Source organism: Acomys minous (assembly GCF_964271855.1).
Source record: "Acomys minous genome assembly, chromosome: 1".
Classification (NCBI taxonomy): domain Eukaryota; kingdom Metazoa; phylum Chordata; class Mammalia; order Rodentia; family Muridae; genus Acomys; species Acomys minous.
In genome coordinates this window covers 88,579,332-88,794,120 of record NC_140483.1, presented here as the reverse complement: position 1 = coordinate 88,794,120, position 214,789 = coordinate 88,579,332, and the positions used below count along the sequence as shown (strand labels likewise).

General features: G+C 46.6%; 3 protein-coding genes across 8 annotated transcripts; 1 reads left to right on the top strand and 2 right to left on the bottom strand.

Moving 5' to 3' along the window:
• The first annotated feature begins 2,973 nt into the window (after positions 1–2,973).
• On the top strand, positions 2,974–9,489 carry EXOSC3 (exosome component 3). Its single transcript, XM_084778393.1, has 4 exons — positions 2,974–3,338; positions 3,903–4,052; positions 6,997–7,148; positions 9,150–9,489. The coding sequence occupies exons 1-4, from the start codon at positions 2,988–2,990 to the stop codon at positions 9,349–9,351; spliced, it is 855 nt and encodes a 284-aa protein (XP_084634519.1). The 5' UTR covers positions 2,974–2,987; the 3' UTR covers positions 9,352–9,489.
• Positions 9,490–10,748: 1,259 nt separating this feature from the next.
• TRMT10B (tRNA methyltransferase 10B) lies at positions 10,749–25,487 on the bottom strand. 3 transcript variants are annotated; one of them, XR_014778470.1, is made up of 9 exons: positions 25,432–25,487; positions 22,613–22,833; positions 21,700–21,817; positions 18,888–19,012; positions 16,913–17,065; positions 15,158–15,236; positions 14,562–14,629; positions 11,492–11,936; positions 10,749–11,440 (listed from the first exon to the last, which is right to left on the bottom strand). XR_014778470.1 is itself a non-coding variant. In XM_084778316.1 (9 exons), exons 2-9 carry the CDS (start codon positions 22,796–22,798, stop codon positions 11,119–11,121), a joined length of 960 nt encoding a protein of 319 aa, XP_084634442.1. In that variant the 5' UTR covers positions 22,799–22,833; positions 25,432–25,487; the 3' UTR covers positions 10,749–11,118. The 3 variants fall into 3 exon arrangements, 2 of the variants coding, with proteins under 2 accessions (XP_084634442.1, XP_084634443.1); XM_084778316.1 differs by having other exon boundaries at positions 10,749–11,225; positions 11,813–11,936; XM_084778317.1 differs by lacking the exon at positions 25,432–25,487 and adding an exon at positions 22,970–23,073 and having other exon boundaries at positions 10,749–11,225; positions 11,813–11,936.
• Positions 25,488–29,835: 4,348 nt separating this feature from the next.
• Positions 29,836–175,464, bottom strand: FRMPD1 (FERM and PDZ domain containing 1). Of its 4 annotated transcripts, none has more exons than XM_084778083.1 (16): positions 174,466–175,464; positions 92,562–92,666; positions 73,541–73,698; positions 72,339–72,441; positions 69,597–69,642; positions 56,293–56,400; positions 51,340–51,435; positions 44,667–44,792; positions 43,277–43,396; positions 42,104–42,240; positions 40,171–40,297; positions 39,948–40,043; positions 38,071–38,253; positions 35,922–36,069; positions 33,852–34,664; positions 29,836–32,284 (listed from the first exon to the last, which is right to left on the bottom strand). In XM_084778083.1, exons 2-16 carry the CDS (start codon positions 92,660–92,662, stop codon positions 29,964–29,966), a joined length of 4,683 nt encoding a protein of 1,560 aa, XP_084634209.1. In that variant the 5' UTR covers positions 92,663–92,666; positions 174,466–175,464; the 3' UTR covers positions 29,836–29,963. The 4 variants fall into 4 exon arrangements, with proteins under 4 accessions (XP_084634209.1, XP_084634208.1, XP_084634211.1 ...); XM_084778082.1 differs by lacking the exon at positions 174,466–175,464 and adding an exon at positions 135,834–135,963; XM_084778085.1 differs by lacking the exon at positions 174,466–175,464 and adding an exon at positions 126,359–126,378.
• Between the last annotated feature and the right edge of the window lie 39,325 nt (positions 175,465–214,789).

The following is a 214,789-nucleotide window of genomic DNA, read 5'->3' as shown; positions in this document are numbered from 1 at the left end:
AACATCTCGAACATGTTAGACAGAACTATCAGTTAAAGAAATGTGCTCGTTAGGGGCAAGGAGACACATGCCAACAGGCACACCGAGAAGAAGACCTTCGAAGTCCAGGAGGCACTCAGCCTAAAAAGCCAGTCTCTTCAAGGAGGCTGGAGGTTTTAAAGTCTCTGAAGAGTCTTCCTCCCCTAAATTTAGGGTTGGTCAGTTTAAATAAAGCTAGGGCTGTTGATTGGGCCAGAACTGTTGTATGACATATGTCCAAAGCCGCCCTTGAACTTGTTGTGCCAGTCCATTAGGAAGGGCCCTGCTGGGAGAGAAGGAAGTGTGAGGGCCTTCAAACTCTGCTGTTAGCAGAAGGAAACTAGCTTCAGCATGACTTCGCAGGGCTGGGGGTTCAAACTTCTAGAGTTATTTTTGTTGTTGTTGTTGTTGTTGTTGTTTTGGGGAGGTTGTTTGTTGTTTATTTTCAAGACAGGGTTTCTTTTTGTAGCCCTGGCTGGCTGTCCTGCAAATCACACCTGCCTCTGTCTTCTGAGTGCTGGGATTAAAGGCATGCACCACCACTGCCCTGTTTCTATTGTTGTTGTTTTATATAGTTAAACAGTAAAACTATTGAAAAGGGTTTCTTTGTGACATCTATCTCAACAAGGCTTACATCTTGCAGAGCACCCGTGACCTCTTCCACAAGAGAGGGTTCTACTGACTGAGAAATACTGCTCAGGATAGGGCCTAGGGAGGAAGGTTTTTTTTCAATATCAGCAAACTTTTGCAAAGTACATGGGCTCTTTCTCATGAGGATGGATTCTATTGACTGAGAATGCTCAAGATAAAGGAGGAGTCAGGTGAGAGCTGGTTCCACAGAATAGTAAAATTACCTGTTATTAATACCCATCCCAGAGGGCTGGAGAGATGGCTCAGAGGTTAAGAGCACTGATTGCTTTTCCAGGTCCTGAGTTCAATTCCCAGCAACAACATGGTGGCTCACAACCATCTATAACATGATCTGACGCCCTCTTCTGGCCTGCAGGTGTACATGCAGGCAGAACACTGTATACATAATAATAAATCTTAAAAAAAAAATCCAATCTAGCCTTCCTAGTAAACAGGTGTCATTTCCTTCCATTGAAGAAAAAACAAACAAACAAACAAACAAAAACCTCTGCCTCCTAGAAGTAGTTATTCATAGCTGACACTAACAGACCCCGTCAGAGGGTCAAATTAACCTTATATTTTACTTTGACTCAACAGTGTCATAACTCATGCCTTCTTATCTCCACACTTGGCTACACTCTGTCTGCACTCTACGTTATCTCTGCACTTGGCTACACTCTGTCTGCACTCTGCGTTATCTCTGCACTTGGCTGTACTCTGGAGGACCCTAACCACTCCACTTACCTCCCTTGGGACCAACCAGCTTAAAGATGAGCTGATAACACTTTATCTAGTTAGCCAAGATGAACTTAAGATGCATTTCTGACCCCTTCCACCCCCATCTTCTGCACTTGGTGTTCCTATAAAAAGGCTGCCCTGAAAGCAAACCGGTGTCACAGTTTGGTTCCCAAATCCGCTGTGTCCCTGACCATGGTCAGTTTTGGGGTGTTACGCTCAATAAACCATCCCTATCTGACTGCAACCAGAGTCTGAGTGGTTTGTGCAGCTATTCTTGGGCTACAATAGGGCTTCTCCCTATCTGTCTGCCTAGTTAACTAGTTAACATAGGACTAGTTAACATAGGACTAGTTAACAACCTGGCTGCAGCACCAGTTATATTTCAGTTGTCCCTACTACCCAAGGGATGAAATGGTTTGCCAGCGCCTTGCCAAATTTGGAGGAAGTGTAATGTTGCTCCCCGAAAATTTAAAAAATCTCAAAATTCTCCTTGGTAGCAAAGCAATGAACAACCGGCATCAGTCAATGCCAAGGCCCTCAGTGCCGCTGGAAAAATGCCATTGAAGATGCTAACTGACAAGAGAAATGCTGGTAGCCAGGCGGTGGTAGCGCACGCCTTTAATCCCAGCACTCGGGAGGCAGAGGCAGGCGGATTGCTGTGAGTTCGAGGCCAGCCTGGTCTACAAAGGGAGTCCAGGACAGCCAAGGCTACACAGAGAAACCCTGTCTCGAAAAACAAAAACAAAAACAAAAACAAAAACAAAAACAAAAAAAAAGAGAGAGAGAAATGCTGGTTTCACAGACAGACAATCACCCCAAGCCAGAAACCTGGACGTTCTTAAATTCCTGCGTTGTGGCTTTTGGATTTAAGTTTCTCACGTAGCTGTTAATGTGCTTCCAAAGAAGTAGTTGCAAGAATTGTTTTAAGTTACTGATTTTCCCAAGCCATGAAGGGATGACTCAAGAAGGTGAAAAAGTGTGGATGTGTTGCGAGCGCGCTGGGGCGCGGGGGAGGCTAGGGAGAAACACACAGAAAAGTGTTAAATCTATTAGGTACCATGAGCTACCAATGATCCCAATTACAGCTGACAACACACTGAGGGAGACAAATGGATACTGATATTGTTCTTTCTTCTTTCATTTTTCTATTATACACAATGTAAATCGGCAGCAACAGCTAAAGTTATATTTTGGAAAACAAAAACAAAAACAAAAACAAAACAACACACTACTTTTCCTGGTTAAAAGTTGGGCCACCTTTCCATAGGCAGAGTAGAAAGAAAGGTAAAGGTCTCCAAAGTAGCCCACGTTCAGTTCCCAAAGGCCCTAAGTTCCAGCACCCGTTGATACTAAAGCCAAAAAACAAAACAAAACAAAACAAAACAAAAACAGAAAAACCGAAACACGGCAAGTGAGGGCTCCACTGACGGAGAGAACACAAGATGAGTGGGCCGCTAGTTATAGACACAGCAGCCTGCGGCGGGAAGGAGTACCCACGAGGTGAAGCGACTAGTTTTTCAGGCTAAAGCCTAATTCAGAGAGCCCACAACCACCGGAAAGTAAAAAATCCTGGTGGGCGGGCTAGCGGAAGCGGAAGTACAATGCCGGAAGCTGCGATGGTGACCTCCGCCATGGCTGAAGTGCTATCGGGTGCAGCCGGGGCAGGGGCAGGCTGCCGGGCGCGGGTAGCGCACAGCGTGCTGAATCAGGTGGTTCTCCCTGGGGAGGAGCTGGTGCTCCCGGAGCACGAGGACGTAGACGGCCTCGGCGGCGCCGGGGAGCAGCAGTTACGTCTGAGTGCGGGGACGCGCCCGCGGCTGCGCGTAGTATGTGGCCCGGGTTTGCGACGCTGCGGGGACCGTCTGCTGGTCACCAAGTGTGGCCGTCTGCGTCACAAGGAGCCCGGTGGAGGAGGCGGCGGCGTTTACTGGGTGGACTCGCAACAGAAGCGGGTGAGGGACGTCGGAGAGGCGGTGCTGCAGCGAAAGTGGAATTCTTGTTCTGGGAAGACTCCTTGCTAGTGGGATGATAGGTTAAGGCGACCTTAGAACCGTGGTGGCCTCTAGGTCCCTCTCTGCATCTTCTCTAGAGGAACCACAGCAGGAGCATACCCTGAGAAGGGAGAAAAGGAGAGAAAGGCCCCGGAAGCTCTTGTCTTCCGAAGCCCTAAGAGTAGGAAGCTGTGGCTTGCCATCTGAAGTCACAGGGAGTTAAGTTTGCCATAGAATAATTAAGAGCTTCCACATAGGAGTAGTGTCTAGTGGAAGCGGCTTCCTTTACTGTGAGGATTCTTGGGCTGTCGGATGCGGATAGGATGCTGAAGTGTATGAAACCCGGCCCGGGTCGTCTGCGTATTAGAGGCTACAAAGCTGGACTGGTGCGGGCTGGGTTTTGTAGTTCCACTTGCCCGGGGAGTATGAGTTGGGAGGACAGGTTGAGACCCACCGTGAGCAACCTAGATAAAAACTTGCTGAAGGTAGTATCGCTTATGGTTGTTCTTTCATTCTGTTTTGTAGTATGTACCCGTGAAAGGAGACCACGTGATTGGCATAGTGATTGCAAAATCTGGAGATATATTCAAAGTTGACGTTGGAGGGAGTGAGCCAGCTTCTTTGTCTTACCTGGCGTTTGAAGGAGCAACTAAAAGAAACAGACCAAATGTGCAGGTAACCATGGGAGTTTGGAGTTTTGGGTTTCAACAATAGGGAAAGAAAAAAAAAAAGGCCACTCCCCAGAGTGTAACTAGTCAGAGGGCTATCTTAATTGTCCGCAAAGCATAGGCTATCCTTCCAGCTCTCCGAGATGCTTTACAAGCGGACCTCCTGTGCTGCAGCTCCAGAGCCCCTGCTGTCACCACTGCGCTTGTCACCTTGGTTCTTCTCTACCTCGCTATCCCCTTTTCCTGTCATGTCCAAATCCACCGCACAAGGAAAGTGGCCCTAGTCTAAGGGACACTGGCACTGGCAGTTGTCTGGTCATCTTGCCTCCAAAGCTCTGGAGCCGACAGAGGAGCAGGTTTTCAGGTTGTGCTCTCTGAGTCGTTAGCCATCTCCTTCCTGTCCGCCTGAGCTGGGACTTGGATGATGTCTCTGCTGCTTTTTGTTCAGCTCTCGGGGGCCTTTAGTCACTTGATCTTATTTGTTCAGTCTCCTAGCTTTTGCACGTTTGTCTCAACATGTTCAGGACTGGGCAACAGTCTCATCAATGCTCCTGCTTTAGTCTATTGACATCCTCATAACCTTTCCTAACTCCCCTCACCTTGTTTGTTATTTTTCTTTTTTGTTTTGTTTTTCAAGACCAGGTTTCTCTGTGTAGCCTTGACTGTCCTGGACTTGCTTTGTAGACCAGGCTGGCCTTGAACTCACAGTGATCCACCTGCCTCTGCCTCCCTAGTGCTAGGATTAAAGGCGTGCACCACTACACCTGGCTCATTTTTGTTTTTCAAGGCAGGGTTTCTCTGTGTAGCCTTGGCTGATCTAGACTTCCTCTGTAGACAAGGCTGACCCTAAACTCACAGAGAGCTGCCTGCCTTTGCCTCAAGTGCTGGAATTACAGGTGTATACCACCAAGCCTGGCCATATCCCCCCCTTTTTTATTAATTCATTCATATTACATCTCAATAGTTATCCCATCCCTTGTATCCTCCCATTCCTCCCTCCCTCCTGCTTTCTCCCTACTCCCTTCCCTTATGACTGTGACTGAGCGGGACCTCCTCCCCCTGTATATGCTCATAGGGTATCAAGTCTCTTCTTGGTAGTCTGCTATCCTTCTTCTGAGTGCCACCAGGCCTCCCCATCCAGGGGACGTGGTCAAATATGGGGCACCAGAGTTCGTGTGAAAGTCAGACCCCACTCTCCACTCAACTATGGAGAATGTCCTGTCCATTGGCTTAGGACAGATGGTAGGAGTTTGAAGTTTGCTGCACAAATAGTCCTCAGCTGGTGCCATAGTTTGAGCAGGACCCCTGGGCCCAGAACCGCCCGTCATAAGGTTCTTATAGGTTTCTAGGACCCTCTGGATCCTTCCATTTCCCCATTCGCCCGTGCTTCTCTCACCTAAAGTCCCAATAGGATGTCCTCCCCTATGTCCCACTTTTCTAATAAGTGAAGACTTTCATGGGACATGCCCCTTGGGCTAGTGTCCAGATACAAATGAGTATATACCATTTGACTCTTTTTGCTTCTGGGTGAACTCACTCATTATGATCATTTGTAGTTCAATCCATTTGTCCACAAATTTTGGGAATTCCTTGTTTTTAATAGCTGAGTAGTATTCCATAGTGTATATGTACCACAGTTTCTTTATCCAATCTTCTACTGAGGGACACTTAGGCTGTTTCCATGTTCTGGCTATCATGAATAAGGCCACTCATTCCCTTCTTAACAGGAAAAAAAAGTTGTTCAAGTCATGCAGAATTCACTGGCATTGTATTCCAGGGTCTTCCCACAGACTTATGTACTTCATGGAACTATATTTAAGCTTTACAACACCACTGAACTTTGCTTCCTTCCCTTGGGTCTTTATTACTGGTGTTCCTCTGTCTGGACTGTGCTGTCTCCTCCTCAGCCTATGAGACTTTATGAGATTTGCATCCTTTGAGGTCCACGCTAAACATAAATGTTTGTAAGGTCGTTATGATCATTTTTCCTGTGTCTTCACCACAGCGCTGGATTTAGTCTTGAACATCTTGTTGATGAGTTTATTCATTCTCATTGCCTTGTGTGAGCCCACGTGTTCCTTCAAGGCATAAAGTGTGTTATGACTCCCTCTAGGTTTTGTAGCCACCCAAAACAGTGGGAACTCAAACATAATTTTTTAATGAATGCATATGAGTTTTGCCTGCTTGTATGTATTTGCCCATTGTCATAGCTGCTTGTGGAGATCAGACGAGAAGGTCAGAGCCCCCCACACTTGATTATGAATGGCTGTGAGCTACTGTGAGGGTGCTAGAAACTAAACCTGGGTCCTCTGAGCAGGAAGTACTGTTATTAACCAGTGAGCCAGCTCTCAGCACTGGGCATTGTAATGTTGAATGAAGAAAATAAAGTCACTGCTTCCTTAGCTTCTTTGTTGTAACGTTCAGTTTTGTAATATTGTGAAGCGAATCTTCCATGAAGTAGTATCTGAGTTAGCCTCGTCGCAGTTTCTTTTGAATATGGATGTCATGATGTTTTCCTTCCTTTAGACAAACATATAATTTTTTGTAAATAGTACTGATAGAACATTCTCCAATGATGCTGGTTTTTTTTGTTTGTTTGTTTTGTTTTGTTTTTGTATCTGCTCTGACTGATGAACTAGTGATATGTGGCTGCTGAGTCACTGAAAAGTAGCTAATGCAACGAGGAGCTGAATTTTATATTCCTTAATTAGATATAAGGTTAAATATAAATTTAAATGGAACTACAAAGAAGTTGGACAGTACAATCTTGAAGGCTGTTCTGAGGCCTTGAAATGGCTCATAGCGGAGGATTTCATGGTGTGTGATGGGAGGACATCAGCCCCCGAGCTGCAGAACTGTGGGTTGCTGGCATTCCTGTACATGGAACCGCACCTGCGGCAGCACCTCTAGGATATCTGCATGAAGAATGAACTTTTCTTTTAATCTTATAGGTTGGCGATCTCATCTATGGTCAGTGTCTGGTTGCCAATAAAGACATGGAACCAGAAATGGTCTGTATTGACAGCTGTGGACGGGCCAATGGAATGGGTGTGATTGGACAGGACGGTCTGCTCTTCAAAGTGACTTTGGGCTTAATTAGAAAGTAAGTTATGATGCCTGAAAAAAAAATGTTATGATACCTGTTAACTCTCCTGCCTTCTTTAATGATAATTTTAAAATATGATTTGTTCATTCTAAGAATTTCATGCATAGTATATCATGTTGATCACACTCTGCCTCCCATCTCCTTCCCACCTTCCTCCCCTCCCCACCTCCTAAATTTGTGTGAAAATAAGTAAGTCACTGAGTCCAATCTGTGCTGCGCATATATTCACAAATGTGGGGCCACCTACTGCAGTGTGGCCCACCTACCATCAGCTTTAAAGAAAACTGACCCCCTTCCCCCAGAGAACTGTCCCTGGTTCTCAGATAAGGGTAGGGGCTCCCCAGCAGTTATTATATCTAGTTGGAAATAATAAATCTTTAGGATTTGGATTCTTTTTACAATGTCTTGGGTTTTCTTTAGAGTTGTGTCATTATTTTAGGAGGCTGGAGAGGGGGCTCAGTGGTTAAGAGCACCAGCTAATCTTCCAGACGATCCAGGTTCAATTCCCAGCAACTACATGGAAGCTAACAACTAGTTCTTGGGGGCTCCAATGCCCCCTTCTGGCCTCAGCACATATTGCAAACATGTGGTTGCAGATGTGCAATGCAGGCAAACCCCATAAACACAAAACAAAATATTTTTAAAAGGTCAGCGTTTTAGCATATATGTAAGTTCATGAACTTAGTTCTGCCCTCTTAGTCTAAATATATCAGATCTAGGTGCTATTTGGCTGAATGGTATAGTGCCTTTTATTTTTGTGTGTGTGCTTGGGTGTTTTGCCTGCATCTATCTGTGTCCCTAGTTCATGTTTAGTGAGTACCCTTGGAGGCCAAAAGAGGGCATCATATCCACTAGAGCTAGAGTTACAGCTGGTCCTGAGCCATGTGGGTGCTGGAACTGAACCTGCTTCCCCTGGAAAAGCAGTCAGTGCTCTTAACCACCAAGCCAGCTCTGCAGTCCTTTTAGTGCTTTTCTGATATGTTACACTTGAAGTTTCCTCCATCCTGCCCTTTTCTTCTCTCTCAGAAGGCCTGCTGCTCTTCATAACTGACATATCCATACATGAAAACTGCTCTTCCCTTATTTCAAGATACTTGAATACAGATGCAATCTGCACTTGTAGAAAATTACCAAGCGTCTGTATTACATGTAATGTAATATACTCAGGCATGTGGTTGCTCCTTAGGCTTACGTAGCCATATGGAGATGGCCCCTGGCACTGTCCTGAAAGGTTTCACAGTTCCCACGGGGGCAGTTAGACCATCACCTACCCAAGCTGTGCTATTATTCTAAGGGGCTCTGCTTCTAAAGCCACTGAAGTTCAGAGCTACCTTCCTAGGTGTCTATTGCCCTTCACATGTGCAGATGGAATTTGAGATGGTTAAGAAGCATGTTATTGAGCCTCAACCTTAGTTCCAAAGAATAACACTCTCCAAGTACCAGGGAGGAACTAACAAGGACAGGAAAGTAAATTTCAAGGATCCTGTTGGCGCTGTAGGTAACAACCTCCGCCACCACAACATTACTGTTATTACTCTATGATCCTCAAGTTTAGAATTAAGGTCTCAGGGGAAAGAGACTTTATCCATCTATGTTATGCAACTCGGTGACATGAGTTTCTTCGTAGGACATAGCCTGCTGTTGTAAACTGTGCTGTGTCTGAGAAGTAGAAGGCTCTGGGAAGAAAAGGGGTATTAAGCTGCACATGGTGGGACATTCCTGTAGTCCCAGCTACTGAGGAAGGCAGAGAGGAGTTCTCAGACCTACAAATCTGAGAGTAGTTTAAGTGACCTAGGTAGACCTCATCTCCTAATAAAAGGGCGAGGGGAGGGCGGTGCTAGAAAAGGGGCAGCAGATGGCATCCTACGCCTTGTGTGGGGGACAATGCTGAGCAGCTCTGTAGCCACGGAGCTCTGCCCAGAAAAGCAGTCTCCTTCAGGAGAGCCGGAACGCACTACTGCTTTATTGAGTTTTGTTTTCACTCATCTTTCCTGCCAGGCTGTTAGCTCCAGATTGTGAAATCGTGCAAGAGCTGGGAAAGCTCTATCCGTTGGAGATTGTGTTTGGAATGAATGGAAGAATATGGGTCAAGGCAAAAACCGTTCAGCAGACTTTAATTCTGGCGAATGTCCTAGAGGCGTGTGAACACATGACAACAGACCAAAGAAAACAGATCTTTGCCAGATTGGCAGACAGTTGATGTGTAAATTTCCTTAATGGATATCTTAGTCAAGACTGAGTTTCCCGGGGAAACCTTTTTTCAGGTGGACGTCTTCCTGTCAGATCTTCTGAAGATGCCTATTGTCTTAGCAGAATCCAATAAAATATTTTTATAAGAGTTACTGGTCTTCAATCATGCATAGATGAGAAAATTGTAAGCTTTTTTATATAATAAATTTTGTTTGTGGTATCTGAAGTTACCTCCCTTAGTTCTGCTGTAATGCTGCTTCTATAATGAGCTGTAACTCAACATTAAAATTGTCTTCTGGTTATGATAGTAAAACTTGTTTGCCAGGTGTTGAACATATCAATTAAAGCAGAGAAATAACTCGCCTGTAATCCCATAAGCCAGTGGAATAGTATATAACAGCTTATACTCATGTGCTTATCAATGTAAAAAGTACTGTTCCAGCTAACTGTAAAACAATTCCTGGTAACCGCAGAGGACACTAACCCTCATACAAATACTGGGCACAGAGTAACATGGCCTAAGGCTCAGCCACTTTATTGGGTATTTGTTTTTCAAATGAAGTTATAGGATATTGTAACTCAACATACTCTGTCTACTTCATAATATAGGGTTTTTGTTTTTTAATGTATTCAGGTCTTTTTCTTTACCAGTATGATGAGGATTTCTGACCCAAGTCTGGGCAACCTTAAATAAAAAAGCATGTGCTCAGGTTCTGGATAAAGAGGAGAGGTTTGGACTAGAGCTGGAGAGAAGAGTCTATGCTAGTTATGTTATGTTAATGCCTCTGTGGGCAAAAATGGAAATGCTAGAAGGTGAGTGGTTCTGGGCTAACATCACCCCTGAAGCTCATGCAGCCTCGTCCCTTTGCATGAGCCATCCAGTATGCTGACAATCTTAAGGGGTCCTTGAGGCCTCACCTACTTTTCAGTAATAACATAATCAACATATCAAGTGAAAGTTTCTGAGGGATTCGATGTGAAAAGAGAAGGAAGTAGGCAAAGAGGTAACTTGGTTCTTTTGAGATTAAGAAAACGTGAATTTGCTAGCTACTTAACCATCAAGTTAACCCAAAATGGGAAGGGCACCTGGGACGGGAGGAAAAGACTTGCCTGTGTAGCAAACGGAGATGAGGGTGTTGGTGTGTCGGAACGCAGCATTCTTTTCTGGCTTCTCTATGCTGGATTTACCAATGATAACATGCTTGCTTTTTATTAGATGTATACAAAGGCTCAGAAGGCTACACAAAGCTATTTATACAGACTAGAAGGGAGGAGCCCTCAGTGACCTTCATCACTGGTAGGATGAGAGATACAGGAAAGAACAGAGGCTTAAAGAAGGGCAGGCCAGGGCAGCGAAGCTTATGTGCAGCATATGCCTGAGCTGGTGAAAATTAGCGCACTTATAGGTGATAGAAAAGTAATTTTATTCAAGTTCAGTGAAAAGCTCTGACAATCATATAAACATCTCTAAAAGTAGACCCTTCACAAATAGAGATAATTGTAACATCCAAAATGAATTAACATTCAAAATGCCATATATTTTGACAATTCCTTAATACATAAATTTTTCTTTAACCATAATATTTTATCAGGGCACTTCCAGTGAGCCAGACATTGTGGGTGACACAAAGCATAAAATGTCCTTGCTGTTGATGGCTTTCAAAGATCCAAGATAGCAAGTAAAGGACAGTCTGTGCCGTTGGCACCCTTTGCCCGGTCCTTTGGTTACCACACTTCCGGCACTTTCCCTCCTGCAGCTGGCGTCTTAGGCTGCCTGTCATTCCACTGAGTCCTGGAGGACATAGCCTTTTCCTGGAGAAACTCCTTTCTTCAAGGCTTCAGGCCAGTTGTGAGTCTCAAAGTAAGTGGACAGGATATCAAACACTGCCAGAGGGTGGACAGAAGTTGGTGACCATTTAGGAGAAAAGACTAGTTGGAAGGACTAATGCAGAAAAGGGCGTTGTGGAATAGTTCACTGACCAAATGTCCTCTAAGCCACATGGTGGTAAATGATGGGAGGAGAGAGACAAGGACACTGCCGCTTGTGAGTGGACAACACTACAACAGGGATGCGCTACAACCATGGGAACTAACAGGGCCTGAGAGGGCCTGCAGCGCCAGGGGAGGGCAGCCACAGGAACTAACAGGGCCTGAGGGGGCCTGCAGTGCCAGGGGAAGGAGCCACGGGAACTAACAGGGCCTGAGAGGGCCTGCAGAGCCAGGGGAGGCCGCCCAGGCGCTCCTGAACTGAATGAACCCTGCAGGAGGCTGAGGGATAGCTTCAGCCAGGAACAAGAAGAAAATGAGGAACGGCTCGGCTCTCAGAGGCCAGAGCATCTGCCGGCAAGTGCATGCAGGAGACCAAGTCAAAGCAAAGTGGTGGTCCCAGTGTGAGCTATGAGCAGTGGGAGCAGACAGGAAACAGTGACCACCCACGAAAAAGGCCTACAAGACGGCCATGTGAGCAGTACCTTGATTGATGGCTAGTATTTCTGAATGGTAGTTTTTCTCATTCTGGCGCCTGACCATGTATTCCTGGATTGGCAAGCGGGCTGTCTTGACAGAGTGTTCTCGGGCCTTTTGAAATGTCACCTTCTGTAAGTCAAATTTTATTATAAAAATCACAGAGAACCCCAGCTGGGCGTGGTGGCACACGCCTTTAATCCCAGCACTCAGGAGGCAGAGGCAGGCGGATCGCTGTGAGTTTGAGGCCAGCCTGGTCTACAAAGTGAGTCCAGGATGGCCAAGGCTACACAGAGAAACCCTGTCTTGAAAAACAAAAAACAAAAACAAAACAAAACAAAACAAAATCACAGAGAAACCCTGTCTTGAAAAACAAAAACAAACAAACAAACAAAACAAAAAACAAAAAACAAATCCCACATAAAGACATTCATTGTAATAGGCACTGCCAGTTTTGAAAATTCCTACATGGTGCTATTTTTAGTTGGTAGAAAAATAAGAGGACAATGTGTTCAGATTTCACATCTAAACTGCATACTGCTCACTGACCTGGACTTCACTGCCCCAGAGAGGTCATCTGCCTGTAGCAGGAGACTTGACAAGTGAGGGTAAGGAGTGACTCTGACTGCAAACAAAACACTCCACCCCTTCCTCACAGCTTTTTTGTTTTGTTTTGTTTTGTTTGCTTTGTTGTTGTTGTTTGAGACAGGGTTTCTCTGTGTAGACCTGGCTGTCCTGGACTCACTTTGTAGACCAGGCTGGCCTTGAACTCACAGAGATCCACAAGCTTCGGCCTCCCGAGTGCTGGGATAAGTGGGCACCACCATGCCCAGCCCAACTACTTATATTAAAATATCTCAAATCTAAGAAATCAGAAAGAATCATTACATTAACTTTTGTTCCCGTCATCCCCGCTCAGCAGCTGACAGCAAGCTGGAGTGTGCAGGTGAGCGACCGGGATCCAGCAGCCCAGCGCTCAGCACTGTGCCTTCACTGGAGGGCAGGGCAGGCGGGTGGGACACAGGCACGGCAGTGCACTTAGCTCTGCTTTATTTTGTTACGGTCCTTTGAGGCAGTTCCCTGTCTGTTTCAGTTTCTATTACAGAGGCTTTTCTGGAAGATCCGTTGTCTTGCAGAATGCCCCGTCCTGGACTCCTTGTCTCCTCGTGATTAAATTTGAATCTTTCAAAATGTGAGCAAGGATACTTGACAGGAAAGAGCGTCCCACCAGGAGACACAGAATGTCACTCCTGTGATGCTCAGTCTCATCATGTTGGAGAGGGTGGTAACTACCAATGGCTTCACTGTACTAGCACGTTCTTGCCGTGGTCATCTGCCAGGGGTCACTGTGACAGCATGTTTCTCAGATAGCTAGCTGTGTATGCCTTCACCTAATCAGCGGCCAGAATCAGTGATAACACTGGCAGCAGCAAGAACAATGACTTCCTGTTAGTAGGCTGCTTCTGTAGGAGGTCCCCTGCCCTATTATGACACCACAGAGCACTAGGTTAAAACACTTAATTGTACTTAGTTTTAGTAAAATTAAATGATAGATTGAGCTATCATCAGTATTAAACATGTGCTTCATATATGTGTCTCACACCTAAAATACTTTTACATACATAATAAACATATACATATACATATACATATAAAGTATACCAACAAATACACCTAAGAAAAGAGAACTGTGGTGCCCTGAGGGTTGAGGGGCACAGGGTGGGAAGGACACTTATTTCTCACTACATTTCTTTCTGCAAGTGTAAACTATTATATTGTGACTCAACTTAAAAACTATGCAATATATGCTAGTTAGTGAATTTAAGCAAAGAAAATATTTGTATTATAGGACCAAAATTTAAAATTTCAGTAACAGGCCTGGAGAGATGGCTCAGAGGTTAAGAGCACTGACTGCTCTTCCAGAGGTCCTGAGTTCAATTCCCAGCAACCACACGGTGGCTCACAACCATCTATAATGTGATGTGATGCCCTCTTCTGGCATGTAGATGTACATGCAGGCAGAGCATTGTATACATAATAAATAAATCTTTAAAAACAAAAACAAACAAACAAAACTTCAGTAACAGCTTAATTATTCTAATGAAACACCAATTCAACAAAAGAAGCCTAAAGCAGGGGACGTGGTGCACGTCTTTAATCCCAACTCTCGGGAGGTAGAGGCAGGTGGATTGCTAAGAGTTCGAGGCCAGCCTGGTCTACAAAGTGAGTCCAGGACAGCCAAGGCTACACAGAGAAACCCTGTCTCGAAAAACCAAATCAATCAACCAACCAAATGAACAAATGAACAACAACAAAAAAGAAACAAGTCTAACAAAGAAGCCTGGACAATCTGATTGAATTTGAGGTCTTAGAATATGACTTACACCAACAAGAAAGTTAGCCTAGGAGAAGCCCAGAGCAGAGTGCTGGAAAAAAATGCGGAGCCAAGGTAAGAGTCACCTGGCAGAAAGGAGAGAGGCTGCCCTCCAGGTAGGAGGGGCGCTCTAGGAACAATAAGCTCTTCTTCCTGTTCCCACACAGCTGCTAGGCCTTCTGGGTAAAATAGGAACAGAGCAAATGCTTCTGCTATAAATGGGCTAAAATGGCTAGGCGCTGGTTTAATCCCAGCACTCAGGAGGCAGAGGTAGGAGGATCTCTGTGAGTTTGAGGCCAGCCTGAGGCTACATAGAGGAACCTTGTCTCGAAAAAATAAAATAAAAGGTGTGGGAGTGTGTGTGCGCTAAAATGTCTACTTACCTTCTGAATGCTTTCATCCACAAGTCCACCAATAACATAAACTGTGTTTAGGTCAATGTCTTCAAGAGCTAGTGAGAAAATGAAGGCCACTGAGATCAAATTTGTTTTATAACTTCTAAATCCAAAGAAAGCAAAATGAAAAAAAAATCAACAATATTAATACAACTAACACAACACAAGTAGACACTAATCCTCTGGAAGACAAAGCAGACAGACTCCTGGATGATCTGGAAACAAAACTAAAATGACAAGAATGTGAAATAATTATGAGTACCATGACCAACCTCATATCAATAAATAAGTGTGAAAATTACATGAAACGGAGGATATTCCAGTAGAGAGAGAAAGACACAGGGAGGGAGGAGGGAGAGAGAGAGACTGACGCAAGCTGGCCAGGAAACTGGATTGCCAGGCACATTATAAAGTCCAACCGCATATGGATAAACTGCAGCGCAGGCTATCTGCCCACAGAGAGGTCAGTTCATCCTTCCAATACTTCCTCCCCCACAGTCACGTGGATGCAGTGGCAGCACGTGTGCCACAGGGAGTAATGGGCAGAGCACTCTGTAAACTCACACGGAAGGGACGGTACTTACGGTGCTCCGAGTCAGGAGTCAGGTACACAAGTGTTTCCAGGGGAAAGCAGCTCACGCAGTCTTCTTCTGTCATGTCGAGCTGGAGGCAGAAAAGCAATGCACAGTCGGGGCGGTGGTGAGACTGCACAGCGCACACCTCAGCACCGCCTGCCGGGCAGCACGGCTCCAGCTGTGCTGGGAAGCCGCAGCACAGACTTTTTTTTTTTTGTTTGTTTGTTTGTTTGTTTTTTGTTTTTTTTGAGACAGGGTTTCTCTGTGTAGCCTTGGCTGTCCTAGACTCACTTTGTAGACCAGGCTGGCCTGTAACTCCCAGTGACCCGCCTGCCTCTGCCTCTTGAGTGCTGGGATTAAAGGCGTGCGCCACCACACCCAGCCAGCACAGACATTTAAATGGCAGAACTGAGACGTAACGGGGGCTCCCAGAGGGACAGGGAGCGTACCCCAGTGCTACAGATGAGGGAGTACCACCCCCGGGGATAGGAATACTAGAGCCAGGTTCTGCAGAGGGGGTGGACTGACACCTAGGATAGGGTCAAAGCAAAGGCAGTCACCTCAGGAGAGGCTGGTGAAGCAGCAACAGGAGCCGGCTAGCTGTGCAGCCCCACCCAGCACGCCCCTCCCGCCTATGGCCTCATGGCTTCCCCAGGGGAGGCTGGAATAACTTAGTCCCAGCTACCCAGTGGCACAAAGGGACATTCTTAGTAGAAACAGAGCCGGCTTCTCACGGGCATGTCTACTGTTGCCTTTATAAGATCCTTAGCAAAGAGCTGGCAAGTCCTGTACTTGTCCCTAAAAGCAACGTAAAGCCACACTGCCTTCTAGAAGCATCATTTCTTCTCCTCCAACAACCATGTTTCCTACCTCTCCATTACTGTTTTCCAAATACGTCGCTTAGGATATAGTCTAGCAGGAACTAGACAGGTTACCAAACACAGTCCTAGACGCCGGGGACAGGAGCTTGTCAAGGCAAGGCAAGAGTGAGAAAGAAACCAAAACTCAGGACTAATGAAAGATCCTGAGACTTTAGAGTGCAACCAGGAGAAAATATCATTTCTACCTGGACATTGCAGTTGCTTCTCAGCACTCATGGGGTTCCAAGATGTCCCTACAGATGCCTAAATCTAAGCATGCTCAAGTGCCTCAGATTTAATGACAATGCTTACATTTATGTTAGTGCTCCTGAAGACCTTAAATCACCTCCAGTTATTGTAGTGCCTGGTACACATAAATGGATCTTATGCTGTAGTTGCAGTTTTCTCTTGTTGTTTTTGGAGACAGGGCCTCACAATGGCTTAGGACTCACTGTGCAGTGCAGGCTAGCCTCCAACTTGTGACAGTCCTTCTGTCTCAGCCTCCCAAGGACTGGGACTACAGCTCGAGCCACCATACCCAGCTGTATTGTATTGCAGAGAGAATAGGTGACAAGAAAAAAAGTGTCTATGTGTTCACTACAGACACAGTGCCAGGGATGGGGCAGTTCGGTGGGGAAAAGGATGCCGGCCACTCGCCAAGCCTGGCTCGGGTCTTACTCTAGGACCCATAGGGTAGGAAGAAGGGACCAGCTCCTGTTGTTCTCTGCGCTCAGGCCACAGTATGCACACGTACACATCCTAAATTAACGCAATAAAGATACAGTTAACTGTGTGCGTATGGAGACCATACACAGAAAGCACATCAGGGATTGAACACGTAAAGCCTTTTCTATTAGGGCACGGGCACTTTGGGTAACTTGGGCAGTAGTCAAGGGACTCTTACCAAGTAGGAAGAGAACCCATCATTCATCCTCAAGCACTCTTCGTAGAGGGGACTGCCAGCCGAGAATCCAGTGAGGTAGAGCCAAAAGGGCCTGCTGGCTTTCTTGTTGGAGCCGTACAACCTTCGGATCTGTCCAGCCAACCGACTCAGTTCCTGTAAAGCAAGAAGCCCAAGTCAGCAGAAGCACGCTAGCCTGGCAGAGGACAGTCACACAGCTGTCGCCCACTGGGCGCTGCTCCAGAAGACGCTCCTCAACTGGCCTGCCCCCCCCCCCCCCACTCCAGGACACAGCAGGTGTAGAGGTGCCATTCTCTGTGACATCACACACACAGACCAAGGTGAAGATAAAGACACTAGTTCAGAAATACTCTTGAGTGCAAAAGTGGAGCGTTTTCCTTCCTGCTGACTCCGCCTATGGTATGTGGAAGGATTGCTTCTGCTTTTACACCAGGCTCAACTATGCAATGTTCAGTATTGAAATTGTTAAAGAGCTTAGAGTAGTGATACTTTAGTGCCCCGTCAGGTATTTGGCACCATTGCCCTAACTTGAAGAGAACTGATTTTTTGTTTGCTTGAGGCAGGGTTTCTCTCTCTCTGTATATAGCCCTGGCTGTCCTGGAACTTACTTTGTAGACCAGCCTAGCTTCAAACTCACAGAGAGCCACCTGCCTCTGCCTCCCAAGTGCTGGGATTAAAGGCGTGCGCCACCACCACCCAGCAAGAAGTTTTTTTTAAAAAAATAATTTATTTTTATTTTATGTATATTGGTGTTTTGCCTGCATGTATCAGAGTGAGGGTATCTGTAATTGTAACAGACAGTTGTGAGCTGCCATGCGGGTGCTGGGGATTGAACCCAGGTCCTTTAGAAGAGCAGCCGGTACTCTTAACCACTGAGCCAGCTCTCCAGCCCCAACACTGGAAGTTTTAATGTCCCTAATCCTAGAAAGGTTTTTCATAATTCAACTTGATTTGTGCTACATTGAATAAAAGGCCTAACAGGCTTTGAGTTTGATTTAATCTGCTCTTAGTTAATATAAAAAGAAACTTGCCTTGCTCACTCTTTTTTTTTTTTTTTTTTAATATGGCTGCTGCTTCTGCCTCTGCACCACTACGTCCTGACTCCTTGTTCATTTTTTTAAAGGCTACAGTCAGAAGTAGGTCCTTTGAGAACCTTAAAGACACAGTCTTCCTAGTTCTCTGGGAAACGTGTGACGTTAGCACTCATAACAGTGACGTCAGAAGTAAGGTTTCCTATATAAGGCCTCAAATTCAGGCCCAGTAGGATATGCTGTTTTGACTTCTGGTACAACGGACACGACCTCAAAAGCCAAATTCAAGCCCTACCCACAACTCTGCCTGTTTATTTTATCTCGGTCCCAGCAGCCCATGGAATCATCTGAACAAGCCAAACGTATTGTCCTATGGGACCCAGAGGACGTCCCATCCTTGATACTACAAAGCCAGCCCACTTTGCATAGCCCCATGTGGCTCTGTGAAGCATGTCACATCCTCCTCCCAGGGCTGTGAATCCATGAGACAAGTTGACTGCTGTCAGTGTCCTCTGCCGAGGACCGTGTGGCATGTGTTCAGTCTCCAACTCACTGGAGTAAATCCTCCCTCACCAAAGGGAACATTGAGAAATAAGTAAAATATAAACGCTGCAGGAAGACCTCCCACCAAGAGCCCTCCCCACACCCCACTGCCAGGCTGGTGCTTCTCTTCCAGGTGGAAGAACAAAGATTTAGGGTCTGGCTTCATCCAGACTGTCAACATCATGGCCAGACTGGGAGGCTCAAAAAGAAGACAAAGTGCAAGCCAAATCGAAGAACCTACAATCCTCCTCAGAAGCCGCTAGGGGCTTGGGTATCCTAGAACAGAAAACTAGATGCCTCTAGACTACCACAGCCACAGAGGCTGGCGGCTGTCACACAAAAGCTGGGCCCTCCCTGCCCCCCTTAGCCCCTGGGTGTTTCACCTTCTTTGACATGTGGTGGGTCATGCTCAAGTCAATACACAGTCTTGGTCCAGAGTGTTTGGCTTCCAAAAGTCTCTCTTTGGTTAAGGCTTTCAAAAAACGTTTGCTGTGCTGTGGGCAGGTGCCTGTGACAGAAATACCAGAGAGGATTAAGCTCAGGCACTAAGATCAACGATTAATAAATAGGACCTAATGAAACCGAGAAGCATTTGGACAAAGCCACAGCTACAGAATGGGAAAAAGAGTTTAACCAGCCACGCATCAGATAGAGAGCTAATACCCAAAGCATATAAAGAATTATAAACAAAACGAAACGAAAGAAAACAAAACAAAAACTAGGTATCAAAAAATCAAATAACAGTCGGGAATGGTGCTGCACACCTTAAATCCCAGCACTTGGGAGGCAGAGGCAGGCGGATCACTGTGAGTTCGAGGCCAACCTAGTCTACAAAGTGAGTCCAGGACATCCAAGGCTACACAGAGAAACCCTGTCTTGAAAACAAAACAAAAAACCGCCCCCCCCCAAATCCAACCAAACAAACAAAAAACAACCCAGCTGGCAGTGGTGATACTACCTTTTTTGTTTTTGTTTTCAAAAACAAAACAAAAACAAAAAAAGAGAAAGAAATCAAATAACCCAATTTAAAAAATAGTGTATAGATTTAAATTAAGAATTCTAAAAAGAAGCAGCTAAAATGGCTGAGAAACAACAACAAAAAAGTTCAACATCCTTGCCATCAGAGAAATGAAAATCAAAACTACTTTCAGATTTTATCTTAAACTCATCAGAACAGCCAAGATCAACAACACAGGTGACAGCTCATGGTGGCGAGACTGTAGAGAGAGGGAACACTTATCCACTGCTGGTGGGACGCAAACTTGTGCAGCCACCATGGGAATGAGTGTGTCCGTTCCTCAGGATGATGGGAATTGATCTGTCTCAGGATCCAGCTACACCACTCTCAGGCATATACCTGAGGATGAAGGATGCTTCATCTTGCCACAGAGACACTTACTCAACCATGTCCATTGCTGCTCTATTTATAACAGCCAGAAACTGGAAATAACTTAAATGTCCCTCAACAGAAGAATGGATAAAGAAAATACGGTATTATTTACACAATGGAGTGTTACTCCGCCATTTAAAAACATGACATCATGAAAGCATCCTAAGTGAGATAGCCCAGCCCCAGAAGCACAAATATCCTATGTATTTGCTTGTATGTGGATGTTAGCTTTAAGTCAATGATAACCAAGCTATAATCCACAGAGCCACGGAAGTTAGGTAGAATAAGGGACTAGGGTGTACAGGCAGATCTTGTTAGGAAAGGACAGTAAAACAGATAGCTACGGATGGATGATGAGGGATGGAACAGGAGGACCAAGTGGGGAGAGAGAAGAAAGAGGGGAAAGAAAGGGGCAATACAGGGAGAGACAGCTAAAATGAAGGACCACCTGAGGGGCTGTATGCAAGCCGCAACCCTAGTACAGTGGAAGCCTCCTAAAATATATACATATATAAAAATACCTATATATATGAAGGTGAGCTAAATAATGAGGAGACAGAGTCCCAGCTGGCCATCTCTTGTCACCAAATGAATCTTGAAGTCCTGGGATTAGGTTACATCTGAGTTTTTAGCCAAAGTGGTCCCATAGGAGGTCCCCAGACAAGCCAGGCTGTTGCCAAGACTGTCGGTTGCTCCCCACAAACTGACAGCCAGGCCCCATCGCTCAAAACAACACCCGCACCACTCACCGAGCATAGACAGAGACGTTGAGCTGGTGCCTATGTAGAGCTTGACCTCTGTTTTCCACTGGCTTTGTTACAGGAAAGCACCGTGCACACTACCAGAGGAGCAGCGTAAACAGGAGCCAGCCACAAGCCCTCTGATACGGTGTCCTGACTACAAAACATGCTAGGGCAACGGAGGCACAGAGCGTGTGAGAGTAACACTATCTGATCTGACTTACAGCCCAGGCCACAAGGTGGAGCCCGTTCATATCTGACACAAGAGCCCGAGACTAGATATCTGAAACCTAGGGTAAACCAAATACTACTGGTCTAAAAAAACCAAAACAAGCAAAAAATATTTTCTACAACAGGAAGCTGTAATCAGAACATATTGTTTGTTTTTCTTCTGTTTGTTTTCGCTTTTCTGAGATAGGGTTTCTCTGTATAGCCTGGCTGTCCTGGAACTTACTCTATAAACTAGGCTGGTCTCGAACTCACAGAGATCAGCCTTCTTCTGCCTCTCAAGTGCTGAGGTTAAAGGTGTGTACCACCACCACCTGGCCAAAGACCAGTTTTTAAAATACTGATTTTGAGTCCAGTGTCCTTACCGGACTTACCACAACTAGTAGCTCTTTTTGTACAACCCATGGAATTGTCTAGGCAGAGAGATCTCTCATTTAGCTTTGGAGCAGAGTGTGTTGCTGTGGCACACGGAGTGTGTGTTAAGGTCACTTCTGTTTGTTCATTTATAAGGCAAATCTTCTGAGCATACTATCTAATCTGAACCCATCTATTCTACAGAAAGGGGATAACAATGGAGTTGCAGCAGCCTCGAGGTAGTCTATGCACGGTTTCAGGGCTACACACGGCATGAATAAGTCTGAGCAACCTGCCACTGGCATCATTTCTTCTGCTCCTAGCTTACAAACACAGATGCTCACTTAGCTCCTCCTTTAGAAGCAACCTTGCATTGGTATTCTGACTTGCAAGAGAACGGAGTACCAGGGCCTGCTCTCCTAGCAACGCAAGAAAATAAGTGGGCTGAAAACAACGCGCGCTTTCATCAGCGGCCATGCTTACCGTCGTCGTCTGGGCACTCTGCACGCCTGGCTCGCCTCCTCTCTTTTTCCTGCTTCCTTTTGCTCTTCTTTGAGGAGACTATCCTTTCCCAGCGTCTCTGTTTTCTCTGCACATTTTTCTTCCATTATCCAGAAAACAAAATTGTTTTGAGAACTTCATAAGCACCAGAAAGGAAAATGGAAATCAGTTACCTTCTTTTTATTTATATATAAAGTTAAAGAGGAAAAAAGATTTTTGTCTTAAAAAACAAACTTACTGGCTTGTGTTCATTTCTTATTTTACTGCCATGATCTTTTGCTATTTTATTTTAACCGGCGTATATTCCCTGCGCATGGTGATGAGTTGTTATTATCACTGCATTGCTTGGGATCTGGCTCGCCCTCGCCCCCCAGCCTTGAGCATGTGAGGCAAGAGTTGTCACTGGATGGTACCCCTACCAGGTTATAATTAGAAACATCACCCTCACCTACCTCACAATAGTGACTTGCTCAAGGTTATCAAAAACCCATTTGGGACAGAACTTTCAAAACAGAGTTTAGAGTCCCTAAACCTTTTTGAAGATATCAAACTTTTTTATTTATTTTTGTTTTTTTGAGACAGGGTTTCCCTGTGTTAGCCCTGACTGTCCTGGACTCGCTTTGTAGACCATGCTGGCTTCAAACTCACAGAGATCCGTCCGCCTCCACCTCCCGAGTGCTGGAAATTAAAGGCTTGCACCACCACGCCCGGCTTTTTAAAATTTTTTGCTCACATTCTTGTGACTCAGGTGGAAATGAAACTTTAATCCAAGTAGCAGGGACTAGAGTCACCACTTAGAACACACAGAATTCATTCTCAGCTCCCTTAATCTCCTGGATCAACCCTTAGAACAGGGTTCTCTGGGACACCATCACAGCAAGCTCACGGCACCCACCGAGCTCCATGCTGCACCGTTTGCAGGGCTGGCCTCTTCCTCCCGGGGCTCGTGTTCCACATCTATCTGCAGAAGCCGGAAGCTTTCAGAGAGTCCATCTTCACCTGCGTCCTCTGGGAAGCCGTTCTGTGCCTGCAACGCCCGTGAGTCTGTTCTCTGCACACTCTCTTCCCACATATGGTCCATGTGCTTGCGCCACTTACACAGCTAAGTCCCTGCGTCTGAAGACAGATAGTGCTTCTGTGTTGGTGATGAACAGGCGTACAATACCGACCCAGACTGACTGAGAAAAGCATGCTCCAGAGAGAGAATTCGTGGAGAGCAAGGACTGGATGCTTCCAAGCGATCAGTACACACCCACAGTGAGCCAAGTTTTTGACTGCAGCATGTCGTGTGACTCAGTTTATTTTCGAATCAGTCCTTTGGCAAATATTTCTTAAGCACCTACCATATACATGATCCTGAGCCAGTAAAACAAACAAACAAACAAACAAACAAAAAAACATGGTAGATTTCTGGGGTTTTGGTGACAGGTCAGAACTTTCAAGCCTCATATCGACCCTACCTCTGCAAACCATCCCAAGGAAAAGCCAGCCATCACCGAGGAAGCCTAATATCCCTTCCAGGCCTGAGGCTCAAAAACTAGGAGCAGCACAGTCACCGTGGTATTCAAACTCCCAAACCAGAGAGCAGGATGCTTGTGCAAGCTGGCCTAGAACTCACAGAGAGCCTGGGCGCCTGGACTAAAGTGTTCCCCATCATGCACTGCAAAGTCAGGGCTTCTTAAACACTTCCTACTCATAACCCCTTTTCACCCAAGAGCAAATTTAAATTACGTTAGTTACTTATTATCACACACGTGTCCACGACATGTGCGCGCATGCCGTGCGGGGGGAGTATACACGCGCAGAGTGCATGTGAAGATCAAAGGAGACGGAGTAGTCAGTTCTCTCTTCCCCTTGCATGGAGGCTGAGGACCCAAGTCAGGCCATCCAGCCTGTGCAGCAAGAGCCTGACTCCTCCCTGTGACAGTGTATGCAAGCAATCTGTATGCAAGTCTAGGTATACACGATACACAAGTGTGCACATGCGCATGCATGCGCGCACACACACCTCAAACAACTGATAACAAATCGTAAAGAAATTCATTTCTAGATAATTCTTTGACCTATAAATATTTTTACCATTTATAGAGATAAGAGCAAATTTGCATCCTAATGAGAAGGACATGGTTGTTTTTTTACATCTTGACTGAATATTGGATACTATCGGATGGAACGCGATGTGTTTTCCAGAGTTGATGGTTTGATCTTGTGACTGTCACAGCTGAGAATATTTGCATAAATATGTGGTACAAGGGAGCAGAAGTATATGTTTCAAGAATTGTTGGAAATTCTGTCCTAATCCCAACCTAAAACTCAATAATTTTATGTTTTATTTTTTTAGAATTAGGTGTGCATGCGTATGTCTGAGTGTGGGTTTCTGTGTGTGACTGTGGGTTGCTGCAGGTGTGTGCAGTGCATGCAGAGGCCGTAAGAGAGCCCCGATTCCCTGGGATTGGAGCTGCAGGTGCTTGTGAGCTGCTGCCCAATGTGAGTGCTGAGACCCAAACTTCAGTGGGCTGCAAGAGCAGTCCACACTCCTAACTGCTGAGCCACACAGTCAATAACACTGTAATGAAACGTAAGCCAGCGACCAGGTTTCTTTTTTCTTTTCTTTTTTCTTTTTTGGTATTTTGAGACAGGGGTTCTCTGTATACAAGTTCTGGGTGACTCGGATTCAATTTGTAGACCAGGCTGGCCTTGAACTCATGGAGATCTGCCTGGTAGTTTCTTTTTTAATTTAAATGTTTAATGTTATTGTTATTATTATTATCACGTGTGTTGATGCATGTGCGTGAGCGTGGGTGTATGCATGCTGTGGTGAGCATATGGCAGTCAGAAGACGGTACTGGCAGTCAGCATGTTAAAATGCCTGTTTATAGTAAAAAGTAGGCCTAGGTAATTAAGCAGTTCCTTTTAGCACTTGTGGTAATAAATATATTGGCCTGGAACAATACGTTCACACCCTCCTTGATTTCCTAACATGGTTTTGAGCTCAACTCCAAGTGAAACATGGGAATTCAAATGACTTAAGTCAGTCTTTTTTAATAATTTTCATCTTTAAAATTTTTTCTTTTTTGAGACCTGGTGCTGGGGACTGAACTGGAGCCTTGTGTTCACTTCGCAAGTTCTCTGCCACTGAGCTACATTCCCAGCCCCCGGCCCGCCCTTTAAAAAAAAAAAGTTTTGGGAGACAGGGTTTCTCTGTGTAGCCTTGGCTGTCCTAGAACTCAAACTCAGACACAGCCTGCCTCTCCCTCCCAGGTGCTGGGATTAAAGGTGCAGGCCACTGCCATCTAGCCAAAGATGAAATATTTAAGGATACAGTTTAGTGAATCTGGGGTGTATGTAAAATGAACATACACACAATATGTAGTCTATACTACCTATTGTCCTTATCAAGGGGGAAAAATCAACTTTGTTCTGTCCTTTCCAAGTCGATTTCTGTCCTATTCCCACTGCTTGCCAAACGCAACTAAGTGTCCAGTCACCCTCTGCTTGCACAGGTCTCCAGCTTTCTCACTCTGGGCAGTGGCAAGCCAAAAGAGGCTGCACCACAGCCCTAGCACCTTCAGAATAGAACACCACAGAGAATGTGGGTCCCGGTGGCCCGAGGGCTGCGACTGCAGTAAGGCAAGACACAGAAGCGCCAGGGCTGTGTGGTGCCCAGGACCCCCAGTCCCTAAAGCCAACCCTCAAAACCAACCCCCAACGTACCTGATGCTCACACCTCGCTTAGAAGAGACCAAAGCACAGTAGGCTCCGCCCCCGCACCACTTCCGGTTTCTGATCAACTTTGAGTAGCATTCTGGGAATTGTAGTTTTTAGTCTGGCAACGCAATAAAGGATGCTAGTAGGCTAGCTTGGCGACTATATATTCTGGGTTACCGGGTCTGTTAGTTGAGGGTGGTAATTCTAGCTCAAACAGGTGACCAATTGCTTTCTGGCTAGCCGCAAAACTGGGATAAACCAAAGCTTTAAACTACCTACCTACCTTGTCTTCAATCAGTATGGGGCCCTTAAGCTTCCTTGGGTTTCCCTTCAGCCAGCAGAGACCACAAGCTAACACAGCCCTTTCCTGAGCACACAGTGGTGCCTCCGTCACTCTGCAGTTGAAGTTCTAAACCCAGACAAGATTTAGCAGGCAAGGAGTCTTGCGACTAGTTACACCCCTTGTGTATCTCTCTCTGCCTATTAATCCAGAAACAGGCTCAGACGCAGGAAGGGACTAGTCCAAGCCTTGTCTTTATTTATTTATTTATTTTAGACTTGCTTTTGTTTATGCGTATGGGCGTTTTGTTTGCATATGTATGTGCACTTCGTGTGTGCTGGTATTTGGAGAAGCCAGAAGAGAGTATTGGATCCCCCAGCCCTGGGAACTAGAGTTACAGAGAATTTTGAGCAGCCATGTGGGTGCTGGGAACCAAGCCCAGGTCCTCTGCAAGAGCTGCCGAAACTCTTAACCGCTGAACCATCTCTCCAGCTTTGTGTTGATATAGTTATCTGCTACTTTACACTTAACTCCTGCATTCCTAGAAGTCACATTCTTTCAGAGACACCCTATAAAAATAAGCTGGAATTTTTCCTCTTTCAAGAACCCCAAGCCTGGTTGCATTACTTCTTGGTAAAGTTTTTTTTTCCCCCTCTGGACTTCTCTTTGCACATGTCCCCTCAATCAATACTTCAATCTAATTATAAACAAGATAAAACCAACTAACAAACAAGAAAATAGGGTCTTTATTTTATTTATTTATTTTTTGGTTTTTCGAGACAAGGTTTCTCTGTGTAGCCTTGGCTGTCCTGGACTAGCTTTGTAGACCAGGCTGGCCTTGAACTTACAGCGACCCGCCTGCCTCTGCCTCCCAAGTGCTGGGATTAAAGGTGTGGGCCACTCGGCTGAAAACAGGGTCTTATTATGTAACCCAAAGTGACCCCATTCACTATCCTCCTGCCTCAGCTTTAGGGCTGCTGGATTCTTTTTGTTTGTTTGTTTGGTTGGTTTTTTGAGACAGGGTTTCTCTGTGTTACCTTGGCTGTCCTGAACTCGCTTTGTAGACCAGGCTGGCCTTGAACTCACAGAGATCTGCCTGCCTCTGCCTCCTGAGTGTTGGGATTAAAAGCACTCACCACTACACCCGGCTTGGGTTGCTAGATTCTTGTTGCGTCCCACCGTGCTGAGTGCTTTGATTTGTATGGCTAACACAGACATCCCTTTCTCCTAGATGACCCAGCTCTGTCAGTTCTGTTTGCTGCTGCCTCTGGCTCCCCATTGCCTTCCAACATGTTTAGTGCAGCATGCAACGTGGGTCGAGTGGCCTCCGATGGTGCTTTCTGGGCTGATCTCACAGTCATCGGTCCCTTTGCCCTCTATTTAGCCATACTGAGTCCCTCTTTACCCTCATGCTCTGCTGTCGTTTCACTTATCCCACAAATTAAAAAGACCTCCTAGCCAGTCTTGCCAATTTTCCTACTTCCTTCACTTCCACGTATGTCCCCCTGATCCCAAAGATGCCTCAGCAGTTCCCAAGTCTATCCTGACCCTGTAGCCCATCCGGTCTAACTGCTCTGATCTTTCAATGCTTTAAACACACCAGGGGCATTTGCGTACTCTATTCCTTCTCCTCTAAGTTTTCTTTCACAGTGGGGTTTTTAATTTAATTTTATTTAGTTTTTGGTTTTTCGAGACAGGGTCTCTCTGTGTTGCCTTGGCTGTCCTGGACTCACTCTGTAGACCAGGCTGGCCTAGAACTCACAGAGATCTGCCTGCCTCTGCCTCCTGAGTGCTGGGATTAAAGGCATGTGCCACCACACCCGGCTCCACAGTAGGGTTTTTAAAATAATAATTAAAAAAAAATTTATGTGACTGTGTGTGCCTGTTTGTTTCACTTTTTTCAATTTTTTGATTATAATTCATTCAGACTACATCCCAAATTGTTATCTCTCATTCTTATCTTGCTCTTCCCACTGTCCCTCCCTCTTCTGCCCTATTCTCCTCCTCTGATGGGGGCGCCCCTCCCCCAGCAGCTGACCTCAGCCTATCAGGTCTCATCTGGACAACCTGCTTTCCCTTCCTCTATGTGCCCACAGGGCCTCTCTGCCAAGGTGGCACCGCATTACTGAAAGCCTCAACTGCAGGCTTCAGCCTTCTTCCTCCCTGCCATAGCTATCTCTCACAAAACCATTAAACACGCAACAATGTAAATGTTATACTTTACAAAGTATTCAAACTATCTATATAAGGCTTCTGGCATACTGTAGGCTCTAGTTAATTGGACACAGTATGGTTTGGGTCAGTCAGGATCCAGCCCTGGGGAGTCTCCCTGGTGAATGAACAGATCCTGGCCACAGAGAAAAGCTGATTGGATCTTCTCAGCAGAAGTTCCAAGTCCCCTTTCACACCACCCAACTTGCTTTCTAGCCTGGTGCCCTGCTCCTTTGCTATCATGAAATCGCTCCAAAGTTGCATTCAAGAGCTTAAAGTTTATTTGAAGCTTTATAAGAAACACTATTCTAAGAAAGCTAATCCTCAGGGTTGGGGATTTAGCTTGTGTAGCAAGCGCAAGGCCCTGGGTTTGGTCCTCAGCTCTGGAAGCAAGCAAGCAAGCAAGCAAGCAAGCAAGCAAGCCAATCCTCTCCAGGCATGTGTACTGATTACTTCTCTGCTGACAAGTAGCTGGAAGGGACATGTATTCCTCTCACTGCCCAAGTATGGCTTCCCTTCTGCCTGGAGAGAGCCATAGGGTGTGACTAGCTCATCTCTGGTCCTGCTCTTGCTGGGCATGGCAGGGACTTAGGGTGCCTTACAGAGCAGAGTGCTGACCTCATAATGTATCAGCAACAGGAGTTTTAAAAAAGGACTTCTGAGCCCACAGTGAGCCACCAAACCACATTTGACCAGACAAGAGAAGCCAGAGCAAAAGGTATTCCAAAGAAAGCTTGAAATGGGTTTGTCTGTCGTGGGAAAGCAATGCGTGTGTGTTGGGGGGTTGGGATTGGGGCGGGGAATGACATTCAGACTAGGAGAGACACCTGTAAATACGGAGCAGGGTTACCAGCACTCACTGACAACTTACTGTCCCGCTTCCTAGATTTCCATACTATGGAGTGGACAATATGAGTCTTCTCACGCACAAGAGAGAAAACCACAAAGACTTTAAAAAGCTTGTCCAGGCCCATGATGGCTAAGTAGGATTAACTTGCTCAGCTGGGGCCGGTGAGGAAAGCATTAATTCTATTTCTTCTGCTCTAATATTAGCTCAATAATGGCAATGTTGATTCTTAGATTTTACTGTTTTGTTTCTTGAGACAGGGTTTCTCTTGTAGTCCTGGCTGTCCTGGACTCGCTTTGTAGACTGGGCTGGCCTAGAACTCACAGTGATCCACCTGCCTCTGCCTCCCAAGTGCTGGAACTCTTAGATTTAATGATTGCCTTATAATATTACAAGTAGAAACGGGGTGCAAGGGTCAGGGATGCAGTTTTAGATAAATCCCAGAATAACCCTGCACTTGGGTGATGAGGCAGCTAAGGCACTGGTTCTCAACCTGTGGGTCTAGAACCCGCTGGGGTCACGTATTTACAACAGTAGAGAAATTATAGTTATGAAGTAGCAACGGTAATTTTATGGTTGTGGGGTCACCACATGAGGAACTTATTAAAGGGTTGCAGCATTAGGAAGATTGAGAACCGCAGAGCTAGGGAATTTACTGCCACCTAGTGGCAACCTGTGCTTGCAGCAGAGAGGCCGCTGAGCGGGAATAACAGGCACAGGTGCAACAACTCCAGACTTGGGAGGGTAGAATCTATCAGTAATACATGTATCCTGCTTGCAAAGTTTAGTGGTAAATTAATGTAACAAGGCGACCAAGACTGTTTCTCAGCAATTCCTGACTATATGAGACAAATCTAAGACTCTTTGTTTGTTTGATACCTGCTGGCTGGCTGGACATCTACTTAACTGTACCCCAGCACATTCTGATCAGGGAAGAAAAGGCTTATGTCACACAGCCTGTTGTTTCTCAAGTTCCTAGTACAGGCCTAGTACAGAGGAAATGAATGTCTGCTGAGTGAAAATGAACATTTTTTTTTCATCCAAATTTACCATCACTCAGAACAAGACAGACCAAGAGTAAGCAGCAGTTTATTTGAATATTCTGTGTAGTAAACATTTGAAGGAGGTGGGTGAGAACTACAAGAGGCTTCTTGGAGAACCTTCCAGGCAGGGTAAAGGGGCCCTGGGTAGGCGACCTGTTCACAGGGCAGTGGATGCCCGGAACTTCTGGGTCAAACAGAATACAGCAGCTGTGAGGGCTGTGCACTGACGAGCCAAGAGTTTCACACTGAGGTCATGGTAGCCTCTCTCACAGGTCAGTTTTGCAGCCTCCACAAATTGGTGGTAGGTATACACCACGTCCCTCAGATTCCCGGCCACTTCCCTGTGCCGGGTGGAGCAGCGGCTGCAGTCTGTGAACTGGAAGCAGAGGCCGGCCAGCTGGACCAGGTGCTGGAAGGTGACATGCACAGCACCCTGCATCTCCTCAGGGGACTGGTCCATTCTGATCACGTGTTGACAGCTCGCTAGGAGCTTCTGAGAGCCCATGCACAGGCGGCTCCGGCTTTCTGAAAAATGCCAGGTGCACTTCTCAGGGGGGTGTTTGTTTCCAACCCCCCAGGAAGCTTCTAAAATGTCCTGTAGCTCCAGCAGGCTTTCTGTAAGTTGGACAAAGCCCTCGGGGGCACTTGCAGGGGCAGTTTTTAGCTGTCTCAGAGCTCGGGAGCAGTACTCTGGCCAGATGTGGCTTTTCCTGGACAGGGGTGTGGTGCAGCTGTAGGCTCTGGCTGGTCTCCCCGGCAGAGTCACCTGGCTTCCTGCAGCCGGTGGTGAGGTAAGGGGGGCAGCAGGTTGTGCTTGTGGGTCCCCATCTTCTTCCTCCATCTCGGGCTGAGGGCCACGGAAGCAAGTGGCATAGGAGAACTGACATCTGCAATGCTCTATGCCAATCTCGGCAGGGACCACTTCGTTCATGTCAGCAAAACCCAAGGAGGTGGTCCTGTTGAGATTGGTGGAGCCTTCAGGATGGCTCTCCATGGCAAAGCACAGGAAAGACCTCTCGGGTGGAAGGCAGATGATAGGACTGTTGCCTTTGCTTTCTGTTGGGGAGCCGTGGCCTGAATCTGCTGAGCGTGGCTCCTCTTGGCATGGGGAAAGCTTTGGCAGGGATGGTCCCGTAAGGACACAGACCTGCTGAGGACTGACCACAGGGGCTGCCTCTTCTCCTCCCACATGAATGAGCTGCTCTGCCTTGACCCGTTCTGGAGGGGAGGCTGATGGAATGGCCTGCTTCCCAAGTAAGAAATCAGGGCCCAGGTCCAGTTCCGTCAACAGTTCCTGTTCCTGGCTGGCCTGGCCGATGGCTTCTTTCTGTTCCCCTTGGGAGTCAGATGAGGTCTGTCCTATCCCTGTCCCAGGAGCCTCTGAGGAGAGGGGGCTGGTTATCTCACCAGCTGGAGCACTAACATCAAGAACACTATGTGACCTCTTATCTTTGGAATCACCAGAGTCCTTCCCAAGTCCCCTCTGAAATAAGTTTGGGCCATTTTTGTGTGTCCCTTCACTGTCACTTTCCAAAGACAGCGGTTCTTGTACCTCTACTGCGGCAAAGGCCGTCTCTTCCAAATTCCCTCCATGTTCAATACTTGTAGGCTCATCTCCCGGACACAAGGGCCCCGTGAATTTGGGGGTAACTTCTCGTATATGATCTATTAGAAAAGATCCCGACCCCGTTTCCGATTGCACCCCTTCCGGCTCTGATGTGTCTTTCTGAGGGATGTGGTGTGGCTTTGGGCTGTCTGGATTAGGGCCAGCAATAGAGAGAGGGACGGTGCTGTCCCCAGCCCCTGGGGTGAGTTCTTTGGGGGCGGTACTGCCTGAGTCTTGAGCTGGAGCTAAGATTTGGAAAGGCCTGACCTGGGCAGCCTGTGGGCTAGGAGAACCGGGGCTGGAGCAACGGGGGTTGTGAGGGATGCTCGCTGAGGCATCATCAGTGGTGGCAGCCAAGGGAGCAGCCTCAGGATTCCCTGAATTGCTGGGGTCAATTCGGAGGCGAATGGCAGAGATGGAAGACACTCGAGAGTCAATGACTGACTTGCTCTCCATGGTCTCCGGTTCCATCTCCATGATCCCGGAGGCTGGATTTTTGCTCTTTGTCTCCCTCAGGGAAGCCAGCAACCCCAATGCCTTGGTCTCCAGGAGGCCTGGCTCACTTTGCATGTCCTGCAGGGAGGACACAGTTGGGGAGGGGGCAGTGAGGGTCAAGTAGGGCTCTCTGTTATAGTAGCACACATCATCCATCTTGTCTTGGGAGGCTGATGGCTCCAGCGGGAAGGAGACCTGGGAGGTATGGTCTGTCTGTAGGAAGGACCTTCTTTTCCTCAGGGTCTTGGCATACTTCTTCACCCCTCCCCGCCTGCTTGGCTCTCCTCCCTCTGGGCCTGGCTGCAGGCTTTCCTCGGAGCCACGGACTCTAGGCTGACTTTGCAATCTCACGGCGCTAAGATCGGCAGCTCTGGGCCCTGCAAGTCAAAACGAGGAAAATCACATCACGCACAGAGAAGCAGAGAGGCATGGGCAAGCATGCATGCTTGTGTGGACTCAAGCCCTAAACCTTGGGCGAGTTAAATTTCTCCTCCCTGAGTCTCCTCATCTGGCAGGGGGTGGGATAATGGTTGCAGTAGACATTTTTTTTGTTTGTTTGAGACAGGGTGTCTCTGTGTAGCCTTGGCTCTCCTAGACTCCCTTTGTAGACCAGGCTGGCCTCGATTTTTTTTTTTTATGTTGCTTGTCCAAGACCCCTTTACTACCTTTTAGTTATGGTACCACAGACTTCTTTTTTGGGGGGAGTGGTGGTGACATCTCTCCAGTGGCTTCACTCTGGTGAAGAGCAGTGGCTTTGGACATCAAACCCAGGACCTTCTGCACGTTGCACAAGTACTTGAGGCCACATGATCTACTCTCAAACCACAGAACTAGTCACTTACAACAGTGAAGTGATGAGCTTCTTAGTCCATGCAGTCAGCTACAAAGTCTCCAGAATTTCAGACACAGACATATTTATTTTTTTTAAAAAAAAGTGTGTGTGGGGGGGATTAAAGAGATGGTCAGCAGTGAAGGGCTCTGGCTACCCTTCCAGAGAACCTGGGTTTAATTCCCAGAACCCTCATGGTGACTCACAACCATCTGCAACTCCAGTTCCAGGAGATCTAGTACTCTTTTCTGGTCCCCCCTTGGGCACTGCACACACACAGAAACACACACACACACACACACACACACACACACACACACACACACACACACACACACACACACAGAGCCTCACAGGGCACCCTCAGGAGCTGGGCTGGCTTTTCTGCTGAGAGCAATGAAAACCACAAGAGGGCGGTAGCAGGGAGGCACAGCAGAGCACAGAGGCAGAGACAAAACATGTCTGCGCCGCTTTCCAGGGTTTTTAACCTCAGAGAGCAGAGACTGAGTATAAGGGAGAGTATGTGTGAGTGTGTGTACGTATGTGTGTACATATGTGTGTCTTGCAAGATTTTCCAGTTAGCACAGGAAGTCTTTCTGTGTGGAAAGACTTTACATTGGTTCTTGTTTATTTGTTTGGCATCATGGACTATAGGTTAAAAGCTTCACAATATTTGTTGGGAAACATGAGAAACCTACTAAGAGATCCCCAACTTTCTGATGCCAGGGACCCCTGGACTCCCAAAAGCCATCAAATACCACTGATGACCTGTCTTGTTGCTTCAGGGCCTGATTTCAAGTACCCTCAGGATCTGTAGAAGCACAGCTACTCTCTCTACAAGGCCTAGCCCATTTGACACCGGGAAGCCTTCCCTGGTTCTCACAGTGGGATGAATTCCTCTCATTGTTCCTTGCCTACAACTTTCCAAACCTTCCTTGCAGCCCTGACTCAAGGCCACGATGTTTATAGTTTGGTCCATGGAATCCAGGTCAGCCTCCTTAAAAGCAGAGGAGGCTGTATCTTGCTCTCAAGATGGCCCTGGGCTCTTAGAAACTAGTTAAGGGTATACAGATCTGCTGGGGTAAGGGGGGTTGGGGGGGGAGATAAGGGCTCACCTGAGAGTGTGTCCGGGGGTGTGAGTTTGTCGGCTGCATCATAGTATTCCTCGTCTGAGCTGCCATCCTCAAAGGCCAGTGGTGGCAGTGGGTGCAGGGCCAGGGCTTCCAGCATAGAGCCGGGCTGAGCCTCCGTCCAGCCCTGCTGGCACCATGGTGGAGGTGCGGCTCCCTGCCGGGAAGCTGTGCTTTCTGAGCTGTCGCTCAGGTGGCTGCCCGGGGAGACACTGGAACACAGGCTATAGTAGTCAGTCCTGCTGCCCTCATACAGCCTGGGGTCTAGCCTGCCCATGCTCAGTTCTGGTCCCCAGCTGCAGGCCTCTGCAGCTAGGCCCTGGGGACACTCTATCTTTGGGCACCGAGGGTTGGCACTCTGGGCCAGGTCCAGCAAACACAGGAAACCGCTGGTCTCAACCCTGCTTTTTTCCTCTTGGCTGTTGGTCTCAAGGCCCTTTGAGAAGTCTGGTGGGCCAAAGTGGAAGAAGCTGGTCCCACTGGAGGAGCAGGCATCAAAGTCATCCTCCTCCAGGGCATCCATGGACTCACTGGAGCCGCTGGTCCTGCAGCCTCGGCTCTCGGTATTGGCTGAGTCAGATGCCTCGGATTCAGCACTGTCTATCACGCTGCTGGCCCCACAGGTGCTCGGGCCTCTCCTGGTCACCTCAGGTGTGGAGCTGTCTCCTGGGGGCTGCTGCTCTCTAACAAATGGTCTGCAGAGGTTCAGCTTCACCAGCCGTCGGTCAGGCAGGGGCTCCAGGACACAATCCACCTCAGAGGACTCCTCCGAGTCACTGCAGGCCCTAGACTCATAGCCTACGAGAGACAGCACACTGAGAGTTACAAACCAACATCCAGGCCTGACAGATACCTGTGTGTCATCCTGCTGAAGGGGAAAAGACAAGAAGCGACTGACCCAAACTGCCAAGTGTCCTAGAAAAACTGTCCTTGAGAACAGCTAGGAGGCAAACCGCTTAAAACCAAGATCACTCCTGTTTATCCCATGGTATAAAAACATCTGCAGTGGGAGAGAGAAGCCAGATGTTTCTCTGTGGAGAGACACGCTGCCTCGCATCCTCTTCATCAATCATGGCTCCCCAGATAACGATTTTTTACAAGGCCCTTCTCCAGTCCTTCCGGCTGGGTGATGTAAGCGCTGAATCTGGTGGTCTGCTGTATATATTGCCGCTTGCTGTAGACTAATAAACTCACTTATTCAAACCTGAAAGCATGGCTACCACGGGCCATTCTCTGTATGGAACACATGCAATGGCACTGACAGGAGGATAGGTAAGCTAGATTTTTATTTAAGGGATATGCAAAGACGTGTGTAGGTTATATATAAATTATAAACCACTTCATGGAAAAGATTGAACATGTATGGATTTGCGGTGCTGGCGTGGATGATGGCATCCAATCCTCTGTTCTCGCGGAATGATCTGTGTGTGCCTATTCTGCCCACATGCTGAAACACTGTAATGGTAAGACGCTGAGCATCCCTGTCTATCTCCAGTCACTAACAGTGTGTTGGCAGCCTGCCACGGTGGTGGTGGTGGTGGTGGTGGTGGTGGTGGGAGTGTGAGGATTATCCCCTGCAGAGGCAGATGTTAAACATTTATAAGGACGGCCCTGGAAAAGCCACATCATAGAACAGCTGAAGAAATGTGATGGCGACCCTAAGCCTCCTGGGACCCTATCTGTTTCCCTGCCCTTTAAGATTTGTTTCCCCCATCACCACTGCTACTTCAGTCTTCTGTCTCCAGGTACCCAGTTTTCACTGAACACGTAAGATTGAGAATTTCTATCACAAAAGGATGAGGAAACGTGCCAAGGGTGTGGATGAGAACCAAGGCGCCCACATTCTGAAAAAGTGACATCTCCTTTCGCTGAGAAGTAAGGTACAGTGGATCTTAGAGGTGGTTTTGGGAAACTCCACAGGGAACCAGAAACTTAGCATTCCTCAGCATTTAGGAGAATTCCAAGTACTAGGAAAGCGTCTCTAATATTTAAGACCAACTGCTCAGTTGGAAATAAGCAGGGCTATCCTTACTGGGGAGAGGCGCAGCACCTCACCTTCTTCAGCAGACACCCGGTGAATCTGCTGTCTGTTTCCAGACCAGAGGAAAACAGAGTTGGCGGGGTCCACAAACAGCCGGTAGTACCCCGCAATCAAGCAGGCCAGGTCTTTTGCACTGTTGGATTCCAGCAACAAAGTCAGAACCTGTGAAGGCAAGGAGAACTTTTCTGTTCGCAGAGGGCTAAGACGCAACAAGGCCTATAGGAGCAAAGAGGGATACTAACTACACTCAGCCATGGTCCCCAGACCCTCCCCAAGCGGCCCACATTCTCACATCGAGGAACTAAATCTAAATGACCAAACATGCATGCGTACATGCACACACAAACAGTCACCCATGTGCATACCCTGACACACCGTAGGTTCCTGAGGTGGTTTGAATAGGTTTGGCGTTGGAGGTTGGTCTGATGTCTTTTGATGCTAATTACTGCTTGCTGTCTCTGTGACCCACCTGTACCTTGCCTAAGAGCCTAACCTGTTTGACCAATAAAAGGCCATCACCCCTGGGCAGGGCAAATGGCATAGGCCTGGCTAAGGTTCCCAGGCTGGAGGAGACAGAAGGAATCTTGGGAGGAGGAGAGACAGGAGGAGGAGAGGGGAGAAGAAGGAAGGGCGCCATGGGTTAGGTGGAAGAGACGCACACGGCCGGTGTGGATGGAGGATTTGGCCCAGATGAAGAACATTAGCAAGTATATGGGATTATGGATGGGAGGTAGCTTGATAAAAGTTATTACAAGCATATGGCATACCTGTCCCACTATGGGAAGTAGTTTAGGGTATTAATATCTGCCCTGCCCCAGGTTAACTAAGGCTATTTTAAAATATAACAGGTGTCTGTGTCTTGATTGAATCCTGGCAGGTTAGAAAATACTGTTGTAATAATAATTATAGGCCTGATAATAAACATTATTAGGCCATACTGGTAATTTAGCAGCAACAGTTTGGCCCCCTTAGACTCATGTGTTTGAATGCTTAGTCCCCAGGGAGTGGCACTATTAGGTGGTGTGTCCTTGTTGGAGGAAGTGTGTCACTGTGGGAGTGGGCTTAGAGGTCTCCTATGCTCAAGCTATGCCCAGCGTGGCTCACAGTCTCCTTCTGCTGCCTTTGGATTAAGATGTAGATTTTTAAAAAAGATTTATTTATTTATTATGTGTACAGTGAGCACTAGATGACATTACAGATGGTTGTGAGCCGCCATGTGGTTGCTGGGAATTGAACTCAGGACCTCTGGAAGAGCAGTCAGTGCTCTGAACCGCTGAGCCATCTCTCCAGCCGAAGATGTAGATCTTAATCTCAGCTCCTTCTCCAGCATCATGTCTGCTTGCATGCTGCCATGTTCTCTGCCCTCATAATAATGGGTTAAACCTCTGAAACTGTGAGCCAGCTCCAGTGAAATGTTTTTACTTCAAAGAGTTGCCGTGGTCACAGTGTCTCTTCACAGCAATGGAAACCCTAAGACAGTCCCTCCCGCCTAATCTATATATTGTCTCCTTTCTTTCTATCCTACACAGCCCCACACACCCCGCTCGTTCATACAGCTGGTCCCTTAGAGGCCTGACATATCACAGGAAAAGTGAACAAATATGGGCAGAGAACGAGGAAAAGGGTGATAAAAACACAGACCCACTCTCGAGCACAGTGGATGAACTCAAAGCAGGGAATTGTGGATGCAGACTTCCCAGGAAGGCACAGGAACTACCCTGAACAGTTTACTCATTTTAACTTTCACCCAACACTCCGAGTCCAGAATTTCTCATCAATAAAACACATGGCCCAGGACCAGGCAGTGGTGGCACACACCTTTAATCCCAGCACTCAGGGAGGCAGAGGCAGGTGGATCACTGTGATTTCGAGGCCAGCCTGGTCTACAAAGTGAGTTCAGGACAGCCAAGGCTACACAGAGAAACCCTGTCTTGAGAAACAACAACAACAACAACAACAATACCCTAATCAAACCAAACCAAAAATACCGCATCAAGAGCTTCTTGTCTCCACTTCCCACTTGAGGCAGATCCTCTTAGCCAGATAAACAGTGGACTTCATTACTTCATGTAAAGTCCAAATCTTACACTCAAAGCTCATATAAACTACCCTAGACTATTTCACACCACATCCCAGAGGTCAGACTCCCTTCCCCGGTGTTACCTTAACATCCTGCAGATACACCTTGACCATGCTCACTTTCTCAGACTCTGCCGTCAGCTCCACGCGGCTGATGCTGGCAAACTCTGCCAGCGTGGACATGATGTTGAGTTTGCTGTTGATGATCTGGCTAATCCCATACTTGGCTCCCACTAGAAGGGCGATGTAGGATTCTCTATCCTGTAGCTGCGGGAGAGCGGAAGGGAAATTAGTGTCTACCCACAAGCTTGTGAGAACACAGACACACCGCACACGATGTCCCCCTCGCAAATTCTTTTTAGAAGGGGGGTGGGCGGGGATGTTTTTGCTGTGTAGCCCAGGCTGGCCTCAAATTTATGGTCCTCCTGCTTGCAGTCTCCTGAGTGCTGGGATTACAGTCTGTGCCAGGCCTGACTTCTCTCTCTACCAAGTTTGTTTCCTATTTCAGCCCCTCACCACCACTCACTGAGACTACTCTTCCACAGCCAAATTTAAAATAAATGTATCTCCTATAAACTCTTTATTTTTTCTATTTTAAAATTATATGTATATTTGTGTCTCTGTGTACGAGTTCCATGCCAACGGCTGCCAGAAGAGGGCGCTAGATTTCCTGGAACTGCAGCTGCAGGCAGTTGTGAGGGGGGATTTGAACGCAGGCTGCCTGCAAGGAGCTGTACATGCTTAGCCCCTGTCATCCAGCATTAAAAAACAGAGGCAGGAGTACACGGAAAGCTTTAGGCCAATATGGGCTACAGAGACTGTGTCTCAACAAAACAAAATGAATACACACCATCTTATGCCTAGGGAAAGCCTTGGCCGCCTCAAACCAGAGCAGCCCCTCCATCATGTGCACCCCACATCCTTTGTATGTCTCTGAGAACCTGGGCATATCTTACTTATTTCATCAACTTTCACATGACATGTAAAGTTCTCTGACAGTACAATCCGTATTATTCTGTATTTGTAGCTGAGCCCCGAGCCAGCCCTGCATCCCTCGCTGGCTGCCCGTTCTTCCCAGAGACAGGAAAAGCAAAGGCAGGCTGGGGTCGGAGGGCTTTCCCAGTCCCTTCACATCCCTCTGTCCCGTGATCTAGTCCCTCTTTCACCTTTGGGGTCTTGTCTTTATACACAGACTCCTCCCATTTTCCTCATTCCTCTGACCACTCGCTTTTCTTCTGTCTGGGCTGTGAGGTCAGCAGTCTTATTGGACTGACCCATGACTAAAAGTAAGTAATAAAAAACATAAGACCTCTGAATTTTTTTTTTTTAAAGTATCTACTTGTCAGCTGCTCTGAGCTGTGAATTTCTGGGGTTGGTGGCCTGGTGGAGGAGAGTCTCTTGAACCGCACCACGCACCGTGACCACTGACAGCTGTGACGCACGTGTGCTGGGCCGAGACTCCACAAAGGAAGCAGGGTTCCTGGCAGAGGGCTCTTCTCCTTTCCTTGTCTCAGGCCCACACCTCAGTTCATTTTTCTGCACCATCAGGCCCAGTCTGGCAGCCAGTCTGATATTCCCATCCATCGCTCCCCACGATGCCCTCGTGTGCTGAAGTTCCCAAAGGTGCTGCTCACAATCGGCTTCACCCCAGTGCTTTTCTCCCATTTTCCAGCCAGTCCCCATCCAACCATCTGAAAGCCATCGCCATCTTGGACCCAGACCAAGTTAGCGATGGAAGTGTCTTTCTTCCCATCCCTCCACAGAAGCCATAGTTTGCCTTGTGGCTTTGTCGTGTGGGGTAGCTTATTTCATCCTCGAGGGCAGAAATCGTAACTTTCTCAGCTCTGCCTCCCCTTGCATCTTCCATGGGTGAATACCAAGCCAGGGCCCCATAAATATCTGCCAATCTGCAAATATTCAAGTCCCGAGCAAGCGGGAACCCATGGTTTTCTGGTACATACCATCAAAGTCGCATTAAAGACTTTCCCGCCATATGTCTTGAGTTCCCCAAGGATCTGAAGATAATTTAAGCGTAGCTGAGCAGCAGAAATAAGTTGCTTTGACAGAGAAAAAAAAAAGATTGTTGAAATCAGAGTTATCTGCTTGCCTAAAATCCAGGCAATATTGACAATGACTCCCCCAGCAGACATCTGGGTGGGTCGGCAGAAGCTGCAACTGCCCTACCTTCTGTCGGGGTTCCAGCAAATTCTGGTTTCTCTTCATGTGAAAACTAATGGCTTTCTTGATGTCTTTGCCTTTCATATTTCGGAGTAAAGTTGGAGATATAAAATTCTCAATCCCCCAGTCTTTCCTGCCAGGAGACACAGCGGAGACAAGGAGGCCATGGTTACATTGCACTTGGGTCTAATGAAGAGCAAATGCTATGCAACTCAGATCTAGAGTTCTGAGCACACAGCAGTTATGAGCCCTGTTCTCTAGTGGGTGGAACAGAGACAGGCACAGAGGCAGTGGTACAGATACAGAAAGATACAGAAAGATAAAGGGGATGGCTATGTATATCTGCATTTCCTCTATATGTATATCTCGATAAAAGGAAAGAGAGACGGGGATGGGGGTGCAGGGGGGGGCATTTCCTCATAGGCACACATGATAGACACTATACAGATGCTGTGTTTAGGACCCCCCGACTGACCTGGAAACACACTGGTCTCTCTATAGTGTGATATTTCACACTATATTCAAAGCAGAAGCTCTCAATTTCCTTTTAAGTACAAAATCCCATTTTATTTATTTCCTTGTTTGTGTATGTATTTATTGTGTGTCTATACTGAGTCACACCTCCAAGGAGAGTCTGAGCTGCTGTATTTTAGCGAGTGTGCCCATGCGTAGTGGTCAGAGGACAACTTGTGGGGCTCGGCTCTCTCCTTGCACCCTGTGGGCCCTGAGGATTGAACTCAGACTGTGAGGCTTGGCAGCAGGTGCCGTCCCTGCAAAGCCCTCCAGCAGGCCTGTTCTCAGTCCTCTTTATGACAAAAATATGTGGCACGATCATCTAGATAGGAGAACAACTCTCCCACCCGCTGCTAGAAAACAAACCCAGGGTTTTGCACATGCTAGGCTAGCGCTCTATCGCTGAGTTATGTTCCCTGCCCAAACGCTCTTGCTGCAGACAGCACTTGTCAATCCCCAAGGCTAAGCGTCTGAATGTTATTAACCTAGAAGCCACGGAATGCCCCTAAAGTTGCTCCTTGACTCATTATAACAGGGGAGGACCAGGGAGCTTGTCTGTTCTTTTTTTAAAAATTTTTTTATTTTATTAATTTATTCATATTACATTAAATTGTTATCCCATCCCTTGTATCCTCCCATTCCTCCCTCCCTCCCATTTTCCCCTTACTCCCCTTCCCTATGACTGTGACTGAGGGGGACCTCCTCCCCCTGTATATGCTCATAGGGTATCAAGTCTCTTCTTGGTAGCCTGCTATCCTTCCACTGAGTGCTGCGAGGCCTCCCATCCAGGGGACGTGGTCAAATATGGGGCACGAGAGTTCATATGAAAGTCGGACCCCACTCTCCACTCTACTGTGGAGAATGTCCTGTCCATTGGCTAGATCTGGGTAGGGGTTCGAAGTTTACTGCATGTATTGTCCTTGGCTGGTGCCTTAGTTTTGAGCAGGGAGCTTGTCTGTTCTTAAGATCTGATTTCTCCGTATAATTTTGATGCCTAGACAAGCTAGAGCTGAGGCCTGGGGAGGGCCTTGGCATAATGGGTGTTAGCGCTCAGAGATAAGAATCAAGGGGTACGTGGACCTTAGGATTTGAAGCCTCACCCATTCAAGGTGCTGCGGGGGGGGGGGGGACATAATACAATAGCAATTGTATCACACCTGTTGGTAGAATTAATTTCCAAGACATCCCTGCCTTGACAACTGATGGCCTCAGACATCCTTCCAGGGACTGGAAATTTCCAAGAGGACCCTGCGTTCACTACAGGTGGAAGTGGCTTCTAGCCAGATGGGGAGCCAGGCTGGGAAAAGGGAAACGGATGGAGAGATAAAAGCAGATGGGCCAGTATCAGCTTTCTGCGGAGTCTGGCCATCCTGGCTAGGAGCCGGCAGTCACACATGTGACCCAGCTGCCACCCCCTGCCACTCACTCTATGTACTTCAAAGAGATCTTCTGTGGCTGGGCGCAGGCATAGATCCGCTCTTGGATGTGCAGGGCTGCAAGCCGGAGAGCAGAGTTGCACTTCATCTCCACGGCAAAGCGCTCCTGCAGGACATCGCTGCAGCTCTGCAAGAGATTACAGAGCAGCTGGGCAACAGGCGAGTCTGCACTTGTACCCCCATCTCTCAGCTCAGAGGATCAGCAGTCAGCTTCGAGGTCTGGCTCTGACAGTTCTTGGTTGTGTGACCTTATTTATACATTATTAAGACTTCTTTCAGCACGATGCCTTCCGCTGCTAACTGCATACTAACTGTGTGAGCTACACTGCTTGGTGTCTGGGTGTCTGTGGGGCTTAGGGAAGATAATACGCAGGAATGTAGGCATTAAGCACACAGCATTATATAAATGCAGATACAGTGGATTGGTGGTACGGCAGCTGCTGCTACTATGATTTCCCGGTGCCATTTCTGTAAGACTTGGGCCAGTTTTACACCCAAATTGAATGCCTCTTCTGTAAACTAGTAACATCTCCCAGATGATTCTTCCCATCCATATAAATAACAAAATTAATCTCACCCCAGGCAATAGGGGGAAGGGTCAGGCTGGGAGCCAAGAAGCCAGGTTTCTAGGCAGGCATGGTGGTTGCACGCCTTTAATCCTAACACTCAGGAGGCAGAGGCAGGCGGATTTCAGAGTTTAAGGCCACTCTGGTCTACAGAGCTAGATCTAGGACAGCCAGGGCTACACAGAAGAAATAATGCCTCGAAGAAGGAAGGAAGGAAGGAAGGAAGGAAGGAAGGAAGGAAGGAAGGAAAACTAAATCAGGTTTTGGCTCCACTAAGTGGGGACCTCAGAACATGCCCCTTCTAATACCCAGTTATGTCATCTCTAACATGAGCTTGCGCAGCACTAAAGCTCTGTTCAGCAATAATAAGGGAAACGATAACAGTGCTTAATAGTATTAGAAAAGTGTATCATCTACATTGAGGACTAAGCCTAAATTTGATTAGTCCACAGCAAATCTCCCATCACAGCAACTCGGAGCAGGAATGAAAGGGAAGGGTGATGGGACCCGCTGTCCTCTCAAAAAAAGACAATCCCTGTGCAGAGCTGTTTAGCTGCCACCAAGCCGCTGTCTCCCCAGGAAGCACAGCCCGGTCACCTGTAGGTAGAGATATTCAAAGGCCACCGGGTCCTCTTTCAGCAGGTCCAGGGGGTCCTTGGGAACAAAGCAGACCCTGAAGAGGCAGCGGGAGTCCTGCGAGTCTTCCCTCTCCACCACCTGCCCAGGGCAAAGAAGACACTGTGACCTCACAGCTCTCTACACAGCCGCTTCACACGGGAAAAGAAAGACCTGTTCTAGTTCCGGCTCTCCCCAGACAGCACAGCTTTCCCTTTTAGCCGGACTTTCTTTCCCCGTGGTACAGAATGTGAAAGATCTGAAAGGGTGATGTTTCTTCCTTCACAGACCCTGTGGCATCTCAAGGCCCTCCCAGGGACAGGCTGGAACTACTTCCTTTGTGGTTCTAACGTGAGGCCTCCCTCCCCAGAACGTGCTTAAACACTTGGTCTCTTCTGGGAGACTGTAGAGCTTTAGGAGGCGGGGCCTGCTTAGAGAGCGAGGGTCTCTGAGGCAGGGTACAGGGTCTGCTTTTGCTGACAGTCTCTCCATTTCCTGTCTGCCACACAATGTGGGAGCTGCCAGAAGCTCCCACCACCACGGACGAGAAGTGCTTCTGCCGCCACGCCCGGATGGCAATGGCACCTAATTGTTTCTGCAGCACCAAAGCCCGGTTGCGCAGTGCAGTGTCGATGCGCTGCAACTCCCAAACTCTGAGGTGAAGTAATATCAGTGTCTATTTCTACAACGGAAGATGTAGCTTGTACCTTTCTGCACTTTGTTCCCTCCTCTCCCCCTATTTTGGGGATTTAATTTGATTTTCTTCCTCAATGTAAATGCAAGAAATCATATATATTTATTTAAAAAAAAAATAGTTTGCAGCAGTCATCAAGCAGTGGCCAGGTCGTAACTCACTTGCGATGAGGGAGGCCGAGTGACCTCCAAGGTCAAGGCTTCCCCATTGTACTCTGCTGCTGAAGAAGCCCTTCCCTGCCCCAGCTGTGATCTTTTCACAGTACACACCCTACAATGGTTTGTTGAACTGACCTGTCAGTGCATTTCCTGCATGGCTGACAGATTGGGTGACGAAGATGGACTAGCTGTCCCATCATGGGAGTGCCTCTCATGGGGGCAAGAGACCACAAAGAGAGCTTTGGACACAGCAACCAATGGCCCTTAATAGTTCTGAGACAGCAGGTGCCAGGAAAGGTCATCAGAGATGGAAAGCAAAGAGCTTTATCAGATATGAGACCTGGGGAAACCATCTAAGTCTCATATCCATACCTCTAAGGTGGACGGCTTGGACTATGCCCTGCCTACTTCGTTGGAGCAGATGCAGACTAGGCCTGAGTGTTGCTCTGCTGTCCCTCCGGCTGAGTGAGTGCAAGTGGCTGAGGAGCCTGGCCTCCCAGAGCAGGGCAGGGTCTCCTACCTGCTGGATGAGTTCTTCTTCGTGCAGCAGGTGTAGGTGGGAGACGCTGTACTGCTCCTCCAGGGCCAGTGCAAAGTACTCGATACTGCGGATGGACAGCTTCTCCTTCACTGTGAGGATGATGTCCTGGTAGCAGAGGGGAAGAGAGGTCTCCCGATGAGTGGGGGGACCTCCTGGATGTTCCTACAGCTCCCCTAGCATCTGGGGAGAGGCTGGTGCTGCTGTGTCCCTCCTCCGTCCACTACTAACACAGGCAGGGTCCGGGTTCCCTTGTCTGACTTTTATGGCCCTGCACCATGTTATCTTGTTTTCCTTGGGAGGAAGCAGCCACCGAGGGGAGTAGCAGTCTCTTGCCTCGGCGCCTGGGTAGACGCTGCAGAGTTGCCTGTCTATACCAACTGCTTCCTGGACTCCTACCAGTTACCTCATGTGACTATGAGTGGCTTCAGGTTCTTCCTGGGACATGGAAGATAAGAATGCCAGCAGACTGCCAGGGAGGCTGTCAAGATGGAATGGCAGATAGTGGCTTGATGGTTACCGGGCCACACTGACCCTGCCTGTTATTCTCAGTTGGGGTGGGAGTATCTTTGTTTGCTTTCCATTCTGAAGACTGACCCTACAGCCTCACACATACTGAGCTAAGTCTCCAGCTCCTGGGGCACTTTTAATCATTGTCACCCCGCCCCATTACTTAATTTAATATCCACTTCTTTAATAAATTATATTCTTTTTGTTTTGCTTTTTGTTTTCTGAGACAGAGTTTCTCTGTGTAGCCCTGGCTGTCCTGGACTTGCTTTGTAGACCAGGCTGGCCTCGAACTCACAGCGATCTGCCAGCCTCTGCTTCCCGAGTGCAGGGATTAAAGGCATGCGCCACCACACCCAGATAATTATGTTCTTTTTGTAAAAGACAGCATAGCAGGCACATCAATGGGTTCTAGGCTGAGACTGATCTTCCTGGCTTCACCCTGTGTCCGTGGACACACCGCTTGTTCTCTCCGTGGCTTGGTGCTTTTACTTTGGTAGACACCAACAACTATTACCTGGACTGCTGTGTGCATTTAGCTCCCCACAGAAGGCAGGTGGTGTCCTACACATGCGCACCGCCAGCATTTGTTTTCTTGCTCATTACTGTCCCTACTAGACAGCAGTGTAACCCTCACCTACATTTGAGTCTTATCCAGGGTTTCTATTACCATGATAAATACCATGACCAAAAGCAAAAGTTGGGGAGGAAAGGATTTATTTGGCTTATACTTCCAAATCACTGTTCGTCACTGAAGGAAGTCAGGACAGGAACTCAAACAGGGCAGGAACCTGGAGGCAGCAGGTGATGCAGAGGCCATGGAGGGGTGCTGCTTACTGGCTGGCTCCTCATAGCTTGCTCAGCCTCCTTTCTTATAGACCCAGAACCACCAGGCCAGGGATGGAACCACTTACAATGGGCTGGGCACTCCTCCACCAATCACTAATTAAGAAAATGTCCTATAGGGCTGGGCATGGTATGCATGCCTTTAATCCCAGCACTTGGAAGCAGAGGCAGGTGGATCCCTGTGAGTTTGAGGCCAGCCTGGTCTACAAAGTGAGCCCAGGATAGCCAGGAGGGCTACACACAGAGAAGCCCTGTCTTGAAAAACCAAAATGACAAAAGAAAAAAGAAAAAAGAAAGAAAGAAAGAAAGAAAGAAAGAAAGAAAGAGAAGGCCCTATAGCCAGATCTTATAGAGCATTTTCTCAGTTGGCGCTCCCTCCTTTCAGATGACCATAGCCTGTGTCAAGCTGACATAAACCAGCCAACACAGTTTAGGTCTGTTATACTCCAATGCTCGGTGCCTAGGATATGCTCAGCAAGGTGTCACCTGATGAGTGACCGCTACAGATACAAGTGGACGCACTACAGAACCTGTCAGAACCTCAGACTTAGAAAGCCCCAAACCATTACGTACTGTTTGCTCCCTGTGACTCCTTTACTACTGGCTCCATCACTCTCCATAACTACGCCAGTGACTAAGCCCTGAAGAGGATATGTGCTTCTGCAATTCAACAGCATCAACTCAGTGCCTACTGTGTGCCGGGCATGGTGCTTACCACAGCAGCAAGCCCCATCACTCTCTCTTAGCAGTACAGTTATGAAATACAGACTTATACACTTCTGGCATTGCAGACTGACTACTGAGTTTAAGAAAACAGTTTGTTTGCAACATTTTATCCACTCATTCTCTGTATATGTTTGTGGTTGTGCACATGCCACAGAGTGTGTGTGTGGAGCTCAGAGGACAGTTTGCAGGAATCTGTTTTCTCCTTCCACCATCTGGGTTCTGAGGCCCAAACTCAGGTTGCAGGCTTGGCGGCAAACGCTTTTACCTGTTGAGGTATTGCACTGGCCCGGATTATTGGTCTTTGACTAATTGGCAAGGCTGCCTCCTGACTCTGTGAGTCCCTCTTCCCATCTCTCCCTTGCCTTGAAAGCCCATACATGTTTCCTGTCTTGGCAACATGCTGTCCAGTGGACCCTCCTGCCACCCAGCAGTCCTCCACTTTGCATCCAGAGAGGAGTTGCCAAGCTACAGCCATGGAACAAATCCAGCTCATCGCTAATTTTGTCATTAGAATTCATGAGAACAAAGCCATGCCAGCCACTCTGATAGGAAAGTTGAGTAAGTGACCTGATGGTTGGCAAGACCTAAAACATTTACTATCTGTTCTTTCATCATGTTGATCCGGGTAGTGGTGCTCAACCATCCTAGGGCTGCAAGCCTTTAATACAGTTCCTCAGTTGGTGGTGACCCCAACCATGAAGTCAGTTTTTTGTTGCTACTTCATAACTGTAATTTTACTACTGTTATGAATCATAATGTAAATATTGGTATTTTCCAACGGTCTTAGGCGACCCCTGTGAAAGGGTTGCTCAGCCTCCAAGAGGTCTAGAGGAGCTTGTCTAAGCTTGCATCTGTCATGGTCTCTCTTGCTCAAGAACATTCAGTGGCTCCCCAGGGTTAAATGACCAAAATCCAAGTTCAGTTTAACAGATACTTAAATATCAAGTGCTAACTCAACTACTCCTTCTATAGTATCCCCCCCCCATCTTTTTTAAGAAGTAGGGCCTCGGGGCTGGAGAGATGGCTCAGAGGTTAAGGATACTGACTGCTCCTCCAGAGGTCCTGAGTTCAATTACCAGTAACCACGTGGTGGCTCACCATCATCTATAGTGTGATCTGATGCCCTCTTCTGGCCTGCAGGTGAACATGCAGGCAGCGCACTGTATATATAATAAATAAATAAATAAATAAATAAATAAATCTTAAAAAAAAAAAAGTAGGGTCTCAAGGCTGGGAGTGGTGGTGCACACCTTTGATCCCAGCAGTTAGGAGAACTCTGTGAGTTCAAGGCCAGTCTGACTACATAGAGAGACCCTGTCAAAAGAAAGAAAGGAAGCAGGGAGAGAGAGAGAGAGAGAGAGAAAGAGAGAGAGAGAGAGAGAGAGAGGAGGTCTCAGGACTAGAGAGATGGCTCAGTAGTTAAGATCTGAGATTGATTCCCAACACACAAATCAGACAAATAATAAACTTTTGTTAACTTCAGTTCCCAAGAGATCTAACTCCTATGGTCTCCATGGGTACCTGTACTTGTGTGTACATACCCACACACAGGTATACACACACACACACACACACAATTATAAACGACAGAAATAAATTTAAAAAAGAAAGAAAGAAAGAAAGAAAGAAAGAAAGAAAGAAAGAAATAGAATCTCACAATGTAGTCCAGGGTAACTTCAAATTCATGATCCTCTTGCCTCAGTCTTGAATGCTAGGATTGCAGGTGTGCACCACCATACCCCACTTCCCACTTTATGTTCTGGTACTTGTGTCAGTGTGTCTGTCCTGTGCTCCTACATGTGGCAAGCGTGTCCATCTCTGGGTCTTTGTTGGTTTTCTTTCATCACCACTCCTGATCCACTGCTATCATAACCCGTGCGTCTTTCCATGTCTGCCCCGGCCCATGCTCTCCCCGCTGAGTCTGCGCAACATCAGTTCTGTGCCCCTGTCCTGGCCCTGAGCACACCACACCGTACCTTGTCCCCAACTCCAACTACAAGCCCAATACCCTAGGCTTCCTAGGAGGATGACCCTAGGCAAATGGCTTCTGTATTAGCAACATCTAAATGACACTGAAACGCCTGACCCACATGTGTCAGTAAGTCAGTAAATGTTAATGCATCAAATGACATTTTCTTCCACCTAGAGATGCTTTTGTTTGCCTGTGTTTCTTTCTGGGTAGGGTAGCAGAGTCTGTACCCCAGGCTGGCCTCATACTTGCTATGCAGCCAAGGGATGATCTTGATCTCCAGCCACACTCACCCAGCCCATGTAGCTCTAGAGGCCGAACCCAGTGCTCCGTGTGCACTACGCAAAAATTCTACCAACTATGCTATATCTCTGGTCTGAAGAACAACCTTTTTTTTAATCTAAAAATTTTTTAAATTTATTTTTTAAAATTTTATTAATTTATTCATATTACATCTCAATGGTTATCCCATCCCTTGTATTCTCCCATTCCTCTCTCCCTCCCATTTTCCTCCTATTCCCCTCCCCTATGACTGTGACTCAGGGGGACCTCCTCCCCCTGTATATGCTCATAGGGTATCAAGTGTCTTCTTGGTAGCCTGCTATCCTTCCTCTGAGTGCTGCCAGGCCTCCCCAGCCAGGGGACATGGTCAATTATCTAAAAATCTTATTCCCAGAGTGAGGGAGTGGGAAGGAGCCCCTGATGAGCTGAAGTCAGTTTTCGTTTTTTTCACTAACAGGCTTTGTTTATATCCATTGCTCTCCCCACTCTAAAGAGCTAAGAGACTTGCTTTATAAATGTTGGCTACTACAGATAGGATTAGCCGGTGTTAGACTTGCCGAGCCTTTGTTCACTGTCGTAACACTGTCTTCTTAATTCCTGTGATATGAACCCTTATTGCAAATCCCCTCAAGGTATTTCTGGCTGCCACTGAAGCCTTCCTTGCCTCCATCCATTCTACTTTGATCAAAGATGACAGAAGCAGAACCCTGCCTAATTCATTCACAACCGGGGGAGAGGTTAGCCCCAGCCCAGAGCTCAGCAGTAGAGCAGGCTTGATTATAAGCCAATGGATCAAGGCACATTGGGGGCCTATTGGGCCTGCTTTGCTATCTACAAAGTGGAGATAATGCTAGTCAGTCACCTCCCAAGGTTATTGAGAGGTTAAAATAGATAGTAAGGAAGTGCCCAGCCAAGTGCCTGGCATGGATGAAACACATCCACTTCACCCTTTTGTTCCTCCAATAACAAGGGAGCATCCTGGGTTCCAAAGAGCTTTCTCCAGCTTCTCCTATATTACACTAAAGTAGAAACCGGAAGGGAATTTAGAGCAGCTTGGGCAATTCAGAGGAAGGTGCCAGGGTGAAATGTTAGCTATGAGCCTGCGCACATGTGTGTGTGCGTGCATGCACTTAGCGTGCGCAAGTGTACGTGGCCTGGCTACTGTGTATAACATACAGGGTCATCATCCCGCCTCTTACCCAGCCCCCAGAGAGCCAGGCTCCTTATTTAACTTTCTGGGTTTCTTCTTCTTTTTGTTGTTTTGCTTTTGTTTTTGTTGTGTGTTGTGGTCTTTCGTTTGTTTGTGTAAGATGCGGGGTCTCTCTATATAGCCCTGGATGTCCTGGAACTTACCATATAGACCAGTTTGACCTTGAACTCACAGAGCTGTTCCTACCTCTGCATCCTGAGTGCTGGGATTAAAGGTGTGGGTCACCACGCCTGCCACTTACAGCTTCTAACGTTTCAACTACAATAGTTTGCCTGCCCACTGCAGCCTTTCTCAGACACCTCTTCCTTCCATGATCCAGAACAATTAGAACCCCTCCCCCATCTCTGGACCACACTGTCAAGGCATTGGAGGCCCTCCACAGCCACCCCCTCCTTCCCCTAAGAGAACAGCCTGTGCGATCACTGCACGCTTTGCTGGAACTGCCCATTTTCCTGGTGTGCCTCATCTTCCATCTGCCTCTGTGCACCTCTGCCTCCATCTCCGAGCTGCTCAGGTGCGTGTTTCCTTTTCCCTGCCTGGGCTGCTGTGCTGGCACAAGAAAGACGCATGCTATGTGGCACGTGCACAACTCACTTATCCCGTCTTTTGTAGCCTCATTTTATCCTGCTCTAGAGAACCAGAGCTGCTGGGATGCTCACCCTGTCGACAGGTGACTGAAGGCTCCTACAGTCCTTTACCAGGCCCGGTGACCCTCTCAGAGAGTGGGGAGTTTATTATGTGTAAGAATATCCAGCCAGGACTCTGGGCTTGTCTTCACACCTCACCTTGGTGTCTGGGTAGCAGGTGGAGGCAGAGGGAAGAGGTAGGGAAGGGTTAAGGCCCATGGGTAAGGGTGAAAGCATAGGAAATCTAATATGATTGTGGACAAGTCACTTCTACCTCTAGGAGTCCCAACAAACAACAACAACAAACCCCACAGCCACCCCCCACCCCCAAAACCATCTTACTGGGTGGCTATGTAACCAAATGAGATAATACAGTGTGTATCTTGTCATGGGCACAAGACCACCAAGGCAGACAGAGCTATCCAGTGGTCCTTTGAAACTAGCAGCTTCTGTAAGGAAGAAACGTTCAGGTTTACTTTTAATAAATACCTTCACAGTTGTATTTGCCTCGAACTTGAAAGCTTTGGTCTGTCCATTCTCCAGGTACACCTTGAGCACGTTGGGCATACACAGCAGAGAGTTCCCCTGGGAAACACAAGAGTGGGGTTATGTCGCTCACATCGCCTTCTGGCTCCCTGGGGCCTCACACTGCCAGTTCTGGAAAGCTAATTGCTGCTCTTTGGCATTTGGGGATGTCTCCAGGGGCACAGGTTTGCTTTGTTCAGGAAAATGCACGACAGCAGCTCAGTGTGATGGGAAGTGGGGAAGGCAGGGTGGGCCTCGCCCTGTGGGAGCGCTACAGGAGCCTGTCAGTGGCTCACAACCACTCACTGATATGTATCATCTACTGGCTGCCATCCTTAAGGGACACAATTTCAAAGTCTGGCCAGGCGGCTGTGGCACCCGCCTTTGATCCCAGCACTCGGGATGCAGAGGCAGGCAGATCTATGAGTTCGAGGCCAGCCTGGTCTACAAAGCAAGTCCAGGACAGCCAAGGCTACACAGAGAAACTCTGTTTTGAAAAACAAACAAAGAATATGATGATGACTGCTATCTGTGCTCTTCACCTGGGGCCTCCTCATGGGGCTGGCATGGGATGAGGGTGGGGGAGGAGATGGAATGCTTCCTTAGAGCCCCTCCCATTTTACCACTGTAGTGCTCGCTCTGCAGGGAAACATCAGCAAGGGACAGTGCCCTGTACCTCCATGGACCCCAGCCATCACTTCTAAGGGACCCTGCTACTCTTAAAAGGCTTTGGGAGTCAGAGATACAGGGCTAACTTTAGTAACTCTGTGGCAGTCAGGATTCTGGGGAGCAGGGCAGCATTTGGGGGTGTCTCATTTTAAAATGTTCTCTGAGTTGAGCTGAAAGTGAAATGTGCTTTTGGAACTGGCTTTGGAAATTCTTGAGCTCCCAGGATTTGAACCAGGGCTATCTCTATGTGTCTATGAAGAATTTGGGTAGAAAGCCCAACGGGCAAAAACGTTTACCTTGTATTCTGCCGCCCCCCGCCCCCCCCCCCATGCCCCTGAACACACTTGACAGTATTCTCCCGATGAGAATCTAGGCTTCTAAGTATGAAATATCATAGCTCAGCTTAATGTTCTCTTGGACACAATGTTTTTATTTATGGAAGTTAAGGTATAGGGTCACACTCTATCTCGGTTGGTTTGTCACTTGGCACAAGCTAAAGTTATCTGGGAAGAGGAACCTCAGTTGAAAAACCGCCTCCATCCAGACTGCCTGTAAAAAAAAAAAGTCTGTAGGGCATTTTCTTGATTAATGATCCAGTGGGAGGGCTCAGCCCACTCCGCTAGCCCCGCCTCCCGCATGGTCCATCCTATAGCTCCCAAGAAAGTGGGCTCAGCAAGTGAGTGGAAAGAAACTGAGCCTCCTCCATGGCCTCTGCTCCAGTTCCTGTCTCTAGGTTCCTGCCCTGGGTTCCTGCCCTGACTTCTCTCAGGGATGGAGTTCTTTCCTCTCCAAGTTGCTTCTGGTCTTGGTGTTTAATCGTGGCAACAGAGACGCTAAGACACGTTCTGACACCAAAGCACACTCAGCCAGGATGTGGGGCTTCGGGCAGCCCCTTCTGCTGCCAGTTTACGTTCCTGGCTCCGGATATAGAAGTCTCATTTTGGATTCTCCACCTGGGACTCGATACCTTATAATTTGTGATTTACAAGGCTTAGAAAAAAGACACACCCCTAACAACATCACACAGCTCCCATCATTTATTCTTCTTTAAAGTTGCCTTAGATTTTTGTCTAAATTTGTCCAGATTTTAGGGAACTGAACAGACTACGCACAATTCTACACTTCTATTTTTACTCAACATTTCATATATGATTTTTTTATGCAGGTTTACTATTTATCATTGCAAAGGCTTTAAAATATTCCAAGTGAGCCAAAATAACCATCTCTGTTAAAGACATGCAGCACGTTTCTGGTTCTTTTTTTCGCTTGTTCTTTCTTTTTTCTTTCCTTTTCTTATTCTTTCATTTTTCTTTTTTTTTTCTATTTAAAATACTGATATTACAGCTGTCTTTATTATATGCATTTCTTGCATTTAAATTTCCTTATATACTAAATTTATAGAAGTGAGATGTCTTGGCAATATTTCATGCCAGATGTCGAGTTGTATCTTTTTCACCTCCCCCCCACACTTATAAACTATTTTACAAAGCCCCCAGTGGGTGCCTGATTGTAGCTCTTTTTCTCAGCATCCAGGCTGACACTCTTTTTTCCCCTGACTTGTGCTCATTTACTAATAAGCTGGCCGTGCACCAGCTTCGTCACTTCGCCAATGATTTCCTTTGTGTCTCTTTAGCTGTGAGCCAAGCCTGCACATTTCCAAGGCTGGGCTTTCTCGCTCTAGTACAGTCTAGAGCTCTGCGCACCCTCAGAGCTGTCTTCTCATCTTTTCAAGGGAAGTTTAATGGGCTTTTAAATGCTTGTGAGGATGGAAAGGCAGGTCACAGCGATGAGCACTCCCCGGCTTCACTGCCTTTCCTGTGGATGGCTGGTAGAGATGCCTACTCTTGGAGCCCCAATGTGCAAGCTTCCCAGAGTCACTTTTAGGGACCACTGCTCCCCTAAACTGCCCATCCTCACCAAAACTCTTAACCAGTTCAGTATCCTGTTTGGGTCTCAAAACGTGTCCTCTTAAGTTTTCAGAACAGACATCAGGGGATGAGGGATGGTGGTGGTTTTTTTTTTTTTTTTTTTGGTTTGGTTTGGTTTTGGCTTTTTGAGAAGGGGTTTCTCTGTGTAGCCTTGGCTGTCCTGGACTCACTTTGTAGACCAGGCTGGCCTCGAACTCACAGCGATCCATTTGCCTCTGCCTCCTGAGTGCTGGGATTAAAGGTGTGTGCCACTATGCCTGGCCATGATGGTCATTTTTAAAGTGACAGTCCAGGTTACCTGGCCCATACCTGTGATGTCTTCATTCTCTCTGCCCTGGGCTGTTTCTTATGCCCACTACACACCACATACATGACTCTGCAATATGCAAGCTGCTCGCTTCTTGGCCTTTTGGCTAAGAATAAGTGAACGCACATGTTGAATCTACATTTAATCTTCAGAGAGGTTCCAGCCATTTTCACAAGTGTGGACACACAAGAGACTCATCATGGCTGATGGCCAGCATCCCAGGTTTATTCTGATTGATGCATTAGGCTCCACTGGCTCCTTCCTGAACAAGCCTGCCCTTTCCTCTCAGGTCTAACTTTAGATGTGCTTTATCATATACAGGGCAAAGAAAAAAAAAAGGCTTTTATATTGGACCAGGTAACTGAATCCTTTGTTTAAATGGCCATGGACCCCCATTCCTTCAATTTCTCTGGATGACAAGAATTTTTGACTTGAAAGTTTAAAAATCTAATACTGGGCTGGGCACAGTGGCACACGCCTGTAATCCCAGTACTGGGGGAGGCAGAGACAGGTGGATCTCTGTGAGTTCAAGGCCAGCCTGGTCTACAAAGCAAGTCCAGGAAAACCAAGGCTACACAGAGAAACCCTGCCCCGAAAAACCAAAAATAAATCAATAAATAGATAATTTAATACTGACTGCTGATTTCAGAATGTCAATAGTTATTAGCCATTTTACAACGTATGAGTAAATGTGTCTTTTATCAATAAATCCTTATTTAAAACATCACTCTCAGGCTAAGAAAAGGCTCTGTGGCCAAGAACATTTGCTGCTCTTACAGAGGACCTGAATTCAGTTTTCAGTACCCACAGGGTGCTCTTAACTGTGACTCCAGCTTCAAGGCATCCAATGTCACCCTATTCTAGTCTCTCTCTCTCTCTCTCTCTCTCTCTCTCTCTCTCTCTCTCTCTCTCTCTCTCTCTCTGTATAAAGACCAATACAGATACATATACACAAATAAAAAGAAGCCTTGTACTGGCTGGTTTTGTATGTCAACTTGACACAATTTAGAGTCATCAGAGAGGAAGGAGCCTCAGTTCCAGCTGAGGTCCAGCTGTGAGGCATTTGCTCAGGTAGTGACCAATGGGGGAGTACCCAACCCATTGTGGGTGGTGCCATCCCTGGGCTGGTGGTCCTGGATTTCTAAAAGAAAACAGATTGAAAAGGCCATGTGGAGCAAGCAGTAAGCAGCACCCCTCCATGGCCTCTGTATCAGCACCTGCCTCCAGGCTCCTGCCCTGTCTGAGTTCCTGCCCTGACTTCCTCTAATGATGGACTATGGTCTGAAGGTGTCAGCCAAATAAATCCTTTCCTCAACTTTTTTGGCCACAGTGTTTCGTCACAGCCATAGCAACCCTGAATAAGCGAGCCTTAAAACAATGAACCCGAGGGCCCAAATATCCCTTAATAAACATGTCTTCGAACCCCATAGCCCAGGCCTTCTTCTATCAACCCTGGATCTTTCTATATCAGAAAGGACTCAGAGCATGTGTGAGTGAACAAAAGAAGTGAAGGCACACAGCCCCAGGCTCAGGTCTTTGCCTACTGTGTGACTTAGCAGTTAATTCTCCTAATCTCTCTAAGCTGCCTTCTATTCCTTTGTTACAATTCCTCTTCTGCAGGATATGGTAATGACTAAGGACTGGGCACACAAAAGGTTTACAGTGTATGACAGATGCTGAGCTCTTATCAGTAGATGCTGAATTCCCAAAAAACAAAACAGAAACCCCAGGTACCACCACCATTACTGGCAACATATTAATATTTCCTTTTCACGGGAATAGAAAGCTCACTCGTAATAAGAAGCGGGGACCTGCAAGAATTATCACAGTAGGAGGGTGCAGTTGGTGGACAACAGGCAGCCACTGTCCATCTGGACTTGCTCCTCATGCCACCCTGGGCCCAGGGCTCCACCAGCCTCCCTCGTCCTCACAGGGGAGGTCCATTAAGCCTCCAGCTAATGCCTAGTGCCCCTCTGCAGCTCGCCCACTTCCCCTTCCTGGCTACTGACGTACCTGGCTGTGCCCGCTGACCAGCACCTCCTCAGCAAAGTGCACCTTCACGGGGTTGGTCTTCAGCCGGGCCCTCTTCTCCTCGGTCAAGAAGGATGACTTGGGGACTCCCTGAAAAAAAAAAATAGTGACATGACACACTTTGGAATAGCACACTCATAAAACCATTTGCATCTTCTCATTTCTGACAAAAAAAAAAAAAAAGCCAAACCCAGCCTCGTGGCTGCTCAAAGCCTGTACAAAAGGAAGGTACCCCATTTAAAAACTTCTTTTCCAAGAACCTGAAGAACCCAACCCTGACAGTGTTCTTGTGTGTCTGAACAGCTGGAAATTCCAAATGGCAGCAAACTAGGGACGACACAATGAGACAGAGAGGACGAGAAGGGAGAGACCTGAAGTCCCACCCAGGTCCTACCTCAGGAGTTGTGAAAACTTCAAACACAAACTCCTATGAATGGAAATGCACAAGTGTGTGTGTGTGTGTGTGTGTGTGTGTGTGTGTGTGTGTGTGTTTGGACTAGAGTTAAGGTCCTAGCTTCTGTGTAAATGTAAGGGCAAAATCAATGCCATAGTCTATATTAATGTATATTCTGTAATTAATGATGCTCTGTATGAGAACTTGTCCCCTAGGTGACCCTTCCCCCTGCAGTCTGGGAATGACACCTGCCAGCAGTCCCCAGAAACTCCACCTGAGCGATTACATACAACTAGACCCCAATGTTCCTCTGAGATAAAAACAAAAACAAAAACAAAAAACCACCACCAACAACAAAAAAACCAACAACAAACAAAACCCCTTCCCCTCCATACTCAGACTCCAACCAACAGCCAAAAGGTTGATATTCCTGTGACCCACGGCTTCCCTGAAGATCCAGGCTACCCCCAATCTGCCTAAGGGTCGACATCCCTGTGACCTACAACCCCCACTTCCCTTTATGAACCCACTGTCCTTAAAGCTCGGAGTCACTTCCTGCCATGTCAGGAAGGATTGTGATTCAAAGCTCCGAGCCCATAATACAGGACCCTGTGTATGTTGCATCAGCATCGAGTCCTGGTGGTCTTTTTGGGGGTCTTGAGACCTGGGTGATCTTGGTATAACATTCTGGGGGCTTGCCGGGATCCCCCAGGCCCCTAGGCCCCCAAACCGAGGGTCCTACATCGGCCAATAAGTGTGTGTCTGTGTAAAGTGCACTGTCTGTCTATGCCGAGGCTCTGTGTTTTCAGGCATCCTGGGATTTCTGTATCTGTGGCAGCAGGGGTGACTTAGCTGTATAGTCACGGCTGTGGGAGTCTGTGAAGACGTTCCAGATCCATCAGGAAGGGGGCTCTGAGCCCCGTCAGGGATGCCTTATAGCCTCATGGGGGGTGCTTCTGTACCCATAGAGCCTCACATCTGTTTAGTGCTGGATCTGGCTACTCAGCGTTCTCCTGGGTGGGCGAGCCGATACGTTCGTTTCCTCTCAAATCAGCAAGCTGAACATGTTTGTGCGTCCGACGACTGTTGTGTATGTGTATAGTGTTGGTTGAGGTTTTGTGTATGTAGTGTTGATTGAGACTGACCACCTCAAGTTTGGGAGACAAAGTGGGTTGCTCCCGCAGTATGGCAGATGCCAATGTCTCACTACCTGTGCGCACCAGGAAGTCTGATTTTGTCGGTTTGAGCTTTGTTTCCTTTTTGTCTTTGTGTGACTCTCATAACTAAGAATCTTTTGTAGGAATTCCAGACGAGGTCTGGTTTTCTGATTCAGGCAGAGCCCGGTTACAGGATAGGCTGTGTTGAGTTTGGTTTCTCAACGTGACAGAGTCCTGCTGGCTCTCAGGACGTTTGCTGTTCTGAATTTTGGTTCTTTTCTCTTGCCATCGGGTACATTTCTATGTGTAGTCATTTTAAGTTTCTGTTTCCTTGTAACCGTCTCAGTTCTAGAAATGGGCCAGGTCTCAAGCATGGTAGAGAGGCCTGTCCCAAGTACGGAAGGCCCTCTGGGGACCCCCGACCACGAACATGGGGGCTATTGGATTCTTGCTGGTTAGAAACACCTGAGTCCTCAGCCATCAGTGGCGTGCCCTGCTCCTCACCTGCCTGTGCCCTCTGGAGAGGAGTGGAAACAGGATTGCTAAGGTCTGCCACCACCTGTGCTGAGCTAGCACCAAGATGACACAGGAGCTGCAGGCTTTTGGGGCGGCTGCTGTTTGGCCTTGGTGAAGGCTTTTTCCAGCTTGCAGTTTGGTTACAAGTCTGGCCCTCCAAGTATGTTACACTAGTCACCTGATTTGGGACACCACTGGAAAGCCCCAGCTCCTGCCTGCATTAATTGAGTTTAACAGGTGACAAAGTATTTTTCCCTTGAATTTACATCTATAGAAAGTTTTGTCTGCCTATCTTAAAATGTATTAATGTATGTGGCCACTATATGTTTGATTTTAAATGTATAAATTTATTATGTTCTGAATATCTTGCTTGTAAATTACTGGTTATTGAAGATGGTTAAAAAATTTTTTAACATCTGTAACAAAAAGATTAACTTAAACCTGTAAGTTAGAGTTGGAACCATTCTAAGCAGCAAGTGAGATAAGCCAACAGGTCTCTAAAGGTACTTTTTAATTAAGGTTTTCATGTTATTATTGTCCTGTATTTCAAACGAGACTTAGAAAAGATAGAATTTAAAGCAATGTTTCTTTAATAAGGTATTAAAGCTTTACCTCCAGGCTAAGACTATACTGTGAACTCTTATCTAAAGATTTGTAATTTGCTTATTGGGTATCATATTTAAAATTTAAGTTCAAACACTTGTTTAGAACATATAAATATGTGTACGTGTTTGTAACACACATGTTTTTAAATCTCAACCATGTGGATCACCTAGTCTGTAGCCTGCCATGTGACCCTACCATCTTCAGATAGCCACAGGGGATATGGCAATAATTTTAGAGCCTCCTGATCCTAATGAGCTCTCTGCTTGTTATGAAGGTCAATACAGGTTAACACACTGCTGTATGGCAGACTTTGGAAATGGGTAATTCTAAAAGATAATTTTAAGTTAAGAAATATTAATTTTAGAGCTATTTAATTGTTTACACTGTTAAAATTTGGGTTTTTGTCATCTAAATTTATGGTTATTATATTCTAACTTCATTCTCAAAAAGGTAGAAATTGCTACCTTAGGAATATATTTGGCTTTATTTTCTGAATATGGCTATGTTTTTAAACTGCCCACCATGGCCTCTGACACCACGTGGCTGGCCGTCATGTTGATTCAGTGATAAAAAGTGTTGGGGACGGGCTATATGGCCAGTGTTCTTCCATCTTGTCAGAGCCTAGGTTCCTATTTCTCCAGCAGTCTGTCATTTACCAGAAACCAGCTGACCCTGTCGTGGTTCAGCAGTTAGACACCTGTTGTGGTTTATTGTGGGGGACGGTCATTCTAAGACCCCCGAGCTCATAGTAAGAGCTACTCCTTTCTGGCTATAAACTAGCTTTTCTAGTAAGACTACTGGTAAAATCAGATTAAAGGCCAGCTGCCTGCGAGCAACAGTTCCAGGAACTTTTTCCTGACTAACCAGATCTTTTACAACTTCCCCTTCTCTCTGGAATTTCTTCCTCTTCTGTGATTATAGCAGCTGTAAAGGTAGACACCTGCTAGAGCATTCCAGAGTTAGGTATCCATAGCAACCCTCGCTGACACAAATACCCATGCCCCCCCTTGCCCCCGTGTCTATAAAACCTTCTACCTGAAAAATAAAATTTAAGACCTTGATCAAAGACTTGCTCTTCTTCGTGTCTTGTGTTCTGTCCTTATACAGGGGAATTCTCCTCCTGAGCGTTAGTTGAACCCCGGCAGGCCGAGTCAAAAAAGGGTGGGGCTATAGCCTCTCTGCCATCTTGGCTAAGGGCAGTCACATGGCTGGAAGCTATTTTGGTTGTGGGAGACTCAAGCCTCTCTATTGAAGGCTGCCAACCACATTCAGTTGCCTTGCTTAGCACCAAGAGCAACCTCTGTCCTTTAAGCTAGCTTTTGCTGTTCAGTCTTAATGATGAAATGTGGCAGAATCAGCAAGATTGCCAGTCCATCAATGAACTACATCTATGATTGAAAGTTTTGCTTTGATATTAGTTCAGAAATATATTTAAAGTTGTACTAATAATGATGTAGCTTGTGGTCAGCTATATCAGTGAATCAGCTGCCTGGTAGTTAATGAAACAATTCCAAGAGAATGATGCCTCATCTCCTAGGTGGGGTAGATGGTTTTTGGTTGTTCAACTATTTGTATACTGATACAAACTTAAGGTTATGTTTTGATTACAGCATTCTATGTATCAACTCTTTTAAGGTATTGTGCCTATGTAATTCTTAAAAATGCTATGTGCAGTTCCATTGCTTTTAAAAAGCCACTATCTCAAAGTGTTTAGGATAATTAAAGCTTATGGTTTTGTTAGATACTAGTTTAGTTAATCACAAGTGTTTTCTAAAATAATCAGTCAATATTTAGCTAAAAACAAGCAATTCAAATATACTAAAATTAGACAGATGGTCCTCTAGCACTTATCTGCAGATTATAGTAAGATGTAGTTTAGAGCAGATAGCTAAAGACGGACAAGGATTGAACACAGATATGCTGGTCCTAAAGCTTATCAGAGACCTGTTGAATGTGGCATTCAATATATTTAAACTAATTATGACAGAGAATCCTACATCCTAGTAGTAATCCTTAAGGTCTCTGAGAAGAGTTGGCATGGCAGACGACTCCAACTCTGGATTGTGGTTTCTATCCAGTGGGCAAACCTGCTCCATGGATCAGCCTAACTATGTACAAACTGGATACCCAGAGAGTCATTGTCTTGTGTTGCTGAATACGAGGCGAGGTCTGTCTCTTCTGTGTTCTCCTTCCACAAAAACAGCCTCTCATCTTCTGTGCCTCTGTGCCTGATGGCCAGACTGTCTGCCCATGGTGCCATGTTACCATAGGAGACAACTGGTACAGCTGTCTAGGTCCCAGGAGATGGCTAGTCACCTCTGTCATTTTGATTGGTACATAATATTGTCTAGGTTACAGTTTATCCTTCTCAGGTCTCTGGTTACATTGATGGCTGAGCTAGTGGTAGCTTGACAGCTAGAGGACAGTTAGATCCACTATTAGTATGTTAGTCAACTCATTAGCTAGTCAAAACTACTAGGTACTATGTCTCTTCTCTTATTTAAAAAGGCAAACAGGCTTGCCTTGCTCACAGGCTTCATGTTAAATGAAAAACAGTTTTTAGTGTAACTCAACTGTCTGTGTCTCTTGGTGAATAACTGGATAGAAAAAAAGGTGTGGTTTATATAAGGTCTGAGGATCTGAAAGTTTAGGTTAGGCAAGTCTAAAGTATTTAAGGGTTTGAGAAAGTGTTTAAGTGTTGATACATGCAAGATAAGAATGTTAGAAGGTCTAAGAAACTGTTCCAAGAAAGTGTTTTAAGGTTGTCTATAATAAAGTGTTTCAAGTTGATAAATGCACGTGTTTGAGAGTGAGAAAACGTTTAATATTTGAGTGTCTAAGAAAGTGTTTAAATGTTGGTTAAAGGATTTTTTTTTTTGGATTTTTGGGACAGAGTTTCTCTGTGTAGCCTTGGTTGTCCTAGACTCACTTTGTAGACCAGGCTGGCCTTGAACTCACAGCAAATCGCCTCTAAGAGAAGTTTTGAGATACATAAGCATAAGTTGCACATTTAAAATGAGACCAATGGTTACAATAAGCTGGTAGAGTACTGGCTGCTTATTAATCAGTCCCAAGTTCAATATTTTAATTTCCCTTTGGTTGTATCCTGAATATAGACTTAGGGTTGCTTCTTATCATGTTAAAAATGAGTCTGTCCAATCTGTATATCAAGTCTTCTGGACTGAGAAAAAAATGTTCATACTTTTACCGTGCTTCAAAGGCATAACCCTCCTCCAGCTGTCTTAGAGACACAATTTTAACTTCTGTCCCTAGTCTGCATTTGTCTCAGCAGATTTTTACCTGGCTAACAGACTGCATCCAGGGCTGCTGAGATATGGACTTGCTGGAAGCTGATGTAAACCAGTCTGGCAGATATGGCTACTCCCTGTCTCTTCAACTAGATCAGCTAAACAGATGCTTTTGATGAGTGCCCCGTTAGCTTTTGACTAGCTTTTCAGCCTTTCCTGGCTCTGATAACAGTGCCCCTAATGTCAGCAGGAAGAAGTTACAGAAGAAAATGACTTCGTCTGTTTCCCCACTTTATAGGCTGAAAAGCTATGTCAAGGGCAACTCTCTGGCATGAGGGACAAATGGCTATAATAAAATAGACTCTTAATTCTGTTTAAACCAGTCATGCTTTGTGTCCTCCCTTATATCAAGCAAAGGTTGGGTGCCATCCAGCTAATAGTCATGAGGGCGCAGTACCTGGCCCTACAACAGGCCGACTCAGAGAAATAAGTTTCAGGAAGACCCATAATTGGGTCTTCAATGAACCTGTCAGAGGGGGGAATGTAAGGGCAAAATCAATGCCATATTCTATATGTAATGTGTAGTCTGAAATTAATGATGGTCTGTGTGAGAACTTGTCCCATAGGTGACCCTTCTCCCTGTGTTCTGGGAATGACACCTGCCAGCAGTCCCCAGAAACTCCACCGGAACAATTACATATAATTAGACCCCAATGTTCCTCTGAGATAAAAAGACTTCCCCTCCAGACTCAGCCTCCACCCAACCTGCCTGAAGGTCAACATTCCTGGAACCTACAACTTCCCTGAAGATCCAGCCTCAACCTAACCTGCTTAAAGATGAACATTCCTATAACCCACAACCCGTTTCCCTTTATGAACCCACTGCCCTTGAAGCTCGGAGTCACTCTCCTATCCTGCTGCGTCAGGAAGGATTGTGATCTGAAGCTCTGAGCCCATAATACAGGACCCTATGTATGTTGCATTAGTATTGAGTCCTGGTGGTCTTTTTTGGGGGGTCTTGAGATCTAGGTGACCTCGATATTACACTGAGTGATCTCAGTATAATATAATGAAGCCTGATCCCAAGCCATTCTGGCCTCTGTGCATGCACTTGTACATACACATACATACACACACACATACACACTCACAGTCACAAACTCACACAGACCCATAACAGAAACAGACCAACACATACACATATACACATATATAAATACACCTTAAAAATAACTTTATGAAGCCAGATGGCATAGCAAGTGCCTGTAATCCCAGCACTCTGGGAGGCAGAGGCAGGCAGATCTCTGTGAGTTCAAGACCAGCTTGGTCTACAAAGTGAGTCCAGGACAGGCAAGGCTACATAGAGAAACTTTGTCTTGAAAAACCAAAAAACCAAACACTTTATGACAGGTCAAGCAGTGGTGGTGGCACACACCTTTACTCCTAGAACCTGGGAGGCAGAGACAGGCAAATCTATGAGTTCGAGGCCAGCCTGCTCTACAGAGTGAGTTCCAGGACAGCCAGGGCTCCACAGAGAGACCCTGTGTTAAGAAGAATAAACAATTCTTCCAAGAAACATGCTCCAAAACTGAATGACTTCGGCTATCTTCAACCTTCTCTGAATTTCAGTTTTTCCATTCATACATGAGGGAGCTCCATAGAGCATCCTGACGCTCTGGCCACTGTGACTTGTGGCTGGCCTCTCTTAACTGTTATCTTCTGATAGTCTCTTTCTCCATAATTAGAAAGACTCACATTAGTTGGTATGGTCAGATGGTAAGCCCCTTACATGGTCACATCAGGTCAAACTGTGGCACCAACAGTGTCTTATATGAGCCACAACAACAGGACATGCTCTTCTTGCACAACAGAGGGGTCCCAGCTAGCGTCCTACGTGCCCTTCAATACTCTAGACAGTCTTTTAGGCCAGTCTTTAGGATGTCCCTATGTAGGTCCTGAGATGGCACTCTGGGCCATGTTGTATGTAGCTGAGGGGACAGTTACGCAACAGCATTGGGGACCTTGCTAGAAGCAAACTTCACATGGACTTAGACACCAATGCATGAAGTACAAGAAATGAACAAATGACCCTGAAATTGCAATAAGAAGATAATTGTCTGTGACTTGGTGTGACAGGACATGCAACTGTGATTCAGCATCATAGAAACACAGCTTGCTTTCAAACCTTGAGCACGAGAGGGAAGCCTAGGTAGCTCTGCTCCCATGGAGAGATGCCTGCAGACATGCTTAGTTTTCCAATATGAAAAGAAAAATGAAATAGGAAAAGAAAAACGTTCAAATCCAAAGTTATTGATGAGACGATTGGATGACTCCTATGCAGGAGAACTTAGGGTTCTACAGAACCAGAATCTGCCACAGTTGGCACTGCCCAAGATCAGAGAAAGGAAGACACATTCAGAGACTATAGATGGCCAATATCAAGTTCTCCACAACGGAGCATGGACGATTCAGAAAGCACACACACCAAAAAGCCTATTGTTAGTCTTGGGAAAGATCTAAGCCATGGGTGGGGAGTTTTAAACGCCGACCACTGATAACTAAAGAGTTAGTGAGGACAAGTCAGACCCAACCAAGCTCATTTCTCTTTTGAAGGCAGAATTCCGGATCGACAGGCCAGGCTCCTGTGGATATGGCAGAATTCCTTCCTGCCTGCCAGGCATTTAATAATCCGTCCACACTCCCGCTGTGGAGAAGGCCAGATGCGGAGCCATGAGGTGGGTTTGGCAATGGTTCATCTGCACTTGCAATAGTTTGGGCTGCTTCTCTCTTCTTCTTTTCCAAACCCAGGGCCTTGCTCCTGTCAGACCAGGCATCTCCCACCGAGCTCTAAGGACTGATTTCTGTCTAAGTAACTCAAGCTCCCTTCGGCTTGCGATAACCCTTTACTGCTGATACTCAGCAGTGCCTTGGATGAAGGCAGAGGAAGACTTTATGAAGGCAGAGCACTGGTAAGAGGTCATCAGAGCTCACGCAACAGATATATGGAGTGAGATCCTTGAGAATCAGGAGAAGCTGAGTCCAAGGCCAGGAAAAAAAAACCCAGGAGGGCGCACGGAACAGGGCTGTCAACAGAGCACAGAGGGTCTTCAAAGCAGCAGCCTGCAGGCACCGCTCTAAAGACCGGGAGCAACCAGGGGGCAGAGCAGGAACCTACAGGAGGCAGTCGCTGTTTCTCACGCTAGGCAGGGGGAGGGCAGTCTCCTAAGAGTTAGGCCCAGAGCTGGAACATGATAAAGAAAATCAGCTGGCTCAGAACTAGACGAGGCGGAGAACTGAAAAGAAGAAGAGGCTTCTTGACAAGAAAAGGTGATTATAGCTGGCAACTACACAAATAAGCCTCTCAGCCCCAGGCCTATAAAAGCATAGCTGGCTAAAACACCCAGCCAGGCAACATGACCTGACATGGATTAAAAGGAAGAGTGACTCTGAGGATTTAAAAAAAAAAAAAAATCAATTGGACAAGCACGGGATGGGGGTTTCGCCTTGGAAGCTAGCTATTCATTTAAAAACCAGCTCAGTATTTCATTGACCACAAGCTTCACCCAAGCCAACAGTGTGACTGGCCTTGCCAACTGTTAATCCAACCCCCGGGCTCCACTAGCACTCTTAATGTACATTGGAAGCGTCCCTTCATTCCCAGGGTCACTCTTGGGGTGTTGGAGGAACTGTGGACCTTTCTGGATGTCACCATTTGCAAGGGTCACTGTGAAATTGTAATCTATCCAAAAAGCCATCAGCAGAGTGAGAAGTCACAAAAACCGCACCTATGATGAGTCACTGTTCAGCTTGAAGACACGAAAGACGTACTGCCAAACCCCGGAGCAGCTATCTCAGACAAGGTAGACTGTTTTGAACTTGGATAGTCAGTGGGAGTTACGATATAGGGCCTGTCACTCCTGGAACCACTCAACCATGAAACTAGCTGCTTTGATTTTTGTTTGTTTGTTTTGAGACAGGGCTTCTCTTTGTAGACCAGGCTGGCCTCCAACTCACAACAGTCTGCCTGCGTCTGCCTCCCAGTGTGCTGGGGTAACAGGTGTGCGCCACCATGCCTGGCTGACACATTCTTTCTCGAAGCAGCCAGTTTAGAGCTGGTCGTGGTGGCACACAACTATAATTCCAGCACTCGGGAGGCAGAGGCAGGTTGATCACTGTGAGTTCGAGGCCAGCCTAATCTACAAAGCAAGATTTTTTTTTTTTCGAGACAGGGTCTCTCTGTGTAACCTTGGCTGTCCTGGACTTGCTTTGTAGACCAGGCTTGAGGATCCACCTGCCTCTGCCTCCCCAGTGCTGGGATTAAAGGCATGCCACCATGCCCAGTTTACAAAGGGAGTCTTAGACAGCCAAGGCTACACAGAGAGTCCCTTTCTCAAAAAACCAATAAACAAAGACAATACAATACAACACAACACAACACAATACAATACAATACAACACAACACAATACAATACAATACAATAATAAAAGAATGTGTCATCATCTGTCACCAAAAAGCCCAGTGCACAGTGGCTCCCATGTTTTCATATCTGTACATTAGCACTGAGAGCCAGGCGCCCAGCTTCTGCAGCACACCGTGAACCACTTGTGTAAGTGCCCGGATATTTTAAAGGAACAATTTGGAGAATATGAGCTACCATTTATCTTAAGACTTCCTGGTGCCACGGATAAAATGTGTGTTTTTGCTGCAAAGTAAATGTTTAAAAGTGTTGGGGTAGGAAAAACTTGCTGGTCAAGAGAATGAACTCTGGCCTGGGCGGACACCCAGGTTCCAACTGTGCTGGGACTGGTCACTTTGGCTAAGGGGCCACGGAGGGAAGGGCAGGGGGGTAGGGTGGGGTGTGGGAGCTCACCGTAAGCCACACTAACAAGGTTGGTGCAATACTTAGGGTTTTTTTTCTTTTTTTAGGTGCAGTGAACTTTATTGATCTTATTGAGAAACTGTTCTTTTTCCCTCCCAGAATGCCCACCCCTAATGCAGCGCTCACTGGAGGCAAGCTTGTCAGGGCTGGGGAGCTGCTCGATTTTCTCAATTACTAAGAACGTCATTGCGTTTCCCTTTTCTTTTTCTTTTTTCTAAGCTGTAACATTCTGGGTCTCCCCCAGTGTTTGGGGGTCTCTTACTCTTTCTCTAAGGCCTCTCTCCCCGCCATGCGTCTGCCCTCCGTGCCAGCTTCAATGGCATGGTTTTCTCCATGCTCCTCCAGACAGGCTGAGCGAGGGTCACAGCCTGATCGCCTCAGGCCTTTTCTTTTAAACTCTAATAAAACTGTCCTTGTGATTGCAAGAGTCCATTCTTAAATTCTTTTGTTAATGAAACTAAGAACTCCAAAGGGCATTCCCCTTTTCCCTTTATGAAAAGAATCTTGAAAATGACTAGTTGAAAAGTTATTTCCTATTTTCGTAGTTCCCTTGCCAAGGGTGACTCAGGGTCATGCTACGAAAGCAGCAGGGCAGATGAAGGCCAGATAGCATCGTCTTAGCAAGTGTGGGTTGTGGAGTCTAAGTCCCTGGGGAAAAGCCCATGCACCCTGAACCTGGGGTGCTAAACAGTGAGCTGTGTGGCCACAGCACCCTTATCTGCAAAGGGGAGTGGTGTGGGGAGGGGGGTGCCAGAGTCTATCTTGCTTTGTAAGATTTCCTTCTGGTGAAACGATACAACATGTTAGCTGCTAGTATTAATATTAAAATAATGTAATTGATATAAAATGTAGATTTGGGGCTGAGAGTCCCTGCTACCTTTAATCCCTCAGTGCTCAGAAGGCAGGGGCTGAAGGACCTCTTTGAGTTTGAGGCTAGCCTGATCTACGTAGTGAGAGCTTCAGGACAGCCAGAGCTACATAGTGGGACCTTGTCTCAGAAACAACAACAACAACAACAACAACAACAACAACAAAACAGTTCATGCTACTCTTCCAGACCTATACAAACCCACACAGACACATACATATAATTTAAGAAAAATAACAGTAACTTTTTAAAATGCAAATTTTAAGCTGGATTTTTTTTTTTGTCTCATAAAATTCTGTGTCCCAGAGAAGTAGTAATTGATGTCGTAGGCTCTAGATTTTATAATTTCCAATCAGTTTCATTTATTTGAGGATTCCAAGAATCTACCATGACCACAAAACACCAAGCGTCCTTGGTGAAGCAAGTCATGTCTGCTCATGTTGCAATGTCTGTAAAATGCTTTAAGACACTTCTGAAGGAGGCCCAGGGGGCTAGCCTGCGGTCAGGGCATTTCTCGGGGTGGGGGTTGGGGAAGGTCCTGGTGGGCTCCCCTGCAGGTCCTCCTGAGAGTGGCACTCACATCTTTGCCTGGAAGCTCGGTAGTGGAACATAGACATTTCTTTCCTCCCCTCCATGCCATTTCCTGCCTCCCAGAACCAGCTGCGGGAAACCCCGCCTAATTAAGAGTAAGATGCTTCCCACTGAGATGATAATAAGTTAAATAAGAAGAAAGCTCGCCACCTGCACGGTTCTTTATGCTGATTAGCTTTCTCTGTTTTCATATTGGGTTCACATTATTTCATAGGCAAACTCTGCCTGGAATTAAAAGGCCTCCATTTAGTGTGCGCAGAACATTCAGCCTGTCATATTTATAGCAAACATTTTAATTCTCATTGGGTGACTTTCTCCCCTACTGTTCCCAAGAAATAAAAATAAAACACTTGATGAACAGGGAGAGGTGACTAGTTCTTTGTTTATAGGGTGTTTGGCGTACAGAAATATTATGTTTTCATGCGTTTGAAGGGCCATTTCTTCCACTGTGCTTCTTCTTATATCTGTTTGCATAGGAAAACCTTCAATAGGCAATGATATGACAGTCAACTGTACATGTTGTTTACATAGTAGTAGTATTATTATTTGGTTTTTAAAGACAGAGTTTCTCTGTGAAGCCTTGACTGTCCTGTAACTCACTGTGTAGGCCAGGCTGGCCTCGAACTCACAAACATCCACTTGGTGCTCTGGATGATCATCAGATAGACAAGGCAGTTACTGTCGCATGCCATCTTACCCAGTGAGAGCCAGAAGGAGAGACATGTCCCAAGTCATGTGGTCCAAGCCTGTCTTGGGACTCCCAGCTTGATGTCCACTCTGCACTACAGATGGCACCCTCCCCTGATCTATACGTCCCAGGGCCAGGACCACATCTGCTTCCTCCATGGCACTTACGGCCAGGAGGGCTTCAGGCCACGGTGGCCAACTAGCCATCCACTGCCTGGCAGCTGCCGCCCTCAGCCCTTTGCCCTACGGTATGAGGGATATCGTTAAGGCGCATTCGAGTCTTAGGACCAGGGAGAGTGAAACAAACGTATAGAACAACACCAAAAAGAGAGGCTTACGGATGTGCAGCGAACAACTGTAATTGAAAGGGCATCTTCAGTTTCCCTGAAAAAGAGAAAAGGATAAAAGAAAAACATTCAGCCATTTGTGTATTTGTGTGTGTGTGTGTGTGTGTGTGTGTGTGTGTGTGTATGACACACTGTGATAAACCTGAGAGTGCTCCTTCTCCCTGGATGCCCACCTCTGCCATCTGTCCACACCGCAGCCACTACCTTTAGTTTTACATGGTAGAAAACTCATTCAGTAGACACTGGCCAGCTTTATATCCAAAAAAACAACAAACAAACAACAACAACAACAAAACCACAGTGACAACACAGGTAAGCTAGCCTCCCCTTTTAAAACACACAGGCTAAACCCTCCTCCGTAGATAGCACTTATCACATAGTGTGTGGTGTTTGGGTACGCACAGTCAACGCAGGGAGTCTAAGCATGTAATCAAGATACTGAAGAGACATTTCTGTCTCAAATTATCGCAGAGATTTCAAAAGCAATCAAACAAGTAACTGTCACACCTCCACTTTCTTTTAGAAAGTGGAGGCAGATCCCACCCACCACCCCCCTTTGCCATGCCTGTAAAATGAAGCAGTCTGCAAGCTTACATTTGACTTCTTGCAATCCGAACATGTAGGCCAATGGAGGGGGGTACATCACTCTCTCCAATGGTTGAGCTCAACCTGAAGGGCCCAACTATCTGGGGATTGCCTCTGCCTCAGTTCACATGAGCACAGGCCTTTTTAGAGGTAAATCACGCCCCCAGGCCCCCCCCCCCCCACCGCCCGACAAACCCAAAGTTCTGGTGCTCTGCAAAGGGTATCTGGGCCTCAAACATCTTTGGAGAAATTAGAGAGATTTTTGTCACTGTTATTGTCAGGTTATTCTTGGGTGTTTGTTTACCCTTTACAATAAAAAGGAGTGAAAAAAAAATATACACTGCTTTCAGACACTAAGCTACAAAAGCAATCCATGCTGAGATTTCTACAAGCACAGGGAGCAAGCCACAGTACACCTCAGTCAGAAGCCCACTGTGGTTGCCCTTTTTAGGGAGAATAACACTGGACCTTGCTGTATTGGCACCCAGGACCCACCATAATCTGAGGTTTACCTCCCTGTTTCTCAAGGCAAAGAGAAGTGTTCGGCACTTCCCTGCTCCACATCCTATGGTCCCAGCTCACGATTTTGCCTGGAGCATCACCCAAGTTCTACCCAGCAGGAAAGGTCCTGTCTCAGGGGCTGAGCATGAAGCCCAGCTGGCATAGTGCTTGCCTAGCATGCATGAGGCCCTGGATGTGATGCCCCGCATCACACGGACTGGATGTGGTAGTACACCCATCTCTGAGCACAGGAAGATGCAAAGCTCAAGGGCATATGAGTTTGAGGCCAGCCGGGCTGCATGAGACTTGATCTCAAATAAGTAAATAAAATGAAAAAGGGACATCTGAAATATTCCTGGACTCCTCTCTGCTTTGTCATACTGCAGCGTCCTCCTAAGCCGGGGCTCCCCCGTGTCTGTAGTAGCCTGGCTTCTCAGCTTCTCTTACGGCTGGGCCTGCTCGTCCTCATCTCAGAAGGGTGAGCACACACACGGATCTGCACGGGCTTGCAAGCGGCCTCTGCCTGCCGGGGTTCCTTGCCCAGACTAGATGATCAATGAGCAGAGAGAGGCCAGTTGTCACCTTAACACCCAGCTTTAGACTATGGCTTAAAGTTATATATTTGTTGATCCCTCGAAGTTTAAGACTGACAGAAGTATTAGCGGTACTGAAAAAAAAAACAAATCTGTCAGGAGCGATCCTCTTTGGGAAAACAGCCCAATAACCTAGGAAGCAAACCTTGAGGTTTATTTATTTTTAAATAAGATCACCAAATCCTTTCCTGCCTCTGGCATCCCTGAAACAATACTGGGTTTGGCTTCATAGACTCTCTGTGAGTCTTAACTTGAACTGTCTGTCTTCACAGTAAGACTGTGCTCCCTGAGGGCGGACATGGGCTTCCGCATCTTTAGTTCCCCCTTCTCCAGTTTGTGGGTGTTCCCTATGACCACAGAGGAGCATACAGACCCAAAGCCAGCCCGGCAGGCTCACGTAGTACCCTCACTGGGCTCTGCCTCTCACTCCTATTAATATTAAAGCCACAAAACAGTGTTGAGTAGACATTAAAAAGCCAAAGGCTGCATGTCCTGTTGCAATGCCTCTAGTCTTCCCCACCTCGTCACTGTCATCTGTCCACCTTTAAAGGAGGGTGGGCAATTCCCAGTGCTATATAGTCTCTCATCTTACTGAGTCTCCTCTGCACATGCGCCTTGCTCTTTCTTGGGAAGGTCCAGGCAGAAAGTGGAGCATTCGTGTGCACCACAGTGACAGCACAGAGAAAGCTATAGGTGCCACACCAATGAGACCGCATACACATTGGCCAGGCCGGAATAGAAAGAACACTCCAGAAGACAGTGACAGGGGTACAGACAAACACATCGGCATCGATTTAGCTACAATTTATCCCTCAAGGGTAGGGCCTATGTAGTACCCACTATTATATTCCTCATCCTACGCCGCCAAAGTTCTGTAGGCGGGTAGAAGACAGCAGACACTACTGCAGCCATGGCTGGCACACCACCTCCCGAGGCACAGCTGGAGCTATTCCTGGCACTTTAAAGCGGCCAGGGCCAGCCACAGCACTTCTGAGGCCCCGCTTTGTTCTTTGATCACCTGCGCGGCTCTGGGTGCTCTACGACAGGTGAGTACCTGAGAATATCGACCGCTCGTTCACAGGAAAGGTCCTCAGCCAGCTCGTTGTTTATCTGGAGAATTTGATCACCAGGGAAAAGCTTGCCATGAGCGGAGCCGCCTGTTGGATAGAAAATAGGTACCTGCTCAGACCAGTCACAGTGCACCTTGGAATGGCAGCCTGGGTACCCTGGGCTCACATGCAGCGTAATTTCCCTCATTATAAACCACAGGATAGGTACCTATTTCCAGTCAGTTTCAAGAGATAGTGGAGAAAAGGAAAAGAACAGTTCAAGCCATCACAGCTGGCCAAAGAATTGAGTGTGTGTACATCCCTATATATATAAATGGAAATTAATGTATTTTAACCTGCCTAAAACCTAACACCAATACATAGCTCAAACAGGAAAACAAACACCAGGCTCTCTCTCTGCCTGCTCCTCTCCCCTCAGGCACAGCCTATATTTCTCAGAGACTCAAGTGAAAACAAATCAATAGTCTCTATTACTCTCTCCCCAGACGCTTGCCAGCCAGGACAGGCAGGACTCAAAGAGGCGGGCTGGCTTATCCAAATACCTTCCTTGCCCCTGACACTGGCCTGGAAGCCACAGCAGCACAGAGCCCTGGGCCCAAACCAGTGGGGGTCTAGGGTTCAGAGGGGCATGGCTCCTGAGGAAACTCCACTCTGGCACCATGAGAAGGCCAAGGCAGAACGAAGTCAGAGTCTTCCAGCTTCCCAGGTAGCATTTTCTGCCTTTTCTTTTTCTTTCTTTCTCTCTCTTTTTTTTTTTAAGATTTTTTTTTTTATTATATGTATACAGTGCTCTGCCTGCACATACAACTGCAGGCCAGAAAAGGGCATTAGATCACATTTTAGATGGTTGTGAGCTGCCATATGGTTGCTGGGAATTAAACTCAGGACCTTTGGAGGAGCAGTCAGTGCCCTGAACCTCTGAGCCATCTCTCCAGCCCTCCAAGATTTACTCTTTTTTAATTGTATATGAGTGCTCTATCTGCAGAAGAGGGTATCAGATCACATTATAGATGGTTGTGAGCCACCATGCAGTTGCTGGGAATTGAACTCAGGACCTTTGGAAAAGCAGGCGGTGCTCTTAACCACTGAGCCATCTTTCCAGCCCCTCTGCCTTTTCTTACAGGCCCGAGGGAAGGTTGGAGAAGCCCAGCTACTTTCCCTTTCACAGATCCCCATCAGCCCCTACCTGCTGTGACAGCCACCACTGTGAGGGGGAGGGTCTCAGAAATGTGAAATCCGTAGTTCTGGAGGAGGGCATCTTTGTCTAGTATTACTGTGTGCCTGGCTGGCGTGAGTGCCTGGCCTGGGTTCACGGGTGGCCCATCAGCTGCGGCGACTTTAGCCCTAGAAGAAAAGGAGCAGATGGTAAAACAAACAGCTTCAAAAGGTGGCTACCATCCGGGCCAGCCCCAGGGGTGACAGAGAGAAATCTGAGGCTTAGTAGACATGAAGCCTTTCCTTTCAGTGCTGGGGCTCGAACCATGGCCTTGCTTGTGGGAGGCAAGTGCTCTGCCAGCAAGCCAAATCTTCAGCGCTTGGTGTTTGGAGATAAGATATGGCCATGCAGCCCAGGCTGGGCCTCAGACTTGACATCTTTCCACCTCTGTCTCCTAAGTGCTGAGAGAGGTAAGACACAGCGCTGGTGACAACAGCAAGCAGGACTTAGCACCATGCTCTGGAGTGAGGTCATGAGATGCTGTGGGCATCCAAAGGCTGAAGAACAGTTCTCATTTCACAGGGATGGGGACAGGGGATTCTACCCGGAAGAGGTAGGGAATGGGATGCATCTAGAATTACACAGCCCAGGCTTTAGACTACAAAGAGAACCATTGACTAGAAGGACAGGTGGACTGACAGGGACTCCAGTATGGTGGTACTGCTTGAGTAGAGCAGGAGAAACGCAGGAAGTACAGGACCAAAGGGTTACTCTATTTTCAAGGTTTCATTTTGATTTTTTATGGATGGATGGCCCTAGCTGATTTATCTATTTAGCTCTTTATGCATTTTGTTTCCACTAAGCTTTGAAACTGTGAGGATTTCTATACGAAATTCCGGATAGCAATTACTGCTTCAGTATTAATCTCTAAGAAACGTACATATTCCAATGCAGAACGCGTGCTGGCCCCCTCCCCCAACAGCGCTGTCCACAGTGAACACCGGTGTGGATTAGAGGACTGCCAGGCCATCTATTATTGCATCCTGCCAGATCCTGTATCCAGGACATTGTCACAGCAGCTATCCACAGTTGGTCCAGTGTAACATCACAGATCGTATCATCTGGACCTGTATTGCCCTTCCCAGCTGCAGATGTTCTCAGACCCTGGACAGCAAATGCAACAGCCAGCATTTCAGCCTTTTGACCCACTATCGCCACCCTATTGTCAGCAGGAAGTAGTTAAGACAATTACTTCGCCTTTATCCATTTACAAAAAGCTGAAATGGCGTGCTTCAGACCCAGGACAAACAGCTCCAGGTTCTCCCAGTGCTCCTCGGTCCCTACTTGCTGTAGGACATGGCTGACATATCCCACCCTCTACCCTGAACTTTCAGGGCAGAGCTTTCCTGTCCCCTTGGCTACATAATCTGGACATTTTGTTGCTATTGCTTTTCTCCTTTCTCTTACCCCTTCCATGGCAGCCAAAAGCGGCTTCCAGTGAACTTACATTTACGTACTTTAACGTACCTTATATGAAAAACAATCTAACATTCCTTATTTTTTTTTTAAAGATTTATTTATTATGTATACAGTGCACATTAGATCACATTATAGATGGTTGTGAGCCACCATGTGGTTGCTGGGAATTAAATTCAGGACCTCTGGAAGAGCAGTCAGTGCTCTTAAACGCTGAGCCCTCTCTCCAGCCCCCCTCATTTTCAGTTATAAGAGAAGGGAGGAACGTTAGAAGTCTGCTTCAGTCTGCCTACCTGTGATGTCATTGCCTACCTGTCATGGGGGGCGTGGCCCTGCCCAGTATATCAAAGGACAGACCTACCTCACCCCTCCCTCTCTTCCCCTCTCTTCCTCTGTCTCTGTCTCTCTCTGTGTCCATCTCTCTCTTGTACCCTTCCCCCCTTTCCTTCTCTCCCCATGCTCATTTAATAACCTCATATAATCTTTTTAAAAATACATATTTTCTCTGCATCTAAAAGCAGGGATGTTGAAAGCTCTATTTTCCATCTCTTAAAACCACAAGGCAAATCTCAAACTGGTCTTCATCCGTCTGCAGCAAATGTGTTTTGTTTTGTTTTTTCAGCCCTAATAGTTAGTGATCGACTCTGAAGGGCAAAGAGTGACAGGCTGAGGTGTTTACCATTACTATAAACGAGAGGGCTGGGGAGAAGTAACAGCTCCCCCAGGCCTCTGCAGTCACTGTCTATAACTGATTCTCATCTGTTTACTAAACACTGTCAGGAACTCTGCCTGATGGGACAGGACCTTACCTATCAGACTCTGTCATTTATAATGACCTCAAAGTTCCAAATAAGACTCAGGAAATATTAAGCACTTCTCCCAGAGCCAGTTTTCTGGGCCCCATGCATCATCACGGATGGATGAAGACAGCCAGGCTCTGGAGAGGTGGCCTTAGCACCACTGCTTGGTGGGGGTGGGGGCTTCCTCTGGGAAGTGCATGAGGTTATCATAAAAGGAAAGATCAGCAGAGAAACCCAACACAAGAGACTTAAAAACCCAAATTTTAAGGCAAACACCTATAATCCCAGCTCTCAAGAGGCAGAGGCAGGAGGAGCTCAAGGTCACATATAGCATGAGCTTTATAAAAAGACCCTGTTTCCTACCTCAAGACCCAGCTATTCCACTCCTTACAATACACCCAGAAGATGCTCCAGCACACAACAAGGACATTTGCTCAACCATGTTCATAGCAGCCTTATTCATAATAGCCAGAACCTAAAAGTCCCTCAGTCAAAGAATGAATAAAGAAACTGTGGTACATTTACATTGTGGAATACTACTCATCTGTTAAAAACAAGGAAATCCACAAATTTGTGGACAAATGGATGGAACTAGAAATGATCATACTGAGTGAGTTAACCCAGAAGCAGAAAGACTCACATGGTATATACTTACTTATAATTGGACACTAGCCCAAAAGCAATGTCCCATGAAAGTCTTCACTTACCAGGAGATTGGGACAGATGTGAGGACATCCTACTGGGACTCTAGGTGAGAGAAGTATGGGAGAATGGGGAACTAGAAGGATCCAGAGGGTCCTAGAAACCTACAAGAAGAACATCATGACAGGTGGATCGGGGCCCAGGGAGGTCTGCTCAAACTACTGCACCAATCAAGGACAATATATGCAGTAAACATGGAACCCCTACTGAGATCTAGCCAATGGACAGGACATTCTCCACAGTTGAGTGGAGAGTGGGGACTGACTCTGACATGAACTCTGTTGCCCCATATTTGACCACTTCCTCATGGTGGGGAGGCCTGGGGGGCACTCAGAGAAAGGATAAGCAGGCTACCAAGATGAGACCTGATAGCCTATGACCATATAGTGGAGGAGGAGGAGGTCCCTCTCAGTCACAGACCTAGGGAGGGGAATAGGATGAAAGTGGGAGGGAGGGAGGAACGGGTGGATACAAGTGAGGGGAAAACAATTGAGATGTAATCTGAATAAATTAATTTAAAAAAGACCCTGCTTCAGAAGAAAAAACAAAAAAAGGAAAGCATAGCAGCCCATACCGGTAATGGCAGCATTTGAAAGGCAGAAGCAGGAGGATCAGGAGTTCAAGGCCCCAATGTCTCAGAAACACAACACAAAGAGAGAGAGAGAGAGAGAGAGAGAGAGAGAGAGAGAGAGAGAGATGGTTCAACAGTTAAGAACACTCGTTGCTTTTGCAGAGGGCCCAGATATAGTTCCTACTGACAGGCAGCTGACAACAGTCTGTGACTTCAGTTCCAGGGGATGTGATGCCCTCGGTGGCCTCTGCAGACCACAGTCATACACACAGTGCACATATATACACAAATGCAGGCAAAACATTCATACATATAAAATAACCTTTAAGAAAACCATCATCAGGCCGGGCATGGTGGTGCACACCTATAATCCCAGCACTCGGGAGGCAGAGGCAGAGGCAGGCAGATCTTTGTGAGTTCAAGGCCAGCCTGGTCTACACAGCAAGTCTAGGACAGCCAAGGCTACATAGAGAAAACTTGTCTCAAAATAAATAAATAAATAAGTAAAAAGAAAAAAGAAAAAAGAAAAAAAGAAAGAAAAGAAAAGAAAAAAGAAAAAGAAAACCATCACCTGCCAGGCACAATGGTGCCACCTGTAATCCCAGCACTCAGGGAGGCAGAGGCAGGCAGATCTCAGTTTGAGTCCAGCTTGGTCTACAAAGCAAGTCCAGGACAGTCAGAGTTTCACAGAGTTTTAAAAAAGCAAATGATAATTATGGCTATTCAATGTTACAGAAGAAAACTTATAATATTTAATCAGGGGCAAAATGATAGAAGAAATAAACATAGAAAATAATGGTGTATTACTTTTTTTCATTTTACTGTGTGTGTGTGTGTGTGTGTGTGTGTGTGTGTGTGTGTGTGTATGTGTGTGTGTTCGTTCATTGCATACATGTGGAGGTTAGAAGACAGCTTTGGGGTGGGAGGGATAGGTTCTCCTCATCCATCTTTACTTGGTTCTGAGGACTGAACCCAAGCTGGAAGGCTTGCACAGCGAGCTTTCTACACACTGACACATCTCTCTGGCCCCCACCTTTTTCCAGGGCTATGAAAGAAACCAGTGGAGCTGCAGGATAAAACAAATCCCAGCCACAGAAAGACTCCAACAACACATTAACAACAGATTAGGTGAAATGATGTTCCATGCCAGGCATTTTTTTAAATATTTATTTATTATGTATACAGTATGTATCAGATCACATTATAGATGGTTGTGAGCCACCATGTGGTTGCTGGGAATTGAACTCGGGACCTCTAGAAGAGCAGTCAGTGCTCTTAACCGCTGAGCCATCTCTCCAGCCCCCATGCCAGGCATTTTTAATGAGCTAATTTTAGGCAACTAGAAACCACCACCAGAAAATTCAACTTACTAAATAAGCCATGCGTACTTATTAACTCACGGTCAAAGAGATTTATTTAAGGGGGAATGACAAACTGTTATTGAAGGCATAAAGGACGACAAATCCGGTATAAGTCAAACTGGGTCCCTGGGGTGGAGAGGGGATTAAATGTAGAACAATAAAAGTACCGGGTTAAAACGCAGATTTAACGTCATATGGATCAGAAATTCTCTCAGATTAAAAAATAAATTTAGAAACTTAAATCCAGGCGTGGTGGCACATGCCTGCAGTTCCAGCACTTGGGAGGTCGAGGAAGACAGAGGGAGAGCTCAAAGCAATCCTTGGCTCTGTGGTGAATTTGAGGCTGGCTGGGGCTACCTGAGACACTGTCTCAAAAATCCAAAGAGAGAAAACAAAGTGTATCAGTTAACGGGAACAGCTATAGCAGGAGTAGTGACAGCAGGAACACAGACATCACCGTGGGAGTGCTGGCACATGGGACCTACTCACACACCAGCCCCTCACAACACACACATGAGGCATTTCTGCTTTTATAAAGAGAATGGGTCTTGATTTCTGTTTTATTATTGTTAGTTTTCAGTTTATATAGATGAGTGTTTGTCTGCACGCATGTAAGTGCACCACATACGTAGCGGGTACCCTTGCTGGCCAGGAAAGGGCACTGGGTCCCCTGGAAATAGAGTTAGAGGTGACTGGGCACCACATGGGTGCTGGGAACCAAGCCCAGGTCCTCGGCCCGAGCAATGAGTGTTCTTAACCAGCCCCCACACAGGCGATTACAAATAAAGCTTAAAAGTAAATACTCTTTACAGCTGTATTTAGACTGGTGGCAACATTCTCAAACACCAATAGGGAACAGATAAAGCAAGCCCAGAGAAGAGTTAGCCCCCAAACTCTACAGACTACAAAGCACCACAGAACTGCAAAACTGAGACGTATGAGGAATCGTGGCTTGGAAGGCGCCCTCCCAGGACAACCCCTAAGCTATGGCAGGAATTCCCTTCCTAAGGATGAGCTAGTAGTTGTTTCGCATGCCCCCCCCTCCCCACCTCATATCTCCCAACCACTCACAGAACACAAGTGAGCTTTGCTCCCAAGTGCCCCATCCTCAGTCTCCAAGTGCTGGCCGGGATGCACTCGCCCGCGCCCTTCCCAGGCCTTCCCTCTGCCATGACTGTCACCTCTACACTGCCTTTAACCTTTAGTCTTCCCAGCTAACCCAAGTCATCAGGACAAGGACAAGCCAAGTGCATTCCAAATGCCCTCTCTTCCCCAGAGAGGCCTGGCCTCTTGTGACCCCAGAGCACCTCAACCTTTAAAAGCATCAGGGCTTCTCTGCTGTGTAACTGACAGGGCTTGCTGGGCCCACAGATGAGCTGTGACATTCCTTAAGGTAATGGCCCCCAGTGAATCAGCAAGAAGTGTAAACGTATGCGGAGCCACTAGCAGTAATCAGCAATGGGAATGTGTCACATGACGCAGTGTTCCCCATTCCTCCTTTGTTTGCCGTGGGTGTCACTTAGCTCTCTACTGTGCCAGCCGGGACTCACCTGTGCCGTTTCTCAGGGCTCATGGGGGTGACAACAGCCCTGATTCCCACAAAGCCCTGCCTGACATTCCCTTGATTTCACCCCTAACGTCAAATCAGTCCTAACACCACATGATGCCTAAAGATGCCCATTTCTTCCCATCTCCATGGCAGCCATTCTGCGGTCAGCCCTGTGGGCGGGGCTTCCGCAACAGGCTCCTAATGGGGCTCTCGATTTTTTTCCCCCATCCTTTTCTGTCTTGTTCCTGCGTCTCCCTGACTGAGCTAATTCAACTTGTGGATAAGGCTCAACATAGCCCCTACCTATCACTCCAGCCTTCAAGGCCCCGTCATTCATTTCTCTGGTATTTTGGTTCCTTTGTTTGAATTCTTCTTCAAACATGATAGATAGCCTTTAGGCAAGCTCTTTCTTCTGCCTGGAAACTGACACCTGCCCCCCACCCCCACCCCCCACTGCCCCGACACACACACACACACACACACACACACACACACACACACAATCACTCATCTTTATCCACGCTCGCTCTCTCTCAACATATCCAGCTATGCGCTCTACCTGTCCAACTCCTTTTCAGGCTTATGGTTTGGGTAGTCATACCTTCATCGCTGAGTGCGCCCACAGAACCATAGTCTCACCCTCCCCCTTATCCATAATAGCGTGTGCATGTGGGTCACGGGATGATTTTTTTCAGAGTCGGTTCTTGCTGTCCTATACCCTATTGAGGCAGGTTCTCTCTTCTTGTTTAGCCACCAACTACATAATCCAGGAGAGCTGGCCCTCAGGCTTCCAGACAATTCTCCTGTCTCCGGATGACAGGTGTGTGTCACTGCATTTGGCTTTTCTGAGGGTTCCCAGGTTGTGAGGTGTGTGTGGCAGGCACATCCACTACTCCTAATTTCAAGGCAACCTCCTATCAATAATGGCCAGTGCAAATTCTGCCGTCCTTCCTAGTCTGTAGTTTGCACTTTGAGAGCTGAGCCTTTCTTAATCTATGTGAGACACTCAGGGCCAGCTGTCTGGAGATCAAAAGGAAAAACATACACTCTAACCACAGAGTTTCAATAGAATCCATTTTGATGCTTTCCAAGTGAGTGGGCCTCAGTTGTCTGACGTACTGGTTAACAATGGTAGACAAACAAGGCCCCACTGTGTTCACTAATCCCCGGAGAGCGTCAGAGACTTTGGCTCCAAGTCTGGAGCTGATGTTTTTCCCCCAAAGGCCACGTCTAGCTTTTGCTTGGAGAGGGATTATCCAAGTACACGACCAGACTGGCCGCAAAGAACAGTTAATATTTGACACTGGCCTGAAAGAAATGGTTTCTACAATGAAATGGCCTCCTCTGAGACATCTTTTAAACCAAGTGGTGATCCCAAAACATCTGTCCACCACGATGGCAAGGCCATCTCCAACTGTAAATCTGAGGTCATTTCTGTGAGCTCACACCCAAGGAACAGAAGGCTCATCATCACGCTAATGAAATTCCCACCAGATAACTGGATTTATCCCTAAGGTAGAAGCAGAGAAAATGTGATCAATTCATCACAGTTTGTAGGGGCCAAAGCTAAACTTTATGGGTCATAAGTTCATGCTGAGCTGATGGATAAGGCTGAAAAGGAAAAAAAAATGCCAGGTGGAAATACATTACGCTTCAAATGTCCTCAGGCCTTTTCTGTTCTCTGCTCCCCTGGGAAGTGTGTCTTACCTCCCTGCAGAATCGCTCCCTCAGTTCAGCAGCTTGCGGGGAAGCAGTTTAAATCTATGTTTAAACACCTAATACTGTTTGTCTTGAGTGATTTTAAAAGCTGAATCTGGTATAAATCAGATTTTGAAATTTCAAATGGATTCAGAAAAAGCTGGAATAAAGGCAAGTCTGTGCCACAGAGGGAGGGAGGGAGGGAACGAGCTCGTCACCATGGTTGGAGGACTATTCTTGGGCCTGACAGTATCTAGGGGGGCAGTTAATGCAGCTATTGTGAGTACAGCACCCCCACAGTTGAGGGGATGGAGCGCAGGGTCCTGCACACACTGGGAAAGTGATCTATTACTCTATTACACCCTCAGGACTGTTGCTACTTTAAATATGTGACTCAGAGGTAGACATGGTGGTATAAGCGTGCAATCCCAACACTTGGCAGGCTGGGGCAGAAGATCCCAAGTTCTCAGCCAGCCTGGACCACACAGTTTGTTCACAGCGAGCCTGAGAACTTGTCTCAAACACTCCAAGCAGAGGCTTTGGGCAACGGTGTAGATAAAATGTAATTTGTAGATTTAATTCAGGAGCCTTCCAGACTGTTCTAAAATCTTTCAACTTTTGCTCACAGGTCAACAAGAAAAAAAAAAAAATCTGGCACCTGAAAGGATATTCATTATTAAGAAGACTAAAAAGGAGAAACAAAGCCACCCCTACTTTATGATACATAGGCTATTTATAGCGGGGATGAGCAAATAAGACTAGGAAGTGTGTAAAATCAGTAGGAGGGGCTTGTACACTAAGACGCTGTGTGTATATGTGAGTGTGCATATGCGCAGTACATCCAGTTCTAAGAGTGCAGCTAGGTTGAAATAAATCTTTTTTGAGCTTAAAGATAGAACTAATTTTGCTGTGTAGCACTCCCATCTCTAAAGATCAGAATATTCAGTCAATTTCATGCTTGTTTTAATAACCAGCTGAAATTATTCTGTAAGGCGGAAACGGCAAGAGAGCAGAAAAGCACTGAAAATGAAGTCTAAGAAAAGCCTAGTTGAGCAGGAAATGAGATGCATGACACAATTACTACAGGGAATTTTAACACAGCTGTACAAAGCAGACACTAAGATCCACGGCCTAGAAACGATCCCATCTCCCACTTCAGGAGCAAGAGTCCTGCCCACTAAGGAGGGAGAGACACAAAGATGGTGGCTCACAGCTGCTTTCTATCTTGGGAAGAGAAAAATCAACCTATATTTTTATTTCCTAGATTATATTAAAATAAATTCCACACGGAAGAACTAAATATAGAATATCTTCTTGTTGTTGTTTTGTTTGTTTGTTTGTTTTTTTCAAGACAGGATTTCTCTGTGTAACAGCCCTGGGCTGTCCTGGACTCACTTTGTAGACCAGGCTGGCCTTGAACTCACAGCGATCCGCCTGCCTCTGCCTCCTCCAGTGCTGGGATTAAAGGCGTGTGCCACCACGCCCGGCCAAAATACAGAATATTTTAAACTATACTGGATTAAGAATGAAAACTTTCATTAGGTCAAGATTTAACATTTTATGTATTAGTTTGGGAGGCCAGAATTTGATGTTGGATGCATTCTTGGGGCACATTTATGGGGCATCAAGATACCCATATACATCATGTGATGTTCCAATCAAGGTACTTTATCATTTCTTCTCCATGAGAATATTCAAAATCTCTTTGTTTCCTTTTTTGGGGACAGAGTCTTTTTAGATTGGGATATTTCTGTGAACCTAGAGTTCACCAAGGGGGTGAGCCAGCCAGTCAGTGAGCCCCAGGGCCTCCGCTGCTGGTGTCACGCTCGTGTCCTGCCGCTCCAGTTCTTGCCTGGGTGCTGGGGACTTGGACTGTGGTCCTTACACTTGTTCCGCAAGCACTTTACTGACTAAGCAATTCCTCCCTCTAGCCCCAGCTCAAGGTTATTTTTAATTTAGAAGCAGTAAGGAAACTCATTAAGAAAAAGAAGTGTATTTAACTATATAAAAATAGTAACTTTTGTTGGAAAAAAAAAAAGGACAAGTGGAATGTCAGCTTCTAGCCCGTAGTCCTTCTGTACTCACTTCTATATATATATATATATATATATATATATATATATATATATATATATATATATATATATATATATATATATATATATATTAAAGGCCTGGGGGGCTAGAGAGATGGCTCAGCAGTTAAGAGCACTGACCGGTTTTTCACAGGTCCTGAGTTCAATTCCCAGCAACCACATGGTGGCTCACAACAATCTATAATGTGATCTAATGCCCTCTACTGGCCCGCAGGTGTATGTGCAAGAAGAGCACTGTATATGTAACAAATAAATAAATCTTAAAACAAACAAACAAACAAACAAAAACAGGCCTGGGCAGTGGCAGCACGTGCCTTTAATCCCAGCACTTGAGATGCAGAGGCCAGCCTGGTCTACAGAGTGAATTCTAGGATGTCCAAGGCTACACAGAGAAACCCTGTCTCAAAAAACCAAAATCCAGCCAACCAACCAACCAAAACAATAATTCGTGGGAGGCAGAGACAGACGGATCGAGTTCCACATCATCCAAGGCTACATAGTGAAACTTTGTCTCAAACCAAGCAAACAAACAAGCCAAAAGAAATATGCCAATTTAATTGTAAGGAAAGCAACAAGTTAAGGTTTTTACATTGCGGTTTCATGATGGCACAGCTCTTTCTAAGAAGTCTGTACTGAACAGTGATCATGCATGGCAGTTCCGAGGCTCAGACCTAGGGCCTCGCACTCCCAACACATACGCTCTACTGTATGCCACAACCCCAGTCCTGCATCATGCCACTTACGTCTGCTATGGTGGTGAACACCTTTAACCTCACCACAGGAGGCAGAAGCAGGCGGATCTCTACTGAGTTCAAAACCAGCCTGGTCTACACAGTGAGCTCTAGGCCAGTGAAGACTACATAGTGAGACCCTTTTTATTATTATGGTAAAGTACCAGGACCAACCCAAAGCAGCTTGGGGAGTAAAGGGTTTATATTTCAGCTTAGTTTCACATCGTGTGGTCCGTCATCCAAGGAAGTCCGGGTGGAAACTAAGGACAAGAACCTAGAGGCAGGAACTGAAGGAAAAGACTATGGTGGAGCCAGGCGTGGCCTCAAACTCACATCGATCTGCCTGCTTCTGCCTTCTTGAGTGCTGGGATTAAAGGCGGGAGTCACCACGCCCGGCCCTTAGGGAGTTCTTTTTTTTTTTAAATTGTTTTCATTATTTTTAAACTATGCGTATACATGTGGGCATGCGTGACTGAGCACAGGAACCCGCAGAGCCCAGAAGAGGGCCCCTTATCTCCCAGAGCTGGAGTTAACAGGTGGCAGTGACAGGTGCTGGAAACTGTCCCCCTGCAGGAGCCATTTAAGCTCGTAGCCTCTGAGCTCCAGCCCTATGGGTTCGTTATTTCTAAGAGAACTGATACTGAACACAGTATTGTCATGGTGGGCTATGACGTCAAGGGATCAGGATTAGTGTATTTGCATAGCCTCCCACTCCTGGAGTTGCAGGCACCGCTAGGCTTCCCTCAGCCTAGGTACATGCATTCAGATTTATACTACAGTCTGAATTTGACAAATGCCGGTAACAATAGCACATGGTGAGGATTCATTTAAAACTTAGGAAATCCATGTAGCTTTGAGAGTTGACACTCCCCGCAATAAGACACTGGTTGAAGGCACATTACGCTGACTAACGTCACATCAGGTGCCTGCCTAAAGCTATCCATTGTTTCATAGGCTTGGAAATGGACAGTTACTTTGAGCTGATTCATGGAGAAATAGCAATTATAAGTAAAAGTAAATACAAGACTGGAATCATTGCCAAGTCTTTGACAATCTGAAAAAATCAGAAAATGCATGCAAAATGGTGTGACTGCAGATAATTGCTTCCTGGACCAGAGAAAATTCTTCAAGGAATCTCTTTCACCCTGGCCACCAGGAAACCCAGAGATAACGTGAGTGTTCAGACGCTAAGTCCTGGCCTTGATTTGTAATGTATTTTTAACATCCCTATTCCTTATCTCAATTTTTCTAGTGTTTTCTAGTGTATGCTATCAAAGTGCTCTCTTGGAAGAAGGAGGGATGAAAAAAAAATTTTAAATGGCTTATTGGTTAAGAGCGCTGTCTGCTTTTTCAAAGGACCCACGTTCCATTCCCAGCACCACATGGCAGCTCCAACCATCTATAATTCCAGTTCTGAGGGATCCAACGCCCTCTCTGGCCTCTGCAGGCACCAGACATGCACATGCTGTGCCACATACATGCAGGCAAAACACTCATACATATCAAATAAAAGCTAAAAAATAAGAGTTTTTAATTCATTATGAGTCTCTTTCTCTCTCTCTCTCTCTCTCTCTCTCTCTCTCTCTCTCTCTCTCTCTCTCTCTCTCTCTCTCTCTGTGTGTGTGTGTGTGTGTGTACTAGGCTGCACATGTAGGGACCAAAAGGCAGCTCTCAGTAGTCAGTGCTCCCCTTGCAAATTCATAAGGGTTCTAGGGATGGAAATCAGGTTTCCAGGCTTGTTGTGGCAAAACCACTAAACCATCTTACAAGTTTGGAAAATTTAAATACATGCTAGGCGGTGGCGGTACATGCCTTTAATCCCAGAACTCAGGAGGCAGAGGCAAGTGGATCTCTGTGGGCTTGAAGCCAGCCTGGTCTACAGAGCTAGTTCCAGGCCAGTCAGGGCTACAAAAGAAACCCTGTCTCAAAAACAGAAAGAAAAAATTTTCTTAAATGTACTTAAACTAGGTATGGTGACACATGACTTTAATCACAGCATTCAAGAGGCAGAGGCAGGTGAGCCTCTGTAAATTCAAAGCCAGTCTGGTCTACATAGTAAGCTCCAGGCCAGCCAAAACTACAGAGCAAAAGACTCTTTCTCAAAATAAATTAATTAAATTAAAAAATTTAAATGTAAACACACAATACATATATGTCCCTTACTGTGAAAGCTCTTTAGCAATGAAGATTTATGGAGCATGTATTATACAGTACACACTGTGCTGTGGCTGAGGTTAACTCTGTAAAACAAGATACTTGGTCCTGGCCTCATACATGAAAGGAGGGGTGGGGAAGGCAGACCGTAAGATAAACAGGTGGGGAGCGTAGCAATCAACAAGTGCAGAAAGGTCTGTGTCACCCTAAGTGTGGTGAGGGGGAAAAGCAATGGAAGCAGGTGGCTCTCACCTTAGGTGGAGCTTTCTAGCATTCCAGAACAGCCACACAGGGTAGAGAATTAACTGGAGTGGAGAAAGGAAAAATGGCTATCGTGTCCCCTAGGGGCAGAGAAGCAGCCAGATCTGAGGTATGACTGAAGGAAAGCTGGCAGAAAGTGAGGATGGACTGGATGCAGGGGATGCAGGAAGATGTGGAGGCAGACAGTACCACCGGCTTTTCTCCTGAGTGGTGCAGGGTTAGAGGTTAGAAGCAGTCTGGATGAGGCTACATGTGATCCATCCCAGAAACAGAGACATGGAAACGGTGTCTTCCATGGCTGAGGACGGGGCCTCTCTTCCCCTTCTTTTTAACTTTCCCTCAATAAAGAGATGAGAGACGGAGAGAGGCAGAGACAGATGGGCTTTCTAGATGCACAGACAGATGTTCAATATCATTTTGTCTAATTGCGACAACGCAGATCAAAACCACAAGACAAAACTGGCTATGGTGGCTGAGAAGGTTGATTCCAGTTGTCGACTCAGCATGGCAGGGCATCCCCTAGAAAGGGGACCTCACAGTGGGATGGCCAGGTTAGGCTGGCCCTGAGTGTGCCTGCGAGCGAGGGCTTTCTGGCTTTGTTTGTTTTGCTTTTCAGGCACTGTTTCATCCCTGGCTGGCCTGTCGACTAGTGTGGCCTTGAAGAGCTTCTCTCGCCTCTGCCTTCTGACTACTGGCATCAAAGTTATGGGACATCATACCTGTTGGGGGAGGGGGATTGTCTTAATCGGGTTAACTGAGGTGACATCGTTTCATAGGCTGGCTCCTGCACTGGATGAAAAGGTGAGAGGAAGCTAGCACCCACCGCCCTTCTCCACCTGAGGAAGTAATGCGACTGGCTCCTTCAAGTTCCTGCTGCCTCCTCCATTGCTGTGCCTGAACTGCGAGCTAAAATAACACCTTCTCCCCCTTTAGGTGTTTTTTTCTGGGTATATTATTTTTATCATAGCAACAAAAGCAGAACTAAGGCAGGCAGAGGCCTACATGCCTGTAATTGCAGAACTCAAGACGCAGACTTAGGAAGGTGAGAAATTCAAGGCCATCTAGGCTCCAAGAGCCCGAGTGAGCACAGGTTAGCCCAAGGCTATGGGCCACATGAAGCCCTGTCTGAAAACACAAGCAACCAAAACCAACAACAAATTAAAGAAGTAAAGGAACATGAAAGATAACTTCACACTTGCTAAGGCCACAATCAAAAGGATAAATAAATCATAAATATTGGCAAAGAACTAAAACCCTCACACCCACAGGAGCAGAAACGTAACCAGTACAGTTACCTTAGACAACAGCCTAGCAGTTCTTCCAAAGATAAAACAGAATAATCACATGACCTGGCTATTTCCCTTCTACATACAGAAGAATTAAAACAAAACAACCTTTATGCAAAGCTTCCCATAACTCATAACAGTCACAAAATGAAAACCACCCATATCATGCTACGTCAGCTGATGAGAAGACAAAATATTCAATAGTGGGAGTGTACTTGAAGATGAAAGGGTAGGACATATATTGATTCATGCTGTCACGCCAGATTTGAACATACTATGTTAAGTGGAAAAAGCCATTCACAATGTTCCTCAAGTGAAAAGTTCCATTATGTGAAATATCCAAACAAGCACATCTATAGAGGTAGGAGGCAGCTGGGACTAGTGAGGAGCAGCTGGGACTAGTGAGGAGCAGCTGGGATAGTGAGGAGCAGCTGGGATAGTGAGGAGCAGCTGGGAAAGGAATGCTAGGGGGATTAGAATTCCTTCTTAGAGTATTTCCAGCATCCTGAAATGGTATTATAGAGACAGTTGCACATTTCCGGGTATGTGCAAATACATACTGAAGATTATTGAATTGTCTGCTTTGAATGGTGGAGTTTCATAGTGAGTGATATACAACTGGAGAGGGATATGGGGAGAGAACTTTCTAGAGGTTGGTTGCCTTTTATGTGCAATTATGAAAGTCGGATGTTTGAGTTCCGAATGAAACAGTCCGGCAACACCAAGTCAAATGGGTCTCTCTCTCTCTCTCTTCTGCAGGAATTTTCAGCCTTTAATTGATATCACACGCTTGATGTACACAATGAATGAACAAGGTAGGCAGGAAGGGGCGTGTCTTCGTCAGGCTTTCTACTGCTGGGATGAAACACCATGGCCAAAAGCAAATTGGGAAGGAAAGGGTTTTTTTTTTGGCTTACACTTCCAGATCTTAGTCCATCACTGTAAGAAGTCAGGACAGGAACTCAAGCAGGGCAGGAACCTGGAGGCAGGAGCTGATGCAGAGGCCATGGACGGGTGCTGCTTACTTGGTTACTTGCTTACTGGCTTGCTCAGCCTGTTTCCTTTCTTCTAATTAAACTCCCTGTGCGTTGGTATTTTGACTGTATGTATGCCTTCATGAGAGTGTTGGGTCCCCTGGAACTGTAGTTATAGACAGTTGTGAGCTGCCATGTGGGTGCTGGGAATTGAACTAGGGCCCTCTGGAAAAGCAACCAGTGTTCTTAACCACTAAGCCATCTCTCCAGCCCCTCAGCCTGTTTTCTTTTTATTTTTTTAAATTAAAAAAATTTTTATTAATTTATTCAGATTACAACTCAATTGTTATCCTGTTTTCTTATAGAACCCAGGACCACCAGCCCAGCCCCAGCCAGAACCCAGGAACCACCCACAATGAGCTGGATCCTCCATCAATCACTAATTAAGAAAATGCCCTACACACTTGCCTATAGCCCCATCTTATGGAGGCATCTTCTCGAGGCTGCATCCTCCCTGATGACTTTAGCTTGTGTCAAGTTGACATTAAACTAGCCAGCACATTGTGGGATACAGGAAGCAAGCATCTCCCCACAGAACTGCTTTCAGTGGGGCGGCATCAGACAGGATTTAGAATCACAACCTGGCCTGGGAACAATTCTCCCATTCATTAGCTGAGCACTCTCTGGCTACCTGCAATGCTCTGGTGACTCAGTCACCTCTAGGCTACAGACATGGGGCTTGCAATTTTCCTGGCCTCACCCGAGGCTAAGGCAGAAGAAAGGAATGTGCCTAGTGAGTTCCACACACCGAGAGGAGCACAATGTCCACGCTACAGTTTATCTATGGGGCCCATTGAGACGGTCATTCTCACCAAGGACTGGGTACCGTTTCACAGAAGGTCCAGCACTTTGGCCAAGCCCTCCTGTGGAAGGGCTCTGGACACATGGGGATGGAGGGGAGGGACTGAGCAGAGGGATCCAGGTTGGTAGAAGGGAGGGGGGTGGTTGTAATAGGGGAACAACAGACGAGTCTTTCCTTCGAGCATCTCCTGCGTGAGGCAGAGGAGTAAGATAAAGAGCTGAAAGGACTGTGGGTACATCAACAGAGAACCTTGTGAAAAGAACCCAAAACATGTTTAAATTTCATCCTATAAGAAGCAGGCAATGCTAGGTGTGATTGTGCATGCTTTTAGAAGCAGGCAGGTCTCTGGGAGTTCAAGGTCAGCCTGGTCTACATAGTGAGGTTCTATCTCAAAAAAGAATAAGGAAAGGAAGGAAGGGAGGGAGGGTGAGGTGGCTCAGGAGGTAAAGGCACCTACCACCGAACCTGAGGACCTGAGTTTGATACTCAGGATTCACACATGCGCATGCACACACACACACACACACACACACACACACACACACACACACACACACACACACGTAAATGGGCAATCTGACAGGCACATCATGTCTGGTTTGCAGGGGAACAACAATGGTGCCTTCCCCACATGGGGGCTATGACCTCCCTAGCCAGACGCTTTTGACCAGGCTCACAGCAGCAGGCGTGAATTCTGCCCTATGAGGAGAGCATCAATTCCAACCTGATACGGAAGCTGCAGCTGCCTTAGCAGTAGGGGTGACTCACGGGGTCTTCCTGAGGGATTATATGCAGTTAAAGGTTGGTGGATGGGGAGTAGCCATTGGGAAGGGACCCGTGCTCCTGTGAGCAACCCTAATGAAACACAATGGGACGCACAGACACATAAATAAAAATAAAAAATGAACCTTAAAAAAAGGTGAGTTGCTGGGCGTAGTGGCGCACGCCTTTAATCCCAGCACTCGGGAGGCAGAGGCAGGTGGATCACTGTGAGTTCGAGGCCAGCCTGGTCTACAGTGTGAGTACAGGACAGCCAAGGTTACACAGAGAAACCCTGTCACGAAAACAAGAAAAAACAAAAACAAAACAAAAAAAGGTGAGTAGATGTGGCTATATGTGGGAAGAGGAAGGAGATCATGGGAAAGGAGAAAAGAGGGGAAAGGGTGTGGGACACAGTCAAAGGCATTATGTGCACATATGAAAACACATCATGAGACTCAGTTATGTATAATGAATATACATTAATAAAAGCTGTCCTTTTATATAAAAACCTCACTGTATATAAGTAGAAAAAGATGGCCTTGAACTCACAGAGATCTGCCTGTTTCTGCCTCCTGAGTACTGAGATTAAAAGCATGTGCCATCACAGTTAGGTTTCGTGTGTGTGTGTGTGTGTGTGTATGTGTGTGTGTGTGAATATGTAAATATATAACACATTTTTTGACAAGCTATAAAGTATGGGCTGCAGAGGTGGCTCGGTGGTTAAGGGCACCAGCTGCTCTTCCTGGGTTTGTTTCATTCCTAACACCAACATGGTGGCTGACAACCTTCTGTGCCTCCAGTTCAAAGCCTCTTTCTGGCCTCTGAGGGAAGTGCATGCACACGGTACAGACATACATACAGGCAAAACAGCCACACATTTTTGACATGGAGGCCATCAAAGGTCTTTGAGTGGGGGTGAGAGTGGTCTTAAATAAGCTACTCTGAAGTCACCGTCTGAGCCTCGTGTGTCACCTGTAAAATGGGGCTGATTCCTTGGGCCTCATCACACCTGAGGCTCGGAGAAGCTGAGCTCAGGCCATGCAGCCTGCAGCAAGTTTGTAATCCGTGGCAGCAGAACAGCTGTCCCAGCTCCTCCAGGGGGACATGTCTCAGTGACACCTGGCACTTGCCACTTCAACTCCATGGCAGGACCAGATGGTAAATCCCAGATAAAAACAAAAGCTTTGAAATTTTATTTTAAAGTTCCTTTGTAGCAGCCGGATCAGATGTGAACTTGATGTCATCTTACTTTGTTTAGAAAGAAACTGGAACCATGGGAAAGAAACAGCTGCCGGAAACAGGGACATGGAAATATAAACTCTTTAATTAAGTGTCCAGAAAGTACATAGGACCTGTGTATAAGTATATAAGTATATATATGCGTGAGGATGTGTATATGTGAGCCTGCCTCTGTGTGTGTGTGTGTGTGTGTGTGTGTGAGAGAGAGAGAGAGAGAGAGAGAGAGAGAGAGAGAGAGAGAGAGAGAGAGAGAGAGACAGAGAGAGAGACAGAGACAGAGAGAGAGACAGAGACAGAGAGAGAGACAGAGAGAGAGTCTGGGGTGAGTGTGACTGTATATGTGGGTGCATGTTGAGGGAAGGCAAAGTCTAAGGGAAGGCACGCCACTCTAACTGCTGGCCCAGTTACTTGTCCTATCTCTCTGCAAGCCAGGGACAGCAAGCCCCAGATCCCTGCACAACAGGCACTGCCTCCCACAGGGACACCAAACCTCTACAGATGGGTCCCTCTGCCAGCCCAGAAGCCTTACCGGGCTGAGCTGTCCCGTGAGCGCCGAAGCCATCTTGCCACCATTTGTTCTATTCTGCGCGCTTTCCGAGTCTGGGATAAACTGCCCTCCAGCTCTTCCATTTACCTAAATGGTACGGATGAAAGAAGAATCTGTGATGAGGACTCTGCCACGCCCACGTGATGCCTTCCATGCCGGCCCATCTGAAGACCCACTGAGCAAATAACTAGTCCCTCCCACCCCCTTCTTGCTGAGTTCTTTACAGTCCGCAGAACAAACACCTTAGCATCCTCCCCCCCCCCCCCCCCGAAGAGTCCAGCTGTGTGGTAAACAGAATGCCTTTGTGTCTCACACAGAAGGGTGAGAGAATTTTTAAAAGGGTAAGGTTTCACAGTTGAGTTGCCACCAGGTCCTGCCAGCATGTGGAAAGATTCTTCTCAGATTTGTTTTTCTTTTCTTTTCTTTTTTTTTTTTTTTTTTTTTTTTGTCATTTTGAGATAAGGTCATCCTATGTGCCCAGGCTGGTCTTGAACTCATGAACCTCCTGCCTCACCCTCCAGGTGCTGGATTTACAAGTATACACCATTACACCTGCATGACAGACTTTTTTTTTTTAAATGTATTTGTTTCATCTAATCTGTAGGAGTGTTTTGCCTCCCCTTAAGCACTCACAGTATATGCCTGCCTTCGCAGCTGCAGAGGCAAGAAGAGAGTGTTGGATCCACTTGGAGTTAGAGATGGTTGTGAGCTGCCAAGTGGGTGTTGGGAACCAAACCCAGGTCCTCTGGAGGAGCAGCCACAGCTCTTCACTGAGACCTCTCTCGAGCCCATGGCAGCACTTTTAGTCACACAACTGGGCAAATTCTTCTGAGTGCCGTTTTTGCTCAGTATTTTATATTTAATTTTTAAATAGGGAATTCACCTGCATAACTCCATACCAGCCTATAAAACAGCTATGCAGGCATTGTGTTGTGAGCTAACCATGGTGTGAGGACATGCGGAGGGAGGGATGGAGCTCTGTTGGTAGAGTGTTTGCTTAGCATTCCAGGAGCCTGGGGGTTCATTCCCAGCATCTCATAAACTGAGCATGACCGTGCAATCCTGCAATCCCAGGACCCGGGAGGTGGAGGCAGGAAGGTCAGAAGCAGGTTGTCCTCAACTGTACGGCAAGTCTCAGGCCAACCCAAGCTACATGAGACCCAGTCTTGGAAAAAACCCAGCATCGACGGTAACCCTCAAGTCTTCTTACCACGGTAAAACCCAAAACCTGTTCAGCGAGTAGCGCCGTCCACCAGCTCTGAGCCTATACTACTCTCTCTCCTTATGGCTGTGCCAGTAAATACAGATAAATATTTTATACTCCTTTTTATTGCAAAGGGTAATGCGCCCAGCCACTGTTCTGTACCAGGCTTTTTCTCTTCTCTTTTGAATATGTACCCTTGACATCTTTCTACACCGACTCACAGATTCATCCTTCATTCTTTTTGATAACTGATTGGATTGTAATCTAAAAAGTATTCCTCTGTTGATAGACATTTGGGTCATTGCCAGTCTTTTGCTTATTATAAACAATACTAAATGAGTTGCATAGTACATACGTCATTTCTGCATGTATGCAACTGTATATCTGGATAGATTCCCTATTGATAGGTCAAAGGTCATGTGCACTTACGCTTTGATAAATGTTGTCAGGTCACCAGGAAAAGAGATATATACTTGGAAGATTAGTGTTTCATAAATCAATGTATATTGATATTTCTAATGCCTAATCTATTTCACTTTTTAAAAACACTGGTCTCAATTCACTAAAGTAATTTCATCATAACCCAATAAACAACTACACAAAATAAAAATGAATTATAAGCGGTTATGCTATTTAACATTCACACAACTACTAAAGAAAACCTTGGAGACAAGGAGAAATTAGCAAGAAAAAGTAAGCCATCTAAGATGACCCCAGAAGGGGCAGCAAATCTAAAAAGCCAGTTACCTCATAGAGCTGTTAAAGAGCTTCACTCTCACCCCGTCTCAAAAATAGCGAGCAATTGAGATGTAATATGAATAAATCAATAAACTATATTTTAAAAAATAGTGAGCACAGACAGTTCAAAGGTGACTTTACAAGTCTGTAAGATTGCTTCAGTTCTGTTTCACATCAACTTCTTGAGAGCTGTGACATAGCTCAATCGCTGGAGTGTTTGCCTAGCATGCACTGGGCACCCATAAACCAGGTGTTATGGCACCCGCCTGGGATCCTAAGTCCAGGTTCAAAACCATCCTTGGCTACAGAGTAAGTTTAAAGTCAAATAGGGCTGCATGAGGCGCTGTCTCAAAATGCAAGCACAACTCCCCCCCATCCCACCCCGCCCACCAAACAGAAACCTCACCTTTTTTTTTTTTTGGTTTTTCAAGACAAGGTTTCTCTGTGTAGCCTTGGCTGTAGTGGACTCACTTTGTAGACCAGGCTGGCCTCGAACTCACAGAGATCCGCCTGCCTCTGCCTCCACGTGCTAGGATTCAAGGCGTGTGCCACCATGCCTGGCCTCACTTTTTATTTAGGAGTAATTTGGGAAGAATAAAAAGTTGCCAAGATAACATAGAATTATTATTTGCACTGCGCTCAGCTTTCTGGAAAATAACGTCTTACATAACCTTTTATATATTTTTTTTCAAAATTAAGACATTAACATCAGCACAATACTATTAACCGAACTGCAGGCTATATTAAAGTCTCACCAGTTCCCCCATGTTCCTTTTCCATCCTAGCATCCAATGCAGGCTACCTTTGCAGTTAGCCATTTCACCTCTCCCCAGTGCTATGTCAGCAATTCCAGACCATGAAGAAGGGAAGTTTCTGGTTGTAAGGGCCAGCACACTACAAACATCAGTTCTGGCAAACATGGCGCAGTGAGGTCAAAGTGCAGCACATCTCCCAGGGGTGCAGGGAGAGAGGATTGCCAAGGCACATCCAAATGAGCACAGGACACCCAAACTGAACACCTTGAAAACCTGGAGGCGTATGCTTTTTAATAAATAGAAGCAAATGACAAACTAACAAACAAAAGGCGAACAGGAATTCTGGGCTCTGTGATCCTCCACATTGCAGAGACAGCCACATCATCTTGTGACATGCCAGCTGAGAAGTGATGGTGAGGGTCAGAGGGAACAGATTTGGTCGTATTGGGCACCCGGTCACCGCAGCTGTCTTCAACCCTGGTAAAATGGGTATGGTTTTCATCAATCACTCCCTTATAAACTTCAATGTCCCTACATGTCCCAGTATGACTATCCATGGCAAGTTCCACAAGACAGTCAAGAACAGGACACTTGTCCTCAATGGGAAAGTTCATCAGCTCCCAGGAGCAGGATCCCCACATCATCAAATGGGGGGATGTGTCTGATGATGTGTCAAGTATTGACGTCTTCAATACCACAGAGGCTGTGGCCTGCTCGAAGGTAGGAGAGGCGCACGTGTCTGTGCTGGACGTGGAGCACCAGAAGGGTAGCTCACTCAAGACTGTCAGCAATGCCGCTTTCTCCTGCATCACCTAAACCAAGCAGGCAAGGTCATCCAAGGCGACTTCAGCATGGTCACGGGGCTCATGACCACAGTTCATGTCACAATGTGGATGGCCCCCCTGGGAAACGGTCACAATGGCTGTAGGGTTACCCATATACATTGGCCTTGGCGAAGCTGTGGGCCAGGTCACCCTAGAACTGAACTCATTGGCATGGCCTCCCTTTCTCTAAATCACAGTGAGTCCGCTGTGGATCTGACTGGCTGCCTAGAGAAAACTGCCAAATGCAATGGTGATCAAGAAGGGGGTGACACAAGCGTCAGGTGCGCTTGAGGATCAGACTATCTCTTGTAGCAATGCCGAGGGGGTGGCACTGCCCTTGGCAACCACTTCGTAAGGCTCATTTCCTGGCATAAGGACAATGTGGCTACAGCAACAGGGTGGTGGACTCATGCTCCACATAGCCTCTAAGACTGAGAAGCCCAGACCATTAACCCCAAGGACATGAGGATGAGAGACTCTGTCCATGGTCTGCCAACACACTGAGCATCTCCCTCAGAGTTTCCATCCGAGAACCTCAGAGGAAGGGGACGGGCTCAGGGAGTCCTATCAGAAGACAAGAACGAACCCTTGGAAATTAAAAGACTGTTGAAATAAAGTAAAAAAAACAAAAACAACAACAACAAAAAAAACCCCTCAGTCTGTGAAACATCATGGAGCATGGGGATGGGAGGGTGGGAGGATGGCTCAGTGGGTAACTGCTCGCCATAAAGTATGAGGACAAAGTTGAGATCCCCAAGCCCTACTTAAATGCCTAGTGGCTATGATGGGCAGGCTGCCTGGAATCCAGCGGGAGAAGGCAGAGACAGGGGATCCCTGGTGTGAGCTGGCCAGTTAGACTAGTCACACTGGTGAGCTGCGGCTTCAACTGAGTCCATCTCAACCAAAAGGTGAAAAGTGATAAAGCTGACATTAGCATGCCCCTACACATGCACACCTATGCACACACGCACAGACATTTCCAAAAGCTGACAATGAAAAGACAAAGTAACCAAATACCAAAGGCTAAATAAGAAACATAAATAAATGGACCTTGTCAAGGCAGGTGGTCCAATATTCCCAGTCCAAGAACACTGGGAGGTTCTTGGAGGGCAGAAGGGACAGCTGAGGAGACTGACTGCGGTGGTTTGAATAAGAGCCCATCGGCTCATATTTGAATGTTTGTTCATCAGGAAGAAATAGGAGGTGTGGCCTTGCTAGAGTAGGTGTGGCCTTGCTAGAGTAGGTGTGGCCTTGCTAGAGTAGGTGTGGCCTTGTTAAGAGGTGTGGTGGGCTTTGAGGTTTCAGAAGCTAAAGCCAGGCCAAGCCTCTCTGTCTCTCCCTGCTGCCTGCAGATTAAGATCTAGAACTCCGAGCCCCTCGGCAGCACCTGTCTGTCTGTGTGCCATCATGCTCCCTGCCACAAGGATAACAGACTAAGCTTCTGAACCTGTAAGCCAGTCCCAATTAAACGCTTTCTTTTTTATAAGAGTTGCCATGTCATGGTGTGTTGTCACAGCAATAGAACAAGTGACTGAGACACTACCAAATAATTCAATAAAGTTGTTCCCAGGGTGTGATTATCTACCAAAAGCTAACAGAGAGGCAAGGGCAAGAAAGTCACAAGTTCGAGGCCAGCCTCATCTAGTAAGGCCCTCCCCCTACCTTACTCCCAAGCCCATCCTGTATAATGAATAAAAAAAAACCAACGGGGAACAACACTATAAAATTTTATTTTGAGCCAGGCATGGTGGCGCACGCCTTTAATCCCAGCACTGGGGAGGCAGAGGCAGGCTGATTGCTGTGAGTTCAAGGCCAGCTTGGTCTACAAAGTGAGTCCAGGACAGCCAAGGTTAAGACAGAGAAACTCTGTCTCGAAAATAACAAAAACAAACAAACAAAGAAAATACAACGAAAGTAAAATCATCTATAATTCTACTCTCCAGTGGTTTGGCTTTATTTTTTTCGAGACAGAGTTTCTCTGCAGCCTTGACTATCCTGGGCTCACTTTTGTAGGCCAGGCTGGCCTTGAACTCACAGAGATCGGCCTGCCCCTGCCTCCCAAGTGCTGGAATTAAAGGTGTTCGCTACCATCCAGTGTTAGTTTTATTTACCATTCTTTTTCTATTTTTACACATGTACTTCTTTTTAAATTAAAATGAGGTTTTATATGTTTCCCCTTACAGTTTCATAAACATCACTCTACATCATGCATAAGTACTTATGCTACAGTTTTAAATGGCTTTATGGTATCTTTTCTCTGGCTATAACTTATTCAGTAAACCTATCACCGTACATGTGGTGGTTTGAATAGGAATGGCTTCCATAGACTCGTGTGTTTGAATGCTTGGCCCACAGGAAGTGCACTATCAGGAGGCGTGGCCTTGTTGGAGGAAGTGTGTCACGGTGGGGGCGGGCCTTGAGTGAGGTCTTTTATGCACACCCTCCTTCTGCTGCCTGTGGGTCAAGATGTAGAACTCTCAGCTCCTTCTCCAGCACCGTGTCCGCCTGCGTGCCGCCGTGCTTCCTGCCATGACGACAACGGGCTAGACCTCTGAAACTCTAAGCCAGCCCCAATTAATATTCCCTCTATAAGAGTTGCCATGGTCATGGTGTCTCTTCACAGCAATAACTCCTAACTAAGACAATACATTTGCTTTATTTCCGATTTCCACTTTTACAAAATATTTACATATGAGATGAGTCTCTCGGTAAAGTGCTTACATAAAAGCCTGAGGGTTCACTTCTCGGTATTTTGGCTAAGGTCAAGTGTAAAAGCCTATGGGGCTGAGGACCCATGTAAAGGGCTGAGTGGAGAGAGAGGCAGAGAGAGACAGGAGAATCTGTGCGACTCCAGCCTAACACAACAGAGGGCAAGTGAGAGACCTTGCCTCAAAAACTAATAGGAAGAGAAACAAAGGATGACACTCAACATTGACCTCAGCCCTCCATGTGCACATGCGTGTAATATATGTATACATAGAGAGAGCGCGCTCTGCAATGAAAATCCTATTTATGGCAAATGGCCACTTATCAGATATTTTCTTGAGATAAACTCGTAGCAGTGAAATTCGTTAAGCATATATTCTTTATGCTTGTTTGTTTTCAAGACAAGGTTTCTTTCTTTTTTATAAAGATTTTTTTGTATATATAAAGCATTCTGCCTGCATGTATGTCTACAGGCCAAAAGAGGGCACCGGATCTCATTATAGATGGTTGTGAGCCACCATATAGTTGCTGGGAATTGAACTCAGGACCTCTGGAATAGGTGCTCTTAACCTCTGAGCCATCTCTCCAGCCCCAAGAGACAAGGTTTCTTTATGTAGCCCTGGCTGTCCTAGAACTACATACACAAAGCTGGCCTAGAAGTCAAAGAGTTCCGCCTGCCTCTGCCTCCCAGGCCGCTGCATTTTTAAACTGTAAATAGACGGTGCTCATCTTCCCTGCCACGGGCTCATCACAGTGTGATTTCAGTCAGTTCCTGACTAGCTCTCTCAACACTTCTCACCGGCCCTGCTTCTTCGTATTTCCTTGTTGTTACTTTGTTTCTGCTCTCTTCCCTCTCCTGGTTTTCCTACTGGAATGTCTGCTCTCCTTACTTCTAGATACTCTTCTGTAATAAAGGTTAGTTAATGTTCCCCTGCCAGACACAAAAATCACATTGGATTTCTGTGACACTTAAAATAGAAGAAAATGAATGTGGGTCTTAGATTTCCCACAATACAGAGACAGGAAAGCAAATGTGCGGTGAAGCACCCAGGATATTGTTTCCAGAGGTAATTGCTTCTGTGAGTTCGTCGTCCAGGGAAGCCAGTAAGCTGGCAAGTTGTAGGATACGGATATTAACTGGGCCTGTCTTTTTTTGGGTACCACACTTCTAAGGAACTAGGATGGTGAGGAGGCTTACAATCAAGCTGCGTGACAACGCCTTGAGAACCAGAGAAAGCTGGGCTGGGGATGTGGGATGTAGGGTGCGTGCCTAATATGGGCAAGACTCTGGATTCCACCCCCAGCATGGAAAGACAGGGAGGAAATCAATCTGAAAATGCACATTAGACAAGACCTGGAGGTGGCCTGCATCACCGTGGCTCACAGACAGAAGACAGAACACAGCCCCCATGACTCTGGGATGCAGAGGAGGACTAGTGGGGCAATGCACACACAGAAGAGCTCAGCTCGCTCCAAGGATGGAATGAATTTTCTTAAGACTTTAGGTTCTGGTCTATGAAGGGATTAGGCAGAAGCAATGGAGGAGAGAGGCACTTCTGAGGAGTCGGCTTCTGCACCTCCTTCAAGCCATGCAATTGGCAGCCTCCACGAGATCTAGAAGGCAGGAGAGAGCCGATCCTTGTTGCCTTGTTTTAGGTTTAAATCCCAACGTCACCTGTGTGTGTGTGTGTGTGTGAAAGCTATGAAGCACCCACACAGCGCAGATGTGAAGCCTCTCACCTGGTCCTACCCTCTGAGGACTGCAGAATTTTTGGGGATCTCACGTGTACCAACGCGAACTGAAGACCAGCAAGCTCTTGCTTCCCACCGAAGGTTATCCAACTGTGGCAGTTACTTACCGATACTGTTAAACGGCTGCCAAGTACAGTTTAGCTAACTGATTTCTATAAATGTATATGGCTCTAATTAAAATAATTAATTTGAATTATATATATGGGCTGCGGGTAAGCCTGCGCCTTTCTTTAGGGATCTCCAAAGACCCGGCATATGGCTACATCAATGAAGCCATTAAAAGTGCTTCTGACTCAGCAAGGCCCAAGCAGGTCCATTTAAAGCTAAGAGAATGACCTGCTAATGGCTTTAATATTTGCCTATGATGCTGGGCTAATGGAACAAAGGAAGATGCAGATAATCCCCCAAACATTTAGAATCTCTGCTACAATCCCAATGCCAAGAATCATCTGGCCTCTAATGGTCCCATCCTTCACCTTTGGCCCCATCTCCTTGCATAAAAGTGTCTTTGCTTGTAGCTGAATCCTACCCCTCTGTAGCTCTGGTCTCCTCAGTAGCATTGCCCTTTGACGACACAGCCTCTTTTCACATACCACCCACCCCCTCTTCTATGTATCAGCCTTCTGGATTCAGACACAGACGTCGTATTGTCTTTAGGTTTCCTCTGCCCCAGGCTAAGCATCCTAGGTTTTTCTAGCCGAGCTTCGTAGTCCAGGGGCTCTTTAGATCAGTCCTCTCCCTTAAGCGCCCAAATTCCCAAAAGAACCCATCTCTGGCCATATGGAATGAACAGGATATTAAAAAGGCAAATGGACAGTAGACTGAATATGAAAAGACGACAGTCATCTTCAAAGTAATTAGGGACAAAGCTAAAGGTATAAACATCCAAAAAGGCTCTGAGAAATGGCACAAAAAGCAGACTACCAGGGGATGACGAAGATGTTCAGCTTGTAAACAATAGGGTAGAAAAACCAGCAAAGAAATGCAAAAAACATACTAACAAAATTTCTTGAGCTGAAAAGTATGTTTCAAATATAAAAGACACAAAAAACGGGCTGGAGAGATGGCTCAGTGGTTAAGAGCACACTGCCTGCTCTTCCAAAGGACCCGGGTTCAATTCCCAGCACCCACATGGCAGCTCACAACTGTCTGGAACTCCAAGATCTGACACTCCCACACCAACGGACATAAGTTAAAATTAAGTAAAATATTAAAAAAAAAAAAAGACACAAAAAACAATTCTCAGATGTGCTCCAAGGAAGGCTCCCCATGCACCTGAGTTTCAAAGAAGAAGTTACCCTAAAATCTACTTTTAAAAAGAAAAAGAATGATCATCTGAAAGAGAGGCTTGCATTTTTGTTAATTACTGTTGTATGTGTACACACGTGTACTGCTGTGTGTGTACACACGTGTACACGGTAATGTGTGGGGATATGGGGTGTGCATGCCATGGTACTCCCAGGGAGGTCAGAGGACAAGCCTGTAGAGTCAATTTTTGTCTTCCACCTTTATGTGGGTTGCAGCCTTGTACAGCAAGCACCTGTGCCTGCTGCGCCATCTTGCCAGCCCCTAGCCTTGTTTTATGCCATATCACAGAGATAGAAACTCATTACTTTTCTCTTGAGAGAATGTAAAACTTTTACAAATGACAGTTTAAGACTTCAAATTGTAAAGACACCCCCAGGTTATTCTGTAATTTTCTTTCTTTCTTTCTTTCTTTCTTTCTTTCTTTCTTTCTTTAGTTTTATTTTATTTTGTTGTGTGTGTATAAGTGTTTTGCCTACATGTATGTTTGTGCACCACATGTGCCTGGTGCCCACATAGGCCAGAAGATGGCATCGGATCCCCTGGAACTTGAGTTAACAAACAGTTGTAAACAGCCATGTGGGTGTTGGGAATTGAACCTGAGTCCACTGGAAGAGCAGCCAGTGCTCTTAACCATTGACAGGCATCTCTCCAGCCCCTGTTTTGTGATTTTTCAACCTATTAATGAAGATCTTACATTAATTTGCTTAGAGTACAAGAACCATAGCATCTCTATTTGTTTTCTCACAGGATATGTCACCATAATAAATGTTGGTTGAACGAATGAATGAGTCATTCCCTAATTGAACAAAATTAAAATAAAAGCAGAAAAAGGCAGATAATTCAAATATCACTTGGGACCAAGTTAATAATGGTTTTGTGTGAGATCAACAAAAATCCACCAACCTGTTATGAATTATTCTTAACAATATGAGTAATCACGGATACTGCACCTTGGTATGGTGCAGTAGATGACTTCCTGTTAGCAATGTATTATTCCAGTTGGCTCTGAACTCCAGACAAGCAGATTCCTGGGTACCAATGTCAGTTTCATGAAATGGCATCTTCCAAGACTTCCCCATCAGCCACTGGTGTGTAAATGAATTCTGGCAAGAGCTCCCTAGATCACGGAAGACACATCCCATGTGGGGTCTTCAGGGACAGTGTAAGGAGGACAGGAAGATAAGGAGGCACTGACAGGTTAGTTCTGGTCTTTCCTGGATGTGTTCAACGTGCTGCTTGTAGCATAAAAGACCCATTTCATGTAGGTTTCTAAGATCCTCTGGATCCTTCTATTTCCCCATCTCCTATATATCTCTTACCTAGAGTCCCAGTAGGATGTCCTCACATCTGTCCCAATCTCCTGGTAAGTGAAGACTTTCATGGGACATGCCTTTTGGGCTAGTGTCCAATTATAAGTGAGTATATATCATGTGAGTCTTTCTGTTTCTGGGTTAATTCACTCAGTATGATCATTTTTAATTTCCTCCATTTGTCCACAAATTTCTGGATTTCCTTGTTTTTTATAGCTGAGTAGTATTCCATAGTGTAAATGTACTATAATTTCTTTATCCATTCTTCAACTGAGGGGCATTTAGGCTGTTTCCAGATTCTGACTATTATGAATAAGGCTGCTATGAACATGGTTGAGCATATGTCCCTGTTGTATGGTGGAGCATCTTCTGGGTATATTCCAAGGAGTGGAATAGCTGGGTCTTGAGCAAGCCCTATTTCCATTTTTCTGAGAAAGTGCCAGATCGTAACGGGTGGATCAGGGCCTAGGGGTGTCTTCTCAAACTATTGCACTAACCAAGGACAATACAAGTAGTAAACACTGAACCCCTACTCTGATCTAGCCAATGGACAGGACATCCTCCACAGTTGTGTGGAGAGCAGGGACTAACTCTGACATGAACTCTGGTGCCCCATATTTGATGACCTCCCCTTGGAGGGGAGCCTTGGTGGCACTCAAAGAAAGAATAGGCAGATTACCAAGATAAGACTTATTAGCCTGTGACCATAAAGTGGGGGAGGATAGCCCTCTTGGGCATGGACCTAAGGGAGGGTAATAGGGTGGGGGTGGGAGGGTAGGAGGAACAGAAGGATACGAGTGATGGGAGAACAATTGAGTTGTAATCTGAATAAATTAATAAAAACAACAAAACAAAAAGACCCACGTCAGTGAGAACACATTCACTGGGGGTGGTAGGTGGTGGGGCTGGAGAAAGGGCTCAGCAGTTAAAAGTACTTCTTGCAGAGGACCCAGCTAGGTTCCCAGGGCCCACAGCAGGTGGCTTACAACCAACCACCTGTCATGGATACCCTCTAGCCTCTGTGGGTGCCTGCACATACATGGTCCATGCACACAGAAATACACATAAATACTTTTTCTTTTTTCCTGGTTTTTCAAGACAGAGTTTCTCTGTGTACTCTTAGCTGTCCTGGACTTGCCTTGTAGATAGACCAGGCTGGCCTCGAAGTCACAGTGATCTGCCTGCCTCTGCCTCCCTGGGTGCCGGGATTACAAGTGTATGCCACCATGCTCAGTTTATAAAAAAATATATTTTAAAAAACCACTCCATGCAGGTCACCAAGAGTGAGAGGGGAAAGTAAGAGCTCCTGTATCAGGAGAGGTAAGCTCTCAGACTGCTCTGCCAAGTGGCAAGGGGCCTGGCGAGGCAGTCAATAGCTTGGCTCACTTATTCTATGGTTTCCAGGAACTTCTTTAATCTTCAACTCCACAAGAACGATCGACTTCAGCCCCACCTACTGAAACTGAAGGCGTTCAATGCCCTTCTTCCCCCACACAAAGAACTAGAAATAACAAGAGGAAAGCTCTAAAGAACTCAGACTCTGTCCTCAGAATTAACAGAAAACATTCGAAAATGAGAGCGTATAACCAGGCTGTCTTTTTTGTTTTGTTTTGAGATAGTGTTTCTCTGTGTTATCTTGGCTGCACTGGACTCTTTTGTAGACCAGTCTGGCCTCCAACTTACAGAGATCCACCTGCCTCTGCCTCCCAAGTGCTGAGATTAAAGGCATGCGCCACCACGCCTGGCTAACCAAGCTGTCTTTACGGTGCAAAGGTAACCCTGAGTTTAAAATCAAACCACGATTAGACTTAAAAAGGATAGAGGCATCAATTTTACTCATGAATCACTTACACAATTCTGAAATAAGATCTAAGTAAGGAAATTAATAATTCCTCCAGTTAAGAAATAAAGAAATGGGCCAGGCATAGTGGTACACGCCTGTAATCCCAGCACTCCCAGAAGCAGAGGCAGGCCGATCTCTATGAGTTTGAGGCCAGCTTAAGTCTACTGAGTAAGTCCAGCAAAGTCAGGGTGACACAGAGAAACCCTATCTCGAAAAACCAAAAATAAATAAATAAAGTTTGTTTTATTACTCTCTCTGCTTTTGTGTACATTTAAAATTGTTATCCTCTTAAATATGACATGTTTTTAATCCTTATTTATTTATTTTTGAGACAGGGTTTCTCTGTGTATTCCTGACTATTCTAGACTCACTTTGTAGACCAGGTTGGCCTCAAACTTGCCTGCCTCTGCCTCCCAAGTGCTGGGATTAAGGCATGTAACCCCCCACTCAGCTGTTAATCTTTACATTTTTGTAATACATGGTTACCAAAAGCAAGTTTATCATGTACTTTGAGCCTATTCCTCTCCTTTAATAAATGATAACAAAAATAAAATTGTTCTTAGCATTTTAAATTTTTTAAATTGCTAACAAACTCCAATAGCAGTATATAGGAGTATATAGAATAATTAGGTTGGATTTATCATAAGAAATAAAACTTCAATCTTTGAAAACTATTAATATATTTTATCACATAAATAGAAATAAAAGAATAATATGAATGGTTACATTGTAAACTATAGGTCATTGTTACATGTAACCCGATTCCCTTGTGATTCTGTCATTCTGAAAAGAAAAATGGAAATATTTTGCTTAAAAGAGAAAACAAAATTACAATATTTTCTGCAGTGTTGGAGTTGTTTGGGAGTTAATGCAACGCAAACGAGAAAGGAGAAGGGGGAAGGAGAAGGTGGCTCAGAGGTTAACAGCACTTCCCGCCCTTCCAGAAGACCCAGGTGTGGTGCCCGGCATTCACATGGCCGCCCACAACCATCCCTAACTCCATCCTACAAGCATCAGGCACACACATGGTGCAGACATACACGCAGGTGCAACACCCTTACACATAAGAATTTTCAGGTTTTTTATTTTTTGTTTTGGTTTTGAGACAGAGTTCCTCTATGTTATCTTGGCTGTCCTGGACTCACTTTGTAGACCAGGCTGGCCTCGAACTCACAGCGATCCGTCTGCCTCTGCCTCCCGAGTGCTGGGATTAAAGGCGTGCGCCACCACGCCTGGCTCACATAAGAGTTTTCTAAAAAGTCTTTTTTAAAAAAGAAAACACGAAGCCAGGCATGGCAGCACACTCCTTTAAAAGCAAGTCCGGGACAGCCAGGACTGTTACACAGAGAAACCCTGTCTCGAAACCACCCCTGCGCAAAATAAATAAATAAAAAAGGAAAGAAAGAAAGAAAGAAAGAAAGAAAGAAAGAAAGAAAGAAAGGAAGCACAAGATGACCACTGCCCAGGAAGAACTGACTCAGCAGGTGATACGCGGGGCCTGGTGTTTAGATACAACTTAGGGGCTCCTGAAGAGAGGGCTGAGCTCAGACCTGGGCACCTGACTTGCTTCCTGTGAAAGTCACAAAGGCTGGTTTATCTCTGCTAACGTCACCAGGATTTCCTCTACAGAAATGCTACCATCCTGTTATTTCCCTTTTATTCCTCCAGAGCTCCTTATCCCTAAATTCCAAGCTTTTTTTTTTTCATGTATATTTCTCTATCTTCTACCAAAAGACTGCTCTCACCACAAATTTGGGGGACAGGGGCGCGCTAGTTTCCTGCGACTCTGGCGAAATACCCAGGTGGGGACAAAGCCCATCTTTCTAGAGCACTCCTCAAGTAACTACTTAGTCCAAACAGGTTCCAACACTGCAGAAAATATTATAATTTTGTTTTCTCTTTTAAGCAAAATATTTCTATTTTTCTTTTCAGAATGACAGAATCACAGGGCAATGTATTGAGTCAACCAAGGGATTAATTCATGATCAGGTTGGAGCCCGTCATATGCAGTCACCAGACAAAATGCTCCCCACTAGACTGAAGGGTTCAGCACACAGGCCTTTCAGGGAGACACAGTAGTCAACACCTAATGAGGAGAAACTAATGCTTTTTTACCTACACATTCATGAGCAAATTAGAAGACAAACCAAGGCCTGGAGAAGATAAAGAACGTCAAGTGGCTGAGGGGAGGCTAAGGCCTGCCGCTCTCTCACGCAATCCTCCATCCTGAGGTAGCCCGTCACTGTGCCCCTGTTCATGACCTCCCATTTCTCTGGAACTAATTCTAATTAGATTTGACTTTCAAGCACATAGCTTGGGGCTTGCCACACTCAGGACAGTTTCCTGGCTGCTGGCCGAGCGTGTCTCGCAGGGTCCCTAATCACAGGACCACTGTCAAGGGTCTTGCCCTGCCATCCAGCTGGGACCGGCTCACCTACACTCTGGCCTGTGCTTTCTAACTTCGTGTGGACTCCGTCTTGATTCTGTCCCCTGACTCATGCAGAGCCTAGCAGAGCACTTTGAGCAACAAGCAGTGCTTGTTGAATGGATAATGACAAGGACATGGATGCCTAAAATACAGTGGTGGGATCAGAATAAAATTAATTTAATTATTTAAACTTCTAAACCCAAAGAAAAAGTTATTAGTAAATATTTTAGAGGCCATATTAACCTTTTGCTTTTATTGGGTTTTTTGTTTGTTTGTTTGGTTGGTTGGTTGGTTGGTTTTGGTTTTTTTTGAGACAGGGTTTCTCGGTATAGCCCTTACAGTCCTGGACTCACTTTGTAGACCATGCTGGCCTTGACCTCACAGTGATCCTCCTGCCTCTGCCTCTGCCTCTCCAGTGCTGGAATCAAAGGCATGCACTGCCACTAACTGGCCTAGTGTCTTTTTATTTTTTTAAAGTTTTAAATTACATGTATGTGTTTGTCTATGTGTATGTCCAAGACAAACTTACTTGCTTCCCTCGGCCAGACAGAGTTTCTCTGTGTAGCCTTGGCTGTCCTGGACTCACTTTGTAGATTGCGCTGGCCTCAAACTCACAGAGGTCCACCTGCCTCTGCCTCCCAAGTGCTCAGATTAAAGGCGTGCATCCATCTGAGAACAACTTCCTTTTTCTTTTTTTTCTTTTTTTTTCCCCAAGACAGGGTCTCTCTGTGTAGCCTTGGCTGTCCTGAACTCGCTTTACAGACCAGGCTGGCCTCGAACTCACAGCAATCTGCCTGCCTCTGCCTCCTGAGTGCTGGGATTACAGGTGTGTGCCACCATGCCCTGCTGAGAACAACTTTCAAGAGTCAGTTCTCTCCTTCTACCATCTGGTTCCCAGGGATCAAATCCGGGTGACCAGGCTTGGACCACCACGGCCAGCTTTGTCCGTATGTCTCTAATATGGTTTGTCAGAATGATTATGGCTGAGCGAAAGATAATGAGCTGCTGCCTCATTTGCGACTGAATCTCTCAGGAGGAATTAAGACTGATACGTCACTATCAGGACAACGTCATTCTGAGAAAGGATGGGGCATCTGTCTTGTGATACTTCTGTAGCACAGCTGCCACCAGGACCCCAGAGAGGCACTTCCTTGAATGATCCCAGTTGACATCTGTCTGTGCCCATAAAAGTAGTCCAGAAGCCGGGCAGTGGTGGCGCATGCCTTTAATCCCAGCACTTGGGAGGCAGAGACAGGCAGATCGCTGTGAGTTCGAGGCCAGCCTGGTCTACAAAGCAAGTCCAGGACAGCCAAGGCTACATAGAGAAAGCCTGTCTCGGGGAAAAAAAAATGGCATTGCTTCAGGTCTCACGTGTCTGTGTCCCATCCATCTTCCATTCTTAACCTGTCTTTCCAAGAGCTATCTCTGTTTTATAGAAAAGGGCTTCAGATGCCTAATGGGAGTTTTTACCACATACCAAAGAGAAACCAGTGGCTCCAGCAGGCTCCCTAGGTTTAGCCCCCGGTAGCATGAGTGTTCGCCACAGCCCTTCCCTGCATCCGTTCCAGGCCTCATTTCCCATCAGCTGCTGATAATTAAGTTGTGCGATTACCTTCCCATCTTACACTTGGGGTGTCCTGGGCCCTGGCCATCAGCCCCCTCAGTCATCTCACACTGAACCAGGTGCAAATGCGACCCAGGAGATGGTTCTTGAGAAAGTGTCTAGGGTTGCCGCAATCCATGGCAACATTCCCAAATGAAGTTTTCCATATTAGCAAACTGATAGCACACTGTACACATGGAAATGACACTGTGCTGTGGTCCCTCCCACATTAGTGTCACCCTAAATGATAATTTTTCACTAAGCCACAGGTTTGGTCAGGCTGGCTGGCCTTTTCCCTAGTCACATAAAAACACACAGGCAACAATTTAAATGGAAAATACTCATTCCTGTTATCACACAAAAGCATCCTCCAGTTGCTGCAGGTGCAAACACAAGTGTTCTTGGAAACAATGGTCCAGAGCATCTTGGGACCACATATCCTCAGATTGCACATCTGCCTGACAAGACTGGGCGCCCTATCTGACTCATTGCAGATGGCCTCTGGGTGGCCCTCTGGGAACTTCAGGGAGGCAGCAGCCAGCACTGATGGGAACTGAGGCTGTGTCTTTCTCCTGACAGCGATTTGGGGGCATGGGCCCCAGGCCACTCCAAGAGGATGATGGGAAGTTGGTCACACAATTCATCTGCCTTATCAGATGGACAGTGAGCCCTGGAGAGGAAGTGGGGAAGGGCTGGCTTGAATACCAGTGTGGCTTGCACTTCACCTCAGCTGTCCCGGGGTCCCCGAGGCAAGAGATAAAGGCAAATGTCACTGTGGAATTTACATGCAGCTGCCAGGCCCCTTGTTTTCACTGGATGAGGAACAGAGCTCTCCACTGGGAGACACAAGATCTGTAATCAGGCCCCTGCCATTACCAGCTGGACACAGGACCCGAGACACATCCCTTTATATTTGTCTCAGTGTTCCTGTAAAGTGAAGGGTTTGTGTGAATGAACCCTGAAACATGATTATATTACAGGGGTGTTGTGTCTTCGTCTCCCTGTACTGGGGTTCAGGCACACCCCGCTAGTCACGGCTTTTTAAGTGAGCGCTACAGAGATCTGAACTCAGGTCTCCATGCTTGCAGCACAGCACCCTTACCTACTGAGCCCTAACCCCCAGCTTACAGTTTTCACATGAAACCCCAGAATACAGAATCATTTTTTGTCCTAGCTATTGTTCTAGGGCTTGGGACATGTTGGGAACTCATTCATCCTGGTGGGGGCTCCAGCTACACAAAGCACAATAAAGGAATCTAGAATTGTTAGGAAGTTTAAGTGTGGGGGACAGAGACCAGATCCATATTGGCATCATCACGTGACTTTCGTCTGCTCTGAGTTCTCACTGTGGGTTCTCCCACACACATCTCTGAGGGCCCTGAGGTTCTGCCCAGTGCCCTAACCCTGAGTCAAATCCCTACCACACCTCAACAAGCACCCTGCTTTGCTTCCATCTTCCCTGAGTCATCTCTCACTTCTACTTTCTACAGGTTCTTTTAAGAAGCCTGTTCAAGTGAGGCGGTGGTGCTGCACACTTTTAATCCCAGCACTCGGGAGGCAGAAGCAGGTGGATCTCTGAGTTCGAGGCCAGCCTGGTCTACAGCGTGAGTTCTAGGACAGCCAGGACTACACAGAGAAACCCTGTCTCAAAAACAAAGCAAAACAAGAAACAATGATGAGCAGCAGGGGCTGGAGGGGGGCATGTGGGGGGAGGGGCATGTGTGCGTGGTGGGGAGGGGGGCATGTGGGGGGAGAGGGCATGTGTGCGTGGTGGGGAGGGGGGCATCTGGGGGGAGAGGGCATGTGTGCGTGGTGGGGAGGGGGGCATCTGGGGGGAGAGGGCATGTGTGTGTGGTGGGGAGGGGGGCATCTGGGGGGAGAGGGCATGTGTGTGTGGTGGGGAGGGGGGATTCTGGGGGGAGAGGGCATGTGTGTGTGGTGGGGAGGGGGGATTCTGGGGGGAGAGGGCATGTGTGCGTGGTGGGGAGGGGGGCATCTGGGGGGAGAGGGCATGTGTGTGTGGTGGGGAGGGGGGCATCTGGGGGGAGAGGGCATGTGTGTGTGGTGGGGAGGGGGGATTCTGGGGGGAGGGGGCATGTGTGCGTGGTGGGGAGGGGGGCATATGGAGGGGAGTGGAGCGGGGAGCATACTGAGACCCTGCAAGCAGAATCCTCAGAGTCCCTGGAGGAGTCAGAGACACATGTCACCTAATTCAGAGAAGAACAGAAGTGCTACTTGCCCTTCTGTAAGTACAACTTTTCAAGCAGTTTCGTGGACACAGTTGCTCTCACTATGACTTTCCTCCTTCCATTTGGGCTCAGAGGTCTTCCCAAGAGACCCCTCATGTCAAGTGCACAGGCTATGCCAGGTCCTGATTCCCATCTCTCACTCACCATGCTACCAGGAAGTTACTTTAAACTTTCCTGAGCCTGCCACCCGTGAAATGGGACATCTCTTCCACCTCACAGTACGTTGGATAATATACACAATGGTGGCCATATGCTGTTAAGGACACCTGGGGGTTCCGATGCACAGTGAGCACTGAGCACCCCTAGGGTAGAGTGAAGAGAGCTGAGGGAGGAATGGTGTGAGACCGCCATTTGAGATGCTGAAGGACCATAGATGCCATGAAAGGACGTGAGAAGCCTAAGGTTTAAAAAGACTATGTTGGGCTGGAAAGATGACTTAGAGGTTAGGAGCACTGGCTGCTCTTCCAAAGGTCCTGAGTTCAAGTCCCAGCAATCACATGGTGGCTCACAATCATCTGAAATGAGATCTGGTGTCCTCTTCTGGCCTACAGGTATGCGTGCAGTCAGAACAGTATACATAATACTAAACTATATCAACTGTTTGGAGCATTTTCAGTAAGTTATTAAAATAACACTGGTCCAGTGAGTCCCTTCCTTGATACAGACACCAAAGAACTGAAAGCAAATGCTCTTGGAGCAATGATTATAATAGCCAAAATGGCAGAAACAGCCCAAAAGTACATCAGCGAATAGGAGAAGAAACAAATCATGGCATAGGCATACGATGGAAAATGATTCAGCCACTAAAAGGAACAAAGTGTATGCTATGACGTGGAGACATGTTGAAAAGACATGGATTGAAAGAAGCTAGGCACAGAAGAGAAAATACTGTGGGCCCCCATTCATAGTCAGTGTCTACCATTGGCAAGTCTATATAGAGACAAAAAACAGGCTGGTGGCTGCCAGGGCCTGACGGACAGAAGAACCAGAAAGTGCTGCTTAATGGGCACAGGATTTATTGGGGGAGGGATGATGAAAACTTTATACTAGATAGTAGTAATGATTTTATAACACTGTGACTATATCTAAACGCCACCAAACTGTATACATTAACATGGCTAGGGCTGGATCTGGCTCAGCAGGTAAAGGCACCCGCCACACCGGAAGACCTGCATTTGACCCTTGGGACTCATGTGATGGAAGGAAAGGACTCACGCCCATGCACGCCCACAGGGACAGAGAATGAGAGAATGCATAAAAGGCAAACCTTATGTTGTGCATGTTACGATCTCAAAACGTATGTAACTGAGTAGGTCAAATATTCCCAAGGGAGCCAACAAACCATCTTGTAGAACAACCACAGATTTGGCAACCAGGCCCTTCCCTGGTGGGGCTCAATACTACAGAGGTGCACAGCATGCCCAGGAGCAGGGCTGGAAGTCTGCAGGGACCTTCCCAGCACAGAGGACCTTGGAGCCTGCACTGTCTGGTGTCCCCTGGTCACTGAGTAGAGAAAAGTCTCTTCCTTCCCCCAAAGACATGTTGGTCATTACAAATGTCTTCATTCTCATTAGCGGCAGAAATATTGACAACCATCTAGGAATAGTTCAACCAAATTGTAGAGTGTGGACTCAGGTCCAGATTTGTGTTTTTATTACAAAATGATTCATCAGGTGTCACTGGGTACCAGCAACCTTCCAAACGCCTCTGCACACGTTTGATACCATGTATACCAAAACCGAAATCCACGACTGCCTTGCTTGGAAAATTTAGACCGAGGGCCTCCCAGAGTCATGGCTCGCCGTCCTAGTGGACTGAGCTGTGACTCTAAGTGTCTGTCTAGAAGTGAAGCTGGATCCTACCAGCTCAAAGCCATCCACAGTAGTCACAGCACAGTCTATCAGCAATGGCTTCCAGAGCTGGGCCCAGGGCTTTGTTTTACCTTGACGTGCCCTGTCTGACATCCATCCCTTCCCACAGATAAGGCACTGCTACGGTCTCACTTTGCACTTTTTCAGTCCACCTTCAGGGGGTCAGACACTAGTCTAAAGAGTTTTCATCCATCTCGAGTTAAAAGAGGGACCTCTAAGTCACTGGAGCTCACCCCACTTGTGCCCAGCCCCTCTTTCACTGGGACTTGTGCTGGGCATAGTAGCAGGGTTACCCAGTCACGCCTCCTATCCTTGAAGAATTCCTTATGTCCTAGAGAAGGTAAAATTCACACTCTCAGCCAATATATTGTAGAGTGGGAGCTCCTCAAGAGAAAGGGCGCCTAACATATTTTGACTAGGAGTCTAAGAAATAACTCCTCCAGGGCAGCATGGGTCTGGCTCATCTCTTCATGAGGCCTGGTTGCTGTCAGCCTGCCAAGAGTGCCAGGTGCCATCTGCCAATCAGGACCCTGCACAAGGTTCAGGCCAAAGGGTTGTTCTGGCTGTCTTAATTAAGCCCTAATTAAGTATTCTGCCCGGAAACCTCCTCCCTCCTGTAGAACTGCACAGTTTACAGCGAACGATTCAGGGAATCCAGTCAGCTGTTGGGTGAGGGCGGCCGTTAGGAGCAGCCGACGGCTGTGAATGGGTACCAATGAGAGTCCCAGATTCCCACCGCCCCCGCCCCCCAACACACACACCACAGGGCCCAGAAATGGAGAAAGCCAGCCCTTGTGAAACATTCTGCCCTGTCCCTAGCCTCGGTGGCGCCCAGCTTCGCTCACGGGGAGAAGGAAAAGGGACATGTAACTAAGTGGCCGCCAAAGTATCATAGGAAGGAAAATCCGAGTGACTGACAGCAGCGGGAGCCATGCACTGCGCTCCGTCTTTCTTGAATTCTTAAATACTACTAACGAGAAACCATAGAGCACTCCAGAGACTGCTGGCAAGTCAAGTGCTTCGATTTAACGTGGGCTGTAAGCTACAGGCTATATGCCCATATAACCACAATCTGTGAACCACTATCTTCTGGGGGAACCAACCCCTACCTTACACTGGGCATAGACAGGGAGGAAACACAAATTTGATCTTAACTTGGAGGGTGTTTCTGATTTCAGCAACACATTTTTTGGAATGTGTATTTAATGTCTGCTCTTATTATCTGCGCAGCAAAGAAATCTCTTCTAAGGATCGGAGAGATCTCCAGGAAGGAACGGAGCCAAGGTATGAATGGTCACATACCTTTGTCAAAACGAAGGGACACTAGTCTGAGCAACAGCAGGCACACCCCCTGGGGTTACCCCAATTCTGCTCCTGCAGGAGCTTCCACAAGCCTCTTTTTCCCATAACCCCATCTCCACCCTTAGGTCTAGACACACTCCCAAAGCCCCGCCACCTCCATTAAGATTCTGACTGGAAGAAAAGTCAGACATTAAATCTACTCTCATGAGTAACTACTGGCAAGCTCACACAGGGACAGCATCAAGAGCAACAAAAGTCCCACCCCGCTCTACTTCCCAAGCCCAGAAGCCAGGCTTGTGAGCATCCATCCGAGTTTGTTCGAGGGCTGTGGGTGTAGCTTGGTAGCTAGTGCTGGCTTAGCATGTGTGAGGCTCTGGGTCTGAGCTCCAGCTTTGCCAAAAAACCAAAAACCAACACACACACACACACACACACACACACACACACACACACACACACACACACACATCCCAGGGCAACAGCAGAATCCACCCACTTGCCAGCTTCCGTGAATGTGGTTCCTCTCAAACTTGTACCCCTGCACGTGGTGGAGCTGGCATGGCCTGGGAGGTGGGCCACTGCACCCGGTCCCCTGGCCTCAGGGTTTCTATCCCTCACCTATGCCACATGTCATGGAATGATCTTCTAAAGAGGTAAATTTGACTGTCACTCTCCTGCATAAGACTTCTATCACTTTGTAACTCTTAGGGTGATTTATGAGGTTGTCACTGTGAGCCCTGAAGCTCTGCTGCTTTACAGATGGATGGCTGGGCAGATTAACTCCTCATTGATAAAGCGCTGATAATAACAGCACCTGTCTCACAAGGCTGTCGTGAGCTCAAGGAAGGAACGCGAGTAGCTGCTCAGAACAGGCCGTGCCAGCCATAGAAGCTCTGCATGAACGGAACGGTAGCTGCCACAGTCATTTCTAGGCCATCAGGGCCCTGACTGTTCGGGCCCCGTGTCCCTCTCCCTCTCCTCTCCCTCTCCCTCTCTCTCTCCCTCTCTCTCCTGTTTTTATTTTATTTTTATTTTTATTTTTTATTAATTTAGTCTTGTTACATCTCAATGGTTATCCCATCCTTTGTATCCTCCCATTCTTCCCTCTCTCCCATTTTCCCCTTATTCCCCTCCCCTATGACTGTGACTGAGGGGGATTTCCTCCCCGTGTATATACTCATAGGGTATCAAGTCTTTTCTTGGTAACCGTTTGTCTCTCTTGAGCCTCCTTGTTTCCTTCTCTCTCAATACTCTCATGTTCCAGAGGTTTCCAGGCCTGCTGAAGCTCCTCCCGCACCGCTCACGGAGCGGAACCTTCCAGAGGGTTCCAGGCCTGCTGAAGCTCCTCCCGCACCGCTTACGGAGCGGAACCTTTCATGATCAGGTCTAGTCCTCTCGCTGCTGCCTTCTCCGCAGATTTCCTTATCGTTACAGTTACTGTCCTGTTCGTGTTCTGGTAGGGCCGGGGCTCAGACCCAGGGCCTCAGACACACTAGGCAAGGCAGTCTACCACTGAGTTACATCCACAGGGCCTGGATGACTTTTTTTCCCCCCAAGACAGCCTTATTGAGCTATGAATACACAAGTCAATGCTTTTCAGCACAGCTATGAGACTTGAGCGTCTGACACCACAATCAACCTTGGAACATTTCCTGGACCCCCTCAAGCCCCAGACTCCTAATGAGTCACAGCTGTGCCTCTATGTCTCCACCTCTAGGTAATTACTATCCAGCCCAATTGACTTTTAGGTTCCATTTCCTAGGGTAGGACTCCACACCTTCCCTCCATCAGAACTTGACAGTAAGCGTCATACCTAGTTCTCTGGGTCCCGTGACTCTTCCGTGCTGGGTGGACGTTTAGGAAATACTGGTTGAGTGACGACAGCCAGCGGCACAAACTGCCCAACGCCCTGAACAGAAAAGTCAACAGCAACAGCCTAGCACATATGTGATCAGTAGCGATGAACACGGCACTCTTTCCTAAGCCACCGTCAGAGCCACTATCCGGCTGGGTCAGACCCCTGCCCAGTGAGCTTCATGCGGGCGCTCTAACAAGGTCAGCCTTGAGTGTGAGCGAAGACAGAGGCGAGTCAGGAAAGAGTGAACAAAAGGCACGTTTTAGGTGCTCACTCCTGGGTAGGTTATATGGGACCTGGCATTCCCAGACCATTACCGAATGAAGTGAATACAAACATATAAGAGAAAATGTTAAAAAGGAAAAAAAAAAAGGGAAGGAAGGAAGGAAGCAGTTTGTTCTAGAAGCTTCCTACAAAGCCATTCTGTTAAGCTGCTTCTATTTCCCTGCACATTCGAGCTGCCTCCCCTAGACGGTAATCCATGCCCTTTCCAAAGCCAATGACCATCATAAGAAAAGCAATTACTCCTAATTAAACATGAAGATAATTTCCAATCCATCAACGCACGGAAGCAAAAATTACAGAGCAAGACTGAGCAGAGGGAGGCTCCCCTAACACTGCTGCTGCCCCACACCGCCAGCTAACCTCGCTGGAAACAGTTTTGCTCAGGCCCTGCTTATAAGAAACCACTCAATGGCTCCCTATTGGCTCCAGGCTGAGGAGCAACTCCTAGCCAGGTACAAGAAGAGCCTCCTGCTTTGGGTACATTTTCTCCCAATCACCTTCAAATAACCTCCATCCAGACCTCCCAGAACATCCCCGCTGTGCCTCTACCTTTTCTCTCTATGCCTAGAACATACTTGATTTAGCCCCAAACCTCCCATGTCAAAACTCTCCTGTTAACTCAGGCATGGTGGTGCGCGCCTTCAGTCCCAGGACTTGGGAGGCAGAGGCAGGCGGATCTCTGTAACTTGGAGGCTAGCCTGGTTTACAGAGCTAGTTCCAGGACACCCAGGAAGACATGGAGACCCTGTCTTAGAAAACAAAACAAGCAAACAAACCGCCCCCCCCCCAAAAAACTTCTGTTAGGCATTATCCCACAGCATGATCGTCGTGACTTCCACAATGTCTTACCCACCACCCAATCCCTTCCAGCCTGTTTTATTTCTGTTTGTTTATTTGTTTGTTTGTTTGTTTTTGAGACAGTCCATGTAGCTCAAGCTAGCTTTGAAATCACTATGCAGCTGATAATGACCTTGAACTCCTGACCCCTCTGCTTCCACATCCCAAGCACTTGGACCCCAGGTGCTCAACCCTGAAGGGAAGAGCACTTCAAGAATCCGGAGAGCACACTGTGAAGTCAACCAGGAATTCAAAGTCAAGGGATCAGCTATGGTAAGGCAGGGACCTTTTTCTTTCTTTCTTTCTTTTAAAAATTTTTTCCTTTTTAAAAATTTAATTAATTTATTCAGATTACAACTCAATTGTTATCCCATCACTTGTACCCTCCCGTTCCTCCCTCCCTCCTGCTTTTACCCTATTCCCCTCCCCTAGGTCTATGACCGAGGGGGATCTCCTCCTCCACTATATGGTCATAGACTATCAAGTCTCATCATGGTAGCCTGCTTATTCTTTCTAAGACTAAAAAAAAATCATTTTAATTAGATCAAGGTGTAGGGAAAAGTTCAAACTGTGAACTTCCCCTCATCTTATGTGTAATTTAGAGGCTAAAAAGTCTACAGTGTCTAGAGAAGTACAGACAATAGAGTGGGGAGTCTGAACTTGAAAGAAGTTTGGTTTAAAAAAAAAGCAAAACAAACAAACAAAAAACCCTGCCCACATCCTGTTACTAGGTCACTGTGCAACCCAATTCTGACACCATTGCGCTATATGAAATCTGGAGACGGGGTAGCAGGACAGCTCAGTGGATAAAAGTGCTTCCTGGGTTTGATCCCTGGAAACCACATCATGGAAGGAGGAAACCTACTGCCCAAAAATTGCCCTTTAACCTTCACAATTGTCCCACAGCACCCATGCCCCACTCACTCCCACAACAAACACACAAACAAAGGAACCCTGGGGAGAAGCTAAAAATCTCCTGTCTTGGTACTGACATCCTTTAACCCCATGAAAACCTGTGAGCAATTTAGTGCCAGAAGTCATTAATAATTATGCTATCTCCATGCAAATGATTAATGATACAAGTGTTTGCCGGTACGCACGTAAGAGAGATCTCCCTGGTACATTTGAGAAGATATGTTGATAATTATATTGTCATTAGGCCTAAATGGGGTCTTTTGTAAGGACTGCTTGAGAACAAACATGCTAAGGAAATGGATATTTATTTAAATCTATGTCCATGGTATGTTTATTGATGTACATACACGCGCACACGGTACCCTTTCTGAGTGCTGTCTGGAGAAAACAAGACTTGCTTTTAGAATGGGAAGTGACAGTGACGACTCACCAGTCAGTCTGAGCTGAAGAGACTCCTCCCAGGCAGGAAGGCTTCACCTCTTCTCCGCACCAACACCTCCCCGTCATCCCGGGACACCGTGCCCAGCACATTTTTAAAGATAAAAAGCCAACAGTCCCAGGATGGCAGCCACAGGAATATGAGTATTCAACGACTGTTCCGAAGCGCATCAGTAGGTGGGGTGGAAAGGACGAGGAGGCCATGTGGGCACAGTTCGATGGTCCCTGGGCCAGGCGCCCTGCTCCCAGGACTGGACCCTCCTCTCTGCAGATGCTGGCCTGCAGCAGCGCTCTCAGTACAAGGCTGACTTCTCTCCTTTCATTTCCGGAAGTCCTCTGGACGCCATTGTCATCCTTAAGACCTCAGCCACTTGAGCCTGCAGGAGGAGGAAACCTTAGAGGCTCCTGATTGGCACACCGGCTTCCTCTGTGCCAAGGGCAACACAGAGATAACACCCAAGGTCTTGGAATGCATCCATTCTGTGGGGACCCAGCACCTGGTCCCCAGCTGGTTCTGCCCAGTCATCTTCAGCTGACGTTAATAGCAAGAGCATTAGCTCTCATTAAGCCTCATGGGAGCCTGGAGGGGCAGGTCACCCCCAAGCATATTATCCTCCCTTAACAGATGGGGAAATGACGACACAGGATGATTAAATAACCAGCCCAGCCTCACGCAGCCTGCCCCAGGTGGCGCACAAAGTGACCAGAGCCCTGGTTCTCAGAACAGAGAAGGCTCCAGGTTAAAGTGGGATTCTATCAGTGATGTCTGTCTTTCATACCCCTTGGGACTTAGACCACGAGACCTCTAGCCTAAAACTGCAGCCATTTCTCTTTTTGACTCAATGAGCCCTTATATATATTTGCAATGCATGCAAGTTGCTCAGAGAGACGTAAAGACTATCAACCTGCCTCTGCTGTAAAAACCAGCTGGCGGTGGCATCAAGGATCACGCGGGAGCCACTAACACACAAAGCAAAAGGCAGCAGAGCTAGTAGGAGGCCCAAGAGTCTGTGGGAGAACTCACAGAAGAGTGAGACACCAGGGGCCCTGTACAGGAGGGGCCCCACCTCTGCAGCGCAGGAGAGGGAGTCCTGCGCAGCGGGGCAGAAAGACACTGGCAAAGAGAAAGGAGATGGCACTGGGCTATCCTCAAGCCCAGAGCTCCCAGTGCGGAGTACAAAAGTAACTGGATTTGTTGGTGCACACCTATAATCCCAGCTCTCCGGGAGGCAGAGACAGCAAGGTCTCTGTGGCTTTGAGGTAAGCCTGGTCTACACTGTGACATGGTGACACACTTGGGAGGCTGAGGCAGGAGGATTGTGTGTTCCAGGACATCCAAGGCTACCAAGCAAGAAGACCCCTGTTTCAAAGGAGTGCAGAGCAGGACAGGGCACCGGAGCTGGCATTCGGTCAGAAGAATACTCGCCTAGCCCCCTTGATTACTGGCACAGCAGAAACAGGGAGTGGTGAGGTATACCTGTGACCCCAACACTTGCTTGGTGGAGGCAGCTGGATCAAAGTCATTTTCTTGGAGTTCAAGGCCTGCGCAGGTGACAGAAGACCCTGTTTCAAAATAGACTGGGCCTCTGACATGGCTCAGCAGGTAAATGTGCTTGACCTGAGCTCGGTCCCTAGATCCCAAGATCCCAACATGGGAAGTAAAAAACCAGTTCCTGAAAGTTGCCTTCCGACCTCCACATGGGATGCCCATATATACAACCATCCCCCCCCACACACACACACGCACACACAAATAAAATAAAATAAAATAAAATGTAAGTTAGAAATACACAGAGAGGTCTGAGAGGGTAATTAGCAACTTGGATATAAAATAATAAAATATTTGTTATGCTTTGCCTACAGAGACCATAAGCCTTGCCATTAGCTTCTCACCCAAGAACACTGTAAGAATGAACGATGAGGTAATGTCTGTGAAATGCCCAGAGCTCTCTGAAGATGCGTGGCAAAAGGCATCACTATAATTAATATTTAACGAGATGTTCCCCGACTCTGATCTCTTTTTCTGCAGACTAATGTTACGTCTATGGGATAAGGTGATGCCAGATTGGTCCCTTCAGCAGACCAGCCCTGCTACACATCCCCCGGTCACTGCTTTCTATGGTTGATGGGGCCCATTATCCCAGCCACGCAGGGCAGGAGTGGTCTCCAGTGTGGGGGTCGAAGGCTGCTAGACAGTAAAGGTGAAATGCATCAAGTAGAAGGGCAACACAGGTGTCAGAGGGCAGTCTTGGGCATCTCACTGCCAAGCATGAAAAGACCCCATGAAGACTTCAAGGAGAATTATTTTAGCAAAACCCACATCCTAAGCCAGTTAATATTTTTAGGTTGAACATGGTGCTCAAGAAAGGAAGAAATAAGAATAGCTACGTGGGTTCAATTACAAATGGAGTGGAGAAAATAATTTGAAAAGTTCAAGGGGAAAAAAAATCAATCTATTTCTTCCACCCCGAAGCTTTCACTTCTATAAATACTCACACAAATGGACCAAGACCATGCTGCCTTAGAAAATGCTACCTGTCTGGGACTCTGCAAGATGGATGATGTGCTGGGCTAGCCTTCGATGCGCCTGCACTCAAACAATGCTCCCCAAAGCTTCTCTGTTCTTAAATAGCATCATTTCCCCCTCTCAGATTGTAAGAGCAATACACATGCCTGGCAGAAGTGGTTCATCTTTTAGAAATAAGAAAATACTCTCTAAAATTTCCAAGGTACTAATTATTCTTCCTTTTGTATGAAAACACATTTTTCAATATAACTTGAGAACTTATCTTTTATATGAGTTATAACCTGACCCCCCTGGTGCCGCTATTATTCTCCTACAGTTAAGACTGTCCTGTGGGTAGAAGTCTTCTTTCTGATAGTTCCCTATTGCTGGACATTTGGTTCCTTTTCAATATCTTTACAAACAATGCTGAGATAGCCAACTCTGTCAAATACATCTCTGGTTGTTCTCTTAGGATTGGCCTGCTGGGTGAAAGACTGTACACCAGAGCAGAGAGCTGTTTTGGTTGGGAGACAGTTTGTAGCCCAGGCTGGCTTTGAACTTGCTATGGAGCCAAGGATGATATTAAAGCCCTGACCCCCACAGGCCCATGCACACTACCACCTCCGTGTGCTTGAAACTTTGAAAGCTGTTATGGCCAAAATGCCCACCAGAGAGGTTATCTCAATCTTACTCCCTCCAACTGCTTTTATTTGCAGGTCTTTGATTATTGGAGATTTCCTCAAAATGCCAATAGTATTTTACAGTGTGCTTCTTCTTACCATCAGAAAGTCAACAACTTATTCTTCTAAAGGGCGCTCTCTCTCTCTCTCTCTCTCTCTCTCTCTCTCTCTCTCTCTCTCTCTCTCTCCCCCCCACCCCCAGGATAGACACCTCAGTGGTCTCCCCACTCTGGACCCGGAACCCCATTTCCATCTCCACGTCCTCCATGCTTTTCTCAGCAAATGTTTCGGTTCCAACAGGTGAGCCAGACACGTAAGGCATCAGCCACTTGGGAGGAGGCAGGGTGTTTGTGATCCCGCTGGCGCCACGCTAAGAGGGAAGAACAGCCAGAGAGCTGTGAGAAGCCAGGGCAGGGCCAGTAACAAGCCTGGGAAGAAAACCAGGGCCAAGCTGGGCATGGGGGTGTCACAGAAGCTTGCTAGATAGAGCACCAGGCACAGAGGGAATATTTTTCATCACCAAGGCAGGAGGAGAGAAGCAGAGGACAAGATTGAAAAGTTAGATCAAGGCTGGGTGTTGGTGGCACACGCCTTTAATCCCAGGACTCAGGAGGCAAAGACAGGCGGATCGCTGTGAGTTCAAGGCTAGCCTGGTCTACAAAGTGAGTCCAGGACAGCCAAGACTACACAGAGAAACCTTGTCTTGAAAAACAAAACAACAACAACAAAAAAAAACAAAAAAAAAAAAAAGGAAAAGAAAAAGAAAAAGAAAGAAAAGAAATGAGACAGATCAACAGGGCATGGGCAACTACCTAATAAAGCCTTAAAAAAAAGAAAAGAAAGAAAGAAAAGTTAGATCAGGCCAAATCCACACACTGAACTACCTCGGCTGTGGTCCCTTCCCTTCCCTGCATCTCAGTTCAGACTTGTGGTCCCTGCCTGGCCCATCCCTACTGCAGTTTCATCTAAGCGGCTTCCTGGAGAGTCCTCCTCAGCATCCATCCAGATCTCAGTGCCTGGGGCAAGAATTTGGCTCACACAGCAATCTATACTCTTAGGCACAGGTCTTGGGAGCTTGGCTATAAGACAAATTTCTGGCTGGTGATCTATTCTCTTGTACCCTGAGGCTCTCAACATCAGACTAAACTTATATAATAATAGGTGATCGGTTACAGTGTATAGAACCTAATCAAATTATGTGCAGAATAAATACAAGAGAGGTGATGCCTGAGCACAAACTGCATGGATCTGTTGCCCAGACAGCTGGGAAAATTGACACTGTCTTTGAAAATTAGTTTCTGAACACAATCATATTAAAAGGTGGAGTAGTTTTCTGCAGTTGTGAATTGTGCGTTTACATAGCCAGTTCTTGCAGAGTGGCTTGTTCAGCCAAGCTGCATATCCTAGGAGCCTCTGTGCACAAAGGTCAATCGATTCCAAAAATTTTTATTTTTTTCATTCTAGGAAGGCCCCTAACACAAAGCATCTCTGTAGGGATTTTCCACACTGACAATTCCAGGTCAGGGCAAAAAATTCAATTCTTCCCCATTCATGTTTTCATGCAGGCAGCAAAGAGGCCCAGATAATTCTTCCCAGAGGGCCAAGAGGGCTGAACATTCCCCCAAGTTCATCAGACTCCCTGGGCTTCAGATACATTCCCTACTGTAGAGAGCCTCAGGCTAAGTTGCTGGATTTCTTCCCCCCACCCTTCCCACCCCACCCAGTGACCTACACAAAACTGAGAGCTGCCTGCCTCCCCCGCCCCCAAGCACAGTCCCAGAGGTTGAGAACAAGACTCTCCAGGCAGCTAATTGGCAGTCTGCACTGATGCATAAAATGCAGCGTCAATGGTGCAGGCACCTACAGGAATCACTGGAGCCAGCTAGGGAAGCAACCTCCACACTCACAGAAGTTGGTGACAACCAGCTGCGGGAAGAATAAAACCCAAGTCCCCCTCCCCACAGGAAGGGGGCGGAGGCAGGAGGTTTCGTGAATTCAAGACCGATAGAGAAAGTTCCAGGACAGCCAGGGCAACACAGAGAACCACAGGACACTCCCAGGGTTGCTGGGTCACAGGAGATTTCTTTTTTTTTTTTTTTTTTTTTTTTGGTTTTTCGAGACAGGGTTTCTCTGTGTAGCCTTGACTGTCCTGAACTCACTTTGTAGACCAGGCTGGCCTTGAACTTACAGCGATCCGCCTGCCTCTGCCTCCCAAGTGCTGGGATTAAAGGCGTGCGCCACCATGCCCGGCCACAGGAGATTTCTATATAGCCCAGTCCATATTTCTGGTCGGCATTTAATGCCGGGTCGGCACTGAGCCCTCCCAATGGCTCACTCTGGAGGCCAGATGCTGAGCACCCCACGGCACAGGCTCTGCTATCTGAAGAAATTAATGGTGATGATGATGATGGAATGACGAGCAGGGCTACTGTCTCCAAAACCAAAACAAAAATAAAGAATAAGACACAAAAATATCACCAGTCCTTTGGGCTTGAGGAATCAGGAGACTCCGGCTGGAGAGAGGTTAAAGCACACCTACTTGCAAAGGGCCTGAGTTTGAATCCCAGCTCCCAACTGCCCGTAACGCCAGCTCCAGGGAGGTTCAATGGCTCTAGCCTCCAAGGGCACTTGCACTCACATGCACAAACACATATGCACATGTAATTTAGAAATGTTTTAAATCAGGAGGCTGGAGACTTGATGGAATTTGAAATGAAAGGCAATCTAGGGGAAAACTAAGTTTGGCTCTAAACAGTCTCTAACACAAAACAAGCACCTTGCCCACCCCCTGCTTCCCCCCCCCCCCCCACATACACACACAGAGAGAAAGAGAGGGTGTGTGTGTGTGTGGAGAGAGAGAGAGAGAGAGAGAGAGAGAGAGAGAGAGAGAGAGAGAGATTTTTTTTTTTACTATGTAGCCTTACCTGGCCTGGAACTCGCTATAACCAGGCTGGCATTAAATTCACAGAGTCCAGCCTGCTTCTGACTCTGTGCTGGGATTAAAGGTGTGTGTCACCATGGCAGGCCAACCAAAGGAGTCTTCTCTCTCCTCCGTGACAGCTCTTCAGAGAATAGAAAAAGGAGATGAACGCTTTCTGATTCTTCTTGTCTTTTCTGTAGGTGTTTTGTTTTGTTGTTTCCTTTTTTGTTTGTTTGTTTTTTTGTTTTTGGTTTTTCGAGACAGGCTTTCTCTGTGTAGCCTTGGCTGTCCTGGATTCGCTTTGTAGACCACGCTGGCCTCAAACACAGCGATCTGCCTGCCTCTGCCTCCCTAGTGCTGGGATTAAAGGTGTGCACCGCCACTGCCTGGCTTCTTTTCTGTAGTTTTAACACACCATGATAATCAGACAAATAGGCAAATAAATAGACTCTAAGTCATGAAGCCAGGAAAACCTGGTCTGATGGAGGCCTAAGTCGAGAAACATTCCTTGTACCACAACACCTTCAGACTCCAAAGGGTCCTAAGATGAGCCGGTTGGGCCACAGGGCACATCCAGGACAACAAGGCGGAGCTCAGAAGGCTGGGAGCCAGCGCGGGAGCCTCTGCATCCTAGGAGAGTCTGGAGCAGCAAGGACCGCCTCTGAGTTCTTGTTAGCACTTGCTCGGCAGAGCAAACTGACTCCAGGAGAAGGTAGACTCATAAAACCCCAGAGGCCCACATTTGTTCTTAGACAACGTACCTGGTGACCATAGAAAGAACAACAGGATGGCAGGAAGCCAGGAAGCCAGACAGAGGCGGCTACTCCTGTAGGCACAACCATCATCACTCATTCATCTCTTCAGTCAACACAGTTCGCAGAGCCTGTGCCCCGGGGTGCTCAGCTTCTTGCCTCCCAAGCGAGCTATTGGGAGGGCTCAATGCCTATCTGTGAGAAGGTCCCAGAAACATGGGATGGGCAATACAGAAATCCCCTGTGACCAAGCAATCCTGGGAATGTCATTTTGAACTGCAAAGAGGCGGGAGGAAAGATTCCCTCTGCCCAATAAAGGTATCCCATCCTGGACAGCGGGAAAACAGATGTTTCAAAGAAGCTATAGCAAACAAGGCTGGTCAATACGGAAAGCCACCGTCCTCTAGACCCATCAAGCAAAACCACAGTAGAGATCTCCGCCCTGCTCCTACCCAGCCCTTCAGGCTCCAAGGGTGTTCCTTGTGAGTATCTTCCTAACCATGTGAGCCTGAGGTCCTTCAAACATGAGATTCTTATAGTCCAGCTATGGCCCATCAATCCTGGCCCGTGGACATCACCTACAGGCCCTGAATATCATCCGTGAACACTGGACATCACACTGGGTCCCTGGTGAGGCTATAACTCAAAGTTCCTTTGAATGCACAGCTCTGGTTTGCTTCTCCCTCTAAATCTCTTACCCATCCGGGCTTGGTTCAAACGGCAGTCCCTTCTGGAAGCCTTTCTATGTCTTCCGCCAAGGCATGTCCGAGGGTCTCTGTACGGTATAGCACCTTGCCGAGAGCTAAAAGACTGTCAGCTACAGGTGAGGCGGGGACTTGGTGATTCATCTGTCTCCTCCCTCTCCACCTCCCCTGCTCCCTGCCCTGCACAGGTCTCCTTTGGCAAAGCACGGTGAACTGAGATTAGAGCAGCAGCCACAAGGGTGCTTTGGGTAAAAGTGAGGCTGAGGCCTTGGGAGCAATGGGGACAGCACTGGGCAGAATCTGGAGCTGTCCCCTGCTCTCCCTCAGCTCTGCCACCTCCCTGTCAAACCCACCACTCCTGCTTGCTCTAAGACCTTTCAGTGCTCTACACTGCCACATGGTAATGTGAGTTGCAGTTAGAGAGCCTAGAAGCCAGCAGCAGGCTGTGGGTCACATGGAGAAGATGATGAGGCTCTGTATGAGGGGAGAGATCACACACCAACATCTTTACCAGGGCTGCCAATGGAATACTTCCTGATTTTTTAAAAATAGAAATAGATGTGTATATGCATCCTAAGAAAATAAATGATTTTCTTCAAGTTCAATAAGGACTAAATTAGGAGAAAAAGACAAGGACATAAGACTCCCCTGGCCTATCTCTTCTGTTCAGAGCACATTCACTGGGGGACCGTCTGTATGTCTAAGAATGGCTGGTGTATGTTTTAACAGCAGCAGCCTCTTCCCATTGATAAAACTCCACTGACAAGCCAGCGCATGCTGCTGAAGTGAGGGTGTGGACCAGAAAGACCTGCATGTCTATGTGCAGCCTAATCTTCAGAGGCCCCCTCCCCCTCTCCCCCGAAAACAGGGAGAGAAATGAGCAGAACATCATGAGCACCCAGAACAGCAGCTGGGAGGCTAAAGGAAAGAGTGAAAGCAGGGGACCAGAAAGCAGAGGCCAGGGTGGTGCTGGAACATTCCAGTAATCCCAGCACCAGGAGGCTGAGTCAGGAGAGCAGGATCAAAGTTTGAGGTTAGCCCATCCAAATACAGACAGACAGACAGACACGGGAACACACAGACACACACCACCAGGGGCTGGAAAGATGACTGGTTATTTTGCACTGGCAGCTCTTGCAGATGACCTGGGTTCAATTCCCAGCACCCACATGGCAGCTCACAGAGGGTACCAGGCATGACATGCATGTGGTACAGACACATGCAGATAAACAGACACACAAACAGAAAGACACACAGACAGACAGACAGACAGACAGACAGACACACACACACACACACACGAAATGTGATGATGATGATGATGATGATGATGATGATGATGATAAAGATTTATGCAGAGGCAGGTGGATCTCTGAGATGGAGGCCAGCCTGGTCTACAGAGTGAGTTACAGGACAGCCTGGGCTACACAGAGAAACCCTGTCTCCAGAAAACAAAAAGATTTTCCAAACAAAGAGAATGTAAAGAAAAGAGAGAGCCAAGAGCTAAGTGAAACCCCTTCCCCGCCCCTCACCAGAAGATCTGTGCAAAACTCAAGTGAAGGAATCTGTAAATATGCTCTTCTGTGGGAACAAAGGGACTTTGTGCGTAGAGCCTGCTGCTGGGTTTTAGATAAGCACCTGGCTGGATTGTGCAGGTAGACCCGTCAGGAATGCCTTTCTAAGAGCAAAGCAGAGAGACTTGACATAGAGCGGAAGAGAGACTGGAGAAGCAGTGAAGTCACTCAGCAAGCAATACCAACAGCTACCAGAGGTTGAAAAGGCAAAGAAAGGGTCCTCCTCACTTCCGCCGCCACACAGAAGACAGCAAGGTCAAATCCTTGAGTTTGCATTTGGGACTTCCTATGGATCTCCTCAGCTTTAAAGGCCATGGTGGGATGGTTTGTTACAGCAGTCACCGGGGACTAATACAGCACTAAGTAGCAGCCTGACAGAGAAGGGTCTGAGTTCCAGGCCACCTGGTACCTCACCACTGTTCCAGATCCCACGGGGCTCCAGCAATGTACTTAACCCTCCCGACTGGCCCAACCCAGGGCCCAGAAGGACCCATGGAGGGACACGCCAGCACACGCTGCACTAATGAAACAGGAACTTAGAAGCTGCTTTGGCTAAAAAGCACGGTCTCCTCACTTGAGCCCACAAGATAACTAAAAAGCAAGATGAAGGCCTCATTCTGTGCCTGTCTCCTTTACCATGGGTCACCTGTTTACCTGGGATGGGCGGCGGCTGTGTGTTAATCACTCAAGGAATGTCCCCTTTCAGAGTGAAGAGTGTCTCTTTGGATTACAAGTACTTCAAGGGACGGTCCTCAGCCCAATTGAGGGACATGACCCATGAGAGTGGGGTGGCACCCTGGAGCCCCTAACTTCTCCTCTCAATCAATATGAAGCTCTTTGGACACCTCCCACCCCTCTGCCCCCGCAAGACCAAAACTAAAGGCTTTGAAAGCACAGCGAACCCAGGATTATTGAACTACACAAACCTCTTGCCCCTTGTTCCTCCATTCAAACCTAAGCTCATGTCAGTGCCCCAGTGATGGACTTGGGAGGTCATTGGACCAATGCGCCCCAGTGAACAAACCTCTCTCTGCCTGATCCTTGCTTGCTGGGGCTGCTGGAGGACAGGCTCTGACTCTAACTCCAGATACACTAAAACAAATACAGACCTTGAAGTGAGGTGACAGAAGCCCTGTGTCAGATCTGTCCTAACAGGACCCCTGCACAGCTGCACCCTATATTGCTCTTTTCATGGCCCTAGACAATACTGAGATACTAAGATACCCCAAGAAATCTAGACCAGGGCCCCGATCCAACACTCTGAATGTCTAAGTGGCTATGGTCAGGAAGAAGGAATAGGGTTTTTTGGTGGAGAGAGAGGGTTGGGGTGCTCAAGGAGCGGAATCAAGGCAACAGGGCAACCACTGCTAAGAGGAAATAAAAAGTGTCTGAATTCTCCCATCCTACTTCTAACCGGGTCTGACCCTGCTTAGCTTCTAGGATGAGTTCACGTGCATTCTGGGTGGTATGGCTGTAGACCATCCTTCTAAATTCTGGGTTGGCAACTAAGGACACAGCAAGTAACTCAGCAACTAAACATATTAACATGTACATGAGCCCCGCCGTGGGTGTTTTGGGGGGAGGTGGGTTGTTAGGGAAGGTTAAGAGGCTGTAGCTCACACCTGGTCATATTCTGGGTACTCTGGACAGCACAGCTCGTCAGCCTGCTCATCCGTCTTCTCTTAAGTCAAGATCTCAGAGAAAGCAGCACTGTCACGTCTGGATAAAGTCCTCTGAAGCTCTTTCCGCTCAGGATTTTGAAATCCTGCCATGCTGCCCTTTTAACAGAAACTGTTGGGTTCTCAGATCATTCCTCAGGGGAGGTCAAAAGAATACACTTTTATAATTTCAGATTTGCTTCCACCTCTTGTCTGGTCTGTGAAGTGTGTGTGTGTGTGTGTGTGTGTGTGTGTGTGTGTGTGTGTGTGTGTGTGTTTCTTTCTCTCCAAAAAAAGAACCAGCATTAAGGATGCACATCATTTAACAGCTGGCTTTGGAAATGAAGCCTGAACCATTTTTAACCACTGCAAATATCTGATGAATCCCTGAAATCATGTCACATCAGTGGAAATAGCAGCTACTGCTTCACATCAACTGGCAAAGCACCAAGCCAGGCTTCTCACTGTCCCTCGGGCAGATAGTTAATCGGAAAACAAAGCAAAACAAACTGTCCTGTTGGAGAGCTGCAGAACGGGATCTACACTTCCCCCAAACAAACATTAGCTGCTGCTGCTTCCGGGCGCATCTATTCACTGCATGCACTGGACTATGGAAACAATACAACCGCATGCACACATCAAGATTGTGTGTGTCGGATGGCACTGAGCACACAGGCATATATGACATATGAAAGCTTACTGGATCAGATCTTTTGGCACAATAAAGAATACTTTTTATAAAATGGTTCAGTGGGTAAAGGTGTTAGCTTGGTTATTTGAGTTCCTCCCTCCTCTACTTTCTTTCTTTCTTTCTTTCTTTCTTTTTTTTTTTTTTTTTTGGTTTTTCAAGATAGGCTTTCTTTGTGTAGCCTTGACTGTCCTGGACTCAATTTGTAAACCAGGCTGGCCTTGAACTCAGAGATCCTCCTGCCTCTGCCTCCCAAGTGCTGGGATTAAAGGCATACACCACCATGGCCGGCCCCAGTAATTTCTTAAAAGAATGCTTTCTCTACACTACTATTGTTCAAAGCCCCAAGGTCCAAACACACACAGCATGTCTACTAAAATTAGGTCACAATGAAAAACTGAATTCCAATTTCCTCAATTTTGAGGCAGCATCAACTCCTTACTGGATAAGGCCGTAATTTAGAGACAGGAGAACTGCACAAGGAAGCTCAGCTGAGGACCACACGCAGCAGCAGTGTGCTTCAGGCTTTACTCAGACTACTTCTGATCTCAGCGAAGTCCCAGGCTTTTGCCCATCTTGAGCAGGAGGAGAGTGAGGGAGCTGGCATTTGAGCTAGGCACTATGACAGGAGGGTGCAGTGGGGAGAGGTGGGGCACTGTAGCAGCTGCCATTCTGGGGCCTTCTTGTGGCACAGGTGACTACACACAGTCTCTCAAGCAACTGCTTCTCCACGAACAGTAGCAATGGCTGTAGGAGGTCAGGGGTTGCTGAGCATGGAGACAAGCTGATTAAAAAGACGTCACAGTGGAGGTAGCACTAGAGCTTGGTCTTCACCTAATACAGTCGAGACCAGTAAGGTTAGGCACGTGCTAGGCAAAGACAAGATGAGAGCGGCAAAGGCCTAGAGACATGGAGATGAGGGACCAAGAATGGACCAGGACAGGGGTGAAGGAGAAAAGCATATGCCGTGTACATCAGTAAGTAGCTAAGGGGCATGACTTTGGGCTTGTAGTAAGAAAAGGCAAGGAAATAGGGAAGAGAGATGAAGGGAAAGGAAGAGCCGGGCGTGGTGGCGCACTCCTTTTATCCTAGCACTTGGGAGGCAGAGGCAGGTGGATCTCTGTGGGTTTGAGGCCAGCCTGGTTTATAGAGCAAATCCAGGACAGCCAGGGCTCCATCACAAAAAACCCTGCCTCAAAAAACCAAGAAAGAGAAAGAGAAAAACTGAGGGGGAGGGAGAGGGAGAAAGGGAGAGAGGGAAAGAGGGAGGGAGGGAGGGAGGGAGGGAGGGTGAAGAGAGAGAGAGAGAGAGAGAGAGAGAGAGAGAGAGAGAGAGAGAGAGAGAGAGAGAGAGAGAGAGAGAGAGAGAGAGAGAGAGAGAGAGAGAGAGAGTGTGTGTGTGTAATGGAAGGAGAGAGGACAAGAGACCATGAAGAATGTCAACTGACCGTGCCGTTCCCAAGATCAGCGGCAGCTGAGACCTGGTGACCCCTCTCCAGAACTCTTGAAATGACTCGCCACTGCAGGCACAGAAAGCTTAGTCCAGAATATGCCTAGTAACGGTAGGAACAGCATCTGTGCAGACAGCCGTGGCATCCCTGAACACATCAAGACTGCAGGCTTTGGGGCTTGCTGTTCCTGCCACCTGGGATAGTCCTTGTTCACTTCTGTTTGGTGTTTATCACACACAGGACAGGCCTCTGAGATTGTTTGTTTATTTGTTTTTGTTTTTTGTTTTTTTGAGACAGGGTTTCTCTGTCCTGGATCCCTTTCCAGGCTGGCCTCGAACTCACCACAATCCGCCTGCCTCTGCCTCCCGAGTGCTGGGATTAAAGGCATGCACCACCATGACCGGTCTTTATTTATTTATTTTTTTAATTGGGGATTAAGGAGGTGGCTTAGGAGTTAAGAGCACTTGCCACTCTGGCAGAGAACCTGAGTTCAGTCCCCAAAATCCACCTGGTGGCTCACAACCATCCATAATTTCAGTTCCAAAGGACCCAATGCCCTCTTCTGACCTCTGAGGCCACCAGGCACACACCTGGTACCCAGACATACATACAGGCAAGCAAAACACTCATACACATAAAATAAATCTAATAAGTATATAATTTATTTGTGTGTGCGTGCACACACACTTTTGAAGGCAGCATGGCATGCTCATGACAGTCAGAGACAACTTTTAGGAAATGGTTCTCTCTTCCCACCGTGTGAGACCCAGGAATCGAACTCAGGTCATCAGGCTTGGCAGCATGTGCCTTTACCTACGGAGCCACTTCTTCAGCCTTACACGTGTCAACACATTTAATTCTCATGACAAATTATCAAGTAGGTACAACACTCTCCCTAGTAAGCAAATAACAAAATAGAATCCCAGAAGGAAGATCAAATAACCTGGAGCTGCTGAGACGGTTCAGAGGGTTAAAATGCTCCCGCTACCAAGTCCTACAGGGAGTTCAACTCCCAGGATCCACAGGATAGAAGGAGAGAACCAATTCCCACAGGTTGTCTTGTCCTCTGGCCTCCATATATGCACTGTGGCACACATACTCCTGAAATTTTCATTTGTTTGTTTGTGACAGGGTCTCTCTGTGTAGCCTTGGCTGTCCTGGACTCACTTTATAGACCAGGCTGACCTCGAACTCACAAAGCTCCACCTGCCTCTGCCTCCCTGAGTGCTGGGACTATAGGTGTGCGCCACAGCACCCGGCCTCACACAATTTTTAAAATGCTAGATAACCTAAAGGTAGAATGTATGCAGAGTAAGGGCTAATAAGCAAATGCAGGCCGTGTGGCCCAAACCTGTATTCTCTTTCGGGAAGCTTCAGCACAGCCCTTCGCGGCTCCTTTGCTGTGGTGTCTGAGGACCCGATGTCACCATGCTCCATGCCTATCACTTTCTCTCATACTGCCCTGAGTGTCCCCTTCCCAGCACAACCCATAATTGCCTTACTTATGTGTGTAGTTGGTCATCCTGTTTCTTTAGCGAGAACATCAACTCCAGCGAGGCAGAGACCTTCTCTGGCTCACAGTCGCCATCCTATGAGTAACCAACCGCTAAGTGAGTAAGGGAGAGAGCGCCGGGGTTGCTATGCTGTGCTCAACAGAGTGATGAAGTACTGGGTGATCTTCTTCGCCCTCTCGTCCTATTCAACTTTGGCCACTGTATGTGTCCAGCCGAAGGGAGCCAGGGCCCACTTCCCAGCATCTACAGACAAAGCTGACATGGATATAACCCACTGTCTGGTCCTTCAGCCTGGGTCCTTGAGCACACACTGATAAGCTAGTGGGAGGCAGGGACGGAGGCTTCTGTAACCTCCACCACTTTCAGTATTTACAGGACACTGGAAGCTGTTCGTGTCCCTATCTGATCTGAAACCCCCTTCAGATAGCAAGTGTCAGTGTCTGGGGTCAGGACATTCCCCGAGAATGAACACGCTGTCACAGGAGTTCTACCCTGCAAGAAAGGTTCTAAGTCAATGCACAAGCTATGACAAAGACGCCTTTTTTTATATTCCACTAGTGCACAGCCAACATACCGAACTTGCTGTCCATGGACACGTTAGAAAAGGAACCAGCTCTGACCCAACACCTATTACATACAAACACCATGCTGGGCACTTACACCTGTGATCTCTCTTGTACATTGCCAATCATCTTTAGTCTCCTTTGACAAGTGAGAAAAGTGACACTCAGAGGCCCCAAATCCCACAGCCAGTGCAGACCAACACATTCCCCACCGTCCTCTGCTCTCAGAAGGCTCCCCTTCCCACCTGTTGAGATCCCCACCTTTCCGCATGCCAGCACTCCAGCTCTCCAGCTGGAATTCCTAGTCAAGTCTCACAAGGCCCAGCAGATGAAGCCAGGAGCCCGGTGGTGGAAGTCTGCATTCCCCACAAGAACCTCACTCAGGCCATGCAGTCAGGAGAACCTGTCAGTAATTGTCTTCATTTCTTCCCAAATGAGTGTAAGAAAGTGCCCGCAAATTAGCCTCGGAATTCAGAGTATCACGTGGGAAAAGACAAACTTAAGTGTCACAACCCCACCCAGACACACACACACACACACACACACACAAACTCCGCATTCTCTGCAGCCCTTTGACTTCATGAAGCTTGAAACCTAAAGCCAGGATGTCAAGGAATGACATCAAGTAAAATAGTTTCCATGAGATGTCTCTCACTAGGCAAACACTAATTGCAGCGCAAGAGACTCGGCAAAGGGACAACGCTCACCTTCCACCACACCGGCTGGTATCTCATTCTCAGCTTCGCTCTGGCTGCACCAGAATTCACCAATCCCGGAAGTCAGGACGTGTCCTTTCTGAACTGCAGGCCTCTTGAGCCCCATGTACACGCACAACACCCACCAGGGGACTCCTGAGTAACAGTGAGTTTCCATGTCCTAGACTGGAAAGCATCTCAACCTCCCTTTAGACTGGAAATAAGCATCTGCTAGCCTCCTTCAGGCCCCTACAACAGAGCATCATCTTCGTCCCCCAATTTTGTGAGGTTTTTGCAAAAAAAAATAACCGCCTAACAAACAGAAACATTTCCTGATCTATAAGCCACTTTGAAAACAAATCATTATGCCAATGAATATTTTATGATGGGCCAATGCACCGGAGGCAAGGCGTGCTTTCACCAACCCTTGCCATGTCTATTTTGAGACTCCTAGAGCAAACTCCAAATGCTTCCTTTATTTTTCCAAACACCGATTTGTAAGTGCTGGATAGATTCTTCTTGAATTCATGGCTCCAGCCAAACTGACCCTCCATGGCAAAACTCAGAGTCTCCTCTTCTGTAGAGCTTAAAGCTAACCCACCGCAAAGAACATCTCATGAACACTACTTTCACCCAAACCAGCCCAAACCGTGGACTTGCACAAGGTCACACAGCCTGGATGGCCTCGGGACACCTAACTCTGGGAGCTCCTCCATTTCCAGAGGCTGTCGCCACACCCATCCTTAAGATCAGCCAAGGCTGCTGAGGGTTAGCGACGTGACCCCTCCCCCCAACACTGACTTTTTAAGTCTCCAACATTGCTCTTCACTCCCGGTGAGCTCTGGAGCTGAAACACTCTCCAGGTGCCCCTCTATCTAAACAGAGGAATATAGGCATGCTACTTTAGTCGATTCCTGGAGAACAACTCAACCCACTCCGATCCAGGTGTGGCTGGACAAGGAGGGCTCATCTGAGGTCACTAAGAAAGTTGGCGCTGGCAGCGGCCGCACCTGAACCCAGGTCTGCCTCCGGGCTGGCTGCTCCTCCCACTAACACCGTGCAGTCATCGGAAACTTAAGGCACACAGATCCCATGTACAGAGTTAACCGTTGCAGGTTCCAAGCAAGCCAGCAGCCAAACCACTAGCACCAGGAGTGAGGACACGAGGGGTGGCGCGGGTCACCCGGGAGCGCAGAGTGGAGGGCGGCGCGGAAGAAGCCGAGGAGCAGCTCCGGGAGGTGCAGGCCTGGGGTGTGGGGACCCAGGTCCTCCCCCAAAACTTTGCAGCGGCGCCGGGGGGGGGGGGGGGAGTGGGCTTGCCCTTACCTGCAGAGGTGGCGCCGCCCGCGCGCACGCGGAACCGGCGGGAGCAGTGGCGGGGCGCCCCGCCCAGCGGCGGCCACTGTAGCGGGCCGGGCTCGGGCAGCGGCTCGGCTCGGGCTCCGCCTCCCGCGCGGCGGCTGCAGCCGGAGTGGGGGAGACGCCGGGCCCGGTTGCGCCCGCGCCGTCTGGCGGCGGCAGGTGCTGAGGCTGCAGCTGCGAGGCCGCCAGCTGCCGGCGCCGCGACCCCCGCCCCGGGGGAGGAGCCCCGCGCGCCGCCCACGAGGGCTCGGGAGGTCCTGGCCCGCCGCAGTGGGCGGTCCTGCTCCCACCCGGGCCCTTCCTCCGCTAGCCTACCCTAGCTCACCCGCCGGGGGACACTGAGGCCGGGAGAGGAAAGGGACACCCCAAGGTCACCGAGGCCCGCAGCCTGAGCTGGAACCCAGAATGACCCTCTCCTATGCTCTGCCTTCCCAGCTCTCTTACCCCGTGGTAGGAGACCCTGGAAAACACAGAGGACCTTTATTCTTCCCTTGTCTCCCAACCCTGGTCACCAGACTCTCCTGCTGAGGGAAATGGAAGGGAGTGGGGCCCACTATAGGCACTGGTGACCACTACCCCAGCTTCTGCCGGGAGTATCCATACTCCCTAATCTTTGTGTTCTCCGAGGAGGGCCGGGTAGGGGGAGTGGGGGAGATGGGGGGCGGGGCGGGTGGATCGGATTGGAAAACCTAGAAGCCCTAAACTGCTGGGGTACCCTGGGTCTCAACATTCATAACCCCTTCTGATCCCAGCCAGCTAGACAGGTAACCCAGTTCCGATGTTACAACCCTACCACCTTTCTCTCCTCTTGCAAGTCTCTTAAAATGAAATAGCTGCACTTCCAGATTTATGCTGTCCTAGACACTGGAGAAGCGGCCTCCAGAAAAACAGAGTCCTTGTTTCCTAGAACGTACAATGTAGCCGACTTGAGTACCCATGACACTATCCTGCCTGATGGAGGGGACGCCCTCCACACAACCACCCAGACCACCAACTGGAAAGGCATTCCAGGCCTAGGACCAGAAAGAATACAGACCTCAGGATGTTGCAGATTTCAATGAAACAGGGGCCGAAAGAGAGCTGAGTTGAGGAGTTAAAGAAGGCGCCTCCTGGTCAATATCCTGTGTTATTACTGGCGTCCGTTCACAGGAGGAGTTTTGAGGATGGAAGAGGCATCACCGGATTATCAAATTAGGCCGTTCTGGGAGTCAAACAGAGCCCAGACAGACAGGACCCGGAATCCAAGGACAGGCCTGAAAAGCAACGGATCAGCCCTTGGACCTTGCAAACTAATGTGGCCTGGATGAAGGCAGACACTCAAGCATCTACCAGGTCCCTAGCCTCCATCCCCAAAACAGGCCACTCTCCTGTGAGCGTCCCATCTGTGGAAGACCCCATTCCACGGGCCGATGAATCCTGTGCCTCTCTTCCCCATTTCTGTTCTAGACAAAGGTGTACGTAGTTATGTACCAGGGTTAGCACCACTGGGAGAAGTGGGCAGAAACGGAAGATTCAGAGGCCATGGTAGGTATAAAGTCAACTTTAAGAAAATTAAATATATTCCACAATAGCCCATGAACTGACAATTTATGACAATGTTTAATTGAAAGACTATGCCACAGACAAAGATTAATAACTGAACTATGGAGGCAGAGGCAAACGGATCTCTGTGAGTTCGAGGCCAGCCTGGTTTACAAAGTGAGTCCAGGACAGCCAAGGCTACACAGAGAAACCCTGTCTTGAAAAACCACCAAAAAAAAAAAAAAAAGTAAACAAAACAACAACAAAACCCTGAACTATGTTATGTACACAGGACAGATCAAACACCAGCTAGGGCACTTGTCACACAGGAAAGTGAGAACTCAGCCCAGTCGTCTGACAAGAACAAAAATTTTTCCCATCAGGTCTGATCCTGTCCTCCACAATTTCCTAGCTGCCTAGGTGGGCAGTGTCTTTCAAACAGGACGGCCCTTGGCTTCTGAGGCCTGGCTCAGCGTGGGATGCTCCTGGGTGCTCCCTCCTGACAGCTCCTGCACTGTTCCTCCCTCATCTGCCAGCCTGGGAGATCCCACCGTCCCAGGCATTCTTGACCTGCTGGACTTCTTTCTCCTTCTACTCTTGTGGAGCAATTCTTCTTCTTAATTGTATTAGGACAGACTCACTGTACAAGTGAAGGACTTCCTTGTGATGTTTTCATTCAGGCACATCATGTACTCTGACCACATACCCCCCCCTTCCTCACCGTTCCCCTCCCTTTTAGTGTGTTCTTTCTCTCTGCCAACAGTCTCCCACTGTCAAGTCTACATGCACACATAGAATCTAAATTGTATGTAAGAATAAACATTATTTGTCTCTATGCATCTGACTCTTATGGTCTGTGTGACTCAAGTCCAATGGCTCTTTGCTCCAAACCCAGACACGCAAACAACTGCTGAATGCCTGAATGCCCTTCCAGGGCCCCAGGCTCAAACTCATGTATCCCCCCTAAATTGTGTTGCCCTGTCTCTCCTTGTGATGGTACCATCTTCCTACAGGCACCAGAAGCCAAGTGAGCATTCTGTTCCTCCTGTGCCTCATCCCTAGTGATCACTAAATCCAGTCCAGCCTGCTTCTTTAGCATCTTACCCATAATCCTCCTCTTCATTGTTGTATTGCCCTTGTCTCAGTTTACAGTCTTTGTTTTATAAAGAGAGAGAGAGAGAGAGAGAGAGAGAGAGAGAGAGAGTATGAGTGTGTGTGTACACGCGTGTGCATGCATGCACACCCCTGCATACAAGCATGCAGATGCCCATGAGGCCAGAAGCATCGGAATCCTGGAGGCAGAGTAACGGGCTGTTTTGAGTCACCTGTCGTGGGTACTGGGAACTCCAAGTGCTGGGCTCAAAGGCCTGCACCACCATGCCTGGCAATCAATGCTCTCCTACACCTGTACACCCACTTCCACTCCCTGCCCACCTGCCCACCAAACACCTGTATTCCCAGGCAATGAAAGACAGGAGCTTTGTGCTGAAAATACAGACTTGAGCCAAGGCACCTGGGTTCAAACGCCAGTGCTGCCAATGTTCTAGCCCTGTGTGATTTGGGAGGGGAAAGTTCTAGAGCATCAGTTCTGAGTTTCAACCTGGCAATGCTCTAAATTCAGCTTGGGGGCAGAAGGATAGCCTGCTAGCCAGTGCTGTCAGTGATGCTTATAACCATAAGCTGCTAGCTGCTCACAGCCATGCGGCTCGCTCTGCTTACTCTACAGAGAAGGAAGCACAGACTCCAAAAACCGAGTACCTTACCTATGACTAAAGCAGCAGCCCTGAGTTCCATATAGGATTCTGAATTTCTCACAACTAAAGACTTTGCACAAACGTTCACCGCCTCTAGGAGGCCTCCTCAGCCCCCCACCTACCATGCCTGATAGACAAACTTGTTGTCCTTTAAACTATTTTCTGTTCCTTCAAGCCCCTCTAGTCTCCCTCTGTGCATCTGGTAAACTTGCACATCCATCACGTGTGCACACACCGACACCCACATTTCTTACAGTGGTTTGCTAGCAAGTCTGTCTTCTTGGGACCCCTTTGAAAGAGATAATGCCTTATTGGGTTTTGTCTTCCTAGTATGCCATAAATATATCTGAGCGAATAAATAAATCAGCAAAAAAAAAGTATATATATGGTACTCAGAGTTTTACCCTAACAGCTGTCATTTGGAGATCAGTCACTCCTAGTGTCATCCTCTGTCACCCAGAAGAGTGATTTCTGATGAGAGGACAGTATCCGATGATGCTGTATCATTACAGGGCGAGACACAGCGAGACAGCTATTTGGTTGTGCCTTGTCCCTTTCAGATGTCTCTCCTTTTTTTAGTGACACCATATAATAACCCATAATGAGACTCCATGTTGCATCCTAATGAGAGTTCCCGATTAAAACATCTGAGGCTTTAATTTATTTCCCATAAGTACCATTTCAGCTCAAAGTTTGCTTTCTCTATGGCAGTGCGGGTGCCATTTGTCATCTGCTAAGTGCCCATACCTTCCCTTCTCTCTATTAATCTTCTTTGAATTCAAATATTCCTATGAACGGACTTAATAGTGTGTGTTTCTATACCATTTCCTTCTTAGAATGCCCAGCTCTTCCTGACTGCACATCTATTGTTCCCAAAATAGAACACTTTACTGCTTCAAATTTCAGCTCTACTGTCTGCAGAGATTTAGGATGACAAGTATTCCTCAGAACGATCAAATTCCATAAGGTTAAAAGGAAGAACAAAGCACCTGACCCCACCATTATGGATGAAGTAGTATTTTGTTTAATGTATGTGCCAGAATACAAGCATTCTGGTAACTTTAATGCCTTCACATCACTCAGGGAGGCAGAGGCAGGTGGATCGCTATGAGTTCAAGGTCAGCCTGGTCTACAAAGCAAGTCCAGGACGGCCAAGGCTACACAGAGAAACCATATCTTGAAAAACAAAGACTAACAAAGAAAAATATCTTCACATCAAAATAATGGGAAGCAGGATAAGTGAAAGCAACCATAGTGGCCTGAGCAGGACAGAAACAGCGGTGTCATCGGCTTTATTTGCATAAATCCTCTCATGCTTGGGGACTCAGCAGAAAGGAGAAGGAGAGTTCAGTGATTTTCTAGGTCTCTTTCAGGTCTGAATGGCACAACTCCTTAGTGGATTTTCAAGCAGACATGTTCACTCTATCAGTGGGGTGATTTTACTATAGGTCCATACTGGATAAGGAATACTACGGTTTGGCTAATATTCAAATTCTCATTAATGAAGAACTATAATAAATGCCATTGCGTTCGGACTTCGGTGAACTAAGAGCCATGACCTATTAAGAGTAGTGCAAGAAAGCCAGGCATGGTGACACACGCCTTTAATCCCAGCACTCAAAAGGCAGAGGCAGGCGGATCGCTGTGAGTTCGAGGCCAGCCTGGTCTACAAAGTGAGTCCAAGACAGCCAAGGCTACACAGAGAAACTCTGTCTTGAAAAACAAAAACAACAACAACAACAACAACAAAAGAGTTGCAGGAGACCATTGGAAATAAGCCCTATCCCATGCAGGCATAGTGGAGCACAGCTGTATCTTGCACTTGCAAGGATGAGGGAGAAGCATTGCAAGTTCAAGGCCAGGCTCAGCTATGTAGCAAGATTATATCACAACAACCAAATGAATATGGGAATATGAGATCTATGCCTGAGTTCTAGACCCTGGTTCTCCTTCCTTGCCATGTGGCAAGCTACTGCTCCGAGCTACAGCTTCTCTTCTATAAAAAGACAGACCGGTATCTAGTGACAGCCAAGCCCCCCAGAACCCTTTGTTGACTGATTGGTTGAGATTACAGGAGCTAGAGTAAATGCTGTTTAGTCACAAAGAGAGGCGCAGCTGAGCTCTGCAGAGCCCACCAGGCAGCTGTCAGGAAGACTCCTCCTCCTCACAAACCCAGGTTATGGATGCTACGGTCTTCCAGTGCTGTGTTCTTACCTCCTATACCTTCTAGGGACACCCCAAGTCAGAGCTGTCCTCTCCTCGCATCCTCTCCCCAGCCCCTGGAGTTTTGCAGGACAAATACTTTGATTTCCCATCTGACAGATGAAGAAAGGGAAACAAACTGACAGAGGTCAGATGTATGCGTGAAGTTGCAGAGCTTGACAATGGGTGGATTCAAATACAAGTTTATCTGAAGAGCAGCGTTCTGTCTTCTGCAGGAAAAAGACAACAGCAACCAAATCACAATAGGGATACATTTCTTAAGCCACTTTAGGGTGACTATCCAGGGGCGTTCTCTTCAGAGAGGAGCTGGCTTCTTACAGCTGAGCACATCGCTGGAGTGACTAGAGGACACGGGGACACTGGGGTCTGTAGCTGGGGACAACAGGAGATCTCTGGGCGAGGGGGATGCCCAGGGAGGCAATCACCATAGGACCAATGGATGCGCTGCTCTGCCATAATGGATAAAACTGCAGTGAATCAAGGCCCAAGACCCTAGGAGATGCCTGTAGTGTCTGAATTAGCATGTCCCTTGCAGGCTCATACATTTGAATGGCTGGTCCCCAGTTGGTGGAACTACTTGGGAAGGATTAGGTGTGGCCTCGTTGGAGGAAATGTGTCACTGGAGGCAGGCTTTGAGGTTTCAAAAGCCCATACCATTTACCAGTTAGCTGTCTCTGTTCACACTTGTAGACACAGATACAAGCTCTCAGCTACTGCTCCAGCACCATGCCTGCCTGCCTGCCTGATGCAGTGTTTTCCACCATGATGGTCATGGACTCCGACCCTATGTAATTGTGAGCCCCAAATTAAGTGTTTTCTAAGTTGCCTTGGCCGTGGTGTTTTATTACAGCAATAAAAAGTAACTAAGATGGTGGTCTACCTCACCAGTAAGTTGGCAGAGAGAGCTATCAATCTTAGAGTAATCTGAGAGGCCCATCCCATCCCTACTGAATGGATTGTTAACAAGTATTGCCTCTGTCCTCTTTTGAGCAAATGTGATTCGCCTGAGACCTGCCTATTAAGAGGGAAATGTTACAATTGGCCAAACCACCCTTTCCAGAGGCACTGCTAGGTCACATAACAGCTTTATACATCCAGGCACTGGAGAGCTGACTCAGTACTTAAGAGCTCTTGTTGCTCTGTCAGAGAATCCAAGGTTGTTCTCAGCACCCACACTGGGTAGTTCACAATCACTTGTATTTCCAGCTTCAGAGGAGCCAAACTCTTCTTTCTGGCCTACACACACACACACACACACACACACACTCACTCTCTCTCTCTCTCTCTCTCTCTCTCTCTCTCTCTCTTAGTATATGTACACATATATATACATAAATGGGGGGGGGGGAAAGGCATTCACTATCAGATGCCTTTGTGAAAATGAGCTAACAATGTTCCCTTCCTTTTTTGTTTGTTTTTGTTTTTGTTTTTCAAGACAGGGTTTCTTTGTGTAGTCTTGGCTGTCCTGGACTCACTTTGTAGACCAGGCTGGCCTTGAACTCACAGGGATCCACTTGCCTCTGCGTCCTGAGTGCTGGGATTAAAGGAGTGCACCACCACCACCCGGCAGTATGTTCCTTTTCTTTGGGCCAAAGTAGTTCCACATCAGGCCACCCAGCTTAGCAAGTGGGCTTTAGCACCTGCCTGTTCCAGAGGCCAGGTGTCCTTGTGAAGCAGACAGTGCAGTGGCTCACAACAGCCAGCCCCTCCTCGTTCACTTGGGGACTCTCTGAAGACCCCAGGGGCCTCTCCTTCTTCATCTCACCAAAAACCCTCATTCCCTAATAAACCACCAAAGGAGCAATGTCTTTCTTTCCTTTCTTGGTTCTGAACTGCCGCTACAAAGCAACCCTCACAGGCTGACCTTCGTTGTTTTAAATGCAAATTCCAAATGTTCCATTTTACCAATAAAGACTCAGGAGCCAGACGCTGGGGTGGTCCCTGTTCCTTCGAACTCTAGAATTTAGAAAGCAACTAACTTACAAGGATTGCTTGTCTCTGCTAGGATTAAAAGCATGGGCTACCACCACCTTGCACAAATTTTTTTTTTCTTAGCTTCAATTATGCCAACTCTTAGATATTTAGAAAGCAAGTTTCATCTGTAATAACCCTTTAAAGTTACTTAAAACATTTCAAATCTCTTAACTGTGTTTTGAATAACACAATAACAAAAATATCTTTTTTATCTAAGAAGAAAACTTTAGTCTTATTTGTTAGTTTAAACTGAATGACAAGGCTGTCCTATGAACTGTCACCTCTCTTTATTCAGGAGATCTCTCCTGTTTGAATCTAATCTGTTCTGTCCTTGATCACAATCCAGAGCACTGTTATTTTTAACAATAGGCTATATATAAACATATATATATTGCCGGGCGGTGGTGGCACACGCCTTTAATCCCAGCACTCAGGAGGCAGAGGCAGGTGGATCACTGTGAGTTCGAGGCCAGCCTGGTCTACGAAATGAGTCCAGGACAGCCAAGGCTACACAAAGAAACCCTGTCTCCAAAAACAAAAACAAACAAACAAACAAACACACACACACACACACACACACACACACACATATATATATATAATTTTATATACAAGATAGGCACCTTGGGGTGCCTATCATCACTTGATAGGTCTTGTATAGTTGGTTTTTAATTGGTTTTTCGAGACAGTGTTTCTCTGTGTAACAGCTCTGGCTGTCCTGGAACTCACTCTGTAGTCCAGGCTGGTCTGAAACTCATGGAGATCCACCTGCCTCTGCCTCCCAAGTGCTGGGATTAAAGGCGTGCACCACCACTGCCTGGCCGACACTAAATATTTTAATTGCTCTGTGGATGTTCTCCTACACTAACAGGGAATGATTGAATCAAATTGAATGTTGGGGTTAGTGTGAGGCTCCCTCAGGCATTTCCTCAGGCAAAGGGTTACTTTGCCTATCTCTTGTTGATCTGCACTCCTTAGTCCAATGCCAGCCCATGCCATACCTTCTGCATACTCCAGAAAGCTAGGGCTTTCTTTCTGGATCAACTCTCTAGAAAGTCCATTCTTTCTAGGAAAGCTTTGCCTACAGTCCTTTTTCAAATGGTCTTGCTTACCACAATTAAAACCTCTGCCATTTTTAATTTTCATAAGTCTTCTAGAAATTACTTCTCCTATCAGATTAGCATATAAACATGAGATCCAATATCAGCCATATGTCCAATCCATTCCTCTACTGGTGCTGATCTTGCCTTTAAAGGTCTAATTCCTGCTTTGCATTCTGAATTAGCACTTTCACAATCCAAAGTTTCAATTAGCATTTTTCTGAACCTGATACTATTCTATTTATAACTGAAGTCAATCTTTGTAAAAAGTCAGTAAAGACATCTTTTGGGCCTTGCATAATTTTAGTAAATGACTCAGACCTCTTTCCTGATTTTTCTCCCTTCAACCTTCTCCCAAGCACTTAAAGCTGCTGGATGACATAGTGTCAAGGTGTGATCATCAAATTCCAACTGCCTTTGTAAATCAGCATACTGACTTTCACTTAGCAACTAATCCTGGGTTATAACAATATGTCTGGCCTGATTTCATTGCTTTATGGCTTTTGCTTATCTTTCCACCAAGATTACCATTATAACTGAGGACCAGGTTCCAATATTGCTGTTGTCAACTCTTTCCAGTCTTGGGGGGAGTTCTGAATTGACCATGAATTTAACATCAGTTTAACATAGGATGAATGCATAACAGAGTAAACAAATGAGTCCCTTAAATCTCCTCAAACCTAATATGTCTATAGGATGTCATTCAAATTTGTTATAACCTTGGGGTGCCTATCATCACTTGGTAGGTCTTGTATAGTAACTGGACATACTAAGGCTGGTTTTCTAAGAACCTTAGACTGCCCCTTCCAGGTGAGTTATGCTGTGGTGTGGTAGGCTCTTATCTAAATCCCTCTGCCTGTATCTGACTATTTTCATTAGGTCTTTCTAAGATTTGTCTAAATTCCTCTATCTGCCTCTGAGTATTTTCCTTAATCTTGTTTATAAGTCTCTCTAATTTTCTTTCTAAAGCTTGTATATTCATATTTTTATTTTTCCTATATCTCTAAAGGTTTTTTCTTAGAGGCGGTACAGAAAGCCATTATGGCTTTTTTTTTTTCAAGACAGGGTTTCTCTGTGTAGTCTTGGCTACCCTGGACTTGCTTTGTAGATCAGGCTGTCCTTGAACTCACAGGGATCCACCTGCCTCTGCCTCCTGAGTGCTGGGATTAAACGCATGTGCCACCACCACCTGGCCCCTGGAGTGCCATTATGGCTCTTAAGAGTAAAGTATAAAATAACAAAATGATATCAATCATCATGATTGGTATTGAGCCAATTCCATATAAGTTATTTAGCTTCTCATTTAATAGTTCTATTTTTTAGGCCATCTGGAATATCACTAAACAGAGTTCTAAAGCCTTCTATAAAGTTCCAGATACTCTCCATCCTTAACTCTCTCCCTGAGCGTTTCCCACATGACTTGCCAAATCTGATGGCTTCTCAGTTTGTCCTCAGCTGGAGTGATCTCTTTCTGTGGGGTCGTGCCCCCACAGTGGAGTGTCCAAATGTTTTATATGAAAATCTCAAATGTCCTCTTTTACCAATATTCAGGGGTGAAAACCTGCTAGCTCAGAGAGGCCGAGAGAAAGCACCCAGAAGCTTCCTACTCAGCTCACATCTCAATGGAAAAGGCCCAAAAGGCTCTCTCGGTCAGCTGACAGGCCAGGAGGAAAAGGCTTACTAGCTCAAAGTTCAAAAGGCCAAAGGCCAAGGAGCTCAAGAGCTAGAGAGCTAAAGAGAAACACCCAAGAGCCCTTCTTACTTCTACACACTGTTTTAAATACCCCTCAACTCGAAGTCCCTCCTACTCTTTAATCCCTGTCAGCTGGTTTCTTGCTCCGCCTCTTGACCTAGGGTTAACTTTATTAAATCCTGTGTACAGAAAGCTTTGATAAAAGGTGTGTGTTAGGGCTCAACTGCACCAAACAAAAGACAGGTTTTTACAATTCACAACTTCAGGGATCACAATGGGATCAAATATCCTGCAACAGGCCTGCACAGGTATTGGTAGGAGGAGTCAAACCAGATCAGAGGTCACTGAGGGAGGCAAACCCTTGAAGGGACAACACCAAACTGAGTAACAGAAGGAGAGGCAATAACTACAACCACAAGGAGATAGTCTGTCTCATAGAGAGGAGAGAACACTTTGGTTTGGTTTGGTTCTTAAGGCAAGGTCCTACACAGCCCAGGCTAACCTGGAACTCCCTCTACAGCCAGGGCTGCGTTTGAAGTTTTGTTCTTTTCCTGCTTCTGCCTCCCAAGTGCTGGGATTATAGGCATGTATCACCATGGCAGACAAAAGAGCCAGGCATGGTGATGCATACCTTTAATCCCAGCACTTGGAAGAGGCAGAGGCAGGTGGATCTCTGTGAGTTCAAGGCCAGCCTGGTCTACAAAATGAGTCCAGGACAGCCAGGGTTCTGTGTAGCAGAGAAACCATGTCTCAAAAAACAAAACAAAAAGAATAAATTTAAAAAATAAATTTAAAGACAATCAACTAGAAATGGAAAAGAAGTGATCAGAGTGAGAGTTCAGGAGAGTGAACTTGAGTTCTCTGCACTAGCAGCAAATAACTGCTAAGCCCCAACAGGCCATTTTAAATGTGAATAGGTCAGCCATTCACAGTGACACACATCTATAATTCACTTATTCAGGAGGCCAAGGTAGTAGGATCATGAATTGGAGTTCAATTTGAGCCATAAAAAATAAAAATAAAAAAGCTACCATTTCAAATGTGGAAGTAAAAATCAGAGTGGATACCACCAGAGACTAATTCAGTGATGTGAAAAGAAGAAAGGAGAAGCGTCCCACGGTGCTAAGCAGGGCACAAAGACAGGCCAGCATGAGTACAGACATTGACAAATGTGCTGTATCCAGAAGACCCACTAATGACAAGAGTCTCAAATGGAACAAAACTAACAAAGACGATGAGCTGTCACCAAAACAAAACAACAACAAAAATTAAAGATGAAGCCAAGGCATGGTGGCGCATGCCTTTAATCCCAGCACTTGAGGCAGGTGGATCTCTGTGAGTTTGAGGCCAGCCTGGTCTACAAAGTGAGTCCAGGACAGCCAGGACTACACAGAGAAACCCTGTCTCAAAAAACAAAACAAAAATTAAAAAAAAATGTGAGCATCTTTAAGAAACTTGAGTTACCAAATAAAAATTCACTGATTTGCTGTTTTATATTAATTGGAAAACACAACCCAGCCGGGTGTGGTGGCACACGCCTTTAATCCCAACTCTAGGGAGGCAGAGGCAGGCAGATCTCTGTGAGTTTGAAGCCAGCCTGGTCTACAAAGTGAGTCCAGGACAGCCAGGTCTATCATACAGAGAAACCCTGTCTCAAAAAAGTAAGTAAAAGAAAAAGAGAGAAAGAAAAAGAAAAGAAAAGAAAGAAAAAAGAAAAGCACAACCCTAGGATGTCTCTTCCCAGATAAAATGAGACACCACCCCCCACTTCCTTCTAAATACAGCTAAAATCCTTAAGTATAATATATAAGCAGCACGTGGAGACTCTGAACATTGCAGAAAGAAGGCAAAAGAGCAAAGAACTTCAGGGCTCAGGGTGATCTTCCTACATATCCTAGACAGAATACTAAAGAAACCAACAAGCAGGAAGTACAGGGCAGGAGAGGAGGTGAGAAAGAGATGCACAGAGACAGCCACACAAAGACGGGTCCTGATCTCTGTAGCTACAGAGATAGAAGAGGAAGACTGACAAGACAGAAAGGCTGGTGACAATATGCCATTCCAGCCAAGGACCATGGGGAAAGTGGCCCATAGCCCTCCCCTGCTGCTCCTCTGCACTGATCAGTGGGAGCTTTGCATCGCCTTGCTTTCCACACCAGGGTGATCTGCCAGTGGTGCCAGTGATGCCAGTGGCGATGTTCTACGTTGCCTGGCAGTCAGTTATCATGTGCGGCTGAAAGATTCAAACAAGATCCAGACCCCATAGGATAAAACGCAAATGTCCAAGATCTAACTTTATTTATTTGTTTATTGTGGGGGTTGGGGCTTGGTTTGGTTTGGTTTTCCGAGACTGAGTTTCTCTGTGTAATAGCCCTGGCTGTACTGGACTCACTTTGTAAACCAAACTGGCCTCGAACTCAGAGATTTGCCTGCCTCTGTCTCCCGTGTGCTGGGGTTAAAGGCTCAAGATCTAACTTTAAACAAAGCCATCCATCATAACGTGAACCAGAAGGATTTCACTTTTAATAAGAAAAGAGAGAGCCGGGAGGTGGTGGCACACACCTTTAATCCCAGCACTAGGGAGGCAGAGGCAGGCAGATCGATGTGAGTTCGAGGCCAGCCTGGTCTACAAAGTTAGTCCAAAACAGCCAAGGCTACACAGAGAAACCTTGTCTCGAAAAACCAAAAAAAGACAGCAGATGCCAAAATGCACATTTGCCAGGCATGGAGGTTATCATGAAAATTCTCAACACACACTTAGCATGTCTCTGAAATAAGCAAAGACAATGCCAGCTGCCACCCCGCCCCCTGAGCAAACAGAAGTTGAGATCCAGACAGATATTAGAACTGGGAATTTTAATGATTGAAATTATAAACTCCCTGGCAGAGCTGGAGAGAGGGCTGAGAGCTCATACCGCTCTTCCAGACGATGAGTTCAATTCTCAGCACCCACATCCGACAGACAGCTCACAGTCACCTGTAACTCCAGCACCAGGGAGGTCTAACAACGTCCAGACTCTGCAGGTACTTACATTCATGTGCACCAACTGTCACTCATGCCCATAATTAAAAATGAAATAATTGGGGCTGGAGAGATGGCTCAGAGGTTAAGCCTGCTCTTCCAGAGGTCCTGAGTTCAATTCCCAGCAACCACATGGTGGCTCACAACCATCTGTAACGAGATATGATGACCTCTTCTGGTCTGCAGGTGTGCCCGCAGGCAGAGTACTGTATATATAATAATAAATAAATAAATCTTTTTTAAAAAATGAAATAATTTAGAAATTTGCTAAGAGGTGGTGGTGCACACATTTAATCCCAGCACTCGGGAGACAGAAACAGGTGGATCTCTGAGGACAAGGTCAGCCTGGTCTACAGAGCAAGTTCCAGGATAGCCAGGGATACATAGAGAAATTCTGTCTCAAAAGCAAACAAATAAACAAACAAACAGAATTAACCTGACTGTCACAAGATCAGATTCCCCAAAAGAGTAGAGAGAGGAGAAAAGTGCTGAAAAAGCATTCTAAGGAATACTTTTTGACAGGCTATGTGGGACGGTGCATGACTGTAATCTCAGCACTTGAGAGGCTGAGGCAAAAAGATCAGAAGTTTGAGGGGCAACCTGGGCTACATTGTGAGTTCAAGGCCTGCTTGAAATACATAGCAAGACTATCTCTTTAAAAAAAAAAAAAAAGCTGAAATTTTCCCAAATTGGCAAAAGACAGCCTAGAATCAAGAAGAAGATATTAAACCCAAAGGGCTAAAACCAAGGAAACCCATACATGCCAGAGTATCATAATTCCACTGAAAATGGAAAATAGAAAAACAGTTTCAACACTAAGAGGTCTGACACAGGGACACCAGTCAGATAACAGTGAGATTCTTAGCAGAATCAAGGGTGCCAGAACAAGGTTAAGTGTTGAAAGAAAGTCAGCATCATCTTGGATTTTCATACCCAGCAAAAGTAGCCTTGAGGAAAGAAGGCAAAGAAGAAATCTAAGAATCTGTGGCTCACAGCCCTTCTGGAGAGGGTGACTATACGGGGCCTGAGGATGCCGGCATCTTCCTCTACTCTCCTGACCTGACTTTTGAGACAGTTTTGCTCTGCAGCACTAGCTGGCCTGAAGCTCACCATATAGACCAGGGCAATTTCAAATGCAAAGAGGTGTGCTTGCCTCTGCCTCTGCTTCTGCTGGGATTAAAGAGGTAGCCACTACACCTTGCCCATTCACCATTTTTCTTCCTTCTTCCTTTCTCCCTTCCTTCCTTCCTTCCTTCCTTCCTTCCTTCCTTCCTTCCTTCTTTTTGAGAGACAGGGTCTCATTCTGTAGCCCAGATTACCTTGAAACTCTATGCTGATCAGGCTAGCCTCAAACTCATGGAGCTCCACCTCCTTCTGCCTCTGAGTGTTGGGATTAAAAGCATACCACTGGGAGTTTGACCATGCTGCAGTCAGTAAGTATGCGGGCAACACAAATTGGATTTGGTGTAGTTTTTTCTTTTCTTCTTTTTTCTTGGGAAGGGGGCAGAGTCAGGAAGGTGAGGGATGGGACGTAAATGTGATCGAGGTGCATAATCTGAAACTCCCAAATAATCAATAAAAACATTAGGTTAAAAAAAAGCATGAGCCAGGTGTGGTGGCTCACGCCTTTAATCCCAGCACTCGGGAGGCAGAGGCAGGCGGATTGCTGTGAGTTCGAGGCCAGCCTGGTCTACAAAGTGAGTCCAGGACAGTCAAGGCTACACAGAGAGACCTTGTCTCGAAAACCAAAAAAAAAAAAAAAAAAAAAGCATGAACAACCACATCCAGCCCATTCATCACCCAGCCCATTCATCTTACTTTTTGTTTGTTTTGTTTTTTGAGACAGGGTTCTCTGTGTAGCCTTTGCTCTCCTAGAACTCTCTTTGTAGACCAGGCTGGCCTCAAACTCATAGAGATCCACCTGCCTCTACCTCTGAGTGCTGGGATTAAAGGCATGTACCACCACGCCCAGCTCATTTTACTTTCTGAGGCAAAGTCTCAGACCTAACCTGGAGTTCATTGAATCAGCAAGGCTCAGGGACCCATAAGTTCCCTGAAACTCTCTGCCTCCAACTCCCTAGCCCCACCTTACACTCTGGGCTTGCAGATCTGAGCCAGCAGTCCTGGCATTTCAGGTGGGTTCTGGGAATCCAAACCGTGAACCTTATGCTTGGTCAGTGGATGCCTCAGCAACTGCATCTCTGCATCTTATAGATGATAAAAACTAATGTAAACGTCAATCAAGGGCATCTAAGTAGCTGGGTCCCTTCTGCCTGTCTATGAAGGACACTAAAGAATGAATGTGGTGAGCCACCCGAAGAGAGAGAAGAGGGCCATTCGCTAGGCAGAGAACAGACAGCCTATTGGAGGCTGAGGACAGGAAGAAACCAACTGTATGGTGTGTGCTTTTATCTGTCCTTTCTCTCTGTCTCTGTCTGTCTGTCTGTCTATCTGTCTCTGTCTCTGTCTGTCTCTGTCTCTGTCTCTCTGTTTCTCTCTCTCTCTCTCTCTCTCTCTCTCTCTCTCTCTCTCTCTCCTCTTTTGGTTTTTTGAGATACGGGTTCTCTGTGTAGGCCTGGCTGTCCTGGAACCCACTCTGTAGACCAGGCTAGCCTAGAACTCACAGAGATCCAACTGCCTCTGCTTCCCAAGTGCTGGAATTAAGGGTGTGCACTACCATGTGCTGTATGTGTTTTCAGTATGCTATTAATTATCACAAGACTACAACAAACAGCCACTATGGCGTCTAACTTGCAGATGAAGAAACTCGAGCAGTTTGCTCAAGATCCCCCAGCCAGCACGCAATGGAGTCAGTCACAGTTGGTTCCCATGAGGCATCCTGAAATAGATCAGCAGGCTAGAACGGCCGTGGAGCATACTCCGACAGTATTATCATTGTCATAGTAGCTGCCCCATAATGACCCGGAATGTAAGACCTTAAAGACAGGGCTGGGGAAATGCCTCCGTGATTAAGAGCACATACCGCTCTTCCAGGCCAGAGGTTCTTTCCCAGCATCCATGTTACAGGGCTCACAGGCACCTGTAACTCTGGCTCCAGGGCCTCTGACATCCTCTTCTGACCTCCACTGGCACTAGCATGCAGGTGCACATACCCACGCAGAGACACACTTGTGAATCACATAAAAACAAACAAACAAATACATAAATAAGTCTTAGGAAAAAAACAGATGGACAGAAAGAAAGAAAGAAAGAAAGAAAGAAAGAAAGAAAGAAAGAAAAAGAAAGCAAGCTTAGCTAGGCATAGTGGCGCACACCTGTGATCCCAGGACTCAGGGAGGCAGAGGCAGTTGGATCTCAGTGAGTTCGAGGCCAGCTTGGTCTACAAAGCAAGTCCAGGATAGTCAAGGCTACACAGTGAAACCGTGTCTCAAAAAAACAAACAAAAACAAAAGAAAACAACAACAAAAACACTCAAATAATTTTAAAAAGCTCTAGAAAAAAGGCCCTATCCTGCACCCTGGTGTGTCAGGCCAGCCTGCTCAAGTCTGAGAACCTCCAACCATGCAAAAGAACAGCTGTGGTAAGAGGAGACGAGAAATGGGGGTGTGGGCTGGTACTCCTTAACTCTAAATTCTGAGAGCTATGCCCAGGGAGTGCCCGCCCCCATGTCAAAGACAGGAGCAAGCTGGTCAGGCATGAATGGGGCCATGGGGTATGGGCTGGTGTTTATCCTCAACCCTAAATTTTGGGGGTGGGGCCCAGGGAGTCCCAGGCACAGGGACCGTTTTTTCAGTATCCTTTCCTATCTTCTGTGTAGGGGAGAAGAAAGGAGGATGACCTAGATTTTCTTAAAAAAAAAAAAAAAACAAGGCTTTGTTCATGTTTTGCCACCAAGCACTGTGACACTGTGTTTCAGCCTATTCTTTGAATCAGAGGAATGTTCTGGAAAGGATCTGGGCTGCTGGGTCAGACATGGCTTGAATCTTAACTTGAGCCCTTTCCAGTGTTGTGTCCTTGGATGGATGTGGGCTCATTTGTTTTCATCATTACATAGAGATAATGTCAACCTTAAAGGTGAGGTGAGGATTCAGGAGGGTAAAGCATGCACCCTGTCACACCTGGGGTGCTTCCAGCTTTCACTAAATGACAGCTATTGTTTTGCTTTTTTCAAACTCCCCAGTCCTCAAGACACTTATCTGCCTTGCATAGTCTGTAAAGCGCTGGTCTTTCCTTCTTCTTTCTTTTCATCCTTTTTTTATGCAAAGTTACTGGTATTCAAAGAGACAATATTAAACTGGGTGTGGTGGTGCATACCTTTAATCCCAGTACTCTGGAGGCAGGCAGATCACTGTGAGTTCAAGGCCAGCCTGATCTATAAAGTGAGATGATACTTTTTGCAAGTCAGTAGTAATGGCTCCATAATAGAACTGTTGGTTTACGAACGAGCACACACTTCTCAATGCCAGTGAAGACATATTCTCAAAATATCAGTACTGATCAATCAATAGTACATGCAAATATTTAGCTTGAAAGCAAATAACAGATGTTCACAAAGTTGACAAAAGAACACACACTCTGAAATGTTCAGGTTCACTAAAACTGTTTTTTTGTTTGTTTGTTTGTTTGTTTTTATTCAAAGAATAAAAGATGTTTTTGTGATGGGTGAGGTGGCCCATGCCTTTAATCCCAGCACTCCAGAGGCAGAGGCAGGTGGAGCACTGTGAGTTCAAGACCAGCCTGATCTACAAAGTGAATCCAGGAGAACCACAGAGAAACCCTGTCTCGGAAAAAAAAGAAAAAGAAAAGTTGTTTTTATGAGCCTAATGTTGATGTACAAAGACAATTTTCCTTTAAGGACTTTGAGTCTCAAGAACCTGTAGGTTGGTAGCCAGGAGTGGTGGTGCATGCCTTTAATTCCAGGCAGAGGTAGGCGGATCTCTCTGAGTTTGAGGCCAGCCTGGTCTACAAAGAGAATCCAAACCAACCAAGGTGACACAGAGAAACCCTGTCTCGACAAGCCAAAAAGAAAGAAAGAAAAGGAAAAACCAAAACTAAACCAAACCGAAACAACAACAACAAAAACCCCACAAAAATTGTAGCTAGGCAAGTCATAGGTACTAGAGCAAACCCACAATTATTATTCTGTTAAAGTGGACAGAGTATTAAATTAATCCCTAATGAATTATCAGTGTACCCACTGTGTAGTGGATCACTCAACCTTCATTGGAGAAACTTTTTTTCCCCAATTAACAGAGAATAAGAGATGAAAGAGTGCTCAGCCCTAAGTAGGGGCTACCACACACGCCCTCCTCACCCCCCAACACTCAGGACACCATGAAAGAAGGACAGAAAGATTGCCAAATCCAGAGGCAGCAGATGACTACGGTGAAACAGTGATTTGCACATGGCCACTCACCCCTGTTGTGAGAGCAAGTTCCAAATCTGCGCAAGTCCAAGCTGTGCAAAATTCCAGCAAAGGCATAAAGCCCCGCCTCTGAGAAAGGAAGTACTGTCCGTTGATAACTTAGTGAGAGGGTAAGTCAGTTTTTTTTTAAAGGATGTGACCCCTGGAAGGCCAACCACACTCCAGAGGATGGCCCCAACAAAGTATTTGGGCAGCACAAATTGAACTCCTAGACTTAAAAAAAAAAAAAAAAAAAAAAAAAAGAGGATGTAAAGTCAGGTTGGCCAAGGTGGATCTGGGAGGAGCTGGGGTGGAAAAATGAATGTAATCAAAATACATTGTATGGAATTATAAAAAATTAAAACTAGTAATACTTTCTGCCTCATCCTGAAGTTGGGGTCACCACTTGACTTCCCAGAGCCTAGGAGATATCAGGGTATGCTTTCTTGGAGTCTAAAATTCATGGCAGGTTTTCTATAATGGGCCAGTTTTTCTTCCTGCTATTTGCTCATGACGCTTCATGGGAGAGCATTTCAGAGCATATGCTACTGTGTCAACTGATACTAATTTCTCCATTAGTGCAGCCCGTGGGGAGTTTCAGCCTAAGTCTAAAGGATGGTCATTGGGGAATCAGAGATAGCTACTCATAGCCCCACCCCTTGCCACCAGTCTGTTGGGCTTAGTCCTCCCCTCCCCCATCACCCCAACTAGAGCGTGGCAGCGATTATCACAGCTGAGCTGTCATCCTTTAAGGCACACACCACTTGGATGTCCTTCAGCGCTCGTGTGCAGGCAGCATCTCCTTTGGCTTTCACAATGGTCCTCTGTACTCTTATCACGCTTTGAAGATGAGGGAATGTTGGATTTCTCGTGTGAGTACAGAAGCAATGGAGGAGGAAAAGCCGCGTCCAGCTGAGCCCCATGCTGGGTGTGTAGAGGTATCGACGTGGCCTAACTGAGGCTATGAACTGCCTGGCTTTGTTGTGAGGAATCAAGGTGTAGGCCAAAACAAGCACTTGCAAGTTTAGTCATTTATTTAAGGAAAATGAAGTGCTTCTGGGCAAGTCACTGTGCTAGCTCACTGGGGTACAGCGGTGTCCCAAGAAGTAAATGCAGTTGGGATTCATGTGGCCAGCACCGACATCCTGCCTCTGGTAAATGTCACTAAGTGCTAGCTACTGTCACAGAGAGGTGTGACAGGGGACACAGAGACCAATTAGACGTGGCTCTGACCTTTCAAAAGCTGTGATGAGAAAGACAATGTGTGTTTTCAGGTAGCTGTCGCAGATGGTAGAATGCGGCCATTGTCATCAGTGGAACAGCAGAACTGTGCCAAACCACAGTCACAGCTCCCAGAATAGCAGAGCCGATTCACCTAGCCATTGTGGGGCACTTTTAATTTTCAAAGACAACATGTCAATACTCAAAATCTATCGGACCTGTTCATACTAACAGCTCCAGGGTCTTCACCATTTCAATGCTGGATCACGCCAATTGTTTCTGTGCCCTGTGTCTCTCTGCAAAGGCTGATTTTCATTGATTACTATGGCATAAAAGCAACAGTCAATCAAACTCCGGGGCTTAAGAAAGTATGGTGCTCAGACAGACGCACAGTCCCTTTAGTAAATGACTGGGGTAACTAAAATGAGCTAAAACAGTCTGGAGGGATGTGTCAGCAGGTTGCAAATGTCCCTGGCTCCATTCCAACAACCTATGACTCCAGCCCAGAAGACACTTGCACTCACGGCCACACACTGCCCACCGCACACATACTCATAATTTCTTTTTCTTTTTTATTTTTTTCCAAGACAGGGTTTCTCTGTGTAGCCTTGGCTGTCCTGGACTTGCTTTGTAGACCAGGCTGGCCTCGAACTCACAGGGATCCAGCTGCCTCTGCCTCCCGAGTGCTGGAATTAAAGGTGTGTGCCACCACGCCCGGCTACATAATTTCTTAAAATAAAAATTGAGATCAAATAGCAAGGTTTTCAGTGTCTTACATGTTTTCTCTAATAATTGCTAGGACCTAAATACTAAGTCACTATTAACGTTTTGGGGTTTAACTGCTTAATATATGAGTCTGCTATTACTCCTTTTCTCTGGAAGTTTCTGGAAAATGCTCTCAGAGAGTCTCAGAAGTGCTCTTAGGGACTTCAAAGAAGGGAGAGACCCCTGTGAGCCGGCAGGGTCAGGATTTTGAAGACAGGGCACTCTAAAGAGGAAGAAAACGGACATCTGAGGCAGCTATATGCCAATGTCATTTGGAATTCCGGTACATGAGATGCAGATGCAGGAGGATCATCAGTTCAAAGGCAACCTCAGCCACATTTTGGGGCCAGCCTAGGCTACATGTCACAAACAAAGAAAACAAATCTCAGAAAAAGCTCTGAAGCGGGTGGCTGACTAAAGCCAGGTGTTAGAACACTGCAGCACTGACTTAGAAGACACTGTCATGCAGCTGTGATGGACAAGACCCTCGGCCTCCCCGCACTGCAGTGCTATGGGTGGGTCCCTTCTCTGGAATGCTAAAAAAAAAACCAAAAAACAAAAAGAACAACAACAAAAAGGATGACGATATAAGAAGGGTTTTTAAATTGGGATCTACTTTTGCGCATCTGTGGGCAACACTTTATAATCAGACAGGTGGACAACTACTTCCCTGTTAGTATGAGTGTGCTCACTGAGCCAAACAGGCATGGGCACCCTGGAATATAAATCCTTTCATTAAAAACACAGAGATAAGGCCAGGCAATGGTGGCGCACACCTTTAATCCCAGCACTCAGGAGGCAGAGACAGGTGGATCGCTGTGAGTTCGAGGCCAGCCTGGTCTACAAAGTGAGTCCAGGACAGCCAAGGCTACACAGAGAAACCCTGTCTCAAAAAATAAAACAAACAAACAAACAAACAAACAAAAACCACAGAGGTAGCAGGGTGTGGTGGCGCAAGCCTTTAATCCCAGCACTCAGGAGGCAGAGGCAGGTGGATCGCTGTGAGTTCGAGGCCAGCCTGGTCTACAAAGTGAGTCCAGGACAGCCAAGGCTACACAGAGAAACCCTGTCTTGAAAAAACAAAAACAAAAAACAAAAAACAAACAAACAAAAAAAAAAAACCCCACAGAGACGGGGCTAGTGGGATGGCTCTGTGGTTAGGAGAACTTATTCTCGCAGGGCACCAAAGAGCGGCTCGTGACCATCTATAAGCCCAGGTCCAAAGGAAATGATAGTAGCTAACCTCCATAGGCACCAGAAAAGCAAACATAAAATAAAAATTCTTAAAAACAAAGCAAAATAAAACCCACAGGTGGTGTGGTCTATTTAACAGCTAGCATCCAAAGATGTCTTTTCCCTTCCCTGATCCATCTTCACTCGTCCTTTCTCGGGGTGACCGTCTGCTGGAGTAGCGCTTTACTCTTCTAAATTTTTACACCTGACATATCTTTTCATCTTCATAAGAAATCTGAAAGGCAGAGGAGTGTGGTGATATGGCTCCCATTTTTCAGGTAAACACAGTGAGACCTGGAGAGACTGGATTCCTGAGCACTTTATGCAACACCACCCCAACAAAGCCGATAAGGGTGGGCAGGGAGAAACGAGGTGTTCCCTCAGTAAGCAAGCATGCGTCTCACCATTACAGTTTGCATGTGGAATGTGCCCCACAGGCTTGCGTGTTTGGAGACTTGGATCTCTGCTGGCTGCAGCCTTTTGTGAGGTTGTGGGTGCTTTGGGTACTGTGTCCATCTGGCAGACGTGAGGTTGCAGGGGTGGCGTGAGGATTACAGGCCAACTCTGCTCCTGACCTGGTAACAAGTTGTTCCTCAAGCTCCCACTTGAGGGTGAGTTGCGGATGAGTCACCTCTTACCATGCTTTCCCCACCACGGTGGACTGTACTCCCTGAACCCCGAACCCAAAGAAACCCTTTGTCCTTTAAGTTGACTTGTCAGGTACTGGTCACAGTCGTGAGGAACACTAACCAATACCCCTAAGTTGGTGGACTGTTTGGGGAAGGATTAAGAGATCCTTTCCTGGGGGGGGGGCGGTGTCACTGGGGGTGGGACTTGAGGTTTCAAAAGTTCATACCAGCCATATTCTCCCCCCCCTCTCTTCTCTCTCTCTCTCTTTCCTTCTCTCCTCCTCCCTCTCTCCCCCTCCCCCTCTAATTTACAGATGGGGTATAAGCTCTCAGCCACTGCTCTAGCACTATGCCTGCCTGCCTTTGGCCATGCTACCCAACATGATTGGCCATGAAACCATAAGCAAGCCTTCAATTAAATGCTTTCTTTTATAAGTTGCCTTGGCCATGGTGTCTCTTCACAGCAACAGAAAAGTAACTAAGACAAAAGAGCATAGGAAAAAAAAACATAGCAAGGAATATATGAAACTCTCAAAGTATTTTCTTTCCTGCAGAACTTAGAAAATTAGCCAGTTTCTAGAAGAGTCATAGGAGAGTTTTTCTGAGGTAAATTTTCCCAGCCCACAGACTCTCCTAATGTGACTCGGCCTTCCTCACAGGCAGAAGAGACCTGCCTATCTCTCGCTGATAAACAGTCTCACAGCTACACTAAGAATGATGATGCTAGTGACTTTCACGAGCAGGCCAGGGAAAGCACTCCACCCTCTGGCTGGTGTCCTGAGGAGGATTTCCACGCCAGGAGCCTGCCAACTGCTGTGAGGTCAGCCTCTTCAGCGAGCTTTCATGAGAGGCCACCCTCAGCTCAGCTGAAGTCCCAAAGCCCAGTCAGCATGTGTGTGAGCACATTTCTCCAACAGTACAGAGCTGGCATTTTTCCCCCTGTGTTGCCTTGGCTGTCCTAGACCAGGCTGGCCTCAAACTCACAGCAATATGCCTGACTCTGCCTCCCAAGTGCTGGGATTACAGGCTCTAGGCATGGGCCACAATGCCCGGCTGAGAGCATTTGTTTGTTTGTTTGTTTGTTTTTTGTTTTATAAGTACACTGTCTTCTTGCACACCAGAAGAGGGCATCAGATCACATCATAGATGGTTGTGAGCCACAATGTGGTTGCTGGGAGTTGAACTCAGGACCTCTGGAAGAGCAGCCAGTGCTCTTAACCACTGAGCCATCTCTCCAGCCCCAAGAGCTGGCTTTTTAAGGAGTCGAGATTGACAGTGTTTGCCAGTTTTCATGCTGGTGGAACTGACTGGTTTCGAGCCTGAAAGCCCCCACCTAGAGGAATCTAGGCTAGAGTGCTCACCAGCCCTCCACAGGCACCTTGAGATGATTTCCATATCAGCCATCTGATCAGAGCTTCCCGATATCAAGTCACCCAGGCTGAGGACCTGGGTACCACAGTGTGCAATCCGGCCACCCACATTGTACACTGTCCAAATTCTACTCTTAAATCCATCAGTTTCCAATAGCCAAAAATGAAAAGATCAACAACTGATCCATTAAAAACAAAAACAAAACAAAACAAAAAAACAGGCAAGATCACTCTACAGTAGAGATGCCTGCCACTAAGCCTCATGGCCTGGGTTCAAACTCAGGACCCACATGGTGGGAAGAGAGAGCCAACTCCAGCCCCATAAGTTGTTCTTTGGCCTCCGTGTGTGTGTGTGTGTGTGTGTGTGTGTGTGTGTGTGATAAAATGTGAAAATAGCTGGGCATGGTAGCACACGCCTTTAATCCCAGCACTTGGGAGGCAGAGGCAAGCAGATCACTGTGAGTTCAAGGCCAGCCTGGTCTACAAACATCCCAGGACAGCCAAGGCTACAGAGAAAAACCCTGTCTAGAAAAGCAAACAAAACAAAAACAAAAAGGAAAATGGTCAAAGGACAGAAACAGATAATTTATAGTAAAGCAATTATGAGGGCCCTAGTATCTGCAGAAATGCCCAACCTCATTTATAAAGTTTCAAGTAAGGGATGGAAAGATGGCTCAGTGTGCAAGTGCACTGGCTGCTCTTCCAGAGGACGCAGGTTCAAATCCACATGGTGCCTCATAACTATAACTCTAGTTCCAAGGGATCTGGCACTCCCTTTTGGTCTCCACATGCCTAGCATGCAAAGGGTGCCCAGACACAGCTGCGGGCAAAACACCCATACAAAACAAATTAACATTTTCCTCAAGAAAAAAAATGTTTTTCTTCAAGCAAAAGAGATATTGAGCTGTCACGTGAGGCATCAAGTGTTATCAGTCATAACAACAAAGATAAAAAATATCCAAGTCCACACTGTATTGCTGAGGATCTGGGGACTCAAACGCCTACATAGTTTGTTGGTGGGAGTGCAAATTGGCATGCCCTCCATGGGGAACGATTTTATAGTGCACAATTTAGAAAATACAGAAAACTCTAGAAAAGAATATTCAAACTTACTATAAGCCACCATTTTTCTATCATCATCATCATCATCATTATTGAGACATGGTCTCTCTGTGTAGCCTTGACTGTCCTGGACTTGCTTTGTAGACCAGGCTGGCCTTGAACTCACAGAGATCTGCCTGCCTCTGCTCCGGAGTGCTGGGATTGAAGGCATGTGCCACCACACCTGGCTCTATTTTATTTTCTAACAAGATTGAATAACTGACATATGTACAGTTTTGCATTGGAGTCTTCTGACTGAACATCATAACCTAACTTTTTTTGTGTTAATAGTTTTTCAAATAGATGATTGTAATTTTTTTTCAAAATGATCTTTATAAAGATACGTTTTGATATTTCATTTTCCATTTTTCCATAAACAAGACTGTGATGAGCATCTTTGTGCCTAAGTTGACATTTACTTTCCTGATTATTTTGGAATAAAATCTAAGGGCAGAATTCCTGAGTCAAAGTACCTATGAGCGGATCTCTATGAGTTCAAGGCCAGCCTGGTCTACAAAGTGAGTCGAGAACAGCCAAGGCTACACAGAAAAACTCTGTCTCAAAAAACCCAACCCCCCCCCCCACACACACACCAAAAAAAAAGTGCAGTAAAAGCATGTTCTGGTAGGGATATATACATTTATTATCCATGTATGTGTTCCCATTTCACCTCATCTATGACAATCAGAGCATTATAGTTTAAGAAGTATTGCTGATTAAGTAGGTACAAATGACAACTCATAAATTTAATTTTTTATTTATACATATTAGATTACCAGTGAAGTTGCATGTGTTTTCATCTGTTGATTGATACTTGCAGTTATTTTTAAACTTTATTTTATTTATGGTTTGTGTTTGGTGCAGAAGTGCTTGTGTGCCTGTGTTAGAAGACAGCTTTCAGGAGCTGGCTCTCCGTTTCTCCACAGTGGCATGGGGGATCAAATCCAGCTGTGAGGCTTTCACAGCTGGCACTTTCTCCACTGCCAATAGCTGCAATTTTTATTGTATGTATTATCATCTGTGTGAGTGTGTGTTCTGGCCAGGAAACTGAGAGTAAGACCCGAAGCAGTCAGGGATAACCATGGTAACATAAAACTGACAGCTGAGTATTAGGCACAGAAACCTGGGTATCAGTTCCTTCTGCTGCTGATAAGCACCAGGTCCAAGGTGACGACTGACAGAAGGAAGGGTTATTTGACTATGGTGCCAGGGGGAGAAGAGACTGGCATGGCAGGGCACCGGCAGGAAGCAAGCATGGCAACCAGAGCTGGAAGCTGAGTGCCCACATCCTCACCCACAGGCAGAAAAGCAGAGAGAGAGCAAACTCAAACGTTGCCAGTCTCTAACTCTCAAAGCCCGCCTCCAGTGACGTACTTCCTCCAACAAGACCACACCTCCTCAACCTCCCAACCACTACCATCACCAACCGCAAACCGGGGTTCAAACGCCCCAGACAAGGAGGACATTTCTCCCTCCTATTACCTACCATAATAGATAACTGCCTAATATTATTGCTGTCAAATTTTAGGTTCTTCAGGAAGCACTCTCATAGTAATTACGGTTGTTGTCTATTATTATCTAGCATTGTTTTCTCTGTGGAACAACAGTGAGAAGCAACCCAAAGCCGCTGAAACAATTTCCCCGCATGTTAAAACCTGCAGGCTTCCACTGCTTCCCACGCCCCTTCAGGAGGCTGGAGCGCCGGAAAGGGTCCTGACAGGAAAATATTCCAGCAGATCAATCTTCACGGTTAGCATTAAGTGCTCTCCAGTAGTTAGACAATTAGAACGTTCCGAAAAGGCCTAGAAAGACACTTTCCATTTCGTTCTGCAAGAGACTAGATAAAGGGGCCAAGGAATGCTGTGGTTTGAATACGGACTGTCCCGTACCCCAGGGGTTCATGGGCTCTGTACTTGGTCCCCGGCGGGTGGTGCTAATTTTTGAGATTATAGAAATCCTTCAGGTGAGGCCTGGCTGGAGGAATGAGGTGACTGGTGACAGTCATATTACTTTTATCCCTGGCTGCTCCTTGGCAGTGACTAGAACAGCTCCCCTGTGCCACTTGCCCCTACAACCGTGAAGTCTGAGTCCATCCATCAGGCCAGAAGTCCACAGCTGCCCCCATTTGAAACAGAACTACAGTAAATCTGCCATCCCTTAGCCTCTCTACATCAGAGCCTATGATTACAGGCACACAAAGTAACCGGTACAGGGGCATCCAAGTAGCTTTGGGCTGCAGTTGGAATACCTACACGATGTTATTCGCTCAGCCTCTATCTGACTGCAGGCTCACTTGTTCTGGAATCTGAAGCAGTCTTGAATGTCTCAAGGAAGTCTCCATCACTTTACAAATGAGGCAGAAGGCACTTAGCAAAAGTTACTGTTTCTGTTTCCAGGGGAAACAAACAGTTCTGTTTGGAGACGGGGTAAGCTATGGTTACTGGTCTGCAATGACCACTTCAGAGTAGATAGTACCCAAACCACAATGGTGTAATGGCGGCCTTATTCAAGGAGATCCACTCTGTCATCTCTGAGGTCACTTCTAAGCTCTAGTGTCCGGTGGTCATTCATGGAAAGTTCATCTGCGCATTCTAGGCAAAGACTGAGTCCCAGTCTAGAACGAGTGATTCCACAGACCATAGTCTCTGGAGAATCTATGCTGGGTGGCTGGACATAGCTACTCTCACTCTGTAGACCAGGCTGGCCTCGAACTCACAGCAACCCACCTGTCTCTGCCTCCCAAGTGCTGTTATTAAAGGCGTGCGCCACCACCTGGCCTGCTGTTCTAAGTAACCAGAAAACAGAGCCAACTTCTTTCTTGCCTCATGGCATTTTAGTGGTTTCATCTTCATAGCAGATGGCACACACTTTTGCTTTGCTCACAGATAGCCCTTGGGGCTTTAAAATATGGGACCCAAGTAGCAAAGGGAGACTGCTCAGCTAACCCAGAAAAGAGCTGCGGTCAAGAGGTGGGGTGGAAGCACATGGGGACATCTAAGCAGAGGTTGCTTTGCTGTGCTATGGGATGTTTTCCTCTGTTACAGCCTTGTTGCAGACAGAGGGGCTCAATCCAACATAAGAGGGAGGTAATGGTTGGTCTTGGCTCTCTGGAAGCCCATGTCATGTAGGGCACTTTAGGGCTATTCTATGAAGAAGATACAGGGGGAGAGACAGTGGTGATTGGGGGTGTCATTTTGGGATGGCTCATGAATACAAGACAGACTGTCCATGTCATGAAAGCATAGCTGGCAATGAGATTTTTTTTTTGAATGGATGAATTAAGAATGAATGAATGAATGACTAAGTTCCTCAAGGGTTTTTCCACAGGCGTGGGATAGGAATAGAGCTGTGCTTTTATTAGGCATGCTGCCATTGGTACATCATATGCTGAGGGGAGGTGGGGTGTGGAGAGTAGGAGGAAGTGGTTGGAGAACAGATCTGGAATGAATGGAAAGGCGAGGACTAGGTACTCAGCTGGCCTCCCATGTTCCCAAGTGACGGTGGCTTTGATGAGGCGCACAGCGAAGGTCTTAGCTCTCCTCCTGGGCATCAAGCTCAGACATCCGACACCAAGGCGCCCCAGGCAGATCTGCCAAGGGCAGAGGTATAGCGCCTCTTCTCCTAGACTGGCACCAGTGATGGTGCCTGACTTTAAGCCGCCGACAGCAAGAAAGGCCCCCATCAGATGGAACTGTATCCAGCTCTGCTCAGATGTGCGTGCTCAGGAATCATTTCCCTATCTGATACAGGCAGTCACCAGCCATCATTAACTGTATCACTGAACTCTGGTTTGTGGTTGATCTATCGCACCCCACTATCCTGATACAGGCCCTCACTTTTACTGCTCGGCTAAAAAGAACAACTTCCTGTCTGGTTTCCCCACTTGTCACCTTGTCTCTCCTTCAGGGAGCTACCCTGAATTTGACTTACAGATTGTGTCTGTACCAACACCAGAGGTTGACCTCTACCCTCACTCATCCTGTGCATTATGGGACAAGCACCCCCCTCCCGCTCTCACACACACACAGTAACAACAATAAATAACAGTAACAATTTAAAATCAGAAGGATGAAAAAATGATTGATTGAGCCAAAGTAAGACAAGAAGGCTTCTAAGACAACAGGTGTGACATGGAACAGGTTCGGTTGGTAAGGTGTCTGATGTACAAGCATGAGGACCTGAGTTTGAAAAGCCTAAAAAGGAATGGTGCTATATACCTGCAGTCTCAGCGCTGGGGAGGTAGAGCTGGGCGGGTCCCTGGAGTTCACTGGCAAGCTGATCTTACCAATTCAGGGCACCCCAGGCTTAGAGAAAGACCCAGGCTCAAAAGCAATAGATGCAGACAACAGGAACGCCTGGCCTCCACCAGTATACACAAACGGCAGCGTGCACATGCACACAAACACACACACACAGGTAACACGCACAAAGAAGAAAAGGAAATATTCTTATTCCTACTCAGGTAGGAATATTAAAGATAAGAGGAAGACCATGACTATAAATTCAAATTAGTCCCAAATGCAGGTAAATGCTGAAGCTGCAGACACCAGATGTACGCACTGGCCAAAGAAGAGTCTGTGAGATCTGCAACAAACACAACGAGAGAACTGGCGTGAAATGCTCCTGGCATGTATGTGAATTAACAACAACACGGGGTGGATCCTGTGTCAACATCTTGCAGGACCCTAGGGTGCAGCTCCATCGTCTTGATGAAGAAAAGGATGGGTATCTGTCCCGCTGGTCCTGTCTGGCCTAGACCTGGTTTGTGTGCTGCTGTTTCACAGCTGGCTTTTTCGGGAGAAGAGGGCCAGGCTGTGCTATTCGTCCATTTCTGTGGTGTAAACACTGCTACTGTGACCAGTTTTAAGCTACCAATGTGGGGTCTGGTGATGTGGCTTGGGGGAGATTTGCCTAGCATGCCCCAGGCCTTGGCTTTCCCCAGGATGGGGGAGGAGCTTCCCAGGGTGAAATCACTGGGTATGCGGATGCTAAGGGCTGCACATAGTCTGCTCTTGCCAGCTGGTAGAGTGCACCCTAGCATCCCATTGACCTCATCCAAAAAAACAAAATGTAAGAGAGAAAAACCTCTCCTTATCCAAGTATTCCAACTGGTAAGTGAAAAGGAAATGTCCAACTAAAGCATCGCCATTTCGCAAATGATGATGAGTTAACGGGCTTGCTACTGAGAACTAGTGGCCGCTGACATCACACCGGGAGAGACAGCTGCCATGTTATCTGACTGTGAGAACGCCACTTGAGTTTAGGATGATGCCACCAGACGGAACCCAAGTCCAACAAAGCTACAACTCGCCTTCCCCCTATCTCTCCCCCCTCCCCTTCCCCTCCCCCCTCGCGCCCCACCTCCAGCTGCCAATTTTGCAGAAAATGCTGCGGAGAGGGGAGGCGGGGGGGGGGGGGGGGGGGGGGGGGGGAGCAGCGCAGGAGAGCAGCGGGAACCGGATCGTGAGAGCGAAACCAAAGTCAAGAGATGGGTTCAAATGGTTATGAAAACGGGAAAGGAATGGGAGGAGCAGAGGGCTGACTCCACGGCTAAAAGCTCTTGCTACTCTTGTAGCGGACAGGGGTTTGGTTCACAGTGCCCACTCCACGGAGCAACTTATAAATAACTGCCTGCAACTCCAGCTCCGGGGCATCTCTTCCAACCTCTACAGGACTCACAGACAGACACATAAATCCTTCAAAGAAAGTGAGGAGAAGCTATTATCTTTAAAAAATGATTAGAATTATATAATCACCTTTTTTAATTTGGGGAAATCTCAAACAAAATTAGTATAAATACTGTATTTATATCATTTCCACCTTTCCCTTCCCCCTCCAACTTCTCCTGTGCCCTCCACATTACCTCTCAAATCCATTAGCTCTTTAGCTCTTCTTTAATTATATATATATATGTGTGTGTGTGTGTGTACAAATATGCATATATATATATACATATATATTGAAAACCAGACAAAACTGGATCTACTCTAGGTAAAGACACTAGCTAGCTACATTTAGGTAAGTCTAGGAACCAGAAGGAAACAAAGAGTGCTCAGCAAAGCCTCCTCTTACCATATTGTTGGTCACATGGGTGAATTCATTCTGTGAACATGTGTGTGTGTGTACATATATATGCACACATACATATATATAGTGCCCGCTAGGGACCTAGGGTTGGATGATAAAATTATAGAGAAACACAAAAAATGATCTCTAGAATGAGAGGAGCCAGCCCATAGCAGCTCATGCCCAGAACCAAGAACTTAACAGACTAAGGCAAGCGAATTACCATGAGGCCAAGACAAGCATGGGTTATATAGTGAATTCTAGGCTATTATGGGCTACAGAGTAAGAACCTACCTCAAAAATAAATACCCCACAAAGAAAAGAATTCAGGAGAATACTTTTAAAGAAATGAAGTTGAGGGCTGGAGAGATGGCACAGTGGTTAAGAGCACAGCTTGCTCTTCCGGAGGACCTAGGATCAGTTCCCAGCACCCACATCGTGAGTCACAGCTGTCGAACTTCCGGTCTGGGGATCTGATGCCCCTCTGTGGCCTTCAAGGGCACCAGCCACACACATGGTATACAAATATACACACAGAGCAAACACCCATACACATAAAAAAAAAAGAAAGAAAGAAAGAAAAGAAAAGAAGAGACAAGAGATGAGATGCCAGCAGGGCAAGGGGAGGGACTCCTGAGTTGGCTTGTAGCACTCTGCTTCTAACCTCTCACCAGAACTCATTAGACTCTTATGTGCAGGTAGCTTTCTATATTGTTGGATAAGTACACAACAAAAATTGAAGCAAAAAACAAAAATATGTGCAACTATAATGTGCTAACTATTTTTTTTAGTGTTTAAGCATAGTGCTATCTACAGGGATTTTTCTCATTACATACTGTATTACATACATCACACTACCACATTGTACTCCTTAGCTGTGCGCTATGAACAACAGGAGCTGTGTGCCCTGCCCTGCTTCTCTGTTGCTGTGATAAACACCATGGCGGAGGGGAGAGTCACAGGCAGTGAAGGGAAGCCATGGCGAAAGTCATGCGGGAACCTGGAGGCAGGAACTGATGCAGAGGCCATGAAGAAGTACTCCTCCTGCCTTGCTCAGCTTCTTCCTTATATAGCCCAGGACCACCTGTCCAGGTGGCATCACACACAGTGGGCTGGGTTCTTCCACACCAATAAGCAACCAAGAAAATGCTCACAGGCCAGTCTAATCTGACGGCGGCGGTCCCTCAATTGAGGTTCCCTATGCCCACATAACTCTAGCCTCAAAAACCAACCAGCGTAGTACACATTGTTAGTTCATTTAACAAAATTCAAAACCTGACCAAACCAGATCTGCTCGAGGTAAAGACACTAGCTGCATTTAGGTAAGCAAGAGTGCTTGCTCAGCATCGCCCTCCTCTTACCACATTGCGCATCACACGGTTGAGTTCACTATGTGAACACAGATGAGAGAAAACCAACCCACTGAGAAGTGGTGCCACCATGATTCTGGGTCATCTGTAGCCTACTTGAATCCAAACTTTCCTACTGAATTTGTGCTGAGGCCTGACCCACTGGTCCTAAATAGAACATTATCTGTCTATAGCTGTGGGTTGGACCAATCTCTTTTCCAGGACCGAGCAACAAGCCCCGTCCCCCACCTCCACCTCCCCCACCAGCTCCCCCCTCCCCCATCCCAAGGTCATTCTACTCTCCTACCAGCACACTGCGCTGAGCCTATGGGGTTATCGGGAGAAGTTCCACAGTTGCTATGTTCTGGACTCAGAACTCAACAGCAGAGTTCTAGGTGCCTGGAGCAGGACATAGGAAGATGGCTTCCCTAGCAACAGCAGAAATATCAGCAGGGGGAGTCATCTCACCCCAGCCAGTGAGGACAGGCCTTGCTCTATGCTTTTTGTTTTGTTTTGTTTTTGTTTTTCAAGGTAGGGTTTCCTTGTGTAGCTGTGGCTGTTCTGGAGCTCACTCTATAGACCAGGCAGGCTTCTAGCTTGTAGAGATCTGCCCGCCTCTGCCTCCCAGGTCCTGGGATTAAAAGCACGCACCACCATGCCCAATTTTCTACGTTTTTTGGTTTTTTGTTTGTTTTGCCTTGGTCTATTCTTGGGTTTCAGTTGGTGCCTCCCCATTGCATTCCGAGCCACTCTGTCTCCATTTTTGGCTCTCTCTGCTCTGGTCTTCAGGCTTTCCCCTACCATCAGCCCTAATCTTGCCTCTGAACTGTTCTCAGATCTGGCGTTTCCAAGCCTGAGTTTGCAGTCCCATCTGCGCAGGCCTCAGGACTGCTCAGTTCACCCTTGTGATATCTGCACTGGCTTTAGATGTCCCCCAGGGCACTCCTGGATCATCTAAAGCCACCTGGTTCAGTCTCTCTTCCAACAGATGGCCAGGGCCTTTAAGATGGCCCAGGAGGTAAAGGCTTGCTGCCAAGCCTGACAACCTGCGTGTGCCATGGCATGGGCCATGGGCACATATACACACAATAATAAAGATAGACAAATTTTAAAGAAAGAATGAGACTCTGTCTCAAACAAACAAAACAAAGATTAGGATGTGTTTGAGCATACTCTCAAATTCTTTAAGCCTTGCCTCTGCATGGGTTCAGGCCTCAAGAAAGCTACAATATCTTGCTACTCCAAAGAAATAATTTCATAGAAATTTGATTTAATAAAGAGCTCTTATAAATAAATAAAAATCAGATAAGTAGCAAATAAAGATGGATAAATAATTCACAATGAGACCTCTAACTGAACAAAAAGCCTTACCCAGCTCTCTCCCTCTCTGTTCTGAGCAGGCCCATTCTGGTTTCTGGGTCTTTTAGTTTCTGAGGATTGGGATAGACACGAACGTTATGCTTTGAGGAGCCAGAGTGAAGCTAAATTTGTTACATGAGAAAAAAATGAAGAAGATCCCAGAGCATAGAAAGGCAGAGATAGCGAAGCAAGCATTGTGTAGGGGAGAAGGGAAGGGGACTGAGCAGGGAGTGTTAACAACACAGAAAGCTAATTCAGGCTAAGCATGGCATCTAATCACTCTAAAGGGTGAGAAAGAATGGTGAGTTCAAGACCAGCTTGGACTACATAGCAAGATAATCTAGGGGGAAAAGGATGACAGAGGCTGGAATTGGCTCAGAGCTTAAGAGCACACACTCTGGAAGAGAGCCTGAGTTGGTTACCAATACCCATGACTCGTGGTTCACACTGGTAACTCCAGCTCCAGGGAATCTGATGCCCCCTGCTGGCCTCTGAGAATATCTACACTCAGGTGCACATGTCCCCACACAGACACAGGCATAACTAAAAATAAAGTAAATCTTTTTTTAAATGGTAGGGGGCTGGAGACATAGCTCAGCAGTTAAGAGCACTGGCTGTTCTTTCAAAGGATCTAGGCTCAATTCCCAGCACCCACACGGCATTCAAAACCATCTGTAACTCCAGTTCCAGGGGATCTGACACCTTCTTCTGGCTTCCACAGTCTCCAGGTCATCAGGAACACACATGGAATACACACATGCAGGTAAATACTCATATACAAAAATAACAAATTTTAAATAGTAATAGTGGTGCTGATAATAAAATGATTTGGTCAGGCTTACTTTGGGCATACAGGGCTGGTACAACATTTGAAAATCAATAAATACAGCTTACAATATCAGCAAGCTAAAAAAGAAAAAAACATATGTTCATCTAGACACGGAAAGGGAATTTGATAAAATTTAACATCTGATATAGTTTGGATCTGGGATGTCCCCCAAAGGCCATATGTTAAAGGCTTGGTCTCCAGCTTGGCACTAGTGGCAGGTATCAGAACCCTTGAATGATGGGAGCCAGCAGGTTTCAGGTCCCTGGGAGTGTGCAGGACAGCCAAGGGCTGTTACTCAGAGAAACCCTGTCTCGAAAAACAAAAGAAAAAAAAAGTGAAAGTTGAAGCTAAAAGTAACATAACTCCACTGAAAAATAAAAACACAATTATTAAATCTCTATGAACAAGACAGAGTGTTGACAACTGTCAAACACTTTTGGGGGAGATGAAAAGAGACCTGAACAGAAATGACAGCCCCTGCTGGGGAAGGGGGGAGTAAATGTCAAGATGTCAGTTCTCCCAGAGAGATGTACACGATCAGTGTCTTTACTGTCAGCATCCAGGCTGGACTCCTGTAGAAATATCACACTGATCCTAAAATGAATATGAAACTAGAAACCAAAACAATCAGTTTCTAACTGACCCAAGTTAGGAGCCAGGAGATGGCGTAGCAGGTAACCATGGCGCAAAATTCATGATTTGAGCTTGAAAGCCCTGAGTGGGATCTGTGATCCCAACACCCCTGGAACAGGAAGAGAGGAGGAGCTGGAGTCTTCCAGAAGCTCAGAGCCAGGTAACCTGGGCCATGCAGAACAGCAAGAAAACAGGAGACCCCGCCTCAAAGCACGCTGAAAGTTGAGACAGACACCTGGGTTGTCCTCTGAATTCTAGGAGGTATTTGCATCCTCATGTATGATTGTGTACATATACACCTCATAGACACACATGATATATATAAAGTTGGACATGGTGCTGTACCATGACAATGCCAGGCCTTGTCAGGTGGAGGTTAAGAATATCAAGAGTTTAGGCAGTGGTGGTGCACGCCTTTAATCCCAGCACTCAGGAGACATAGGCAGGCTGATCTCTGTGAGTTTGAGGCCAGCCTAGTCTACAAAGTGAGTCCAGGACAACCAAGGCTCCACAGAGAAACCCTGTCTTGAAAAAAATGAACACAGCACCCATGTGGTGGCTCACAACTACCTATAAGTCCAGCTTCAGGAAATCAGACACCCTCTTCTGTCCCCAATCTCTGTAACTCACGTGGCATACATGTGGACATGCAAGAAAAACATTCATTCACATAAGATAAATATATAACTCAAAATACTTTTCAAAAATACAGTTCTAATTTTAAAACTGAAAATGATAAAACTTTTCAAAGAAAACAGAAACTCTTGTGACTTTTTCCCCCCCAAGACAGGGTTTCTCTGTGTAGCCCTGGCTGTCCTGGACTTGCTCTATAGACCAGGCTGGCCTTGAACTCACAGAGATCCGTCTACCTCTGCCTCCCTGAGAGCTGGGATGAAAAGCCTGTGCCACCACACCCAGCCTGTGTTGTTATTTTAAGACAGATTTCACTGTGGCCTCGAAGCTCCCAGGCCTCAGCCTCCCAGGTGCTGATGACTACAGATGTGTCATCATGCCAAGCTATGAGTGAATTTTATATGCAATTTTACCTTTATTTTTAAAAATGAAAAGAATAATAACCAACCAATCCAAAAGAGAGTTTGTGAGTGCACATAACCGTCTAGTGAGGAATACAGGACGTGACCCTCCGCCTGCCTTCCCTAGATAACACAACAATTCCACTTTGAGCATTAAAGATTTATAATGTGGTTTCTTTTTAAAAAGGACAGGTAAAGAAATCTTGAGTGCTTCTTCAAAGCTGGTGAAAGTCAAAAGCAGAGGCTGCCCACTGGGGACAGCCAGAATATGGACCATGCAGTGCATTTAAAATGCAAATTAAAATGAGTTGTCATTTGTCCACAGTCACACTGGCAATTCCAGCACTGTTTGAAGAGTGAGATGGCACACTAGTGTTTTCACAATTCTGTAGAAATTGTTTTCCACCTGCCAAGGTACAGCCAAATAGCCAGCCACACGCCTGTAATCCCAGCACTCGGGAGGCAGAGACAGGCGGATCCTGTGAGTTTGAGGACAGCCTGGTCTACAAAGTCCAAGACAGCCAGAGCTACAGGGAAATCCTGTCTTGGAAAAAAATAAAAATAAAAAAATAAAAACAACAAAAAATAAATAAATAAAATAAAAACAAAAAAAAAAAAAGAAAGAAAAAGAATAAAGATGCTTTCATATCTAAAAAGAAGTTTCAAGATGGCTCCAGCGAGTGAATGCACTGTCATTGCAAACCTGGTGACAGGTTCCACCTCTGGAAGGCCGTGCAGAAGTGAGAGGAGAGTAATGACTCCACAGAGCTGTCCTCTGACTTGCACACACGGGCCACCTGCTCCACCTCCACCCCCTGAACACACACATACACCACCAACACAGCAAATATAAAATCTTTAAATTCTTTTCAAAGTTTACCTTCCACACACCATGCCTCAGCAAACGACTGGAAGGGTAGCTCTTTAAATACACAAGTAAATAAATAAGCTAGGGAGATGGCTTGGTAGATAATGACCTGCCTGTGACTCCAGCACAGGTGAGGCAGTGACAGTGAGTCCCCAAAGCTGTGAGACTGGGGTCAGCAAAGACTGCTTTGAAATATAAGGTAGAGAGCCGTGGAGGAAGACGGGCACCCCTACCTTGTGCCTCTGTACACGTGCATGAAAGAGAAAATTTTAAAAGGGTGGAAATGAAACAAAATAAACCAAGAGGAAAAAGTCGGAAGACAGAGAGTTTAAGGGAAGTGGGAAGTTTCAGGACCGGGAAGGGCAGCACTGTCTAGAAGACTCAGGAAGGACTTCCTTTGCTTGAAATAGTCTTGTTGTAGAAATTCAGGAAATTTGATTTTAGTCTGACCAACATCCTTTCCTTGGAAGACTCATTCCTTCCTTATTCAATAGTAATTTATTTATCTGGATGGTGGAGGGGCAGCTGAGCCACCCACCTCATGGGCACGCACAGAACTCAACGCCAGTGTACCAGCTACAAAGTTCTGGCTCTGCCACTGTGATTGGTTCAGGGATGCGCATGGTCCCAGGTACAGACACTCAATGTGTTCCTGAACTTCTGCTGGTGCCACTGAGGAAAAAAACAAAACAAAACAAAAGAGCTGGAAAGGTGGCTCCACCATTAAGAGCACTGGCTCTTCTCCTTGAGTACCCAAGTTCAGTTCCTCACACTCATGTGTTGGCTAACAGCTGTCTGTAACTCCAGTTTCAGGGGCTCTGACCCCCTATTCTGGTCTCTGAGGGCACCAGGCAGGTATCTGGTGGACACAGAGGCAAAACACTGATGCACATAAAACAAAAACATATAAGTATTTTCAATGTCTTGATGCCAGTCGCTGACATTGCCACCTCCATAACTGTCATCAGCAAAGCCCACCATGAACATTTGCTGTGGTTTATTAACAGGGACATCTATGACACATAAGTAATACTAGAAAAGGAAATGCTAGTTTAGCAATAGGACGTTGTTCCGTTATGGTATAGCCATTAAGTAGAAGAATATGGGAAAGTGTTCTTTTTTTTTCTTTTCTTTTCTTTTTCTTTCTTTTTTTTTTTTTTTTTTTTTAGTTTTTCAAGACACGGTTACTCTGTGTAGCCCTGGCTGTCCTGGACTCAATTTGTAGACCAGGCTGGTCTCGAACTCACAGAGATCCCCCTGCCTCTGCCTCCTGAGTGCTGGGATTAAAAGTGTGCGCCACCACGCCTGATATTAGTCACCTTTCTCAATTAAGATTTCTGCCTTCCAGATATGTCTAGGTTAGTGTCAAGTTGACAAGAAAAGGAAGGAAAGAAGGAAGGAAGGAAGGAAGGAAGGAAGGAAGGAAGGAAGGAAGGGTGAGCCAGCACATGGGTCCCTAGGATGAACCCAGGTTTGACAGGGATTACCTTTAGCTTCTGAGCCATCTCACCAGCCCTGGCAACAGCTCAGCCCTTACTGCTGTGAAGGTATTTATCCTTTTGACAGGCTGACACGCTTCTCTTTCTCAGTCAACAAGACCCATCTACTCATCGTCCATCTTTTTTTTTTTTTTTTTTTTTGACCTTAGCAGCTGTCAATAAGATATGATCTGTTTAGTGGGAGAGGACAGCAACTCTTTCTACAGGTAACAAGCTCTGCCACGTCCCTTCACACCTCTGCTTACGGCTTTCCCGTGTCCTGAAGGTCCTCCCTGTTACATTTACTGTGACATACACAACCACACAGCCCAATCACAGCCAAGCTCGCTGCATCCCTCACCACTCACACACGAACCCTCCTGCTGCTGGCAGATTTTCACGCCACTTTAATGCCCAAGCACTTTCTTTTAATTTTTTTTTAACTGGCATTTGTTGAAGTATAATTTACTCACCACAAGTCTATCCTAAATGCTGTAAAACAAAAACAAGCAATAAAAACAGAAGCCAGGGTCAGCTGCCACCCAGGCTGGCCTCAGACTTGCTGTGCAGCAAAACATGAACCCTGCTCTTCCTGCCTCTCAAATGTTGGCATTATGGGCAGGAACTTGGTGCCATACCTAGTTAGGGGGTGCTGGGGATCAAACTCGAGGCTCCATGCAAGCATGCTATCGACTGAGCTACATCCCTATACGTGCTTTTGCTCATGATATACTTTCCCTCATTTTCTACTCAAAAGTCTCTTCTTCCTCCCTCCCTCCCTCCCTCCCTCCCTTCCTTCTTTCGTGTCGTTCTACCTCCATACCCTCTTTTCTTTCTTCTTCTGGCATCATTATGTATTCCTGGCTGGCCTGGAACTCAATATGTAGACTAGGTTGGCCTTAACTCACAGAGATCCACCTGCCTCTGCCTCCTGAGAGCTGGGATTAAAGGTGTGCACCATCACACCAGCAGCTTCCTCTTCTTGTTTGTTTGTTTGTTTAAAGAGCCAAGCCATGTTATCTCCTCCATAAAGTCGCACCCATTAAGCCCAGACAGACAGTTTATTGCTTTTGTTAGAGTTTCTGTTTGCCTCTGTTTTAGCACTTAGCATAACAGGATGTGAGTCTGAGGAGATTTCAGCCCACTATACTGTCTTCCAGAACATAGGTCACTGCTCAGAAGCAGTCCACCTGCCAGGGGAAGCTGCTTCTCCCAGCATAAATAACCCCAGGGCCTCCATAAAGGACCGACTAGACAGGTCCTGCTTGAGCACGTTAGACCTCCTGGCCTATGATGTGCACCTGTGGAGGACATGAAGGGAAACCACAGAACACACTAAAGGCGGACATAGGCCACCCCTTGGATGATGGACCCCAGGTGGCAGAAGGAAATCCTGTGTTTAAAGATGTACCAGTAGCCACAGAGGTGGCTCAGAAGAGTGCTTCATGCTCTTCCAGAGGCCCCTAGTTCAGTTCCCAGCACCTATGTTGGGTGGCCCACAACCAGGTATTAACTCTAGCTCCAGGGGTCTGACCCTTTCTTCTGGTTCTGCAGGTACCTGCACATGCTTGTACACATGCAATACAGTTTTAGTTAGGGTTTTATTGCTTTGAATAGATGCCATGACCACAGCAACTCTTTTTGTTCGTTCGTTTGTTTTCACACCAGAAAGGGCGTCTTTTATTTATTTATTTATTTATTTATTTATTTATTTATTTATTTAATTTATATTTCAGTTTTTTGAGACAAGGCTTCTCTGTGTAACAGCCCTGGCTGTCCTGGACTCTGCTTTGTAGACCAGAGATCCTCCTGCCTCCGTTTCCCCGAGTGCTGAGATTACAGGTATGCACCACTGTGCCCATCTGACCATGACAACTTTTATAAAGGACACATTTCACTGGGGCTGGCTTACAGCTCAGAGGTTTTGGTCCATCATCATCATGGCAGCGTGCAGGTAGACATGGTGCTGGAGAAGGAGCTGAGAGTTCTATATCTGTCTCAGCAGGTAACAGGGAAAGAGAGTGACACAGCCCACCTCCAGTGATGTACTTCCTCCAACAAGACCAACCTCTTAAGTAGTGCCACTCCCTATGAACCTATGGAGGCCATTTTCACTCAAACCATCACAAATTCATACATAAGATATATATATATATATATTTATATATAGATATATATTTATATATAGATATATATATACACACACACATATGTATATGTGTACACACACACACACACACACACACACACACACACACACACACACACACGAGCTAGAGAGATGGCTCAGCAGTTAGCAGTGCTCATTTTTCTTCCAGAGGACCAGAGTTTAGCTCCCAGCCCCCGGAAGAAACCACAGGAAAAGGAAATTGATTGGAAAGGCTTAGAGAAGAGATAAGAGCAAGACACAGGTCTGTGGTGATGTGCCAGAAGCCGATGTTGTGTGGCTGTGCCGCACTCTGTGCTTCAGCCTGGCCACCTTCTCCTATTCGGAAATCTGCCTTTGCTTTCTTTCCGTGAGCATTTCCTGATATATCCTTCGCCTTTGCTTTCACCTCCCAGTGATGCCTCATTTTAGGTAGTTTCACTGGCACCAGCATCTCACCATATGTTCACCCTTTGCCGGGTTTGTTTTTCTGTCTGAAAGTTCCACACATATGCACAGAAATACGTTCACTTCATATCATACAGTAACACGTTCAAAATACAACGTAGCTTACCCACACACAGGGAAGAGAACTGAGATTACAGATACGTGATCTCAAAGCCTTAATGTTTATTTTTGCGTGTTTATTTATGTTTATTTTGTGCTTTATTTTGGCTTTTTATATTTGCTTATGTGTATTTCTTTAATGAACACACATTTCACACACACAAAGAACTGAGGGTGTTTGTCACAAGCTAAAGTCAATTCGAAAATAATCTGTGGGCTGGCTGTGACGGCACACACATTCAGTCCTGAGCAGAGGCAGATGGCTCTCTAAGAGTTAGGCCAACCTGGTCTTTATAGTGAATTCCAGACCAGCTAGAGTTACAGAGTGAGACTCTGTCTCAAAATAGTAGTAATAGTAGTAGTAATTTGCTACCACCTACCAAGAGTGCCGAGGCATCTAAATGCTGGCTGAAAGAACTATAAAAAGGAAATGAAAATCTTGAATTATCTCTGCAATCATTTACTCAGAGGGATAAGACTGGTCATCTCTACAGAAGCAGAAGTGCTAAGCTGAAAAGAGGGCAGTGGCGCATGCCTGTGTCCCCTGAGTTTGAGACAAGCCTGGTCTACACAGTAAGACGTCGGGTTTTGTTGTCACTGTTGTTTCTTAAAGCTCCAAACTATAAATTAAATATAAAGTTTGGGGTTTTTTTCCTGTGAGACATTATTGCTTTTGAAAAGCATTGGGCATCAAGTGTTTTCTGAGCAAACTCACAAGCATGCACGTAGTGTGTCTATTGAGAAAAAGGACCCTACTGCCTTCCTATGAAGCAGCCCAGCTGGCCCCCATCCCAGCAGCCGGGAGTTAGAGGCTCAGAGGCCCCACGCCTGCATCAGCTCTCTCTACCTGCTCTGTAGACGCTTCAGTTATTTCATTTACAGAAGACAGAATGACTGGCCCCATGTGTCTCAAACTTGGGTGCACTTTAGAATTACCTGCAGGGGAGGGGGCTTCTTACAAAGCAGATTGTCAGGCCCCACCCCAGAGCTTGTGTTGGAAAGCAGCCTACATTTCTATCAAGTTGATACTGGGTGCTGATGCCGGCGGCTCAGGGACGACACATTCACATCCTGGCGTCTGGTTTAGACTTCGAGTCACGCTGAGGAGCCTGGAGCACTAAAAGGGGGAGGAGCTTGCAAATTGCACACACGAAGACTGTGAGGGAGCTGCCTGAGCCTAGGTCTCTTCACCTGCATTAAATCACCTCCCTGAAGAAACTACATCAGGGCCGGGTGGTGGCGCACGCCTTTAATCACAGCACTCAGGAGGCAGAGGCAGGCGGATTGCTGTGAGTTCAAGGCCAGCCTGGTCTACAAAGTGAGTCCAGGACAGCTAAGGCTACACAGGGAAACCCTGTCTTGAAAAAAAAAGAAAGAAACTACATCAGTTGCAACCTGGCAAGGAGCAGAAGTCTGCTATGCCCTTCTCACCTATGCAATTTGTTTTATACTTAAAATTTAAGCCCAGTTGCTAATAATCAAAAGAGAATGATTAGATCATGAGGCCACTTAATGAGACAAACTCGCTATTATTTGTTCACTTTACATTTTTGATTCCTCCCTCCCCTTTCTTTCCTTCTCCTTCTCTGCGTCTACATCCTTCAGAGCAATTTACAGGAAGATTTCCCCAAAGAGTAAGATATGTTTATGAGTTCTCTTTTGTCCCGAGTCCAAGTGTCTTCACATTTTCCGGTAAAGCACCCTGCTGCTGCTGCCTCATCCATTACCACAGAGGCTGAAGGGGGGAATGGGGCCTGGATGGATCCGTGAGCTCCGCCCCACCCCGGCATTCGATAAACTTTCTGTGTGATCCCAGTTCTCAGCAGGTGATGGCGAGAGGCACGAGCAAAGGGTTGTTAGTCTGAAAATTCTTCCTTTGACTCAACTTCTTAGGAGTCTGTTGTGCACAACGGGGTCTGCCTCATTAGTACCTGCTGACCCTCGATGCTCGACCTTGGGTTCTGTGGCTGGGATCTCGGTTTGGGGGTGGGGCTTTGTTTGTTTGTTGCCTGGGCTTCATTCTGTTGTAATCACGCTTCTCTGGGTACCTACCTGGTACTCACCCCATTCGTTGCTTTGGCATTCAATTCATGTTAGTCTAACTGAGCTGAGTTTAGGGCCCCTTGGATTGCTGTAACTGCCAGGACTTTCACAGCTTTTGCTATTACACTGTGGCCAGCATAGACTGTAGATTTTCCCAGTCAATAGCCTGGCCACTTTGTCACAGGGCTTTGGACAGCTCTGGACAGGGTCTTGCTGTGTAGCCCAGGATGGCCTTACACTCACAACCCTCCTGCCTCAGCCTCCTTAGAACTGTGCCCCTATGCCCAGCCAGCCCTAACTCTTAAGGGTCACTTAATGAGATGGGATAGTGCCAGAAATAAAAAGAACAAAAAAATAATTTTGTGCGGAGAGCTATTTCAGAATTTGAAGAACGGCAAGCTAGAATAAAAGGACGCAAGGAGATGTTGTGGCACTAACCACGGCCTTTGAACCAGGAAAGGAGAAGGCAAGACACATTGTGCTGTTCAAGGGATCAGGCCAGGGCCTCCTGTGGCACTGTGAGAGAGAGCTGGAGAAAATTCTCCCAGTGGTCTGGAAGGTGGAGGCCCTGGCAATAACTACAGAACTCTAACTATGCATGGCTCTCTGTTACATGAAAGAGAGCCAACACCAAGCCACCGCGACCCGTTCTCTAAACCCCGGGCCTCTCAAACTCAAGCTGCATGGAATTCTGGATTCTTGCTAGAAATCAGATACCAGAGCCCAGGCCCTCATATGGGAGTAACAGGGCCCATAATTTGCATTTTCAGCATGTGTTCTTGTAATGCTGCCCACCTAGGGCTCCCAACTCAAGAAGTTCCTGGTCTGGAGTACTCACCCCCACCCAACTCCCTGAAGTGGCTACAAAGGAGAAATGGACATCACTGCAACACATCAGTTTTCTTTTCTTGGTGCCTTACACCTGTGGTGTCTTCAATTCCTTAGACAACGCTCCCCCGGTCCTAAGGCTCTAGAGCAGCGGTTCCCAGCCTTCCTGATGCTACGACCCTTTAATACTCATGTTGTACTGACCTCCAACGATAAAGTTATTTTCTTTGCTGCTTTACAACTGTAATTTTGCTATTGTTTTTTTTGGTTGGTTTTTGGAGACAGGGTTTCTCTGTGTGTAGCCTTGGCTGCCCTGGACTCGCTTTGTAGACCAGGCTGGCCTTAAATTCACTGCCACCCACCTGCCTCTGCCTCCTGCCACCATGACTGGCTAATTTTGCTACTGTTATGAGTCATAAATATCTGTGCTTTCTGAAAGTCTTGGGCAACCCCGAGGGGGCTCGACCCACAGGTTGAGAAACAGTGGTTTGGAACCTGCCTGTGGCTCGGGAGTAGTAAGCCATGGGCTAGCTTCATTTATTCATGTTGATGTCTAAGACCAAGGAAATAGGAACATGGCTGAGACTGCCAGATTCTCTCTATGGTTCAAAGCAAGTAAGATACAAGACTTTCCTCTTACGGCTTCCAGCAGGGAGTTCTTTGCTTGCATCCCACCCACCAAACATCTCGACATCAAAGAAACAAAACCCCTGATATTAGAGCTGGAACCAGCCTGTCTGCCTGTCCCTGAGGATCACACCAAGGGAAGCAATACATTTGGGAGCTGAGTCATGCCTCACGTAGGATTTAGAGATTTCAAACTGCCGTGAGGGGCTTGTCATCGCCTCCAAATCAGTGTGTGCCAGTGGTCTAGGCTCCGAAAGGAAACCAGGAGGTTTCTGAGTAAGGAACCCCAACTTCAGACCTTGGATATTGGTCATTCCAGAATATGAAGTCCTTCTAAGAGTCACATTACAGACTCCCCCAACTGTTTTCCTCCAGAGGGCTGCAAAGTTGAATGGTTAAGAGTTTAAGCATGCAAACCATTCAAAGTAGCAAGGCCAGTGAGAGCTCACGCATGGACTGTGGAGGAAGAGTACTTGGAACTAAGTCTCTTTGGTGCCATGACCACTGGCTGAACAGCCTTCTGGGCTGGCAGGATGCAGATCAGCAAAACAGAAAAGAAGGATGCTGCAATGCTTTTAGTGATTGACACTCAAAGTCATTTAAAAGACAGCATTGCACCCTCCTAAGTTTCAGGGTGGCCTTAGAGAACAGACTACATGTACCATTGTCATCAACCTACAAATAAACTGAAATCCAGGCTGGAGAGATGGCTCAGAGGTTAAAAGCACTGTCTGTTCTTCCAAAGGTCCTGAGTTCAATTCCCAGCAACCACATGGTGGCTCACAACCATCTGTAATGTGACCTGATGCCCTCTTCTGGTGTGCAAACATACATGCAGGCAGAGCACTGTACACATAATAAACACATAAATCTTTTTAAAAAATAAAAAAATAAACTGAAATCCATGCCCAAGCTTGAACCTTACTTTTCATTATTTAGATTTTATTTTATTTTTTGTTTTTGTTTTTTGAGTCAGGGTTTCTCTGTGTATCCTTGACTGTCCTAGACTCACTTTGTAGACTAGGCTGGCCTCGAACTCACAGCAAGCAGCCTGCCTCTGCCTCCCGAGTGCTGGGATTAAAGACACGTGCCACCACAGCCAGCTATTATTTATATTTAAATACTAGCTTTTATGCTTAAGTGTGTGATCACTACCACAATGGAAACCCCTCAGTCTAAAACTTCTAAGTATCCAGAAGCTCCAAGACATCAGCATCTAAATTTTGACATAACAGAGTTCTCTGATTCGTGTCCCTTTGCGTCTCTTTCCTTCCCTCACATACAAACATATATGTATATATATTCTCATGTATATATAACTGAAAGCCTTCAATATTTATTATTTTTAAATACTGTCATTTTAATTAGCATACACGGTATCAAGTTTCACCATGTCATTTTCAAATGCAACTCATTTTATTGAGCCCCTTCCCTGTCCTTTCACGCCATCTTCTCTTCTACCTTTTTATTCCCAGTAGCTTTCCTTTCTTTTGTTTTTGTTTTTTGAGACAGGGTGTCTCTGTGTAGCCTTGACTATCCTGGACTTGCTTTGTAGACCAGGCTGACCTTGAACTCACAGCGATCTGCTTGCCTCTGCCCCTGCTGGGATTAGAGGCGTGCGCCACCACACCTGGCTCCAGTAGCCTTTCTTTACTTTCATGTCCCTTGTGTTTTCTCACCCTTCCTCAACAATTTTTCCTCCCCTCTCATGGACCCTTTTCTAGTTTCATGGTCTACACCCGCAGTCACACCTACAAAACCACAGACAAACATTAAGGTTTGGAACTCACACATGGGAGAGAACATGGGGTTTTATCTTTCTGGGTCTGGGTTATTTCACCTAATTTAAAGATCCATCCATTTCCTGTGTTTCATTGTTTCATTTTTACTTACGGCTGAATAAAATTCCATTGTTAATAGATGGGGGAGGGCCCAACCCACTGTGGGTAATACCTCCCCCCACCCCCCAAATCAGGTAGCCCTGGATTGTATAAAAAAGCAAGCTGAGCAGTGAGAAACAAGTCAATAAGCAGTGTTCGTTCCTCCATGATCTTTGCTTTGGTCCCTGGCCTCACATCACTTCATGGTGGACTACATCAGTAAGGTTTTGAAATAAACCCTTTCCTCCCCGAGTTACTTTGGGTTGGTGTTTTATCACAACAACAGAAGACTTAAAATGTCCACAGTCAAATCACACTTCACCAATCCCTCCCTCTTACTGCCATGCCAGCATTTATGGGCCACAATTGTACCCTGGGTCCTGTATGACCCCGACCTCAACCTCTGGGATAATCTGTCTCCTAACCAACTTCCATCCCTTGAGCCGCCCATCTCCAATCCACACGATCCATTGCCAGTCACTGCGCTGACTGTCCTGGTCCTCGTTCTAATTGCATGGTTCCTGAAGCGGCTCCAAGTGCCCACGGACCAAAGCTCAAAAGTCTCCAACACGGGGTGCACGGCTCGTGCCTGCGGGCTCAGCTTTATTCACTTCCCTATGTGTGTTTGGTGCCTCTGATTCCCAGCTCCCACCAAAACAGAAGACTTCCATTTTTAAGGGGAGATAGTGATGGGGAAGGAAGAGAGAGGCCAATAGAATACTGAGATAAAACAGACAGGACTAACTGGGGTGGGGGACAGCTCGAGCGGATGGAAGCACTGGGTAGGACTGCAGGAGAGGGGAACCAATGAAGGTAACATGGCACCTGCGAATGAAGACACCATGATGAAGCTCATTGATTGGATGCTAACCTAATTTTTTTTTTAGATGTTCATTTTTGTTCATGTTTTGTTCCTTCACCTAAGTCTGCACACTGAAACTCTTTCTTGCCCATGTGCCCATGTGCGCATACGCATGTGAAAGCCAGCCGTCAACATGGTGTGTGCCTGCTTCTATTACATATCAGTTTATTTTTTTGAGACACGATCTCTCATCAAATCTATAGCTTATCCTTTTGACTAAGCTACTGACCAATACACTCCAGGGATCTGCCTGGCCCCCTACCACCACCCCAGCACCGGGGCGACCGACCCTTGCCTCCGCACCCTACTTTAACGTGGGTGCGAGAGACCTGAACTCCTCCCATACTCCTCAAGCTAACACGGCAGGCACTTGGCTGATGGAGCCATCTCCAAGACCCTGGATGTTTCCATTTTCTTACAGAGCTAAAATACCACTTTCTCTTCTTCACTGCCTCTGGTCCTTGTCCTTTCTGACAGCACCACCTTCCATGCTGAACTTCACAGTACAGTGTTCTGTGTCCATCCTGTCCCACACCCATTCTAAGCATCTTTTCTTCCTGTCTAGTTGCTAGTGGTGCCTCAGATCTGTCTCTGTCTCTGTCTCTCTGTCTCTGTCTTTCTCCCCCTCTCTCTCTCCCTCTCTCCCCCCCACACACACCCTCGCCACAGGGCAGAGTCAGTCTCGGCTTGTACGACCTGGGGAGTGCATGCATGAGTGCATCTAACTGAATAGTCTCTCTGTCATCACCGACTGCAGTGTCTGCCATGCCCTAGGTTTTAAAATACTGGAATCATCTACTGAATAAGCAAAATAGCGAATAGTAAACACACCACATAGGATCTATGTATTTGTCTATTTTACACAACTATCTGACTATTTTATATATATAATAAATTTATCATCTTCTATTGGGGGGAAAGCGCTCTTTGGGGGAAATAGTGCCACACACATATGCCTTTTTTTGGCTAAATGTGTGGCAGCTAAGCAGAGAGCTAGGCGAGCTTTCTGAAGGGCAAGTGAGAGCGCAGCTTTGCAATACCCTGCTTCTCTCTCGGTTCCTATCCGGCAGCCCCATTTCCTCCTTGCATCCAATTTTGCTTAATGAGGCTACTGTGATGTATTTATTTTTGAGTGATTGAATTTAGAAAGACATTCATCTGACACGCAATTGCTGCCGCCGAGCTGAATGGCTGAATCATAGCAGGGGTGATGGCATTAATCTGAATCAGCATCGCAGGGGTGATGGCATTAATCTGGGGACAGCTGCTTCTTATCATCTCGCACAGAAAAGGCTCAGGCAGGGTGGGGTTCCAGCCTCAGGTGCGGGGGGACTGACAGGATCTAAAGCATAAACTGGACTTGTGGGTTGGGGGTTGAGAGGGGCCGCACAACTGAGATGCTAGCGCTTGGGACGTGGACCGCAAGGTCAGGAACTCAAGGTCAGCCTCAGCTATATTGTGAGTTGTAGGCCAGCCTGGGTGGGATCCAGGAGACCCTGTCACAGCCACAGCAACAATGAAATGAATGCTTGTGGACAGGTGACAGTTGAGGAACGTTCCATGAGGGGCCACACTTTGCTTTTGACAGTGCTCTGTGATGTGTGAGGGTTGTGACTGACAGTGATGGTTGAGATAAGCTAATTAAGCGATAGCTGGAAAGAGACATCGGAAGCATTTGGGAAGGCCATTAGCCCCTTGATAAGTCCCCACGTCGTCTGTCAGTATTTGCAGCTATTAAAGAACAGTGTGGGGAATACTTGGTGCACATTTGCTTGGCACCGTATGGCTAGCCACACGCTTCCGTGCTTCCCGTCTCAAGATAATTAAGCAGCCACCCACGTGCCCAGAACTCACAATCTGCTATGGTTTACCTACATCCCCCGCTTCATGTGTTAGAAGCTTAACCTCCAATGTCAGAGCGCTGAGAGGCGGAACCCTGCGGAACGGACGATGAAATGTCCTTATGGTGAGTTAGTTTTGCTGAGAGCAGACCCAGGCTGGTGCGAATGTGGATTCCCCTGGTCAGCTTCCTCCCTCTCCCTGCTGCCCACTGTGGGCTGCCTCTCATTATGACAGACGCAGAAGCACGCAGACCCTCACCAGAGGGTCTCGCTCAACCTTGGAGTGCTCAACTTCCAGAACAGAAAGAAATAAATTTTTTATGAATTACCAAATCTGTGATATCCTTCCACAGCACCACACTAAGATGGTCGTACTGAGTATGGCTCCCAAGTCGTTGAGGATCCTCTTCCGAAAACCTGGCCTCATCAAGGACCAGCAGGAGCCTAGAACAGCTCCTTGGAGCTTTTTTTTTTTTTCCTCAATGAATTCTGGGAGTGTCAGCTGATCCCCTCACTGGCTGGTTTGCAGAACTCTTAGCCAGCCCTGCTCTTTCCTGGTAAGTTTCCAGAGCAAGAGACAGATCTGTTCCCTAGGCCTCAGCTGCAGGCCACACAGCTCAGACTGAGTGGTCCTGCTAGTGTGCTGCGGGCTTATGCATGTCCCTCGCTTGCTGGGACCAGGAGTGGCCCTTAGCACACTAGCTGCTGCCTCCCAGAAATCCTCTTTTTTTTTTTTCTTCTTTTTTTTTAAAAAATATCTACCTTGTCACCATAGGTTCCAGACAATACATTTAACATTCAGGCCCTGAATCCAAGGTCATCCCACTTATTTATTTATTATTATTTTTATTGTATGCGCATTGGTGTTTTGCCTGCATGCATGTCTGTATGAGGGTGTCAGATCTTGGAGTTATAGACAGTTGTGAGCTGCCATGTGGGTGCTGGGAAGTGAACCTGGGTCCTTTAGAAGAGCAGTCAGTGCTCTCAACCGCTGAGCCAGCTCTCCAGCCCCCAGAAATCCTCTTTTGACCTCTGACATAACCAGGGTGCATCAGAGCCGCGTAACCACTTTTGGCTGAACCTTGCCCGAAGGCCCTCCTGTCTGGCTGTCTTGAGCATCTCATAGCCATTGTATCCAATTCTCTAGAGGATTCCAGTCTAGACTCGAGCACTGATTCTAGGCTGTGGGAATGAAAGCGGCAAGTGGACGTAGGAGCAGTGGCCAACGACCACCTTCAGTCTATCAAGCTAATCCACCGAGACGGTATGGCAGGGCCCCACAAGCGACTGCACCTGCCATCTCCACGGGAACACATTTCTCTTTCCTTTCTGGTACCTCTCCTTTCCCATAGACACTTGCTGAGCACCTGTTGTGTCCCACGCACCATACCAGGTACGGGGATATCACAGGATTGAAAACCTGACCCTGTTCTCAAGGATGCTCCAGTCTGGTATATAAATCAGAAAAATAAATAGATAATTGACTTTATCCTGGAGTTCTAGCTGCTTAGATGGCCAAGGCAGGAAGATCAGCTGATCCCAGGAGCTCAAGGCTGACCTGCTAACACACTGATACCTCATTTATAAATACAGACATATTTGCATGCATAGTTAAGCATTTGATAGCAATCCTGGGCTATGAACAGCACAAGTAAAAGAGGAACTACAAGTGACAGAGGATGAGGTGGCAGGGACCACTTGCCTGAGGGCAGATGAAACCTTTCCTAGTCGTCCCTGTTTGGAATAAAATTATAGTCCACTCTGGCTCTCTGCAGGAGTGCCCCAGTGTCACTGTGGACGTCACTAGTCACCTTAGGCAAGGTTTATCTTCTCAATTCCATTCGGTATACTTCACTTCGTGTAAGTACTGGGCTGGGCTGAGCCGTGTGGGAGGCAGATGACAAAGCCAATCCTAGAACCAGTTCCTCAGGGAAGGAGACAGAAAGCTGTACCACGGGAGGGAGGGATGCAGTGGGACAGGGCAGGATGCTGTAGGCACAGATACAACCCTCAGAGGAGGCAGCGGCACGTGGGATGCTTAGAGGAAGAGTGGCATTTCAGATGAGATCTGAGCAAGGTTTCTGTAATCAGAGACTGAATAAAATGCCTTTAGGCTTCCTAGCAGATTCCAGAAGGCAGGACGCTACTGAAGGGGCAGGGCCAATTGAGGGCTGGTGTATGGGGGCCGCAGTACGAAGAACTCCAGGAAACCCTGCATAGACTCATTTGGGTACATTATGGGTTTGGTTTGGTTTGTTGTTGTTGTTATTGTTGGTTTTGGGTTTTGGCTCTTCGAGACAGTGTTTCTCTTGTAGCCCTGGCTGTCCTGGACTTGCTTTGTAAACCAGGCTGCTCTCGAACTCACAGAAATCCACCTGCCTCTGGCTCTGCCTCTAGAGTGTTAGGATTAAAAGTATGCTTCACCACATCTGGCATTGGATAATGGTTTTTTGTTTTTTTTTTTTTTAATTTTTTATTTATTGTATATGAGTACTTTATCATCAGGTCACATTACAGATGGTTGTAAGCCACCATGTGGTTGCTGGGAATTGAACTCAGGACCTCTGGAAGAGCAGACGGTGCTCTTAACCACTGAGCCATCTCTCCAGCCCCTGGATAATGGGTTTTTGATGCTAGTAAAATATCTACATTTACTGTGTGGGCTATGACAGCAACAAGTGGGGGAATTACACAGCTAACTTTGTTTTGCATGGAGTGTAACTGGGACACACAACAGGGAGACTAGTAAAGCGCCATCTCAGCTGTCCAGGCGGAAGGGGGCTCCCCCCCCCCCCCCGCACCCCACTGTAAAAAGCAGCAGTAGGGACCTGGAGTGTTGTTTCTTTCTGTCTCCTGTAATATCCAATGCTGCTTCCTGCCCGGGTTTCATGAATGTTTGTGAAAATGAAACCTTATTAAAGAATCACTTTCAGATGGGCGTGCTTGTGCACGCCTTTAATCCCAGAACTCAGGAGGCAGAGGCCGGTGGATCGCTGTGAGTTCGAGGCCAACCTGGTCTACAAAGCAAGTCCAGGACAGCAGCCAAGTCTACACAGAAAGACCCTGTCTCGGGGGGGGGGGGGGGGGAAAGAATCACTTTCAAAGTATGAATTGGTGCTTTGCAGGTGTTTTATTCTTGCTGCTTGACCCCTGTTAACCTAAGTCGTCCAAGTTCAAGTCACAAGACATCCCTGCCCAAGCCTGTCATTATCTGGCATCATGAGGCTCCTTAGAAGAGGCCTTAATTGCCTCATGTGCCATTTTAATGGGTCAACAGCTATCTGTATGAACAGATTTGGTTTCCTTCCTGGAGTCGGCTGGGACTGCCCCACCCTGTCCTACTAGCTCAGTCATCTGGAGCATCACCCACAGGCCAAGAAGATTCCAGAGTGCACCAAGCTCCAAGGGATGCAAAGAATGGGCCTCCTGGGGAGTTCTACAGACAGAAGTCTTCTGGACCCCACTACAACTGTCCAGGGAACTCTGGTGTCTCCAGGCCAGCACTTCTAGGAAATGCTACAAGACAGCATAAACTGTAGGGACAGCCTAGATGTGATCAAGAGTTCTGGGCGAGGTCTGCTGTTTATAGCAGGAGAGGTCTTTATTTACTTGTAAGCTGGGAGTGGTGGCGCACACCTTTAATCCCAGTACTCAAAAGGCAGAGGCTGGTGAATCTCTGTGAGTTTGAGGCCAGCCTGGTCTACAAAGTGAGTCCAGGACAGCCAAGGTAAGGCTGTTACACAGAGAAACCCTGTCTCAAAAACCAAAAGCAAAAATCAGAAACGTGTATTCATGCACCGTGTGTGTGTGTGTGTGTGTGTGTGTGTGTGTGTGTGTGTGTGTATACAACTTTCGAGAGTCCATTCCATTCCACTATGTGGGCTTCCAAGGATTGAACGCAGGAAAGATTGGCAGCAGGCCCCTTTACCTGCTGAGCTTTCTTGGTGGCCAGGGTGGAATCTGTTTAGTTAAGGTGACGCGAGCCAGAGGACTCAGTGGGTAAAGGGGCTTGGCATGCAAGCCCTGTGCCCTGAGTTCAATCTTCAGAGCCCACAGTGGAAGGAGAAAGCCAAAAGTTGTCATTTAACACACACACACACACACACACACACACACACACACACACACCCCTCTACTCACAGATGTCATACATACATACACACCTATACATACCAATAATAATAATAATAAATAAAATGAAATTTGAAAAACAGTTAAGATGATGTATTTGGCAAGTGGCCCACCTCAGAAAAGAAGCACAGAGTCATGGAGTTAATGAAGTTAATGCCTCCTCCTGAATCTGACCAAGCACTTAGATTAGGTTTAAAATATGACTTCAATTTAATCAAGAAAATGGCTCATTTCTGAGCACTTCCTGTGAGCAGGCAGCACTAACTGTGTCCATACTGGTTAGCATATTGTTTAAGTGCTGTTCTTATATTAACAGGTTTGATCATCACAAGAACCTGATAAGGTGAGTTCTAACATTATTATCCCCAGGGTATGAGTGAGCCTTGCCTCACAGCAGGCAGGAGTGGGACTGCCGCCTTATTAAGCACAGCCTTCTCCTACCTTTGAAGTTCACAGTGCCTGCCTAGTCCTGACCGACCATCAGGACTGGATCGTTTGAATTCCTTCTGTAAGTGACCCAGGATGAACTGTGAAAACGGTTCCCTTCTCTCTTGACCTAGAAAACCCTTATAAAGTCATAAAGGCATGCAAATGAAGAGGCTCAAATCTTCATGTTTATTTTAAGGACACTTGTTAAACTGCCCAGGCCATCAAGGGTATGCATATCTGAAAAGCCACCAAATATCTGAACAATGTTACTTTAAAAATCCATTTTATCAGGGTGTGGTGGCACATGCCTTTAATCCCAACACTCAGGGAGGCAGAGGCCAGCCTGCTCTACAAAGCAAGTCCAGGACAGCCGAGGATACACAGAGAAACCCTATCTTGAAAAAAGACAAACAAACAAACAAACAAACAAAAAACCAGATAAACAAATAAAAACCTACATTGTGCTGTTCTTGCAGTATAATGGAGCTAGCAGGAGTGGCCAGCCCAAACAATGGAGCTGCACACAGGGTCGGTGGCCTCCCCGAGTGCTGAATTTTGTTGTACATGCTTTAAAAAGCAGAGGGTGGTGTTTTTTAGTCACCGAACATCTCCAGGTGAGCCAAGCACCCAAGATGCATGGTGGGACTTCAGATGCACAGTCCCCCAGAGGTTCCCCCAGAGGTGAGCTCCCCAGCCTCCCTGAGGCGACCTCCCTGAAGCAAACTATTCCTAAAGAGGAGACTGTATTGGTGCAAACCACATCCCATGGGAAACTGCAGAACAAAAACATTTGGCACTGAACAAATTTAGCATAAAATAAGTACAAATAAAAGTAAAAAGAAAGCCGGGCAGTGGTGGTGCACACCTTTAATCCCAGCACTCAGGAGGCAGAGGCAGGTGGATCGCTGTGAGTTCAAGGCCAGCCTGGTCTACACAGTGAGCCCAGGACAGCCAAAAAAACAAAAAAAAACACAACGAGGCTGGAGAGATGGCTCAGTGGTTAAGAGCACTGACTGCTCTTCCAGAGGTCATGAGTTCAATCCCCAGGAACCACATGGTGGCTCACAACCATCTATAATGAGATCTGGTGCCCTCTCCTGGCCTGCAGGTGTACATATAAGCAGAACACTGTATACATAATACATAATAAATATTAAACACACACACACACACACACACACACACACACACACACACACACAAAACTTCAAGGCCAGCCAGCCTGGTCTACAGAGTGAGTCCAGGACAGGGAAGGCTAACACAGAGAGACTCTGTCTCGAAAAAACAAACAAACAAACAAGCAAACAACCTAATCCCATGATATATCAGTGGCCACATTAAGTTGTAAGAGATCCCCAAGCTTGTTGCAGGCAAAATAAGGTTCGTAGTCCTGTATTGGGTGCAGTGTGGGGTGTTCAGTAATGACCCACGTCTGTGCTGTCGGCGGAAAGTGATATAAGAGGTTCTAATTTCTGAGAGCCACTCAGCCTTATAGTCCCCTGCAGCTCCATGGGACTATACTTCAGGACAGTGAAACTCTCTCTCTCTGTCTCTCTATCTGTTTGTCTGTCTGTCTATCTCTCTCTCTCTCTGTATCTCTGTATCTCTGTCTCTGTCTCTCTCTGTCTCTGTCTGTCTCTCTCTCTGTCTCTCTCTCAGGATCTCTTTATGTAGCCCAGGCTGGCCTTGAACTCATGACCTTTCTACCTTCCCAGTTGCTGTCATGTCACATGACCAACCCCTCCCATGGTCTCACAGATGGAACTGAAGCTCCGGCCTAGGATTTGTTTTCTGTTCCTCCTGCTGCCCTCTGAAGTCCGCTTCCTAGAGACATGGGTAGGACTGTGCCCTGCTACCCAAACCCTAGCCTCTGTAATGGTTTTTGTGCCTGTGCTTGTCCCTCAGGTGGCCAAAGTCAAAGAGTGTCATACTTTCCATTAGGGGAATTAAAGCAGACAAGCCCCTTAGCTGGGAGGGTCAGCACAGGTCAGTAATCCCAGCGCTCAGGGGCCTGAAGCAGGAGGATTTGGAGTTTGAGGCCTAAACTACACGATAAGGCCCTGCCTCAAACGTTAGTTAATAGCTGGGCGTGGTGGTGCAGGACTTTAATGCCAGCACTCGGGAGGCAGGGGTGAGTGGATCTCTGTGATTTGGGGGCCAGTCTGCTGGTCTACATAGAGAGTTCTAGGCCTGTCTCCAAAAAAGAAAAGAAAGATAGAGAAAGAGGAGGAAGTGGAGGAAGAGGAGGAGGAGCTAGGATAAAATAACAGATTTGGGTGTTTTAATTACAATGAAACAGGTGAATGGAATGGAATATGATTGGTGAAGTTTATAAAATCCTGACAGTGTTAAATAAGATTGTCGTAAGCCATCTGGGGCGCAGAGGCCCCAGAATCTCCATACTGTAAAGCATTAGCCATTAGCACCAGAGAATTATTCTGAAAGAATTAGAAATGAGATTGTCCTCCGAGAGTTAAACTAGGGCATCAACACATAATGGACTAGAACAGAGACTGGCTAAGTCTCCTTAAAGAAACAGTAGTTCTTAGACTGGAAAAAAATGATGAGACCTCATTCAGGGGGAGGCTCCCTAGACATGAACACGTGAGATCAGACAAGCCACGCCCAGCAGACCCCACAGCACAAAGGCTGAGTTCTTAAGGAGGTGAAGTTGGCTGCTGAGGAAATTCTGAGGTATCTTCCTATTACAGAGCCATAAGCCACATACCTGAAAACATTCTTTCCCTGTTTCCCCCGTTTTAATCCAAACTTACCAAGCACACTAATTATAGCTCTAATTCTCAAACTATGGCTTTAAATCCACCTACAGGACCTGAGTGCATGAGCCACTGGAGGTGGGCATCCTTTTACAACTGTATTTCTTCCTGTGAAGTGACAAGATGACCAGTGATTAGAAGAAGAGTGTGTTCGTGTGGCCTGCCTACAGGCTGGAGTGCCTCACACTGGAGCATTGGATGTCTTTGTCAATCCAAATTTCTTTTCCTTTAGGAAGCTGGTGCCCTGGTTATAGACATCAGCATTGAAAACTTAGTCCACTGGCTACTGATGAATCACATTTCTGTGCCTCCTGGGCAAAAAAAAAAAAAAAAAAAGAGTCAGAATCTGGATGCTGTGAGGTGACAGCGGTGAGGCCTTTGAAGCACTATCCACTGTGAGATTCCATTCCAATGTACCTTTTCCTGGAGTCATTCAGTCCTTGTCATCATCCACAACATTCTTTGGGAAACACAACAGAAGAAACGGCCCTTCCCTCCCTGGTACAACTCAAGGATTCCCTCCTCCACAGGAAGCAGGCCTCTCCCAGGAATGCCCAGCACAGGCTTCCCATGGCTCCTCTGCGTGCACTCTGAATTCCGAACTTGCTTTTTTTATTGTGTTGTTCATCTATGCCTAGAATTACTCCTCCCCATCCCGCCTTAGCCCTGCATGCCAAATGCCACGTTCAACTCAAGTCTTAGGCTGAGTGGTCCTTCATCATTTCCATAACTGCTGTTCCAGCCTCAGAGTCCCTCGGCTCCTGGTCACTTGCTGTCCTGGTCTGCGGTGACAAACACTATGACCAAAAGCACTCTGGGGAGAAGTTTGCATCCTACAGTCCATCCCTGAGGGAAGCCAAGGCAGGCGCTCAAGGCAGGAGCCTGGAGGCAGGCACTGGAAGCAGAGGCCGAGGAGGGGCTGCTCACTGGCTTGTTCAGCCTGCTGTGTTATACAACCTAGGACCACCTGCCTGGGGGTAGCACCACCCACAATGGGATAGACTATCTTCCATCAACTGGCAATGAAGAAAATGCCCCCACAGACTTGCCTATGGGCTAGTCTGATGGAGACATTTTCTCAGTTGCGGTTCTCTCCTCCTAGATGACACTAGCTTGTGTCAGGATGACAAAAATAAACAACACACAAACAAACAAACAAACCAGCACTTGCATTTTCTATCTTATGCTCAAGTGCTGCTGTAAGGACTTACTTAGTCCCTAAGAATTTCAAAAATAAAAGTCCCCTGTTCTGTTCAGAACCATCCTTCTTTTATATGAAAATCTTCCTGGAAAGTCAGAGTCATTCAGTCTTTATTTATGCAGTCAGTTAGCAATTATTTCCTGAATGCCTATAATAAGTGCCAGGAAATGAGGTCCAGAAGCAGAAAAGACTGGCGGAGCCTCTTTCTTCATGTAGTAGCTGCCCAGGAGGGAAGTCAGACACCAAAGAAACAGTAAGCCCCTGCTGTCCTGACACATAGCGTGACTTACAGGGAGGCGACTGAAGATACTTTCCCAGAGGAGTCAGCCCAGAGAAAAGGGGGAGTCTCTGAGAGAGTGTGGTCCGTGTCACTGAGCTCACTCAGCACCTACGGCCCTGTCTTCAGATGAGTGGCAGGGACAGATTTACAAATCTCTTTGCTCTACTGTTTTCTAGTCCAGGCGGGGTACTCCACAAACAGCCGCAGCAAGGTACCGTTTGCTGTATTTCAGCTCTCTTAGCCAGGGTCACTTCCCTGTTAGACAATCCAGCTTATTTGTTTCAAGCTAACGTCAAGCTGATTTCATCCTCAAAGAGAACCTTAACATCATGTTTTAGGAATTCTCGCTGACAATATTATCTGCCTCCTATGAGACACAAAATCTTTGTATTGTTAATTGTTGGTTTCCCGGACACTGTGTGGATGCCACATAATAGATGCCTAGTGTGCACTCACTGGAGAGATGTTGGATGGATTGATGCAGGATGGATGAGTGTAGAATGGATGGATGGATTTTGTCTTCTTATACAGAATCATCCGAAAGCACAGAATCACCCAGGTCACATTTAGGCTCCTCTATCCCTTAGGACAGTGCCTACACACAGTACATAATTAATAACCAGTAATCTAAGTTGGTGCCAAACAGTGGGCTGCTTTATCTTCCCATATCTTTCCTGTTCTTGGGCTAACTACTGCCTCCCCCAGGTCCTGGTTCCTTCCTCTGGACCGGTGACAGAAATGCCACATCCTGTGCCCATGCCAGCCCTCTGACGCCAGGGACACTGCCTATGTTTTATGCAGCCATTTATACACAGAACATCACTCCAGTGTGGAGTTGGGTGATTTGAAATGCTTTAAAGTACTCCTCAAGGCCGGGCGTGGTGGCGCATGCCTTTAATCCTAGCACTTGGGAGGCAGAGGCAGGCGGATCGCTGTGAGTTCGAGGCCAGCCTGGTCTACAAAGTTGAGTCCAGGACAGCCAAGGCTACACAGAGAGACCCTGTGGAGGCCACACCCCATATAACTTTGTAGGGTGTTATAAACTCCCTCTGAGAGACACTGTGTAAGCAGGTTCTCTCTGTCAGCCAGGAACCCAGGCCGGAACTGACAGTGATAACAATAATTACTGTTTGCTTTGCAAGTAGTCACACTCTGCTGGGTGATCCACATATTGCTCCTGGGATGTCGGTGAGGGCTCCCTGGTCTATAGAGGGTCAAAGGAGTAAGAGAGAAGATCATAAGGGTCAATGTCTTTCCTGCACAGATGCTGTGGCCCAAGCTGAGGAGAGAAGCAGAGCGCTGATGTCACACCTGCGGTCACCACTGGCCCTTCTTGGCTGAGCAAATCACTTTGGGTCCAACCTCATTAAAACCCAACACATGAAATGCTGCATCTTCTAGGACAGGAGGTCATGGGAGAAGTTTTATGTTTAATATAAGAAAATGGTAATAAGATAGGTAGTGCCAGATATTAGATTATGTGAGGTTTTGGCACCAATTTTATAATTCAAAATATAAGATACAAGGCAATAAGATACTAAGGTACCAGGCAGCAGATAATATATTATAGAGTTTATTAAATGAGTGTGAGAGAGAAAGAAAAGGGGAGGGGTAACCCAGAGAGAGAGAGACAGAGACAGAGGAAGAGATAAGGCTGAGGCAGGGAGGTAGGATTGTCCTTTTACATAGCCCTGGGCAGGGCCACACCTCCCCCCATGCCTGGCAGGTGGCAATGACATCACAGGTAGGCCGACTGAAGCGGAATCCTGACAAGAAGTGCATAGAACTCAGACATTGAGGATACACAGGGTACCTGCCCTGCACAAAGCTCTGTGTACTAAACTAAGTAAAAGCTGTTCCCAAGACAGAAACCAATGCTAGTGGGAGGTAGCTTTTGTTACACATGGACTTTACTGTAGTGGGATTTACCCCCGTCTTCTTAGAACTGGTGCATTTGTCTCATAAAATAGTCTACCAAAGTAAATAGATGGATTTGGTCTCATGGGTTTTGTTTTATTGCAAATATACAAGATATTTCCAGTGACTTTTCTTTATATTGTATTTTCAAGTGTCTGGCTTTCTCCAAGTATTGATTTTGCTTCATGTCCCCCCCCCCTCGCTCCCTCCATCCCTCCTTTTGTGTGTGTGTGTTGAGGGGTGGGTCTGTGGTTGTAAGGCATGGATGCCTGAGACAGGATTTACGTGGCTCAGGCTAGCCTACAGAGCCAGTTAGGCATCAAACAGACATTTTGCCTGCCTTAACCCATCTAGTGCTGGGATTATGGCCTGGAGCTACCCAGGCTAAGCACTGATTCTAGCCTTTTGATAACCTGATGACATTTGCATATGGACTCCTCCCCCAAGAAAACACGGAGTGGAGCCAGAGACGGTTCAGCGAGTGAGTAAAGGTGCTCACCACAAAGCTGATGAAATCCACATGGTGGAAAGAGAGACTCGACTCCAGCAAGTCGTTCTCTGACCACCACACACATTAAATTTAAGTGAAAACACACTCATAAATGAGCAAAAGATTGCACGCACTCTCAGGGTCTGTGGCCCCAAAGTTAGGAGCATCTAACTTCAGAAGTACCTAACTTCTCACACACATTGCCGATGGGGATGAAAGTCCAAAGGCTGCAGAGGACACCGCGGCATAGTCTATCAGTATTACACACGCCCCCTTTGACACAGTACCTCCACTTTTAGAACATCATCCTGCAAACAGTTGCACATCGGCAAATAGGTCTGCCATGTGACAACTGTCGCCCTTTTGATGGTCTCAATTCTCTAAGCTCCAGGGAAGCTTGCTTGGTGAAAGGCTGAGGCTGAGGCTGAGGCTGAGGCCTCGTTTGCCAAGGGACTGGATGGACAGGGGACTGGATGGACAGGGGACCTGAAGCTCCTGAGGAAGGGGCAGAAGAGGACACCCAGGAAAGGTGACCAAAAAAGCCACCCCTACCCGAGAGCCTGGGGGTTTTAAGCCCTGGGTTGTAAAAGGAAAGAGGACATCCCAGGATATGGTTTCTGTTTACAGTAAATATCCTGAGCCTATCTCTGGAACAGCCCCTGGGTAATCCGAGGTTGCTTTGAAGTTTTTTTATCAAAGCAGAAGCCAGGTCTGAGACCCTTTTCACTAAATGGTACCTGAAGGCCTGCTGGCAACAGAAGGGACTCGCTTCCTTTTCCCGAGCTCCTTCAGGCTAATCCTGAGGCGGTAGGCCTCGGCCTTTGTGCAGCAAATGCCTCACAGATAATGGTTCCAACATTATCTGTTATAGATAAAGCTGGGAACCAACCTTACTCTCTCACAATAGAGGACTGGCCAAATTTTAGTATGCATACAGATTGGATATAATGAATCATTCTTTTAAGAGAGAGAGAGAGAGAGAGAGAGAGAGAGAGAGAGAGAGAGCGTGCGTGCGTGCGTGCGTGCATGCGTGCGTGCGTGCCTGCGTGCGTAGGTGCCCTTAAAGGTCAGAAGTGTTAGTCACCTAGACCTAGATTATAGGCAGCAGCCTCCCTGCAGAGGTGCTGGGAGCTGAACTCAGGTCTAACGGAAGAGCACTACTCACTCTTAGCCACCGGCACATTTCTCTAGCTTCAGTGATTCTTTTTTTTTTTTTAATAAAAATGTGGCAGGTGGTGGTGATGGCAGCAGCAGTGCACACCTTTAATCCCAGCACTTGAGAGGGAAAGGCAGACAGATCTCTGTGAGTTCAAGGTCAACCTGGGCTACAGGTCCTCACGCCTGTTGCAGCACACGTTGTATCACTAAACGATCTCCCCAGGCCCTAAGAATGCAAATATGAGAGCTCTGCATTCCATATCATGAGATGGTGACTGAAATGTACAGAAAACATGATGCACTAAAAATACAAACTCCATGTAAGAGCCACAAGCGTGGACATCCCAAACGAGCATCGTATCACTCAGTACATGCATGTATGCATGAAAAAAACGATATATATCCTACACACATGTACATATGATGTAGAAGAAACATGAAACAGTTGGTGTTACACAGGACTTACTAACAGATTTGCTTAGGAGACACTAAGTCACACAAAGTACAACTAAGCTGAAGGAACGCTGCCTCCAAAACAGAAATTTAGGATCCCAGAATGTTTATGTTTGTCCACCAGGACTGACCAGACAGTAGGCTCACTTCCATAACAAAGAAGATAGCCCTTACTTACAACCATCCATTAGACCAATCCCCACATCAATGAACATACCTCCACAGGCAGTTCAAGGGGCATAGTCACAAGCAATGCTAAGGCCTGCGCTGCCATAGGCCCCCACTTCTCCTCTTGAGCAAAGCATAACTTTCCCAGGTGGGCAAGATGCCTCCAGGTTACAGCTGTTTGGAAAAAGAACAACACTGATCTCTCCCATCTGCTTAGGAGGCTGGAGTCACAGACTCCTATCTCTGCTTAACTTGTTCAAAGTGTAACCTGGGCCTGGGACCTAAAAGAGAGTCAAGGATGGAAGTATATGTAGATTGCATAAACCTGTGGTGCATATAAGTTAGGAAATCCTGTTTAAGGCTGGCTCCTCTTTGGGCACTAGCCAGGGCCAGACGCAAGCTATATTAAGGAATTCTTTTGTCCTTTATTAATTTCTGAATATGGGGAGTGATTCTCACTGGGAAGGCATATGAATTCTATAGTTTATAGGCTGTATATGTCAAATCTAAGGTTTGCAATTGAAGCTTCAGGAGTTGGCTTGCACTGGCTTCTAGTATTTGAGTAAAGTCAAGCGATTCTCATTTTCCTCAGTTATTCAGTCACTCAACAAGGTGAGCGCTCTTTTTTGTTTGTTTTGTTCTTGTTTTTGCTTTTTGATACAGGGTTTCTCTGTGTAGTCCTGGCTGTCCTGGATTCACTTTGTAGACCAGGCTGGCCTCGAACTCACAGTGATCTGCCTGCCTCTGCCTCCCGAATGCTGAGATTAAAGGCGTGTGCCACCAAGCCCAGCTAAATTGAGTGCTCTTATGTGCTCACCATTACCATCTCTGGTTGCTACTTTGGCCACTGGGGGTACCATAGTAAGAAATAAAACAAAAATCCCTGTCCACACAGCTCACCAGTTCTACTGGAGGGAAGAAGACAATAAATATTGCTCTGACTGGTGGTAACACGCGTTGAGGAACTGAAAGCAGGAAAAGCTCATGAGAACTGTTGAGGAAATTTGTAAACCAGTCGAAGCCATTCTAAGAAAGTGACATTGGAATCAAGACCAGGGGATGGGGAGGTGAGGGGTGGGGCTGGGAACTAGTTCAAACTCTGTAGCTATGGGAGTAGAGATGGGGATCCAAAGTTATGGTGACAGAGGGAAAACAGAGGTGACAATTCTGGGGGCAGCAGCAGGCTTGTCTTTCCCAAGGGAAAGTCAGGCCGAAGTTGCTGGAGCCAATGAGTGTGGATGAGGTCAGAGAACACCGGCCTCTTCAGAGACTTTGCGGCCATTGGAGCGACTTCCCTCCAGGTCAGATGAAAGCCTTGGAAGGCCCTGAATTTGTACTTTAGCAGTTCCCTGGCCCCAGGGTGAGGATAGATTTGGAGGGCACAGGTAAAAGGAAGCTGTGCAATTGTCCAGGTGAGAGAGAAGGTACTTCAAGCCGGGTAGGAGCCGTGGGAGGGAGAAGCTGTCAGATTCCCGCTATAGTTTGACAAGATTTGCTTACCAGATTGGAGATGGGGCATAAAGGAAGAATGCTGAGTCAAAGATGACTCCTAGGATTTTGGTCTCAGCAGCTTAAAGGCAAGAATTGCCATTACCTGGGATGAGGGAGTCTGAAGGGTTATACGGGCTTGTTGGAGGCAGGAGAATGAGAAAGGAAAATAGTAGGAGTCAAGTTTGAGGCAGCCTTATTTTTCACATTTGTTAATTTTTTATTTTGTGTGTGTGTGTGTGTGTGTGTGTGTGTGTGTGTGTGTGTGTGTGTGTGTACAAGCCAGTCCACAATCACTCATGTATATTTCACAACTAGCAGCCATACATTCCTTCCTTCCACTCTGTAGGTCCTGGGGATTGAGCTCAGGTCATCATCAACTTGGCAGCAAGTGTGCCTTTGTCTGCTAAGCCATTTCACCAGCCCACGTTTAGAGCACTTTAAACTTGTAACATCCACATGAACGTCCAAATAGGGACATTAAATAGACCAACTACTGGGTGTTTGGCTAGAAGTTCTGGTATAAGGCTGAGGTGTGATAATATCCATCTATAAAGCTGGGATAATAATACATAATAGCCACGTCATAAAATTTACGGGAGGATTAAACAAGATAATGCCTAAAAAAACTCTCAGGGCAGGCAAGGCCTGGAATACAAAATACTTAAAGTGCATTTTGTCTGTTTTTATTAGAATTTAAATACTCTCCGTATTCCTGTCATTACTATAGAGTTATGAATCTGTCTGCCCTCAGGTTTAGCAAGATTGTATTTTTGTTTTCCTGCTGTCAGTTCCAGGGAATGACTTTTAAAAGAAAGCAAGAGTCTCTGTGGAACCATCTGCAGAACTGGTTCCCATGCAGGGTCAAAGTGTGGACGGGTTTGCTTGCAGCTGCAGGCTTCGTGGGGCAGTTACATCAGACTTCTTAATCAACCAGTGTGTAACTCTGTTGACTCAAAAAGTATCCCCTATTTTGAAGAAGGGTTGAGATAAAAAATGAGACAGTTTGTTGAGGGAAAACTGAATAGCAGCAAGGACCCCGAGGGAAGACATTTCAGTGCACTCCTGTGGCCTTTGCAACACAGAAGGCTGAAAAGGAGCAAAGCCTAGGCACCTCCTGGTCTATCTGGACTTCAAGCGCTAGAGATGCTCACAGGCCAGAGTTTATCTGGCTCCTTTTAAAGCTGATTCAGAGAAGTCATGACCTGGGTTGTCCCGAGACGGTAAGCGTCTCAGAGGAACTCACCGTGACCCTTGCTCTGGCCCATTAATTTGTTCACTGCTCTTTAGCTGCTTCATCTTGGGTAGATAGAGACAAAACTTGGGCTTGTTTTATTATGTAATTTAAGATCTTTGAAGCAAGCTGGGCATGGTGGCGCACGCCTTTAATCCCAGCAGAGGCAGGCTGATCACTGGATCTCTGTGAGTTTGAAGCTAGCCTGGTCCACAAAGTGAGTCTAGGACAGCCAAGGCTACACAGAGAAACCCTGTCTTGAAAAACCAAAAAATTAAATAAATAAATAAATAAATAAAAATCTTTGAAGCAAATGAATGTTTTAACATCATAACCTAAACCATGAGCTTTCTTATTATTTTTACATCTCCTTAGGCTTTGACTATAAATCCGTGGCTGTGTAATTCTCTTCTACATGTTTGGCAGGCCTGATGCTGAATGACCACCTAGCAGTCCTGTTGTCTCATCTATAGCTGAAGGAAAAGGATGAGGTGGTTCCAACAACCCAAAATGCCTCTGCATCAACACACAGTACAGACATGGATGGACTACCAGTGAGGAGACAGAGAGTGACAGTAACTTAGAAAATGGTTCCTTCCCAGAGTCCTTGTCTTCCACTTTAAAAGGGGGCTGAGTAAACAGAGCTGACTGCACTAAGGAGGAGAGCCAGGCTCAGCGAACTGTCGTCACAAGAGCCCGTCTCAGCCTTCCCCTCTGATTCTTGTCCCCAGTGAGTTCTGGACTCATTACTGAGCTTTAAGCGGCGCTTCCCCTGAAAAAGCCTTTCAGTCTTTTCCCAGGAGGCAGAAGAGAAGGAGACCCTGAGAAGTAGCAGCAGACTATGAGAGAACTTAGGGTCCTTCCAATCTATGATTCCTGATAGGACCCGACTCCAGCTTCTCCCTGCCTGTGTGTTCACATAACTCCAGGCTGAGGAAGGCTGAAAGAGCCAAGAGCTGATCGCCCTAAACCAGAGATTCTCAGCCTGCGAGTCTCAACTCCTTTGGAGGTCAAACGACCCTTCACAGGGATCAACTAAGACCACTGGAAAACACGGATCTTTACATTACGATTCATAACAGTTGTGACGTGTTTGCTAGCTGTCATGCTGCTGTCTGCTATGTTATGAATCATAATGAAAATAATTTTATGGTTGGGGTCACTACACCATGAAGAACTGTTTAAGGGGTCACAACATTAGGAAGTTTGAGGCTCACTACCCTAAACTGAGTGATAAAGCTAAGTTAATGACAGAAACTTATAAATTTGTACCCTATTTCTGTTTACTTGGTTTGAAGTGAGTTTTAGTTCTGTGTTTCCATACACACTGAGGAAGGAAAGGAAAGGGTTCCATTTGTGTGCAGGCATTGTGGTGACAGGGGAAGTGGCTAGCAGGAAAAGGTTAGACCCCAGCATCTCTTTACCTTTAAGTTTTAGGACTCAGGCCAACTAGAAAAAAGACAAATGTTCTTGTTGCTCTTGTTCACAGGCGGTATTAAAAGTATCCTTGCTCCAGAATGTTCATCCAGTGGGCCCAAAGAATGTCCCAGCCATCTCCAGCTTTCAGTTAGTGGTCAGCGAGATAAACATTTACAAGGCCACTGAAGGCAACGATGTGTCCTAGAATTAGTCTTGCCTGCCCACACAAACCAGGACAGAGGTCCTAAGGAAATCCGCAGAGTCCTACAGCTAGGTGGCCCTTCTCATTTCAGAGTGGGGGGTAGGACGCAGAATAGGGCTTATCTAATTCTGTACTTGTGCCCCGTGCCAGGGCATGGGCTGAGGTAGGGTGTCCCCAGAGCGTGCTGTACAATGACCAAGCTGTTCCTGCACCCTCCTCGTGTCTAAAGGGAAGTGCTGCCCATAACCCTCCATCAGCATGCTAGACTGTGTTTCTGCTACCAGCCCCTTAGGCCTGGCTAGCAGTCTTTATATCCCTAGTGCCTTGCTGAGCTCAGTAGAGCCTACATGAATTCGAGGTGCTAGGTCAGGGCCCACATTGAATTTGCTGGGTTATGTTCTGAGTATTCAACAAGAACGCTTACCTTCCAGTCTCAGGCTGTGTGTTAGAAACACAGAACTTGAGTCATATAAGTCATATATGACCTTGGGAGGTTACAAATGCATCAGGGTAATTAACTGCACAGCTCTCTGATTGAACCCTAGGTCTGTATTCTAGCTCTACAAGTTATCCCTGAGTGTCCTCAGGTGAGCGTTCAACCTCTCTAACCTTGAGTTCTCCATTTGTGAATACTTCCAGGGTATTGTTGAAATCAGTATGGTCAGGGATCTCGAGCCATGCCTGACAAAGGGCAAGTTCTCAGGAAGGTTAGCTATTACTGCTTCTGTGTTTTGGCTCCTTCTTCTGGGACCTCACACTTAGTCCATTTTCTCTCACCCTTGGTCCTAGCTGTTTCCTTCTTCCCCCAACATGGATGTTTTATTTGGCTTCTGGCCACCTCAGTGTTCGTCCTCTAAGAAGAACACTGGGCCACCCTAACATCTGGCTGGTGCTTTTTCTGTTTTTTGTTTTTTGAGACAAGGTCTCTCTGTGTTAGCCTTGGCTGTCCTGGAGTCACTTTGTAGACCAGGCTGGCCTCGAACTCACAGCGATCCGCCTGCCTCTGTCTCCCAAGTGCTGGAATTACAGGCGGTGCTTTTTCTACTACAATTGAAATTCAAAATCTTTATGATGGTAGGCAAGGGACTCATGTGAATCATTGTGTAACTATTTTCTGTTCTTTCTTTTCTTTTTTTAGAGATTTATTTATTACACATACAGTGTTCTGCCTGAATGTATGCCTATGCACCAGAAAAGGGCACCAGGTCTCATTTTAGATGGTCATAAGCTAACAAATGGTTGCTGGGAATTGAACTGAGGACCTCTGGAGGAACAGACAATGCTCTTAACTGCTGAGCCATCTCTCCAGCCCGTAACTATTTTTCCAAGGAACACCAGGTCTGTAAGGAATTGCCCTGAGCCAGGAACCAAGGTGTTTTCAGTTCTTTCAGAGGCAGGAAAACTCTGATGCCAGAGAACAGAAAGAAGCTTCCCAGGATTGTTAGACCATGACACTGTCCATGACGGCTTATCCGTGTTAACTAGCTGGTTATGACATAGTCACACAGTTAAGCAGATTTTCTTTCTCACTCTTTTCTTTGTGACACAGAACACCACCATGTAGCCTAGCAGATCCCGGAGCTCACTATATACCTCAAACTCTCAACTTTCCTGACTTAGCATACTAAGTAATAAGATTACAGCCATGTGTCAATACGGGGCTAAATGTTTACTTTTCCTTGTACTTCCCAAGGAACCTATAATGTACATGTCAAAGTCATTACCACAATTCTCTAAAAGACTTAGAACAACCATAGACTGCAGCTGCTCTAGTTCTGGGTCCAATGGTGTGAAAGTCAGCACGCAACCGAGATACCTGCAAGTTCACATTTATAATGGTACTATCTACCATAGTCAAGCCAACTTACCTGCTAATGGGTTTGAAAAGTGTAGCATAAGCCAGAACTCTGGGAGTTCAAGGCCAGCCTGGTCTACAGAGTGAATTCCAGCACAGCTAGTGATACACAGATACACAGAGAAGCCTTCTCTCTCTCTCTCTCTCTCTCTCTCTCTCTCTCTCTCTCTCTCTCTCTTTCTCTCTCTCTCGTTTTTCAAGGCAGGGTTTCTCTGTGTTGTCTTGGCTGTCCTGGACCAGGCTGGCCTCAAACTCACAGTGATCCATCTGCCTCTGCCTCCCGAGTGCTGGGATTCAAGGCCCAGCTGAAGCCTTGTCTCAAAAAAAAAAAAAAAGAAAAAGAAAAAAAAAAAAAAAGGAAAAAAAAAGAAAAAAAAAAAAGAAAAGAAAGAAAAAAAGGAAAGTAGTGTAAATATACAAAGTGGAGTTTTAGGTGTAAAAAAAAAGAATGAAATTGTCTTTGGAAAATATAGAACTGAAAAAAAAAGAAAAATAATAGAACTGAAAAACACGATGTTAAGTGAAATAAGCCATCCTCAGGAAGACAAATCCCTCACATTTCCTCTCATTAGATTAAGAAAGTAAACACATGGAAGGAGAAGATGGAAGGAAATCAGCAGGGCCAGGAGACAGCACTGGAGAGTAAGAGGGGATGGATATGTATGAGAAAATAAAAATGAAGCCCATTACTTTGCACAATCCATACACACAAGTAAAATTATTATTGTAAAAAATAATTAAAATCTGTTTTTTAAGCTACTGGCAACCAATAAGCAAGTAAACTTAAAAATAATTGACCTTTATAAAAAAACTTGGGCAAATTCTACATTTCTATAACTTGGTTGCTCATAGCCTCAAGCTACAACTAGCCACAGTTAATGATTTCAACAGTTCAACCGAAGGACACCCAGCCAAGTTCCAGAAGGCACAGGGCATCAACTTCAATATGTAACTGGATAATTGCAGTGTTCAAAGTAAATGCTTAAAACTCTCAGCTAACACACATTAAAACTTCCCCGAACATGATTGATGTATTAATCACCTGCCCGCTCCAAACCCTAAAAACGCATCTTTCTAGATCCTGAAGACACTACTGAAGTGGCTATCCCCAAGCTCCCCACTCCCAGAATGCCTAGCACGGTTTCTTGCCTGCTGAAGACATCTACCAACCTTGGGCCAAAGCCCCAGTGGCCATTAGTTCCCAAGACACACTTACTTGCTTCCTCCCACAGCTGGCCACAGTCTTCACGTCGGTCGCCAAGCATATGTCCTGGCAGGAACTTCAGAGACTGCCCGGTCCAAACCTTCATCTTACAGACAGGAACACGGGATCCCACAGGAGGCAGGTGCTCAGCCAAGGTCACGCAGCCCATCGATTCAAGGGCTGAGGGCAGACTTGCCCAACTGGAGATTCACCGCCTTCTGGGTCATTCTTCTCCCAACCAGTTCGGCTGCTCTCCGCCCTCGCTGGCCTTCAAATACTTGGCACACAGTCCACACCCTCCTGGGACGTGCCAGGCTCACCTGGAGTGAACAACCCAAGTTGACCTGGGGCTCTTTAACTGCAGAGGAATGAGTGTACAAGTGTAAACACTGTGTAGAGTTACAGGAGATGTGGTAGACTAGTCAGTTCTTCTCACCTATAATTTCCTTACAAAGAATTTAGCTCACAGTGAAGACTTTGGTACTACCCCCCCCCACACACACACACAACCTACCTACCCACACATCCTTTTATTTAACAGCAAACATTTACCTAGGAGACTCTGAGCACGTTTCACTTACTAAGCATTCTGCTGGCTTTGGGGATGCAAGAATGAGAAGACATGCTACACGCTTTCACAGTGTGACAAGACAAGTCTTGTAGAAGCCACCACAGATGAGCTCATGAGAATGCCCCTGATTCCCCCTCCCCCTCCCTTCCCCTCTCCCTCCCCCTCCCCCTCCCTTCCCCTCTCCCTCCCCTTCCCTTCCCCCTCTCCCTTCCAACTTCCCATGCCCTCACTCTTTCTTCAGTTTCTTGTGCTTCTTCTTTTAAAGATATTTAGCCCTGGCTGGCCTTGAACTCACAGAGCTATACCTGCTTCTGCCTTTTAAGTACTGTGACTAAAGGAATGTGTCATCATACCAGGTGTTTTTTGGTTGCTATTGTTTTTTTCTAGACAAGGTTTCACTGTGTACCCTGGCTGTCTTGGACTCACAGCAATCCACCTGCCTCTGCCTCCCCAGTGCTGGGATTAAAGTGATGTGCCACCATGCCCACCTCCATGCCAGGTTTTTAACAGAAAATTTAGAATGTTCTAAGATGTTTGGAAAAGCTATGAAAGTAGTTCAGAGAATCCTATATACCGCTCAACTTAGTTTCCTCTACTATGAATAGCTTATACAGAGGTACAATTTTGTTTTCTTCCTAATTTTTATAACATTTCTCTCTCTCTCTCTCTCTCTCTCTCTCTCTCTCTCTCTCTCTCTCTCTGTGTGTGTGTGTGTGTGTGTGTGTGTGTGTGTGTGTGTGTGTGTATGTATGTGTAAGGAGCTCAGAGGATAGCTTTCAGGCTCTCTTTCCACCATAGGGGACCAACCAGGCTTAGTTAGCAGCAAAGGCCATCACCTGCTGAGCCATCTTGCCTGCTCTGGAGTATTTTATACAGGACACTGATATTACAAAAATTGTATTTAGAAATATCATGTAGACCCAGGGTGTGAAATGCACTAGCGGGGATCATATAGAAGACCGCCTGGAGGATAGACTCAGCAGAAACCACAGCAAAAAGAATAGAAGGAACATAAAGACTTCTAGATGCTACTAAGGAGATATAGAAGTTGGAGGTTAGTTACAGAGCCTAAAGGTGGGGGATGGTTCAAAGTTAGTGCAGATTCCTGTCTTAGAAATGAGTGGCAGTAGCAATTATAGGCTGTATAGTATGGTTTGAATGTGTCCCACCCCCATTCATGTGCTAAAAAATTCCTCCCTGAAGCAGCAGTGGGATGTGGGACATACATAGCAGGAGGTGCTTAGGGCTGGACAGCTCTGCCTTTGTGAGTGAGCAAGTGCCACTATAAGCAGGAATTTCAGGAGTGGCCTCTCTCTGGCTCCCCTGCTCCCTCAATGTGAGCATGCAGCAAAAAAGCCCGCAGGCCAGATGCCAGTGCCTTGATTCTGTCCAAGATAGAATAAGCACCTGTTCATCATAAATTACCTAGTTTCAGATATTCTGGAGTAACAGCCCTAAATGGGCTAAGATGGAAGGGAAGGGAATTGTTTCCACACTGAGAAGGCCATGTGTGAGGTACTCATGGGCCAGCACAGGAGACAGTCCTGTCGAGTGATCAGATGAGCTAAGTATGCTGATGTACCCATATGGTTCAAAGACCATGGAGACAGAGGCAGGAGGACCAGGAGTTCAAGGTTATCCTTGGCTACATATGATCCTCATCCAAAGTAAACCAACAGACAAAGACATAGTTGTATATGCAGGTCTGTGTTTCTGGAAAGAAAAATGAGCTAGAGTCAGGTGGCAAATAGCCGTTGAAGCCAGACTAGATTGCATATGCAAGTAGAGAGGAGGGTCCAAAAAAGAACCTAGAAGGACACCTAGAAGACATGATTGGAAGGACAGGCGTAGAAAGAGGCTGCAGAGCATCTGCAAAGGATGGAAAGATCAGAGGAAGTGGCATCTCTCATGCTAAGAGAAGAATGCTTATCCAGTGGTGTCCAATGTCAAAGACCCTCAAAAGTCCCTCTAATTTGGCCGGACTTCCTCCCTCAATGTAAGCGGTGTCAGATGGAGCACAAATCCAATCTGTCTTTGGACTGCAAACTGAATAGAAAGTGTGGGCTTGAGGCTACTGGAATCTGCCATTCCTTTAAACTTACTGTGAACTAGAGGCCAGTAATAAATTAAATGGGACTAGAAAATGATAACGGATAGTGATGTGGTTAAAAAAAAAATTCTTGCTTCATTTTGAGTATGATTGAGGCATGACTTCCTATCAATAATTACTATTAGTAGCTATCATTTATTAAGTGGCCGCCATAAGTCAAGAACTTTCAAGACATCTTATTGAGCCCTCTAAGCAGCACTTTGGATGGATACCACCTGCCTCTGCTACACACGAAGAAGCGTGCACTAGGAAGGCTCCTATCTGACACTTTCAAAACTGCAGAGGGGCCAGAAGGGAAAGCTGGCCTTAGGTCCAAGCTTTCTGCCCAGCCACTGCAGCGACTCTACTAACCACTGCCTGCAGCTGGCCTGCATGTCACAGTATGAAGATCAATATTAAAATGGGTGGCCAGGGAGTTCCTTCTATCGTGGGAAGGACCATGAATTGAAGAGCTGGGGACCCAGCCACACATTTCTTCCGGGACAATTGCTGAATTGTATGTGTGTGTACATGAGAATGTAGAGCCAGATATCTCAGAATACCCAGCACTCGGGAGCAGAGGCTGATGGATAATGTTGTGAGTTCGAGGCCACCCTGGTCTACAAAGTGAGTCCAGGACAGCCAAAGGTACACAGAGAGACCCTGTGTAGGCTCAGCTTTCTTTTCTTTTCTTTTTTTCATGTTTTTCGAGATAGGGTTTCTCTGTGTAGTCTTGGCTGTCCTAGACTCACTTTGTAGTCCAGGCTGGCCTCGAACTCAAAGTGATCCTCCTGCCTCTGCCTCCTGAGTGCTGGGATTAAAGGCATGCACCACCACAAGGCTCAGTTTTCTTAACCAATATATTTTATTATGAACTTATTAACCAAGCATACGTTCCTTATAACCCGACTAACCGAAACAATAGGAAAAGAGGATTAAAGAATAACAAAACCTAAGTATATCAGTTCCAAGGAACGATTCTCCTGGCATTATCAACAGGATTTCTCCTGCTGGAACCTGGAGTAACCAGAACCCGGAACCTCAGCAGGAGCCGGAGCCCCAAAGCCTTCCCTCGAGGGGTTCTCTCTAGGAGCATCTTGAAATGGAGCAATGAACAGCCAAAACCATCCCAAGTCTCCAGAGGCCCCGCCTCCAGTTTCAGGCTCATTTATATATCTCCTCCCAGACTCTGTTCACGAATCTTTTCAGCTGACAACAATCAAGCTCCTGCACGAGGTGGTTTGTCTTCTAGTGCATTAACCTCACCTGTTCTCACAAGACCGTTCTGATCTCAAGAGTGGGATCATTACAAAAACAGTTTTATCTCTCCTTCAACCCTGTCTTGAAAAACCAAAACAAACAAACAACAACAACAACAACAACAACAAAAACAAACCAGATATCTCAGAGTAAGTCAGTCTATTGTTGTTAAATAGAAAAGTTAAGGTTGTAGGCTAGAGAGATGGCTCAGTGGTTAAGAGCAGTACTTGCTCTTCTAGAGGACCTGGTTCAATTTCCAGCACTGGCATGGTGGTGCACAACCATTTGGGACTCCACTCCAGGGGATCTGGTGCCCTCTTTTGGCCTCAAAGAAAATCAGGCACACAGTTGGTGCACAGACACACATGCAAGAATAAGAATAAATATAAGAATAAATAACGGGAGGCAGAGGCAGGCAGATCGCTGTGAGTTCGAGGCCAGCGTGGTCTACAAAGTGAGTCCAGGATGGCCAAGGCTACACAGAGAAACCCTGTCTTGAAAAAAAACCCAAAAAAAGAATAAATAAAAGACGGGCGGTGATGGCACACGCCTTTAATCCCTAGCACTCGGGAGGCAGAGGCAGGCAGATATCTGTGAGTTTGAGGCCAGCCTGGTCTACAAAGAAAGTCCAGGACAGCTAGGACTACACAAAGAAACCCTGTCTTGAAAAAAACAAAAATAAAAAGAATAAATTAAAAATGTGAAAAGGAAAAATTAAGGTTATGCATAAGGAAAAAATTACAAATACAAGGATTTTGCAAAAGGTACTTTATCCTGGAGACAGCACTTTTTTTTTTTTCTGAGACTTTTAAGGAAGACTCCCAGCCACCTCACAGAACCATGAGGGAAGATGAGGCAATTAGTGTCAGATGGTTAGGAGGACATACTGGGGCTATTGGGCACATGACATGGAGAGACAGACAGTGCTGTCTTAGCGAGTTAGGAAGTCCCCAGAACTGGAGGTGCTCACACGGAGGCAGGGGTGCTGAAGCCAGTAGCCAAGCAGCAAGGACAGCTTACCTTGTGTTCCCAGCCTGAGCCTGGGAGAGGCCCTGAGGACGTGGTTATTTACAGTAAGGTTTCACATGTCAGGACCTGGCCTTTGTTCTCCACTGATGGATTCCAAACGTTCTGAAATGGAATGACCACGTGCTCCTCCCTCGCTGTTCTATGGAGCAACTGGACTCTGATATGCTGGGAGAAAAAGCACTTACCTTTGGGAAGGCTTGTGTCTTTTCTAAGCTTAGATGAGTGGTGTTTGTCTCCCATCAGACATGTCTGTCCTGCTCTAAACATGAGAGGCAGGGTACAGACATTTGGAGAAACTCCAAAAAAGGTTACCATAGAGGTAATAATAGTTATTTCAGGATTATAGGAGATGGTTTTCTTCCTTCCTTAATTCTGTATGGTTATAAAATAAATATGTGGAGCTGAAGAGGTGTCTCAGTGAGCACTTGCTGTTCTCTCTCTCTCTTTCCGAGACAAGGTTTCTCTATGTGTAGCCCTGGCAGTCCTGAAACTGTGCTCTGAGGACCAGGCTGGCCTCAAACTCATAGATCCTGCCTCAGCCTCCCAAATGCTAGGATTAAAGGCACGTGCCACCATGCCTGGCTCTCTTTCTCTCCTTTGAGACAATGTGGGGGGATGGTCTGATGTCTTTTGATGCCAATTACTGCTTACTGTCTCTGTGACTTAGCTTTTGCTTAATAAAAAGCCATCCCACCTGGACAGGACAAAGGAGATAGGCGGGGCTAAGAGAGAAGAATTCTGGGAAGAAGAAGGATTGCCCAGAGGAGAAAGAGAGAAACCTAAAGCAAAGAGAGGAAGGCCGCCATGGGTTAGATGGAGGAGAAGCACATGGCTGGCGTGGATGGAGAATCCGGCCCAGAAGAAAAACATGAACAAGTATTTGAAATTATAAATGAAAGGCAGCTTGGTAGAAGTTATTAAAAACAGATGGCATGGGATGGAGGCAGGGATGCCATGCCTGAGGCCCTACTATGGCAGGTAGTTTAGATGATTGATATCTGCCCTGCCCCAGGTTAACTAAGGCTATTTTAAAATATAACTAGTGTCTATGTCTTAATTGATTGATAGCTGGGCCTACAGATAATATAAATAATAAATGTAATTTAAAAAACAATAAGACAGGGCCTGACTATGAAGCCCTGGCTGTCCTGGAGCTGACTCTATAGACCAGGCTTGCCTAGAACTCACAGAGATCCTCCTGCCTCTGCCTTCCGAGTGCCAGAACTAAGGGCGTGCACCACCATGCCTGACCTCAGCATCATATGGATTTAAAAAAAGATTTATTTATTTTCATGTGTATGTGTCTGTGTGGGCTTAGTGCACCCCTTGTACACAAGTGGAGGTCAGAGGGAGTCAAACCCCCTGAAACAGGAGGCTGTGGGCCACATGATAGTGGTGTTGGGAACTGAACCCAGACCCTCTGGAAGAACAGTAAGTGTTCTTAACCACTGAGCCATCTCTCCAGCCCATCATATGGATTTTATATAATTTACTGTTATAGGTAAATAAAAGCAACAAAATGTAAAGGCTTGTAGGAATTAGTTCTCTTCTACGTCGTTAATTCTGGGTATCAAACTCAGGTTGTCAGACGTGGGTGTAAGCAACTTTATTCACTAAGCCAGCCCACTGGCCCTCTCCACCTTATTTTTTTGAGACAGGATCTAACACAGAACATGGAGCTCACTGTTTCAGTAAGACTGGGTGCCCAACGAACCCCAGGAACAATCCCTCTTCTGTGCCTCCCAGTGCAGACATGTGTCACCTCCCCACACCTTTTACATGGGTGCTGGGGAATCTAAACTCAGGCCCCATGTTTCAAGGTAGGTACTTTACCCACTGAGGCAGCGCCTCAGCCCCAAGGGGCGTTCTTCACTTTTGGAGATGAGTAGGTTTTCCATCAGTAGATATCTGGATAAAGGAAATGTAGATGCAGAATACACACACACACACACACACACACACACACACACACAGACACATAGACATATATACACAATGAGTCTTTTTCAACATAAAGAAGAAGGGTGTCTCTTCAGGAGAATGGATGGAACCAGAGACCATTTGGTTAAGTAAAATAAGAAAGACTCAAAAAAGAAAAGAAAAGAAAAGAAAGAAAAGAAAAAGAGAGACTCAGAAAAACATTTCTAGATGCAGATGGATAGATAAATAGATAGATAAATACATATACACACACACACATGCACACATTGATACATAGACATGACATGAAAGTAGAAAGAGGACTATTTCTGGGGCAAAGGAAGGAAGCTAGACTGAATGTGGGGCAAGAAAGGATAACAGGAAAAGTACTACGATAGTAAACAATGCATTTGAATGAAAATGCTCTTATGGGACTGGAGAGATGGCTCAGAGGTTAAGAGCACTGACTGCTCTTCCAAAGGTCCTGAGTTCAATTCCCAGCACCCACAATGGTGGCTCACAACCATCTATAATGCGACCTGGTGCCCTCTTCTGGCCTGCAGGTGTACATGAAGGCAGAGCACTGCATTCTTTTTGTTTGTTTGTTTTTTGTTTTTTGTTTTTTTCGAGACAGGGTTTCTCTGTGTTAGCCTTGGCTATCCTAGACTTGCTTTGTAGACCAGGCTGGCCTTGAACTCACAGCAATCCACCTGCCTCTGCCTCCCAAGTGCTGGGATTAAAGGCGTGCACCGGCAAACAACAACATTCTTGTTTTGTTTTGGTTTTTTGTTTTTTGTTTCGAGACAGGGTTTCTCTGGGTAGCCTTGGCTGACCTGGACTCGCTTTGTAGACCAGGCTGGCTTCGAACTCACAGGGATCCACCTGCCTCTGCCTCCCAAGTGCTGGGATTAAAGGTGTGTGCCACCACCACCCAGCTTTGCATTCTTAATAATAAATAAATCTTAAAAAAAAAGAAAAAGAAAAAGAAAAAAGAAAGTGTCCTTACGAAACCCATTATTTGGCCAGGTGGTGGCGGCAGCGCACACCTTTAATCCCAGCCATTGGGAGGCAGAGGCAGGTGGATCTTTGTGAGTTTGAGGCCAGCCTGGTCTATGGAGCAAATTCCAGGACAGCTAGAGCTGTTACACAGAGAAACCCTGCCTCGAAAAACAAAACAAACAAACAAACAAACAAAAAGAAACCCATTACTTTGAATGATGCAATGCATATGCATTAATATGGCTTTTTTAAAAAAATGGTGGGCAGAGCTGGGTGTGGTTGCGCACGCCTTTAATCCCAGCACTCAGGAAGTGGAGGCGGGTGAATTCTGTGAGTTCGGGGCCAGCGTGGTCTACAAAGCAGTCCAGGACAGCCAAGGCTACACAGAGAAACCCTGTCTCAAAAAACATACATATTCTGGGTAGATCTTTGTGAGTTCAAGGCTAGTGTGGCCTTCTTAGCAAGTTCCAGGCCACCCAGAAGTATTTAGTGAGACCCTGTCTCAAACAAACAATGAAATGCTCTGGTAGATGGCTCAATGACTAGAGACACTAGCAGTCAAGCCTGATAACATGAGTTTGATGTCGGGACCCTCAGACTAGGCAGCAAAAGCACTTACCCACTGGACCATCTGGCTGGGTCCCTAAGTTCATTAGTTTTCTTTAGCCAAACAAAGCTAAGTTTATCAAAGCTGTAAGAAGTAAGTCCCTTCACAGAAACACAATAAATACAATTTGGAGTACATTTGGGGGAAGTGTAAACAATTTCCTTTCCGCCTAAATATATACACTACCATTCATTCATTCATTCATTTTTCTCAATGGATGTCCTCAGTGGTTTGAGGGCTCGAGAGCGGCCACTGAGGGGCTGGAGAGATGGCCCAGTGGTTAAAGGCACTGAAATGCTCTTCCAGAGGTCCTGAGTTCAATTCCCAGCAACCACATGGTGGCTCACAACCATCTATAGTGGGATCTGGTGCTCTCTTCTGGCCTGCAGGTGTGCATGCAGGCAGAACACAGTATATTTAATTAATAAATAAATAAAATTTAAAAAAAAAGAACGGCCATTGATACACTCCTTATACTTCAGGTGCTTCCAGGCTTGTAGGAGGTCATATATATAGGTCATTCAGATGGGGAAGGCCTACCAAAGCAAAAGCAGAGTATTCTAGAAAGAAATGCCAGTGAGATGAAGCTTATCAAAATTTTCTCCATTCTTTAAGACTCACTTCATGGAGAGGCAAGTGTCTCACTAGGCAGTAATTT

Excerpts from the sequence above, each read along its gene's own strand:
- EXOSC3 (XM_084778393.1), top strand. The coding sequence starts at position 2,988 with ATGCCGGAAGCTGCGATGGTGACCTCCGCCATGGCTGAAGTGCTATCG. Across the intron at positions 4,053-6,996 it reads GAAACAGACCAAATGTGCAG|GTTGGCGATCTCATCTATGG; the intron begins GTAACCATGGGA and ends TTAATCTTATAG. Across the intron at positions 7,149-9,149 it reads ACTTTGGGCTTAATTAGAAA|GCTGTTAGCTCCAGATTGTG; the intron begins GTAAGTTATGAT and ends CTTTCCTGCCAG.
- FRMPD1 (XM_084778083.1), bottom strand. The coding sequence starts at position 92,662 with ATGGAAGAGCTGGAGGGCAGTTTATCCCAGACTCGGAAAGCGCGCAGA. Across the intron at positions 42,241-43,276 it reads TTGAATATCTCTACCTACAG|AGCTGCAGCGATGTCCTGCA; the intron begins GTGACCGGGCTG and ends AATCTCTTGCAG. Across the intron at positions 34,665-35,921 it reads CCGGGTGTCTGCTGAAGAAG|GCTATGAGTCTAGGGCCTGC; the intron begins GTGAGGTGCTGC and ends TGTCTCTCGTAG.
- TRMT10B (XM_084778316.1), bottom strand. The coding sequence starts at position 22,798 with ATGGACCATATGTGGGAAGAGAGTGTGCAGAGAACAGACTCACGGGCG. Across the intron at positions 21,818-22,612 it reads ACGGTGCAGCATGGAGCTCG|AAAAATGTGCAGAGAAAACA; the intron begins GTGGGTGCCGTG and ends GGATAATGGAAG. Across the intron at positions 14,630-15,157 it reads GACTCCTGACTCGGAGCACC|CTCTTGAAGACATTGACCTA; the intron begins GTAAGTACCGTC and ends TTTTCTCACTAG.